General features: G+C 51.9%; 13 protein-coding genes across 21 annotated transcripts in view; 5 read left to right on the top strand and 8 right to left on the bottom strand.

The window, feature by feature from the left end:
- The window catches only part of EGLN2 (egl-9 family hypoxia inducible factor 2), a 9,118-nt gene extending 4,172 nt beyond the window's left edge, over nt 1–4,946 (bottom strand). Inside the window, exons 1-2 of one of the 2 annotated variants that reach the window (XM_068991907.1) lie at nt 4,878–4,946; nt 2,742–3,796 (exon numbers count right to left, since the gene is read on the bottom strand). In XM_068991907.1, the coding sequence (XP_068848008.1) occupies nt 2,742–3,560 (819 nt within the window). In that variant the 5' untranslated portion in view covers nt 3,561–3,796; nt 4,878–4,946. Of the gene's footprint in view, nt 1–2,741; nt 3,851–4,877 lie in introns of those variants that run through there. The other variant, XM_068991908.1, reaches the window with a different exon arrangement.
- Nucleotides 4,947–6,462: 1,516 nt separating this feature from the next.
- Nucleotides 6,463–15,647, bottom strand: RAB4B (RAB4B, member RAS oncogene family). Its single transcript, XM_068992230.1, has 8 exons — nt 15,508–15,647; nt 14,239–14,319; nt 13,860–13,974; nt 12,274–12,336; nt 12,036–12,190; nt 10,072–10,167; nt 9,850–9,980; nt 6,463–6,843 (listed from the first exon to the last, which is right to left on the bottom strand). Exons 1-7 carry the CDS (start codon nt 15,521–15,523, stop codon nt 9,865–9,867), a joined length of 642 nt encoding a protein of 213 aa, XP_068848331.1. The 5' UTR covers nt 15,524–15,647; the 3' UTR covers nt 6,463–6,843; nt 9,850–9,864.
- An 812-nt stretch (nt 15,648–16,459) lies between these two features.
- Nucleotides 16,460–17,741, bottom strand: MIA (MIA SH3 domain containing). Its single transcript, XM_068993486.1, has 4 exons — nt 17,618–17,741; nt 17,393–17,526; nt 16,805–16,915; nt 16,460–16,483 (listed from the first exon to the last, which is right to left on the bottom strand). The coding sequence occupies exons 1-4, from the start codon at nt 17,739–17,741 to the stop codon at nt 16,460–16,462; spliced, it is 393 nt and encodes a 130-aa protein (XP_068849587.1).
- Nucleotides 17,742–20,251: 2,510 nt separating this feature from the next.
- SNRPA (small nuclear ribonucleoprotein polypeptide A) lies at nt 20,252–32,448 on the bottom strand. Of its 5 annotated transcripts, none has more exons than XM_068991723.1 (7): nt 32,418–32,448; nt 30,393–30,487; nt 27,127–27,299; nt 24,724–24,903; nt 22,468–22,641; nt 21,956–22,044; nt 20,252–20,619 (listed from the first exon to the last, which is right to left on the bottom strand). In XM_068991723.1, the coding sequence occupies exons 2-7, from the start codon at nt 30,463–30,465 to the stop codon at nt 20,460–20,462; spliced, it is 849 nt and encodes a 282-aa protein (XP_068847824.1). In that variant the 5' UTR covers nt 30,466–30,487; nt 32,418–32,448; the 3' UTR covers nt 20,252–20,459. The 5 variants fall into 5 exon arrangements, with proteins under 5 accessions (XP_068847824.1, XP_068847823.1, XP_068847826.1 ...); XM_068991722.1 differs by lacking the exon at nt 32,418–32,448 and adding an exon at nt 30,950–31,062; XM_068991725.1 differs by lacking the exon at nt 32,418–32,448 and adding an exon at nt 30,950–31,062 and having other exon boundaries at nt 27,127–27,264.
- ACTMAP (actin maturation protease) lies at nt 31,435–39,438 on the top strand. The gene is made up of 6 exons (XM_068991720.1): nt 31,435–32,354; nt 35,512–35,580; nt 36,087–36,211; nt 36,969–37,098; nt 37,207–37,277; nt 38,036–39,438. Exons 1-6 carry the CDS (start codon nt 32,041–32,043, stop codon nt 38,371–38,373), a joined length of 1,047 nt encoding a protein of 348 aa, XP_068847821.1. The 5' UTR covers nt 31,435–32,040; the 3' UTR covers nt 38,374–39,438.
- A 189-nt stretch (nt 39,439–39,627) lies between these two features.
- Nucleotides 39,628–57,069, bottom strand: ITPKC (inositol-trisphosphate 3-kinase C). 2 transcript variants are annotated; one of them, XM_068992404.1, is made up of 7 exons: nt 55,936–57,069; nt 51,292–51,391; nt 48,552–48,765; nt 46,908–47,112; nt 44,594–44,695; nt 43,907–43,978; nt 39,628–40,959 (listed from the first exon to the last, which is right to left on the bottom strand). In XM_068992404.1, the coding sequence occupies exons 1-7, from the start codon at nt 57,067–57,069 to the stop codon at nt 40,756–40,758; spliced, it is 2,031 nt and encodes a 676-aa protein (XP_068848505.1). In that variant the 3' UTR covers nt 39,628–40,755. The 2 variants fall into 2 exon arrangements, with proteins under 2 accessions (XP_068848505.1, XP_068848506.1); XM_068992405.1 differs by lacking the exon at nt 43,907–43,978.
- A 3,253-nt stretch (nt 57,070–60,322) lies between these two features.
- Nucleotides 60,323–78,074, top strand: COQ8B (coenzyme Q8B). Its single transcript, XM_068992179.1, has 15 exons — nt 60,323–60,373; nt 60,777–60,881; nt 61,018–61,137; nt 61,287–61,353; nt 63,127–63,204; nt 66,257–66,379; nt 66,529–66,614; nt 67,830–67,970; nt 68,057–68,138; nt 69,115–69,208; nt 72,034–72,175; nt 72,330–72,437; nt 74,753–74,818; nt 76,928–77,014; nt 77,466–78,074. Exons 2-15 carry the CDS (start codon nt 60,780–60,782, stop codon nt 77,745–77,747), a joined length of 1,578 nt encoding a protein of 525 aa, XP_068848280.1. The 5' UTR covers nt 60,323–60,373; nt 60,777–60,779; the 3' UTR covers nt 77,748–78,074.
- A 1,290-nt stretch (nt 78,075–79,364) lies between these two features.
- Nucleotides 79,365–102,883, top strand: NUMBL (NUMB like endocytic adaptor protein). Its single transcript, XM_068992256.1, has 10 exons — nt 79,365–79,388; nt 83,156–83,240; nt 85,047–85,186; nt 86,880–86,954; nt 87,041–87,115; nt 88,051–88,191; nt 93,087–93,276; nt 98,180–98,485; nt 100,545–100,667; nt 101,760–102,883. The coding sequence occupies exons 1-10, from the start codon at nt 79,365–79,367 to the stop codon at nt 102,383–102,385; spliced, it is 1,785 nt and encodes a 594-aa protein (XP_068848357.1). The 3' UTR covers nt 102,386–102,883.
- A 23,938-nt stretch (nt 102,884–126,821) lies between these two features.
- Nucleotides 126,822–153,745, bottom strand: LTBP4 (latent transforming growth factor beta binding protein 4). Of its 2 annotated transcripts, XM_068991851.1 has the most exons (33): nt 153,597–153,745; nt 151,752–151,810; nt 151,455–151,593; nt 150,858–150,967; nt 145,778–145,969; nt 145,376–145,623; nt 145,197–145,299; nt 144,773–144,847; nt 144,555–144,677; nt 143,864–144,028; nt 142,544–142,693; nt 142,299–142,418; nt 141,597–141,728; nt 141,386–141,511; nt 140,488–140,613; nt 139,728–139,970; nt 138,879–139,004; nt 138,671–138,790; nt 137,683–137,811; nt 137,337–137,462; nt 136,923–137,045; nt 136,551–136,682; nt 135,278–135,409; nt 135,073–135,198; nt 133,720–133,866; nt 132,677–132,943; nt 132,294–132,365; nt 131,892–132,020; nt 131,536–131,682; nt 130,395–130,547; nt 129,069–129,449; nt 128,535–128,687; nt 126,822–127,210 (listed from the first exon to the last, which is right to left on the bottom strand). In XM_068991851.1, exons 1-33 carry the CDS (start codon nt 153,743–153,745, stop codon nt 127,056–127,058), a joined length of 4,878 nt encoding a protein of 1,625 aa, XP_068847952.1. In that variant the 3' UTR covers nt 126,822–127,055. The 2 variants fall into 2 exon arrangements, with proteins under 2 accessions (XP_068847952.1, XP_068847953.1); XM_068991852.1 differs by lacking the exons at nt 150,858–150,967; nt 151,455–151,593; nt 151,752–151,810; nt 153,597–153,745 and adding an exon at nt 149,372–149,621.
- A 4,473-nt stretch (nt 153,746–158,218) lies between these two features.
- On the bottom strand, nt 158,219–170,689 carry SHKBP1 (SH3KBP1 binding protein 1). Of its 2 annotated transcripts, none has more exons than XM_068991718.1 (18): nt 170,586–170,689; nt 170,301–170,354; nt 170,142–170,187; nt 169,962–170,035; nt 169,474–169,532; nt 169,164–169,244; nt 168,028–168,189; nt 167,858–167,948; nt 167,571–167,761; nt 166,613–166,728; nt 165,476–165,563; nt 165,231–165,347; nt 162,447–162,617; nt 161,146–161,301; nt 160,627–160,723; nt 159,412–159,590; nt 158,706–158,820; nt 158,219–158,603 (listed from the first exon to the last, which is right to left on the bottom strand). In XM_068991718.1, exons 1-18 carry the CDS (start codon nt 170,669–170,671, stop codon nt 158,372–158,374), a joined length of 2,115 nt encoding a protein of 704 aa, XP_068847819.1. In that variant the 5' UTR covers nt 170,672–170,689; the 3' UTR covers nt 158,219–158,371. The 2 variants fall into 2 exon arrangements, with proteins under 2 accessions (XP_068847819.1, XP_068847820.1); XM_068991719.1 differs by having other exon boundaries at nt 158,706–158,817.
- Nucleotides 170,690–171,874: 1,185 nt separating this feature from the next.
- Nucleotides 171,875–246,705, bottom strand: SPTBN4 (spectrin beta, non-erythrocytic 4). Its single transcript, XM_068992036.1, has 35 exons — nt 246,534–246,705; nt 236,374–236,525; nt 235,070–235,243; nt 233,869–233,960; nt 232,725–232,805; nt 231,092–231,207; nt 228,358–228,470; nt 228,070–228,257; nt 227,878–227,995; nt 227,275–227,433; nt 226,235–226,537; nt 225,300–225,450; nt 220,643–221,585; nt 219,029–219,166; nt 215,566–216,316; nt 213,488–213,690; nt 209,772–209,862; nt 205,877–206,023; nt 204,115–204,378; nt 190,265–190,489; nt 189,265–189,354; nt 186,916–187,194; nt 186,671–186,801; nt 185,597–185,801; nt 184,457–184,837; nt 182,915–183,159; nt 179,213–179,351; nt 179,034–179,118; nt 178,484–178,680; nt 177,285–177,910; nt 176,158–176,227; nt 175,213–175,505; nt 173,900–174,073; nt 173,703–173,745; nt 171,875–172,113 (listed from the first exon to the last, which is right to left on the bottom strand). The coding sequence occupies exons 1-35, from the start codon at nt 246,703–246,705 to the stop codon at nt 171,955–171,957; spliced, it is 7,698 nt and encodes a 2,565-aa protein (XP_068848137.1). The 3' UTR covers nt 171,875–171,954.
- Nucleotides 246,706–250,683: 3,978 nt separating this feature from the next.
- On the top strand, nt 250,684–268,534 carry BLVRB (biliverdin reductase B). The gene is made up of 5 exons (XM_068992955.1): nt 250,684–250,837; nt 262,306–262,470; nt 262,607–262,696; nt 264,006–264,134; nt 268,289–268,534. The coding sequence occupies exons 1-5, from the start codon at nt 250,759–250,761 to the stop codon at nt 268,444–268,446; spliced, it is 621 nt and encodes a 206-aa protein (XP_068849056.1). The 5' UTR covers nt 250,684–250,758; the 3' UTR covers nt 268,447–268,534.
- Nucleotides 268,535–271,427: 2,893 nt separating this feature from the next.
- On the top strand, nt 271,428–274,888 carry SERTAD3 (SERTA domain containing 3). The gene is made up of 2 exons (XM_068992776.1): nt 271,428–271,646; nt 273,665–274,888. Exon 2 carries the CDS (start codon nt 273,671–273,673, stop codon nt 274,265–274,267), a length of 597 nt encoding a protein of 198 aa, XP_068848877.1. The 5' UTR covers nt 271,428–271,646; nt 273,665–273,670; the 3' UTR covers nt 274,268–274,888.
- The last annotated feature ends 3,369 nt before the right edge of the window (nt 274,889–278,257 follow it).

The raw sequence follows: 278,257 nt of genomic DNA, 5'->3' as shown, positions 1-278,257 counted from the left end.
CTGACTCTTCCCTGACCAGGCTGAGCTCACCCCCAGGCTTCTGCACCTGCCAGGAACACTCTTCCACTGGTCCCCCTCGTCAGTCAGGTCTCAGGACCAGCAGCACCTGGAGTCCTCTAACTGAAGGCACCTGGGCTCACTTCCCCTGCCATCCCCCTCAAAGTGAAATCAGCACAGGCACTTGTTTACCCAGCACTGGCCCCCAGGGCCAGGCCAGGCTCCCTAGGGCCAAGAAGGGAGCTGCTGACTGAAAGCACTCTTCTTCTGGGTCTCGGGGCCTCCATGTGTCCCGCCCATGCCCCCTCACAGGACCTCCCACTGTGCAGGCTGGGACACACACTGTAGTCTTTCATGAAGCAGGACTCCTGTGTCAGGCTAGACACAGAAACAGGCCCTTAAAGGCCCCACTCTTCCTCCGACAGATACTCACCTGGGAGTGGGGGGTGGGGTAAGCATCCTCTGGCCTGAGAAGCATCTACTTCCCACGCCCACCAGGGAAAGGGACAACAAGCAGAGTAATAAGGAAACGTGTTCTTTACACTTCCATCTCTGGGAAGGGGCTGCCAGGATAAGGGACAGCTAGAAGCAACATGCCAAGAGCCCCACAAAGCACACACACACAGTACCCACCCACCCACCCCAAGTCAGAATCCCAGGACTGAGCCAACAGCAGGCCCCACCTCCATACTGGTGTTAAAGGGGCCTCCCCGGGACCCCTACGGTAGTCCTTGAAGCCAGTGCACATCAATTCCCTCCCACCTGCCAGTCAACTGAGCAGAGGAACCAGGGAGGAAGGCAGAGGAACACAGGGGGTGAGTTCAGGAAGCACAGAGAGGCAGGCTGTGCTTGGCCGCAGCCACAATGTGACCTGAGCCCCACCACCACTGTGGCCACCCCGCATCTCAGAACCCCACCCCATCTTACTCCAGAGCCTGGGGCAGAACCCAGATGTTGCCCTGTGAAGGTGAGGAAGCTGAAGTTGCTGTCTCACTGGGGTAGGGGAGGGTCAGAGAGGAACTCCAGTGATTGGGCTGGCTCTTCCCCTCCCTTCTCAGTCCAGCCAGGCTTGTTCTTACCTCCTAGGGCTAAAAAAGTCTCAACCCCCAGCCACCCACCCTCTCCAGGGACCTGTTTCCAACCACATCCAAGGCACCAAAGGAGAGAGGATTCACGTATTCTCCTTTCCCTCCTAAGATGGCCAGAGACTAGCTAGGCAGTTAACCTGGTTTTCCTATCCTGTGATAAGCAAACTGAGGTTCAGAGAAGTATCCCACCTTGGGCTATTTAGTTCTTGTGGTCTCCCCCTAACCTCCCTCCTGTAAGGATGGGTGACCCTGGGGAGAAGGTGCTGGTCACCCTGTGGCTAGGGAGATTCCCACTGACCTCCTGCCCCTGAATGGCCGCCTCTGGCTCTCCACTACCAAGGTAACAGGAGGCAGAGCAAAGTGGGACAAATTCCAGCTGGGGTGGGGAGGCCAGCATGGCTTCAGCCTGGGGGGAGCCCTGGTCCCTGAGCCAGGTCCTGCCTGAGAGCAAAGCGGCAGAGGCAGAACCCAAGATGGGATCTGAGGGAGGATGAGGGTGCCAGGAGCACAGCCTCATGCCTGCAGGGTAGAACACAGCCGTGCCGTCAGCCAGGCATCACTGGTGCAGGGCAGCGGGCACTCCCTACAGGGCCTTGTCCAACCACCACACCGTGAACTCCAGGCCAGGGCCCTCACACCCCTCCATGAGTTGGCAGGCTGAAAGGCCCTATGGACTATTGTCTTGTGCAGGGCTCCTGACCCCAGATTCCTGAATGGGCAGCTGGAGGCCCAGAAGGCCCTGATGACTGCCCATAAACTCTAATCAAATGAGCGTTTTTCTTAAGACAGGGTTTGGTTTTGAGCAAATTTAAAGAAAAAAAAAAAAAGATTAATAACTACTACTCTAAAACAAAAAAAGGGGGTCAAGAGAAGACCCAAAGGCAGAAAGAAGATCAAGTAAACAGACCAGAGCCAGACAGGGATGAAGTGAGGGACGGACAGAACAGAGAAGATGGAGGACACGGACTAGGATGGGGCAGGATGGGCGAGATGGGGTCGTGACCTCCACCTGAGCCAGCGCACGGCCACCCCAGGAAGCTGGCGTGAGGCAGACGTCACAGTATGGCATGCAGGGTGCAGTGCAGCCCAGCACCAGGCATGGTGGGCATCTTCCCTCAGCCTGGCATGGGACTCACCACTGCCACCTACCTCTCCCAGTTCTCCTACCTGGGAGACAGACTAGACAGGCAAGACACGCACAGTGGACAGGATGGACTAGATACACTTGGATGGAGGAAAAAATAAGGGAACAGGAAGAACACAAGATGGGCAGACAGACGGAGACACAAACCTTGCCCACTTGCTCTAAGGCCCATGAACAGACATCACAGGGCTGCTGACCCCACGAAGGCTCAGACACAGATGCAGGGCTACGAATGGTGACACCACTCTTCAGGTTCTTTGAGAGGATCCCCGGCAAGGTCAAGAATCCCGGTGACTATGGGCCAAACCCACAGCTTGCAGGTGCACAAACTAAGGCCCACAGGGCACAAGAGCCCACAGTGAGCTCTGACACTCCCTGCACCAGGGCTGCCTAAACCCTTTTGTGACCCCAGAAGCCTGTCCCCAAACTCACTGATGCTCAGAACAACAGGCGTCCAAGTGCCTGGGGGGCCCCGTCCCACCACCCCTCACAGCAGGTCTCCGCGGCCTCACCTTGGTGCGCCCATTGATGACGTAGCTGCCCAGCCTCCCAGCACAGTGGCGGATGACGGCATCCACGTGGGCCATGAGGGCACCGATGCTTTGGCAGCCCGGCTCATGGCCTTCCACCCAGGCAATCTGGTCCCCACGGATGCTGCGTGGCGGGATAGCCCGCTGGCTCACAAGCTGCCCGTCTCGCAGGCGCCCGCCCCGCTTCAGGGCCTCTACCTCCGCCAGCACTTGGCCACCCAGGGCCGCCCCCAGAAAACTGTCCTTGACGCAGATGCCATAGTACCGCATGCAGGGCACAATGTAGTCCAGGGCCAGGCGCTCGGGTGCCCCGGGCAGCACCTCCTCCCTCAGCCCGGCGCTGGCCTCGCTGCTGCCACTGCTGCAGCCCTCCCCCTCCGCCTCCTGGTTCTCCTGCCTGGCCCAGGACCGCTTGCTAGGTGCAGGGGCATCCCCACCATCCTCTGCCCATTTCCGTTTGGGGGCCTCGGGCCGGGCGCCCTGGGCTGCCAGCCGCTGGCACCCCTTGGTGACCAGTGCCGCAGCACCCTCACTCTGCAGCGGCCGCAGCTCGCCGCCATCCTGCCCACCGAAGCCCTCCCGCAGGGGGCTGCCTGTGGCGGAAGTAGCTGTGGCTCTGGGGGTCCCACTCCCCGCTGAGGCCTCAGTGGGCGCTCCTGGACGGTGGTAGGACAGCAGGGGACAGGGCAGGTAACTCTCCACCCCCATCCTGGCCCGGCTAGGCTCCAAGGGCTCTGACACTGAACCCGGCAACTGAGGGAGAGCCTGACTCAAGGGCTGGGGCTGGCACGGGCTGTCCATGGCAGCAGTGTCTTCATCCCCCGGGCATGGAGGGCACGGCCCAGGCCCATGGTGCCACCCTCCTCCACCTCCTCCTCCTCCACTTGATGCAGCCGGGGGCCGGGGCGGCTGGGCCTGGCGTGGGGCAGGATGAGGCAGGGCAGGTGGCAGAGGCTTTTCTCTCGCCCTGGGGGTGCTTGCTGGTCCCCAAGTCCTCTGCTGTCCCTAGGGGCTTGGGAAGGGACCTGTCACAGTGGCTGGAGAGAAAAAAAAGGAAGGTGAGAAGAGCTACACAGGCAAGTGCACTGGAGGGGAGTGGGGACAGTGGTAGGGGCAGTAGAGAGCAAGGCAGACTTAGCTACAAAGACCCCAAAACCTGAGGTCATGGCGGGAGGGGGGGTGGGGGCGGCGGAGCCTCTGGGACCCCTTGGGGGGAGTCACGAAGAGACAAGGGGCAATAAACGGGACAGCTGGAGAAGTGAGGCTGGGTAGGTGACCCACAGCCAGAGGACTGCAGTGGGGGCTACGGGTGAGATACATCCTCACACACAGACCCACAAACAAAAATGAAGTAAAGGAGGGGACTCTTAGTAGAAAAGGATGGCGGAGTGAGAACTAGAAGTTAGTAACAAACGGGGAGGAGGGCGGATCAGCCTGGAAAACACAGAAGGAAAGGGGGGATCTACAGTGGAAACTGGTGGCGGGCGGGGGGGGGGGGTTCCGAAACAGCAAAAATAATAGAGCGAAGAAGAGGAGAGAGAGTGGGCCTGAGACAGCCGGGCAGAACCGGGTGGAAGGGTCGACCCGAGCCCAACAGGAGGAAAGCCCGTTAGGGGCTGACACACACCCAGACGGAAGGGAGGTCCTGAGACGGACAGACGGAAGGGAGCCGTGGGAGCAGGGTCCACGGCGACAGAGGGAAGGGTGGAGGAGGGTTCACGCACTCGGGGACAGGACGAGGCGGGGAAAAAGAGCCCCCCTCCCAAGTCCCTCCGGTACGGGCCCGGCGGCCCCTCGGGGCGCAGCAGGACACGAAGGCAAGGCCTAGGGACCGCTGGGACCCCGTGTCCCCTCCCCTCCCCCCCGCTCCGCCCGACGCGCGCTCCCGGCTCCCACCCCAACACCCCCAACGGCCGGCGCTCGCCGTGCCCGGCGCGCGCTCCCTCCCCCACGCCCCACCCCCCCCTCCCCTCCCCTCCGCTCCCCTCCCCGCCCCGGGGTCGCGGCGCTCCGCCAGAGTGCCGGGCGCGCGCCCCCACACCGCGCCCGGCTCGCGCCGGCGCCCGACTTCCAACTCCTTTTCCGCCTCGTTCCCTTCCCTTCCCGGGCTCTCCTCACCGAGCTTTTTCCTCCGGCCCCGGCGCCGCCGTTTGTGCCAGCCGCCCTGCGCCGCACAGCGCGCCATACCCCGCCCCCACCACCCGCGACGCCCCGCCCCCGCCTCGCCCGGTGGGCACGTGACCGCGTCCGGGCGGAGGAGATGAACAGGCGCAGGCGCGAGCCGCGCAGGGCGGGGCGACGGAGTTCCGAACACCCTCTCCCAGGAGAAAGGGGAAATAAATGGATCCGACGGTAACGCCGGGCTTCTTGGCGCCCTCCGCCCCGCCCCTTTTGTGCGAGAGGAGGAACGCAGTTAGGAAGGGCCGGATAGGGCGGTGGGGGCGGGGGGCTCGTATACGACGCCAAGCGAGTGGGAGGGGCATGTAAATCAGCCTATTTACATAGACAGGCCGGCCCGTCTCCTTGGAGCAGAGAACGCTGCGGGAGGATGAGCAGTGGGGTCTAGGAGTGCATGTATATCATGGATGTTATTAACATGGACAGCCCTGCCTTCTCACAGCCCAAGATTAGGACTGAAAAGCGTCTGGGCAAATAGTTGGGAAATGTATGTAAATTTGCACGACAGCAAGTAATTTACATAGGGACATTTTATAAAAAAGAAAAAAGCACAACGTCCTTGAGAGAAGGGAGAGAGGACTAGAAGGGATGTGCAGGTTCTGACCCGCTCTGCCCTGCCTCTTCGGGACAACTGTGTGGAGTCCGAATAAAACCAGCTAGGAAAGCTAGAGAAGACACTGGCATGACTATCTCAAGAGTCTTTTAAACAGTCTGGACGACCTGACCTAGGGGGATAAAATGCAGATAAGGTCATTTAAAATGCCCCGCCCCCTCCACCAGCCCCAGGCTGAGCAGGGACTCGGGCCTCCCTTGAGGACGGTTTAAGGCCAGCCTGGGGGAGGGAGAGCCATTGGGAGTGTCCTCAGTGGGTTGCACCAGTCCCTGGCAGAGCCCGTGCAGGTGTCAGCGGTCCACCTGGACACAGGAGGTAACACACTGATCTTAAGTATGCATAGGGGTTAGGGTAGTACAAAAGCCCACACAGTCTTCAGGGGCACACACAGGGTTCATGGTCACAACACACAGGTGTGTCAATAGAGCCAAATACACACCAAAACACACACAGATCTCAGGGGCACATATGCACAGTCAAGCACTAACTAGACACTGCCTCAGACTTTCAGGCACCAGAAATGCATAAGTATCACCCACTGAGCAGACTCAGGGCTCACCCACAGGCCTGAATTCTCATTCCCTAGCCTCAGCGTCCCAAACAACATCACCCTTGTAGACACAATCACCAAGGGCACAGAGCACTCACAAGCAAAGTGTCACACACACACAAGTAGCACTCATTCCTACAGATCCCATCACACCCATCACAAACAGAGGGACCCTCGTGTTACATATGTGGGCAAAATTCCTCCACAACAGACATCTGAGCCATGGAGTCATGGTGGACCCCACATCATGTCCAACCCTAAAACATGGACTCCAAACATAATCAGGGACCTCATCTGCCTCCCTTCCCTCCCCACCACCCCAAAATGACAGAGGCTACGACACAGGTGTAAACAATGCTTTATGGGGGGGGGGCGGGCATTCGAACAGGACAGGCCTCCAGGTAATAAATAACACGTACTCGCAATGGCAGGGCCAGGGATGCTGAGGCCAAATGGCCCTGGTCTCAGGCTTTGTGAACTCTCTGAGTATGCTCAAAGAGGAGTTAGGGGCTCAGGGGAAACAGGGGTTAGCCAAGACAGAGGAAGCAGCAGCAGGCACGGAGAGAATCCCCCTTCCCCCATGGCTCAGTCTTGCCCCTCAGCCAGGCCCCACCAGGCCAGGGAAGGGAGACCGGTGGCAGGGCAGCTTCTCTGGGGCCAGGGCAGGTGAGGGGCTCGGCCTCCCAGGGCCTGTGTCTGGGCCCCAGACGGAAGGACAGGGCTGGTCCTGGAGAGCAGGTGAGCTGCAAGAAAAGTGTGCGGTGAACTGGGGGGATCCCGGGTCTGTCAGCTGCAGCTTTGTCTCCTTTCTGGGTATCTTCCTGCCCTCCTATCTGTGCTCTTTTGTCTATACTTTTTCTCCCTAACTTGCTACATTTTCTGACTTTCTGTTTCTTGTCTGCAGGTAATGTGCGGCTCTCACTCTGAGGGCACCCGCATTCCCCTGTGTCTTTGCCTCAGAGAGCTGTCTCCTTGAGTCTGTAGAGGGGCGTCTCGGTGTCTACATGCTGTGTCCCCACCTTTGTATCTCTGTGTTCCTCTATGTTCCTGGAGCACCCCGGCTCTAGGTCTCATTCCTCTATGTTCCTGGACCACCTCAACTCTAGGTCTCATTCCAGGGTTTTCCAAGTCAGAGATCTATTTGACAATCGGTTCTTGCTTTGTGGTTATCTGAAGACAGCATTACCTGCGAGCTTCTGGAAATACCCAGATCACTTCAGAATCTCTGGGGTGAGGCTCAGGCATCAGTAGCTTTTAAAGCTCTCCAGGTGATTCCAATGTCCACAACTGCATTAGTGGGGTGGGAAATCAGTTTGGTGGGCCTTGAGCAATTTTTCATTGAAATAGAATAAAATAAAAAATACCAGAGTGCTTCATACATAATAATGTTGGTCCATAGACACAGAAAGTAAGTGGGTATAGGTCAGAAGCTGGAAGGGGAACAGAGTGAATGTTTAATGGGTATGGGGTTTCCTTTTAGAATGATGAAATTGCTTTGAAACTCGACAGAGGTGATGGTTTCATAACCTTGTGAGTGTACTAAATGCCACTGAATTATACACTTTAAAATAGCTAAATTTATGTGAATTTCACCTCTGTTTTAAGAATATTAGTATGAGGGAAATGTGTGTTTTAGTTTTCTGTGTGTGTGACTGCATTAGAACAGTATACAAAGTGTATTTCCTCCTGTACATTGTAATCAACAGTTTGAAAATGCACTCTTATTAGATTTGATTCACTGAGAAAACCCTGAAACAGACTCAAAATTATGTCCTAAGGTGAAGAGAACACACCCCTCTGTTTCTATACAGCCCAGAGTCCTTAAATTGGATAAGAAGAAAAATAATAAACAGTCTTTAGTTTATTGAGTCTTAGTTTACTGACTGTCAGGCCCTGTTCTTAGCACTTTACATGACTTAATTAATCTTCTCAACACTCACTTGAGGTAGGTACTATTATTAGCCCCACTTACAGATGAGGAAACCAAGGCCCAGAGACCTTAAATAATTTGCCGACAGTCACGCAACTATGCAGTGAGAGTCGGAGTATAAATGCAGGCAGCCCAGCTCTGGAGTCTGTGATCTGTCACCTTCTCAGATGGGGGAGACAAACACCATAAATAATGACGGAGGGGACAGAGTTGAACACTTTAAAAAGGAGGGACGGGGCTTCCCTGGTGGTCCAGTGGTTAGGACTCTGCGCTTTCACTGCCAAGGGCGAGGGTTCCATTGGAGGACTACGATCCCACAAGCCATTCAGCACAGCCGAAAAAAAGGAATAATAATAAAAAGGAGAGGCAGACTGCCCATCTAGAGAGAGTGACCCCTTTTGGGAAGAGACATTTTAGCAGAGACCTGATGATGAATGGGAGTTGGCCTGAGAAGGGAGGTAGGAGGACAGGCAGGGCTGATGCAGAGGCCTGGAAGGAAAGAAGCCCCACCCCAAGAGCTCACCCTTGACTCATCTCTCTCAAATCCAATCATCTGGAAATTATGTTGGCCCTGCTCTCAAAGTACCTGTGTCCAAGGTCTAACCACTTTGCTCCAAGGCCATCCTGGAGCTGCCAATGGCTGGGGGTGGGGGGTGGCGGCGAGTGGGTTTGAAGCAGAGAGACAAGAACTGTCAAGACGTAGTCACCCACAGAGAGGTGAGGATGGGACCAAGTCTTTCAAGCCTGCCAAGGACTTTGGACCAAGCATAGGGGAACAAGCAAGGCTTCCTGGAGGAGGCGGGGGAGGCTACCAGAAGAACAGAGGGGAAGAAGCAGATTTGTGCTTTAGGAAGACCCAGAGATTACATCAAGAGGGGACACGCCTGGAGGCACAGATGATCTAACCTAACTCACCTTTCAACTCTTCCTCTGCCCCCATCCTGGTCCTGTCCACCACAGTCTTGACTTTGCAGTAGCCTCCTCACTGGTCACTGGGCAACCACCCCTGCCCACCCCACCCCCCACCCCCCTGGCAGTCTCTCTGTTTGCAGCCAGAGGGGCCCTATGAACACCTGAATCAGATCCTGTCCCTTCTCTGCTTGTATAAGCCAGAGCCTTCCCCGTGACCCATGAGGCCTCACTCATCTGCTTCCCCCACCCCAACCTCATCTGCTCACCTACCCCTGAACACACTCACACGCACGCACACACACACTCACATCCACACACACATCCACTCACTCCACTGCAGCCACACTGGAGTGGCCTTGACTTCCTCACCCAGGGGAGGCAGGACCCTACCTCAGGGCCTTTGCACTGGCTCTTCTTTCTGCTTATAACACTCTTCCCCCAGGTCCCCACACAACCTTTGCTCAAATGTCACCTTCTCAGTGAGCCCTCCCCTCATCATCCCATTTGACCGTCCACTCCTCCACCTCCCCACCCTCCTTGGTCCTTCTCCATAGCTTTTATCTCTCTGGCTGTTATACAGTTTGCTCCTGGGCCTTGTTTATTGTCTGTCTCTTCCACGAAGGCAGGCATTCTTGTCTCTTTTCCCCATTGCTGTTATCCCCCATGCTGTGAACAGGGTCTGGCGCACAGTAGGTGCTCAACAGACATTTCAGGAATTATGAACAGGAGGGTTGGAGATGCAGGGCAGAGAGCTGGCAGTGGGATGGGAAGAATGGGTGGATCTCCCGTGTCTGGGAAGATGGCCCTTTCTCCTGGTTGTGTCTCCCGTTCTATGTCGCTGTCTCTGCTCTGTCCTCCCCATTGCTGGGAGACCAGCCCTGCAGCTCCCAGGTCCCCAGAATCCCACCTGACTCTGCAGGTCTCAGCAGCCACAGGGCTGAGGGGCCACGGCCTGGGCACTCCGAGGCTGCCGCAACTGGCGAAGGGAGGCATCACCATACTGAATGCCGGAGCCCATCCTCTCGGGGTCCAGTTCACCTGGGGGGAGGGAGGGGAGAGGTCAGGACCAGTCCCTGGAAACCTCTGGGCTCTGCCTTCCACTCCCAGTCCAGTCAGTTGGGGGTCTCACCTGAGTCGATCTTGTTCAGAATGGTGCGGGCACACTTCAGGAATGCCTCCTCCACATTCTCACCCGTGAGAGCGCTTGTTTCCAGGAACATTAGCTCTGGTGGGGGCAGGGGGACAGACACTCAAGACAGTCAGGGCCTCAGTCAGTCTACAGTTTCCACTCAGACTCTGACCTGCTACCTCTCATTCTGTCCCTCGGGGCCTTCACTTCCGGCCTCCATACATGTGTTTTCCTGCCATGAGAGCCTCCTTCCCCAGGTACCCACCAAGCTCTTCCTTCAGAACTCAGCTCCTATCTCCTCCTCCAGGAAGTCCTTCCCAGGATGAACCAGGTGCCTCCCCTGGGCTCTCACTGACCCGTTCGCCTCCCCCTTCCCAGCCCTGAGCTCTTTGGGCTGTCACTCTCTGAAAATGGTCCTCCTCCCTCCGCCCTGGGCTGTGAGACCATGAGAGCGGGGCCCAGGGCTGCTTTCATCACTGTGTCCCCAGCACCATCCAGCACAGGCCCCATTCATAGTCCACCCATTAGCCATGTGACAAGGCCTCACAGTAAGTCAGAGCCAGCGTTCAAACCCACATCTTTCTGATAGCAAATCCTCCAAACCTAGAGGTTACAAAAAAGAAAGAAGATGGACAGACCCTAAGTCAGCAGATGTGGGCCAACACAATGTTTTCAAATGAGTTTAGACCTGCATACCTCTTGTTGTACCCACTAGTTTATTTTCTGGATTCTACATATAAGTGATACCAAACAATATTTATCTTTCTCTGACTTACTTCACTTAGCAATACCTTCCAAGTCCGTCTATGTTGCTGCAAATGGCATTATTTCATTCTTTTTTATGGCTGAATAGTATTCCATTGTGTATATATACCACTGTATCCATTCATCCATTGATAGACACTGAGGTTGCTTCCATATCTCAGCAATTATAAACAATACTGCTATGAGCATTGGGGTATCTTTTTGAATCCGTTTTTTATTTTTTTTAAAGATATATACCTAGGAGTGGGATTGCTGTGTCATGCGGCAGTTCAATTTTAGTTTTCTGAGAAACTGCCATACTGTTTTCAAAAGTGGCTACACCAGTGTACATTCCCAACAACAGCGTGCTACTGCTAAGTCACTTCAATCATGTCCGACTCTGTGTGACCCCATAGACAGCAGCCCACCAGGCTCCCCTGTCCCCGGGATTCTCCAGGCAAGAACACTGGAGTGGGTTGCCATTTCCTTCTCCAATGCATGAAAGTGAAAAGTGAAAGTGAAGTCGCTTAGTCGTGTCTGACCCTCAGTGACCCCATGGACTGCAGCCCACCAGGCTCCTCTGTCCATGGGATTTTCCAGGCAAGAGTACTGGAGTGGGGTGCCAACAACAGCGTACCAGGGGTTTATTTCCTCTAAATCCTCGCCAACAATTTGTTATTTGTGGTCTTTTTGATGATAACGTACTTGCATACCTTTCAATGTGGCTGTCAGTCTTGTCCATTCCCCTAATGTCAGTACCTGCTAACCTGAGGGTCTCCCCTGCCCCTTCTCCCTTATTCACAAAATGTGCCTGTCCCCTATAGCCGTCAGAGTTTACAGTCCCCACCTTACACCAGTATTCTATGCTGTCTCCCCATGGTGGCCGAAACCTTCTTAGCAGCCAACATTCATGAAGCACCCATTCATCCAAGCCATGCCGAGAGTTCCCCTGGACCACCCCCTTTAACCATCTGTGAAGCAGAGTGTGTGATGGTTCAGGGAGGTGGTCTGGGGGGCACCCGTTTTTCCAGATGGGGAAACAGAGTGGTCATGTAGCCCGCACATGGCCAACACCCAGATTTGAACACAGACCTCTAAAGTTGCATGTTGCCCTGCTGGGCAGAGCCACAGAGAGCTAGGGGGCTCTCACAGGCTCCCCCTGAATGCCCCTCATCCCTCTGCTGGTCCCCTGCCCCACTGATCCGCCACCTAGCCCTCACCGTTCTCCTGGGCAAAGCGGGAGGCCTCCAGGAAAGTGACCTCGCGCTCCGGATCCAGGTCCTTCTTGTTGCCACAGAGAATGACCACGATGTTGGGGCTGGCCAGTGTGCGCGCATCCGTCAGCCAAGCAGCCAGTGAGTTGTAGGTCTCCCGGCTGTGGAAAAGGGAGCCAGGAGGGAGGCAGGTGCAGGAGCAGGGGGCAGCCCGGGCCCCACCCCGCCCACTCCGTGCACCCACCTGGTGATGTCATATACCAGCAGGGCTCCAGCTGCCCCTCGGTAATAACTCCGTGTCACCGACCTGTGGGGCCAGGGGGACCCAGTCACCCCCAAGGCTGGGGTCTGCCCAAGACTGCCCCCCTCTGCAGAGAGAGACTGGTGGTTCGGAGGCCCCCATGCGCTGCTGGCCCCTCCTCCTAAACCTGGCCATGGTCTGGGTCTCACTACAGTCTCTCCCACTGGTAGCCTACTTCCCTCAGTCCTTATCTTGGCTGCCTGCCTCTGTCACAATCTCTCCCTACCATTTCTTTGTCTTTGGCCACACCGTGTGGCTTGTAGGATCTTAGTTCCCCGACCAGGGATGGAACCTGGGGACCTCGACAGTGAAAGTGCCAAACCTAACCGCTGGGCCACCAGGGAATTCCCTCTCCCTACTTTTGACTTTCTCTGTGTCCCTGTCTTTCTGCATCTCTTCCTTGGTATGTACCGTTCTGTCTCTTGTAGGTATATGTATCTTTAATTCTCTGTTTCTCTCCATCTCTGTTGCTCTGGCTCTGTCATCCTTTCCCTTTCATTCATCCTTTCCCATTCATTCAACATTTTCTGTCATCTCCCCTTTGCCCAGTCCTGGCCAAGCACTGTGCAACTACATCCGCTTGGCCCTCTCCTGCTGTTTGGGGGAGGCCTCTTTCCCAGGGTGGTTAACTGTCTGCTTCTCACTGTGTCGCCAGGCTGGATCCCTCTGGAATTCGTGCAATCACACCACAACCATTTACAGAACACGTACTGCCATCCTGGCGCAGTCACACACCTCTCTCTCCTCCATCCTCTGTCTGTCTCTGGGCAGCTCACACAATGAACTCTCGCATGAATATTAACTCAGCAGCTACTCAGTGCTGACCAGGGACCACCCTTTCCCAGAAACTGGATTCCTCGTTTCTTTCTGCTGGCTATTTCTCACTCAGGGTTTCCGTGTGTCTATCACCTTTTCTGCAGACATACTGTGTGCTGAGCCCTCCACATTGCCCTATCCCCAAAAAACATCCATTTCTCCATCTCTCTGGCCACACCTGTCCCATTCTCCCTGTCTTTGTCTCTCACTTCTGTTTGAGTGTCCTAATCTGTCTCTTCTCTCTCAGTCTGTCTCTTTTTCTCCCTTCCTGAGTGTCTGTACCTCTCAACTTTCCTTTTCTGTTTCAGTCATTTTCAGTTACTCTCTGCTCCTTGCCTCACCCCAAGCATCTCCTCCTGCCCAGGCCTTATTGCTCCCTGGAGACAAGTCTCCATCCTTCCAGCCACATGGGTCTATCCCACAGGGTCTTGCTAGGGTCAGTCATCCCTCCCTGGCCCTCTCACTCTTAATCATGCTTCCTTCTCAATCTCCTTTTGTCTGTCTGCCATCCTCCCTTCAAGACACCTTCTTTCTTTGACTACATGGACCTGCTCATCACAGTCTCTCTTGCCCTCTCTCTCTACCTTGCCCACCCTCTCAGTGTGTCCTTGCTCCCGTCATTATGTTTCCAGGTAACTCTGCATGCCTCTTTCTCTCCTCTCTCCTCCCCTTTCCCCCCACCCCCTTTCTCACTGGGAGCCCAGCCCACCTACCGAAACCGCTCCTGGCCAGCTGTATCCCAAATCTGTAGCTTCACAGTCTTCCCACCCACGTTGACCACCCGAGATCCAAACTCCACGCCAATTGTGTGGTTGGAGTCCTGTTTGACTGGGAGTGGAAGGGAGAAAAGAGACAAGAGGGCGCTCAGAGGATTCCCTGTCCTCCGAGGCCTATGCAAACCCATTCTCATTGCTGGGTTGACTGAGGCTCAAGGAGGACCTCGCAAAGAGTGTATACCAAAGTCAGGACCTGGCAGCCAGCACTGAAGTTGTACCTAAGGCCAGCCCCACCCCTGCCCAACAGCTGCCTACTTGCCCCCACCATGGCCCTGTCCATGGTTTAGTGCACCCAGAACCACTCCCAGAAACTCACATTTATTTTCAATGAACTGATGAAGGAGACATGATTTGCCTGTTCCTGCACTGCCAATCACCAGGAATTTGAAGAGGAAGTCTGAGCGGATGGAGCCAAATTCAAGAAAAACCCATTCGGAGAGAAAGACATGGAAAGATGGAAACCAGGGGAACATCACAATTACAGGGAGAGAAACAGACACAAGCAGATACAGAACTGTGGGTAACAACCATTACAGATAATTCTTGCAGAGTGCTTACCACATACCCAGCAGAAGTAAAGGTCTTTACTTACATCAACAACTCACTTAATCCTCAAGAAAGCTCTGTGAGGGAGGTATACTAATAATTATTCCCATTTTCCAGATGAGAAAACGGAGGTCTTGAAAGGTTAACTGACTTGCCCAAGATCCCACTGCTGGGTACAGCTGGGATTCAAACCCAGACCAACTGGCTCCGGAATCCAAGTAACTATTGCTTTGCTAAAGCCTCTTGAAAATCATTTTATCAAGGACTACAATCTTGTCCTTGCTCCACTCCCCCACCCCGCCCCACAACTTCGCTTCCTACCACTTTCTGATTCATTCACTGCACTCCAGCCTCTGGCCTGCAGTCTACTCCGTGAAGATGACAAGCTGTTTCCTACCTCAGCGTCTTTGCGTTGTTCCCTCGGCTTTCTCTATTCGTTGAAAGAATGCAGCTCCCTCTGACTCCTAATCCATTGTTCTTTCTACTGCACCCTGTTCTCCCCCTTTCTACCCATCCATACATCCGGATTTTCCAACTCTGTCTCTCCTTCCCTCCCGCAGTCCGAGGCACTACCGCTAGTCTCAAGCTTAAGCCCCACCCCTTGCCGCTAGTCCCACCCCCTATTTAAAGAACAACTCACCCGCAACCGCATTCCAGCCCTCTCCCAGGGTAATCCCTGGGTCCAGAGCATCCCTTCAGTATCTACCCCCCCATCAAGCTTGATCCTTGCCATTCAGTCAGCTCCGCCCCATCCACTCAGGCTCCGCCCAGACACAGTAAGGATCATCCTTTCCTTCCTGACCCATCCTCACTGCATTCCTCAAATCCCGCCCCAGACTTCGCCCACACCCCAGACCCTCAGGCTCCGCCCAAATTAACTAAGCTCAGCCTCAGGCCCACTAAACCCCTCCCAGCATCCTCTAGGCTCTGCCCCATAATACCAGGCCCCGCCCCCTGACATATAAGGCCCCGCCCCATACACAGGCCGCATCTTTCCTGGGCCCAGACCCCAGACCCAGCGTCTGCCCACCGCCCTCACCGTAGGTCTCGGCCATGACTCGGTCGCGGCCGCTTAGGGCCGCAAAATGGCGACACCGCCGCGCCTGCTCCTCGGCTGGCAGCCGCTCTGCTCGGGGTGCAGCCCCGGCTCCTTCCTACTCCCGGGGCCGGCGCCGCCACTTCCGCCTCCACCCCCCTCCGGCGCGACCCGCTAACGCTGCGGGATACTAGGGAACGCTTCCCCAAGGCCGGGATTGGAGGACTCGGCAGGTAAGGGGCGGGACAAAGGCGTAGATTGGTGGTGAGAGGAGCAGGCGGGACCAAGACGAGCGATTGGTGGTGCCACAGATGCTTCGCCCAGCTCAGAAACGGATTTGGTCAGGAGCCCAGGGGCAGAGTCGAGATTCCAGATTGGGTAGGCGCGGACTTGGGGGCGGGGATACGGATGCAAAGACGGGGATAAGTGTAAGATTGACAGAGCCTGGAAGAGGAACTACCTTGAGCTGGGAGTACTGATCTCAAAGGCAGAAGGATGAAAACTGGGATGGTACACACAAATTACCTTCCTACCTCCTTGTGAGGAAAATCTTCCAAGAGAACCCAGACCTCTGCTCTGTGATTTGTCTTCCTCATGGTCCCACTGGCTCATTCCCAACAGTTCAATAGTTCTTCTATTGGTCTAGAGAGGTCACTATAATTCCCCAATTTGACTGTTCAGTTATTCCATCTTCTCATTTATTTGTCTGTAATAGCTAAGCTTAGGAGCCCAACTGGACCGAGCTTAGGGCAGAGCTTTCAGTCCATGAAACTCTGCCTAGCAACCACTTTTGTCACCACAGTTGGTGGGTTGATTGGCTAGATTCAGAAACCTGGGAGAAACATTTTTTTCTAGATCCCCACACCACAAAGACCACAGACACCCAGTTTGCACTTGGCTGATGTATTTGCATAAAGTCGGGGAGAAACAACAGCACTGACAGCATAGACTGAGCTCACTGGCAGTAGAAATCCCATATCTGAAAAAGAGAAAGGGGAAACAGTGGGGAGAAAACCAGTGGTCACACCACAAAGGATCTAGCGGTTTTAGCAAATGCTGCAGCCTCAGGGACCAGGTTTGGCTGTACAAGTGCTATGCAAATTAGCCTGGAGCCCTCAACTCTGCAGCTCTCAATCAAACTAGGATTTAGAAATCACTCATCTTTCAGATAAGAAAAGGCAGGGAGTCTGTTCCAGCACATGCAGCTAGGCTGCCAGGGAGCCGAGGTTAGGAGCATCTTTGCCTGTCATTGCAATGCAAAGGTTCTCCCTCGATTCCTGCCAGCCCCCAAGATACTCACATCTGTCTTCACATCGGTTTTGGCAGGTTTCAGGGTCTGGTCTTCACGTACGATGCTACTGGGGAAATAGCCCAGGCGAGCAACTCCGTCTCCATAGTAATCTCCCTGAACCTAGGGAAAAGAAGTTAAAAGCCGGGGTCTGGGAACATGGCAAGCTTACTCCTGCTCAAGTCCTGTGCACACTTGCTCCTCCCTGATCACTTAGCTGGCTCCATCCTTGTCAGTCCAATCTCAGCTTAAAGTCACCTGCTGGAAAGTCCTCCCTGACCACCCCATGTGAATTAGTCACCCAGTCACTTTATACCAATTCTTAAAGCAGCACACACGAGTTGGTATTTTTGATGGCTTGTCTCCTTCCATTAGAATAAAAGTGTCATTCTTTATCATACTTTCGGTGTCTATAGCAATTTGGCACTACAGGACATGCCCTAATAATTGCTGAAGAAAGAAAAATAGAGTGGATCACAGCAGCCACCCCCTGCTGACTCTATTTCAGTTCACTCCCTCAGATTCGCCCTGTAGGTAAGAGTACGGTACGCTCCCACCCCAGCTCTCTACCCTTTCCTCCTCTGTTCTCCCAAGACTCACACTGCCTCCCCAGAAGAGCCGCCCTCGGCCCTTGAGCTTGGAGAAGACATACACCACTTGGCCCTGGTATATGGTCAAGAAACGGCAGTCAGGGGCCACGTAGTCCTGAAGGGCCACGGCCATGGAGATGGGGTCTGGAGAAGGAATATAGAAGGGAGTGAAGGCACCCTCCACACAGGCTAGCAACCCAAGCCCTCCACACCCCCCGGGACCCCTAACGCTTACGGCTGCACTCCTCATCGGCACACATCTTCCGGTCAGCCAGCTTGGGCATGGGGCGGCCCCCAGCACTAGGCCCTGGGAAGGCAGACAGCAAGACGACACCGAGAAACACCAAGGACCAAGCCATCATGGACTCTGGGCAAGACAGTGGCTAAGGCAGGAATGGGGTCTCTAGTTTCCTCCTGCCCTCCCTCGGCAGTAGCATAAGGAAACCTGTGTTCTGGGTCTGGTCCCCTCCTTAAACCAGTCCCAGATTTCGCCCACACCACCTAGAGGCTGCTACCCAGGCAGAACCATTTCAACGACAGGGTGAGGGTTGCCAGCACAAGGAAATACCCAGAGAGCCCCAAGGCAGCCCAGGCCACTCCAAGTAACAAGTCACCCCCCTCAACAGAGGGGCCCAGACAGGCAGGTTAAAATATTCAATTCCATCTTTTTTGAGTTGGCTTGGAGACCTAGGCCCCTCGGCCGTGTCCCCGGAGACAGAACAAGAGGAGCCAGTATGGAAAAACCACCTTGGAATTTCCTGTGCTGAGGGGCAGCAGAACAAGGCAGCCCTTTGATTGCCAGAAATAGCCCCAGCTCTCAAGTAAGGAGTGAATATTATATGTTGGGCCTTAGGCTAGGCGATGTCCAACCACAATCACTATTTCTTCTCAGAAACCACTTCCTGACTGCACTGAACTACTCAGAGCCTCACCTTTCTCATCTGGGATACTAATTTAGTAAAGAATTCACCATGCATATTTTTAATTAGCTCAAGTACATACTCTGCACCAACTTGAAGGGGGACCCTCATAATCCCATTTTAGGTAGAAATGGAAGCACAGAGCCTTAAGGAACCTGTCCAGGGTCAGTGTAAGTGGAGACGCTAGATCTGGCTGCAGGCCCATACCCATCACTACTGGGCTTGGAGCTGTCAGCTGCCCAAGGCCAGAATGAGAGTGGCAGAGGATGTGAACTCAAGTCTCCTATGAAGACCCATCTCGTTCCTCAGGTATTCTCACCTCTAGCCAGCAAGTCCAAACTTTAGTTTTAGGGGAAGAAAATGGACAAACATAGGCTTGGGGTGGGGAAGGATTTCTCCTGGTCAAAGACTGGGCCTAAGCCATCTCCACACACGCAAGACCCAGCACCAAGTACCAGGCAAGCATCAAACAGCTCTATTCATGTCACCTCCCAGAGAGGCTTCCCTTGATCACCCGTTACTGCTCCCCAGCTCCACCACCCCATCACCCCATCATGTCAGTTTTATTCCTATCAGAACCCAGCATCTGAAATTAGCTTGTCTGTTTCATTAACTACTGCGTATCCTATGCCGTAACAGTATTTGGTGTGTATTAGGTACTTGGCAAGTTATCTGTGGAATTTACTGAGTGCTTGCTAAGTACCTGGGGTGGGGTGCACAGCTTAGGAAGAAATGAAGCTCAGAGTGGGGACATCAGTTGTCTATCGTGGGAATTGGGGGGGACTGTCCAGAGACCATGTTCCCACGTGCTGTCTGCAATAACTTGATGTAGTGAAGGTGACAATCACCCTCCCGCTTCCATCTTTCAGATCCTACGAGGAGGAAGTGTGCATGTGCTGCCGTAAATCTTCAGCGTTTCCAACACTGTCGTTCTTCTTCAATGGAGAAAGCAGAGTAGATGCAAGCTGGGGCTCAGAGCCTTGACACGGGAAAAGACTTCCAGGGAGAATTTAACACTGTGCCTCATTGTATTTATTTTTGTGGTAATTTTCTATTTCTGGCAAGGGATCTCATTTTGCTATCTATATGGTGTGAGAAAGGGTTTTAAGCTATATATATATATATTTACACACACACATTTAGTCAACTTAAAAACTGTCAAGTCAGATCTGTGACAGACTGCTAAGGAAGGTCCCCCATTCAATCTCCCCTTCTTATCCAGCTTCAGCTGGGCATGTAACTGTCCAGCCAGAAACATCTTCTAGCCTCCACTGCAGCTGCAGCACTGGAGGGAGACTGATTCAGCCACCTGCCCGAAGCTCCTGGCTGGTATCTCCTGTGTGTGATCAAGTCAGCACGGGCCCTCACCGCAGCAGCAGCAGGGACCTCTTCCTGAACTCCAGAGACTGCAGCTCAATCAGGGGCTGCAAAGTTGAACTCAGCTCATCTCCCATCCAAACTGCCATTCCTACCATCCTTTCAATGACTCCATGAATACTCATTTTCCTTCCCTTTCTTCCTGAAGTACCTAGAGTGGCTTCTGTGAGACTCCTGCTATGAGAGAAGGCATTTTTGTCTAGAAAAAGGTAAAGAAAAAACTCTTTCTTAACACTCTATCATGTCAGAAAATTATCGCAATCAACATGAGTCTATACAGTGAATGGTGTGCCATTAAAAAGCAGCATCTTGTGCAGTATAGAACCTGCCCAACTGTACTTGGCAGCCTGGTTTTAACTTCTTGCCCTGAATTCTGATTTGAGACAAAACAGAAATCTGCCAAAATAGTAAAAGTGACTTAAAAGTTTGGACAGTGATGCTACACTATTCTGTATTTTCCCAAGGTTGCAATCCCTCAATGTGCTGAGCTGCTCAAACACTAAGAATATTCTGGTGTGCAGGGAAGGGAAACATGGAGGATAAGAAAATAAAAACAAATGGTTGTGAAAAAACAAACCGCAAAAAACACTTTAATTCCAGCCTAACAGCGCCAGGTGCAATGTCTGGGGACAGACTCTGGGTACAATGCTGTGTGGCGACCACTCACTCACACACGGCTCCAAGAAGGCCCCCAAGGGGGACTTACCTTCAGGGGGCTGAACCAAGGGGGGAGGGGGTGGCCCCAGAACAGGGGGCCGGGACAGGCATGGGGAAAGGGTGCTACTTCTTGGCAAAGGAGATCTTCATGGCGTTGTTCTGGGTGATCTTGAAGCCCTGCAGGGCATCTCGAGCGGCCCCTGCCTGCACCTCATTATCAAACTCCACGAAGGCGATGTCGTGCCGCCCAGGGACCAGCCGGACCTCCTTGAACCCAGGGAACCTGAGAGAAAGGCAGAGACCTCAGGGATCCAGCCTCAGCACTTCCCTCGAACATTCCAGCATCCAGTGAGTAGGGGCCAGGAATACTGCTAAACACCCCACGATGCAGAAGATGGCCCCGATAACAAAGGATCATCCAGCCCAAAATGGAGACAGTGCTAAGTTGACGTGCTCAGCTGAGTCCGACTCTTTGCAACCCCATGGACTGTAGCCCACCAGGATCCTCTGTCCATGGAGATTCTCTAAGCAGGAATACTGAAGTGGGTTGCCATGTCCTCCAAGGGATCTTCCCAACCCGGGGATCAAACCTGCATCCTCTGCACTGGCAGACGAGTTCTTGACCAACAAGCCACCTAGGAAGCCCCAAAATAACCACTACCCTCTACTTTTATGATCTGCTGTCTCTTTCATTTCCCTCTTCTCATTCCTTAGTTCCTTCCCCATTAGGCAACCATCCTCAGGATTCCCCATCAGTATTCTTAGAAACTGTGCATTGTTTTGTGGACATGGTATAAAATTGAATGGTATGATTTTTGTTTCATTCAGTTTTTCAAAATTTCCTCTCAACCTGGGTATAAAGGGTCCTGCTCCCTCTAACTGAGAGCACCTGTACTTGACTTCGCCCTTCTCCCAGGCTACCTCCAGCTCCCGACCACACCATGAGGAATGTCCCACCCAGCCCCTTGGGCATGACAGAATTTCATACAGTCAGGAGCAAAGTCACCAAGTGTTGTTCTTTAGTCACAAAGTCACGCCCAACTCTGTGACCCTAGGCTCCACTGTCCATGGGATTTCCTAGGCAAGAATGCTGGAGTGGGTTGTCATTTCCTTTTCCAAGGGATCAAACCTCCATCTCCTGGATTAGCAGTGGATTCTTTACTGTTGAGCCACCAGAGAGATCTAGGTGAGCACCTGACTAAACAGCGGACAGTTACACCACGGAATGGCCCACATCCACGCACATCCCCGAGGGGTTGAGCATCCCCCAACCCCACACCTGCAGTCTGAACAGGCTGACTTCTTCCAGTCTAGCCAGCATTCAGTGACATCTCACTGTTGCTGGACTTGCACCTCGCCTTTGTCTAAGTTAGAGACTGGGAAGATGAGATCCAGAGTCATCTCCATACAGGCAAAGGACAGTCTGCCCATCCTGGCCACTGCTGACGGCCACGCCCGGCTGCTGCAGAGCCGGCCTCAGCCTCCTCCCTCTGGCCTCCAGGCACTGTGCCTGCCTGCACAGGCTTGGCCTCCATGAACAGAACCATGAGGCTTGTCCCTGTGGTGCCACCTCACGGCCACCACCCTCTGGGCCCAGCCCAGCCACAGGCCCCACTTACTGGTTGAAAAGCATGGAAAGCATGAGCTCGTTGGTCTCTTCCGGTAGGTTGGTAAGGAACAAGATGTGATTTGGTGGATTTTCTGAAAGCTGCAGGAGAGCGACGGGAGACTGTAAGTCTGGTCGGGGATCTATGGCCCTCCTGCCCTCCAGCCTCTCCCTGCTTGGATTCTTTCTCGTCTTTCACCTAACAGACCCCATGTTGTTGCCTGTCCACCAGACTGTACCCTAGACTGTAAGCCACAAGAGAGCACACTTGCACCTGTAAGTGGGTGCTCAACACAAGTTCAGAGTGAACCGAGGTGCAGCCCACCCCCGTTCCAGCCTCCCCTTGACCTGCTCCAGCAAACACACCAATTCCTCTGTCCCAGGGCCTGAAGCCACTGCTAAATCTTCATCCTCCAACAGCACCTCCTCGGGGAAGCCTCCCCAGACCACCCAACCTAAAACAGCGCCCTGCCTGCCATTCCTGTCTCCTGACTATACCAGACCCCGGGAAGACCAGACACTTACAGGCTGCGCAGGTGGCATCTGCCCCGGCATAAGCTGCTGTGGCGGCATGGCCCCCGGCGGGAGCTGGCCAGGCGCCAGGCCTGGAGGCGGGATCATGCCCGGTGGCGGCATGTAGGGGGGCTGGCCCGGCATGTGGTGCATGATGCGGGGCGCCTGAGTCATCGGCGGCATGCCCTGTGGGGAGAGGAGGGCAGGGCTGAGGGGCACCAGCAGGTGGGAGGAGGTGTGCTTTCAGTGTTCGGAGGAAGCAGAGAGGAGAAAAGGTTGTTGTTACAGGAAACCCCGGGTGTGAGACACAGAAAAGATCCAGACTTGGAAAAGGCAAGAAAGGCATCCAAAGAGGGATGGATGGAGCAGATAAGGCCCAAGGTCACAGGGGACATCAAATTAGAAAAATAAATAGAAACTTTTTTAACATATAAAAATTGGTTAGGGGCTCCCTAGCTGTCCAGTGGTTAGAACTTGGTGCTTCCACTGCAGGGGGAACAGGTTCAATCCCTGGTCAGGGAACTAAGATCCCACACGTCAGTATGGCTCCCCCAACCCCAAAAAAGGAAAGAAAAATTAGAATGGCCTAATTTTGCTTGTAGACATATGAACAAAGTTAGGGGCCTACTGGGAAAAAAAAGACTAGGAGAAAAATAAAAACATTATCAACTAAAAGGGGTGGAATAAACACTATAAGCAGCATGCTGCACTGCTTTAAAACTTTACGGGGACTTCCATGGTCCAGTGGTTAAGAATCTGCCTTGCAATGCAGGGGACACGAGTTTGATCCCTCGTCTGGGAACTAAGACCCCACGTGCTGCGGAGCAGCTAAGGCTGCACACCACAACTGGAAAGTCGGTGAGTCAAAACAGGAGGATCCCGCATGCCGCAACGAAGACCCAACACAGCCAAATAAACAAACAGACTGTATGGAGAAAGAAACAGGCCCAGAGAACAGACGGTGAAAGGCATAGGTGGATGGGGATGGTCAGGGCTGATGCAGAAAGACATGGGAAGGCGTGACAACAAGGGGAAGGGAGAGAGGCTGAAGGCAAAAAGCACGTGCTCCCAGGGGAGACAGGAGCTGAAACCCATGTGAAGTCAAAGTTGGACGGACAGCTGGGCACAGCAAGAGCAGAGAGGGTAAGAGTGGGGCAGCTTAACCCAGACACGGACACCGACACAAGACAAGCCATCAGAAGGTTCGGAGACCAGAATGGGTCCAATTCATTCATCTTTTCTCTAGTTCTTTATGCTTTCTGTATCTTGTTTAGAAAACAGGATGTTTCTACTCTTACGGCCTCACCAAGGTCATAAAGACATTTTTCTGTTTTCTTCAAGAGCTCTGATTACTGGTGCTGACACATTCAAGTCTACCATTTATCTCAAATTAACTTATATGTAGCCAAGGCAGGGCTTAACTTTTTCCTCTTACAAATATCCAACTGGTCCAGTACAATTTACTAGGGGAAAAAGCCCTTTCACCACTGGAGAGCAGTGAAACCTCACTCATATACAGAGTGACCACATACACAAGTGCATGTTTCTGGACTCTACTCTGCCCCACTGGTCCATCTTCCCATCCTCAGGCCAGTATCATACCACTCCTGAACAACAGGCCCCAGCTTTGCCATCACAGACATTTACAGACAGCCTGTCTGTCCCCACAAATCCCTCTAGGGATTCTGATTGGAACAGAGTTGGCTCCTAAACCAGTTTGGAGAGGAATGACATCTTAATAGCACTAAGTCTTCCAATTTCTCTCAGCCATGTTCTATCGTTTCAGTGGGCGGCCTTGCACACTTTCCTTGGGGTGTTTTTCGATTTGAAGTATCCTTGTTTGTTGCTACTGTACAGAAACAAAACTGACTTTTCCATATTGATCTGGTGATCTTGTTAAATGAAATTCTTTTCAATCCTAATAGCTGGTTAGTGGTTTCCTCTGGATTTGCTACACAGACACTGACTTTAGAAGACACAGCAAAATCAAGGTCAAGGAGAGAAAAAACAAAAAGACTGAGACACACAGAAAAAGATCCCAAAAAACTGGCAGAGAGGTATAGACATTAGGCATTTCCAAGTGGAGATACCATCATTCATATGCTCACCCCGCTATAGATAGGCACACAATCTCCACAAGAAAAATGGAAGTGGGGGGAATGTCTGGATCCCCAAGGGGATACCTTTCCCTACTGCACCCCCACGCCAGCCTATGAGGCTGAGGAAGACCTGATGGGGAGAGGGCTGCGTCTGTGCGCCCTGGCTTACCGGGACAGGCCCTTGCACGGTGCCCACCACAGGGGCGGCTGCCCCTCCCTGCACGGCTTTTTTGGCAGCTGGGGTCTCCTGGCTCTTGGGCTTCCTCTTTTCCCGCTTGCGGTCCCGCTCCACGAAGGTGCCCTTCATCTTGGCAATGATATCCGAGTCGGTCTTGGCGTACTGGATGCGCTGCCCAACAGAGAGCAGAGGGTGAAGGCGACTGGACTTAGGAGCCCAAATCAGACCTTGCCTGGAGCTTGGTGGGAAACATCATAGAAATCCCTTGGCCTCGATGTCCCCATCCGTCAAATGGGTACTGAAGTATTTCCCACTTCAAAGGATGACCAGGAGGACCAGGAGCTAAAACATGCTTTAGACAGTGCCTGGCGTGCAGCAAGCTCTCAGGAATGGATGCTGGGATTCTGACAGGAGGATGGGACAGCCCCAAGCATCGCTCAGGGTACAAGGAAACAGGCCAGGACAGGAGCACTACACAGGGGGCTTTCCATCACACACGAGACCGAGGCTCCAAACTAAATCTCATTCAGTGGGTTACAGAGTACCCAAATGTGCTCAGGATTCAGCAATGAGCCAATCACACAAAAGCCCCGCCCTCGTGGCATTAGTTCGCTGGGGACAATATGGCAGAGATCAAAAAGTGAACCAACGGGAAGAGGAGGTGAGGAGCTGAGAAGTGAAATTTTCAGAGTGCAGCCAGAAAGACCTCAGGGAGATAATGCTGGCGTAAAGACAGGGAGGGGGGCACGCAGGCATCTAGGGAAAAAGCAGCAAAGAGCCTCGAAGAGCCAGCGTATGGGGTGTGTTCAAGGAACGGCAGGGAGGCCTACGCGGGTGAGGAGGGAGGCGACATCACAGAGCCAACAGGGGGCCTTGGGACTTTGTCTTTTCCTGAGCAAGCCAGGAGTCAAAGAGTGTTATAAGCAAGGGGATGACAAGCTCTCACTTGTGACTCCCAAGGAGCGCTGTGGCCATGGGACAGAGAGAGGCCTGGGAGGAGCAGGGGGTCAAAACAGGGAGAAGGGTCGTGGCTGGGACTAGGCGGGTACCAGGGGAGGAGTGGGAAGAATCAGTGGAGGGTTTTTTTGGAGTGGAGCTTTCGATTTCTTGTGGTGGTGTTTTTTTTTTTAATTTTGTTTTCAGTGGAGGTTTTCCAGGTAGAGTTGACAGGATTCCCTGATAGAGCTCACAGTGGCTCAGCATTTCCTACGGTTCAAGCAGTGATGTTAGAGAAAAGCAGGGGAGGAAGGTCCATGTAAAATGACTTACGATTTTTAGTCCTCAAAAGGGAATTTCCAGCTACTCCACAAAAGCAGTGGAAGATGTGGCAACTGTGGGCTCACACACCCACAATAGGACACACAGGCAGGAGTCAGAGAACAGCCCCTTCTGGAAGGAGGTGAGGGCACCAGGCCCCCCCTGTGCCCCTGGGGCCAATGTCGTTCACGTGAAGCAACCTGCCTGGGACCTGCAGGCACTGACACTGGCTGTCACCACCCTACTGGTTCAGAGAGGCATATTCCAATCAGGTGAGGACTGACTGATATGACAGGAATTCTGGATCAGTGCAAGGACTCTGAACAATAGACTCCCATCTGTTCAAGGCCTACTGAACATCTGTAACCCACTTCCTCCCATCCCAAGGCCCCATGTAACAATGATTTATACATCAGCACCTGGTACCCAATGTTAGCCATTAATGGAACCCCTGATGCTAGATGAACTCTCCCCTTATCCCAGACCTGGGACCCTGACCCAGCCTCACCATCACAACTGAACCCCATCTCCCACAACTGAATCCATCCTCCCTAACAGCCACAGGCATCTCCCTACTTCCATGATTTGCCGGCAACCTTGGAGTCAAGTCCACCTTCAGGATCAGCTCCTTAGCCTGACTTCTGACAACTCTCCAGGCCACGCCCACCCCACCATCTCCCACCCTTCACTTCTGCTGAATGAACCTGACTCACTTCCTCAGTTACACAGGTTCTTGGTTATCTCTCATCCTTAGTTTATTTGTCATTCTCAGCTACTCTTCTCCAACTCTTACTCATCCAGAAAGGCTCCCCTGCAAACTCCCAGACTGGGTGAGAGTGAGCTCCCTGAGTTCCGTGCATTCGCGTGTCCCAGCCCTGACCCCTCGGGTTGTCGCCACCTGGAGACAGGCATGTCTCTCCAGCGGCACTGTGGGTCTACGAGGGCAGAGCTGGGACTTCTCATGACTGCTGTGTGTCTCCACTGCCCCAGTACAGTGAACAGTGGATACCGAGGACCAACAGGAGGAACTCCCATCCTTAGGGCTCTGGACTACAGGCGACGGTAGTCCAGACCCATCCAGCCTGCAACAACACTTGGCGCGGGCACACATCCATACCCTCCACACCTGGTGCTCACCATGGGCTTGTCGTAGAAGGGGAAGCCCTGCATGGAACGCAGGGCGTTGGTGGCGCTGCTGACCTCCTTGAAGATGACAAAGGCCTGGCCCCTCATCTTCAGGCTTCGTGACACCAGGATATCCAGGATCTGGCCAAACTGGGAGAAGATGGCATACAGGGACTTCTTCAGCTCTGCAATGGGGAGAGAAAAGACCCAGGGGCCGGAGCTCCGCTTTTCAGAGGAAATGCAGCCCAGAAGGGAAACCATCAGCCCACTGACAAGAGTACTGAGCAATACCATCAGCAGTCTAGAACCACTCAGGCGGTCATGTGCGTTGACTCTGTAGTAGGTCAACAGTCACGACGTGATACCTATCCCACAAGGTCGCTGCAGGGGAACATGAGTCACACATACAGAGGGCACACAGCAAATGCTCGATAAATGCAAGGACTTTCATTGTCTCCAGCACTGTGACACAAGCCCCTCTGATCTGGCCCTGGTGACTTCTCCCACCTCATCTCTCCCCATGCCCCATCTTCACTCCTATAGCTCTAGCCACACTGGCCTCCCAGCCCTTTCTCACGCTCGTCACAGCAACCCTGCCTCAGGACCTTTCCGCTGACTGCTCCCTCTACTAGGAGCACCTTTCTCCTGATGTGTACATGGCTGCCTCCTTCCAGTCACCCAGGACTCAGCAGAGATGCTACCACCTGAGGCCTTCCCTGACCACCATGGTGAGATAAGAGACCCCTCATGTCACTCCTCTCACCGGGAGAACCTACTTGCTTTTCTTTCATGGCACTTCCCACCTCCTGACATCATGTTTGTTTCCTTTTTGTTCGGTCCTCTTTCTGAAGAGGTACAAGTCTATCCTATTTGTTTATCACAATATCCCCACAGGGAACTCCCTAGTGGTCCAGTGGTTAGAACTCTGTGCTCTTATTGACAAGGGTCCAGGTTCAATCCCTGCTCAGGGAACTAAAATCCCATAAGCCCCTTGCTAAGTCACTTCAGTCGTGTCCGACTCTGTGTGACCCCAGAGACGGCAGGCCCCCAGGCTCCCCCGTCCCTGGGATTCTCCAGGCAAGAACTGGAGCGGGTTACCATTTCCTTCTCCAATGCAGGAAAGTGAAAAGTGAAAGTGAAGTCGATCAGTCGTGTCCTGACTCTTAGCGACCCCATGGGCTACAGCCTACCAGGCTCCTCCATCCATGGGATTTTCCAGGCAAGAGTACTGGAGTGGACTGTCATTGCCTTCTTCATAAGCCCCTTGGTGTGAGTGAAAAAATAAAACAAACCCCTAATGAACAGTATAGTTGCCAGCACACAAATCTCCAAATACATCTGCCTGAATAAACACATCATTAAATGATTTCTGGGAATAACTTCACTGAATTTTTACCTCTACTCCATGAGTTAGCATTTATAACTGCCCCAATTTTACTAATGTGGATAGAGGCTCTCAGAGGATCTGTCACTGACCGAGGACCCAAGTCCATCTGAACCCAGGACCACCAAACCTCCCTAGCAAATGGATAGCCAGGAAAGGATACCAGTCTTATGCAAAGAAGGTACCTGATTAAGATACCTGGCCGAAGAGACAGTAGGAAAGAAAAGGGGGATCAGGTAAAGAAGGAAGCAAATAGCCAAAAATTCTGATGACATTTCTGAGATTTGTCTCCAATTGCCATCCCCGTGAACCCAGTGTGGGCCCGAGTCATTCCCCTGGGTGCTGGGCCTCTCCCCAGTCTCCTTTCTTGCCCACGCAAGTTCACCCTCCACAGCTGGAAAGATGTTTCACAATTAACTGCATCCCTTGCCTGGCTCCCCAAAGCCCTCAGGATGAAGGAAAACACCCACCCAGCCCTCAAGGCATCAGGAGCCAGAGTGCACTGCTTGCCTGAATGTTCTCCATGAATCACCAGCCTCTAAGTCTCAGGCACCCAAAACTGCAGTACATGTGATTCCCAGAATACCCTGGGCTCTCTTTTGCCCCTGGACATTTGCACATGCTGGTCCAGGTTAGTCACTCTTCTCCCTTATTGTAACACAGATGCTGCTTCCCCTCCCTGGTAGGCTTTCCCAAAATGTCTCCTGTTCTATGAACCTGAATACCCCTTTCCAAGTGCCCAATCCCAGCCTTGACTACTATGCCTCAACTTCCCCCAATTATGGCCTTGGCTACTCTGGGCTATCACTGTCTGGGAGCAGATCTGTCATCTCTACTAGACTGTGGTTCCATGAAGTCAGGACCAGGATTGTCTCAGTCACCACTGTGTCCACAGCTCCACAGAGAACTGGCTGGGCACAATGCTCTAACAGTATATGAGGGATTTACATGGCTTGTTTATTATCTTCAATAGCAACTTTATCAGTAACCTCAACTTAATGCCAGCAAGCTCCTTCAGTTCTCCTACCAGTTTTCTTGAGGAGATAATAAGAGCTAACACTTATATCCAACCCTTACTAACAGCTAGGCACCATAAAAAAAAAAGCATGGAAGTTTAGCTCATATATTCCCCATAACATCTGTGCACAGATTTTGCCCAGCTTTCCTATATATATAAAAACAGGAAGTTCAATAGAAAGTGATAACTTGCTCAAGAAAAAAGAAAAGTATGTCATATCTAGAATCGAGTTCTTAACCAGAATTCCATATAGTGGTCTCAAGCACGTTTCCCTGCTGTATGCCTTGCGCGAATCACATCCCTCTGGAGTCTCAGTTTCTAATCTGAGAAATGGGAACAATAGGTCCTTCCTGCAGGATTGCTGTGAAGTTAAATGTAACCATTATTTATAGATCAGCTCCTGGTACCCAGTGTTACCCACCATCACGGTTCATTTCACTTTATTTTGAAATGAAACGTTTTCACTGTGGATTATTCACTTGAGGCCATGACAGTGACCAACAGTTGCAGTTCTTACCCTCCTGGAGCTCAAAGGCCAGGAAAGAGACAGTCCCCTGACAGCCAGATCAGGACTTGGCTGGGGAGGTTCAGGGTTTTAGGAAGTCACAGGCAAGCACGTGGGTGGAAAAGGGAAGGGGGAGGCATCCTGGAGGAGGGGCGTCTTGAAGCTGAAACCTTGAAAGACAAGCAAGTTACCAGGTTACCGGGAAAAGTGTAAGAGAAAATGAGCAAATATCAAAAGCACTGCTTGTGCAAAAGCCGAACTTAAAAGAGTTTGGCTGGAGAAGGCTGAGGAAGAGACATGGATGCTGGGGACAGAAGAGGGGGCAGGTTCGTGCGGGATAGCCTGGTGTCCGGACTATCCCGAAAACTCACCATCCTTCTTGATCTTCTCATTGAGATTGTTGATATAAATAGTGTGGTTGGGGCGGGTCTCGGGAACTGCCATGGAGTAAGTTGCTGAGGTAGGGCTGAAAGAATGAAAAAGTCCCACTCAGTCCTGGGTTTCTGAAAATCCTTTTGTCTCAACGCGGGCTACTAAAGGATCTTCCTTCCAAGAGAAAGTCAAGTAAGATAAAGAGGAGGGAAGAGGGAAGCACGGCTCGGAAAACAAAGCAAACGCAGCACACAGCTTCTCCTCCCCGCGTGGTGAGGGAAATCTCGTGAGGTTTACTACGAGTCCCAGGATGCTCTACTCGACTTAGCAGGCGGAGCGGCCTAGGTGGCGATTCCTACTGGCCCACGCGCTCAAAGGCCGGCCCAGGAGAAATGGCCCGGATGTAAGCGCCAGTTAAGGCAGGCGGGACGACTTTGCCGAACCCTGGCCTAGCGCAGAAAAAAAATAGTTCCCACTACAAGAGGCGCAGGAAAGGCCGGGCGTCAAGCGCTCCGCCGCCAGGCGCCTACGGCCGTTTGTGCCCAAGAATACTCACCGAAACAGACTCAGCTCCCGCAAGCGATGCCTGCTACGCTGCTGAGCGCCGACCACAAAACTTCCTGCCGCCTTGCGCCTTGTCTATCTAGAAGCCAACCCCTGCGCAGAAACTTGGTAGCTTGGCCAATCAGAGTAAGGCTAGCTCCCGGACCCAGATTTTGCCAATAAAAACGGCAATTGGGTTCGCGCCTCAGCAGAAAAACTCCGCCCAGCCCCTGCAAACCCTTTTGCGGCGCACGCGACTACGGACCAATCAGTGAAGGCCGCGCCCCCTCACGCGCCTCTTGCCAATCGGGACTCGGTTCTTGCGGCAGTCTCTTCCAAGGCCTTTCTTTCGCAGCCCGTCTCTGTCACGTGATCGTTAAAGGGGCGGGCTTGAGTTGCGAGTCTTACCGCGGGATTTGGGAAAGGCTGTACGCTGCGGCAGCCATTTTGCGGCAAGGGTAGGCGCGTTTTACTGCCCGGCCCTGTTACCCCAGCCGTATGGGGGCTCCGAACGACCTCCAATCTGTGAGCCTTCTCCAGCCCACAAGACTTCCTGTTGCGCCCCGATTTCAGGACTTTCTCCACAACTAGGCTAATTTCCCTGCCAAGTGTCCTTTTGACCTCTGTCTCAAAGGTCAGCTCTAAGGTTCCAAACTCGGGTCTGAGATGCGAAGGGGGTAGGATCTCTTCTAAATTCTTCTAGTTTTTAGCCCAGGGGTCCTCAATCCCACGCTTTACGTGCCTTGCCCCAGGCCTGGGCTTTCGTGTCCCATAATTTCCTAACTTTCTAAACGAGCCCAGGATAAGAAGTTAACTCCTACTAAGCCTCACTCTTTGAGCTCTGCATCCCAACTCTTCACCACAGATCTGTTTGCACATTAAAGGACCCCTTAACCCTCAGATTTCTTGTGATTTGCGTCAGCTTCAATCCCTGCTCCCAAGGTTACAGATTTTAGCCCTGTTTTTTTGCAGTCCCAACTTCAGCTCCCAGATCAGGAGTTCAGCTCTAAGACTGTCAGACTCTCCATCCCTGTGACCACATTTTGGAGGATCTGTCCCCTTTCTCCCATTCTCGACCTTTCAGCCTAAGTCACAGACCCCAAAATGATTTCTCCATGTTCTCCCTCTGTAGAGCCACCAATTCCTCCTCCCGAAACCCCTGCATCCCAGGCCCTTAATATTCCACTTCCTCCCCTTCCCCTAAACCTCCCCGAATTAGCTTTTCCACCCTCGAGTTTCCAGGCCCCTGTGCCCCCACCACCCCCACTGCCGCCTCCGCCCCCTACCACTGGGTTTGCTCCCCCTCGTGTTTTCGGCCTAGAGAAGAGTCACCTCCTGAAGGAGGCCTTGGAGAGGGCCGGCCCAGTCCCCGGGAGCAGAGAGGATGTGAAGAGGCTCCTGAAGCTGCACAAGGATCGGTAGGGTCCCATGGCCCATCCCTCCCACCCGTGGCCTCACCCAACCACCTCTCCCCACGTTACTTCAGTCATCTTCTCTTGGGGTTTCCCATGTTCTCAAGGGCAAGCAGTCTGCTTCAGCTCCCTATTTAGACGCCTTCAGTAGCTGTGTGCCTTCAGCAATGAAGAAAGCTCCTGCTCCTTGAGAGCACCTCATCCAGTGGGAGAAACAGATTGCTCCCTCCACCAGACAGTGACAGCCCAGAGAGGTCAGAGCCATCGGGAGGGAGTCTAGAGGGAGTTGGTGCCTCAGGAGTGGGGGGTCCCAGGGGCTTGTCTAGAGGAGGGAACCCCTGAGTGCTGTCGAGGAAGTTTCTTGATGAGAAGAGTAAATAGCTTTTGCCTGGGCCCAAAAGTGAAATGAAGAGATGTTCTTTTCAGGGACCTGCAAATATTTGACAGAGAAGGGGCAAATGTGGGGTTTCCCAGGTGGCCAGGAGCCCGACACAGGGCATTGGAGCCGGGGTGGGGGCTGGGGAGGGTTGCTGTGAAGGAAGGTGGACTGTCCTGACGGCTCTGGGGAGCTGTGGAAGGGCTTTGTGCCCTTCCAGGGAGGGAGGGAGGCTGCCTTCCAGGAGTGGAGATGGTAAGACTGGAGGCTAGGGGCCCAGAAGGAAGCTGGAGCACCCAGAGACCCAGGCAGGATGGAAGGGGCCTAGACATGGGCTGGGAGTAAAGGGGAAAGGGAGAAGTGACCTGTCCCTGTCCGGAAGGAATTTCCAGTTCTCTAGACAAGTTTTTAATCAGTCCTAAAGGCCCCAAGTATAGTAAGACGAATTGTTTTGTTTTTTGTTTCTGCTGCACTGTGTGGCATTTGGAATATTAGTTCCCCAACCAGGGATAAAGCCCACATCACCAGTAATGGACGCACAGAGCCTAACCACTGGATTGCTGGGGAATTCCCCCATAGTGAGGCAAATTGAATGCAAGTAACAGCCACCCATTATCTATATATGCCAAGTGCTGTTCTAAGTGCTTTTTACTCATTAATTTAACCTCAGCAATTCCATGAGGCAGGAACTATTCTTTTTTTTAATTGAAGTATAGTGGACTTATAATGTCATGTTATTTTCAGGTGTACAACACAATGATTCAGATACACATACACACATACATATATGCATGCAAAGTCACTTCAGTTGCGTCTAACTCTTTGTGACCCCATGGACTGTAGGGCTCCTCTGTCCATGGGGATTTTCCAGGCAAGAATACTGGAGTGGGTTGCCATGCCCTCCTCCAGATACAAAATAGCATATCTGTGTTAAACTCAACCTTTTAATTTATCTCTCCTCTCTCAGGGCAGGAATTATTGTTACCCCATTTTTCAGATGAGGAAGCTGAGATTCACATTGGTTAAGTCACTTGGCCACAGTGCTTAGAAGAGGAAGGGCATGGCAGTGGGGCGCCCTGCTTTTTGCAGGGCGGGGCGGGGGTGGTGCCCTGCTTTTAACCAATGTGCTGTGGTATCTCCTCTCATCAGGAAGGTGCCTCCCAGCCTTGCCCTTTCATTGGCTTTGGGATAGAGATATAAGCACATTGCCCAGCACTTCCTGAGCCCTGGTTGGGAGGGGGGAAGGATTGGAATCACCAAAATATTCTGAGTGGCCTCCCCTAGAAGGGGCTGGGCCTGACTCTTATCAGTGATCTCTTAGGCCTGGAGCTGTCACCTGGTTTTGCTCAAGGCTGAGTGAATGGATTTTCATCCTAACTGCGAGAACAGGCTTGAGAGGAGAAAACATGGAGAGTTTCGGCATTGATGAAATTAAATTCATGTTTTATGGCAAGACAAGAGAAAAATTTCTTTTTCTTGATGTGGATCATTTTTAAAGTCTTTATTGAATTTGTTACAGTATTGCTTCTGTTGTTTATGTTCTGGTTTTTTGGTTGTTTGGGCTTGTGGGACCTTAGTTCCCCAACCAGGGATCAAACCTGCATCTCCTGCTTTGGAAGGCAAAGTCTTAACCACTGGACCAACAGGGAAGTCCCAGCAAGATAAAATTTAAATGTGAATTGTTTCTTTGCCCATTTGAGCCTCCTCCCTCCCATTTAGTGTGCATTTACCAGACCTCCTTACAGAGTGATATTCTTTCTTAATCTCATCAAACAGAGAAGGCAGTGGCACCCCACTCCAGTACTCTTGCCTGGAAAATCCTATGGATGGAGGAGCCCGTTAGGCTGCAGTCCGTGGGGTCTCGAAGAGTCGGACACGACTGAGCGACTTCCCTTTCACTTTTCACTTTCATGCATTGGAGAAGGAAATGGCAACCCACTCCAGTGTTCTTGCCTGGAGACAGGGGAGCCTGGTGGGCTGCCGTCTGTGGGGTCACACAGAGTCGGACATGACTGAAGCGACTTAGCAGCAGCAGCAATCTCATCAAAAGACTTTCCTTCTTAATCTTGTTAAGGGGTCAAAATGACCCATGTCCCACAACTTGCTTTGTACTTGTAGATCTGGATTGAGTAAACTGTCAGTAATATTTTGGCAACCCTTTGCCTCAAAAACTTAACATATAACTGTGTTTTGACATCTGATGGGTGGAAAAGTCCTCAGAGCGTTCTGAAAGACTGTCTCCCAGGTTATAATCCTCAGGTTGGCTCCAATAAAATTTTCTCTTCTTTCTTTCGTTAATTTTTTCATCCATGGTGTAGAGCATGCATGCTCAGCCGCTAAGTCATGTCAAGTTCTTTGCAACTGTAGCCCACCAGGGTCCTCTCTCCATGGGATTCTCCAGGCAAGAATACTAGAGTGGATTCCCATTCCCTTTTCCAGGGGATCTTCTCGACTGAGGGATCAAACCCGAGTCTCCTGCATTGGCAGGCTGGTTCTTTACCACTGAGCCACTAGGGCTCAACGTGATATAGAGACACCCCTTCTAATAAATTCCTCTGACTCCTAGTTGCAAAGCTTTTGCACATCTGCTCTTTGCCCCGTCAATGGCTGAGAAAAAGCAGGGAGTAGCAGGCAGAAGAATGATTCCCATTGAACAGATGAGGAAACAGGTGGGGGAGGGAAGTGTCTCATCAGGGATGAAGGCAGTCTGACCCAGCCAGGAGCAGCCCTTGAGGGTGAGACCCTAGGATCTGGTTCCCTCATGACCTGAATGCGCCTCTGATGCAGTTTCAGAAGTGACCTGCAGTGGATCCTCTTCTGTGCTGACCTGCCCTCCCTCATACAAGAAGGCCCTCAGTACGTACCCTGATTCGGGACCCCAGCCCCTTGGCCGGCTGTGCCCTCAAGCCTTTGCCCTCAAGCCTATGCCCTCACCACCCTCTGTGAGGATTGACTGGGGAGTGTGGGAAGAGTGGGTTCGTCCCAGGCAGCCTAGGGGGAAGGAAGAGGGGAAGGAGAAGGGGAACTTACCCAGGTCAGGGTCCTGGGAGCATGCGCAGTAAATTGAAACAAACAAGTCCATTATTTCTGAGTCCCCCTTGGCACCTGCTCCTCCTGGAAGCCCAGGTGACATATCTGCCTAACCTGCCACCCACTCACCCCACCCTAGCCCTCCAGCCTTGGGTTCAGGCCTTGGCCATCCTCTCTGCTAGGAGGGGGAAGTCAGGTCTCCCCACTTGACCTGGGAGACAAGGGAATTCCCCCATGGCGGCAAACTGTTCCCTACACTCCAGCTTCCAGGGCAGAGGGGGCCAGGAAAGACTCGAATTAGAGGTTGGGGGGCTGGGCCTCTCTCTCCCCAGGTGTGGGCTGGTGGCCTTGTGGATGGCAGGCACCCTCCTGGCGCCCCCCAGCGGCACCCCCTTGGAGAGGCTTGTGCAGGTGGCCATGGAGAGAGGATACACGGCCCAGGGGGAGATGTTCTCAGGTAGGTTGGGTGTGGAAGGGTGTTACCCAGATGTCCTGCAGGAGGGGACTGGAGAGCTTGGCTGGGACACATCAGGCACATGGGGGACTTTGTTCCGTTCTTTGCACCCTTCTCCTTCCCCCGCCTCCTCGCCGCCCTGCCGAAGAAGAGCACAGTGTTTTGAGGTGGACTCTGGAACCAGGCCACCTGGGTTCCCAGCCCAGCTCTGCCACTTCCTGCTGCGTCACCATAGACAAGCAACTTATCCTGTCTGTGCCTCACTTTTTTTTTTTTTTTTTTGCAGTAGAGTTGCTTCACAATGTTGTGTCAGTTTCTGCTGGACAGCAGGATCAGTCAGCCATACACGTAGATGTACGTCCTCTCTTGAGGACTTCCTTGTCATTCAGGTCACCATAGTGCATTGAGTTCCCTGTTCTATAGATTCTCATTAGTTGTCTATTTCATACATCGTATCAATAGTACATAGGTGTCAATTGCAATCTCCCAGTTCCTCCCACCCCCGCCCGCTTGGTATCCATACATTTACTGTCTGCGTCTGTGTGTCAGTGTCTCTGTTTTGCCAGTAGGATCATATGTACCAGTTTTCTAAATTCCACACACATGCATTAATACAGGATCTGTGTCTTCCTCTGGCTCGTTTTCCACGTTTGCACAAAGAGATGATGGTCACAGGGTTATAGGCACTGATTCCTAAAAGCCTTTTTCCGGTGCTTGGTGCACAGTGACTGCTCCTCGTGTGTCTGCTCTGTCCCTGCAGTGGCTGACATGGGCAGGCTGGCCCAGGAGGCACTGGGCTGCCAGGCAGAGGTGCTCTGCGGCGGCCTGGGCGCTCCCAACAGAGACCACGTCCTGCAGCACGTTGTCGCTGGACACCCCCTCCTTATCCCGTATCCCAGGGTCACGGAGGGAGCCGGGCTGGGATGGGGAGAGTCGGGGGCGAGTGTGTGTGTGTGTCCCGGGGCCGCCCCCCAGCATTGGCCTTGACCGCAGTGCAGCTATGACGAGGACTTCAACCACGAGCCGTGTCAGAGGAAGGGCCACAAGGCCCACTGGGCTGTGAGCGCAGGTGGGTTCCCCTCCCCTCCCCTGCCCTGGCCCCTCACCGTGGGCCTCCCTGATCCCGTCTCCCCTCCTCACATGCTCACCCTCGTGCCAGCCCCTCCACACTACTCAAGGCAGGAGCCAGGGTTGGACCACTTTTGTCCCTACAGGGTAATTCGCAGGGTCCTGGCCGGGAGCAGGTACTTCAGCATCTGTCAATCAGGGTTTTTCCCAAACAAGAAACTCAGAGCACAGAGGAGGATCAAACTGGGCTGCAAACCTGGTCCAAACACTCCCAGGCTCTGTGACTCTGGATCTCCAGGTCCCCATCTGGAAATCAGGGTGAACAGTCCCCAGGGCAGAGGGCTGTTTGAATGTTCAAACTCTTTAAATGGTGCCTGGTGGGTTCCATGTCTGTTAGTGTTAGCTATAGTCAGCAGCTTCGTCTTCCCACCTGCCTGGTAGAAGGCGGCGCCCTGGTGTGCACACCTCTGAGCACGGCTCTCCTAGTCAGCTCACAACAACTAGGTGGTGATGTCTGCTCTGTTCGGTGCTGCCTTGGCCACCTCGCTGTGCTGACAGGCTGTTGCAGGCTGGACTTAAAATGCCTGCAGTTCTGGAGCCCAGCACCATGGGTTCAAATCCAAGCCCAGCTGTGCCCACGCTGTGTCAGTGCAGGGATCATGGCAGCGCCCACCCCAGAGGGCAGTGGGGGGACTCCGGGAGCCCCAGCCCCTCATCAGGCCTCAGCTCCTACTCACAGCCACCCCCTCTTCCCCGCAGGGGTCCTGCTGGGTGTGCAGCATGTGCCCAGCCGTGGCTACTCAGAGGATCCCGAGCTGCCAGGCCTGTTCCACCCAGTGCCCGGCACACCCCAACAGCCACCGTCCCTGCCGGAAGAAGGCTCCCCGGGTGCTGTATACCTCCTCGCCAAGCAGGGCAAGAGTTGGCACCACCAGCTGTGGGACTATGACCAAGTCCGGGACAGCAACCTGCAGCTGACAGACTTCTCGCCCTCTCGGGCTGCAGATGGCCGGGAGTATGTGGTGCCTGCCGGCGGGGTGCGGGCCGGCCTCTGTGGCCAGGCCCTGCTCCTCCGACCACAGGACTCCAGCCACTAGGCTGCTGTGGCCCCAGCTCAGCTGTGTCACCAGCCACAGAGAGCCCGGCTTCTCTCTCTGAGCAACAGCCCAAGGGGTTGGACTGGACCTCAAACCAGAGATCCTTCATTCAGGGTCCCCCAAATCCATCCTGGGCATCACCCCAACTCCCCCAAGCCCACCTCCCATTATTGAGCACCTACTCTGGGCTGGGGTTATAGCCAGGAGCCACACAGACCAGCTGCCTCTCTGCAGGGGAGAGACTGGCAACCACTGAGACCCCAGGGCTATTCAACAACCCCCCACCCCCACCAGTGCTGCATCCACCCATTTCTGGCTGCTGACCACCCTATCCCTGCACCCCTTGCCTCCCAGTGTCTTCACGTCAAGCCAGAGAAGCCTTTTAAAACACGAACTGTGGACTTCCTGGCGATCCAGTGGTCGAGACTCCGTGCTTCCACTGCAGGAGGTACAGATTCTGATCCCTGGTTGGGAGCTAAGATCCTGCGTGCCACATGGTGTGGCCAAAAACAAAACCCAAACCATGTTTCACCACTGCCCTCCCGAGAAGCTTCCGGCACCTCCTGGATACTAAACTCGCCTGTCTCCCTCGCCCCAGGTTCCTCCTCACACTTTCTGCCGCCCTGGGCTGTCCTTTGCCTGTACCCAGCCCTCCGTTACAACCCCTGAACTCCACAGTCCTGGTTCCTTATCACTTCCTCAGGGAAGAGGCCCTCAGGCTCAGCACCTCCCCCCACCCGTGTGCTCTCCTGATTTAAAAAGCGAAAGCTCCCACTGCTAGTTATTTGTGCCAACCCCTTCACAGTTAACTCATCAAGTCTTCCAACCCTATAAGGAGGGCACTAGATCCTCTCTGTTTTTGAGGGAAAAACAGGCTGGAGAAGTACTGTCACTGGCCTGAGGTCACAGGGCTGGCCAGTGGCAGGGCCAGATTCAAGCCAGGCACACAGCACCTAGACAGATGGGGTCAGGGCGGGCCAGGCCCAAGAATTAGCAACTCAGTGAAGCTGATGAATGAACCACCAGCTCTGAGCCCACTTCTACCCCAGACCTGTCGTCATCCCCTCACCTCATGTGGCGCTAATGCCCCAGTTATGAGCTTTGAGCCCATAAGCTCCAGATAAAAAAAAAAAAAAGACTCCACGAAATGAACTACAAATGTTTATTGGGGTGTCGTTGCAGGGGGAAGGCAGTGAAGCGATGTTGCCTCCTGATCCCCAGTGTGACCCCATCAAACTACCTCTCGTATAAATAAGTATAAAGATGGTCAGTAGAAAAGGAGCAACCCTCAGCCTGGAAGACCATGCGAGAGCTTTGGCTAAGGGGGAGGGGGCACCTCTCTTCCCCCAGCCCAGCCTGGTGGGCCAGGAACCCAAAGTTGGGAGCAGGAGGACAGAGGGGCTCCACCTGCACCTCAGGGTGCTGGGGTCTTCTGGTTTGGACCAGGTTGCCAGCCCCCCCCACCCTGCACCTCAGGCCCAACCAAGCAGGGCATCTTCCCAGCAGAGGCCAGAGAGGGGGCGCTCCCGAGGAAAGTAGCTGGGTCCCGAGCCAGGCCCAAGTCTGCCTGGCGTCAGAAAGCCCTCACTGCGACCGCAGCCCTCTAGGAGGAAGGAGACAGAAAGGGCAGGAGGAGGAAGTCCCCAGCTGAGGCTGGTGCCTGAGGGTCGAGATGGTACTGTCACAGTGGCGGCACGGGATGTGGCTGTGGTTTCGGTCGGCAGGGGGTCAGCAGTTCTGGGAGCAGGGAAGGAGCCTGTGGGGCCAGGGGCCAGTAGGACAGGGTGAACCGAGCCCTGCCCAGCGGTGTCAGCCCTCAGGCCCAACCCACAGCGCCACACCCGCAGAGCCTCTGCCAGCCTCAGCCACCCCCAGGTGAAGAGTGGGGGCTGGGTGGGAGGAGAGCTGCTGCGTTTGTTCACTAATGAGGTCTGGCTCTCCAGCCCCGCCAGCAGCCAGCCCGCAGAGGGAGGGGCCATGGTTACAGTCACTCTTGTGGCGACAGGCCCGAGGTCACGCCTGTACCGTGCAAGCGTGGGCACTGCGTTCTTTCAGGGCGCGTGGTTTAGCTGCGGCCGCTGCATCCCCTCCTGGCTGGTCAGGGGCCCAGTCCGGTTCTGACTCAACCACGGGCCCCAGCCAGGTCACACTGCCTCTCCGGTTCTTAACAACCTCCCATCTTGTCAAAGGGTGGGGCGGGCCCCACCCCCATCTCCAAGGCCCTTCGGATCTTCCACACTGGTCCTGCGTGGTGTGCGATGCCACCTCTCCCATCCCTGGACTTCAGCTCCCCTGTGGCCGATCTCAGGCCCCTCGCATCTCGGGGCCCCTCCAGCCAGATGGGCACCATCCAATAAATCAACCTGGTTGTGGACAAGCAGGTCAGCTCTGGGCCAGGCCCTGAAGCAGGCAGATCATGTTGTCCAGGCCCCAGAGGTAGCCATCCTCGCGATTGCCTTCAGCCCAGGGCAGCCGGTGGCTGAGTGTCTGGTGGTCAGGCAGGGCCACGGTCTTGCCGAAGTCAATCATCCAGACCTTGGCCAGGCCGGTGTGGTCGTGCACAAAGAGGAGGGAACTGCCTACCACCTGCAGAGGAGAGGCAGGAGGTTAAAGGGAGGGGCAGGCACGGCCAAGGTCCCTGCCCCAGCAGACAGCTGAGAGGGTGGCTGATAGCATGGACTTTGGAGTCAGGCTGCCTGGGTTCAAGCCCCAGCTCTGCCACTTACAGGCTGCATGCCCCTCCCTGGGCAGGGGACTTTTAACTCTCCTTACCATTTACCTCAAAGACTGCTATGCATATTATCTATAGAAGTAATCCACATAAAGCTCTTAGAAGACTTGCCTGTATAAACAAATGCAAAATACGGATTTCCCTGGTGGTCCAGTGGTTAAGAATCCACGTTGCAATGCAGGGGAATAAGAGTGCGGCAACTCCTAAGCCTGCACATTGCAACTAGAAAGAAGCCAGTGACCAGAGAAGCCTGAGAGCTGTAACTAAGACCTGACAGCTAAAATAAGAAAGTTTTTAATGTAAAACAGCGTTAGCTGTTACCCCTTTTCAAACTGGAGTACAAAATCCAATGCCTGCAGGATCCCAAATGGGTCAAAGGAGCCTGGTGGGGACTGAGGGTGTGGATAATGCCTCCTCATGGTAAGGGACAGCAGCTGCTCAGCCCCAGGGAATTGCTACTGGTGATCCGAGGCAAGTGGCTTCCTTTTTTCCAGGCTCAGTTTCCTCATCTGTAGAATGGGGATGATGGTAAGAGCCCCTCCCTTTGCGGCATTCCATGTTTCACAGCTCACAAGGTGCCTTATGGAGCTGAGCACACCACCCTAGGCAGATACTGGGCTGTTTTTTCTTTTTAATTTAGAAATACAGGGCTTCCCTGGTGACTAAGTGGTAAAAGAATCTGCCTGCCAATGCAGGAGACATGGGTTCGATCCCAGGTCCAGGAAGATCTCACATGCTGCGGACCAACTAAGCCGGTGCGCCGCAACTACTGAGCCTGTGCACTAGAGCCCGGGAACCACAACCACTGAAGCACATGTGCCCTAGAGCCTGTGCTCTGCAACAAGAGAAGCCTGCACACCAACAAAGGGCAGCCCCCGCTTTCTGCAACCAGAGAAAGCTCGAGCAGCAGCAGTGAAGACCCAGCACAGCCAAAAGTAAATAAACTTTTAAAAAATAAACTTTAAAAAAAAAAAAAAAGCAACACATTCCTTCCTCTTGTCTAACTACAGGTTTGCAAGCCCCTCCCTTTTGCTACTTGGGTTTCAAACATCAGTTCTTCCAGAGAATGCAGATGACGGGGCAGCTGAGCAGGTGGCTGTCAGGAGAGGCGACGCCGCCCAGTTCTGGATCGCTGTTGGCACATGGGGAGGAGCCCAGGACTGCCACGTCTCCTGTGGTCCAAAGGAAGCTAGAAATCCCGATTTTGGCGTGAAGTCTCGGGTTTTAAATCTTGGCAACTTGTTTTCTTTTTTCAGATTCTAGTCACCAGGCAAGTGACACCAAACACAAGGATAGAAGAGATGGAGTCCCCAAGCCGCCTCTTTGTGCCTCGCATGTGAAGCTCAAAGGCAGTGACAATGATGAGGGTGACGGTCGGTGATGACATGTGACAGTAAAAACTGGCACACACTGAGGGTTTCCTGTGGGCTGGGCTTTACCTAAGTTAGTCCACTTAACCTTCACTACACCCAGGAGGCAGGTGCTACTGGGGCCCTGTCCTACGGGTCAGGAGACAGGCCTGCAGAGCCACTGCCCAGGCAGCTGGGGTTCAAACATGGGCCCGCCTGACTCCCAGATGTGGCTCTTCCGGCAGTCAGTGCTAACAGGAAAAAGAGGAGAGAGGGACTTGGAAGAGAGAGATGAAAGAGCGTGGAGATACACCTGGTGACGTCACCACAGACTTCCTGAGACAGCCCCAGAGAGGTGACGGCTTCCAGAGACACAGGCTGGGAAAGCGTGGGAAAGGGGAGGGGGAGAGCTGCCAAAGGAGGAACGCAGGGAACAATGACTGTAAGTAATTACGGAGACTTCCCTGGCGATGCAGTGGTTAAGAATCCGCATTCCAGATCCCACATGCAGTGAAGCAGCTAAGCCCATGCATGCGCAACTAAGACTGAGCCTGTGCACTAGAGCCCAGAAACTGTGATGACGGAGCCCAGTGCCCTAGAGCCCACGCTCCGCAACAAGAGGCCACTGCAATGGGAAACCCTTGCACCGCAACTAGAGAGTAGCCCCTGCTCTCCACAGCTAGAGTCCCAGTGCAGCCAAAGACAAAAAAATAAATAAAATTATTTTCTTCCAAGAGAAAAGAATCTGCCTTCCAATGCAGGGAACTTAGGTTCAATCCATGATCGGGGAACTGAGACTCCACATACGACAGAGCAACTAAGCCTGAGCACCACCATCCCTGAGCCTGAGAACCACAGCAAAGAGCTCGCGTGCCTCAGCTAAGGCCTGATACAGCCAAAAATAAAGAGAAATTATTTTAAATAATTATGGCTACAGAATCATCGCAAGAGCTGGGAGCTCTTCTGCACTCTGAACAGCACTCTATATTCGCTCAGGTCCACCTCAGCTGCTCCATAAGGAAAGTACTATTTTCCCTTCCTCTACCAGGAAGAAACCAAGGCCCAAGGGGGTAGGTCACATGCCCCAGGTCACATGGCAGGGCCAGCCTTCATCCCAGGCCGTCTGCCTGTAGTCCATGCTCCTAACTGTCCCCCTCCCTAAGATTCCTGATGCTGCTTACCCTAAAGAAGCAAACTCCCAAACCTGGGGGAGGGGCCTTGTTTTTTTTTTTTGGCCATGCCATAAGGCTTGTGGGATCTTAGTTCTCCGACTAGGGGTTGAACCCAGACCCAGGTCAGTCCTCACCACTGGACTGCCAGGGAATTCCTTCAGGGTCTCCTTTTATAGCTTTGGCAGGTGACTCTGTCAGCGGTTTCTCCTGAGGCCACCTGGACCCAGACACCCCCCAACACACACAGGGCCCTCTGTTCCCATGGCGGCTGGGGCTCGCACCTCATGGGTCCTGAAGAAGGGGGAGCTTTCCAGAGTATCACGAAGTTCTTCTAGGCGTGCCACGTACCTTCTCTGTGGGTGAGAGGGAAGATTTCTTGGTTAGTTCATGGACTTTGTGGGTCTGTACCCACCTTAAAATCTCACTCCATCTCATTCCCCCCAAAGGAGTGGGCAGACCCCAGCCAGGATGGGATAAGAGGAGCCATGGGGAAATTGGGGGGGGGGAGGGCGGGATTGGAGGCATCAGGGTGGCACAGACAAGAGTATAGCTGGTAGATTACATGAATGCCCACAATTCATAGCAGCTTTTCCTACCAAGAGGCAGACTCCCTTATAATCTAGGCTTGATTGTATGAGTTGCTTTGGTCAATAGAACCTTGCAGGAATGAAGGTGGCCATTCTGAGCCCAGTCATTGAGAGACCTTGCTTTTTCGCTTGCTCTCTTGGCCTGCTGCTTCCACTGTGAGAACAAGCCCAGGCCAGCCTGCTGCACGATCTAGCCAGGAGCTGAGACAGTGAGGCAGCCACCAGACATGACAGCAGGGCACCCCTGGACCTGCCCACCCTGACAAGACAGTGGGCAATGCCAGCCCAGCGTCAGCTGAAGCAAAAGATGGTTAACACAGGAGGAACAAGGATGTGGCGGTCCTACGCTTCCAAACTTGGAGGCCTGGGTGTTCCGCTCACCAGGATTGTGTGGTTCCCGTCCACAAAATCCTCCAACACCTTTGTCACCTGCTCCAGCTTCTGCGTCTTCTTGAAGTTGGTGTTGCAGGTCCCATCGGCTTTCTGCAAGATGAGGGGTGTCATGGCTTTTCCTTCCCACACCCAACACCAAGAAGCCTCAGACACCTCTGGGGGGCAACTACCTGCCTCCAGGCTTACTTGCTGTTCAGGGGAAGCCAGCCCACCTGGTCACACTCAGCCCCAGGTCATACTCCTGAGCAACCAATCCTTCAGGTCTGAACTTAAACCCCCTGGTTGAACCAGTCTAGCCAAGTGGGCTTTGGAGAGGCTTGGATCTGGCTTTGAATCATGGCTCTGATACTTCGTAACTTGGTGGCCTTGAGCAAGTCACTTCACCTGCCTCAACCTTGATTTCCTCATCTGGAAAATGGGATTGTGTTAATACCCACCTCCTAAAGCTGGTATAAGGATTAGGAGAGCCTGAGTGTGTAGGATCCATAGCACAGCGCTGGGCACCACTCAATGAAGTGCTCAGCCGCTCAGTCATGTCTGACTGTTTGTGACCCCATGGACTGTAGCCCGTCAGGCTCCTCTGTTCATGGAATTTTTCAGGCAAGAATACTAGAGATGCTTTCGAATTGTGGTGCTAGAGAAGACTCTTGAGAGTCCCTTGGACTTCACAGAGCTCAAACTAGTCAATCTTAAAGGAAATCAACCCTGAATATTCGTTAGGAAGGACTGATACTGAAGCTGAAGCTCCAATACTGTGGCCACCTAAGGTGAAGAGCCAACTCATTGGAAAAGACCCTGATGCCGAGAAAGATGGAGGACAGGAGAAGAAGGGGGGCGACAGAGGATGAGATGGTTGGATGGCATCACCAACTCAATGGACATGAGTTTAAGCAAGTTCTGGAAGATAGCAAAGGAGAGGGAAGCCTGGTGTGCTGCAGTCCATGGGGTCGCAAAGAGTCAGACACGACTTAGCAACTCAACAACTCTAGGGGATCTTCCCTACCCAGAGATCAAACCTGCGTCTCTTGTATCTCCTGCATTGGCAGGCGGATTCTTTACCACTGGGCCATCTGAGAAGCTCCCATACTACACTTGATCTTAGTCAAAAGGCAGAGAAGCAATAAAATAAAGGAGATTAATGTTACTTGTTATGTCTGAGAGAGGTACAAAGGGCCCCCTGAGTCATCCTGCCAGGCTATGCCAGGTGCCCTGTGGGCAATGGTAACACACAGGTAACAGCACAGGTGTAATTACATGAGGGAGGCAGATACTGAATAAGATCATCATAAAGGGAGATAAGATCAGGGAGTGTAGGAAGTTATAAGGAGGTGAGGAGAGGCCCTGAACTAGTAGGACAGAAATCAAGGAGGGCATCCCAGAGGAAGTGGAATTTGGAAGGAGCCCGGACAGTAACTGAGAGTCAGTCAACCGGGCGGGGGGGAAGAGCAGTCCTGGCACAGGAAACAGCAAATACAGAGGGCCTGTGGCAGGAGACAGGAGAACCCTTTCAAACAAATGAAAGTGCTTCACTGTGCCATCTACAGGGGCTTGTGGCACACCCACAGAGAGCTAATACTGAGGGAAAAGGAAGGAAGGAGACGGGGAGGAAAATCTCTCTCTCTCTGCAATGACAAGGAAAACTCTCCAGGACCATGCCATCTTTTGTAAGAAAGGGAGGAAAATGTAGGCTGCATTGTTTGTATATACAGGAAGAAATATAAGTAACTGATCAAGCGGTTCCCCATGAGGAGGTGTGGGGTTGGAGGGGTGGGGGCACAGAACAGGAAGGAGAGCAACAGGGTTGGGAGAGAGATTTCTTTTACACTATTTTGACTTTTAAACTGTGGTGGATAGCTATTCACAGAATTAGATTTAATTTACAAAAAAAAAAAAGAAGAAAAAAGAGAAAACTTTTCTGCATAAGGAAGAAAAAGCCCATCCAGCTGCTGTATCAGATGATGGATCAGAATGGGTAAGTCCAGCATCTGGGAGCCCAGGGAGGCTGGGGTAGGAGAAGGTGGGGCTGGACACAGACAGGGCCTCTGGGAGGGGGAAAGAAGGTGGAATCAAGAGACTTTCAGGCAGGTGGACAGATAAAACTTGGTCTGCGACAGACGTGGCAGGAACAGGGAAGCGGGCCACTCCCAGCCTGATTTCCATACTCTGCAGTCTCCTGCTTGCTCTCCAGATCTGGCATCTTTCCAGTTTTTTCTGACATCCTAGTTGGTTGGTTTTTCTGTCACTCTGTCTCAGACCTAGCTCTTAGCCCACCGGAAACAGGCCAGCAGCTCCTGGGCCTCACCTTGATGCCCTCGATCCGGAAGCCCAGGGTGGAGGTCGAGCTCACGGTCTCCCTCCACTGCATGTAGCGGGGCTTAGTGACCGCACACTGGGCATGCTCCTCGGGGGTGGGGGCCCCGGGGTCCACAGCCACCATCTTCTCATACATGTCCTTCCGGGGCCGGGGCCGTTCTCGCGCCTTCACCAGCTCCTCCTCCAGGTAGGTCCTAGGACACAAAGGATGTAACAAGGGAACCCATGAAGAACAAAGCTGGAGAACTTTTACTCCCTGATATCAAGGAGTGTTATAAAACTATAGTATGGCACAAGAATAGACAAATAGATCAGTGAACTGGGACAGAGTCCACAAACAGACACACAAGCACATTCACTCGATTTATGACAAGAAAGGCACTGCAGTTCAACGGGGAAAGAGCAGTCTTCAATCAATGATACCAGGCCAACAGGATATCCATATGGAAAGAGAAAATGAACCTCAATCCCTGCCTCACACCATATATAAAATTTACATCTAGATGGATTGCGGATCTAAATGTGAAAGTTAAAACAAAGCTTGTAGGGGCTTCCCTGGTACCTCAGTGGTAAAGAATCTGTCTGCCAATGCAGGAGACATGGGTTTGATCCCTGGTCTGGGAAAATCCCACATGCCACACAGCTACTAAGCCCATATGCCACAACTATTGAACCTGTGCTCTAGAGCCCAGGAACCACAACTGCTACTGAGCCTGCACACCCTAGAGCCCGTGCTCTGCAACAAAGAGAAGCCACTGCACCGGGAAGCCTGTGCACCACAGCTAGAGAGCAGCCCCTACTCGCCGCAGCCAGAGAAAAGCCCTCACAGCAGCAAAGACCCAGCACAGTCAAAAGTAAGTAAATGATTTTAGGAAAAAACAAAACCTGTAGAAGAAAACACAGGAGATCGTCGTGATCTTAAAGTAGGCAGATTTCTTTAAAAGCTACTAACCGTAATGAAATAAATTGATAAACTGTACTACATTAAAAGTACTTCTGTTTATCAAAAGACATTATGAGAGTGAAATGGGAGAGCTGGAGAGAGACAGAATGGTGTGTGTGTGTGTGTGTGTGTGTGTGTGTGTGTGTGTGTGTGTACCTACAGCAAAGGACTTGTATCCAGAATATATAAAGACTTACAAATCTCAACTGGAGAGCCCAGTTGAAAAATGAGCAAAACGAAACAGTAAAATGGGCAGTTTTCAAAAGAGGATATCTAAATGGCTAATCAACGCTTAATTTCTTTGGTCATCAGAGAAATAGAAATTAAAACAATAAAGAGATACCCGCCAAGATAGCTAAAAGTAGTAAAACAGGTAATACAAAGCATTGATGACAAGATAAAACAACTGGAACTCTCATACACTGCTGGTGGGAAAGGATGCTAGTACAACCACTTTGAAGATTGGCTTAAGACTTCCCTGGTGGTCCAATGGGTAAGATTCTGTGCTCCCAGGGCTGGGGGCCCAGTTTGACCCCTGGTTAGGGAACTAAATCCCACATGCCACAAGCTGGGCCTGGTACGGCGAAATAAATAATTAAGTATTGTTTAAAAGGAAGATTGGTTTGGTGCTATCTTCAAAAACGTTCACCCAACCCTTCACCTCTGCCCCATGGCTGCCCCTGAACCTACCTGCTGCCCATCTTGCAGTCCATGATGGAGGGGTTCTCAAAGTCTGCCAGGAGATCTTCCATCTGGTTAAAGGTCTGGCCATCCCGCTGCACCATGCCATAGTAGGCTGGCACAAAAGGCCGCAGGGGGTCACGCATCAGCTGCTCCAGGCTGCGCTGCTCGTACTGACAGAAACGCTTCAGAATCCAACCATCTTCTCCTGCCTGAAAGTTCCCTATGAGCAGCCATCAACAAGAGGGTCAGAAACTGAACGAGCCACTTCGCTGTCTGTCTCAGATCCTGGCCACCATCGTCTTGCCTGACCCGTCTGCGATACTTTCTCTCCCTCCCTGCAGCTCTCAAAATCTTGGCCAGGGGAATATATCTGAATCAGTTCTAATGAGGTGGACGAACCTAGAGCCTATTATATTGAAGTAAGTCAGAAAGAGAAGTATAAATATTGTATACTGATGCATAATATATGGAATCTAAAAAGATGGATTTATTTTCAGGGACTAAATGGAGAAACAGACATAGAGAATGGACCTTTGGACATGGGGGGAGGGGAGAGGGTGAAATGTATCCAGAGAGTAACATGGAAACTTACAATACCATATGTAAATGGGAATAGCCAATTCCCATAGCCAGTGGGAATTTGCTGTAGGATTCAGGGAACTCAAACAGGTGCTCTGTGACAATCTGAAAGGGTAGAATGGGTAGGGAGATGGGAGAGAGTTTTGGGAGGGAGGGGACATGGGTGTACCTATGGCTGATTCTTGTTAATGTATGACAGAAAACCACAATATACTGTAAAGCAATCATCCTTCCATTAAAAAAAATATATTGGCCAGAGTTGGTGAAGGAAGGGCCTAGTTCTGCATTTTTGTCTAAACAGAGTCAGATTCCCAGCACACTATGTTCTCATTTGCTTTGTAATTTTGGACTATGAGCTCACGATCAGCAGTGAGGACTTTTGTGAGAGCTGAGTCCAGGGCATGACTCTCCCGAGCAGGTCTGCATTCGTTTCAGCCTGGAGCCCCAGGGCGCTAACAAACGGACCTTGTTAACTCACAAATCTGGCATTTCCTGGGCCGTGCAAATAGTGTAGATTAGAATGACAGACAATATTTTCAGACTATATTTTCCAAAATGTCTGTAACGGTAATCATGAACCCTTCTCCTGGGGCATTTGTTTTGTCTTCATCATATACATATGATGAGTAAAGAGTAGCTCATGTCCACACGCTCTTCTAGAATTTTGCCACTCCAATCAAGAAGTGGAATCTAATTCTTTCATTCTTTTCCCCTTGATTCTGACAGAATCTTGACTGTCAACACTATGACTTCAGAGTCTGAGGTGCAGCCTCCACTTTGTTATCACAGACCCTTGCCTTTCAGTCCTGAGCTACCAAGTAAGAAATCTGCTGAGGCCACCATACTGTGAAGAACCCCAAGCAGCCACACAGAGAAGTCACACATGGGCTTTCCAGCTGGCAGTCCCAATGGAGAACCAGCCAACAGCCAGCATCAACTGCCTGGTGTGTGAATGAATGAATCTCCAAAGGTTTCCAGCCTGCAGGCTTCGATTGTCCTAGTTGAATTCCCAGGTATCATGGTGCAGCAATAAGCCATCCCAGCTGTCTGAATTCCTGACCCAAAACTTATGAGTGTAATAATATGGTGGTTTTATTCCACGAAGTTGTTTCTTTTTTTTCCAAACCACTAAGTCTTGAATTTTGTTTTCGGTTTTTTTAAACTCAGCAATAGTAACTAGGATACATACAGATGGCAGGCCTGTGTTGCCGGTTTTGGTGGTGGGGGGCGGGGGGGACTTTGCCTTTCTCTGACTCAGATCTGAGGATGAACAGAAAGATAAGTTCCCTTCCCTTTGTTGATAGGAACAATTTGTCTAGTCAGCCGACTGCCAGTTTTTGTAAAAAGAAAAAAAAAAAGCTTTATTGGAACACATTATCTATGTCTGCTTATATATTGCAAAAACAGAGTTGAGTACTTTATATTTATTATCTAGCCCTTGACCAAAAATGCCAGATGCTTGGCCTCATGCTACTATGTGCTTAAGACACTGTGCTAGGTTCTGGGGGGATTGGGGGGGGGGTGACATTTAAGCTGTTGTTTGTTGTTGTTTAGCCACTAAATTGAGTCCAACTCTTTTTGACCCCATGGTCTGTAGCCCGCCAGGCTCCTCTATCCATGGGATTTCCCAGGCAAGAATACTGAAGTGGCTTGCTATTTCCTTCTCCAAAGGATCTTCCCCACCCAGGAATCGAATCCCCATCTTTGGCATCAGCAGGCAGGTTCTTTACCACTGAGCCAACAGGGAAGCCCCATAGCTGTTGTTTCCTGGGGGCCTACTCTGCTCCAGACACAGATAGGGACAGGGGCTGGTAACTGCCATTTAGGAGGGGCAGGGCCCCAGTGAGGGAAAGCAACTTGCCCAGGGCCATCCACAAATAAAGAGCAGAACTCAGATTCAAGCTCAGGCCCCTCTGTCCCCATGGTCAAAGATTTGCCTGCCAGCACCCTGACACCAGGCTAACAGGAAACAGCCCTCCATCCTGAGGTATGAACAGCCCGGCCCAGCCTAAGCACGTGCCGCAACAGCTCCAGGAACTACAGACTGCCACTCAGCCCATTTCACAGATGGGGGACCTAAAGTACAAAGGGCGGTTCCTTCCCCACCCAGGCATCTCTGCCCAGCTTGGCCTGCCCCTCAGCCACCCTTCTCCCCGCCCACTCTCACCAGAGTGTCCAGACAGCTGGACCCAAGGGTAGTGTTTTCGGAAGGAGACCACAAAGGGCGAATACTTCAGAACTGTCTTCAGCTTCTTCCACGGCTTGTTCTGTGTGGGGCAGAGAGGGTGGGGTCAGGGTTGAGGCCAGGAAGGGAGGGTGAGGTGAGTGCTCTGAGAGGGAACCAAGGGGCAGCCTGGGGTCTTTCCAAGGGCCAGGGGGAGCTTCCTGGAATCACTGGGCTTAAGCTCACTGGGGTAAGCAAAGCTCACTTCAGCAATCATGAGCACCCCTCAACACCTCAGCAAAGGTGAGAAGAGTCCCTTTCCATTTATCTCAGTGTCATCATTTTTTTTTTTTTTGGCTGCACAGCATAAGGGATCTCCCCCAATCAGGGATCGAACCCTATGTTGGGAGCAGAGTCTTAACCACTGGATCACCAGGGAAGTCCCTCAATGTGATCACTTTGTATCTGTGTCTCTCTGTCCTTCTCAAAGAAGTAAAGATAGGCTAGGTTTTGCTGTAGTCACCAGCAACACCCCACATCTTTCCACGACATACACACACCAAAAATGTGGAAGCCTGCTGTTCCTGAAGGAAGTCAGATCTTCCAGGGAAAACAAAGGAGTTGATGGATAGAGGCCGAACAACAGAAAGAGAGAAGTGGAGACAGGGGACAAAGTGAGGACAGGGACAAGGACAGGAACTGTGGCGGCCCTAACAGCTGCTCACCAAAGACCTCAGGCCCGCCTCCCTGCCAGGGATACCCCTGCCCTCTCGAACTTAGCTTTGGCCAATGAAATGTGAGTGGGAGTGTCGCTTTTAGGTGGAGTCTTAAAGCCAGTGAGTGACTCCATGTTCTTTTTCCTGTTAAAGAAGGGGGCGGGGCGGGCAGGGCACTGTGGGAAGAGAAACAGCAGCTGAGTGAAGGCAGCATGGAGCAGGGGGCCCTCGCCTCACCCATCACTGCTGAGGGCCCATGTTCAATCCCTGGTCAGGGAACTAAGATCGCACAGGCAGCACAGCCAAAAGAGAAGAAAAATCCTTCGTTGCTCCAAGTCACTAAGTTTGGGCGCTGTTTGTTACTACAGCAGTCCTGACCTCTTCCCACTGACACAGAGTTACTAGAAGAGAAAGAAACAGAGAAACAGAATGGGAGAGGCGGTAATGACAGAGAAAGAAAATGAAACCTAGATGCAGAGAAAAGGTGGCAGCAAATAAAACAGAGATCCCATCAGAAAACAAGGATTTAGTTGTATCCTGTTGACTCAGCCAAGAGCATCTTGAGAACTGGTTAGGGCCTGAGTTCACTGCGTATGCACACACATACCCATGAGCGTACACACACACCCGTGCATGCACACATGCATGCATGCTTCAGTCCTGTCCAACTCTGTGTGACCCTATAGACTGTAGCCCACAAGGCTCCGCTGTCTATGAGATGTCCCAGGCAAGAATACTGGAGTGGGTTGCCAAGCCCTCCAGGGGATCTTCCTGACCCAGGAACCAAACCCGAATCTCTTACGTCTCCTGCATTGGCAGGTGGGTTCTTTACCACTACCTGCGTACACACACACACACAAATACTTTCTCTGCTCTAAGCACATACGAAACTCTTAGCAAGGATTGAGAAAACGAGTTGTGGTCCAGAGGAAAAAACCTACATGGCTCATCTCCCTCCACTGAAGGTCAAAGTCATGTTATCTCCTACACCCTGAAAACCCCGTTACCTAGCAGACATCTAATGGATGGTGGGAAGGTCAAACACAGACCAGGGAGTTGGACTGCAGGACTCAGGAAGGGTTCTTCCCTCCCCTCTCCAGCTGCCAGCCATGGAGAGGAGGTGATGAATGAAGGTTCCTGTTTACTAAGCACCTGGAACATTCCAGGCACAATGACAAAGGCTCAGTGTGGCATAACCCACCTAATCCTAAAAACACCATCCCAGGAGGATTGTTGACTGTATTACAAGGGTGGAAACAGACTCAGAGGGGTGAAGTCACCTGCCTAAATCACACATTGTAGTGTTGGGGTTCTATCTCTGGTCTGCCCCTACTGCCCTGGGGTTATCCACCACAGCCCTGCCAGATTACAAGCCTTGATTGAGGGCAGAACTGAGGTTGCCATGGTTACAAGCATGTCCCCAGTCATGGCCTAACACAGAATAAGTGCTCCAAAAATATAGTTTGGGTTGAAGGAAGTTGATTGAAAGTATGTTTTTGTTTCTGTCTTTTAACCATAAGCAGATTCAGTATCTTCTTTATCTCTCTCTTTTTTCTTAGATCTGATGGTTAATCTGGGCTGTCTCAGATTTCATCATGCCCTCAGCTCACATGTCCGCCCCCCCCACCCCCTGCCCCACTCCAGGAAGCCCTGATACTCTAGGTCTGGCCAGTCACCTTCTCTGGACTCCCACAACCCTGTGCGCTTCCCCCATCCCAGCCCTGACCCCTCCAAGCTGTCACTGCCTGGTGATGAGTTTGTCTCCTCCCAGTGACCTGGGAGCTCCATGCAGGCAGCATTTGGGTCACTGCTGTGTTCCCAGCAAAACCAACATGGAGCCAAACACATAGCAGGGACTTGGGGACTGTCTGTTGCCTGATTAGGAGGATGCATGTGAGAAGGAAGGAAGGGGGGAGGAAAGGAAGAAAGTAGCTGGGTCTGTAAGGTCAGATGGGATTTCAAAATGAAGGGAGCAGGAAGCGAGGGGTATTCTGGGTGGTGGGAATGGCTTGAGCAACAATCGGAGGCAGGATGGCAGCAGTGTGTTCGGGGAACAGCATGTACTTAGGCTCCGTTGCAACAGCAGAAGGGGTCAGGAGGGGAGAAGGGAAGCTGAACAGAGGAAGGAGCCTGGAGACAGGAAGCTGTGAACTCAGGACCAAACTCCTGGTGGCTATCAGGAAAGCCCTGGGGAACCATGGAAGACTCCGGAGCTGGGCACCTTCATATGTTAGTCACAGCTGGGCCCTGGAGGCAGATTCTAGAGGATGAGGAAACACTGAAGACAGAAAGGCTGCAGAGGAAGGCAGATGAGGAGGAATGGAGCCACACATTATAGGGGTGAAAATGCCTGGGTTTTCAACTCAGTCAGAACTGAGTTAGAATCTAGGCTCCGACTAGACGAGGCCAACTCTAAGCAAGTGATCTCACCTCTGTAGGCCTTAGTGTCCCCTCTGTAAAATGGAGATAATAATCCCAAACTTACAGTGCTGTTAGAAAGATTCAGTGAGTTAATACATATACAGCACTTAGAAAAAGTGCCTATCGTTCAGTAAAAGTTGGAATCTGCGCCTTCCAAGGTCTGTGACTTTGGACAGGTCTGTGTGTTTCAGTCTCTTCATCTGTAAAATGGAGATAAAGGAATCTACCTCATAGGGCTGCTGTGAAGTTTAAATGAGTTGATACAAGCAAAGAGTTCAGCACAGGGACTTCCCTGGCGGACCAGTGGTTTGGATTCTGCACTCCCAATGCAAGGGGAGAGGGTTTGATCCCTGATTGAGGAGCTTAAATCCCTTATGCAGCAAGCTGCAACCAAAAAATAAATAAATCAACAAAAGAGCTTGGCACAAGGCTGGGCATGAGTGAGTGAGAGCTGGGTGTTTTTTTTTCTTTTTTTTTGAGAGTTTTTTTTTTCCTTCATTCACTCCAGCTCAGCTGCTATGAGATGCCAAGGAGCTGAGGGAATAGGGAGAGGGAACAGCAACAGCAGAGCCCCAGAGGGTCAGTGCAGGCAGGCTGGGGCAGGTCTGTCTGTTACACCTGCGACCACATGTGTGAGCATGTTCAGAGAGCGAAGCATGTGGGGTGAGTGGGGCTCAGGGCGGGCTCCAGCCAGGGGCCCCAGGACAATGGGAGGATCCAGCAGACTGACCCATAGGAGGCTCTCATACCTGCCTCTGCACTGACCCTCCCTCCCTGAACCTGCCCTGCCAGCCCTCCTGATTCACCAGCAGAGAACCGCACCCAAGCTGAGGATGGAGAATGTAAACAAGAGATTGCAGGAGCACCCTGGGGAGCTGGGGGTAATGCAGTGGGGAGATGGAGAGTCCTTGGCTGGGGTCCCTTACCGTTTGGGGTTCACACAGCCCTTTGAGGATGATTAAAATAAAAATACTCGGCGCTTGCTCCCTGCAGAAGTGAATGAGCTTAGGGGTGTTGAAGGCTCATGATCCCTTAAGGCAGCTACGGGCCCCAAACTAAGAAAAGTGGGGTAGAAAGTGCACCCTTTCTGTCTCCCTAAACTAGAATTCTTTAAAGTCTGGGCGGGGGGCGGGGGGGAGGGGTGGTCACAGACTGTCCAGGGGATCTAACAGAAGTTACAGACCCTTGCTGCAAAAGCATGTGTATATACTCACAGGACTCACACAACTTTTAGGGGTTCCTGGGTGCCATGAAGTTGGCCAGCAGCCATCCATTTTAGACCCCAGGACTGGAGGCGGGGGAAAGGAGAGAATGAAGAGGAGGGTGCCTGGAGAGCTAGGAACCCGGCTGTCAAAGGGAAGAGGTTGGTGGATGGAAGAGGTGCCTGGAGATAAAACTGCTGCTGGAGTTCTAGAGAACTTCTCAAAGGAAAGGCGGGGGTGGGAGAGTTGGGGGGTGGGCTATGGGGTCTGTAGGGGTCTGGCTCAAGGGCAGGATGGGTCCCACTCACCCCAGACCTGTCCTCGGGGTCGCTGGCACCTCCGCCCCCAGCCACCACATCATCCTCAGACTCGTCGAAAGAGGAGGCCGAGGAGAAGCCACCACTGCCCGCCTCAAGCTGGGAGGGGGGTCCCCCTGGTCGAGCCTCAGGCTCAGGTGTCTCTGGAGTGATAATGAGGCGGGGCACAGGGGTCAGGGGGCTACCCTCCAGGTGAGAGTACCGGTGAGTCACCAACTCCCTGTGTTCTGGTTCCTCTAATGAGTCATCTTGGTTGGGCTCCCCCAAAAGGCAGTCTGTCCTAGGCTCTGTCTGGGGTCCGTCAGTGCCGGGCTGTGACCACAAGCCATCGGTATCTTGTGTTGGGAAACCACAGGGGTCAAGCTGCTTCCAGGCTGTTTCAGTGTCCTGTTGTATCTGGGAGCCATCAGTGTGCAGCTCCGTCCAGGAGTCTTCGGTACCTTTTTGCGTCCTGGAGCCCTCGGTAAACGGTTGTTTCCAAGAGCTGTCAGCACTCCGCTCTGTTGAGAGAGGGACCCCCTCTGGCTGGGTCCGGACGCTTGACCTGTTCTGGTGGATGCAGAGGTTATCCGCCCTGGGCTTGGCCCTCTCTGACTGGGTCTGTGACCCATATATTTCTAGTTCTGTCCAGGGCCCGTCAACCCCTGGCTGTGCCCAGACGTTAGCTCTCTGGGGCTGAGACTGGAGGTCAGTCCTGTGTGGATCAGCCCAAAAGCCATCTGTCCCAGTCTCTGTCCAGTCACCGGCTGTCTCCAGCTCTGACGAGTGGCTGCTCCCTCCTAGATGTGTCCGGAGAATGGACTTGCCTGGCTCCGTCGTTGTGTTGGGCCGCTCCGTCTCCGCTCCGAGGCCAGCTGCTTCAGGCTCAGCCCGTCCGTCGGCCCCCGACGCAAGCCCGAGGCTGGCCCTCTCGGGCTCGGTGTGGAGGTTGGACTCCTCGGTCCGGGCCCGGGGCCCGCCCCCTTCCGGCCGCCCCACCGGGCCCCCTGCTCCGGGCCCAGGTCGTTGCTGCCCTGGCTGCCGCCGCCGCCCCCCTCGCGGCGCCGCCAGTCCCATGCGGGCTGCCGCCGGCAGCGCCTGGGCCTCCGCCTCGTTCAGGCTTCCCCGGCACGGGCAGCGCCTCATGCCCGTTCGCAAGGTTCGGGCCTCGACCGGGCCCAGCCCCTCCTGTCCCTTTAAATCCCGCGAGGGGTGTGGCTGGGGAGCCCCAATTCGCGGGTTCCGGCCCTCGGAGCTCCAGCCCGCCCAGCCACGGAGGGGTTAACCGATACTCCCTCCTCCATCCCGGGGAAAGCCCCGAAGCCCCGCCTCGCCGGACGTGACGTAAGGGACGGGCCTTGTCTGGCTCCTCCCACCTCCTTTGGCTGGGTGGACTGCGAGTCCCTGACAGGTCGTGTTTGTGGCGCTCGTGTCCTGATCGCGGGGGAGTAGACCCCTCGCTACACCCTCGCAACTAGTCCAAACTCTCTACAGCCTCGACTGGCTAGTTTAGTCTCCCTGTAACCCCCTGCGACGAGTCCAGCAGCCCGCTCATTCTTCACGCAGCGCCGGGAAGGACTTTCAGAGACTTGGGAATTCTATTTGCGTCAGTTGAGACCCGCCTCTGCTAGTTCCTAGCCGCGTCCCCCATGAGGGAGTGACTTCCACTCCCAACCCCTTGTCTGAGCCCCAGACTCAGTTTTCTCATCTGTAAAATGAGGATGCGTTACTTTATTGTTTGGAAAAAGGTGTGTTCAGTGTCACAGGAGCCAATTACTTGTAGCAACTGGGAACTTGTGGCCCAGAGCAGTGAAAAAAATTGAAGGCCAAATTCTGGTTCCAACACTGACTTCCAGGATGACCTCTCCCAACAGACTTGTCTCTTCTGAGCCTCAGTTTCCCCATCTGTAAAAAGGGTTGTTATGGGGATTTTTAATTTACTTACAATAACACATTTGTGTACTTGTTTTGTCCCAGGAGCTGCACTTACCATTTTGTACCCAAAAATCTTAAAAGGTGGGATCATCGTCATCCCCGTTGCATCATCAAGGAAACAGAGGCACAGAAAGGCAAAGCAGTGAGTCCAGATCACACATCTGAGAATTCCCTTGGTGGTCCAGTGGCCAAGACTCTGCACTCCCAATTGAGGGGACTCAGGCTTGATCCCTGGTCAGGGAACTAGATCCCACATGCCACAACTAATGAGTTCACGTGATGCAAAGAAGGTGGAAGATCCTGTGTGCTGCAACTAAGATCCTGTGCAGCCAAAGAGATTAAACTAAAAAAAAAAGATCATACATATAAATTGTATAGATTTGAACCTTCAGTTCAGTCACTCAGTCGTGTCCGATTCTTGAGTGACTCATGAGTGACTCCTTGTAGCACACCTGAGCTGGCTCTGTTTACCTCCAGACCTCATCTTATCCTTTTTGCCTCATTCACTCTGCCATTAACCTCTTTCCTATTTTTCTTCCATGGCAGGGACTTTGAACTGGTTGTTCCCTCTGCCTGAAACATTCTTCCCTCAGCTATTTCAATAGTTTCTTCCCTCACCTCCTTCAGATCTTTACTCAAACGAAGTCTGCTCAATGAGGCCTTTCCTGACTGCCCTATTTATTTATTTTTGGTCCACACCAAGTGGCATGAGAGATCTTAGATCCCAACCAGGGATCAAAAAAACGAGCGCCCCCTGCAGTGGAAGTGAGGAGTCTTAACCATTGAACCATCAGAGAAGTTCCCTGAACCACCCTATTTAAACGCACAGTCTTCCCTCCTCTCCCTGCCCTTCCCAGGTTTATTTTTCTCTTTAACAAGTGTCACCTAATTACATATACTTATTTATTTATTTATTACATATACTTATTTATTGTGCCCCTCACCAGAAGCCAGCACCAAGAAGGCAAAGATTTTTGTCTGTATTGTTTCTTGCTGTGTCCCCAGAGCCTAGAAAAGCATATGGTAAGCACTTCACAGAAATTTTGAAAAGAATGGTTTTTCCATAAGAAATTTCTCTCATGTATAGAGCTCTTGTTCTGTACTGGCTCTGTGCCAAGCTCTTTACAGACACGATTTCACTGCATTTCTCTCTCACTAACCCTGAGTAAGAGGGAATGCCATGACCCCACTTTACAAATGGGGACACTGAGGTTCAGAGCTCTGCCAACCTGTAGCCTTTGCTTGTAGTCTCCAGGCTAGCTGATATGATCTCATGTACATGAGGCACGTGATACCCAACTTGGTACCATCAGTCACAGCTTTGTAGGATGAGTTATTGTCACAGGCGCTTTTTATGTATTTTGCCCCTTGGGGTGAGCTGCCACCTAGCTCCTTGAGTCAGACCCTTGTGTCTGGTACGGTACAGGGGGTGGTTTCTGTCTTGAAACTGAGTCATCTGGAAAGGGATGTTGGGCACAGACCCAGGGCTCTAAAATGAGTCATCTCTTTACAGACCAATGAGAAGTCATAGCAGGGTCCCCCTAGTGCATCATACAGGCTAGGAAGCTGAAATTCAGAAAAGTGTAAGGCTCTTCTGAGGTCGAATAGTACAGGGACAGACATAGGGAGGTCTGATTCCTGACCAAGGGGGATAGACAGGGTTGCCGGGGGAGGCTGTTCTGTGCAGTGTCATATCCCTTCTTCAAGTGGTAGGAGAGATGCCCCAGCCAGCTGCTTCTATTCCAGACTGTGAGAAGAGTGAGTCAGCCTATTGTGTGGGGAGCATGCTTTAAGACTGTCCTCCTTCCCCCATCAACAACACACACACCCAGATGAGCTGGGAGCTGGTTTTCTGGGATGCCGGGGCTCCTGAGTCAGCACAGGGAATCTTGGCTGAGTGTGTTCTGGGAAATGTCAGGCCTACAGGAAACAAAGGACTCCCACTCACACCATCCTGCAGGTGGGTGGGGAGCCAAGAGAGCAGGGTGTATGGGGAACGGGGGCCCAGTGTGCAAAGGGCTGATTGTGAGGGAGTTTTCACATGGGGCAGGGGGAGCAGGTACCAGGATATGGCTATTTGAAACAGAGGGTGAACTTGCAAAGTGGAGGGGCTCCATGTGTAAGGGAAATGTTTGCTGGGGACATATGTGTTCAAAGGAGAGATGCGATGAACCTACTGGGAGTACAAATAAGAGGCTGACAAAATGTTCACGCAACAGAGCAGTGAGTTTCTACAGGAGAGGAAAGTTTGCAAAAAAGACGTGTAGGAAACGGAAAGGTCTCCTGCGTACAAGGTTCTTTGAGGTGAGTGGAAGGGCATAAAATGGCACGTGTGAGCTCCTGTAGTGCCACTAACCACCCTTAGGCCCCGCCCCTTCACGCACAGCGGGGCGTATTTTGTGCCAGTCAGTGACCTGCTCCTCTGTCATTGGCTAGCTGACCGGACGGGGCGGGAGTGAGGAGACTCCCGGAAGCGCAAGAGGCCCCCGGCGCGTAGCTGACCCCGAGCCAGGGAGTGGGTGCTTAGCAACCAGGGGATGTGCCCAGTAACGGGTTGGGGGGGGGGGGAAGACAAGAGGAATTGTGGGTGCCTAGCAACAGAGAGGAAGGCGGTGCCTAGCTACGAGGGGGTACTCAGAGCAGCAGAGAGGTAGCCCTGGAGGATCTGTGGGTGTCTAGCAACGGGGAGGACCCTAGCAACGGCAGAGATGGGACGGGGGAAAGTAGTTTGGAGAGGTGCGCGGGAAGAGCCATGGGTTCTTAGCAATGAGAGAGGGAACCGGGAGAAACTGGGAGCCTATTAACAGGGAAGGAAGTCTGGCTGGTGGGAGCCTTAGGGTAGACACGGAGGAACGTGAGGCAAAGGAGAGATCAGTCCCACAACTCCTATCCATATAGTCCCTCCTCTTCTCCCCTAGACAATGTGGCAGGAGGTGGGGGGCCTACTGCGTGCGTCCTGTGGACAGCTGGGCCGGACTATTGGTCTGCCTTGTGGGGCCCTGGGGCCGGGGCCCCGCTGCTGGGTAAGAGGCTGGGGAGGGGTTTCCAAGGGGAAGAGGCTGAAGGAGGCTTCAGGGGGCCAAAGGACAGGGAGGGGTCTAAAAGGGCCAGGCAGATACCATATCCTCCGCTCTTTACCAGTGTTCACGTCTCTTGCAGGGGCCATGTGGGGATTCTTGGGCCCAAAAACTTCATCAGGATGGGCCTGGCAGGGGCCTGGGTGAGGAGGACATTCGCAAGGCCCGGGAGGCCCGGATCAGGAAGACGCCCCGGCCCCAGGTATCATAGTGTACCACTCAGCAGCACACCCATGAAGGCAGCTGGCCTCCAGAGCTTGGGAAAGGGTGTGGTGGCAGGTTGGTCGGACTGCCTGGGTGCTTTGTCCATCTTTTCCCGCTCAGACCTTCTCCCCACTTCCCACTTCCCAGCTGAGTGACCGTTCTCGAGAACGCAAGGTGCCCGCCTCCCGCATCAGCCGCTTGGCCAACTTTGGGGGTAGGTATGACTGTGGGAGACTGTGACCTAGATCAGAAGAGGTGACGTTTGCAGAATGAAGCAAGGGAGAGAGTGAATCAGAGAGAGAGGAGGGAGAGATGAAAAGAGAATGAAGGCAGAGGCCTGTAAAGCCAAGAGAAATAGAGAAGAATGTTATATTTATTGAGAACCTGGAATGTGCAGGGCCCCTTACACATGGTCTCTGCAGTGAATCAATGAGTGTTTGTTTCCATTCTATAGAGGAAGTGGAGGCTAAGGGAGGTAAACAGGACTAAACCCTGGTTCCTGCACCAGGATTATTCAGACTTCGGGTCACAACCTGCATGAAATAATTTAGTAGGTTGCAACCAGCATTTAAAAGAAGAATGGAAAATATGAGTGCAGATGTAGAGTCAGGGAGAAGTCTTGTTTCATGAAACATAATGTATCACTGGTCTCTATCGGTTATAATGCAAATGTCTTCTTGACTGTGAATCATGGTTCAAGTTTTAAAGATACTGATTCACAGTGTAAAGAAGGAGTCGAATGCACTGCTTAGAGCTTTGGCACCCGGCTGCCCAGGGTTCAAGGGGCTGATTCTTATGCATCCTCACTTTGTGAGTCTGGATAAGTTACTTCTCTGAGCCTCGATTTCCTTTTCTGTAGAATGGAAGTGTTTTTATAAAATTTCTCTCATGAGGGTGTGAGGACAAAATGAGTCAGTGCATAAAAGGCATTGGGAATGGTTTTTGGCATGGAGAAAGTGCTCAGAAAGTTCAAACTATGATTATTTATGGAAATGATGAGAATACAAGAGGCAGAGTGACTTAAAAAGTCTTTGAGGACAAGGAGACAGAGGAGGCAGAGGAAATCAGAGCTGGAGAGATAACATCAAAAGGAGGAACTGAGAGGAGGCCTAGACAGACATACTGGGTGGAGGGAAGGGCAAAGATGGAGAAAAAACTGACTTAGAAAAGAAGAGGTGCGCATGAAGAAGAGAAACAGGAGTCATAGGAAGACAGAGCGACCTGGGGGGAGAAGGGGATCGTTTCCAGGCCTTCTTACTCTTGGCTATACACTGGAATCCTCTGGGATGGATGCCTAAGAGAAAAAATTCTAATTCTGAGGGACTTCCCTAGCGATCCAGTGGTTAGCACCTTGCCTGCCACTGCAGAAATTTCAGGTTCAGTCCCTGGTCAGCGAGCTAAGATCGCACATGCCTTGTGGCAAAAAAAAACTTGAAACATAAAACAGGAGCAATATTGTAACAAATTCAATAAAGATTTTAAAACTGGTCCACATCAAAAAATCTAAATAATAGTAATAATAATAAGGCTAGGGACTTCCCTGGTGGTCCAGTGGTTAAGAATACAACGCAGGGGACTTCTGTTCGATCCCTGATCGGGAAACTAAGATCCCACATGCCAAGGGCTCATCTCAGGCCAGTTTAACCAGAACCTCAGTGGTGGGGCCTGGGCATCGTATTTACAAAAGCTCCTCATGTGACTCTGGATGCAGCCAGGGGTGAGAAACACTGACCTGGGAGACAGAAACAAGGAGAGAGGGATGGAAACAGAGGTAGCTTCACCTCCATGGGAACCTCAAGCAGGGAGGCAGTGAGTAAGAGCCTGATGTAGAGACAGAGGGCTGCAGAGAGCTGACTGCAAAGAGATGGGAGACAGGGGTGCATAGAGGGAGACAGAGAGCAAAGAGGGTCAGGGAGGTGGCGAGGGGTTGGGGAAGGAGATCGCCCCAGAGCAAGCGAGCGCTCAGGCCCCCCTCTCCCTTCCCCAGGACTGGCTGTGAGCTTGGGGCTGGGAGCACTGGCTGAGGTGGCCAAGAAGTCCCTGCCCAGAGGAGATATACAGTCAGGTAAGCGAGCCACATGCCTGGGTCCACACCCTGGCCTTGCTGTGTGTCCTGGGGCAAGTGGTTTCACCTCTCTGAGCCCTAGTTTCCTCATACAGAGAATGGAGCCGATGATGACACAGCCACCTCTTTGGGTCATGGTGGAGTGCTCAGAGCAGGTGAAGCTGTTGTCAGGATAGTGATGGGTAGAAGCAGGTCGTGGGGGAAAAAAATGTAAGCCATCCACAGTGCAGTTCCTAACTGTAAGCAGCAGAGGAAGTACAAAAATAGGAGAGCTGCTGAGGGTCTGCGGCCAATAGAGATGGACTGGGCAGTGTAGAGATCAGGATTTGTGGGTACGATTCCCCAGCATGTCAATGTCTTGAAATGTCTTGATATTCTAAATGAAAAAGAGACTAGAGAGATAATAATCGACAAAGGGAATGTGTGAGCCATGATTGAATGTTTGAAAAAAATGACTATAAAAGACTGGGGAACAATTGGGAAAATCAGAATATGACTGGATGGTAGATAGTTGAGAATTAGTGTTAATTTTCTTTTCTTTAAAAGTCAAATGTATTAACTCTATTATTATTTTCATTTTGTATTTTGTGGCCACATGGCATGTGGAACTTCTCTGACCAGGGATCGAACCCATGCCCCTGCATTGGAAGCATGGAGTCTTACCCACTGGACCATCAGGGCAGTCCCAGTGTTAATTTTCTTGGATGTGATTTTGGCATCATGATTGTCTAGGAGATTATTCTTATTCTTAGCACAGGTTAAGTGCAGATCAGTCAGTAAAAATAATGGTCACTGTTTGGGTACAGTTAAAGTGGGTGAAGGAGCATGTCAAAACTTTGAATCAGGTATGTAGGTATTCACAGGATGAATGCATCCTTTCTGTCTGTTTGGATCTTTTTCAAAGCAAAAAGTTGGCAGTAAGTGGAGGAACAGTCTGGCTTTAAGGTAAGGCCAGACTGAATTTACAACCTGCTCTGCCGCTTCTGTGCTGTGTGACCTAGAGCCAGGCAAGGTACCTTTCTGAATCTCTGGCTTCCTCACCTTGAAATTTAAGGCATTGGTTTTTCTTGCTTCCTGGGGTGATTGTAGAGATTCAGCCAAAGAATCCATAGAAACTTAAAATTCTGCCTAGCACAAGATGAGCCCTCAATAAAGAGCTCAATAACTGTTATGAAATAAAAGCTTATCAAACACTTTATTGAATAATAGAATTTGCATATAGAACCACACATATCTAATTGTACAGAATGGGTCATTTTCACAAAGTGGACGCATCTGTGCACCCATATCAAAACCCCCTAAAACAAGCAGTTCTCAAACTTTTTAATCTTAAGATCCATTTACACCTTTAAAACTGAGGACTGGATAGACCAAATGTGTTATATCTATACACTGGGATTTTATTCAGCCATGAAAAGGAATGAAGGACTGATCCGTGCTATTGTGTGGTTGAATCTTGAAATACTATCCTAAGTGAAAGAAGCCAGACACAAAAGGCCACATATTTTATGATTCCGTTTATCTAAAATGTCCAGAGGAGGGAAATCTACAGAGATAGAAAGTAGATTAGTGGTTTCCAGGGGCTCAAGGGCAGGTGGGTGAGGGAAACGGGAGGGGGTAACTGCTCACAGGCTTCCCTGGTGGCCCAGTGGTAAAGAATCCACCTGTCAATGCAAGAGCCACCAGTTCAATCCCTGGGAAGACACTCTGGAGAAGGAAATGGCACCCACTCCAGTACTCTTGCCTGGAAAATCCCATGGACAGAGGAGCCTGGCAGGCTATAGTCCATGGGATCGTAAAAGAGTCAGACACAACTTAGCGACTAAACAACTGCTAATAGGTATGGGTGTCCTTTGGGGGGTGAAGAAAATGTTCTGTAATTGATCATGGTGATAGTTGCACAACTGAAAATACTAGAAGTCACTGAACTGTGTGCTTTAAATGGGTAAATTATATCATGTGTGAATTACCTCTCAATAAAACCATTAAAAAACAGAATGAGAACCCCAAGAACTTGTTTATGTAGGTTATATTTACTATATGTGCTGTATTGGAGATTAAAACTGAAAAATTTGGGAAGATTCCCTGGTAGTCCAGTGGTTAAAACTCTGCACTTTCACCACCAATGGCCTGGGTTCAATTCCTGGTTGGTGAACTAAGATCCCATTTTTTTTGGTGCAGTTTTGCCAAAAAAAAAGAAATTTAAAAACTGAAAAATGTTGTAAACAAGAATATACACACTCACTCCATCTGTCATCAGAGCAATTACAGCATCACAAGTCACAGAACTTCTGGAAAACTCCACTGAACATTTATAGGCTAATAAGGGTAAAAAAGGTCAAATAATGTATTGATATAATTATGAAAGTTCTGTTCTCACAGACTCTCCTAGAGGGTTTCAGGGCCCCCAAACCACACTTGAAAAATTGCTGCCCTGGTTCTCCAGAAGCTTTTCTGTACCCATTCTGGCACGTCCTCCCCACATCAGGGGTCCCCACTGTCTTGGCTTCTGACCCTCAAGATTAGTTGTGTCTGTTTTTGCTCCTTACACCCATATCATCAGACAGTGTTTCGTGGCACGTGTCTGGCTTGTTCTGCTCAGCATTCTGTTTAAGAGGTGAGTCTGTGTTACTGTAAGCTGTCATAGGTTGTTTGTTCAACACTGTTCTCTTCACCCCGTGGCTCTCCCACAGTCCCTTTGTTGGTTCTGTTGATGGTCCTTTGGGTTGTTTCCATTTCAAGACTGTTAGAACAGTGTTGCCGAGAACCTTCTTGGGGCATCTGTTGGTGGACACATTTATGCATTTCTCTTGGGGATATACCTCAGAGAGAAATTGGGTACAGTTGTATGCTTCAGTGGAGACTTCCCAACTGCTTCCCAAAGGGCTTGGGCCATGGCACAGTCATCAGCAGTGTTGGCATTCCAGCATTCCACATCTTTGCCAACACATAGTATTGTCGTCTTTGTTTTAGCCATTCTGGTGTCTGTGCAGTGGTGTCATAATGATCTTTTTTGTGGTTGCCATACTAAAGATGATTCTCTCCACCCCAGAGGGAGGCTCCCAGCCAGGCTCCAGCCTTTTCCTGTCTGAGGCCAATGCTGAAAGGATCGTGCAGACCTTGTGTACAGTTCGGGGGGCCGCCCTCAAGGTTGGCCAAATGCTCAGCATCCAGGGTACAGCAGCGTGATGACTCTTGACTCCTGACCCCTGACCTCAGCCTCACCCTACCCCACCTACCACCAAGCCCCGGCTTCAGATACTCCCACAGGGCCCCTCGTGGCCTCCCCTCTCACTGGCTTCCTTCTCCCCGTTGTCTCCCAAGACAACAGCTTCATCAGCCCCCAGCTGCAGCGCATCTTCGAGCGGGTCCGCCAGAGCGCCGACTTCATGCCACGCTGGCAGATGCTGGTGAGTGCTCCAAGTGGGAAAGGCTGTTGAAGGAGGCCTGCCCCACCTGCCTGGCCCTCCTGGCTTCATGGCTCGGCTCCCTGTCTGACTCAGTGTTCCCATTCGTTAAATGGGAATCACTAAAGCCCACATCTCGGAGGATGGTGGTGATGAGTCAGTGAGAAAAAAGCACAGAGCTCTTCGTCCAGTTCGTGGCAGGCTCAGGGCTCTGTCTGGGCTGTGAAAGAGGCTGTGAAGCACTGTGGTCAGAGGCCAGACTTTGGGAGTTCAAACCCCAGCTCTGCCACTTGCTACCTGTGCGGTCAGACACGTGGCCTGCCCTTTCTGCTTCAGTGACCTCATCTATGATTGGTGGTAGTTCTAACAACGCCCACATCTTGGGGTTACAGAAACCAGTGTGTGCAAAGCACCTGGAAGGGCCCCTGACACACCACGAGTGACATGCAAATGTTAGCTGTTCTTATTACCGCTTTTTTAATTAAAGGAGAGCGTGTCTGTAAATAGGTTGGCACAGAGCCTGACACTGAGTAACTGCCCAGGACATGAGCTGTTCTAGTCACTGGGGCAAGGGTGTGGAGTCCAGGATACAGCCACCTGCCTTCTGAGTGCTGTTCTCTCCCTCTCCATATGAGCCACTCTGCACAGGGCCCAGCCCACAGGAAGAGCTCTGTAATTTTAGCTCTTTTTTATCATGTTAACTGTAGAGTTAATAATACAGTATACGGGTATATGGGTATAATGGAGGACAATTATCAATCTTGAAGTAAAGAAGTGTTAGTTGCTCAGTTGTATCCGACTCTTGTGACCCCATAGATTGTAGCTGGCCAGGCTCCTCTGTCCATGGAATTCTCCAGGCAAGAATACTCGAGTGGGTTGCCATTCCCTTCTCCAGGGGATCTTCCCAACCACTGATCAAACCTGGGTCTCCCATGTAGCCGGCAGATTAACTATACATAATAGCATTCCCCACAGCAGCCTGCACAGCCTCAGGAGTATGGGCCTTCCAGTCTGTCGGTGCCTGGCTCATCACCTTGGGTCAGGAGGCCTCTCTCTGAGCCTCAGTTTCCCCATCTGTAAAGTGGGGTAGCAGCCAAGAGCTTGGCCCAAGGCCTTGCATGTGGTGAGTAGGGTTATTAGCATGTGAAGCGCTCAGCACAGGGCGTGGACCCAGCTGCCTGAAACCATGATGACGAGTGATATGACCACTCTCCCCAGAGAGTTCTCGAAGAGGAGCTCGGCAGGGACTGGCAGGCCAAGGTGGCCTCTCTGGAGGAGGTGCCCTTTGCAGCTGCCTCCATTGGGCAGGTGCACCAGGGCGTGCTGAGGGACGGCACAGAGGTGGCCGTGAAGATCCAGGTGAGAGGGGAAGCAGGGTGGGAGTTGGGGGGCACCTGGCCACCCCAGGGGGTGACTCCCATCCCCCCTGCCTCTTCCCCTCCCAGTACCCAGGCGTTGCCCAGAGCATCCAGAGCGACGTCCAAAACCTGCTGGCGGTGCTCAAGATGAGCGTGGCCCTGCCGGAGGGTGAGGCACTCAGAAACCCCCTCACCCCGACCCCGACTGTGGCGGGTGGCGCCCTGAAGAGATAAAGTGGGGGGAGGGGCTGGACGCAGCAGGGGTGGCCAGCAGCTCAGGGCAGGGTGTTTCACGTGAGTGAGCCCGAGTGAGCGCCCAAGTCTGGGTGTTTGAGACAGAATGAAGGGACACCAAGGTGGGGAGAGCCCAGAGTATAGGCGTGTGACAAAGTCAGGCTTAGACATGCCGACAGAGATCCTGAGAGACAGAAGCCCAGACAGAAATCCAGAAACAGACACACAGGATGTGCAGAACGGGACAGGAGGCCTGAGAACAAGCCACAGAAACAGGAAGGGGTGTCAGTGGGACCTCACAAGTGTGTTACAGTATGTGAGAGAGCGCCTGAGGGAGATGGAGCAGGGTGTGTGTGTAGAGAGAGAGAGGGCGGGGGGGAGAGCGAGAATGAGAGAGTCAGGCCCAGAGGGAAGCTTCAGAGACACTGGAAGCAGCATAAGAGAGTAAGAAATAGGGACAGAGGGGGACTTCCCCGGCCGTCCAGTGGTTAAGACTCTGCGCTTCCACTGCAGGGGGCACAGGTTCGATCCCTGGTCGGGGAACTAAGATCCCACATGCCATGGTGTGTGCAGTGTGGCCAAAAAAGGGACAGAGAACAGGTGGCAGATGTGACTGTGAAAGGGGCCTAAGGACCGGTGTGCGTGCCTAAGAAAGAGACCCCAGCCGAGAGGCTTCCACAGAGGTGCAGCTGTGTGAAGGGCTGAGGGCAGTGTGTGCCCAGAGCATGTGGGTGAGAGACATGGAGCAGAAGGGATGAGGGCTGGGGAGACAGTGACAGACACGACTGGCAGGGGAAGACGTCCCTGAGTGGGAGCCTGAGGGGTCAGGCAGGGGGCAGGAGGCAGGCTGTGGCCTTCCCTGCCTGACACGGCTGCACCCCCCACCCCCCGCCCCCACTTCCCACCCCCAGGCCTGTTTGCTGAGCAGAGCCTGCAGGCCTTGCAGCGGGAGCTAGCGTGGGAGTGTGACTATCGTCGTGAGGCGGCCTGTGCCCAGAACTTCAGGTGAGCTGACGCCCCTACAGGCCCCAGGACGGGCCTCCCTGGTGGCTCAGGCAGTAAAGAATCTGCCTGCAATGCAGGAGACCCGGGTTCAATCCCTTGGTGGGGAAGATCCCCTGGAGAAGGGAATAGCTACCCACTCCAGTATTCTTGCCTGGGAAATCCCGAGGACAGAGGAGCCTGGCGGGCTATAGTCCATGGGGTCGGGAAGAGTTGGACATGACTGAGTGACTAACACACACACACACAGGCCCCTGGAGGCCCCCTTCCGCCCTCCAGATTCCTTCACGGGCTGAGAGGGCAGCTGGAGCCCTGTGGTGGGGCTGGCAGACTGCTTCTCTCTTCGTTCATTTGGTCATCCATCCAGCCCTTCACTCGTTACTTCATTCACGCCCTGTGTCCTCTGTGAGCATTCTAAATTCCTCTAAATGTCTCTACTTTCTCATGGGTCAAATAGGACACTGAATCACTGCAGTCCGATGCAGGAGACAGACTTGTCAGCAGGCACTCAGTCACACGAGATATCATCACACCCACTGGACTAACAGAGATGAAGCTATCAAGAGTTGGGAGCTCCGGGGACTTCCCTGGTGGTCCAGTCCCTAAGATTCTGCCCTTACAATGCAGGGGCACAGGCTCAGTTCCCGGTCAGGGAACTAAGATCCCGTGTGCCTTACATCGTGGCCAAAAAATAAAACTAAAAACAAAAGAGCTGGGGGCTCCAGGGCATCCCTTATACTCTGTGGGCAGGAGGAACAATGGATAGAAGCATTTTGGAGAATGGTTTGGCATCATCAAGGCTCAGGATCCATATCTAACCCAACAGTTGCCCTCCTGGCTAAATACTCTAGGGACACTTATTGCAGTATGCACCATCAGAGTTTTCCAGAATACTCAGAACACTCATAGCCTCAAATTGGAAACAACCCAAATCTATCAAACTTAGCCAGCAGGGTGGATAAATAAACTATGGTATATTCATCAACACAGTATCACGTAGCATTGAAAAGGCGTGAACTTCAGCTCCATGGAACAGTGGTTGTATCTTTGAGGCATCGTGATAAACTGCAATTAATTATATCTCAGTGAGACCCTCCACAGTGCAGAGCGTGGCCCACATGTTTACTGAGCACAGATCTGTAGATTGAAGGCAGTAGAAGGCAGTGGTTAGGGGCCTGGGCTCAGATGTGGGATCCTGTCAGGATTCAGTCCTGGGTCAGTCCTTAATGGCCTGGGTAGCTTTAATATGCAAGGTGACCTCAAGAGAGCATCCTCCTCAGGGAAAGTGAAGATAAAGGGGAATTGTGCTGGGACTTCCCTGGTGGTCCAGTGGCCAAGACTCCCTGCTCCCAATGTAGGGGGCCTGGGGTTCAATCCCTGGTCAGGAAACTAGATCCCGCACACCACATCTAAGAGTTCACAGGCCACAGCTGAAAGGTTCCGTGTGCTGGAACTATGACCCAGCACAACCAAATAAGTATTTTTTTTAAAAAGAGGGAATTGTGCTGACTGAATGCTCAGCAGAAGCCTGGCCCATGAGGAGCACTTCAAACATCAGAGATTTAATCAACAAGCACAAAAATACCAGCCCCCAAAGCAGAACATCAATGTGGGAGACCTGGTTAGATCCCTGGGTTGGGAAGATCGCCTGGAGGAGGGCCTGGCAACCCACTCCAGTATACTTGCCTGGAGAATCCCCATGGACAGAGGAGCCTAGAGGGTTACAGTCCATGGGGTCACAAAGAATCAGACATAACTGAGTGACTAAGCACAGCGCAGGAAAGTAGGACCTGGAGAAAGAGAGTGTCAAGTGGGCTGGGCCAAAGCACTCCTGTGTGGGGTCTGGGGAGACCACCCCCTCCCAGAATTTCCCAGTGCTCTTAGGATAAAACCCATATCGTTTCCCCAGCTCCCTGTCCCCCCACCTTCCCCACACCAGCCTTCCTACAGGTCCCCAACCAGAGGCCTTGCTCATATTCTTTGCCTCCCATATCTTACAGTAACATGCTTATCTCAGTCTACTGTTGGTCTGTTTGTTTGTTAGAATGTGGTCTTCTGTGACTGATGGCGGGGGCAGGGGGGCATGCCTGGGGCTCCTGTTACTGCTCTGTCACCCAGCATCATCCAACACAGGGATGGATGCCAAGAATGCCCTTTATTAGTCAATGCTTCCCTGGTGGCTCAGAGGGTAAAGCGTCTGCCTGCAATGCAGGAGACCTGGGTTCGATCCCTGGGTCAGGAAGATCCCCTGGAGAAGGAAGTGGCAACCCACTCCAGTATTCTTGCCTGGAAAATCCCATGGACAGAGAAGCCTGGTAGACTATAGTCCATGGGATCACAAAGAGTCAGACACGACTGAGCGACTTCACTTTCACTTTCAGAATAATGACTCCACGGAGTGGCCAACGAGTATCACTGTGGACTCAAAGATCTGTATATCAGTGACTCTCTTTCAGATAGATGAATTAATAAGTTGATGAGAAAGTAATGCTCATTGAGTTTAATACACTGAGCTCATCCCGGGGTGAACAGAAGTCAGAGAAGTGTTTCCGGTAGGGAAGTGGTCCCTTGGTCTCCAGCCACACTTAGGGGCAGGCACAGATATTTGTTGAATGAATGCATGAGTGAATGAAGGAAATGTCTGAATGGGTGTCAGTCCAGCCAGGTATTGTCCATCACTCAGGGCAGAGAGGAAAGAAGAGGGCGGGAGAGAAGACAAGACACAGACTTTCCCACAGAAGACTTCTCAGAGGAGGGGGAGGGCTCAAGCCAGGGCCACAGAGGCCTGAAGAGTGAGGTGCCCACCCCTACCCTCCCATCTGCCCCAGGCAGCTGTTGGCAGATGACCCCTTCTTTCGGGTGCCGGCAGTGATTCAGGAGCTGTGCACGACGCGGGTGCTGGGCATGGAGCTGGCCGGAGGAGTCCCCCTGGACCAGTGCCAGGGCTTGAGCCAGGACATCCGGAACCAGGTACATGGACTCATGGGACAGTCAGAAGGGTGCTGCCCTGGGGCAGGGCTGGCTGGGCAGGGCAGGTCAGACCCAAGGTCCCCCTCCAGGCTTCAGAGGGCTTTACAGGGGCACATGACTCTGAGATTTCTGTTACTCCTTCTCTCCACCCCAGATCTGCTTCCAGCTCCTGAGGCTTTGTCTTCGGGAGCTGTTTGAGTTCCGATTCATGCAGACGGACCCCAACTGGGCCAACTTCCTGTATGATGCTTCCAGCCACCAGGTGGGTTCCTTGTGATGTGTCAGGGTGTGTCAGCTGCTGTAACAGATTTCCCAATATGTCAGTAGCTCAGCACAATAGCTCCAATAGCTATTATAGCAGGCTGGAGCGGCGTCCTCCATGCAGTGATTCAGGGACCCAGGCTCCTTCCCTTTTGTGAGTGTGCCACCTGCCGCCACCCCCCTCACCCCCACCCCAGGCCTTGAAAGGCTCTCCTTCCAGTGCAAGGGGAAAGAGAGGTTGAGAAGGTAACCCCCTGCCTAACTGCTTTGGCCAGAAATGACCCATCATTCTCTTCACCATTCCATTGATAGGAACTGGACACATGATTCATCTAGGTGCAAGGGATGCTGGGAAATCTCTGGCTAGGCAGTGGCAATGGAGAAGAGTCATTACCTCACCTGTCATTCATTTAGAACATCCCAAGTATTAACACCTACTGCCTCCTGACAGTGATGCCAAGACAACTCCAACCCTTGCCTTCCCAGAGTTCCTCACCCAACACAGGGCCCTATCACCAGACAATGTGACCTGCAGTTAGTACCTTGGTAGGGAAGCACAGGCCACAGAGGGGTCAAGTGATGGGGGAAGCTCAGGGGTTGGTGGGAAGCCAGGGAAAGTGGCTAACCCTGCCTGGGGTGAGCAGGGCCAAGGAAGCTGAAACAAGAAAGACACAGCCATTTAAGGAGCAGGGAATAAAGAGCTTTCCTGGTAAAGGACACAGGCCATCCAAAGGCCTGGGAGTGACAGTTTGCACTGAAAGGCTCTCGGCATGCATGGTTGCTCAGTAGCTTTCCAGTTGCTCAGTGGTCTGTGCCATTCCGTCCCCGGAGGGGTCCTTTTAAAGCACAAGTCCCTTCCACAGCTTTCAGCACCCTCAGGGTCCAGTGAGCCATGTGCTGGGGGCAACAGGGCCCCACTGCATCCAGCCTCTGTCCCTTGCCACCTTCTTCCCCCAAGTGCACAGACGCCTGCACCCTTCCAAGGCTCCCACGGCAGGGAGGGCAGTTTCCCCAACTCGGGGGCCAGGGTGGGGGTTGAGGGCGGTGATCTAAGTCCTGACATCATTCGTTGGGTCTCAGAAGCTGTTTTATTTTAAAGGCCTAGACTATGTTGCCAGTAGGAGGGATCATGTTGTTTCAGGACACTTGTGTTTGATGTTTATTTATGTGTGCATTCGCACTGGAGCCCAGAATAATCTGCATTTTCTTCCCCCCCACTTTATTTAAATTGGAGTACAGAGCTTCCCTGGTGGGTCAATAGTAAAGAGTCCGCCTGCCAATGCAGGAGATGTGGGTTCCATCCCTGGGTTTCGGAAGATCCCCTGGAGGAGGAAATGGCAACCCACTGTAGTATTCTTGCCTGGAAAAATCCCATGGACAGAAGAGCCTGGCAGGTTACAGTCCATGGAGTCGCAAAAGAGTCGGACACAACTTAGCGACTAAACAACAACAAATAGTTGCTTTATACTGATGTGTCAATTTTTGCTGTAGAGCACAATGAATCAGCCACGCGTATCCTTATATCCCCTCATTTTTGAATCTGCATTTTCTTACTGTGGGTTGTGGTCAATAGTTTGAACTCCACTGTTACAGGGAAACTTACACATGTGTTCATTCACTAGCAAAACCCCAAAATAACCACAGTGCCCATCAACCAGATAAATGTGATATATTCATCCAACAGGATCTTAACTGGGCAGTGAAAAAATGAATGAAAGAGCTAGAGCAGTGGGGATGAACTGCAAAACCATGTTGAACACAAAGAATTTGCAGAATAACTATCATAAATGCCACGTATGTGAAGTTTTAAAATACGCAAAACATGACTATGTATTGTTCCTGGGTCCACATATATGTAGAAAATGTAGCAATGCACACATGGGGATTTCAGGAAACAATAATAATTTCAGGAAAGTGGTGCCCTGAAAGAGAGGGTAGGGACTGGGGGAGGTAGAATCAGGCCCCACTTTGATTGGTAGTATATTTGTGAGTATATTGGTGGTAGGATTTGTGAGCGTTGATTTCACTTTTCCATGTATTTTCTTATTCTCCAGGTGTTTCTTTTTCTTCTGTGCCTAAAACATGTTATTATAAAAACAACTAGAACCCCCAAAATAAAACCCAGGTCCCATCAGCTTCATGTGGGGATGGATTGAAGTGTGGAGACCAGAAGCCAGGAGTCCCGGGAGGCGGCTGGTCAGGGACTCAGGCAGGAGGGGTGTGTGGGGGGACAGAGGGATGGGCCCTGGCACCCTCACAGACAATGGGGAGCATTGGTGGACTCCCAGCGTCACTTTCACCATCCCTCAATCCCAGGTGACCTTGCTGGACTTCGGGGCAAGCCGGGAATTTGGGACCGAATTCACAGACCATTACATTGAGGTGAGTGCCCCCCCCCAGCTCTGGGGTCTCTTAAGGGCCAAGCCTCAAGCCAGATACTAAGGCTTGCAGAGAAGGAGAAATACACGATCTGGTATTAAGACATAAATAATAAGGCTCTGGATCTCTGAAGCCATGCTTTGCAGCTTGTATGGAGCAGGGGAGGGACATAGAATTAGGAAACTCCTGAATAACAAGTGGTTTCTTAAACCCTAGGAGGCTGGGGTGGGGTGGGGGAGCTGGCAGAAGAGAGGTGTCAGAGACAGGCCTAGGGCTCTGGCTTGAGGAACTGGGCCTTGTGAGGTGGGGGGGGTCCCCTTTGCATGGGGACAGAAAAGAGTTGGTTACCCCCCACCCCAACACAGACACACAGGCTCCCTGGGGTTCTCTCTGCAGGCCACTCTGGAGGTACAAAGCTGAGGCCTCTCTGGGTAGTTGGGACATCCCCTCCCCACCCCCACAGTCCTGTTTAGCATGGCCCTCCTGCCTCCTCCCCAGCCTTTTCCAGTTTAAAAAAGCCCTGTCACACGGGTTCCCCGAGGACCACAGGCGTGACAGATGGCTAGACAGGCTGGGGCATGGGAGCCGGGACAGACCAGAACTGCCAGAGTTAATCCTGTATCCCCCATCCTCCCAAGAAGGGGCAACCCGGTGGTGAAGGGTTCGTCCCCCTTCCCCTCCTCGCCGGGCCATTCTCCACTTTGACCCTGGTTCCTCTTCTGGGAAGCAGGGACCCTCCTATCCACCTTTTAATACAGTAAGTCCCCTACACACAAACCTTCTAGTTGCAAACTTTCAAAGATGCGAACCTCTGTTCACACGTCCTGTCACGTAAGTTAGTTAGTTCACGTGTCTGGCGTATCCTGTCACCTCTATTGTCACCTGCGTACATCCTCTACAAGGGCCTATGCTTTTGTATACTGCACAGTGTGGAGTACAGTAGTACAACATCTTTCTTTCAAGCCCACGATGTCCGGAAGCAAGCGTAAAAGCAGCAGTATATAACTGATTGTGTTAACGGGGTACCCAGGCTAACTTCGTTGGACTTAGGAGTAAAACTGAACTTAGGAATCTGCTCTCAGAAAGGAACTCATTCGTATGTAGGGCACTTACTGTAGTAATAGGAATTCGTGATATTTATGGTGTTTCCTTCATGTGGGCAACTTCCCCGGTGGCTCAGTGGTAAAGAATCCGCCTGCAATGCAGGAGACACGGGTAGACGTGGGTTCAATCCCTGGGTCAGGAAGATCCCTTGAAGGAGGAAATGGCAACCCACCCCAGTATTCTTGCCAGGAAAACCCCGTGGCCATTGGAGCCTGGAAGGCTACAGCCCATAGATCCACAAACAGTCGGACACACCAAGCACACACGCGCCACACGAAGCACACCACAGATACACCCTCATCCTCCCAGAGCCCCAGGAGGAAGACAATTTCATTACCCCCACTTCACAGATGAGAAAGCAGAGGCCCCCAGAGCAAAGCGACTTCCCCAGAGTCAGCCAGCGAGTGGCAGAGCTGGGATAGAGCCCAAGCAGGCTGGCTCCCAGTTCTGTCTGTCTGTCCCTGCGCCCTCAGCTCCTGCCCACTACATGGCTGGAGAGCTGCTTAGCTCCAAACACTGATTTACTAAACAAGGGTTTCGCCAAGGGCCTCCTGAGTGAGTGCCAGACCCTGTGCCACTTGGGACTATACCCAACTGCGATCCCTGCCCTCTTGGGGCTCCAAGTCCAGTATGGAAGCCAGACATCAACCAAGTGATCCCAGAGATGGCAGCCTCAGAGGCAGTTCTGGGTCACGGTCACACCCTTTAGCAACTGAGTGTTTGGACCCGTGGGCATCACTTGGCATCTGCTTTCCTCTGTCCTGCTTCCAGGCAGCCTCTGCCTTCCCAGCCAAGTGGGCAGAATGCCTGACCACCCCAACCCCCAGGCTCAGAAACAGTCTTGAGAGAGGCACAGACAGGGGTAAGGTGGAGAGGGAAAGGCTTCCAGGTGAGAGGGCTTAGGTAGAGGAGAACGGAAGTGGATCTGGGCAGGGCCAGACTTCCAGCTCCCGTCTCCAGACCCACCCTTGAACCCCTCAGACCCTGTGCCCACATCCGCCTTTCCAGGTGGTGATGGCTGCAGCCAATGGAGATAAAGATCGGGTCCTGCAGAAATCGAGAGACCTCAAATTTCTCACAGGCTTTGAGACCAAGGTGGGGAGAGTTGGAGCTGGTGTCTCCTTGCGGAGAGTAAAAGCGCTTCTCTCTACTGGGGGAACTGTGGATGAATGGGGGACTCTAGGGGGACCGCTTCTCTGTACTGGGAGCTCCGGGGAGGAGGGGTAAATGGGGGTGCCACTCATCTATTCTACAGAGGGAGCTGGGGGCTGCTTGTGGATCTGGTGGGGCAGGCGGTTGAGGAACCGAAGCTGCATCTCTGTCCTAGAGAGTGAAGGCTATGTGTCAACCGGAGGCCCTGAGAGGACAGGAAGGGTGCTTTCTTTGGGGAGCAGAGGGGGGCTGCTTGTCTCTTAGGGGCTCCGGAAGGAGCAGAGGCTGACTGTTACTCTCTGGGAAATTGAGGGCTTGTGTTTGTACTTGAGACTCTGGGGGAGCAGAGGGCTATATGTCCACACTGGGTGCCTCTGGTCTCCCCAATCCCTAGGCATTCTCGGATGCCCACGTGGAGGCCGTGATGATCCTGGGGGAGCCCTTTGCCACCCAGGGCCCCTACGACTTTGGGGTGGGTGACACTGCCCGCCGCGTGCAGGGCCTCATCCCTGTGCTGCTGCGGCACCGGCTTCACCCACCACCTGAGGAGACCTATGCTCTGCACCGGAAGCTTGCCGGGGCTTTCCTGGCCTGTGCCCGCCTCCGTGCCCACATCGCCTGCCGGGACCTCTTCCAGGACACCTACCACCGCTACTGGGCCAGTCGCCAGGCATAGCCACAGCCCATAGCCTCCTAACCAGAGGACCCATCAGAGAGACTCCATCTCAGGACTCCAGCCCCATCGCCGGCCATTCCCTGCTATGAGGCCTCTTTTTCTGCCCTGCTCTACGCCTGGAGGCCCACTTTGGGCTTGGGACTAGGACACTCCCAGCTTCATACGCCCATGTCCTGCCCTCCCCACTCCAAAGGGAGCATCCGGGAATTCTACCCTGGTATTAATTTATTTCTGGAAACATTTGAGAGTCTTAGACCCCTCTGCACTGCCATCACGGAGATGCAGAGGCAGCTAGAGGGGGACCCCCTCACCTCTGCCTCAGGTCCCCCATAGATGTCCGTGAAAGAGGAGGGGGTGGTGGTTGGTGGAGGCAGTCCTCACCTTTGCCTTGCTCACCCCTGCACCAGCTGCCTTCTCCCTGGTGGCATCCTCTCTGTGTGTTTGGGGAGGGCATGGTGGGGGGTGAAACTTCAGACCTAATAAAAGTGACCCTCCCATTCCCCCAGTTCTTTTCTCTGCTACAGGGGGTGGGGGAAGGTCGCAGGCTGCCTCCAGGTGCAGATGGCCAGCCCCCTCCCACCCTCTTGTCTGAAAGCCCCAGTCCTGCCTGGGCCATCTGTTGCCAGGAACCTCCTTCTCTCCTTTCCCTACCGCCCCCCCATCCTGCCCCTCCCGCACGTGCTGACCACCTGCTCTGAAGGCTGCAGCAGCTGAGAAGGCCTTCCTCCCCACCCTCCAGAACACATACACACAAACACACACACACACACACACACACACACACACACACACACCCACCTCCCAGCCTCCTGGCTCCCTTCGCTCGCCTCCCAGCAACCTCGCTTTTTTGCTAATGGGCCTTAATGCCCCTGCCAGCTGCTTTGCCAAACCCGCAGGACTGGGCGGGAGCAGGGGCGCTTGGGCGGCCAGAAGCCGCTCCCCCGTCCCAGCCTGGTGCCCCCGCCCCCAAAGCTGAACCGACCGCGCACCAGGACGTCGGGGTCTGTTCACTCCCCCTCCCCTTCCCAGCAAAAAGTGCCTCGTCACCGCTTCTGCCCGCCCCCGCTGGGCTGGGAGATCCGTGGGGTTAGCGGAAAGATTTGGGGATGTGGGGCGGCGAGGCGCCTCCCGAGGCAAATCTTTCGGACGCAGAACTTAAGGGGATCTGAGGTCAGGGGTCACGGAGGGGAAGGGAGCCCACGCCTGGATGGACAGAGAAGAACCAGTGTCCGCGAGATTCACGTGCGTGCTCAGCCCAGGACTGGCCAATGGGCGTGGCGGGGCGGTGGCCACACCGAAGAGGGCGGGGCCATATTTGCGTATAGGCGGGGCCTGCTGCTCAAGGGGCGGGGTCTCTCTGCATATCCAGCAGGCGGCGGGCCAATGGGCGGGGCTGGGGCGGGGAGCTGAAGCGGGAGGGGCGCTCCTCCGCCCCTGGAACGGAATCCTCCAGGGAGAGGAGCAGGCTACCGAGCGTGCATCCCGCACCAACCCCCGGCCCCCATCCCCGGCCCGCGTCAGACGGAGCTGCCGCCGCCGCCGCCGCTAGAGCAGCAGCAGCACTCGGGGATCCGGGCCCAGCCGGGGCCGCGGGAGGCGGGGGCGCCCGAGCCCTGGATGTCCCGCAGCGCGGCGGCCAGAGTGAGAAGGGCGGGAGAAGGGGGCTCGGGTGGGGGGCGGCGCCGCTGCTGATGTGGCGGAGGGTGGGAGGCGGCCGCGGCACCCGGATGGAGAGGGTGCCAAGGCTGGAGAGGGTGGTCCTGGGTGGGGGGGTCCAGGAATACGCTCCGCTTCAAGCCAAATCTTGGGAGACAGAGGTCTGGGGCACAGGCCCTCTCTTGCCCAGGTTCTAAAGATAGGGATCCCAGAAAGAGATCTCCCCCTCCAAAAAAATCAAGGACAGGGGGACAGCTTCTAGGTACAACTTCCTAGGCAAGATTTTGGGGATGGGGTCTAAGACACAACCTCCTTAGGAAGCCAAGGCCTCTAGGAGGGGATTCCACACCAGACACAATCCTTACCCCTCCCTGCCTGAGGGGGGTCTCTGAATACAACAACCCTCTAGGCAAGGTCTTGAGAATGGGGACTCAGAGCACAGCTTCCCCACCAAGGCAAGGCCTGGGGGGATTCCAAGCACAGTCTGTCCCCAGGCCTCAGAGGCATCCCGGGCAGAGCATCGCCCCCACACTTGGGCGCTGTCCCAGGAACATCCCTTTCTCAAAACAAGGTCTCTGTGCCTGGGACCCCATCCCCCTCAAGTCTGAATAAAATAATGGGAATTTCAGGCAAACCCCACCAAAAAAAAAAAAAGGCTTGGTCAAGGGTCCCAGGGCACAGGTCTCCTGGGCCACCCTCTTTGTCCCGGGGGCTGCCCAGCTGTCTGGGAGGGGCCCGACCCGCAGACAATCCACCGCTTCCCTCTTCAGTTCTGGCCCCCCAGGCTCCAGGATTCAGGCTGGGCCAGGGGGCGGCTCCCCAGGGACCTGGTACAGCCCTGTCTGTCTGCAGTGTCTGCCGTGCTGGTGACGGCGGCTTTGTGTGTGGTACCTGGGGGGAAGAGGGGGTAGCCAGTGATGGGGAGGTGGCTAAGAGTGTGACCCTGTGTTTTTGTGACTGTGGCTGCCTGTGTGTGTCTGTGTGTGAGCTGCTGCTGGGGACTGTGAGGAATCGTGTGTGTGTGTTTCATGCTTGTGGTTGTGTCTGTTAGTGCCTGTGATTGTATTTGTGTATGACCCCAGCATTTGTGTGACTGTGTATGTATGCATGACAGCTGCTTGCTCCACGTGCAGAACCCTGTACTTTTCATTCCGTCTCTGTTTGTGTGCATAGTTGTGACTCTGGTTGTATCTTTGATTACATCTTTTGTGACCCTCACATATGTACCTTGGTAACTCTAACTGGGTATGTGACAGTATATCCATTGAGTCTGGGGTTGGGCATGTGTATGGCTGACTGAAGATGTGGGTAGAGTTGTGACTGTAAGTGGAGTTGTGTCTATGACTCTCTCCATGTGCGGCTGTTCTAATGACTTCTAGCCTTTGTGGTTGTGTCTCTAGCTGATTTTATATGTGTGTCACACATGTTTGTGTGACACATAACTCTGCCTCCAATTTTGGGTGGATGACTGCCTTTGTATATGAAGTCGCATTGTGCTTATGTGACAGGTTGTGTGCTGGCTGTGACTTATGTGTTTCTGTTCATAACCACATATATGCATGTGATCAGGGCTGTATAAATGACTACATTTAGGTCTGTGTGTTGATACTGACGGATTCCGTGCATTTGTAGCTGTGTATGTGTGATTCGGGTTATGTGTTTGACTTAAGAGTCTGAAACTCTATTAATAGTGAGTTATTTAATTGCATGTGACTCAACCTATAGGTGTGTCTATATGTGCTGGCCCCAGGTGATGGCGTGTGTTTGTGGGGGCGTGTGTATGAGACTGTGACTTCTGTATCTGTGTGTGGCCTGCATGTCTGTGACCCTGGGTGACTCTGCGTGTCTGTGTCTGTGTCACGGTCTGTAAGATTGTGGTCTGCTACACATCGTGTAGCAATGTGGCTGTTTGGGGTGGGTGCGTGTGTGTCCCTGCAGGCGTGCTAGGCTGCTTTGTTGAAGTTGCATGATTTGGTGACAGAGTGAATGTCTCCTGACAGCATACACGTCTCGATCCGGAACCATGTCTTCCGTGTAGATGTAGCTGTAAGTATTCCATCTAGGTGTGTGAAATGGAAATTGTGTGCTGATGTTTCTGTGTGTGAGATATAGTGTGTCTGTCCACATGGGCTGTGATTTTACCTGGTCCTATACTTGTCTGTGTGACTTCCGTGTTTGCAGGAAGAGAGACTATGTTTTTCTGGGATGATGTGACAGTACAGCTGGGAGTCGGTGGATAACTGCAGTAGATGTGCCGTGACTATGATACATGGCTGTGTAATCTGGACACTCCTGGGGTGGGACTTTGGATACATGACCGTTTCTGAAATGCGTATGACTGTGACTCTGAGCCACCAACTGTCTGGCTGTGTCCGAGTGGGGCTCAGGGAGGTCTTTCTCTGGATGGCTGTATGCATGTCTTGAGTTTGTGTGCCTGTTTCTCTCTAATGCATGGGCCGTGGCCATCAGGGTCCCTGTGTGTGGTTGCATATGGAGGACCATCCATAGAAGTGTGGCTGATACTGTGACCAAAGGTATGTCTCTGACTGGGATGTATGACTGTGTAACAGTGTGTGACTAGAAAGGTGTGTTGGTGCAACTGATACGGTTGGGGTTAGTTGTCCTTGTACAGCCATGTGCTGGTCAATGACTAGACACATGTGTCTGCGGCTGGGTGTGACCAAACGTGTGTCAGTATGTTACATGCGTCCCTGACCGGATGTCAACAGGCACCAGGGGAGCTGTGTGTGAACGCTGTGTGTGCCTCAGTGCTAACAGGTGACCTCCAGCCGAGTGTGATTCTTCATGGGTGGGTCTGTGACATAAGTATCTTGGATGCGTGCCTGAGGAAGCAACTCTCCTTGGGTGTGGTTGTTCACAGGCTGCCCTGGTGGGTGTGCCTGGACCCGGCTCTTTGTGGTGGAGAAAAGAGAAGTGACCGAATATCAGTTGCTGATATGACCAAACATCTGTGGCGCTGCCTAGGCAGCCTGGCACTCTGTACATGTGTGCGTGCTTTGTTGCTCAGTCATGTCTTACTCTTTGTGACCCCATGGACTATAGCCCCCTTCCCAGTCTCCTCTGTCCATGGGATTTTCCTGGCAAGAATACTGGAGTGGGTTGCCGTTTCCTTCTCCAAGAATACTGGAGTGGGTTGCCATTTCCTTTTCCAGGGGATCTTCCTGACCCAGGGATTGAACCCGCGTCTCCTGCATTGCAGGCGGATTCTTTACCTGCGGACAAATGGTCTGTAGCAGAGATTGTGTGTCTGTGAACATGGATATGTGGCCAGATATTTACAGTGGCTGTGACTGTTGATGTGTAGCTGTGTGATCCCGTGTGTGTAGCTGTGGTTGTGTCTGTATGTAACTAATTGTGCAGAGCTATAACCAGGTGCTGGGGACAACTGGAAACCAGAGTTGCATGTATACCTGTGACTGTATGTGTGTGTGCAGCCCTGGACATGTGTCTAGAGGGCAAGGCCACTCCCTCTCTGCACCAGCCCCTTGAGTACTGATGGCCTTCTGAGGCCAGGACATCCCCAACAGATGCTCCCCAAACACACCTACTCATTCCTAGGTCCTTGCCACCAGGTGGCTGATCGCCTTAGTAACAGTTGCTATAGTAACCAGGACTCTCATCAGGGATCCTGAGATGAAGGGGGGTTGGCTGATATCCAAAGAAGGGGTGAGGTGGGGGACTGAGCCCCACCCCAAGCCAGCTTCTCAACTTTCCCTCCCTCCCTCGGGCAGGGCGGACCCAGGAGGCCTGAGCAGCATCTGCCCCCTGCCCCCTGTGGGGCCCTGGGGCCCCCTGAAATCTCCAGGACGGAGCCAGGTGAGTGGCCAGCTGGGGACTGGTGAAGGCTGACTGATGGGGTGGGTCTGCCTAGCACAGCCAGAGGAAATGTCCCTGCAGTCACACAGGCTTAATCACACTTATAAGTAGACATCCTCAAATGACTTCCATCACACTCAAGTGACCTCCTTCACAGACTCACCTACCTAGACTGTGTCACACACACACATTCAGACACACACCAGCATCTCTGCACACACAGGTACAGGGTCACACAAACATGCAGACACAATCCTCAACAACATCCAGACTCCCTCCCAGGCAAGTGCTACCAACTTGGGGACTCTCAAGAAATGTCCTCTTGTACAATCTCTCCAACAACACACACAGACCCACACTTTACAGACCACAGCCACACTTTCACAAGCAGATCCAGCCTCACAGAGAGCACCCACGTGCTCGTGCCTATATAAGAGCTACACTTTGGCACACAGTCTCACAAATAAGTCAGCACTGTCATAGACAGTAGCCACATTCTCACACCATCACACCTTCATAAATAACACAAACACAACGTCAAAGACAACAGCCTCATGTCCTCACATACCCTCAGACCCATGGCTGCATACAGACACACCCTCAGAACAACACTCACAGACCCACACTCTGCAACAACAACACATGATCTGACCCAGACACACTGTCACAAACAACAGCCATGGAAACAGGCTCACCACCAACAGCTTCACTCTTAGACATGGTCTTTTGAGTATCTCTCACAGACATACACTGTCATGGGCAACAGCCATCAAAGGCAACAGCCACATCCTCACACAGACACACAGCATCAAAGATAACAGTCATAGACATGGCCTTTCAAAGAAAACAGCTTCATGCTCAAACACAGACCCATCCTCACCGGCAACATTCCCTGACACACACTCACTGCCACTCTCTTTAGCCATGAGCTTCAGGGACCTACACTCAGACAACAACCACAATCTTGGCCACAGACATCCCCTCACAGACAGCATTCACACACACACTCAGACTCACAGACACAACCATTCTCAGACCTGCATCCTTCCACACAACCTTCAACTGTACACACACTCACAGTAGTTGTCCGAGTGGTTGTATCTGCATCAGAGACCAGCCCGTCCCCAACACTCTCTGGCATGGGCTCTGAATCTCAATCCCTGGACCTTCTGTGTCCCCCACCCCCCCCATTTGGACCCATGCAACTCTCAACTCCTGTGCCCTCTGACCACCTCTGACCTTTACCCCTAAACCCCCTGACCTCATGGCCCCTGACTGCTATGCCCTTTACCTCCCAGGTCCCCACTGCCCTAACTTCCCATGACTTTGGATCATCATGCCTCTTGACCGTCACATCTCCAAACTGCAGACCCCTAAAAGCTGTAACTCAGGACACTCCATCCCAGAACTCCACGCCCCTTAGCCCTGTGCCTTTTTTTGGCCTCACAACAGGGCATCTGGGATCTTAGTTCCCCGACCAGTGGGAACCAGTGCCCCCTGTACCCTCTACGTTGGAAGCACTCACCACTGGACAGACAGGGAAGTCCATAGCCCCATGTCTTTTGAATCCCTGCTGCCAATTCTCTCACTCCCCTGCCTTCCAGGTGCCCCCTTGCCAGAATCCCCTAGCTGCTGCTGGTCCATGTTCCCCGAATGTCAGATCCTCTGACCCCGTGACCCCTAACCCTGTAACCCTGCTGCCGTGTTATCTGACCCCGTGCTCCCTGGGCATTGTTTTTCCCCCACCTTGAGCCCCATGCCTCTGACCCTCGCCCTTGACCTGCACACCCTGTTTTGTGTCAGCAGACGGGGCGGGCACCATGAACAAGCTACGGCAGAGCCTGCGGCGGAGAAAGCCAGCCTATGTGCCTGAAGCGTCGCGCCCACACCAGTGGCAGGCGGACGAGGACGCGGTGCGCAAGGGCACGTGCAGCTTCCCGGTCAGGGTGAGTGGGCGGAGCTCGGCTGGGCTTGGCTGCAGCTGTAGTCCCGCGGTTTGCTGTGCTCTTGCGTTCCAGTGTCCTAGAGGTGACTGAGACCTTGGCCTGTGTGGAAGAGACTTGACATCTGCTAAGAACTGTGGAGCCTGCAACATTAGCGCCCCTGCTCCCCCAGCCTGGGTCCCTCACAGTTGGGATTAAAACCCAAGACACATTCTCTTGTGCCAGGAAAATATCAATCACCTGCAGTGTGTGTTGGGGAACTTGGCCCGCCTGGAGTCACACTGTTCTGTGGGAGCTCACAGTCTCCAGGGGGGGCACTAGAAGGTCACAAAGATTCTGTAGCATTTGCAAAGCCCTCTACTGTTAAGTGGGCTTCCCTGATAGGTCAGTTGGTAAAGAATCTGCCTTCAATGCAGGAGCCCCAGGTTCGATTCCTGAGTTGGGAAGATCCGCTCGAGAAGGGATAGGTACCCTCTCCAGTATTCCTGGGCTTCCCTTGTGGCTCAGCTGGCAAAGAATCCGCCTGCAATGCGGGAGACCTGGGTTCGATCCCTGGGTTGGGAAGATCCCGTGGAGAAGGGAAAGGCTACCCACTCCAGTATTGTGGCCTGGAGAATCCCATGGACGGTGTAGTCTATGGGGGTAGCAAAGAGCCTGATACTACTGAGAGACTTTCACTTTCACTACTGTTAAGTGCTTTCTGGTTTAGAGCACCACTACTCTTTACAACACACACTAAAATTTATGAGGGAGAGGGCAAGATTCAGGTTCAAATCTGCACTCAGTCTCTTCCTGGCTAGGAGACAACAGATGATGGTCACAGAAGGGGGAGTCCCCTCCCCCCACCACCCCCGCCCCCGACACACATACTCTCCTCTCCTCCCCACCCTGCCTTATTTTCCCTTCCCCTGGAAGTGGATCTTGTGTGAGAGACTGTTGAGAGGTGCAGGAAATGCTGGAGAGAATGAGGACTGGAAGATGGCCAATAAAGGGTGTTTTACTAAACTACAGCTGTGAGCAACTGAGCTTGATGCCACTGGGGAACTCTGGGAAATCGGACCCTCCCACCCGTGGGGTGAGGGAGCTGGAGCGTGTGTACCCCAGCTCCCATCAGTCATTGCATGAGGCCAGTCCTCAGGCACAGACAGTGTCACTCAGAAGGACACCGAGATGTGTTAAGGAAGCCCAGGGATACAAGAGAGGTGCAGACGTAGATTACGGACTTGTGGACATAGCGGGGGAAGGAGAAGGAGGGCTGAATTGGGGAGAGTTATATTGACATATGTATACTACCATGAACAAAATAGATAGCTATTGGGAAGCTACTGTATAACCCCGGGAGACCAGCTTGGTGCTCTGTGATGACCTAGAGGAGTGGAATGGGGGGTAGGGGATGGGTGGGAGACTCAAGAGGGACGGGATATATGTACACCTGATTTATGTTGTTGTACGGCAGAAACTAACATACCAGGGACAGAGGCAGGGTGAGAATCACTAGTCCGAACTGTGCTTCAGTTTTCTCACTTGTATATCTGGGAGGAGAATGGAGTCCGCCACCTTGTAGGCCTGAGATGCAGAGTAATGAGTTAATATACACAATGTGCTTAGGACACTGCCTGATACAGCAGCCCAGTGAACACTAGGAATCATTGATGACTGTGCTTGTTTCATGTTCTCCCTCCCCTTCCCCACCAAGTACCTGGGCCACGTGGAGGTGGAGGAGTCCCGGGGCATGCACGTGTGTGAAGATGCTGTGAAGAAGTTGAAGGCGGTGAGTGAAGGGCTGGAGCGGGGAGGGAGCAAGGTCAGAGCAGAAGAGGCAGCCCTGCCCACGCCCCCTGTCTGCCTCCATTTCAGATGGGTCGGAAGTCCGTGAAGTCTGTCCTGTGGGTGTCAGCCGATGGGCTCCGGGTTGTGGATGACAAGACCAAGGTAGGAGACCTGTGGGCCTGGGAGTGGGCACCAGTGGGCCCCCCTCTCCTCAGCCTGCTCGAACGGGGCCTTCTCACCCACCTCTGGGATGTCCCTCCCTCGGAGACCTTCGAGATTCAGCTATGGGCTCCTGTAATAAGTTGGCACATTCACAGTCATAATTCAGGATTGAGTCCTGTGGCCATTTGTGAACCGGCATGGAGTGTGGGTGAGAGCACAGACTAGAGCAGTTGCCTCAGCTGGTCTTCCAGCCCACCCACTTTCCTGCTGGGTGACCCTGGGTGTGAGGGGGGCGGGGTAGGATTTAACCCTTGTCATACCTCATTTGCCTCATCTGCAAAAATGAAGATAAAAGTGGAGCCTACCATTCAACGAGAATGTATGTGTAAATAGTTTAAAACCATGCCCGGCATAGCAGAAGTGTTCCGATCAATAAATGTTAGCTGTTATGTGCTTATTGTCCGTCTACCCGGCCAGATGGAAGCACCGTGGAACCAGGACCTGGGTCTCTGTCTGCTCACCATTGAATTCCCTGCCCCTAGCCCGGAGACTGCCCGGGAAGCCAGCCAGCACATGATGACAATTAGGTTAATGACTGAAAAGGATTCACCCCCTCCAGGAAGCTTTGCTGGACTCCCGTCCAGCTTGGGTCAGGCACCTCATCCTGCTCCCAAAAGCCCCTGCACCTCCCAGATCCAGCCCTGAGCCCTCCGCCCATCAAGAACAGCGTGGCTGGGACTCTGGCCTTTCTCCATTGGGTGATGAGTCTGACTCCCGCCCTAAACTCGGGAGCTGCATGTAAGCAGGGCCCACAGCTGTTTCAACAAATGCAGGGTCCCCAAGCCATCTGGGACAGGACACAGTCCAGACACGAAGGGAATACTGAGTGAATACGTGAGAGACAGTTCACACTCCTTTCCTGGCCTCCCTCCCAGGATCTGCTGGTGGACCAGACCATCGAAAAGGTCTCCTTCTGTGCTCCTGACCGCAACCTGGACAAGGCTTTCTCCTACATCTGCCGTGATGGGACCACCCGTCGCTGGATCTGCCACTGTTTCCTGGCGCTCAAGGATTCGGTGAGTACCGCCGAAGCCCAAAGCCACCTGACTCTGTGTCCCCCATGCCCTGGTATTCCCAGCCTCGCCCCGCTGTGTGGTGTCGGGCAGGTCACTCACCTTACCTCTCCTCTGTGTCCTCATCTGGAAAAGGGGGTGTGTTCACAGTCCCTGAGTGCATGCGTGCTATGTCATTTCAGCCGTGTCTGATTCTGTGCCACCCTGTGGACTGTAAGCCTGCCAGGCTCCTCTGTCCATGGAATTCTCCAGGCAAAAGACTGGAGTGGGTTGCCGTGCCCTCCTCCAAAGGATCTTCCCAACTCAGCGATCAAACCCGCAGCTCTTATGTCTCCTGCATTGGCAGGCAGGTTCTTTACCAATAGCGCCACCTGGGAAACCCATTCACAGCCCCTAACAGAGGATTATTGTGAGACTTGACGAGTTTGATACAGAGTATTTGGAACGATGCCTGGCATATAGGAAGCACTCAGAAAAACATTGTTTACCATCCTCCTCCTCTTCGTCAATAATTCTTCATGTTTCTCTGGCTTTTCTCATTTGAGGAGCATATACATACAGTAACACGTACGGATGACCCATGCGTAGCTCCACGAATTTTTCCTTATTTTGAAATTTTACTTATTTATGTATTTCCGTCTGCATCACGGGGCATATGGGATCCTAGTTTGCCAACCAGGGACGGAACCCGTGCCCCCTGCAATGGGAGCTTGGAGTCTTAACCGCTGCACCACCAGGGAAGTCCCAAAGTAATTCAGGTGTACAATTCAGTGACGTATATATATATTCACAATGCTGTTTACACAATTCCGTCACCTCTATCTAGTTCCAGACATTTTATCACTCCTAGAAGACACCTCATACCCACTACCTACTTCCTAGCTCTGTGGAGCTGTCTGTTGTAGACAGTGTGTACAAACTGATTCATACAGTATATGATACTTTATGACTGGCTTCTTTCACTTAGCATAACGTTTTTAAGGTTCGGCCTTGCTGTAACATGACTCAATAGTTCATTCCTTTTAATGAACAAATAATATTCCATTGTATGGACATACCGCCTTTTACTTTATTTATCCATTGATGAGCACTTGGTTTGGTTCTCCCTTTTGGCTATTATGACTAGCGCTTCTATGGGCGTTGGTATGCAAGTATTTGTTTGAATACCTGTTTTTAATTCTTCTGGGTATGTACTTAGGAGTGGAATTGCTGGGGCATATAGTAAGTTTAATTTTTTTTAAGTTGGGGTATAGTTGCTTTACAATGTTGTATTATGCCCCCTCCCTCTTGGACCTGCTTCTCATCCCATCTAGGTCACCAGCAAGCACTGAGCTGGGCTCCCTGCTATACAGCGGGCTCCCACTAGCTATCTGTTTTACACAGAGCAGTGCACATTTTTTGAGTAATTGCCAAATTGTTTTCCTTGGTGGCAGCACCATTTTCATTCCCACTCACACTGTACGAGGGTTCTAATTTCTCCATATCCTTGTCAACACTTTCTTTTATTATAGCCATCCTATAGATGTGAGTGCTATCTCACTGTTGTATTTCCCTGATGACTAATGATGTTGGGCATCTTTTCATGTGCTTATTAGCCAACTGTACATCTTTTTCAGAGAAATACCTATTCAAATCCTTTACGCATTTTTAATTGGGTTGTTTGACATTTTTACTGTTGTGAGAGCTCTTTATATATTCTGGATACTAGATACTTATCAATTGTGTGATTTGCAAAACTTTCCCCTCATTCTGTGGGGTGTCTTTTCACTTTCTTGATAGTGTCCTTTGATGTACAAATGTACACATTTTGATGAAGTTCAATCTCTCAGTTTTTTTCTTTTGTTACTTCTGTTTTGGGTGTCGTATATCATATCTAAGAATTCATTGCCAAATCCAAGGTCATAGAGATTTACCAAATGTCTTATTTAAGAGTTTTATAGTCTTGTTGTTCAGTCACTCGGTCATGTTCAACTCTTTGCGACCTCACGGACTGCAGCACGCCAGACTCCCCTGTCCTTCACCATCTCCTGGAGCTGGCTCAAACTCATGTCCATTGAGTCGGTGATGCCATCCAACCATTTATAGCCTTAGCTCTTATATTTAGGTCTTTGATCCATTTTGAGTTAATTTTTATAAATGATGTAAGGTAGGAGTCAACCTTCATTTATTTTTCATGTGAATGTCCAGTTGCTCCAGTATTTGAGCTCTCAGTTTTGTTGGTCTATATGTCTCTCCTTATGCTAGCATCACATTATTTTGTGGTGACTGCTTTCGCTTTGGGTAAGTTTTTAAACTGGAAAGCGTGAGTTATTCTATTTTATTCTTTTTCCAAATTGTTTTGGCTGTCCTGAGTCCCTTGCAGTTCCATAAGAATTTCAGGATCAGCTTTTCCATCTGTGGAAGAGCCCATTGAGATTTCAAAAGGGATTGCATTCAATCTGCAGAATGCTTTGGAAAATATTGCCCTTTTAACAATATTAGTCTTCCAATCCACAAACACAGGATGTATTTCCATTTATTTAAGTCTTCTTAAATTTCTTTCAACAATGTTGTGTAGTTTTTAATGTTTACATCTTTTATTTCCTTGGTTAAATTTATTCTTAACCATTTTATGATTCTAATAGTACTGTAAATGGAATTGTCTTAATTTCATTTTTTAATTGTTTACTGCTTGTGTATACAGATATAACTGATTTTTTTCATGTGTTGATTTTGTATCCTACAACTGTGCTGAATTTATTTATTTGCACTAATTGTGGCTCCTTTATGATAGTCTAAGTATATGATCATGCTTTCTGCACACAGAAGTAATTTTACTTCTCTCTTTCCAACTTGGGATGCCTTTTATTTCTTTTCCTTGTCTAGTTACTCTAGATAGAACTTCCAATACAGTGTTGAGTAGAAATGATGAAAATGGCATCCTCATCTTATTCCTGACCTAGGGGAAAGCTTTGTCTTTTACCACTGAGGATAATGTTAAGTGTGAGTTTTTCATAAATGTCCTTTATAAGGTTGAGGAAATTCCCTTCTATTCCAATTTTGTTGGATGCCTTTATCAGGAAAGGGTGCTGGATTTTGTCATATGCTTTTCCCATGAAAATCAAGAGAGTCATGTGGGGTTTTTTTCCTTTCATTCTATTAATGTGGTTGATTGATTTTCATATGTTAAACCAACCTTGCATTCCTGGAATAAATCTCACTTGATCATGGTGCATAACCTTTTTAATGTGCTGTTGGATTCAGATTGCTGGCATTGGGTTGAGGATGTTTGTCCTCAAATTTAACTTTAAGAGGTGACTGAGCATCTTGTTTCTGGGAGAAGGAAATGGCAACCCACTCCAGTATTCTTGCCTGTAGAATCCCAGGGACAGAGGAGCCTGGTGGGCTGCCGTCTATGGGATCACGAAGAGTCGGACATGACTGAAGCGACTTAGCATGCTTGCATGCACTGCAAAAGGAAATGGCAACCCACTCCATTATTCTTGCCTGGAGAATCCCAGGGACAGAGGAGCCTGGTGGGCTGCCATCTATGGGGTGGCACAGAGTCGGACACAACTGAAGCGACTTAGCAGCAGCAGCAGCAGCAGAGCGTCTTATTTAGGGAACAAAAGTCAGACATACCTCACGAGAATCCCAACTCTGCCATTCACTTGTTATAATGGGCAGGTTGACCAAACCTTAGTTTCTTCATCTGTACAATAGGTTCACAAGGTTGTCCACCTCCTGGCACTCCTGTGAGGATTCTGTAAAAGGGTGCAAACCAGAGCTCAACGCAGGGCTACACAAGATTTTTGCTGACACATATGTGGGCTTCCCTGTGCCTGGCTTTGTGCCACATGCCCTGCATAGATTCATTCACCTTTCTTGCAACGACCCGATGAAGCAGGTGCTATTACAGCCCTCATTTTACAGATGCGGAGCCTTGGATACTGGAAGTGCTTTTCTTGAGGTCACATAGCTGAGAAATGGGAAGCCAGCATCAATCTCAGGCTCTCTGGCCTTTGTTGTTCAGTTGCTCAGTCATGTCCAATTCTTTGTGACCCCATGAACTGCAGCACACCAGGCTTCCCTGTCCTTCACCATCTCCTGAAGTTTGCTCAAACTCATGTCCATTTGAGTCAGTGATGCTGTCTCTGGCTTTGGAGCCTCTCAAGCAGGCAAACTTGAAAGATTTGTAAAGTCAGCAGTCACTTGTACACCTCTCTACCTAGATCCGGCGATTAACATTTGCCTGGGCTTATATCACTTACCTACACATCTTATTTTTTGATGCATTTCATAGTTGCAGACATCAGAATACTTCCCCAAACACTTCAGCTTGCATACCAGTAAGCAGAATTCGTATTTGTTTCCAGCCTTCTTTTTTGGCCTCAAGTTGTGGCCCATGGGATCTTAGTTCCCTGGCCAGGGTTTGAACCTATGCCCGCTGCAGTGGAAGCATGGAGTCCTAACCACTGGACCCTCCAGCTCCTCTTTTGAAGTGAAATTCATGCTGCCAACAAACCTTAAGTATACATTTGTCAGTTTTGACAACTGTGTCCACTGTGTAAGAAAACTGTGTGACATCAAGATCTAGAGCATTGCCACCAGCCCAGACTGGTCCCCTCGTGCTCAATCTGTCCCCATCCCCACTCTGTAGGAAACAACCACTGTTCTGATGTTTTTCCATCAAAGACTAGTTTTGCCCATCCTGTAAGTTCACAGAGAGTAATACAGTTCAACAGAGCTATACAGTTATTACGCTCTTGTCTGCGGCTTTTGTCCCTCGTCGTGCAGTTGTGCACGGAGGCCCAAGAGAGGTGAAGGGACTCGGGGTCACCCAGCTGCTGGAACCCGGGGCTGCCGGCGTCCGGTCTGCAGCACAGAGTCGCTAAGGCCAACTCCACCTCTTCCCACAGGGCGAGAGGCTGAGCCACGCGGTGGGCTGTGCTTTTGCGGCCTGCCTGGAGAGGAAACAGCGGCGGGAGAAGGAATGCGGGGTCACGGCTGCCTTCGACGCCAGCCGCACCAGCTTCGCCCGCGAGGGCTCCTTCCGCCTGTCTGGGGGCGGGCGGCCGGCGGAGCGAGAGGCCCAGGACAAAAAGAAAGGTGGGTGCTGCCCGGGCGCGGCGGGGCATCGGATGGGCCGGGGGTGTGGCTAAGGGATCTGGTTTGAGCGAGGAAAGCAGAGGTACCGGGGCTCTACGGTTTACAAAGCAGAAAAGAAAACACAAAACAAAACCCAAAACAAGCCACCCCCCTACCCCCCCCAAAAAAAGCAAGGCATCGACCACGAAGTCTGGTTACAGTTTCTACAGCGTACTTGGGGTTAAGGAGTCCTTTGGGCAATATTCTACGGCCACAAACCCTGGCAAAGCTCACCGAGCGCTTTATTATCTGCTAACCCAAGGAGGTTCCCAGGCTTTTCAAACTGTGTATCCACCCTGTTAATGGGTTGTCGAAGTCGAATTGCTGGGTTGTGGTTGGCATTTTAAGAAATAAAATAGAAAACGACAGGAAAATATCAGTGTAAGGGAATGTAGTAAGGGTAAATGCCGTTATGTACTTTTATGTCAGTGGGCCTATGTGCATGGTGCGGGAGGGGGACGGGTTACCAGGTAACAAGTATTTCTTACTGTGGATTGCTGTCATGAACGTTGGAAAAATACTTGGCAAGCTCTAACATTCTAGGTCAAAGGCAAACAGTTTGTAAGTTCTCTAACTGTGTTTTTAAATATTTGAATGTATTATGTGTTGGGTCAAAACATAATTTAAAAATTTTTTTTACTGTGGATTTTAGGTTTTAAATTTTTGGAAAACACTGCTTAGAATTTACAAAGAATTTACCATTGGATTCAGGATAATCTGCAGAGATTTGACAAATATTATTAATAAAAAAATGCACTGTTCGATTGTGTATTGGATCCTGGATATTATATAAATATATGTATTCAATGTTCAATTCAATATATTTTTTTAATATATATATGTTGAAATGTATATTAATATCCATAAAGAATATGAGTAGAAATTGGAATATGGACTGTAGATTACCTAATGGTATCATATCCATGTTTAATTCCTCAAGTGAGAAATTATACTGATAAAATTCTTTACAAATTATCTATTTTACATATAGTAGTGTGTATCTGTTAGTCTCAAACCCCTAATTTATCCCCCCTCCCACTTCCCCTTTGGTAACCATAGGCTTGTTTTCTATGTCTGTGAGTCTATTCTATGTCTGTTTGTTTGGTTTTTTTCCTAATTTTATTTATTTATTTTTGGCTGTGCTGTCTTCTTTGTTGCCTGGGCTTTTCTCTAGTTGCAGCAAGCGGGGGCTTCTCATTGCGGGGGCTTCTCTTGTTGCAGAGTCCAGGCTCTAGAGCTTGAGGGCTTCCGTGGTTGCAGCAAGTGGGCTGAGTTGTTTCCGCTCCTGGTCTCTAGAGCACAGGCTCAATAGTTGTGCTACATGGACTTAGTTGCTCTGTGGCATGTGGGATCTTCCCCAGACCAGGGATGGAAACTGTGTCTCCTGCATTGGCAGGCAGATTCACTGAGCCACAGAGGAAGTCCTATTTCTTTTTTGTGAATAAGTTCATTTGTATCATTTTTTTAGATCCCACATATAAGGGACACCTTTGATATTTGTCTTTCTCTGTCTGACTTGCCTCACTTAATATGATCATCTCTAAGGCCATTCATGTTGCTGTAAATGGCATTATTTCACTCCTTTTTATGGCTGAGTAATATTCCATTGTAAATATACATATATATGCACCATATATTCTTCACCCATTCATCTGTCAGTGGACATTTACATTATTTCCATGTCCTGGCTGTTGCGTGCAACTTAAATGTTACAGAAAGACAGTTATGGAAGAAGAGACAGCTGGAATACCATAACAAGTTAACACTGGGGAACGTTGGTTAAGAGAACCTGTGTGCTCTGTGTTCCATTTTTACATCTTTTCTGTAAGCTTAAAACATTTCTAGCTAAAAAGTTAAGAAAACAAGTTTTTATCACTTGCTATAATATTCAGGTTTACAGTGTCTATTTTTCTTGGTAAATTATGGGACCGCTTACAAACCTCTTGACAAATTTAAAGATTTATTCACAGCTTACAAAATATTTTCTGTTTACATCGTCTATCAGAACTTGTAAAGAACTTAATCAGTGGCAAAGCAGATTACAAAGTATAGTTAACACAGGGCCTGCATATATGATATTTTATTGTTTGCAAAAGAACACACTGAGTGGGTAAGTTTACTACTTATATAGGATATTAGAATTCACCAAGAATGGCATTTGCTTTAGAGTTGGCGATGGATTTTGCTGTTTGAATCCAAAGGATATTATAATTTCCAGGTAGAAAGCATTTTAGAGTTTGCACCGCAAAAGTGAGAGTTTACAAAGTGTGGTATGTGATTTGCTGAACACATCATGGGGTTTTGCCCAGTGATGCACTGATTCACAGTCTGGAGGCACCGAATGTCTACCAAAGAGCTCTCTTCAGTTTAGGAGATAGGGAACAGTGCCCTTTCCGCAAAGTTGTTTACCAAGCTTTTGTGGGATTCCAGAGCAATTGAACATTCACTGTCTCAACTGAGGCTCTCAGGAGGCCTGGGAAGATGTTTATTCCAGGTTCAGTTGGGGAAACTGCATCCCAGAGATAGGAGGAGACTTTCTGAGGCCCCAGGTGGTGGGGGCAGAAGTGGTTTAGTGGTTCTAACCTGTCCCAGCCTGGTTCCACTGCCCCCAGCCTGACCTGGAGAAGGAAATGGCAACCCACTCCAGTATTCTTGCCTAGAGAATCCCATTGACAGAGGAGCCTGGTGGGCTGCCGTCTATGGGGTCGCACAGAGTTGGACACAACTGAAGTGACTTAGCAGGTATGCATGCATGCATTGGAGAAGGAAATGGCAACCCACTCCAGTATTTTTGCCTGGAGAATCCCATGGACAGAGAAGCCTGGTAGGCTGCCGTCTACGGAGTCGCACAAAGTCGACTTAGCAGCCGCAGCAGCAGCCTGACCTGGGGGAGAGCCTCATCGCCCCCTCGTGGATGATGGGAGAAGCGCTGGGCAGCCTCCCTGCCTTCCTTGTGCTAAGTCACTTCAGTTGTGTTCGACTCTTTGCGACCCCATGGACTGTGGTCCTGATGCCGGGGCTCCAGCACTGGCGAACGACGAGCTGATCTGCGTGCAGAGGGCACTGATGCTGTCGCTGCCACTGGCCCCAGGCGGCTCCATCTCAGGCACTGGGAGGTCAGAGAACAGGACCAGGCTCTGCCCTTGACCCCAGTTCTGCGGGTGGCCCTCACAAGGTATGTGGGTCGTGATTCACTCTGCAGTAACTAAATAGCCATGGCCACAGAAATAGCTGTGCATGTGTGTGTGTGTCACACCTGAGTGGTACAAGAGCCAAGCAGTATGTGACTTGGGGCCTCTGTGCACAACTGCACGACGAGGGATAAAACCCACAGACAAGAGCATAATACTGTATGGCTCCGTTGAACTGTATACTCTATGTGAACTTGCAGATTGGGCAAAAGTAGTCTGTGATGAAAAAATACCAGGACAGTGGTTGTTTCTTAAGCAGTGGAGACCAACTGAGCACGAGGGGATGGTCTGGGTTGGTGGCAATGTTCTAGAGCTTGATGTTACACAGTGTATACAGTTGTCAAAATTCACAAATGTAAACTTAAGGTTTGTAGCCAGCATGGGGCTCCTCTGTCTGTGGGATTCTCCAGGCAAGAACACTGGAGTGGGTTGTCATGCCCTCTTCCAGGGGATCTTCCAACCCAGGGATCAGACCCCTGACTCATATCTCCTGCATTGGCAGGCAGGTTTTCTACCACTAGTGCAGCCTGGGAAGCCCCTGAGTTTAACCTCACTAGCACTCATCTTCCCTGGTGGCTCAAACAGTAAAGAATCCGCCTACAATGCGGGAGACCTGGGTTCAATCCCTGGGTTGGGAAGATCCCCTGGAGGAGGGCATGGCAACCCACTCCAGTGTTCTTGCCTGGAGAATCTCCACGGACAGAGGAGCCTGGCGGGCTGCAGTCCATGAGGTCACAAAGAGTCGGACACGACTGAGTGACTAACACACACACATGCAAAGCACTCAGGCTGTGGCTCAGGTGTGGCCACTTGGGAGGATGGCTGTGTGTTTGTGTATAGGTAGGAGTGAGAGAACCCTGCCATTTGGTGCTGAGTGGGGAGACCAGGTACCCACCGAGGACAAAGAGCAGCCCCAGAGGGGAGCGATCCCAAGCTGAGAGATTGAAACAATCTGGAAAACTCCTCAGAGCAAGTGTGCCAAGCTGGCTCTAGAACAGCGGGTAGCAACTGAAGGAATGGAGGAGGTACTTGAGGCAGGAAGAGTGGTGGGAGGCAGACAAAGAACGGAGCAGATGGAATGACGGAGGATGACAGCGTGATGTGGAGAGAGCAGGCCAGAGGAAGAGGCAGGCTAGCACAGTCGTGTGGAGCTCAGATTGTGGAATCAGCCTGCCCCTTCCTTCACAGTGTGGCTCAGGCAAGTCACTTGCCATTGCTGGGCTTCAGTTACCACATCTGTAAAATGGGGATAAAGATAGTTTCAACCTCATTGGGTGGCGGTGAGGATTGAATGAGTTCATCCTTTCAAGGCACTTGGAACACTGCCTGATACATTGGTCATGCACCAAAGAAGTGTTTGTTAAATTGATTAGAAAGGGAGACAGGCAATCTCTGAGGGAGAAATAGCAGAACCAGCAGAGGAAGATGGATGGAGGACAGAAAGCTTGAGACACACAGAGGGTCAAGTTGGGTGATGACTCCCCACAGGCCTCCTGGGGAAAGTGGTCTTGGCTTGAGTGGGGATGAGGGACATTTTAGGGCTCTGACCAGTTTGTCTTAAGGCCAGGGCACATGGGGTAAGAAAGGCAGCATTGGAAAACAATCAAGGGGACTGAGGAGAGGCTCCATGCCAAGGGGAGGTATCTAACCATCTCTCTCCCCCATGTCTCTAGCAGAAGCAGCAGCTGCCCCAACTGCGGCTCCTGGCCCTGCCCAGCCTGGGCACGTGTCCCCAACACCAGCCACCACATCCCCTGGTGAGAAGGGTGAGGCAGGCACCCCAGTGCCTGCAGGCACCACTGCAGCTGCCATCCCCCGGCGCCATGCCCCCCTGGAGCAGCTGGTTCGTCAGGGTTCCTTCCGTGGGTTCCCAGCACTCAGCCAGAAGAACTCGCCCTTCAAACGGCAGCTGAGCCTACGGCTGAATGAGCTGCCATCCACGCTGCAGCGCCGCACTGACTTCCAGGTGAAGGGCACAGGTGAGCCCAGGACTCAGCAAGAAGGAACATTGGGATCAATGCCCCTGACTGTTCTGAGCAACAGATAGGGAAGAGATGATACACATCACGATTGATTAGCACAGTCTGCCTCAGGCAAAGGAAAGGTGGAACACATCATGATCAATTAGCAATGTCTGCCATCAGTCTGGGCAAGGAGAGAGGAAGTGTAAGCTGTGATCCATTAGCAATGTCTGCTCCGGGTAAGGGATAGCACAAAGGTGGCTCAAGTCATGATCAGTTAGTACTGTCCGCTGTATTTAGGGACAGGAGAGAGGTGGCATACATAATGATTGACGAAAACTTCCGTGGGCAGGGGAGAGGAGAGCAGCTGGGCCCGGATGCCATGCTGTTGCTCAGGAGACTGAAGCACCATAGGCTAATGCTTCCTTCCAAGCTTTTGACCAGTACAGCCATGAGATACAGGTGAAGGATACAGGTTCAGAGGAATGTCTGTTTAGGGCAGGGAGAACAGAGTGATGGCAGACATCACGGTCTCCTTACAGTGTCTGGCATGAACAAGAAAAGAGAGTAAGGCGGCACACCACATGATTAATTACCAAAATTCGTTTTGGGCAAGCGAGAAGAGAGAGCAGGATCGTTACATTTTGCTCAAGAGATGAATCCCAGAATTTGGCTTATGGAAGCAGGAGACGAAGGGCACAAGTAGCCTGGGGATCATGGAATCAGGGAGCACAGTGACAGATTCGTCATGTTGCTTGTGGATAAAGGACTGTGGGAGGCAGGACCCATTGTTATTGATTAGACATGCCTTCCTGGGAGAGTGACAAGGCAAAAGGTAGTGTGTCATCATTGATTAGCAATGTCTGCTACCCTGGTGATAGGAGAGAGGCAATACAAATGTCCTTTTTTGTTGGAGGAAAGATGGAATTACCAGTCCTTTCTTACAGCATTTGGCCAGTAGAGCCATGAGGTCTTGCCAGGTGAAGGGTAAAGTGAGCAACAGTTTAACGGGAGAAAAGCATCGTGTTTGATTACTAATGTCTGCCGTGGACCAGGAAAAGAAGAGAGATGGCATATGTCATGATTTAAAAACAACGTCTGCCATGGGGAAGAGAGAAGAGAGGTGGCAGGGAACTGGGTTTTGCCCGAGGGAGACAGGCTGGAGGGCTGCCTTTCCTCCCAGCTGTCAGTGAAGTCATGCGGTCTGGCTCGCTCTCCTGTTACCATATGCCAGATCTGTGACACCTCCCCCTTACGGCCCCTGGGATTGGTGTGGGAGGTGTTGATCTGTATCCAGGAGGCTGGGCTAGTCCAAAAGGTGACTGCAGAGCAGGTGCCAACGCTTGTTGGGAAAGACGCACGCTCACTCCATATCCTGCAGCTCACTCCCGTGTCCTGCACACACCCTCGCATTTGCTGTCTTCATTAAGCAGCCTGCCAGTAAGCACACCCCCAGGGCTCTCACATCTGCTCTCTGAGGGGGCAGACACCCCAGACTTCATGTGGAGGCCTTGAGTGCCTGTAGCCAATTGCACACTTGCTTGGATGTGACTTGCTACCCAGAAATTTCATAGACTCACATAGATGTCCCACTCTGCTGCGGGTATCATGCTCGGAAGTCACACACTTAGAGACGCAACCGAAAGTCACACACACACACACACACAGAAGTTGCAGAACCAGGTGTGACCATTATACACACTTAGAAAACACATAATCAATACAAACTGTTATATATAAAACAGATAACCAAGGCCCTGCTGTATAGCACAGGGAACTATTAATATATTCAATATCCAGTAATAAACCATAGTGGAAAAGAATATGAAAAAGAATTCACACACACGTATATACACGGATGTATGTATAACTGAATCACTCTGCTGTCACACACTGCTTGACTCTCGTACCACTCAGGTGTGACACACACACACATGCACAGTTATTTTTGTGGCCACGGCCGCTTGGCTACTGCAGAGTGAGTGCGCTGACACACACACCTTGTGAGGGCCACCCGCAGGGCTGGGGCCAAGGGCAGGACCTGCTCACTGACCTCCGCCCTTTCCTGACCTCCCAGTGCCTGAGATGGAGCCGCCTGGGGCCAGTGACAGCGACAGCATCAGTGCCCTCTGCACGCAGATCAGCTCATCGTTCGCCAGTGCTGGAGCCCCGGCATCAGGGCCCCCGCCGGCCCCTACAGGTAGATGCCGCCCTTCCCCTGAGCCAGAGCCCTGCAGTGCTGCTCCCGCCTCCCCCTGCTTCTTTCAGGACCACTGCAGAGACTCTGGGAATCTTGGAATCCCACAAGCTTGGAACCCTGGGTCATCTCAGAGCTATGAGATTGCCATAGAAACCATAGATTACCATAGATTCTATTACCGTAGAATCCATAGGTTACCATGGATCATTCAAGATCACCCTAAAATCATGGAATCAATCACTGTAGCACCATGGAATCATCTGCGAGCCATGGATCATTTAAGAGCTACGAATCATTGTAGAATCGTAGAATCTACCACTTCGGAACCATGCACCATCTTAGGTCATTTCAGGGACATGGATTCATCCTAGAACCATGAAATAACATAAGAATTACGGGATTAGAACTTTAGAACCATGGGATCAATGTTTAAAACCTTCCTGTCTTAGAATTGTAAAATCTAGACACCTACAGTCTTTGAATCACAAGATATTAGAGCCTAATACATTTGGAGCCACAAAACCTTGGAATCTCACAGCCTCAAAAGCAGACTCTCTGAGAAAATAATGCCAGACAATCCCCCTCAAGCCACATGCTTATCCCAGAACCAGGGAAGCACCTTGGAATTCCAAACAATGTAAATTTAGAACTCTAGAATCTTCGAAAACGCAAACTTAAAACTACTGAAACTTACCCACCGTGTTAGAATAGTACATTCTGAGAAAGAGCCATGTGATCTTAGAATCTTAGCCTTCTAAAGCAATACTGTCAAAATATTAGACCCAAGGGTAATATTGAAAAGTATTTAATAACAGGTTTGTTACTGACCAACCAGAAGGGAAACCAGCCTGGGTGACTGTCACCCTTGCCTATATTTTTCCATCTCAGGACCTTAGAATCTCAGAACTGAATTTTCTGAGAGCTGTATGACCTTATGTGGTTCAGGAGGGGTCAAGTCATTTGTCCAAAGTCCGTGCAGTTAATGAGGAGCCAGGCTAGAGGCAAGGCAGGCAGCCTGGTGCAGCATCTGGTCCCCAGCCTGGGGTTCTCTCTGCTGCAGCCCACTTCTAACTGCCCCTCTTCTCTCTCCAGGGACTTCTGCCTGGGGTGAGCCCTCTGTGCCCCCTGCAGCTGCCTTCCAGCCCGGGCACAAGCGGACCCCTTCGGAGGCCGAGAGGTGGCTGGAGGAAGTGTCCCAGGTGGCAAAGGCGCAGCAGCAGCAGCAGCAGCAGCAGGCGGCCCCTGTGCCCACTGTGCCCCCCAGCCTGCAGCCCTTCCCTGCCCCCGTGGGGCCCTTCGACGCCACACCTGCCCAGGTGGCTGTGTTCCTGCCGGCCCCGCACATGCAGCCCCCTTTTGTGCCCACCTATCCTGGCTTGGGCTACCCACCCATGCCCCGTGTGCCTGTGGTGGGCATCACCCCTTCACAGATGGTGGCCAACGCCTTCTGCTCAGCCGCTCAGCTCCAGCCCCAACCCGCCACCCTGCTCGGAAAAGCTGGGGCCTTCCCACCCCCTGTTGCCCCCAGCGCCCCTGGGGGCCAGGCCCGTCCACGCCCCAGTGGGGCGCCCTGGCCCCCAGAGCCAGCACCGGCCCCGGCCCCTGAGTTGGACCCCTTTGAGGCCCAGTGGGCAGCATTAGAAGGCAAACCTGCTGTGGAGAAGCCTTCCAACCCCTTCTCGGGCGACCTGCAGAAGACCTTCGAGATTGAACTGTAGCCCGAGCCACCCTGCCCACCTCATCATCTCTGGGTGCCCCACACCTGGGAGTGGAGGCCCAACCTCTCCTCTAGTCCTGCACCCTCCCATGGCCCCTCTAACCCCTTCTCTCGACCACCTCCCACAACCACTACGGAACTGACATTGTGACGCCCAGGTTGCAGCGGGATGGAATTCAGGGACGGACCCAGCCTGGCTAAGGGACTCATTTCTCTGCCAGACTTAGGCTGGCACAACCTCCTCTCCCCTCACTCCAGACACAGGGGGATGGCCACAGTCCCACTGAGCACCTTGGTTCGAGCTACATTTCCCAGTTTCTGTTGTTGACCTTCTCTACCTTCCAGTGTTGGGTGGGATGGAGGCAGGATACCCACCTAGGGGCCCTCCTGGGCCCCACATGAGTGCCCATCCCCAAGTCTGATCATCCCACCCCCATACACAGCACAAGCAAAGGGCTTCCTTCTGCCCACCTGCTGCGTTCACTGCCAATGCTGTGCTCACCCCTCCCCTCCCCTCGGGGGCCCACCTCTTCTTTGGACCAAGGTCTCAAGGGGATAGGGGGCCAAGTTGGGAGGCCAGGAGGTGGGGTAGGAGGAAGGGGAAAGGGAAGACAAAGAAGCTCAGTTACCTCACGTCGGTGCCCGCTGGGGAGGGGCTCCAGGAAGAAGGAAGGGGTGCCTGGCGGGTACTTTTCTATCTTTTATTTCCAGATTTTTTTGTATCTAAACTTGCAGATTTGTATTATACAAGGACAACCAATAAAGGAAGAATATAATGGTGCCCCTTGAGAAAGCAGGGTGTGTGTCCAGGGGAGACGGTGTGGAGACCAAGCCTTTCCTCCCAGTCACCTAAAACCAAAGGCAGTAAAAAGGGCCTCTCTGCGTATTAGCCTCTGAGTCATAGCATGGTAGCAGGTAACGCTGACCTAGGACTCAAGAAGTGGATATTAGTGGGTACCCCAAATTAATCACCCCATTTCTGATTCTACAGATTTTGAACCAAAGAATTATGTAAATATATATGTGTGTGTAATGGCACCCCACTCCAGTACTCTTGCCTGGAAAATCCCATGGACAGAGGAGCCTGGTAGGCTGCAGTCCATGTGGTCTTGAAGAGTCAGATACAGCTGAGCGACTACACTTTCACTTTTCACTTTCATGCATTGGAGAAGGAAATGGCAACCCACTCCAGTGTTCTTGCCTGGAGAATCCCAGGGACGGGGGAGCCTGTTGGACCTCTCTGGGGTCGCACAGAGTCGGACATGACTGAAGCAAAGCGACTTAGTAGCAGCAGCATATATATATATATAATCTGCTTCTAATAAGTGTAGTATTAATATTTTAAATAATTAGGTTTGGAATAGCACAGCTTTGAGCTGGCTTCATGTTCCACCAATTGCATTTTCCATAACAGGTCAAAGTGTCATCTGACATGGCAGCACATTTTCAAGTTTCTCTATTAGTTTCCTGGGTTCCTTGATAACAATCTATAAAGTCCTATATTTAAAAATATATACTATATAGATGACATGTTTAATCCTTTATAGCTCTTTAAAATGAGGAGGCTGGTCTCAAGAAACCCAACCCCATATATTCATTTGATAAATCAGGAAATTGAGTCACTTACCCAAGGTCACACATCTGACTAGTGGAGGAGCTGGGATTCAACTCCAGCTTCTGGTTGACCTCAAGGCCAGTCATTGAACCACCAAGCTGTGAGGGGAGAAGCCTAGGATCTGCCCTCAAGGGTTTACATTCCATCCCGTCAACCAGCTGGATCCTGGAGTAGGGAACCTGTGACAGATGGTCTGCCTGGGCACCAAAGAGGGCTCCTAGGGAGCAAGCAAAGGACTCTGCTTGGAAGGAGCTGTGCTTCAATCCAAGCCTCTGCAGATGCTATTTCTTCTGCCTACAATACCTTTCCTGACACTGCACCTTCTCCAAGAAGAATGCTGGACCAATACTCATTCTTTTTAAAAGCTTTTTTTTGTATTGCAGTTTGCTTTATTTTGGGGCTCCCCTGGTGGCTCAGACAGTGAAGAATCTGCCTGTAATACAGGAAACCTGGGTTCAATCCTTGGGTCTGGAAGACTTCCTGGAGAAGGGAATGGCCACCCACTCCAGTATCCTTTTCTGGGAAATCCCACGGACAGAGGAGCCTGGCAGGCTACCGTCCATGAGGTCACAAAGAGTCGGACGCGACTGAGTGACTAACACTTGCTTTATTTTCCCCTAATAATAGAATGCCCTGGACATGCCATTTCATATCGGTGAGTCAGATATAGATCCGTGTCAGCCCTCCGTTAACAGTTCACAGGACGCTATTCATTCTTCAGGCCTCAGTTCAAAGATCTCTTTGTAGAGGTGAAGCCTCTTCCAAGGTCCCGCCCCCATCCAATCCTTTCAAAACTCTGTCACCCTTCAGGCCAAGTCTGGAGCGCTCAGTCTCCAGTTGGGTCCTCCAGGGCCCTGAGCGTCCCCCATCCTGGCCCTAACTCCTGTTTCTCCCAGACCAGGCCCGACCCACCCTGCGCTGTCACTATCTGATCTCCCAGTGGACTATGGGTGAGGGATGGGTCTGGGGCTGTCTTGGTCATTTTGATGTCCGGGCACAAGGCCAGGCCCAGAAGAGGTCGTTTCAGCAATTCACCTCTACAAACCACGGGCGAGTGAGAGAGGCAGAAAGAGCCCAGGACTCGGAGGTGATGCGAATCACTGGTATGATGGGGAAACAGGCCACGCAGCACACAGAAAATCAAGGACAGAGTCAAGACCGTCGTCTTCCATGCCAGAGGCTGACCTTTACAGAAAGCCATTCTTCCCTGTGCCCAAAGCAGTCTTTCTCAGACGCCCTCCCCCCCCCCCGCGCGCGCGCACACACACACACACACACACACACACACACACACACGAAGCCCCCCTCCCCCCAATCCCCGTTGAAGCAGATGTGGAGTTCCGCGGACCCGTTATCTCCCAAAGACCTCCCACGGCCTCCTCTTTGCCAGTTTCCCCATCTTCCCTCCCACGCCCAAAGAAGACTCTCTCAGAATAGACCCAGGGACGCGGAGTTAGCGCCACCGCCCTCCCCAGTGACCTCGTCCCACCTGACACCACGTGATCCATCCCCCACCCCCCCCCCCCCACGCCCGCATCGAGGTCATTCATCTTCGGGGAGACGTGCAGCTCAGGATGCTTGAGCGCCCCCCTTCCCGCCTCTCTTTGGAAAGCTCCGCCCCCCCAGACCCAAACCCCCGTCCCCCACTCCCACCCCGGCGCCCCCTCTCCAGGAGCAGTAGGCGGCGGCCAGGGCTATTTTGGGAAATTCCACACCAGACTGCGCTTAGCGCTCCGCCCCCTTCCCGGAGCGCCTCGGAAAGCCGCTCGCTGCGCCGCGGGCTCCTGCGCAGGACTGAGAGCGGCCCCCCGCTCCGCTGACGATCAGCGGCTCTCCGGGGCTGCTTCCGCCACCCTACCAAGGGGACGCGCCGCCCTTCGGAAACCTTTCCCCGGACAAACAACCCCCATCTCCCCGCTCCGCCCTGAACGCGCGGTTCCTATCTCCGGCTCCTGCGAGGCCAAGGCGATCCCAGAGCGCAGTAGAACAGCGCCCCCGTGTGGCCTTGTCCTGCGGAACTCGCGGAAGGGCCGAATTAGTGGAGAGACCCGCCCGACCCGTGCTAAGGTTTTAATAGGAAAAGTGTTTAAGGAAACAGCAAAAAAAAAAAAAAAAAAAAACCACTAGTGTCACGGTCACGGACAACATGATCCTTTAGGGTCTGGCTCAGTCGTTCACTCCGCCAGGAAGTCCTCTCTGACTTCTCATCTGAATCTCCTGCAGCCACTTAGGCTTCCCCCATCCCTGCCCTGACCCCTGTGCCTGTATCTCCCCCGTCCCGGCCCTGAGCTCTGGGTAGTCTTAGTCACCACCGTGTCCCCAGCATCGTCCAGGGCAGTACAGTGAAAGGCTCAGACGACCTGCGGGGCACCTCCTAGGGAGCATTCATTTGCTCCCTCACCCAGACGGTGCTTAGTTTTGGTGACGTGTAATCTACAGATCATAAAATCCACCTGTTTTAAGTGATGTGCTGTTACTGAGTGATGATTGTTTACAGTTATACAGCCATCCCCACAACCCAATTTTAGAACGTTTCTGTCAGCCAAAGAAGATCTCTCCTGTTGTGCCCTCTTTCAGTCCATTCCCATCCCCGTTCCCAGCCTCAGCCCCAGGCAAACACTGATTACTCCCCACTACTTTGTATTCTTCTCTTTATTTTACAAGCATTTTCGGAATGCTTGCTTCTGTTAGGTTGAGTGTTGAGAATACTTAATGACACACACAGGTCCTGCCCTCAGGGACCTCAGAGTCCGGTTGGGTCCCATGGCTAATGGGAAAATAGGTCTGGTCCCTCGTTCCTTTGGAGAAGGCAATGGCACCCCACTCCAGTACTCTTGCCTAGAAAATCCCATGGACAGAGGAGCCTGGTGGGCTGCAGTCCATGGGGTCGCTAAGAGTCAGACACGACTGATCGACTTCACTTTGACTTTTCACTTTCATGCATTGGAGAAGGAAATGGCAACCCACTCCAGTATTCTTGCCTAGAGAATCCCAGGGATGGGGGAGCCTGGTGGGCTGCCGCCTATGGGTCGCACAGAGTTGGACACGACTGAAGGGACTTAGCAGCAGCAGCAGCAGCCTCATTCCTTCCTTCAAAAATATGTATTGAACACCTGTGCCAGCTACTGTTCTAGACCCTGGAGATATAGCACTAGGGTTAGGGAGAGGAAAAAAACCTTGTTTTGCTGGAGCTGATATTCTAATGAGAGGATTTAAAAAATAAGTATATATGTGATATAATGGCTGGTGATGAAAAGTATTGTGAAGACAATAAACCAGGGGAGGAGGTAGCGATTTTTTTTTTTTTTTTGACCCACCACAAGGCTTGTGGGATGGAACCTGGGTCCCATGTAGTGGAAGTGCAGAGTCCTGAACTCTGGACTGATTGCCAGGGAATTTCCAGTGTTCAGTTTTACTTATTTATTGGCCCCTCTGCATGACACATGGGATCTAGCTCCTCCACCAGGGATTGAACCGGAACCCCCTGCATTGGAAGCACGGAGTCTTAACCACTGGAGCACCAGAAAAGTCTCCCCAGGGGTGCAGTTTTAGAGTGGTCAGGGAGCACCTCTCTAAGAAGAGAACATTTGATCAGGGACCTGACTGAAATGAAGGAGTCAAGCCTGTATCTGAGGGAACAATGTATAAACACTCCACCAACACTGTTTATACGCAAGAGACCCCCTGCAAGTCACAGATAACTGGATAAAAGGGATAGCAATCCATCCAAAGGGGCGCTTTGGACATTTGGGGCTGAATTGTCCTGTACACTGAAGTCCATTTGGCATACCTAACCACCCCAGGTTTATAAATGCCTTTAGAACAGGTCTCAAAGTTTGGTCCAGGATACCCTGGGAGTTCCCCAGACCTTTTGTCCACGCAGTTAACATTATTTTCGTAATAATACCAGGATGTTTTTTGGCCGGCCCACTCTCATTTTCTCTTGAGTGTACAGTAGAGTTTTTCAGAAGCTCTGGGACATGTGATGATGTCATTGCTCTGCCAGCTGATGGAATATGTGCTTGTGGATTCCTGTATATTCAAAGTATCAGTTCTAAGTTCTAATACAGTGACTTGACATTCACAACAGTAAATATCAAGTTATAACTTTTTTGGCAGAGCCGTGTGGCATGTGGGATCTTGGATTTCTGACCAGGGATCAAACTCTCGCCCCCTGCATTGGAAGCACAGAGTCTTAACCACTGGACTGTCAGAGACATCCTAGCCCATATAAATAAAAGCTCTTTGGGGTCCTCATCACTTTTAAGAGTGTAAAAGGGGCTTTGACATAAAAATTCCAGAACAGGGAAGGATGGGAGGAAGGAACGGTTAGGGAGTTTGGGATGGATATGTATACGCTGCTTTGTTTAAAATGGATAACCAATAAAGATTTATTGTATAGCACATGGAACTCTGCTCAATGTTACATGGTTGCCTGGATGGGAGGGGAGTTTGGGGGAGAATGGATACATGTATAAGTATGGCTGTGTCTCTTCTCTGTTCACCTGAAACTATCACAACATTATTAATTGGCTATCAGTTCAATTCAGTTCAGTCGCTCAGTCGTGTCCGACTCTTTGCGACCCCATGAATCACAGCATGCCAGGCCTCCCTGTCCATCACCAACTCCCGGAGTTCACTCAGACTCACGTCCATTGAGTCAGTGATGCCATCCAGCCGTCTCATCCTGTCGTCCCCTTCTCCTCCTGCCCCCAATCCCTCCCAGCATCAGAGTCTTTTCCAGTGAGTCAGCTCTTCACATGAGGTGGCCAAAGTACTGGAGCTTCAGCTTCAGCATCATTAATTGGCTATAGCCTAATAAAAAATAAAAAGTTTAAAGTTTGAAAAAAATTAAAAGATAGAAAGTGAAAAAACTAAAATGGATAACCAATAAGGACTACTGTAAAGCACATGGAATTCTTCTCAGTGTTACATGACAGCCTGGATGGGAGGGGATTTGGGGGAGAATGGATACATGTATATGTATGGCTGAGTGCCTTCTCTTTTCACCTGAAACTCACAGCATTGTTAATTGGCTATGCATGCATGCATACTAAGTCGCTTCAGTTCAGTTCAGTTCATTCGCTCGTCATGTCTGACTCTTTGTGACCCCATGAAGCTCAGCACACCAGGCTTCCCGGTCGATCACTGACTCCCGGAGTTTACCCAAACTTATGTCCGTTGAATCAGTGATGCCATCCAACCATCTCATCCTCTGTCATCCCCTTCTCCTCCTTCCCTCAATCTTTCCCAGCATCAGGGTCTTTTCCAATGAGTCAGCTCTTCACGGAGTTTCAGCTTCAACATCAGTCTTTTCAATGAACACCCAGGACTGATTTCCATTAGGATGGACTGGCTGGATCTCCTTGCAGTCCAAGGGACTCTCAAGAGTCTTCTCCAACACCACAGTTCAAAAGCGTCAATTCTTCGGTGCTCAGCCTTCTTCACAGTCTAACTCTCACATCCATACATGACCACAGGAAAAACCATAGCTTTGACTAGACAGACAAAGTAATGTCTCTGCTTTTTAATATGCTGTCTAGGTTGGTCATAACTTTTCTTCCAAGGAGTAAGCGTCCTTTAATTTCAAGGCTGCAATCATCATCTGCAGTGATTTTGGAACCCCAAAAAATAAAGTCAGTCATTGTTTCCATTGTTTCCCCATCTATTTGCCATGAAGTGATGAGGCCTGATGCCATGATCTTAGTTTTCTGAATGTTAAGCTTTAAGCCAACTTTTTCACTCTCCTCTTTCACTTTCATCAAGAGGCTTTTTAGTTCCTCTTCACTTTTTGCCATAAGGGTAGTGTCATCTGCATATCTGAGGTTATTGATATTTCTCCCAGCAATCTTGATTCCAGCTTGTGCTTCTTCCAGTCCAGCGTTTCTCATGATGTACTCTGCATATAAGTTAAATAAGCAGGGTGACAATATACAGCCTTGACGTACTCATTTGGAACCAGCCTTTTGGAATTAAGTCACTTCAGTCATGTCCAACTCTTTGCAAGCCTATGGACTGTAGCCTGCCAGGCTCCTCTGCCCACAGGATTCTCCAGGCAAGAATACTGGAGTGGGTTGCCATGCCCTCCCCCAGGGGATCTTCCCTACCCAGGGATCAAACCCGTGTCTCCAGTGGCCCCTGCAATGCAGGCAGATTCTTTACCACTGAGCCACCAGGGAAGCCCCTAATTGACCCAATACAAAATAAAAAGGTTTTTACAAAATCCAGAACAGCTGCCTTTAGCAACCCTTTCCCAAGTCATTGTGACAATCACCAAATATCCCACACATTTTGAAAAGGCTGCCAGGCACTGCCCCTGGGTGAGAATATAGCCATCAGTTGTTGAAAGCCACCTCGAGTCTCTGCCCTTAGGCTTCTGTCAGAGGATGCTAAATTGAACTTTTCCCAGGACCTCCAGAATTGGTACTAGGTCCAAAGATGGGAACAAAAGCAGCCAACTAACCTACTGCCTCAGTTCAAGATCACCACAATAGGAACCAGCCACCTACCTTGAAAATTTGACACAAGGCTAGCCTAACCTCTTCATCTCCCCCAGAAAATGATGGGAAAAGGAAAGTTAGTGTCATCTTCTTTGGAGGGAAATGAAAGGGTAGAGTACTCGGGAGAAGCTGGAACTTCCCTCACCCACGAAATTTGAATCTGGTTTCAGCTGAAGTTTTCTTCCCCTCAAATACTCGTTAGGAAGAACGAAGTCTATGGAAGAGTTGACAGAAACGGTGCAATGAACGCCAGCACGCTTGCTAAGCTGATTCAGTTAGTCTGACTCCTGGTGACCCGATGGACTGTGGCCTGCCAGGCTCCTCTGTCTGTGGGATTCTCCAGGCAAGAGTACTGGAGTGGGTTGCCATTTCCTTCTCCAGGGATCTTCCCAACCCAGGGATGGAACTACCGTCTCCTGCATCAGCAGGCAGGTTCTTTACCACTAGCGCCACCTGGGAAGCCAAAGAATAAGCAGTTGTTAATGAGATGGCTGGATGGCATCACGGACTCGATGGACATGAGTCTGAGTGAACTCCGGGAGTTGGTGATGGACAGGGAGGCCTGGCGTCCTGCAATTCATGGAATCACAAAGAGTCAGACACGACTGAGCGACTGAACTGAACTGAACATTTCATGCTGTTTCCCTTCTTTCTCTGTATAGCCACACGTGCTCACACACATATGAACATTTGCTGAACCATACCGAGGCTTGGCTGCTAAATACTTCAGCCTGTATCCTCTAAGAATGAGGCCATTCTCTTACAGAGTGAAAGTAAAAATTGATAGAACCATGATACTATTATCACACCTAAAAAACGGGAGCAATCATTTCAGAAAATAATCTAGTGTTCAAGACTGTGTTTTAAAAAGAGTGAAAATGAGAGAAACGGGGACTTCCCTGGTGGTCCAGTGGTTAAGAATCTGCCTTCCAATGGAGAGGACATGGGTTTGATCCCTGGTTGGTGAACTAAGATCCCATATGACCCAGGGTAACTTAACCCAGGGGCCACAACTACAGAGTCTGAGCCCTGAAACTCTTGAAGCTCACACTCTCACAACAAGGGAAGCCCACACACCAAACTAGAGAAACCCTGAACGCTGCAATGAAGAATCCACACGCCACAGCAAGGACCCAGCCCAGCCACAAACAGAAAATATGGGAAACATTAGAGAATCTGGTGATATTGTCATTAAGGTTCCCTACAGACTGGTTCCAAATGGAAAAGGAGTCCGTCAAGGCTGTATACTGTCACCCTGCTTATTTAACGTATATGCAGAGTACATCATGAGAAACGCTGGGCTGGAAAAAACACAAGCTGGAATCAAGATTGCCGGGAAAAATATCAACAACCTCAAATATGCAGAGGACACCACCCTTATGGCAGAAAGTGAAGAGGAACTAAAAAGCCTCTTGATGAAAGTGAAAGAGGAGAGCGAAAAAGTTGGCTTAAAGCTCAGCATTCAGAAAACAAAGATCATGGCATCTGTCCCATCACTTCATGGGAAATAGATGGGGAAATAGTGGAAACAGTGTCAGACTTTATTTTTTTGGGCTCCAAAATCACCGCAGATGGTGATTACAGCCATGAAATTAAAAGATGCTTACTCCTTGGAAGAAAAGTTATGACCAACCTAGATAGCATATTCAAAAGCAGAGACATTACTTTGCCAACAAAGGTCCGTCTAGTCAAGGCTATGGTTTTTCCTGTGGTCATGTATGGATGTGAGAGTTGGACTGTGAAGAAGGCTGAGCACTGAAGAATTGACGCTTTTGAACTGTGGTGTTGGAGAAGACTCTTGAGAGTCCCTTGGACTGCAAGGAGATCCAACCAATCCATTCTGAAGGAGATCAGCCCTGGGATTTCTTTGGAAGGACTGATGCTAAAGCTGAAACTCCAGTACTTTGGCCACCTCATGCGAAGAGTTGACTCATTGGAAAAGACTCTGATGCTGGGAGGGATTGGGGGCAGGAGGAGAAGGGGACGACAGAGGATGAGATGGCTGGAAGGCATCACTGACTCAATGGACGTGAGTCTGAGTGAACTCCGGGAGTTGGTGATGGACAGGGAGGCCTGGCATGCTGTGATTCATGGGGTCGCAAAGAGTCAGACATGACTGAGCAACTGAACTGAACTGAATAGCCTTTGTGCTAGTCACTAAGTCATGTCCGACTCTTTGTGACCTCATGTTCTGTAGCCCACCAGGCTCCTCTGTCCATGGAATTCTCCCAGGCAAGAATACTGGAGTGGGTTGCCGTTTTTCTCCTCCAGGAGATCTTCCCAATCCAAGGATTGACCCAGGTCTCCTGTATTACAGGCAAATTCTTTACCATCTAAGCCACCTATAGCTTTTATCTGGCAGTAAAAAGTAAATTAACAGAGCAAAGGTGGAGGCAGTCACTAGAAAACAAAAGGAAATGATAGTGTTTTTGATGCCGAGGAATTGAGATTTCTCGATTAACTACTTCCATCTAGAATTGGGATTGGGAGAATGTGACCCACATTGGGCACTGATTGTACCAAGGTGGGACTTAAGTTAGTACTAAAAGAAGCCAGACTGTAATTTCCAAAGAGGGCTGCAATGACGTTTCCCACACCACAGATTTTTCTAGAACCTGGACACTCCTCCCATTGAGAAGTGGGGTTTGCCTGCCTTCTGTTTGAACCTGAGCAGGCTTGTGAGTTGCTTGTAACCAGCAGCACGTGCTAGAAGTGATGCCGCTTGATCCCCAAGGCTAGATCAGAAGAGCTGAGGCTGTTTCTGCCTCCTGGGGGAGACAGTGACAGTGAGGACCAGAGCTGCCATGCAGGAAGTCTGACTGCTGGAGGCCATTCATGGTTTGAGGAAGCCCAAACCAGCCCACGGGGAGAGACCACTTGACTACAATGAAAGAGAGAGCTGCCCACCTACCTCCGGCTTTGTCACTGTCCCAGCTTCAGCCACCAACTAATTACATCCATATGGGATCCCAAGGCAGAACTGCCCGGCTGGACCCGCCCCAAAAATCTGATCACAGACATGGTGAGAGATAAAAGGCTGATTGTTTTAAGCCAACCATGTTTTGGAGACACTTGTTACCCAGCAATAGTAACAAGAAAGAGGGTGGAGTACAAAAATAAACTTGCAGAGAATGGCAGCCTGGAGCGCTGAAAATAGTCGCCTAATGACAGTAACAGCAGCTAGCATTTAAGCGCTTTCTGTCTATGAGCACCGTTCTAAGTGCTCAGCATTAATGAACTCACTTAATCCTCACAGCAATCCTAGGAGGTGAGTGTCATTATTATCTCTGTTTTACCGGAAACTGGGCAGAGAGGACAGCGGGGAATCGGATAAAAACGGAATTTGAACCTCGGTTGTGGCTTCAAATAAAGGGTGTTACCATTCCGGAACAGGTGACTTGGCTCTGCCAATCTGGGCATTTGGGTCCACCCTAGACCACAGTGATTGGCTCTGGCACAGCATGTGACCTCAGCTGGCCAATCAGAGTCAGTCTTATTACTTTGAGGGAGGGAACCTGAGATAAAGGTGCTTCCCTTCAGCTGGGGAATATGAATGAGTCCCGGTGGCCCAAAGGCTGCTCGTGGCTCTCTTGGGAGATGCCCCTGGAAAAGGTGGGGTAGAGGGGTGAAAAGATATAGGGTCCTTGGTGACACTGCTGAACAGATGTGTCAATTTTAGCTCAAGCCAGGCAAGTGTGGAATTCCCAGTTACAAATTTCCTGTACTCTTTAAGCCATCTGAGTCAGCTTTTCTGTTCTAGTATCCAAGATTAATCAAAATATTTAACAACCAGTAATGTGGGCACTGAGCGATCAGAATGCTTCAATGTTGTGCCTCATAGTAAGGCTTCCCCTCCTCCCCGCCCCCTCCCCCCTGCATTGTGGGAGGTCTGGGAAGTGGGGGAAGTTGGAGTGGTCATAGCAAGGGAAACGGGCAGGTCTTGAGGCAGCACGATTTACCAACCAATACAGAAATAATCTCGTATCTCAACAGTCAACAGAGCAGGATAGCTCGTCCAAGCTGTGAAAATCGATAAACAGAAGCCTCACTTAAAATGAAGGACTTCCCTGGTGGTGCAATGGATGAGATCCACCTGCCAATGCAAGGAGACAGGGTTCCATCCCTGGTCTGAGAAGCCGCCACATGCTGCAGAGCAGCTAAGCCCCGTGAGCCACAACCACTGAAGCCTGAGAGACTGTTTCTAAGGAAGAGTAGCCCTCCACTTGCCGCAACTACAGGAAGCCTGGGAAAAGCAACAAAGATCCTGTGCTGCCAAAAATAAAATTTATTAATTAAAAACATGAAGTGGAGAGGCCAGAAGGGGGAGCTGTTACGCTCTGCCTCTCTGGGGCAATTATAGACTGAACAGGAAGAGATACAACTTTCTATTTCCAACCGGAAGAAGGTTACTGCTTTACCACCCAGTAGGAGGAAGGAAGAGTTTCTTCTTGCCTGGCAACTCCATGGCCAATGAGAGAAATTACAACTCAGCCAATGAAAAGCCACTAAACTTCAAGCTCCCAAGTTTCCTCCAATGGACTTTCTCCAAGAGCTCCGCCCAACCCTCCCCTCTATAAAAGAATGTTCTTTGTTCTCGCCACTTGCTTGTGCTTTGCTGTAGAGTGCGTATCCCAAATTGTAATATCTGTTGTTCCCAAGTAAACCCAATTTTGCTGGTAAAATACCTGGCTTATTGTTTCAGACCAACAAAACTGAATATTAGCTTTACTTGCTGGCTGACACAGCCCTCTTCTGACATGAGCTGGTGTGAATGGATTTCTGTTTCCTGCAACGGGGGGGAAAAAAAATACATCCTCTTATGAACTCGAGTCATGAATCAAACCTTTAGGAAATAACAAATAGCAGTGAAATCTCACTTTAGCCATATGAGGTCATTTCAGCTTTGGGTCAGGCAGAAACACTATGGAGATTTTGCCAAGGGATCCGCACCCTTTGGCCCAGCAATTCCACCTCTGGGACGCACAAGGCTGTGCATCGAGGCATTATTTATAATGGGAGGAAATTGGAAACAGCTTCAATGTCTGGCAACACTGCCCCGTTGAGTAAACACCATACAAACATTAGAGATTGTGTTTACACAAAGACGTTTTAACAAGGGAACAGCTTACGTTTTAAGAAGGGAAAAAGCAGGACTGTATAAACAATTTGCTCACACAGTTATGTAAAACACACACACACACCACTTTTAAAGCCTGAATAAAATAGAAAACGCTGAAAGGAAATACATCAAATTCTTAATTACAATAGTGATGTGGGATTGGGGAAGTAGTATCTTTTTCTGATTTTCTCTGTTTTCCAAATTGTGCTTAAACCAACAGTGAACTCTTCTTTTTAATTTTATTTTCAAAAAGTTTAACTTAGGTTGTGAACATTTCCAAACAGATACCAAAAGCTGAGAGACAATAAAGCCATATAGGCCCATCAACTAACTTCAAGAAATATCAACATTTTTCCATTTCATCTTCTTTCCCCTCTAGTTGGGACCATTAAAAAAAAAAAAAGTGATGGACATGCTCATTCTTAAATACCACAATGAACTTCAAAATAAAGAAGAGGTGCATATTTTTATATAACTACAATGCCTTATCAGAGCTAACAAAATTTGAAATATTACCTCTTGTGTGTGCTAAGTCACTTCAGCCGTGTCCGCCTCTTTGTGACCCTATGGACTGTAGCCCTCCAGGTTTCTCTGTCTATAGGATTCTCCAGGCAAGAATACTGGAATAAGTTGCCATGCCCTCCTCTAGGGGAGCTTCCTGACCCAGGGATCCAACCTGCTTCTCCTGCGACTTCTGCATCACAGGTGAATTCTTTACCACGGAGGCAACGGAGAAGGGCCTGTCATCTCCTAATTGTTTCTTATTCAAGTTTTTCCCCCACTGTTCCCAAAACATCGTTTTACAGTTGTTCTGTTTGAACTGGGATCCAGACAAAGTACATTTACTTTTTAAAATATTCTTGTTTACAAACAGTAGAAGTCATCAATGGCTGGATATCTGCATGTATTCCGTTTTGACAAATGCCTAGAATTGTATAACCACCACCGCAAGCAGGATTCGTGGCAGTTCTGTCACTCCAAAAATTCCCTCAGGCTTTGTAGTCAAACATGTTTGCTTTTTATTTTATTTTTTCTAATGGAGAAAAAGCAGTAATCGGAGGTGGTCGAAACCCTGAAGTTAAGATTTCAAAGCACAGGGTTAAGTAGGAGACCAGAGCTCCAGTCCTGCTCTATGGCTAGGGGTCTTCCTCTCTTGGAGCCTCAGTTTTCTCATCTGTAAGATGGGTGCAGTGAGGACCCAGGTTGTAAGGAAGGGCGCCCTTCCTTACAATTATAAGGAAGCGCTCAAGGATGGCAGCGGTTAGCCTGACCTGCCCTTCCTTCTTTATTCACAGCCCCGCAGGTTGAGCCATCTCCTGGCGGGGGAGACCGGGTCTGCCCAGAGTGGCCATGCCCTCTTTTTACCCTCTCCTCCCTTGCAACCATCATGACTTTGCATTCTGTGGTTTCTACTTTCAATGGGACTTGAATTCACTGCCTCCTCCAGCCCAGAGTCCCCAAGGCCTGTCCCACCTGGGGTCCCTGCCTGATCTCCTGTCTTCCTTTAAGTCACTGGGCCCCCTCAGCACCCCACCCCCAGCCCCCAGCTTCCTAAATGTCACCACACCCTGTGGCATGCCGCTTGGCTATCAGAGAGACCGGCCAAACACTTCCATTCACTATACAAGATAATTTCCCATAATAATCAGGACATGAAATGAATAATATTAATGGCCAGAAAAGAAATATGAAGGCTGAACTATTCTTGAACCTCATCTACATAAAATACTGCCAGTAAAAAAGAATTTAAAAATAAATTTTACAATACAAAAAAGAAAATAAAAAGCCCTGTTATTTATTCAAAGTTTATTGAAAGATTTAGAGTTGGAACACGGTTCCTTTGGTTACAGTCTGATGTAATAAAAGTTTATGTAAATAGTTGTGAGTTTTTTTCTTCTTGAGGAGAGAGAGATTGTGAAGGAGGAAGGGAGACAGGGAGGGAGACAGAGAGAGTCACGGAAAGAGATCGAGACAGAGTGTGCAAGCAAGTAGGTTGCATTTCCAGTGACTACTTAGCAGGAAGAGTCAGTGCTGAGTCCCACCTCCCAGACACCGGCCCTGAGCACTTGGGGGCCTCCCTGCAAAGTGTTCCCCCATCAGTACTCAGGGAAAGGGCATCTCAGGAGCATTAACTTTCCGCTGCCTGGATGGAACCCAGAAATCCCATCCCTCTTCCCTTCCCCCACCCCCAAGACCTCCCCGATACACTCCCTCGCCAGCGTGGGAAGATGTGCTTAGTAAACTGGGGAAAGTAACTGGGGCGGAGGGGCTGGTGTGTGGCTATAAAAACATATTGTGGAGGGAGAGCAGGGCCCTGGAAATGTCTTGCTTCCTAAGCTGGGTGGTGGGAACATGGAGGCTTCTTTGCATTTTGCGTTCTTTCGTTTCTTGAAGTTGTTTATTGAAGTCGTCACACATGCAAAGCAGGACAGACCATCAGTGTTCAGTGGAGTGAATTTTCACCAACTGATCACACCTGTCACCAGCTCTCCAACCAAAGTGGGCTCCTTTCAGCCCATCTGCCCTTCCATCAGAGTCGCCCTCATTCTGACTTCACGACGTGGACTGGTTTTTCCTGTGTTGAAGTTGGTGTAAATGGAATCAGAAAGTACATTATCTCAAATGTCTGACTTTTCCCACTCAACACAATGTGGGACTCATTCTTGTAATCATGTGTAGTTAGAGGTTATTCTGGTGGATCCTGCTGTGTGGCTGTACCCAGTTTATTTATCTGGTCTCTGTTGGTGAGGGAGGGAGCCAAGCGGAAAGAGTCCTCGAGGCAGAAGGAACAGCCAGTGCAAAGGTCCTGAGGCGAGAACACATCTGGTTTCTTAGAGACAGAAACAAGGAGATGCATGTGCCTGGAGAGGAATAAGCAGGGAGGGGAAGGAGGTGTGGAATGAAACCAGAAGCAGATGGTGCAGCATCCTATGGGCTGCAGCCGGGGCCCCAGCTTTTACGAGTGAGATGGAGCAGGGGAAGGACTGGATCTGACTTGGGTGTTTAGAGTCCTTCTAGCTCAGAGGTCCCCAACCTTTCTGGCACCAGGGACGGGTTTCACGGAAGACGATTTTTTCCACGGATGGAGTGGGGATGGTTTCGGGATGATTCAAGTGCATTGCATTTATTGTGCACTTTATTTCTATTCTTATTACATCAGCTCCGTCTCAGATCATCAGGCGTTAGATCCTAGAGTTTGGGGACCCTTGCTCTAGCTGCTTGAGAAAGGGACACAGGGACGGGGGTGGGAGAAGGAAGTCTCGGTAGGAGGGTGGAACACAGGTGGAGGCAGGGAAGTTATCCAGAAGCGTTTAGACCCAGAATACACTTTTTCTCTGTTATTAGTGTTGTATTTCTTTCACTCCTCCCATCTTACTTTGTGGTTTTTAAAAAATATTTATTTATTTAGCTGTGCCAGGTCCTGTGTGTGTGTGTGTGTGTGTGTGTGTGTGTGTGTGTGTGTATGCATGTGTGTGCTCAGTCGCTCAGTTGTGTCCAACTCTTCACGACCCCTTGGGCTGTAGCCCACCACGCTCCTCTGTCCATGGAATTTTCCAGGCAAGAATACTGGAGTGGGTTGCTATTTCCTACTCCACGGGATCTTCCAGACCCAGGGACTGAAACCGCATCTTCTGAATCTCCTGCAATGGCAGGCAGATTCATTACCACTAGCACCACCTGGGAAGCCCAAGTCAGGTCAGTGAGATCTACTTCCCTGACCGGGGGTTAAACCGGAGCCCCTTGCATTGGGAGCTCAGAGTCTTAACCACCAGATCACCAGGGAAGTCCCATTACTTTGTGATTTTACTGTCCTTTTTTTTTTTCTCCTATGCTTCCCACCACCCTTGCTCTTATTAAGACTTCTTTGAACTGATTGTGTTTTTTGTTTGCTATGTCATATTTTCTTACTCTTCCTTTTCCCTCTATTAATTTGGAATCTAGATACCACTTCTATTCTTTTAGCAGTAATCCTTGAAACTTTACCATAAAGAAAATCAGATCTGAAGTTTAATTAAAAGTTTAATCTTCAGACCAAACATTACCTGGAACGTAGAGCATTTTATCTTTATCCCCCCAGTTCTACTTATACTGTATCCAAAATTTTAGATCTCTCATTTCTCAAAATATGTTTTTAACTCTTTTTTTTTGAGATAAATTCACATTTACCAAGAAAAAGTTGCCAGACTAAGAACGGTATAAAGACCATTCATATACTTTTTACTCAGGTTCACCCCTTGTTAATATTCTTACTCTCTTTTAAAAATACTTGTATTTATGTATTTTCCAGCTGCACTGAGTCCTTGTCGCTGCACGGGCTGCTCTCTAGTTGTAGTGAGCAGAGGCGACTCTGTTGCACTGTGTGGCTTCTCTTGATGCAGAGCGCCGGGTCTAGGGCAGCAGGCTTGAGTACTTGGGGCACATGCGCTCACAGGATCAATAGCTGTGGTGCATGGGCTTAGCTGCTCTAGGGAATATGCAATCTTCTCCAACCAGGGATCGTTGGCAGGCAGATTCTTTACCACTAAACCACCAGGGAAACCCCATTTTTACCCTCTTTAACATTTGCTCTATTATAGGAGGGGGGGGAGTTGTATAATTTGAAGTTAAGATACACCGTAGCCTTTCACTCCTAAATAATTCAGTGTGCATTTCCTAAGAATATCAATATTCTCTTACATAACCACAGTACAATGACTTTCATAAATTTAACATGAATATGCAAGAGTTTCCTACTCTACTATTTGTATTCCAATGTTGTCATTGACCCAGTAATGTTCTAATTTATATCAAGAACCTAACTTTTCTTCCAGTACAGGACAGGAAGATAATATTGTACGACACAGGGAATACAGTCAATATTTTATAATAATGATACGTGAAGTATAACCTTTAAAAATTGTGAATCACTATTGTACACCTGTAACATATAATATTGTACATAACTATCAGACGGTAAAGCGTCTGCCTGCCGTGCGGGAGACCCGGGGTCAATCCCTGGGTTGGGAAGATCCGCTGGAGAAGGAAATGGCAACCCACTCCAGTAATCTTGCCTGGAAAATTCCATGGACTAAGGAGCCTGGTGGGCTACAGTCCATGGGGTCGCAAAGAGTCGGACACGACTGAGCAACTTCACATACTTCAATTAGGGGCTTCCCCGGTGGCTCAGGGGTAAAGAATCTGCCTAGAACACAGGAAACGCAGGAGAAACAGGTTCAATCCCTGGGTCGGGAAGATTCCCTGGAGAAGGGCATGGAAACCCACTCCAGTGTTCTTGCCTGGGAAATCCCACTGACAGAGGAACCTGGAGGGCTAGTCTATAGGGTCTCAAAGAGTCAGACACGACTGACGTGACTTAGCAAGAATGCATATACTTCAGTTAAAAAATACAGGATGAAATATCTTTCAGGGGTAGACCTGTCAGAATTTGCTTATATTTTTGATGTAGGATATGAAGGGAAATATCCAATTCCTGAAACATTCTGGGGATTCACTGGACCCAGAGGCACATATGTCAGGAACAGTGTCTCTATTCATCTCCCAGCCCTACTTTCGCCTGTGTTGGCTTCACTTTCAGACTAGTTTTTCCTTCAAGGAAGTCCCCAACGCTCCACGCCAGTGCCCTTCCCGCACAGTAAGTCTAGGAGGCCCCTCCCCCACAATCCCGCAATACTCCGAGGACTGACTCATTGGGCCGACTTCAGGGCCACGCCCATTCCTGAACCAATTGCAAAGGCTAAGGGGAGGGATTCACTCTTTGGCCAGGCCTGGAGTCTTCCAGTGGGGTCAGCCTTATGCACTCAAAGTGAAAAAGGTAATTCTCCCAAAGAGAGACAATGAGCAATAGGCATACAAAACAACAGCCGGTAAGGACCTGTATTGCAGTGGTTCTCAGAGTCTGGTCCCCAGATCAGCAGCAGCCCCTGGGAACTTATTTGAAATCCAAATTCTAGGTCCTTATTCCAGAGTTACTGGGAGTGGAACCCAGGATTCTGCCTTTTAACAAGCCCTTTAGGTGATTCTGGTGCCCAAGGCAATGGCACCCCACTCCAGTACTCTTGCCTGGAAAATCCCATGGATGGAGGAGCCTGGTAGGCTGCAGTCCATGGGGTCGTGGAGAGTTGGACACGACTCAGTGACTTCAATTTCACTTTTCACTTTCATGCATTGGAGAAGGAAATGGCAACCCACTCCAATGTTCTTGCCTGGAGAATCCCAGGGACAGGGGAGCCTGGTGGGCTGCCGTCTGTGGGGTCGAACAGAGTCGGACATGACTGAAGCGACTTAGCAGCAGCAGCAGCAGTTTTAGAATCAAAGCTAAGTCGCTACAACAAAGAGACTTCAAAATTTGTTGTTGTTCAGTTGCTAAGTTCTATCCAACTCTTTGTGACCACGTGAACTGCAGCATGCCAAACTTTCCTGTCCTTCACTATCTCCCTGAGTTTGCTCAAACTCATGTCCATTGATTCGGTTATCCCATCCAACAATCTCATCCTCTGTCATCCCCTTCTCCACCTGCCCTCAATCTTTCCAGCATCAGGGTCTTTTCCAATAAGTCAACTCTTTGCTTCAGGTGGCCAAAGTATTGGAGTTTCAGCTTCACTATCAGTCCTTCCAATGAATATTCAGGGTTGATTGCCTTTAGGATTGACTGGTTTCATCTTCTTGCAGTCCAAGAGTCTTCTTCAGCACCACAGTTCGAAAGCATCAATTCTTTGGCACTCAGCCTTCTTTATGGTCCAACTCTCACTTTCGAAATGACTACTGGAAAAACCATAGCTAAGAAGTTTATTCTCATTGAATACCCACAGATTAAATAATCCGAGCTAGCAATATGGTGATTCTGAGACCCAGGTTATTTCCACTCTGACACACAGCTGTTCTGTGGAATTAATTTGAAGCAATCCCCAACCATCCTTGGAGAAGGAAATGGCAGCCCACTCCAGTGTTCTTGCCTGGAAAATCCCATGGACAGAGGAGCCTGGTAGGCTGCGGTCCATGGGGTCGCTAAGAGTCGGACACGACTGAAGTGACTTAGCAGTAGCAGCCCAACCATCCTATTACTACAGGATTATTTTTGAACAGTTCAGAAAGATGGCCTCCGGAGACAAGCTGCCTAGGTTCAACTCAGACTCTGCCACTTTGTAGCTGTGTGATCTTGGGCAAGTAGTTTCCTTACCTCTCTGTGCTTCAAATGAGGAAAACGGAGATGGTAACAGAACCCATTTCACAGGGCTGATAATGAGGATTAAATGAGGTGATATGTATAAACCAGCATAGCGCCAGGTACATAGGATGCACTATTTATGTATTAGCTATGATGATGATGGTGATGGTGGTGATGAAGAAGGAAGTGACATTGACGACGGCGATGAGGATGACTCTAGCCAGCAGACCAAAGGTTGAAAAGGAAAGGTCGATGCTAGCTGATGACTGTGTAAATTCTGAATAAGCATTGGCCACGAGGGGGCGAGGGCAGTTTGGGACGCTCTTGCTCGGTGACCGTCAGGGGGCGCTGCGGCGCTTGTCTGGCGAGACAGGGGACAGCCTGGATTATTTCCCTCTGGACATTCCAGAGGAGAACGCGCTGGTCTCTGCACGTGCCAAGGGCCCCCAAGCGCCGGAGCTAGAGGTTAGTGTGGAGGATATAGGCAGGAAAAAAAATAGATGTTCGGCACACCCTCCCGTCTCGGCGGTGGATGAGAGGGATATTTGGGGCTCTCAAAACCCCACCCCACACCCCGGATGCTGAAATTTCATCTCAAAGTTTTCCAGCACTGTTGGCCACCCCTGGCCCCATTCTTGGGACATTTAGATAGCAAGGCGGTTGTGGGGGGTCATTGGATAATTATGGGCTGCCTAGGCACAGGCGCTTGAAGGATTGATAGGATTGGGGAATTGCCCACAGGGTTTGTGTGTTTTTTCTCCTGTGAATGTCCAAAGCGTTCAACAGATTCTCAACGGGATCTTTGAACAGAGACTGTTGAGAACTCTATCGCTTCCTCCAGGAAGCCTTCCCTGATGTCCTCTCAGACTAGGTCAGGTGCCTCCTCCCCTGGGAACCTACAGCCTCTAATCTTCCTTAGCCCAGCCCTGCCCCCTCTCCTGTGACTCTCTCATCCCAGCACAAATGGTCACATCTGACTGGAGCTCAGCGAAGGCAGAGACCAAGGATTGCTTGGGCACTGAAAGTGTCACCAGCATTGTCCAAACCAGCACTGTCCAACACAAGGAGTGACGTACGAAAGAAAGGGGAGGGACTTCTCTGTGGTCCAGTGGTTAAGAATCTGCTTCGCAATGCAGGGGACACTGGTTTGATCTCTGGTCCAGGAAGATCCCACATGCCTCAGGGCAACTAAGCCCGTGGGCCACAGCTACTGAAGCCCACGTGTCTAGAGCCTGTGCTCCAAAACGAGAGAAGCCACCGCGGTGAGAAGCCCACTCTCGCTGCAACTAAAGAAGGTCTGTGAGCAGCAACGAAGACCCAACACAGCCAATAAGTAAATAAATATTTTAAATAATTTTTTTTTAAAGAAAGGAGAGGACATTTAAAAGATATTGCCCTACTGACCTGTAGGCCTTTGCAGAAGCTGTTACCTCCACCTGGAACACCCTCCTGCATGGCTTGGTCTGGCTCATTTCCCCATATTGTTCAGGTCTTAGTTCAGACGTCTTCTCCAAGGAACTTCCCTAGCTCCTACCTCCTAGGGCTGGGCTAAAGTGTGTTCTCAACACTCACTTTTTACAAAGTAGGTATTATATAGAACATATTTGTTGAATGAATGAATGACAGGTCACTGTCTGGGCTAGGTTCCCTGTGTCAACTGACAGGTCATTTCTTGACTGCCTCTGTGGAGTTTTCTTTTTAACTGCTTTATTGAACTGCATACCATGCAGCTCACCCATTTAAAGTATACAGTTCAGGGCTTCCCTGGGGGCTCAGTGGTAAAGGATCTGTGTGCCAATGCAGGAGACACGGGTTCAATTCCTGGTCTGGGAAGATCCCACATGCCTCAGAGCAACTAAGCCCGTGCCCCACAAATACTGAACACACATGCCGCAGCTACGGAAGCCCTGAAGCCCTCTTGCCTAGAGCCTGTGCTTGGCAGCAAGAGAAGCTGCTGCAATGAGAGGCCCGTACACTGCAAGGAGGAGTAGCTTCCACTCACGGCCACTAGAGAAAAGGCCTCGCAGTAGTGAAGACTCAGCACAGCCAAAACTAAATAAAATTATAAAAGAAATAAAGTGTGCAGTTCAGTGGGTTTCCGTGCAAAATTGTGCAACCATCATTGCCTTTGTTGGAGCTTTGAGCCCCTCACAGTCTGACACCCTCCCCCACCCCCAGCTAAGGTCCTGTGCTAGCTTTCTCACTGCCCCACGGGACGGGGAGAGAGTCTGGCCTCAGGGAGGGAGACTGAGTGAACGAGCTCTGGCCACCTGCCCTCGCCACCTGCTCAGGGTTATGGTAACAATCACTGAGCACTTGCAAGGTGCCAGGTGCCGTTGTAAGCACTTGACAGATGGCTCACGCAACTGCCACCAGCACTCCTGTAGATCAGGCGCTATCTGTATGACCCTCTACGTGGCACCAGGGAGAAAGTGACCCTTCCTGAAGCTCATGAGGGGTCAGGTCAAGAAGGGGCCCCTGTTCCCCATGTACACAACTTGAGCTCAGCCTGAAAGATTGAAATGGGTCTCTCGCGGAGCAGATCCACAGAGTGGTTTTAACCAATATTTTTATTTAAAATAAGGAGGGAATTCCTTGGTGGTCCAGTGGTCAGAACTCTGTGCTTTCACTACTGAGGGCCCAAATTCAATCCTTGGTCAGGAAACTAAGCTCTGGCAAGTTGCAGAGCGAGGCCAAAAACATTTTTTTTAATGGGGAGATTTCCCTCTCTGTTCCTTCCAGCCCTTAAGTAGAGTGCCCCTGGTTGTGAGTCCTTACCCTTGTACTTTGAGTTTATTATCCTGAACCAGCTTCCATGTCACCTGGTCCCTGAAGCGTCTGAGTTCGAGACCCTCACACTAACAGGAGGGTAAAGAATGACTCAGGTTTAAATCTATGTATTTATTTCGATTTGCTGGGCCTTCATTGCTTCATGGGCTTTCTTACTTGTGGTGTATTTGTGCATGGGGTTCTCATTGGGGTGCTTCTCTTAATGCAAAGCATGGACTCTAGGATGTGCGGAGGCTTCAGTAGTTGCAGCTCCCAGGCTCTAGAGCACGGGCTCAGTAGTTGTGGCACAGGGCTTTTGTTGCTCTGTGGCATGTGGGATCTTCCTGGACCAAGGACTGAACCTGTGTCTCCTGCACTGGCAGGGGAATTCTTATTCACCGTACCACCAGGGAAGTCCAGATACAATCTTTCGTATTATTTTTTTGCAGTGTCAAAGAGCTCCCCCACTCCCAACTGTCTCCAATCCGCTGAGCTTACTCCCATTCAGACCATCTTTTTGTTCTTTCATTGAGGAGAACTTCGGATTCCTTACATGGCCAGGAAGCAGGCAGGGACCAACAGGGAGGGGGCGTCTATGATAGACTCTTTACAACCACACACAGAGTTCATCCCGGCTTCCACATGTCCTTGCACAGGCCACCCACCAAGAGTGCCACTCCCTGCCTACCATAGCCAAATTCCAGCTGGAGGCCCGGGTCTGGACGTCCCCCTCCAGAGACTCCTGCTCCCACCTCCTCCCCATGGCCCACTTGCACCAGAGAAGCTTGAAACTTCTTTGGGAAGTAGAGGAAATCTGGGGTTCCCTCTAGTTGAGTAAAAGGGAGCATTCTGATCAGGGGCTAAGCTACCCTATCCCACCCCTTCTTGAGGCCTACGGCAGGGGGAAGTTGAGACTATGGACAGGATTTATCGGGAAGGGCAGGAGTATTAAAAATCCAGAGGTATGACCTCGAGATTAGAGAGAATGAGACAGAGAGGAAAAGAGAAAGACACAGAAACACGGAGAATTAGGCAGAGAAAAGAAGCAGAAAGACAAGAGCCAGAAGACAGAGACAAAGAAACAGACACAGGAGAAAAGCAGGAACCAAAGGAGGCAGAAATAGAGCAAGCGCCGGAGGCGCAGGAATGAAGAAGCGGGAATGGGGAGAAGATGTAATTTAGTGGCTCGAAGAACAAATTCTGGAGCCAAACTTTGAGAAACATCAGGCAGACAGAGGCGGAAGGTACAAAATAGGTGTTTTTTAATTGAACACTTTTTATAAAAAGGAGCAGGAATGTGAAGGGGACCGTGGGCTAAGCCTGGGCCCGCGGCGTCGGTAGGAAGGCTGCTCCTTCTTGTCCATCTGTCCCACTGACCCTCCTCTCCGCCGGGTCCGGCATCCCTGTGCGCATGCGCGCAAGCAGGTGGGTGGCAGGGTTGCGCAGCAGGGGCCCCGCGTGCGCAGGCGCGGAGTGGGCGGCCCAGGGCTGCTGGGGACTCACTCAGGCCCGGGGTCTGGCGGGCGTGCAGTGATGCGGCTCGTGTGAGGGTGCGAATCCTGGGCGGCAGATACAGCGGAACGAGCCATCGGTGTTGACGCAGCGGGCGTTGACACAGAGCGGGGCGGCCGCCTCGGCCTCGTCACACTCGTTGATGTCTGGGGAGAGGGAATACCAGGAGTGCTATTCAGGGCAATGCACCCCACTCCAGTACTCTCACCTGGAAGATTCCATGGATGGAGGAGCCTGGTAGGCTGCAGTCCATGGGGTCGCACAGAATCGAACACGACTGAGTGACTTCACTTTCACTTTTTCTTTCATGCATTGGAGAAGGAAATGGCAACCCACTCCAGTGTTCTTGCCTGGAGAATCCCAGGGACGGGGGAGCCTGATGGGCTGCCATCTATGGGGTCACACAGAGTTGGACACGACTGAAACGACTTAGCAGCAGCAGCAGCAGCATTCAGGGCTGGGGACCCAGGAGCCCGCCTTCCTGGCCCCTGAGGGTTGTGGATGCTGAGTCTCCTGTCGGAGTGGAGACTGTTGGCTGTGTGAGCTGGACAGGTGACTTAACCTCTCTGCACTTCAGCTTTGTGTTCTGTGAGATGGGTATGGTAGCCCCCTAGGACACTAGGGTTTTGATAGGAAAACAGTACTGATGATAATACTAACAACCACAAATGCTTTTTGTGCCAGACATTGTTTTGAGCATATTATCTGTATTAACTATCCTCCTAATAACCCTATGAGGTAGGTTCTGGGCAAACTGAGCCTCAGCATGGGGAAGCCCCTGGCCCAGTGTCACCAAAAAGCCCAGGAAGTTCTCAGACCAGCTGGCAAAGACTCTGAGTGCCCAGCTCCCTGCTGTTTCTTAGTTCTGAGTCTTTGAGGAAGTCAGTTCTCTTCGCTGAGCTTTGGTTTACACAAAGGCCTCACTGTCATTGCAAATCGATGTTCGTGGCTCTGTGAAATGGGTTCTGTAAGATATGCTTATTTTTCAGATGAGAAAAACTGAGCAAGGGACAGTGACCTGTCCAAGATCACATATCACACTGCTGGACAGAGCCTGAGGTCTATCCAACTACCCCAGAGTCCTGGCTTGTAACCACTCTGCTTTCCTGCTGTCTAAACTAGGCAGACATGATTCATATTCCCATTTTACAGATGGGAAAACTGAAGGTTCTTCAAAGAAGTCAAGCAAATCGCTCAAAGTAGCCCTGGGAGTCCTTAGCAATCACGCCTGCAGGATTCTGTTCTCTCCATCCAGCTTCAAGCCCAGCCCTGGTCCTGTGGTCACAACCTGGCTTTCCTCACAACCTGACCTTTCCTTCAGGCATGCCCCATCCCTGAGCAAGAATTTCTTTCTGTTCCCCTGCCTAGCCGTTTGGCTGGTCTTCCTGATGATCCTGATTACCCACCGCTCGTAAAGGTTTTCCACCCTACCTCCAACCCCTCGGTGCTGGCCCTGGCCCACCCCCTCACCAACGCAGGACATGCGAGTCATGTCCAGGCGGTAGCCATCGAAGCAGTCGCAGGTGAAGCCCTCGGGGACGCGCACGCAGCGGCCGTGGGCGCAGCCATCCAGGATCCCGCACTCCTCTGCCTCCAGTCCCTCGTAGCGCCCAGCCTGGGCACCTGCGGAGAGTGTGGAGTCAAGTGGGGCCCTGCCCTGATTCCCTGGGTCCCCTTCTAAATTGTCCATCCCGCTCCAGGGCTGTGGGTGGCGCTGTGGGGCCAGGATGTTTACGTTGGTCTGTTCTCTCTAGCTTTTCCCTCTGTCCTCATCGTTTTCTCGGTTCATCTACCGAGATGGGTATGTTCCTCTTCATCTCTGCTCTCTGTCGCTCTCTCCAACAATATCTCTGTTTTCCTGTCTCTCTGAGCCTGTGTCTCCCCCCGACTTCTCTTCGTTTCTATCTCTGTCTCTCCCCGTCCCTCCCTCCTTCCCTTCTCCTATCGCCATCTCTGTACACTGGGTCCTCATCTTAGCGCTCATCACTCGGGCTTAATACTCACCAGCATAGCTTCCACCTTCAGGCGACTCCTCAGGCTCTGGGAAGGAGCCACGGGTGTCACGGGACCGGTAGCGCCAGCGGGTGCCCGGGCCAGATGGAGCAGGAGCCTCGGATTCACCGTAGGGGCCACCATCGTCCTCAAAGTCTGGCATGTCGAAGGGTGGCGTCCCGTAGGGGGCCTCCCGTCGGGCGAAGGGCCCAGGTGGCGGTGGGTAGGGGTCATACGGTAGGACAGGTGGTGGGTACAACTCAGGCCCATAGGGAAGGCCCTGGTAAGGTGGACCTAGGTCTGGGCCATACTCGTAGGGGAGTCCAAAGCCACCTGGCCGCGGGGGTCCATATGCAGGGGGGCGCAGCACGTTGCACAGGGCCTCAAAGTCATCTGCAAATGGGAGCCAAGCCTAACAATCAGCTCAGGCTTCCCCTGCACCAGCTATTTATGTCCCCCCTCAGGGAAGAGGAGCCTGGAGGAGAGGGTGGGAGGGGTTTGGGCTGAGGCATTAGAAGGGTGTCAAAGGAGCAGGTTGGGGTTGCAGGGTTGGGATCAGGGGTTCTGGAGCCAGGACTGAAGGTCTGAGGACTGAGGCTGGGATGCCAAGGCACTGAGGTCGGGAGTACTGAGGACTACAGCTAGAAGTCTGGATCCAGGTGATGGAATTTGGGGACCCATGAGATCTGGGGCTAGGGGCCTATGAAGGTAGGATGGCAAGTATCAGGGATCTGAGGGGTCAGGATGCATGGGAGTAGATCTGAGCCATGGGACCTGGAAGTCAGAGGACCAAGGACCTGGGGCTGGCACTGGTTTCACAAGGGCTGAGAAATGGGGGACTCTGGGCTTTTAAGAGACAAAGCATGGGGGATCTCTGTTGCTGTGGGCTGGCCTCTTAGGCCCTTGGATGTGACTATCCAAGCCAGTGGAACTTGGAGGTTTGTGAGCTATGACCAGAGTCGGGGCCAGGATGGCAGGATCTGAGCAACTGGCATTTAAGTTATAAAGGTCCAGGCTTTGGGGGAGGGGGTCTCATGGGCTGTCTTGAGGTTCCAGAGACTAGGGGTTGAGGGTCTGAGAGCCCATACATCAGGGCCCTATGGGACTGGAACTATGACACCTGCTGAGTCAGGCCTTGGGTTTTCTGTGGTTGAGGCTTGGAGGTCTTTGGGTTGTGACTTGGGGCCTAAGAAATCAAGATTTAGGAATGGGCTGGGACATAGGGGTCTGAGGGGCTGAGTTTGGGGGGATCTTGGGGTCTAAGACTGGGAGTCTGAGGACTGGATTTGGAGCCTGAGGGGCAGAATCTCTGAGTGTGGCCCAGGAAGGTGGCGGTACCTGAGTCCTGTGCAGGGCAGAGGGCACAGTCCATGCCCCAGGCCTCGCCATAGAGGCAGCAGCATTCTGTGTAGGTGGCCTGGCGATCCAGCCGAGGGCGACTGCACACGAGGTCAGCCCCCACTTCCTGCCAGCACACTCCCAGATTGTCATCTGAGGGCAGAGACAGCATGCATCAAGGCAGGAAGAAGACACTCAAGACCTCCCAAATTGCTCAATCTCCTTCAGCTCAGCCAGCCCCTCCCTATCATTCAGTCCTCATCAGCTGTGATGTGGCTTCAGGAAGTCCTCTGAAGTAGCTCCAGGTGAGTACAGGGCTTGGCCTGGCATGAAGTTATCAAACAGGAGGGAGACAGGGTCTGGAGAGGAGGAATCTATCCAAGTCTGGCCTCTGGAAGGCTCTGTGACCCCAGGGCAGTTGCTTTTCCGCTCGGAGCACTGTTGTTTGAATGACGTCTTAGAGTGTGGGGGGATGTTGTAGGAACAATAAGCAAGAGGAGAAGAGAATTTGGGTCAGTGGGCAAAAAGCGAGAAGGGACCCAAAGAAATAAAGACAAACACGTCCAAAGAGTCAGAGATTCAGTCAGAAACACAGGAAAGCAAAGGTGCAGCAAGAAAGACCTAAAAGCAAAGACAGATGCAGAGAGGGTCAGAAATTTAGAGAAAAGCCAGAAGACAGAAACTCATAGAGAGGTGCAGAGACAGAGACACACAGGGAGATAACAGAAAGCATGCTTTTAGCACTTAGTGAGACCAGGTCCTCCTTCTGTTCTTGAAAACAGAATTCTTTAGAGCCACCCTCTAAGGTAGGGGCTACTGCCAATCTACCCAATGCGCTGAAAGCAAGCTGTGGGGGTCCAAGAGGGAATAAGCAAACGTGCTTGCATACACGGGACCAACAAGTGGCAGGGAGGTTCCTCTGAAACGTTCGTCCTTAACCACGCCAGCTGGCCTCCAGTTCTGAGAGTCAAAAAAGCCAAGACCAGAGGCTAAATGGGGCGTTAAGGGGCGTGACCGAGCCACACGCGAGGGGCGTGGCCCGGGTGTAGGCAAGAGGCTGAGCGGAGGTTAAGAGGGGCTGGACGGCGTGGGCGGGACTGGGGCGTGATAATCGACGGGGCGGGGCGCGGGAAGACTTTACCAAGGCTCTGGCTCTCGTTGGAGACGCAGCGGCGCCGCGAGCCGTCCAGCACAAGTGGGGGCTCGCACGTGCAATGATAAGAGCCGATAGTGTTGACGCAGCGGCCGCCCTCACAAGCTGGCTCCTCGTCCGCGCACTCGTCATTATCTAGGGAGGCATGGAGGGAGTGATTAAGAAGTAGCCTCCTCCCCTTTGCCCTTTCCCCAGTGCATTGACAATCTGATAAATGGAGTCTAGACTTCAGGAACGACTTCCTGCTGGTGGTGGTCACATTCCAGAGAGGCGCTGGCGTGACCAAGGGTTGGAAAGAGTCCCAGGCGAGGGTGGGGGTGATGGTGGAGGTGGGGGACTCTTACCGATGCACTCCAGTCGCTGGGCGTGATAGTAGTAGCCGTTGCTGCAATAACACGAGTAGCCCGGGGCTGTGTTCACGCACACTCCGCTCTTGCACACCTGATCTCGGAAGAGCTGGCACTCGTCCACGTCTGGGGGAAAGATGATCAGAGGCACGCGCCTCACCAGAGATGGGGGAGGGCCAGGTTGTGGGATGGGCTGGATCGGGGGAGGGGAGTGTGTGGCTGCAGGGCAGGATCAGGAAAGAGAAGGAGGAAGAGATGATGACAAAGACCCAGAGACAGAGTCAGAAGATAGGGGTGGGAAGGAGAAAGACAGAGACACAGGATGAGAGATAGAGATGAAGGAAACAGAGACCGGGTGAGACAGAGCTGGGCTGGAGGCTGAGGGTGGGTGGGCCTTACCTCTCCTGAGGCTCAGATCTCCGCTGGGCGCCAGGTAGCCCCGGCCATGGGGGCACAATGACTGGTACTCAGCTGCACACAAAGACAAGGCTGAGCCTCCACACCCTGGCCCTAGGCCCTGCCTTGGGCCTGCTTGTGCCCACTTGCCTCAGTGCTTACTCTTGCCCCATGCCTGCCCTTCACTGCCCAAGACTTCAGCCCCGTGCCTATTTGTATCCACCTCTCAGCCTGATGCCCACCTGGCTGTTAAATCACCCTTGCCCATGCAATACCAGCACTTCTGCCCCTTGTCTAAGTGTGTCCCCTTGTCCCAGCCCAGTCCCATGTCCACCTATTTCTACCCAAACCCTCAGCCCTGCGTGCACCCCGAGGCCCAAGCCCACCTGTCTCGGTGCTTGGGCACTGCTGGATGCGGCAGCCGCTGCCCCAGCCCTCGCCCACGGTGCAGCAGCACTCCTGCCACGTCACGTTCCGGGCCAGGATGTTGTCACAGGCATCCGGAGCCGCGGTGTCAAAGTAGCACTCCCGGCGCCCGCTGCTCACAGGGCCCTGCCTGGGTGGGCTGGGCCGGCGGGGCGGGGGTGGGGGCGGAGGCCTGGCCGGCAGACTGGGGCTGGCAGGTGCGTGGGGCGGTGCGCCTGGGAACGTACCTGGGGAGACAGTGCGGGCTGAGCCTCCAGCCCCTCCGTATGGACGGGGAAACTGCGGCCCCCGTGTGGCAGAACCAGGCTCCACACCCCTCACCATCCGTCGGCCATGGTCTCTTCCATTCTTGCCTCTTCTTTCTGTACCTCTTGCCTCCTTATCTCCCTCTCCCAAGCATCTGGCCCCTCATCCCACCTGCAGTTCAGGTCAGAGAAGAGGGCATTTCCCTGGCCTCCTGGAGGCCTCCTAATCAACACATCCCAAACCGGCCTGGGAATCTTCATACTCAAAACCCAGACGTAGGCCTAGACACTGCTCCCCGAACTAGGCAGCCCCACAACCTGTCCACGTGGAACCGCTCAAGCCCCTCTCTCACCTGCCCTCTCCTCCCTACCTACCCCATGGCCCTTGCCTCCATCACAGTCCTGATTTCTCTAGATTATTACTGTCAGGCTATATTGCTATCTGTCCCCCCTGGATTGGGAGCCCCTTGTAGACAGGGTGGTTTTCTGGTCACTACTGTGTTCCCAGTGCCCAGAAAAGGACCTAAACACCGTGAACATTTGTTGAATGGAGGAATCTGGTCAAGTCAGAACCAGGATCTACTTCTCCTGACACTGAGTCCCACACCTAGGTTAACTCCTGTGTTTTGCAGTTTTTTGTTGTTTAAAACAACAGCATCTAACTGACGGCAGCTGTCCACGTCAGGAATGGTTAGATCCCATTACTTTCCTGTGGGGCCAACAGCCATCAGTTAAATAGACTTTGATCTCAGTCTCACCAGCAGAGGTCCGAGGGGGAACACAGCGCCCAGTCATAGGGTCAAACTCCTCAGGGCTGTTGGGGCAGACACAGAGGAAGGAGCCTTCCACATTCTCACACAGGGCAGCTCCACACACGCCCTGTAGTGTCTCACATTCATTCACATCTGTGAGCAGGAGACAAGAGGGAAGAGGGAGTCAATGGTGGTAAACTTCTGGAATTCCATAAAAGTCTGAGCTTTGAAGTATTTAATGGCTCAGATCCCATCCTCTACTTATGTTCCAGTGACAAACCCTGATTTCCCCATGGGAGTCATCTGCTCCTCCATTTTTCAACCCATGTGTTTTGAGTAGGTCAAGCAGATTGATGCATTTCTCTGGGTCAAAGACAGGCAGTGACCCAGCTGGGCCCAATCAAAGCCAGTCCTGGGACTTGTTCTAGAAATATGCAGAGCCTTCCTCTGTAGCTAGGGATGGCAAGCTGAGGATGTCAGCCAGAGGTGCGACGGCCCCTTTCGTCGTTGTGAAAAGAGAATCTGCCTGAAGATAAATGCAGTAGAGGATAGCAGAGCTGGGAGACAGCTAGCCTCATTATAATTCCTATATTCATGTATCCTCGAAATTCAAATATTTCCCTGAACTTGACAGCTTTGATTCCCTTTAAAGAAATGAAGCCTGATTTGTTCACATTTGTCAAAACTAAGAGAATGTATAATTAAGAATCATCTATTGCACTGTATGTAAGTTGAACCTCAAAAATATCTGTGAACACATATTGATCTCTGGTTAATGACATGCATTATGCATGAAAAATTTTGGGGAGTGATATAGTGATGCCTGCAATTTAATTTTAAATCTCTCCAAAAAATTAGGTGGATTAATGGAGAGACATGTGAGGAAGCAAGTATAATGATAATAGAATGCAGGTCATGGCTGTGCAGAGATTCACTCTACAGGCCTTTTAACTTGCCATATGTTTAGCAATTTTCCTCATAAAATGTTGGCAGACTTCCCTGGTGGCCCGGTGGTTAAGACTCTGCGTTCCAATGTGGGGGACAGGGTTTCAGTCCCTGGTTGGGGAACTAAGGTCCCATGTGCTGCGAAACATTTTTTTGTAAGTGTTGGGGGGGGAAATGTTTACATACACTTAAGGTTACCGTACTTCTACTCCCTTATGCATGAATTTTTAAAGCACCCCCCAGATAAAATCTGAGTTAATAGGGACTCCTGACTGACATGAAGATGATCTTCTATTCCAAGGTCTAAATTCCATACCCCTAAAGGTTACATGCACTCAGATCTATGGAGAGGATCAGGGCTTGACCAGCCTCTTCCCCACCCGCTGGCTCCACCCTCCCCCAGGAGCCCCGTACCCACGCAGTGACGCCCGTCCCGTGCCCCCTCGTAGCCCTGGTCACAGAGGCACTGGAAGGAGCCAGGCAGGTTCTGGCACACGGCGTGGGCCCCACAGAAGGACCGGTTCCGGCATTCGTCCACATCTGCAACCACCAGACAGTCAGGCCGAGGCTGGAACTTCTATCCCCTCTGCCTCTCACCCGTGGCCCCAGGGACACGCACCCTGGCATCCACCCCCTGGCGTGGGCTGGTAGCCAGGGTCACAGGCTGGTGTGCAGCGGTAGGAGCCAGGGGTATTCTCACAGCGCTGGGCTCCACAAATCGCTGGGCCATATTCCTGGCACTCATCTATGTCTGCAAAAGCACGGGGAGGGCGTAGGGGAAAGAGAGGGGAGTCACAGGCCTGATTTCACAGGTTCTTGGTGCTGCTTCCAGTTCCTATGCCTGAGAGGTCTCTGAATCTGGAGTTTGACCAACAAGCATTGATACCTCTTAAGGCAGGCAAGGCCTCATTACCATTTCTCAAATAGCCTAAATGTGACCCCACCTCAGGACCTTTGCACTTGGTGTTCCCTTTGTCAGGAACACTCTCCCCTCAGCTATCTGCATGGCTCCCTCTCTTGCTTCACTCCAGAGTCTAGGTCCAGCCGCCCTAACCAGCCCCCCCACCCTTATCTAACCTGTCCTCTCTGTCCATTTATCCTGCTTTACTTTCCTTCTTAAACTTCTTATATCCATGTATTTATTAGCATGCTGATTGTCACCTCCCTAGAATCCAAGCTCCACATTGGCAGGGGTTTGTGTCTGTCCTGTTCCTCATTCTATCCCCAGGAGTAGGTGCCCCTAAATCATTTGCTGAATGAATCAGAGTTATTTACATATTTATTGTCTGTCTCTCCCCCCTGAAACATCAGCTCCATGAGGACAGAGATTTTTTTGTTTTCTTTTGGCTGTGCTGGGTCTTCAGTTGTGGCATGTGGGATCTTTAGCTGCAGCATGTGGAATCTAGTTCCCTGACCACAGATCAAACCCAGGCCTCCTGCATTGGGGCCGCAGAGTCTAACCCACCAGGGAAGTCCCATGGGCAGGGATTTTGTTGGACTTATTGCCTCTTCTGCTGCCAGTGTCCCACACGGTAGGGCTTAATGAATTCTTGTGAAATTAGTGAATGAGGTCCATGAAACTAGGTTTCCATGAATCAGGGGTCTGGCAACCCAAGAACGCAAGGCAGTTCACAGTCATTTCATCTGTTCCACAAAATGTTGACCTGCACACCATCCCCCCTACCCCCAAAGCTGTGCTGTCTCTAGAAGCGAGGTCTGGTCTGTTTTCTGATAGAGGTGTCTTCCCTCAGCTTCCTGTCTCCCCACTACAGACAATGTAAGGACACACTAGTGGCTTGTCTGCACCACCGATGGGGAGAGTTAAGTGAAGCCTGGAGCCCCTCCTTGGTCATCAAGAAAGCTCTTCGTGGGGGCGGGGGCAGTGGTCTCACCGTCACAGGTGCCCTCGGGGCCTGCGTGGTAGCCGGGGTCGCAGTCTCGGACACAGCGGTAGGAGCCCGGGGAATTTTCACAACGCTGGGACCCGCACAAGGCCGGGCCCCGCTCCCGACATTCGTCAATGTCTGAGGGAGGAGGCGGGGCTGTCAGATGAGGGAAGCGGCGCGCGCGGGAAGAGGGGTGGCAAGGAGGGCAAGTAGAACAGGTTGGGGAGTCAAGGAGGGGAGAGCAGAATTAGAAGGGGGAGGCGGGAGACGCAGGAAAGGGGGAAGGAGGAAGCAGCAGAGGGGAGGCAGAGAGGGAGACAAATAGGGGAGACCAGGAGGCAGAGGAGAGAGGGATCTGGCCAGGGCGGGGCCTCGCACCGAGACAGGAGGCGAGGTCTGGGCCGGCGCGGTGTCCCGGAGGACAGATGCACTCGAAAGAGCCGTCGGTGTTGGTACAGATGCCGCTCTGGCAGAGGTCCTCCTCGCTGCATTCGTCCACGTCTGCGGGACAGTGCCGGCAACCGCAAGCCAGTCTCCTTCTCTGCCTGACATTCCAGACCACGCCCCTCCACCGCCTTTTCTCCGCCCCTATGGCTCCGAGACTCTAACGCCTTCCCCTACCTGCCTTAGGCTCCTCCCTTTCCTGCAAGCCCCACCTCCCCGACGAGCTTGGCTCGAGCCTTTCCATTCACTGCCCAATTTATCCAGACTCCGCCCTTTCCCCTTTCCTCTCCAACTCCGCCCCTCCCTTTCCCCACCCTTTCCCGGTTCAGGCCCGGCCTGGGTACCGACCGAGGCAAGAGGCTCCGCGGGGTCCGGGCCGGTAGCCGGGGGCACAAGTACAGGCGAAGGAGCCGTCGGTGTTGAGGCATTCGCCGTGGGGGAAGCAAAAGTCGCCCTCCAGGCACTCGTTCACGTCTAGGGTACCCAGAGTTCAGACTGGGTCACCAGACCCGTCCCCAGGGCCCAAGCCCCGCCTACAAAGCAGCAACCCTGCTCGCAAGCCACGCCCCAGATGGCCAGTTTCTAAATTCCACCTATACAGTCCCTTAGTCCAGCTCCCACCTCCCCACCAGGCTTTGCCCAGGAAGCCAGGGCCCACTCCCAGGCTGTCCAGCCCTTTCCCCACCCAGCCCACCTGCGCAGGGCCCGGGCCGACCAGCTGGCGCCCGGTAGCCTGGCTCGCAGCTGCAGTGGAAGGAGCCTTCGGTGTTAGTGCAGTGGCCATGGGGCCCGCAGGAGGCGCCCGAACTGCATTCGTCCACATCTGCAGGAATGGGGATTTCAGAGGAGGTTCTGCTTAGGGACACATGGGTGAGGGTCAGAAAGAAATGATGGGAGGTGTCTTGGGTTGGACGTGAGGTAAAGAGTCCAGGGAGGTAAGGTAAAGAGGTAAGGGAGACCAGGGCTCCCTAATCCTGGGGACCATCTTCGGAGGATCCTGTGTCTGGGTTTCTGGGAACTCCCTGTGCCAGGATCCTAGGGGCAGGTGAAGGGACTGGGACAGGAGTCAGACGTTAGTTAGGGTAAGGGGTCAGGTATTATAAAGCAGGATAATTGGATGCCATTCTGATGAGTCAGGGGTCCGAGTCTCTGGTCAGGGGTTGGGATCCAGGATCATGAACCCAATCGGGCCCCAGAGAAGGGACCCTGAGAAAGGGCAGGGGAAGTGAAAAGACAGAATCAAGCATCACACAGAGTCAGGGGTTATGGTCAGGGTTATGACTGGTAGTTATGGTTAGACCAGGTGTCACAGTCAAGTTTAGGGGTCCCAGGTCGAATACAGGGCCAGAGGACAGTTGGGGCACAACTGCTACCAGGGTTGGGGTCCCAGGGTTATCAGCAGTGTTCACAGCTAAGGTCAAAAGTCACAGTCAAGTTGAAGGTCATTGATTACAGAGGGAGAAGTCACATTCAGGGCCAAGGGTCATGGTCCAGATCAGAAACTGCACTCTGATCGGGGGTCAATTCTAGGTCAAGAATCGCAGTCATGCTCTGGGGGTTGCGGTCCAGGTAAGACAACTGAGATCCAGGTTAAAAGGCTGCAGTTCAGGTCAGGGGTCATGATCTCAGTCAGGAGTCATGACGCACGCAGGTCCAAGGTCACACCCAGGGCCTGATCTTACCAGTACATCGGCCATGGTGCAGGTGGTGACCAGCAGGACAGGCTCTGCACTGGAAGGATCCGGGTGAGTTCACACACTCCTGCCCAGGACATGCCAGGTGGTTCTCACACTCGTCCACATCTGGGGAGCAGACAAGAGTGCGGCTTTGAAGTAGTGGTCCAATGCCCCCCTCATCCATCCACATTCCTCCCTCCCTCCCCGGCCTCACCCTCGCACTCAGAGCCGGCAGCATTGGGCTGGAAGCCTGTGGGGCAGACGCACTGGAAGGCACCTTCCGTGTTCTCACACCGACCATAGGTGCAGGGCGGGGGGCTACGGGCACACTCGTCCACATCTGGGGCAGAGGAGGCCAGTGGGGATGAAGAAGGGGCCTGGACCCCCTACCATCACCACCCAACCCAACATTCCATTCTGGAGGCAGTGCCCTCGACCTTGCTCAGACTGCCCCCTCCTGCCAGAAGGACAGATCATTGCTCCCCCATTAATGGTCTCTCTAACTGCCATGAAGTGGCCAGGACACCACCTCCTGCATGATGTCTTCTGTGCCTCAGCCCTGTCCGCTCCTGAGAGTTCCCACAAGCACAAGGTGGTGGTTGAGTTGCTAAGTTGTGCCTGACTCTTGTGACCCCATAGACTGTAACCCACCAGACTCCTCTGTTCATGGGCAAGAATACTCTGGAGAGGATTGCCATTTCCTTCTCCAAGGGATCTTCCCAAGCCAGGGGTCGAACCTGTGTCTTCTGCATTGTACGTGATCTCCTGCATTGCAGGTGTATGCTTTACCGCTGAGCCAGTGGGAAAGCCCACAAGCACAAGAGCATCATCCAAGAAAGGGGGCAGGGCTAGAGAGCACCCTCATATTTGGAGAAAGGGGGAAAGACTCTGGAGCCAGACCCGCCCCACCCCCTCATTTTCCCCAGGCCTCTGCTCCTGTCCTCCTCCACTGAATCTCATCCCTCTGCCTCTCTGCTGCCCGCCCCCCACCCCAAACCTGTTTCTCTCCGGTCCCCACAGCAAAGGGTGGGCTGTGGAGTGACTTTAGACCTGGCCCCCTCACCTTGGCAGGGTGCCCCAGGCCCTCGGGAGCGGAAGCCAGCAGGGCAGGCACAGTGAAAGGAGCCTACTGTGTTGTCACAGCGGCCAGGCCCGCAGGGCGGTGGCTCCTGGGCGCATTCATCCACATCTTCTTCACACGCCGAGCCCCGGAAGCCAGCCGGGCACACACAGCGGAAAGAGCCAGGCAGGTTCTCACAGACCCCTCGGCCACACAGGCCCGGGCTCTGGATACATTCATCTACATCTGCTCAGAACAAGGGACGCAGGTCATACCTCCCTTATGCCCCTCCCCCCATACTCTATTCTGCCTCTCTGACCTCCATCGTTCTGACCTTTCACCCTGCACCATCCTGCCACCCTGTCCTAATCCCCGGGCTCTCCATCCTTATCACTCTGCCATCTTATCCCTCATCATCCTACCTCCATCCTCTATGCCTCTATTTTTTCAATCCCTATGAAGCTGCTTGTCTGCTTCCTAGAACTCTGTCTTTCTAGTCCATATCAGCGGGCCTCCTTAAACTCTGTCCTTCATAACTCTACCCTTTCATCTCCACCCCCTCCCTCTGTTTCTCCAACCTCCATGACTCAGCCTTTCTGTTTTCCATCACTTGGCTTCTCCGTCCCCAACCAGGCTGCCTGTCTGGTTCTCAGAGCCTGGCCTCTGTCTCGAATCAATCAGCCTCCCTCTGCCTCCTGGCTCCGTCTCAGCATCCTGCACCGCTGCTGCTCTTCCCTTCCCCGCTACATGCCCAGTCCCTCACCCTGGCAGCTGGCTCCGTGGGGTGCAGCCTGGTACCCCGCGGGGCACACGCACAGGAAGCTGCCTGGCGTGTTCTCGCAGCGCCCACGGTCACACGGTGGCGGCACGCGGTGGCACTCGTCCACGTCTGCGGGCACAAACAGGGTGGCTGGGGCTGGGGCAGACACTCCGCCTCCTCCCCTCCCCCAGACGGCTTGGCGGGGGTGGGGGGGCCCGGGGACAGCAGGGGCGGAGTCAAGCTGGGGCAGGGGCCAGGCTGAAGCGGGAGCCAGGGGCGGCAGAGGGGCTCGGAGTGGGTCGGTTTAAGGCTGCGGTGGAGCTTCAGCGGGGAGGACAGGACCTAAGTTGGGGAACCAGCTTGGGCAGAGGCAGAGAGGGGAATCGTGAGGGGGACAATTTGGGGAGCAGCAGCAGGGACTGGGTAAGGCAAGGGCAGGAAGGGCAGCTTTGCAGACCCAGAAAAGGGACGGCAGGAGGGGGCAAAGGGTGGATTGGGGATGGGGCAATGGTGTGACAGGGCGGAAATCACGGTGAGGAGGTGGGTTACAGCGGTTGAGGGTCAGGGGACGGGCCTTGGAGAGGGCAGGCACTAGTCTGGAACATAGAAGGGGCGGGGTTATATGGGGGCGGGGGCCAGCGGAAGGGCGGGGCCAGGACCCAGCACCATAGAGAAGGCCAGGCAGTAGAAGGCAGGGACCCGCCCCGACCGGAAGGGCGAGCAGGTTGCGAAAGAGGCAGTGGTGCGGCCGGAATCAGTCTAGAGACTGGAGACGGGGCCCGGGGCCAGGCCAAGGCAGAAGTTGGGTTGAAGGGACGTGGGAAAGCGTGCGAGGGCGGGGACTGCTCCAGAGGAAGAGCTGGAGCGAGATCCCAGCTGGGGTGGGGCTTGGATTTCTTACCCAGACACTCCGTACCCCGCGGGCCGGCGCGGAAGCCCGGTCCGCACACGCAACGGAAGCTGCCTGGCGTGTTTTCGCAGCGCCCGGGAGCACAAGGCGTGGGAACGCGGCGACATTCGTCCATGTCTGCGGGTACAGAAGGGCCTGGTCAGGAGGTGACACCGTACAGCCTCCCGTCCTGCCTCCATCCTCCCCCCGCAGCCTGGCTCACCGATGCAGTGTGTGCCCTGCGGACTGAGCCGGAAACCGGAGTCGCACGCGCAGGTGTAGCCACTGGGCCGGGGGATGCACCGTCCGCGGCCGCAGACCTGGGGATTGCGCTGACACTCGCCTGCAGAGGGACCTGCGGGGGCCCAATGAGACAGGGTTCCCTCATGTCTGAATCCCGTCCCTTTCACCCCAGTACAATTCCCTCAGATCCTCTACCTAAAACACCCTCCTGGGTGTCGCTCCTCAAACCCAGTCTTCTCCCTCTGATGCCCTTCTCTATCATGCGATGTTCTCATCAGACCTTCTGCCTGAATCCTCCCACACTGCCACCCCAAAGTGTCCATTTTCTAGTATTTTACTTTACTCTCCCGTCCTCTGCCTGAAATATGTTCTTAGTATCCTCCACGAAAATCACTTGTCTCACATTAACTGAGCACTTACTGTCTCCTAGATACTTCACACACGGGTTGTTTAATCCTCACAGTAATGACAGAGAACTTGCACCCAGGCCTGTCTGACTCCAGCCCCTGGTGTAAACACCATCCCACCCAGCAAACCGTGATCTTTTCCCACCCATTTCTTAACTCCTCTGGCTGTCACATCCCTATTTGTTCTGTTCTAGAATCTTCACGGTGGAGCCTCCCTCCCTGGAACTCTTGCCTGTGATACCCCCCATCAATGCCCTCACTTTCCTCTACCACACCTGATTCAGGGATCTCAGGACCAGTCCAGGCAGGGATGCTGGGCAGGGGAAGCTCGGCGCCTGGCCGGGGCTCAGGCCGGGGCTCAGGCCGAGGTTCTGGGCGATGAGTGGGAAGAAAGCCTGGTAAAGAAGGGGTGTTAGCATTGGAGACCTTGATTTGGGTGTCCCTGAACATATCCCCTTTTTTTTGTGAGCCTGGGGCAGCCCCTTGGAGACAACACCCTCTCCTCCAGAAACCAGCTCACCTGAGGGTGGTCGAGAGGTGGAGGGTGGGGCACGGGGCTGGCTGAGGGACACTCGGGGTGGTTCCTGGCCCAGGGGTCTGGTGTTGTAGCGGAGGTCGGAGGCAGAGTAATGGTAGCCAGGGCCGGCTGGACAGATCTCCCGAAAACCCTCTGGTAACAGAAAAGGGAGAAAGATGGGCAGAGAAAGGGCAAGAGAGTAGGGGAAATGAGAGGGAAGGGCGGTGAAGGAGAAAGAGAAGAGGGAGTTGAGCGTCTGGACTTGATCGTGGGGAAGGCTTGGCCTGGGGGTGTGTTAGGGGTTTGGTTTGGATGCTGAGATGGGGTGGTACCCTGGCAAAGAATGGGATATCTCAGAGGCTAAGGGTGGGACCAAGGATGTTTTTCTCTCTTTGGGATGATGGCAGGGACAGGAGTTGAAAGCGGGGTCTGGTTTGGTGTCTACAGGGACAGGCCAGGAAGCAATCAGGTCCATTGTGGGGTCTCATTTTATGCAGAAAAAGATTGCCAGGGAGGTGTCTCGGAGAGGGGTGTGTCTTGGGCAGGGGCCAAAGCTGAAGTTAGATAGGAGGCAGTGTCTCAGAAGCTGGGGACATGGCCAAGCCTTGAGACAAGGTTGGGAAAGCAGTCTATCTCAAGGGCTATGAGAGGTTGAGGCTGGGGGTGACGCTCGTGGGACACAGCCTAACTTCAAGGTAGCGGGCCTCAGGTGTGGGTGTGGCTCAAGGTGGGGTGGGGGCCCAGGCGGAGTCCAGTCTGATGATAGGTTGTCTCAAAGGCCGGGGGGTGTGGCCAAGGCTAGGGTCTAACTTGATTGGAGAGTCTGGGGGCGGAGCCTAGAAGGCCTATTTGCGTCAACTCTGAAGAAAGGCGGGAAAGATTGAAGGCGGGAGGAGAAGGGGAAGACAGAGGGTGAGATGGTTGGATGGCATCACTGACTCAATGGACATGAGTTTGAGTAAACTCCGGGAGTTGGTGATGGACAGGGAGGCCTGGTGTGCTGCAGTCCATGGGGTCGCAAAGAGTCGGACACGACTGAGCGACTGAACTGAACTGAAAGAAAGGCGGGCTTCCAAGGTGGCCCAAGTGGTAAAGAACCCACTTTACCAATGAAGGAGATACAAGAGACACGCGTTCGATTCCTGGGTCGGGAAAAGCCCCTGGAGTAGGAAATGGCAATCCACTCCAATATTCTTGCCTGGGAAATTCCATGGACAGAAAAGCCTGGTGGGCTACAATCCACGGGGTTGCAGAGTCGAACAGAGAGAACGAAAGCAAAAAAAAAAAAAAAAAGCTAGAGAAAGGCAGGCAGGAGGCACTCACCTGAGCCGAAAGGTGGGCAAAGCTGGCAACCCCGGCCCCAGGCTTTGCCTACTCGGCTGCAGCAGCAGATCTGTTTGGTGATGTTGCGTAGAATGGGCAGCGAGCAGCCGCCGTCTCGAAGCACGCGGAAGCACGGCCCCTTGGCCTCGGAGATCACGTGTTGGGCTGGGGAGGTCGGGGAGGAAATTCTTCAGGGAAGGGATGGCAGTGTAGTGGTCTAGGGGATCTGGAAGGTAGGGGAATGGTCCCAAGGAGAGCTCGGTGGGTGTGAAGGGGATCTGGGAAATCTCTGAGAGAGTCTGAAGAAGAGCTGGGGCGAGGGGCCTAGAGGACTGAGAAGGGTTCTGGGCTTGGGGAGAATCTGAGGGGGTGAAAGGGGGTTTGGGAAGGATCGCAGCATCTAAAGAAGTATCTCGAGAGATGAGGAAATGTCGGGGCTTGAGAGGAGCTGATCAAAGTCTGGAGATCTGAGTTCAAAAGGTTTGAGGGGTTCTTAGAGGAGCCAAAGAAGCTCCCGAGAGTCTGAGATGTGCGGAAGGGGAGGTACGAATGACTGGGGGTGGCAGAAGTGGGGGTGGTAGGGACGGACCAGGGAATCTGGGAGGGTGTGGTCTAAGGGAATTAGACCCAGGGATGCTCGGCCATGAGGATAGGGTGGACACGGGACCAGCCTCAGACCCCGGCGGCTCACAGATGCAGCTGCTGCGGGACGAGTCGAGCAGAAAGCCGTCGGGGCAAACGCAAGTGTACCCGCCATGCGTGTTTGCACACTCTCCGTGCTGGCAGCGCCCGCCAGTCGCGCACTCATCCACATCTACAAGGAATGGGGTGATCCCAGAGGCATCAGGGCAAGCTCCCTGCCAGCCCCTTCCCTAGACCCGAGCTCTTCCCACCCCTGCCCCAGCTCACCTTCGCAGGACCCATTAACCCTTTCAAAGCCAGTTGGACACGGCCCATCTGGGGCGCCCCCCTGGTGGGTGTTACCTGTGGAGAGAGGAGCGGGGTGGGCCAGGGGCGAGAGGAGCGAGAATGGAGTGGGCGGGGGCGAAAATGGGGTGGCAGGAACTAAAAGGTGCTGAGTGTGGTCTGGGCGCAAGGTCAGCCTTGGGTTGGCGAATGGCGTGAAGGTCGGGTAAGAACAGCTAGCCAAAGTCAGAAAGTGGGATGGATGGTCCCAGCTGGTATGGGTGGGTCTAGACTGGCAAGGATTCCCACAACGGGATAGGCGTGGCTAGAATTCGTGTAAGGGTACATCTACGGGCAGAGTACAGGGAGCGGCAGGGTACTCAGTCCTCCCCAGCTCCGAGCACCTTGGGGACATCCTGGGGCTTACCCAGGAGCTCCGAGCACGACTGACAGTCGTGAACGCCCCAGGCCAAGCCGGCCCCTCGGCAGCACACCTCCTGGGTCCGGAGCCCGGGCAGCGGGGACGCACACTGTGGGGAAGTGTAAGGTGAGCGCGCCCCCGCGCGGTGGCAGGCTCCGGGCCCCTCCCCACAGGCCTCCTCTCACTTCGCCTGCGCGCAGCTCCCGAAAGCAGTAACCGAAGCCCGAGGCGTCCGAGTAGCCGTCCTCGCGCGGCGCGCTCTGTGCCAACACTGTGTAGGGCGCTGCCGCCTCCGACCGTGCCGCCGCCTCCGCCCGCGCCACTGCCTCGGCATCCGCCTCCTCCCAAGGGCCGGACACACGCTCCACCTGGTGCACCACCACCGACGCCTCCTGCGGGTGCTCCACGTGGACGCTCACCATAGACGCCACGCCTGGAGAGAGGCACCGCGGGGCAAAGTGCGAGTAGGAATGCGGGAAAAGGGAGCGATGGAGAAGGGTACTCAGGAGAAAGAAGGAAACATGGGAGTCAGAGGAACGACGAGGTGGTGGAGGATACGGAGGGAACTCTGGCCGCACTCTCCTCACCATGTTCATCATCGCGGTGGTTGGCCAGCGGCATGGTGTACACAGAACGGGTGAAGCCTGGCATGGCCGGGGCCGGGGGTCGGGCGCCCGATGAATGCAACTGGCAGAACTTGCCAGCGAAGTCCGGGGGACAGAGGCAGCGATCAGGCTTCACGCACACTCCTCCATTGTGACAGATCAAGGGACACAGGACTGGGGAGAGAGCGAGGACACTCAGGGTCGGCAACCCTCCTTGCAGCCTCCCTTGGGACGAGAGCACCCTCACTTAGTTCAGCCCCTAACGTTATAACTACACCCCCCTCACTAGCTCAACCCCTAACGTTATAACTACACCGTCAAAGGTATCACTCAGTTCTAAGTCGTTCAGCTTTGAGTAGTCTTGCGTCATCTCACTAACCCTGGCCACTGGCATTGGCTGGGTCCAGCCCCTGGAGGTGTAGCCCCGCCCTCTGAGTCCTCTCGCCACGCCCCCAAGCTCCTCCTTCACTTTCATATCGCCCCGCCCTCCTTCTCAAGTCCCACTTTCCAGCCGAGTCCGAGGCTTACTAGCCCCGCCCAGATAGTGTTGGCCCCGCCTATAGGCTCAGTCACGCCCGCTCTAACTCGTGCCTTCGCGTTTAGTCCTGCCCATCTTTTGCTGTCCCAGCCCCTTTAGACCCAGCGCTTGTGACTTCCATTGACTAAAACTACACTTCAGTCACTCCTTGGCACCATCCAGTGCTCGCAACTCTGTCTTCTTACCATTCTAGGCACGTTTGCACCCCGTGCGGCCGGTTCAAGCTCCGCCCACATGCTGTACGTTTCTCCCCGCCCCGTCCCCGCCTCTCACTTCTATACGCCCCGCCCACATCGCGTTTTCTACCCTAAGGATTGCAAACTCCGCCCATCGAGGCGTCTAACCTGCTGCGTTTAGCCCCACCCATCTTCCCTTTCTCACATTAGTTTGCCCTGGCTCGCTCGCCCGCGCTCCTCTCATCCCACCTCCCCGCTATCTGCGCGTCCTAGCCCCACATCCCCGCGCTTTGTGTCCGCCCACCTCCCCTCTGGCTCCGGCTCCCCTGTTCCAGCTCTGACTTCCCGCCTCCGGTAGCCCCGGGGCGGGGCCAGCGGGAACGCGCCTGCTCTCCCCTGTGCGCGTCCTCGTTGGGCCTCGGGCCACCTTGGGGCGGGGCACTGCCAGCTGTGCGGCGGGGTAAACAAAGAGAGGGGTGCGGCGGGGGCAGGGCGGCGGCTCCTCGTTCTGGACCCTTGGGGGAGCCCCGGGCCCGCTGAGCCAAAGAAGGCCGGACACATCCTGCGAGGGCACCCCCTCCCTTTCTCCCCTGGGGCTGCCGAGAACAGCTGGAGACAGCTGTGCGGAGGGGAGGAAGGGGGCAGGCGGCCGGGGCCGTCCAGAAAGGCGTGTGTGGGATTCTGAGCCACACACTGAAGACAGGAAAACATAGAGGGAGCCCCCTCAACTTATAAGGGTACGGAGACTGGACTCCTGGGAGGAGATCAGTTAGAAGGCAGCATTCCGCCGTTCGAAGACCTCAGGAGGTTTCTGGAACAGAAAGGGAGCCGATCCCAGAGGAAACGGAGGCAGAAGGAACCTCTTTAGTCCTTTTGGGGAGAGTTACCTACTAACAGGACTCTAGTGACTTGGAATGGCCAATTTGAGGGTGCTGAGAGCAAGGTAGAGATGGAGTGGTGGAGTTCTTTCCAGCACATGCGAGCCTCAGCTGTCTGGGAAGATTCTAAGATATTGTGGAATACCTGCTTCCCTCTCAGCTAAGGGATAAGGTACCCCAGTCTTTAGATTAATGGCTGCTTGAGGGGAGCACAGTGTCTGGAGTGCTCTTGGGAGAATCAGCTGATCAAGACCAACCTTGGGTTTCTCTGAAAATAGAGGGATCAGAAGTTTCTGGGAGAGGGTGTCAGCTGGGAGAGAAGGACTTGGATACCCAGCAATCAGGGATCTCTGGGGGGATTCAGTTGGAAATAGAAGAAAACGGGAAACTTTTTCAGGAAGGGAATTCAGCTAGAGTAGTTATCACTGTACAGCCTTTGTAATCTGGGGTTTCCCCTGGAAGTGGGGAGGAGTAGCTGAGGGACAAAACTAGAGCTCTCTGGTGAGGGGTGCAGTTTGGGGCGATTACATCAGAAGAATGGGCGGGAACTTCACTGAAGGGGCTGGTCTCTGGAGTCTGTTGATAGCGGTGCGGAGGGGCATGGGGACTGAGGGCAGAGATTCTCGGCTCCCCTAGTTAGGGGGCTCAGGCCAGGACTCCAGGGTGCTTTAAGAGGGGTCCTTCATTAAGTGGCAGGCTTAGGAAAGGCTTAACTAGGAATAAAGTTTCCAAAATCGGAAGTCTCTGTTGGGGGGCAGCGGTCGGGGGAGGGGGCATTTCCGAGCCATCGAAGACACTGCTTCGTCTTCTCTTGTCCTCAATGTGGCCCACCCCCACCCAGCTCCCTGAGGGCTCCCACACCCAGGGCGGGCCGCTAGATGGGCACAGGCAACTCCATGTCCCACACCCCTGGAGAGTTGAGGAGCTGAGGACATCGAGGTCCTCCCGAGGTCAGCCACCCCCCCCTGCCCCTCGCAGTCCCCTCCTTGCGCCTCCAGGGGCTTGGCACCCGCCTGGGCACGGCGCCTGGCACAGGCCCGTTGAGGCTGGGCCGGGAGGGAGTGAGGGAAAGAGGGAGGAAGGGGTGGAGAGAGGGAGTGGCAGCGGGCGGGGGCTCCGGCGAGAGATGAGCTCACGCCGGCCAGGGCTGGGTTGGCCGGGGGCCAGGCTGGGCGAGTTCTCCGCGCCAGGGGCCCCCACTCCCCACTCCAGAGGGCTTCCGGGACTGGGGGCAGGTAGGCCCAGACTCTGAGAGCCCACCCACCACCACGCCCTGGAGCCAACAGGTGGCCCACTACCCCTACCTCACCTGACTCCCCCCGCCCCCACCAGGGCTCTCCATCTCTAGAGGAGCCTGGTGCGCAAACCCTCCTGTCCTCTGGACCCCCAGGAGGCGCCTTTCCCCCCAGACCGCCTGTTGGATTGATCTTCCACGTGCGACCCTTGCAACTCGGGGTCTTGCAGAGACCCTCCTATGAACACCTTTCCTCTCAGCACTCAGGATCGACTTTCCACACCCCAATCCCCCTCCTCATAGGCACTCCCATCCTAGACTTTCCTAATGCCTCCCACCCAAAGAAGCAGAAACGGAAAACCGCTTCTCAAGGCCCTGGAACTCTCCCTTGGACTCTTGGGACCCCTGCTCACAGTCGCAGGATTCAGACCCCTTTCCCCCAAGTTCTAGAGCCCCTCAATTCTGAGATTTCCCACTTTGACTCAAAGGCAAGAAAGTCAGCCCCCATCACCTCACATGGGACACCACAGGTCCCTGAGAACATTCATTGCTTGCAGAATCAGGACTCTCAGGATCCAACCCCAAAAGCCAGGAATTTGAAGCTATCTTCCTCAAATAAGCCGGGGATCCCCCAGCACTCTGGCACAAGGAATCTGGGATCCCTCTTCCTGGGGACTGTCTCCCTCATCCCCAGGGATCCTCCACCTCCCCCCGGGAATCCCTCCCTCGGGACCACCACCCCGCACTCACAGGCGCGGAAGCCGGGCCCCCCCGGGGCCGCCCCGCCGGGCGCGCCGCTGTCCACGCTGGTGGTGTTGCGGGGCGCGCAGGTCGGGGTGCAGCGGGGGCCGGTGGGCCCATGGACGCAGCTCAGGCCGCACACGGCCGGGGTGAAGCGCACGCGGAGGCGCTCTCGGGGTCGACCTAGCCCGGGCTGCGGCCGGAGCAGCGCCAGCAGCACCAATAGCGACACCCAGAGCAGCCGCGCGCCGCCCGCCATGGCTGCAGCGCCGCGCTCCGCCGCGCCGCCGCCCCAGCCCGCCCGAGGGGCCCGGCCGCGCCCGCCCGCCCGCGGGGGAGGGCGGCCGCGCCCCCGCTCAGGCCCCCCCTCCCCACCACTCCCTCCCCGGCGGCCGCGCGGGGGCGCGTGGGGCTGGGCGCGCAGCCAGAGGCGCGCAGGCTGGGCGCTAGACTCGGAGCGGGGAGGGGGGGCGCCCCCTCTGCTCTCGCCCCGCATCAACAAGTGAATGGGGCCCGCAGGGGAGCGGCGGGGAAGGGAACAGGTGGGGGCGGGCCGGTCCCCCCTACACCCCACCCCAGACCGGGCTGAGTCTTTAAAGAGGAAAGAGTAGTGGGGGCCGCGTTTGGGGAGAAGGCTAAAGGCTGTCCCCGCCTCAGTCACAGAGACAGGGGCTTCATCTGGGTAGGCGATTGTCACGGCACATCTGGGCAGCCAGGTGGCACATCTGGGGTGGGGGAGGAGAAGGGTCGGTGCACCTGGGCACACGAAGTGATTGGGGGTCTGCCTGGTGGGCAGGACGCTGGAGGGGCCCACTTGAGGGCGCAGTCACATCTGACCGGGACCCTCACACCTGGGAGAAGTCGGAATGGATTAGGGGAAACTGTGGAGGAAGATGGTGGGCGGGGGTCCTCACATCTGGCGGAAGGCCCACATCTGGAAGACTTTAGGAGGAGGGGACACATCTGGGCTGAAGGCCACAGCGGGAGGGAGACTTTCGAGGGTAGCGGAGACTAGGGGGTGTGCTAGCCCAGGGGCTGAGAGCTGGAGCAGGAGGAGTGGGGGAGGCGGGTCGGGAGAGCAGTGGAAGGCCTTTGGCCCCTAGCCACCCCGCAATTTGGGGCATTCGGTGACCTGGCAGGCGCCAACCCGCACAATCGCTTTTGTTGTCTGGGCTAGTTCGGGCGCTCTCTGCCGGGACAGCGCCCCCCTCTTCGGCCGCGGGGAGCCCGGACGCTTGGCTTCCTGGCCCCACCCCCGCGGGTCAGCGCCTCTGGCCCGCGTCTAGTCCTGTCCCGGACTCACCTCTCGCAGCCGGACGCCGGGGTCCCTAGAGGGGGCTGAGTCCTGGGGAGGGGTGCTGAGCTACAGTGGGGGGCGGCTAGGCGGCGGCTGCACCGTGGGAACCAGACGGCTTTATCTGGCCCGGAACCCCCCCATCCCCCTTCACCGCCTCCCCGCCCCCCAACCCGGCGGAGGAAGGGCGGATGTTCTTACCCCGGGACTGGCCGGCAGGGGCGCGCTGTGGGGGCCTCCTTCTCAGCAATGCCCGGGCCCCCGGCCCGCGGGGCCGCCGTCGCCTCAGCAGGGCTCGGGCTTCCTGCAGCCTGGGTGGGATGGGGCAGAGAAGGAGTTGTCACCGCGGTTAGGCTGACCCCCTCCCCCCAACTCCCGCGGCTGGAAGGGACCTCCTACATCAGGAGGTCTTCCAGTGGAGGCTCTGTATCCCCCTTCCATCTCTTTCTGGGGATCAGGCCTGGAACATTCTTTAGAGGCTAGGAAGAACAAAGTCAGTGGGAGAAACCAGGATGAGGGAGGGAGAGAGAGAGAGAGAAGACAGGAAAGAAACAGGTAGCTATGAGAGAAAGAGACAGACGCAAAGAACCAACAGAGAGAGAGGGACACGGAGACAGAGACAGAGAGATAGAAACTGAAAGACCTAGAGACAGCGATAGGCAAGAAAAGGAGAAATAGAAACAGAGACACAAGTTGGTAGAAAAAGAGAGCAAGGAAAAGGAGACCCAGGGAGCAGGGAGATATGTGCTGGAAATGGCGGGATTGGGAGCATCTAGCAGGAGAGGGTCACACACTCACGTCAGTGGCTGCCAGTTAAGGGACACCTGTCTCTTCCTCACGCTGGGGCTGGGGCTCAGCAGCTCTGGGGGCCCTGGAGCCAGGCACCGCTGAGGGCCTGCACACTTTTCGGGCCGGCAGCTCCGGACCCTGCAGGAGGCTTCAGAGACAGCCAGGGACTAAGTGGAAAAGGAGGCAACCGAGTTCTTCTTTCATCCAGCTCTCCAGCTGGGGTGAGGGATGAGGAAGGGACCCCCCCCCCTCCTCTGCTTCTACCATCTTTCCCCTCCAACTGATACCCTGCCTACAAGAACCCACCTCTAAAGCAGCGGCTTCTCCTGGGCGATCGGCTTGGGCAGCAGCGACAAGCAGGAGCACTATAAATAGAGGGTGGAAGTCACTCAGCCCCTAGCACTATAGAACTCCCCAAAGGACAGCGATGAGGGATAGGGGAGGGGAAGCCAAGAAAAGGCTGGGGGGTGCTTGGGGTTGATATGTGACCACTTTGAGGCACTTCGCTCGATGCCTCAGTTTCCCCATCTGTACAAGGGGAGGCAAATTAGTTTAGGTAAAGGTCACAGCAACCTCATGTTTATTTTCCTTCTGAAGTGTTTCTTGGTAAGGCATTATTGGAAAAGACATTTTAAAATCTTTTTTGAAAAAGAGAGAGACTCAGAGAGGATTTCTGAGGGCACTTCCAAGCCGGCTCTGGAAATCTAGAACCCGGCCCTCCCCGCACGTCCCTGTCCTGGACTCAGCCGTCATCCCGCAGTTTGCCGGAAGATGGCGCCACGTCCACAGGCCTCAACGGCTGGGGAGGGAGGTCCTCTTTTGACTGTGGGTCCAGCGGGGTGCAGAGGTGGACAGGGATACAGGAGCCACAGCCCAGCACTGAGAATCCCGAGGTCTGAGTTCTAGCCCGTTCCTGCCCTTCCACGCTGTGTGTTCTGGAGCCAGAGTCTCCTGGTCTTTGGGCCTCAGTTTCCCGCCTGACCACGAGGAAGGAGGGGTTCTTCGGAAGGAATCTCCGCGCCGGGAGGGTCTCCGATTCTGGCTGGCGGAGCCCTCAGCTTGGGCGCAAGTGCGTCGCAACCCAGGGGCCCCCCAGACAAATCCATTATCCCCAAGCTAAGGGGGACGAGGGCTGTGGGTGCGCGCGCAGGTCAGGAGAGAAGAGCAGCGCGGGATGCTGCGAAGGGGACGTCGGCAGTATGGACTCTTTTTAGACGGGTGGGGCCTGGTAGGGAAAGGGGCGGCCCGGGTGGGAGCCTCCCTGACCCCCGATCCTGCCGTCATTCCCTCCTGCCTTTTCTCCGGGTTAACCCCTTCCCAGCCCCGCCCCCGGAGCGGCTCGGGTTACTAAACGTATTCGCAGAGACCGAGGCGGGAGCGGAGCCCGGGGCCTTTGTAACGGAGCGCTGGGCCGCAGGGCGGGGGGTGGGGGTACTGGGCAGACTGTTTCCTCCGATCTCGTCACCCGTAGACAGGAAGAGTGGCTATAACTCCCAAATCTATATGAAATTCTGGATTTCTTGCCGCGAAATCACGGGTACCTCATTCAAGCCCGGAATCCTCTAATTCTAGGAAACTAAAGCATCCTTAACCCTCGTGAAATCTGAGCCCCCCGGACCCCACCTCCGCACAATTTCCCACAAGCCCCTCCGCCATCAACACCAAACTCCAAGTCTTATAGGAAAAGGTCTCTATTAATTATTTCAAGCATTCCCAAACCCCAGAAAACCAGGACGTCTCAACTCCTTAAAGCACCTTGATAACCTCCCATACTCTTCCTCCTTAAGCATCCCAGAAACCTGGGGGACCCCATCCCAGCTCGGCCCCACCCATCTATCATCCTAGGAGAACCCAAAGCCCCATCCCTATATAAACTGGGACCCTGCTCCAAATAAACTCTAGAATTACCTGGAGCCACATCTGTCTCTACCGCACCGGGAGGGAGTCCCTCCGCTCAGAACCTCAATACACCTCGGATTCTAACCCCTACAAAACAGAGGGCCCTAATAAATCCAAGAGCTCTGGTTCTTTATCCCTATCACGAAGCAGTGGGCTCATGTTCCCCTAAATCCGAAAGTCCTGGTCTTCCTGGACCGCCAGACTTATTGGGTGGAGGGGGCACAAGGACGAAGGGGCCGCAGCGGGGCTTACCCGGCCGGACGGCCCGGGATCGCCGCGACCTCGACGGCCTGGCTGGGGCTGGGGCCGGCGGAGGAGGCGGCGGTGGCGGCGGCTGCAAGGAGCGGCAGCAGCAGCACCAGCAGGAGGGGGCGGCGGCCGCTGGGGCCAGGCAGCCGCATCGTGTCCGGCGTGGAGTCGCGCTCCAGGCGGCCCGTCTGTCCAGCGGGTCCGGCTCGGCGCTGCCCCGCCTCCCGCCCCCGCCGGAGGCCGACTCATTTTCTCCACAATCCCAGTCGCGGGCTGCGAACTTCCCGCCAATCAGAGCCCGGTGCCGCCAGGGGGCGCTGCCTACACGGCCAATCAGGAGACGACAGGGGAGGGGCTACATGGACAGGTGCCGGGCGGGGGGCTCTGGGGCCCGGAATTTTCAGTGCCTAGGAGGGTACTGGCTCAGTGAATCCTGTCTTAAAGGAGAGGCCCCAAGTGTGGAGCTGCTGGGGCTCCTCTTAGTCGATGCGTAGGTGGTAGGCGTGAAAGCTTGCTGACTCGCTTCAGTCGTGTCCGACTCTGTGAGACGTTATGGACTGTAGCCCGCCAGGCTCCTCTGTCCATGGGATTCTCCAGGCAACAATACTGGAGTGGGTTGCCATGCCCTCCTCCAGGGGATCTTCCCCACCCAGGGATAGAACCTGCGTCTCCTGCATCTCCTGGTTTGCAGGCAGATTCTTTACCGCTCAGCCACCTGGGAAGCCCGGTTCCCCTAAACTAGACTCCCACTGGAAGACCTCATCTCTCGGCTCACAGTCCTGGGAGAAATCCATCAGAATTTCCTCCCCGACGGGGGTAGATTCCGGAAGACCCCACGGGTGCCCACTTCTCACGCGAGAGACTCAGGATTCCGGGGGCTAACTCTAATGCTGCACCGAGCTCCAGGTCCCACCCCCGGACCGGTACCACGACTCTACACCCTCCCACAGGATTGGCCCCTTCTCAAGGCCCTGTGTTTCAGGGGTTCCAGGCTTGATAAACAATAGCTTGTTCCCAGGAAAGTTGTAGCCTCTGCCTCTCACAGGACCATGGCTGGGCCCCTAATTCACAGACTCTGCTTCCCTTCTAGAGGGCTCCCCCTGGCTCTGCTCCCCTGTTTGCACCCCTGTCCACTCCCCCCCAGAGGATACCACACCCACTTCCCTGACTGAATTTTTAAAAGCTAAATTTTTCTCAGCTTTAAAAATTCTCAGCCCACTCCCAGATTTGCAGACTTTTTCTCCTTGAAGAATTCTAGTCCTGGGACTTCCCTGGTGGCTGAGTGGTAACGAATTTGCCTGCCAAAGCAGGAGACATGGATTTGATCCCTGATCCAGGAAAATCCCACATGCCTCGGAGCAGCGAAGCCCGTGCACCACAACTATTGAGCCTGTGCTCTAGAGTCCGGGAACTGCAGCACTGTGTCCATATGCTGCAACTACCGAAGGTCGCATGTACAGATCCCGTGCCTCACTAGAGAAAAGCCCATGCAGCAATGAAGACCCAGCACAGTCAAACTAACTGAAATTAAAAGAAAAAAAAAGAATTCCTCCCTTCCTAGGGACCTCTACCACTGGGAGCACCAAGCCACAAGAGGCCTTAGGCCCCACCTGCTCCCACTTTAGTGGGTTTAGGGGGCTCCAAGCCCTGCTCACAACCCTCCAACTGAGAGGGTCTCAAGCCCAGCCCAGTCCTTTCATTATAAATTCAAGGCTACACTTTTCTTGGAATTTAAAACCCTCTCTTCTCCCAAAGGCATCAGCGCTTTAGAGCCTGAACCCCAGTTCCCCATCCCTTCTCCTCTGAGTTTCAGACCAAATCCTTTCCTTCAAGAATTAGGCTGAGGCCCCACACTTAGGGTGCCAAACCCTACCCACTTCTTGTTGCTCCTCCAGGGATTCCAAATCCTAAGCTTTCCAGTTCTGTAGCCTTAGCCCCACCCTGAGTAGATCCCAGGCTCCACCCACACAGGGTACCAGGCCTGACCAAAGGGCTGAGCCCAGACTAACAGCAATCAATTCAGCTTCCACCTCAACCCCAACTCCTGCTCCTTCTTCCAGGGGGTGTGCAAGGGGGTCAAGGGGTCTCTTCACCCTCCCTCCTTACCTTGAGGCATACGGGCTGACTCACACAGCCACACACACACCATCACCGCTACCCACAGTCTCCACCCAACACTGCCACCCAGAAGTCTGGGCTCACACTGTCCAGGACACACAGCCTCTTGGAGCAGTACTAATGGCACTCAGGCCCCATTCAGGGGCGTCCGTGGGCTGTCCCTGCTCAATGGTGGAGTGCCCGGCTCTGCCCACTGAATGTGCTGTGTCCCTGTCTTCGTGTGGCTCCCATGATCCCTGCTAACATGGCCCTGCAGGACGATGTGGCCCTGCTCCCGTTTCCCCCTCCCCATCTCCTACCCTGTAGCTGGAGCATTTGCTGGGGGCGCTGCCGAAATTTCTCCCTTCTGCTTGGGATTCAGGGCATCTTCAATGCTCGTTGCTAGGCAACAGCCTCTGGCTCACCACTGCAACTTCCGGGGATGGCTTTGGCTTCCCCTCCCCCCAGAATTTGGAGTTCCCAGCTCCCAGTCCCTCCCTCTCAGCGCTTCTACCCCCCAGGATTGTTTCTATGTCACCCCTGGATCCTGATCTGATCTCAATCCTTCAGAATCTCTCAGAGTTCTAGAGTCCTGGCATTCCAGAAGCTTCCTCCATTGTATGTGCTCACACACAGCGTTTTACCTTGGTATTAAAAACAAAAACAAACAAATATCTTTAGTATTCTAGATTTTCTGACATTCTCACCCTCAGTTCTAGGATCACTAGTATCCCAAAACAGTGTTCTGGATTCCTTGGCATGGAAAAAACTATCTCAATATTCCAGCTCTATGAGCATCACAAAATACTCGCATATTCTAGAGCACAGACATTCCAGAACACTCATGTTTTAGACTCACTCATCTTTTAGGGCTCCTCTTCATGTTCTAGATTCTCTGGCAATTCAGAGCCCATTGACACTATGGATTTCTTAGAATGCAAAGCAATCCTCTAGTGATCCAAAAGGGTTGACATTCCAGAATACCGCTGTGCTCTAGATTTCCTAGCAATCCAGATTCTTTTCTGTGTCCTACAATTCTCAGCATTCTAGAATCTCTGGCTTGTAAAACATTCCTACTGGGATAGGCATTCTAGAACGCTCTTCTGTTCTATAATCATCAAATTTCCAGGTTGTTTCTCAGAAACTTCTGCAGTCTGCATTCTTTGATAGGCAGGGGAGAAGCCTAATATTGCCCATCCACTAACACTATAGAATATTCCTGTGTTCTAGATCTCCTAACATTCTGCCAAATTACAGTTCTGGCATCCCAGAAACTCTGGGATTCTAGAACTAGCACACTCTAAAATCCCTGGTTCTTAGTTGACCCACTTTCTCATTTTTTCATTGACCCAAGGAAAAGATGCAGAAAACTTTCCTGAGGAGCTGCCAGAGGAATAGGTATTATCTAGAGGAAAACCTCAAGGCTGAGGCGAGCTGATGCCATCCTGCACACCTTTTCTGTTGTGAGCAAGAGAGGGGCAAAAACTGGGCAGCCAGGGATATGGATGGGCAAGGTGTTTGCAGCGGTGAGATTTGGGGCACAAATGTCACCTAGCCGACAGCTGTGTTTCTGCCAGCCTGTACCTATTCATCCCCGTTTGTGGTAATAGTATCCTGATTCACCTTTAAGGAACTCTTCCTTCACTCTGTCAGCATGGGGCTGACCTCACTGCCTGGCTTGTGAGGGTACATGATCCCTGGAAGGACACAATGATTACTTCAGGAATGGCCAGCTGATTCAGTTTAAGCCAGTGAGGATCAATCCTGTGATTTTGCTGCCATACAGTCGTCATGTATGGATATGAGAGCTGGATCATAACGAAGGCTCAGTGCTGCAGAACTGATGCTTTTGAACTGTGGTGCTGGAGAAGACTTGAGAGTCCCTTGGACAGCAAGGAGATCCAACCAGTCCATCTTAAAGGAAATCAACCCTGAATACTCATTGGAAGGACTGATGCTGAAGCTGAAACTCCAATACTTTGGCCACTTGATGTGAACAGCCAACTCATTGGAAAAGACCCTGATGCTGGCAAAGACTGAAGGCAGAAGGAGAAGAGGGTGACAGAGGATGAGATGGTTGGATAGCATCCCAGATTCAACGGACATGAGCTTGGGCACACTCTGGGAGATGCTGAGGGACAGGGAAGCCTGGTGCGCTGCTGTCCATGGGGTCATGAAGAGCTGGATATGACTTGGAGACTGAACAACAGAGAGAAAAAGTTGCTAAGGAGCTATGCGGAGTCATCTTGGCACAGAGCGGGGAAAACCTGACTGAGAATGATCTCAGAGCAGAACAGAGCCAAAGGATGGAAAGACATTCCGGATGAGTATCTGAGCCCTGGATCCAGCCATGCCTGAAGCCAGAGTGCAAGCCATTTCCCCTTCTTCACTTAAACTGCTAGAGACAGACGTCCCTGAATCTACAGCCAGGGACCTGATGGGGTACTGCATCTCTCTCACCCTTTCCCTAGGGGTCCCCAAGCCCTTTAAGACTGCAACCAAAGCACTGGCAGTGAGAACTTTATTAAGGAAGGGTGACTCTGGCTCCAGACAAAGGAGGTGGTGTGCGGTCTTGTAACAGTAGGAGGCCCTGGCCCTCAACCCAGGGCTCTGACAGGAAGCGAGGGAGGCACCCGAGTTCCCCAGGACCTGGATATCCCAAGGCACCATGGCAGCTGTGTTCAGAAGGAAGTTTCATTGAGCTTCTTCTTGGGGGGTGCGAGGGGAGCTCCGAGACCCGAGGAGGGCCGGGGGGCTGGTGTTGGTGGCCGCCGGGGCTCCGGTCCACTCCGCACCAGTTCCTGGCAGCGCTCCACGAAGCTGCCTCCCCCGCGGCGCCGGGCCTCGGCCTGTGGGGGGCTTGGGCTCCCCCGACGGCTGGACAGGGAGGTGTTGCTGAAGGCTGAGTGGAGACTGAGGGGGTGATGAGGGTCAATGAAGGGCATCAGAGTGGAGCTGGGTCCCCCTCCCCTAAGGCCACCATGTTCTGCCCTCTCCCGCACTGGTCATGCCCACCTGGTGAGAGAGGTCCGGGGTGAAGGGCTGGGGAGAGAGCCCCTGGAGGAAGCCAGCGGGGCTAGGTCACACTGCTCCAGCTGTTCCATCAGCTCTTCCTCTGTCAGGCCCCCTGCTGGTGGGCAAGGAAGCAGGGTCAGGGGCAAGACAGGGGTCATAGGCCAAGGGACAAAGGTCATGTGCAAAGACTGAGGTCAGGATAGGAAAAAAAGGTGCAGAGGTCAAGGAACAAGGGTCAGAAGCTAAGAGAGACAGCTTAGAAAACAAGGGCAAGGGGGCTTCCCTGGTGGCTCAGAATCTGCCTGCCAACGCAGGAGACACAGGTTCGATCCCTGTTTTGGGAAGATCCCACCTGCCACGGAGCAACTAAGCCCCCGCACAACTATTCAGCCTGTGCCCTAGAGCCCGGGAGGCTCAACAGCTGGAACCAGTGAACCCTAGCGCCTGTGCTCTGCAACAAAAGAAGCCACCACGATGAGAAGCCCGAGCACCGCAGCTGGAGAGCAGCCCCTGCTCATCTAGAGAAAGCCTGCTCGAAGCAACAAAGACCCAGCACAGCCGAAACTAACTAACTAAAATTACATTTAAAAAGCAAGGGTAAGGAGGGGTTGAGGGTAAGGGTCAGAGGGTCAGGGCTTGGAGAGGGCAGGCATGGCGAAGGAGGTTGTGGAGAGGGGTTCAGTGCAAGACTGTGCGGTGGGAGTACCAGGGGCCTGGCCGAGCCCGTCCATGGCGGTAGTCAGGTCCCACATGGCCAGGCTGCCGTTGGCCTGGCCGGTGAGCAGGTAGCGCCGGGGCCGCGAGCCAAGCCTCCGGGAGCCCTCACACTCCAGCACCGTGAAGGCGGTGGTGGGTGAGCCGTCCACGGAGCGCACGGAGCACACCCTGAGAGGGGAGGGCGCAGGGGTACCTTGGTCACACCAGAGCCTGGCCTGCTCCCTCTTCTCGTCCTTTACCCTTCCCAGGCCTCTGTCCCCACCATTATGACTTCCCTTCCTGCCTCTCCGATGAGCACCCAAGTTTCTCCGTCGCTCCCAGACCTTGGGTTCCAGCCCTGCGGATCCAGTGGCCTCCTGGAAGTCCCCAGCCCCACACACCCATCATGAGGCCTAAATGGGACTCTCCCCAGACCTGTTGCCCCCCCTGCTCCTGATTCAGGAGAACGGTGCTCCCTCACTTGCCAGCATTACCCACGGTGGGTCCACTCAGCCTCCTGCCTCTCTCCCTGGGCCCCTTCCCCTCTCCCCATCTGGCCCTGGTCAAGCCCTACCCTCTCCAGCCAGCCATCTGTCCCAGCCTCCTCTCTTCCAACCTCCAGTCCATCCCCCTGAGCACAGCCTTGGCTCCCAGAACATGCACGACAGTCTTGTTTGTTCCATATGATCGGCAAGGCTCCGCCCTGCTGCAGCCTCAACGCTCACCTCCAGCTCTGTGCTCCAGCCCCCAGAGACCACAAGCACGTCTCTGGTTACCTCTTTGGCCATTCCAGCCTTGGCACGTGCTGCCCATTCAGCCAGGCACACCTGTCCCCTTCCTCCTTTCTTCTCTTTGCCCCTATTTATCCTCACGGTCTTTGTTCAGAGGCCCCTCTTCAAGAGACCCCTGTTCCCAGGCTGACGCAAGCACCGCCTCTGGGTTCCCATGGTTTCCCATCCTTCCCCCATCCCAGCCCTCACCGCCACCGGCCCCCATCCAGGCCACAACTACACAGGTACCTGGGGTTGTTCCAGCTTCACTCCCATTCACACCTGTCACACCTTTGATACCCCCAGGCCCTACACCTAGGACCAGGCTTGCGCTCCTTCCCAGCCTCAGCTCCTGTGGTGCCCCCTTGGCTGAGATGCCCTTCTGACCTCTGTGACCTGGCTGACATCCTGCCTCTGCACTGACCACCCTCCCTGTTTGACGGGATGGTCCTCACCGCTGACCAGTAGATGAAAGACGCACGAACAGCTGGCTGGCACTTGGCACCACCTTCTGAATGAACACTTGCTGGTCATCTCGCTCACCGTAGGGGCCTGGGCCAGGTAGAGGGGGGCTGTCAGGGCCAGCTGGGGTCTCTGGGACCTCCAGACCCTAAGACTCTGCCCCTTTCCCCACAGTTGAATCTCCCAACCCAGGACTAGGTCTCCATCCCCAGGATGCTGGAGCTCGGCAAGGTCAGAGAGGGTCGAGGGTCAGCACTAGTCAGTGGAGTTCAGGCACATCAGGGGGAGTGTCCTGGATCGGCAGGGATCAGTGGGGGTAACAGAATCCAAGGGGGGCAGCTGGGAGTAAGTGGCGGTCAGGAGGGGTCAGGTGGTGGTCGGTGGAAGTCAACTCCATCAATTGGGTGGGTCAAGAGAGGCCTTCAGGGGTGAGGAAAGGGATCAGCGGAGGTGGGTGGAGGTCATGCAGGGTCTGTGGGGGTGGGGGCCAGGGGCCAGGGGCTAGGAGGCACCAATGTCATTGCCAGCACTGCAGCCGCCATGTCCGTCGGCCGACTCCAACGCCAGGATCTTGAACGAAGCGAGCGGGGTGGAGCCGGGCTGGGTGGAAATCATGCCGCGGAAGCGAGTCACGGACCATGTCCGCACGTGGTTGCTGTCGGCACAAACTGGGGAGCCAGAGGGCAGCAGCAGGTCAGGCCTGGCGGGGGAATGGCCACTGCCTGACCTTCCTGAGCCCTGAGATGATCTCCTTTCCAAGGTGTTGGGATCCCAGCCCCTCTGAATTCTTCCCTTTCTTCATCCTCTCTTCCCCAGAATTCTAGAGTTACCAATCCTGTTGGCTCTGCCTCCAAGTCATTCCAGAGGCTGATCTTGCCTTTCCCTGCCCACTGACCCCAACCCGCCCCCACCCCGGTCCTGTCTGCCTCATCTTCTGCCTGGACCACTGCAACAGCTTCCTCCCTGGCCTTCCTGCCCGCCAGTCTGTCCCCATGTGCAGTCAGAGGGACCCTGTGAGCACCTGCATCAGGCCATAGCCCTCCTCTGCTGGGAGCCCTCCTGCGGTGCCATCTCACTCAGGCTTAAGGACCAAGTCTTCTGCAGGGGTTACAAGGCCCCCCTGACCTACCCCATCACCTCCCACCCTCGTCCTCGCCCACTCTACTCTGGGCTTCCTTAGGTATGTCAATCGTCCTCACGTCTGAGAGCCTTCGCAGTGCCTGTTCCCTTTGCCGGGAATGCTTGTCCCCGTTGATCTGCACTGCTCATTTCTGTTCAAAGCGCTTCATCAGGAAGGAATTCCCGAACCACACACTCTCACGACCCTGGTGCTCTCTAGTCTCTCACACGGCCTTGTTTTTATTCATGGCCCCCATCACTGTCAGTGATTTATATTTGTATTGATTTATCATCTGATGCCCCAACTAGGGGGCTTCCCTGGTGGCTTAGAGGGTAAAGCGTCTGCCTGCAATGCGGGAGACCTGGGTTTGATCCCTGGGTCGGGAAGATCCCCTGGAGAAGGAAATGGCAACCCACTCCAGTACTCTTGCCTGTCAGCTCCACAGGGTAGGGACTTGGCGTGTCTTGCTTATCACAGTATCCCGTGCCTGGCAATGGTGAAATTGATGAATTCTCCCCTCTCCTGGCAATTCACTCTCCCCCAGACTGCTCTCCTTCACGGAATTCTCTGGAGGCCACTCCCCACACCACGTCCCTCCCCAGTGGAGACCCTCATCCGCCTGGCCTCATGTTCCCAGCGGAGCCATCCCTCTTGCAGGGAGAAAGAGGCCCGGGGCAGCGGGGTGAGACTCACCTGAGATGAGGTGCTTCTCCGAGAGCATGATCTTGGTGACAGGGCTCCGGTGCACGGTGAAGGTCTGGAAGAGCTGAGGCCCCGAGCCCACCGTCTCGGGGTGCTGCACGATGACCCGCACGCCCCCTGAGCTGGTCCCATAGGCGATCTCAATCCAGTTTCCACTGTCACCTGGTGAGGAGCCGGGGAGGAAGAGAGGGATGGGGTCACAGACAGACAGAAACTGGGGCAGGGAGAAAGAGTCAGCAAGGAACAGACACGGAGTAAGAAAGTAAAAGGGAGGGGAGAGAACAAGGCGATGGAAGAGAGAGGGATGGAGCAGACAAAGAGAACCAGAGACAGAGATGAAGACACAGAGACAGAGCTAAGAGGAGTTGGGGAAGAGAGAGAAAAACAGAGAAAGTGGTAGAAAAGCAGAAACAGGGAGGGTTATAGAAACAGAGACTGACAGAGAGAAAGACGGAATTTGAGAAAAACAGGAAAACATGGAAAGGGACATACAGACAGATAGCAGTGACAATTCCCTGGCAATTCAGTGGTTAGGACTCAGCACTTTCACTACCGTGGCCAGGGTTCCATCCTTGGTCAGGGAACTAAGATCCTACAAGCTGCACGGTGGGGAAAAAAGTTTAAAAACAGGCAGCCAGACAAGAAAATGCAACCCTGTATGCCTGAGGGACTCCTCCCCGACTGTCAGCTTCCCACAGGGGAAAAGGTATGTTGTGATGTCACACACTTAATGGACCATCTTAAGGAATGTGGGTAAAAGGTGGTTTTAATATTTTGTGCATGAGTTAAAAGCAATGAATTCAGGTGATGCGTAGCAACATGGATAGACATTTAATTTAAGGCAGGATAAGTGAAGTGAATGGCACCCTACTCCAGTACTTCCACATCCATGGAAAACCCCATGGATGGAGGAGCCTGGTGGGCTGCAGTCCATGGGGTCACTAAGAGTCAGACATGACTGAGCGACTTCGCTTTCACTTTTCACTTTCATGCACTGGAGAAGGAAATGGAAACCCACTCCAGTGTTCTTGCCTGGAGAATCCCAGGGACCGGGGAGCCTGGTGGGCTGCCGGCTATGGGGTCGTATAGAGTCGGACACGACTGAAGCGACTTAGCAAAGTGAAGTGAAAATCGCTCAGTCGTGTCCAACTCTTTGCGACCACATGGACTATACAGTCCATGGAATTCTCCAGGCCGGGATACTGGAGTGGGTAGCCTTTTCCTTCTCTAGGGGATCTTCCCAATCTAGGGATCGAACCCAGGTCTCCTGCATTGCAGGTGGATTCTTTACCAGCTGGGCCACAAGGGAAGCTTAGGCAGGGTGGATCAAAATAAAGTGTATAAACTGAGATATATATGCAATACTGTTTATGCAAATTCAAAAACATGTCCATAATATGCATTTTTTAAGGGCACATACAAATGAAAAGATAAATATTAAACATGCATGACAGAACAGTGCCATGTGGTGAGGAGAAAAGGAGTAAGTCAGTGAAATAAGAAAAAGGCCCTTGGGAATTCCCTGGCAGTCCAGTGGTTGGCGCTCCGCATGCTCCCTGCCAAGGACCGGGGTTTGATCCCTGGTGGGGAATTAAGATCCCACAAGTTGTGAGGCATGGCCAAAAATAAATGAAGTTTAAAAAGAAAGAAAGGGGATTTATGCAATGACAGGCTGTGAAGTTAAATGTTACTAGTTTACTCCTGCTAGAAAAAATGTACTGTGACCTCTACCTCACACCGCACACCAAAGTTAATCTGAAATGGAACAGAGACCTACGTGTAAAAGCAAAATATGCAAAGCTTCTAGAAGAAAATAAAGGAAAAAAGTCTTTGCAACTTGCAGGTAGGGAAAGACATCTCAAGCTCCAGAAAGCACTAACCATAAAATAAAATTAATCACTACGCAAAGTGAAAAAAGCCAGACACAAAAAGCCATAGACTGTATGATTTCCTTTACATGAAACATCTAGAACAGGCAAATCCATAGAGACAGAAGGCGGGTTAGAGGTGCCTGGGGCAGTCAGGCGTGGGGACAGGCGTGACTGCCAACGAGCGTGGGGTTTCTCTTTCAGTGCTGAGAACATTCTGAAGTTAGAGAGTGGTGATGGTGGCACAGCTTTGTGAATCTGCTAAAAATCACTGAACTGTGGACTTTATGGGATGGAGACTGTGTCTCAGTAAAAACAAATAAAAAATTAATCTATTTCTCTGCATTTGCGATCAAGAAAACAAAACACAAAGACTGTTCCAAGTTGGAGAACTCAGCTTCACCCCGTGTAAGACACACATCCTCTTTTTGTTTTTATTTCAGATTTTTTTTTTTTTTTGATGGGGGCAGTATAGTTTGGCCACACCCTGAGGCTAATGGGATTTTAGTTCTCTGACCAGGACTCAAACCCAGACCCTCTGCAGTGAGAGCACGGAGTCCTAACAACTGGAGGGCTAGAGAATTCTCAAGTCACACATCCTCTTTGTTTTAGTAGCGTGCAAGCATCATGCCCTAATCACAGAGATGGGAAAGAAACACAAAGAAGAGCTACAAGAGGTCAGCTTTGCCCTTGGTGGAGAAGCCTGCCATGGCTAGCACCTAGCGCAGTGCTTACATATAAGTGGTGCTTAGTAACTGTGGAATGACTGAATGAGTCGAATGTATCTCCCTCTCAATGTATCTCACTGGCCCATGCTACGCAAGTGTCAAGTGGTGGGGAGACTGCCATGGGCTGGGGCTGGGGCTGGCTGTTCGTGGCAGAGGGGCAAGGCTGAGCCATAGCTTACTGGTTTTGGGGGTGAGGTAGACGCTCAGGGCTGTGACCCCGTCCTCCGCCGGGTCCCGGTAGAGCTCGCTGACCAGGAGGTCGTTGTCCTTCATGCGCAGGGGGAATTTCTGCACATCTGGGGGCGGCGGGGGTGGGCGGGGCACGGAGGAGAAGCGGGTTGGTTCAAGGTAGCCCAGCCTTTCCCCTCCTCTCCCACCTCCGAGGGGAGGCTCTCGGATAGCTGGGGTGCTGGCCGCTGCTCACCCACATAGTAGATGGAGCCGTTGTTGCAGCCCAGGAGCAGGAAAGAGCCGGCAGCATCGTAACTGGTGATGGGTTGCACCTCCTGGACCTGCGGGCGGGGAGGGCTGTGGCCAGGGTGGCCCTCGCTGCGGCGCCCCTTGCGGCGGGCCTTCGCCTCTCTGCTCCAGCGCCACCCACCAGGCAGGGTTTCTAGGCTCACTCCTCCCAGCCTTGCCTGGCCCAGGTCTGCATCCCTGACGTCTGTCTCTGAACGACTCTTGCTGGGCGCTATTAGTCTCTCCTTGACTTTGTACTTCTGACATCCCAACACTTCTTCTTCTTTTTTTTTTTTTTTTTTGGTCAGGCCATGCAGCTTGCAGGATCGTAGTTCCCCAACCAGGGATTGAACTTGGACCAGAGCACTGAAAGCGCGCAGTCCTAACCACTGGACCGCCAGGGAATTCCCTGACATTTCTTTTTTTTTGTTTGGTTGTTTTCTCTTTTATTTATTATCCCTGACATTTCTTTATTCATCTCCATCTATCTCTCCGTGGTCCCTTCATCTATCTCTCTGTGGTCCCTTCATCTAACACAATCATTTAGTCCCGGTCTCTCTCCATCCACCCTCTTTCTCGCTCTCTGTCTTGCCTCTGACTTCCTGTTTCTATTTACTTCTCTCCATTTCTGTTTCTTTCTCTCTTCTTTCTTTGCTTGTCCATCTCTCTTACCCAAACTCACGCTTTAGAAAACAACGCTGTAGGTGTATATATATGTTGAACACACACATATTTTACATGCTGGACAGAGCTTGGGGTGAGTGCAAAGAGAACAACAGACGTTTGCACATATGTCTTGGTTTCAGCCTCCTACACCATCTCCCCTTACCTGCTTAGCCACCCCAGTGCCTGAAGATCCCTCTCTTCCTTTCCAAAGCCACCACCCATCCTCCATGTCAGCTCAGCAGCCCCTCTTCCAGGAAAGCCTCCCAGATCCTCATTAGGCCTTTATCATACCCCACCTCACCCTGACACTGCATCTGGCCCACTACCAGATTCTTTGGTTCTTTCCTGCTCAGGTGGGCCAGAAAGGAACCCCTCCTTGGGTCTGGCTTGCCTAGACGACTGGGAAAGAGGCAGCCAGGCTGGCCAGCTCCCTGACCTGCCAGTGCTTGGTGACAGCGTTCCACACGCCAATACGCCCTGTGTGGCTTGTGGCGATGAGCTGGTTCCCAACGAAGAACAAGGCTTCCACAGGCACCCCCAGGTGGAAGACTCCTGCAGAGGGTGAGAAGGGCTCGGCCAGGACCCCCTCTCACAGTGGGAGAAGTGGGGTGGCAGGGAGAACTCCGAGGGCCAGAGGATTCAATTCAGTCTTAGAGTCTTTACAGACTAGAGGATTCCAGCAGGAATTACAGAGGATTACGATGGGCTAGATTCCTGCTGGGGTGTGGGACTCTAACGGGGTGTGGAATTCAGCTGAGATTTTCAACAAAGGCAAAAAACCCTACGGGTGGCAGAGGATTCTCACGAGGATTAAGATTGGTCAGGGAACAGATTAGTTTTAGGAGTCAGATTTCTTCTAATGGGAACAGATTCTAACAGGTTTGGGGATTCTACTGGCATGGAGAATTCGACCAAAGCAAAGAGATCTAACAGGGCCGTGAATTCTGACAGAGGAGAGAACTGTATGTGGGTGGATTTTTCTACCAGACCAAGGAATGCTAATGGGATACAGAATTTCAAAGGGTTGGCACATCGTAACAACACAAAGTCTTACAGGTATGAGAATTGTGTAGGGTGGCTGTTTTAACAAACCACAGGTTGGAGCAGAATTATAGAGGGTGAAGGGGTTCTAGAAAAAGCCTGGGGCCATACCTATCTCAGAGAGAAAGTGAAAGTGTTAGTTGCTCAGTTGTGCCCGATTCTTTGGGACCCCACAGACTGTAGCCGGCCAGGCTCCTCTGTTCATGAAATTCTCCAGGCAAGAATACTGGAGTGGGTTGCCCTTCCCTTCTCTGGGGGATCTTCCCAACCCAAGGATCGAATCCGGGTCTCCTGCACTGCAGGCGGATTCTTTACTGCTGAGCCACCAGGGAAGCCCCGGCTCTCTCTCTTACCTATCTCAGAGCCACCGCCTTCTGGCTGCAGAGCCCACAGCAGGATCTCGCTGCCTGTGGCTACTGCCACCATCTTGTCATGCTCTCCCAAGGCCCCACCAAGCACCCGGGCTGTGAGTGCCAGGCGCTCAATGGGCCAGTCCAGGCGGGGACTGGAGAATACCAGCTGCCAGCCGGAGGCTTCCTTCAGCCTGGAGGAATGGGGGACATCACCAACCTTCACCCTGAGCATCCCCTACCCGCATCAACAGGGCTCAAGGCCTCCTCCCACCACCCTCCCTGAGCACCTATAGCAGACAAGAAACTGGGTATAGGCCACGGCAATCCAGTTGTGGTGTCCACACACCAGGCGCACCATCCCCGGCTCCTCGGGTAGCCCTTAGGGGGAAAGGCAGGGATCAGGGCAGGGTCACAGGGCCCACTGGCTACCCCGATCTCCCATGAGACAGAAATGTACCTGATGGGGAGGGAGGGGATTTCTCATCCAGCATTCGGCCCAGCAGCCCTGCATTGCCCAGGTTGGGGGGCATCGTGTTGCTCCGTCGGACAGGGGCTGGGCGACCCCCTGCTTGCTGGGGCCCCACCAGGCTGTGCCGGTTGCGCCGCTTCACCGGGAACACTATGGCGAAAAGAAGGGGCAGAGCAACAATCATTGTAATAACTGTAAAAACTGTCACAGAGCAAACACTTAAAACATGCCAGATACTGATTTTCCCACACAGGTAGCATCGTCTCCTAGAGAAAAGATTTTTGGTGGTGCAGAGACATGGCATTAAGTGACACTGAATCACAGTGAGCTGCTCCCTTATCAGTTCCTTTGAGCCCATCACAAAGAATCAGTTTGGGGCTGCGATGATAACGATACCCCTTCAATATTTGTTAATCTTTCTTTTTAAGAAATGGAAGCCTGTTCCCTCGGCAGGCAACAGCATCTACCCAGAGTTTACTTACACTGTTATGTTTAAGGATTATGTCACATCCACTTATTTATGGCATAAAAAGCAGTGATATAAAGCTTCTATTTAAAATAATAATAAAAAAATACAGGAACAAACTAAGAGAACAGTAGGTTTTCATACTTGGCAAACTTCATGAAGGTGACAGGTACTGACTGAAGTTAGGGAAATAAAGTCATAAACTGAACTCCCCAACTCTGTACCTTCTACCAATCAGCAAAGCATAGTAGACTATAGTTCCCAATAACCACGGGGGCATATTTTTCATGACCAGTGGACTGGCTGCTCCTTGGGGATTACAGTCAACAACTCTCCTTTAATATTTCTCCCCTCCATGCAAAGGACACCAGTTCTCCCTAAGAGTCTCTACAAGGAAATCAAAACTGGACTACAACTTCCATCAGGCTCCAAGGCATGCTTGAGCCTCAAAGTGACTAGACTGGCCCATTGCCTCACTGGAAATGCAGTTTCCTACTTCCTCTCCAAGCATTAGTCAAAGCATCTGATGTAGAACTACAACTACCATAGTGTCTCAGGGATCACAGCTGAGGCAGGCAAGGGCTGCAGCCTTATGGGAAATGTAGTCTTTAACCCCCCCACCCTCCATTCCCACCCTGTATTCCTTAGTAGTTCCCACCTGGTGGAGGCAGGTAACCAGTAAAGAGGACGTTTCCACAAGAAGATCGATCCAACTCTTCAAGAAGCTGTAGACGACGAACTAAGGCAGAAGGACTCACACAGGCTGGGACTTGGAGAAGGCTGAGGCAGAACCTTTTCCCCTCCCCTATCTCCTTCTCCACAGAATACCACCACTCCCCTGAGACTCAGGACACCAAATCCAGTGCCCTCAGCTCTAACCCCACCTTCTTTCAGAAGTGAGAAGAAAGAGAGGGTATCATTAGAGGGCTAGTTTTCTATGAGGATGCTAAGGGGGTGGGCCCACTTACCCAGAGGAGTCAGCCCATAGAACTGGGCTTCATGGAGGAGACTGGAACCGTGGACACCCCTGGGTAGTAGAATTGACTAGGTGTCAGGGTCTGGGGAGTGGGAGTGGGCAGAGAATTCTGAGGACCAGGATTCTGAAACTGCACAGAGACTCTCAAGAGGTAGCAAATGTTGATGGTATCAAGATTCTAAAGAAGAAATTATCTGGGTGGTGAAAACGTGTGTGTGTGTGTGTGTGTGTGTGTGTGTGTGTGTGTGTGTGTGTGTGTGTGTGTGTGTGAACATTCTGAGGGGAAGAAGAGACTCTCAAGAGGTAGCAAATGTTGATGGTATCAAGATTCTAAAGAAGAAATTATCTGGGTGGTGAAAACGTGTGTGTGTGTGTGTGTGTGTGTGTGTGTGTGTGTGTGTGTGAACATTCTGAGGGGAAGAAGAGACTCTTCTCAAGGGGTAAAGACGTGGGGGACTCCCCATTATCTTCTATGCCCACCTAGGGTCCAACTCTTTGGTGCGCAGGAAGTTGAGGATGGGAGCGAAGACGGTGGGGTCCCTGTCGATGAAGATCTGCGGGGAAGGGAGGCAGAGAATAGATGGGGCCAAGAGCGGGGCTGAGTGTGGCTCCTGTCCCTCCTCCTACCAGCCGCCCCGTTTCAGCTCTCGCTCTACTCACGGCTCCGGTCTCATCTTTCAGTGTCGAGATGCGTCCGCTCAGAAGACTGCAGGGAGGGGACGCAGAGGTGTCACGGGCCGGAGTGTGTGTGACGGGGAGATGAGGTCTCCCCATACCCAACCCTCCCGTCCCCAACGCTAAACTCGCTTCCACAATCACCTGGAGAAGAAGGAGTCTGGGATCCAGGTGAGAGTCTGGCGAGAGGTACTGAATCTGTGCGGGGACGGTGAGCGGACGCGAGATGATGGAGGATGAAGAATGCGGCCCCCAGGCTCAGCACCGGGTAAGCTTCCCTCCCTCCCCCAGCATCCATCCAGGCTCCCGCGCCTCCAGCAGGGGGCGGAGCAATCCTTGATGGACAGAATTCCCCCCGCGGGAGAGGCGGGTATTCCCAGCCGGGTCCCCGGCCCCGAGAGTAATGACTCAAGAAACTCTTACACTCACCTCTTGCCTCCCACATTCAGATGAATCACCTCTCCGGGAGGCCCTCGACCCGGGACCCCGTCGACTGCAGGGGCCGCGGCCGCCATGGCCCCCGGGCTAGCCGGCCGGCCTCCACCCGCTTCCGGGTGTGCATCCCGCCCCCGCCCCCACCGCGTGCTCATTGGGCTTCAGACTCCCAGAGCAGCTGGCGATTGGGCAAAACGCTCGCCCATCGCGGTTCTCTTCTCCGCCTCCTTAAAGGGTCCCGCCTTTCCTGTCCTGGACGGGGCGGACCGAGCGGCTCCTTTGGGGAAGTTTAGTTACCACGGATAGCAGACCGTTTCTCATCCCTCTGGGATTCCCAATTTAGGAGTGGCATCTAGGTGCTTAATCGGGAACACGAGTTTAGACCTCGAAACTAGTCCACACCAAGAGGGACATCTAAATGTCCTCCGTAAAACAGTTTCTTCCTGTCGCTCCACCCAATCCTCCTGGGCGGAGCCCATGAAACGCGAAGAAACCAGCATAGACCGTCAAAGCCAAAAGATTTATTATAGGTACATAGAGTGTGCGCCTGCCACACCTCTCCTCACCCCTGGACCCCAGCGGCTTCTCCAGGTGGCCATGGGGGCTGCCCACAACCCAGTTCCCCCGCTCCCCAGGGAGGTGCTCCAGCCAGAAGCATGCAGGGGGGAGGGCTTCCCCTCGCCCCTCCCCTCACGATGTCGTATTTACAACTGGAGGGGGGAGGAGAGAGGAAGACAGTTTTGAGCTTTGACGCCCCTCCCATTAAAAGCCTTCGCGGATGCGGGGCGGGGAAGGAGGAGGTCGACGTTTTGCAAAAATAAACTAAGGAATTACCGCATGGCTCTGAGACAGCGGAGTGCGGAGGCTAGGGCCCCTTTCACGCCTCCTTCCCAGACAGAGATCAAGGCAGCATTGGAAGTGAGGTAAAGGCGGGGAGGGGGCGTCCCCTCCCCACCCCCTAGCACCCTGGATGGTCCAGGGGACCTCACCAGCGCCCCCATGCCCGTCCCTAGGGCGGAAGGGGGTACGGGAATTATCGCCCCTACCACCCCAGCTTCGTGGGGCAGGGGGCTTGGCTCAGCTGGCCCCTTACCCGTCCCCCGCCCCCCCAAGCTCAGTTATTGCATAAAAATAATAGAGCCCCAGCACCTGGGGTGGGGGTGGCGAGCGGGAAGGGGCCGAGATATGGCTATAGGGGCAGCAATCCCCCCACCACTTCTTGGGGTGCAGGAGAAGTCCCCTCCTTTCCAGTGCCAGTCATGGCGCGTCCTCAGTGTTGGTGGGACTAGGGGCTCCCGCCCCTGCGGAAGAGAAAGTGTCTTTGTGCCCACGGTGCAGGGAGGAGGGTCGAGAAGGTGGGAAGTCACTTCCGGCGCCCGCTGGCCCTGCGCTCCCCTGCCTCCCGCTTGGGGTTGCCCTCATCTGTGGACGACGTGGTGGGTTGTGTCTGGCCCCAGCGGGCGATTTCGGCGTGTTCACCAACTGAGGCGGCCACAGCCTCCAGCCAGCCGTTCATCTCCTCCTAGAGAGAGAAATAGGGCACATAGTCGATATTTGGAAGAGAGGAAACTGAGTAATATATGAGTCTGGAATCTGACTGCCCACTCTGAACCTCAGCTTCCTCATCTATTAAACGGGGTAATAATAAAAATAACAACAACGATGATGACGATGTAAATAGTTACTTAGTTACTTAGTACCTATTTTGTGCCTAGCTCTTCCTTAGTGGCTCAGACAGTAAAGAATCCCTCTGCAATGCAGGAGACCTGGGTTCGATCCCTTGGGTTGGGAAGATCCCCTGGAGAAGGGAATGGCAACCCACTCCAATATTCTTGCCTGGAGAATTTCATGGACAGAACAGCCTGGCAGGGGGCAGTTAGTCCATGGGGTCACAAAAGAGTCGGATAGGACGGAGTGACTAACACACACACACTGTTCTAAGCACTTCTATGGATCAACTCACTTAATCCAATGCAATTGGATTACATCTAACTCCCACTATAGAGATAAACAACAAGAAACAATAATATCAGCAGACACTGTATTTTCCCAGCTCAGTAAGTATTCTACTTGTATCAACTTATTTAATTCTCACAATAACCCTATGATGGAAAATATTTTTACTTCCATTTTAAAGATAATTAAAAGAGAATAAAGGCCTACTTCATAGCTTCTTGGGAACATGAATGGGTATCAAGTGTTACTATTTTTAACATCTCTTCAAACCACCTCTGTGCCTGCTCCTGCTTCCCTTACCTTTCCCCTTAGCCCCAGTCCCAAGGTCCGCTCACATTCCTCCCTCTCATCTACCTCCTCAACCCCTCCCCACAGGTCTGTCCTGGTCCAGCCTTGTGCTTTCCCACCTAGGTCCCTGCCTTGGCCACCTCCTGTGCTTCCCTCCTCCATTCCTGCCCTCTCCAATCCACCCTGCACACTGGTAGCCAAAGGGATCTTTCTTAGGCAGCACTGTAACCTTCCCTTGCTCAAAACTCTTCCACGGATTCCTCATGCCCTTAGAATTGTTTGTTTGTTTGTTGTTCTGTTTTTTCAGCTTGTGGGATCTTAGCTCCCTGACCAGGGATTGAACCCCAGCCAGCCCTCAGCAGTGAAAGCAGAGTTCTAACCACTTGACTGCCAGGGAAGTCCCTCCCTAGTGTACTTAGAATAAATGCTAGCCTTCTCTGAATGACCCACAGTGTCCTTAAGAGATCCAGCCTCAGGGAACCTTTCTAAGAAATTTCTTCCTTGAACTGTCCTTCAGCACAGTTAACCCTTTGCAATTCTGTACCTCTGTTTCCTTGCACTTGCAGTCCATTGTTTTTTTATTTTTTAAAGCTAATCCCCTCCTAACTTTTCAGTCTCATCTCAGAAGCCAAGGCAAAGAAGTTGGACTTCATCCTGGGGCCTCCAGGCAGCCCTTCTGATCCTCCATCTCCCACAGTTTGGCTAGGAACTTCTGAACTCTCATTGCCATGGGCTTGCCCATTCAGCCCAGGTAAACTCTGGCTTGCACTTTCCCTCTTCACAGCCCCATCACTCAGGGCCAGGAGCCAGCCAGCCAGCCAGGTAGTTCCTGAGGTTGGAATAGGGAGAGAAAGGAACAGATCTCACCTCATCTTTAGCCTGGAGCAAAAACTCACTGCCGTCCTGGGTCCTGTGGGAGAGGACACAAGACTTGAGGGCTCCAGGACCAGGGGCCCAGCCCACCCATCCACCCATCTACCGACTATCCTCCAGGAGAACACGGTATTGTTGGGAGGGGGAAGCTGGGTCTGGAAACCTCCCGCCCGCCCATTGAGGGGGCTCACTGGAGCTTGAAGACATGCTTCTTTTTCTTGTAGTCACTAGCCACCTCGCTGGTGGCCTTGTGCAGGCTGAGCAGTGGCTCCCCGCCGTGTGTGCCCCCGGATGCCGGGCCCTTGGCGTCCTTGTAGAAACCCAGCTCCCCCTTGCTGAGCACGCAGTACAGGCTCACCCATGACCTGGGGCGATGAGATGGGGCTCAAGGCAGAGTCGAAGCACTCTGCCTGGGTTTTCTTCATTGATACCCTTCGGGGGCTGAATATGCCTGAGCCTTCCTCCCTCTGGGCCTTTGCCCTAGTTGAGCCACACGCCGGGAGTACTCCTCCTTATGGCAGTTGTGAAGCTGAGAGGAGTGTCTCTGTCTCTGGGAACCAAGCCTTTGCCCAGACTGGCCCCTGCTGGAACTGCTCTTCCTTATCCCCTCCCACACTGAAATTCCTGAAGGCAACACTTAGGCTGTCTCCTCCACAAGCCTTTGCTTGGGCATGTTCCTTGTTACTCCTCCACCCCTGCTCACCCTCATCCCCAGAAGGGCTGATCTACTGGCCTACGCCTGAAAAGAGGAATTCTTATTTCCCCATTCAACCAAAGCCCCAACCGAAGAGGAAGTCTCCCACAAGCAAAATATTCCTAAGGTGCCCCTTGGTCTCAGTACAAGGAGGAAAGGCTAACTCCAGACCCCACAGACAAAACCTCAATCTGTCCCGCCCAACTCATTCTGCTTGTTCAACTCTTCCCTTCTGGGTTCCACCTCTCGCTAGATTCTGACTCCCAGTTGGACAATCCCGAGCTGGACTCCCAAGAGTAGACACATCATTGGTAGGCCCCCCATCCGGAAGGAAACCTATATGAGGTGCCCCCCCACTCCTCAGTTTCGGATCAGTCTCTCATCAGACCCTTCCGCAATCTGAAACTGAAATAAATTCACCCACCCTACTCTTTGGCTGAAGGACCTCTCCAGGCTCCACCTCACAGATCTTGAGAACCTTCTAGACTAGATCCCATAATCTAGTTTGCTGTTAGCTCTAGTTTGCTCCTGGGTTGGTTGATCTGAGACTTGAGTAGCAATAACGCCTTCTTCAGGTCTCGTCCCATCTAAGCTCCGCCGGCTTACCCATTGGACACACTAACCTTAAAGCCCCGCTTCTCCGGTTCATTGCTTGACTCTTTGAAGTTAAGGCCCCCTTCTCAGGCCCCGCCTACCCCGCCACGGGTTGGGCGCCCAGAGTTTTGCCCCACCCCTTCTCCAGGTCCACCTATTCATTCATTGGACACTGAGCTTGGAACCCGCCTTCCAAAACCCCGCCCACACGCTCACCGGTTGGACGACTTGCGGTTAGCGTCGAGCTCGCGCTTGCGCAGCAGGAAGCCCTCGTGCTGCACTGTATGAGTGGGCGGTGGTGGAGGCGCGGGGGCGGAGCCGCCCTGGGCCGGGGCGGAGCGCGAGCGCCGGCTTCCCCCGCCCTCACCACCCTCTCGGGGCCGAGGCCGCCGTCTCGGCTTGGGCCGGTCCCGAGCCCGCGGCCGGTCCGGCCGAGGTGTCCGCTCGGGCGGCTCAAGCCCGTTGGGCAGGCGGCCGGGGGGAAGTTCGCGAGGCTGAGGCAGCGAAGGCTGTGTGAAGGGAGGGGGAAGAGGGGTGCTGTCCATAGTGGGGCGTGGGGGGCCCTCTGTCTGGGGGAACTCACGGGCCCGGGGGGGTCCCATCTGTCTGCAGGGCTATCTGTCTTGGAGGCGAGTCTGGGAGGACCTCAGGGTTGGAGTCCCAACGCTTAAGGGCTCCCCGGATCTTGGGAGTGGGCCTGTCAGGACTCATGTTTTGAATCCCTCTAGATCTTGAGGGTATGGGGTCTGGTCCTATGGAGGTGGGGATACGGGCAGGTGGGTGTCCCATCTATCTGTAGGAGGAGGAATCTGGGGCTTTCTCTGTTTGTGTATAGTTGTCAGTAAGGACTATTGAGACCCCTGCTGTGCTTAGAGGAAAGGGTCTAGGACAACTGTGGGAAGTCTGGAGTGTGTGTGTGTGTGTGTGTGTGTGTGTGTGTGTGTGTGTGTGTGTGTGGTAGTAGGGATCTCAGGTCGGTGGCCTCATCTTTCTAAGGGAGAAAATTTCAGACTGTGGTAGGTGTCTCAGGGCCGCTGTCCATCCCAAGAATATCTGCACAGTTCAGATAGGGGGCAGGGCTAGGCTCCTGTGTTTCTGGAATCCTAATTCCTGCTCTGAGAGGGGCCCCCATACCCCCACCCATGCCGAGGCTCAACTTACCCCAACAGGGAGCCCTGGGCCTGCCTCTTTCTCCTGCAGTTGCTCCACAATGTCAGCCAGGGTGGCCTTCCTGGGGGCAGGGGCGCAGAAAGATTCACTGGGACTGGGATGCCTTCTCCCAGAGACCAGCCTGGGTGGCCGGAGGAGCCTCCACATCTTAGCCTGAGAGGCCAGGTCCCTGTCCACTTCCACAGCTGCCTGTCTTGGCTGTCTGCCTTACACACCACAGGTGCTCAGCACTGTCTGCGAAGTGGACGATGGAACCTCTCTGCCCTCTTGAGTTTTAAGCAACACAAAGACCAAAATGCAAACCAGTGCCCACACCGTTGCCTTTTCCACCCATCCCCTAAGCTTTCAGGCTCCCTGGATTTGCCCCCTCCCAGCCCCTGATCACTCTGCATCATACTCTCCAGTGACTAGTCTGTTTCTTCCCCTGGACTGAGCTACCTGAAAGCAGGGCTGGAGCTGGTTGGGTCGTTGCTCTCCCTAGCACACATCACACACAGAGTGGGCGCCCAACCAGTGTTCATGAAATACAAAATTTAAAAGGGGTCTGGAAATCACTGTTACTGAAACGTCTTTGACCAAAGGCCTCTTTCTGGGGACATGGCTGATTGAAGTGATCCACATGACACATTCTCATTAATTCTGGATTCTGAAAGGTCTGGGTTCCAGTCTTGTTTCACCCAAACTGAGTGACTTGCCCTCTCTGAGCCTCAGTTGCTCCATCCATAAAATGTGTGATTACAGTCCCCAGTTTATAAGGTGGAGATGGTGATGAAGGATCTTAACTTCAATCAGAGAGGTGATGGTTCCACTGTTAGCCCAGTGGAGAAACTGAGATGCAGAGAGGATGAAATCCTTGCTCAGGGTCACCCAGGGGATTTGAAGCAGGGGTCAGGACCCGGTACCTGACAACCTGCACCTGAAGGAAGCCACAGCCACTGTGGGTTATTGAGTGCGACTCCTACCCTCTTTCAGCTTCTTTCCGTTTACACCCCTGTACAATGGGTACCACGAATGTATCTAGGGAGCTAAGCCATTCTGAGCCTGGGAACCCTGGCCTCTGGACCTGCGCGACTCCAGGAGCTCTCCTTGTCCCCCTTCCTTCACTCCCTAGGCCTCACCCCTTGGCCAGGTCTCCTCTGATGGGCATCTCCTGTTCGCTGGACTCCTGCCGCTCCAGCCGCCGCTCCCGCCGCTCCCGCCGCCTCTCCATCTGCTCGTAGCGGCCCAGGGTAAGGCTGTGTGCCACCTCGTGCTCCGTTGACTCCTGCCGCTCTGGCCGCCGCCTCCGCGCAGCCTCCTCGGATTGATCGGCCGATTCCTGCCGCTCGGGCCGCCGCCTCCTGGGCAGCTCCTCCGCGCGATCAGCTGACTCCTGCCGCTCGGGCCGCGGCCTGACCTGCTCCGCTGCGACTACCGCAGGGGCCCCCGGGGTCTCAACGGCTTCCTCTGGTGCCGCCGGCTGGGCCGTAGGCTCCACCCTCCCCGGGACCTCGGGCAGCCGGTCGATGCGCGGCTGGAGGCGCTCCGGCTTGAGCTCCTGCCGCACGTACCCCACCCGGGTCCGCACCTCAGCCGAGAGCGTGTCTGAGGCCCGGCGGGCCAGCGGCTCCAAGCCCCTCTCAGAGCCCCCTGGCCGCAGCAGGGGCGCGGCCTTGGCCGCCAGTTCCGTAGGGTCTCCAAAGAACTTGCGCCCCAGGAGGGGGGTGGGCGGCTGCTTGCTCTGTTCTGCCTTGAGTTTCTCAATCTGGGGACAGAGGGGCCAGGCTCCAGTGGAGGGGCAGGGTGGAGGTGGGGGCTGGGAAGGTGGCTCTGGGTCGTCTGCCTCACCGCCCAGTTTATTGGTTCTTATCAGTGAAAAAGCAGGGTTGGCCAGAAGCTTAATTCCTATTTTCTCCAGCAAACACCTAGCGCTCAATTAATAACGGGTTAAATCATCACTTTCTGTAGGTGCCTTTCCATTCCCACCCATTGCCTCCTTCCTTCAGGATCTTGAGACTTTTTATTACAATGATCTCATCATTCTTCAAGTATCAGATCAGACTCCTCCCAGGCCAGGACAAGTGATTCTGGGCTCTCACGTTCCCCTGTGCTTCCCCCATCCTAGCCCTGGACTGTCACTGGTGACAGGTGGAAGTTTGTCCCCTCTCCCATCAAAGCTCCCCTCACCCCCAGGACTTGGAAACACAGTGATGGTCTGTCTCAGCCCTTATTCAACACAGTGTGGAGGCCGTGTATTGGCCCATGTGTTTGTCTCATATAGAGAGATGGACGTGGGGCTGTGGGGGGTGGGGTCTGGGGCAGGAAATGGGGTGCTGACCGTGGTCAGGCGCCGCAGAGAGCTGAACCTTTCTTCCCAGGCTGCAGCCGCTTTGCGGAAGGCCTCGTGCCGCCGGATAAGCTGTTCCACTTCGTCCACACTGCTGCCCAGCTCCCGGCTCTGCAAAAGCGGCTCCTGGGCCGTCAGCCAGGCATCGGCCACCACTGCCTCTTGGGCAAACTGGTGCACTTCCAGCACTGAGGAGAGACATTCAGGGGGAGGGTGCTGGCGGCACCTGGGGGCCCTACCTGGGGACTGTTTTCTCTGGCCTTCCACACCCCCTCTGGCTTCCTCCATCCCAGCCCTGGCCACTGTGGGCTTTGCAGGAAGGTGAAGGGCTGGGCTATTTCTGAGGACACCAGCTTCTCCCCTAGGTGTTGGGAGTCAGTGCCAGGGCAGCCCCCTTGTCCACTCGCCCAGGCCTTCGTGTTTGCTGCTGGGGATCCGGAGGTATGCAAGCATGACTCTGTCACCCTCTGGGCATTTCCTGACATGCTGGGGCCTGATGTCCTTGTGCCCCTGAGCCCCGTGTGTCTGGGCCCACACTCACTCTGCTGCAGCCACTCCCAGTGGCGGTCCCACTTATCCGACACTTCCTCCTTCCTGGTCCCCAGCTTGTCCAACTGCGCCTGGATCTGGGAGTGGCAGGTGGTTGGGAGAGGCATCAGGGCTGGCCCCCCACCCCGATGGGCACAGAGGACAAAGGGGAACCCCCGGCCCCCCTCCCACCTCATCAGCCATGGCACTCTTGTTGAGCAGCAGAGAGCGCCCCAGCTCCTGGCAGGCTGTCAGCTCTGGCATCCGTGCCTCCAGTTCAGTCTTCAGGCCCTGGTGGTAGTTCATGAGCACCTCCACCGATGACACGTCCCTACAGTGGGTGGTGGGTAGGGATCTGAGCCATGGGCCACCTCCCTCAACCCACCCCATATACACTTCTTGTGATGAGCCCAGATCCCTCAGGCTGGCGCTGTCCCCGTCCACCTCCCACAACCAGGTTCTGAGGGGCCAACCTTCTTCACTGATTCAATGATTCCGACTTCTCCCAGAGTGCTAAAATGTCCCACTTCAGTGATTCTGAGAATTTCAAGATCCAATTTTCCTAATCCTCTAAAGCTGTACTTCTGAAGCTTCCACTAACCTATGATTCTAAGTCTGTGCTGTCCCAGAGGGTAAACACTAGACATGTGGCAGTCAAGCACTTGAAATGTGGCTACTTTGATTTGAGATGTGTTCAAGGGTCAAGCAGACACCATACTTTGAAGATTTAGTATAAAAAAAAATGAAAAATAACTCAATAATTTTAATATTCACTTCATGCTGAAGTAATCATATTTGGAGTATCCTTGGTTAAGTAAAGGGCTTCCCAGGTTGGGCTAGTGGTAAAGAATCTGCCTGTTGATGCAGGAAACTTAAGAAACACGGGTGATCCCTGGGTTAGGAAGATCCCCTGGAGGAGGGCATGGCAACCCACTCCAGTATTCTTGCCTGGAGAATCCCATGGACAGAGGAGGCTGGCAGGCTACAGTCCATAGGATCACAAAGAGTCGGACATGACTGAAGCAACTTAGCACGCACGCACACACGAATGGGTTAAATAAAATGAATTACTAAAATGAATTTTCACTTCCTTCTTTTTACTTTTTCTAATGTGGTTACAAGAAAATCTTAAATTATACATGTGGCTCACATTTGTGGCCTGTGTTGTATAATTATTGGACAGCGCCATTCTAAACTATTATATGGCCAAAACAAATTCCAAATTTCTGAAGGTTCCATCAGTCAACAAGTATAGCCCAATAAGACTTAATATGTATGTCCAGGGACTTTCCTGGCAGCCCAGTGGTTAAGATTCCACACTCTCACTGCTGAGGAACTGTGTTCAATCCCTGGTCAGGGAACTAGGATCCCAGAAGCCAAGCAGTGTGACCAAAAAAAAAAAAAAAAAAAAGATTTAATGTTGAATATGTTCAAATTTATTTCTGATCACTCACATTGTAACAATTCCTACCTAAGACTTAGTATGCCTAGAACAGCCTCCCTGATTCTCCCCTGTCTCCCAAACACACCCTCCCTGAAATTCTCCACCTCAATAAATTCGCCCATCATTCATCTATAACTCCTCGTTTTTTCCCTCAGCTCAGGAACCTAATCCATCAGTCAAGACTGGACATTCGTGACTTTAAAACATACTCTGTGAAATGGGCTTCCCTGATGGTCCAGTGGTGAAGAATCCACCTGCCAATGCAGGGGACACAGGTTCGATCCTCAGTCCAGGAAGATCTCACGTGCCTTGGGGCAAATAAGCCTGTGTGCCACAACTACTGAGCCAGAGTTCTAGAGCTCATGAGCTGCAGCTACAAAACCATGCGCCTAGAGCCCATGCTCTGCAACGAGAGGAGCCTCTGCAATGAGAAGCCTGCACACTGCAGCTAGAAGGTAGCCCCTGCTCGCCACAACTAGAGAAAGCCTGCAGCAATGAGGACCCAGTGCAGCCATAAATAAATTTTTAAAAATCTTTAAAAAATGTTTAAAAATATACTCTGTGAAATAATAGGAAATCTGGTATTTGTTTTAAAATAACTCAGCTTAGGGTGGAGGGGAGTACATACATGAAGACTGGCCGGGTATTCACTGTACACATGTGGGTCCTCTCTGTTACTGCTACTTCAGTGGAGAGTTGAAATTTCTTATAATAAAAAGATTTTTTAAAATCATTTTTTCCTAAAATTGGTCACTTCTTCCCATTTCTTCAGCCACCACCCTGAGTCAAGCCAACGTCACCTTGTGCCCTGGATGATGGCAGGAGCGTCCTGAGCAGCCTGCCTGCTTCTACCCTGGCTCTCCACACTCTCTCATTTTCCACAAGCACTTGGATTTACCTTTCTCAAATATACATCATATCACATCACCCCCTCCTTCTGCTCTAAACTCTCCGGTGGCTTCCATTTCACTCCCAAAAAGGCAAACTTCTCACCACACCCAGCACTCAGTCATGTCTGACTCTTGGAGGCCCCATGGACTGCTGCCTGCCAGGCTCCTCTGCCCACGGAATTTTCCAGGCCAGAATACTGGAATGGGGTGCCATCTCCTACTCCAGAGATCTTCCTGGCCCAGGGATCCGGCCCATGTCTCCTGCATCTCTTGCACTGGCAGGTGGATTCTTTAACACTGCCACCATGTGGGAAGCCCTCACCATGCTGTTTCCCCTCTAACCTCATCTCCTACCACCTCCCACTCTCCCACTCACTCACTATGTCCAGTCACAATGATCATCTAGCTTTTCTGCAAACATATCTAACCACAACCTACCTCAGGGCCTTTGCACTTGCTGATCCTTTCACCGGGAAGACCCTTCCCCCAAAATTTTACCCAACTCACCATCTCTGCACTCAGGCCCCCTTACTTTGCTTTATTTTTCTTTTATTAATATCTGGAATAATATTAAGTGTTTGTTTATTGACTTATCTGTTGCCTGATTCCTCCCTCAGAATGTCAGCAGCACCGGTCAGGGGCTTGACCTTACACGCATACAGTGCATGCGTGCGTGTGTGCTAAGTTGCTTCTGTCGTGTCTGACTCTGCGACCCTATGGACTGTAGCCCACCTGGCTCCTCTGTCCATGGGATTCTCCAGGCAAGAATACTGGAGTGGGTTGTCATCCTCTCCTCAAGGGGATCTTCCTAGCCCAGGGATCAAACCTACATCTCTTACGTCTCTAGAGTTGGCAGGCGGGTTCTTTTACCACTAGCACCACCTGGGAAGCCCTCTGGCATACGGTAGGCATCAACAAATATTTGCTGAGTAAATGAATGCAGACTCAAGTGCTCACAGTCACAGAAACAATGCTATGTATCCACTACTCTCCACCTCCTTGTTTTCCTGGACACACTGCTGGACTACATTTCCCAGAGTCCCTAGCAGACAGGTTTGGACCACGGAGCCAAAGGGATGCGAGTGCAGGTTTAGTCTCTACAACCTTCGGTTGTATCCTCAGCTCTCTTTTCCTCATCTGTAGCTGGATGTAGAAGGCCCAGCCACTCATGTCAGGGTCGATGACAGAAGAACACTGGTTCCCAGCCACTGTGGGACAGGCTTCTGCTGCATACTCACATCAAGCCATGATGTGAGCAATCAGTGCCTACTAGGCTAAGCCCCATATACACCTCCCCATCCCTATCCTGGCTTTAATCCATCCCAGGCTGCGACACCCCTACAGAGGCAGAGGATGCCCTGTGCTCTGAGCTCGATGCCAGGCGTGACACGGGGTCTTCACACACGAGGAGCCTGTAGAACAAGGCATGGCAGGCGGTGGAGCCACGCAGGTATTGGCTATGGTGATTTTTTTTTTTTTTTTTATGGGAAGGGGACTGTGGAGGGGCTGAGAGTGGCTGCCCGGAGGCAGGGAGGAAACCCGAGGTGGGAAGAGGGGCACCTGGGCTTGTCAGCTGCCCCAATCTGGCCAGCGATGCCATCCATCCAGGAGAGCAGGTCTCGGGCCTGGTTGTGGAATCGCAGGGCGTCGGCCGTGGAGCTCACGTGCAGGCGGGCGTCCTCACAGGCTGCCAGCAGCTCCTTCCAGCCTTGCAGCACCTCCTGCTCCCGGCTGGCGATGGCCTCTGCGTGCTCGCCCGCGTACACCGTCCGCAGCTGGGCTGCCCCCTCCTGCAGCTGCCGTACCTGAGGGGGACACGGGGTCGAGCACCAGCCCTCCGTGGGGATCCAGGCTCCACCCTCTCCCCCATCTCCCATCTGCAGACTGGGTGCAGAGCTTGAAGAAGTAAGGAGCCTACACCCTTGCTTCCAGTGGGATCCATTCCTAGCCACTGCCTGCTTTCTTTTTGACCTTCGCACTCTCTGACTTCTTTTCGACCCACTACCGTATTTCTCTCACATCTGCTGCCTAACGTTTCTGTGACTGACCTGCATTGTGACTTCTTTTACACCTACCGTCAGGTTTCTTTCAGCCCACTGTCTGACTTCTAGTCTGAGAGCTCTATTTCTATTGGGGCTGCCACCTCTTCAGGCCCACCTCTGTCTTGTTTCAGACCCATGTGATTTCTTTCAGGGAACCATTCCTCACCCTGACATCTATTAGACGTGGTGTCCAATTTTTTCAAGCCACTCCCTATCACCCAATTTCCTTCAGAATCGCTATTCAATCACTAGCAGGTCTCCCATCCAATTTCCACTATCTCTGCTGTGTGAGTTAGAGTCACTGCTCACTCTCCGTGGTTTCAGCCACTTGTCTTCTTTCAGAGGACCATCATATTTGTGTCAGATGCACCACATAATCACTATCAATCTCTCTACTTGACTTCTCATGGTCTTTCATATCATATATACAAAATAATTGTCCAATTTCTACCTTCCACTAGACCTACAACCCTATTTCCTTCAGTTCTGTGGCTTGCTTCCTGTGAAGCACACAGCTTCACATTTTCATCTGGTTTCTCAGATCTACCTCTTAATTCCTATCAAACCCACTCCCTGATTCCTATTAGCCCAGATTTCCATCCATGAGATCCAACCCCATCAAATTTCTTCAGGGAAAATCATGTGATTTCTATCAGAGACCTGCGCTCTAATTTCTATTTGCTTTGCAGCCAAATTTCTCTCAACTTCCTTGCAATTCTTTTTAGACTCTCCATCGGGCTTTGGGTAAGATTCACTTTGCAGTTTTCAAGGGAACCCCTGCCCAACCTCCGCTGGAAACACTGCCTGATTTCTATCAGGCATTCTATACCCCCCATTCTATATTCCCTGTCATTGTTTGATTCTGCGCACCATGCAACCAGTCCATTTTCTACCTGCCCCATCATATAACTTCTCCCTGTTTTGTAGTCCGTTTTCTGTCTATTCCACTGTCTAATTTCAACGTGGTCCACAACCTGATTTTTGCCAGCGCTGCTGCCCCCGTCCTCTGGCCACGCTGCCGGGCCCTCCCACCAGCCCCTCCTGGCCACCAGCCCCCCACCTGGGACACAAGGAGCTGCAGGTCATGTTCAAAGGCGCGCAGGGTCCGCTGCATGGAGCTGGCACTGGGTCTCGGCTCCGGCGGGGTGGTCAGGCGAGGCAGTCGCCTCCGCTTCTCCTCAATCTGTCCTTGGAGTTCTCGGGCATCACTGAAGAACTTATGCAGCTCCCGAGAGGCAGCCAGCAGTTGGGCCCGCGTGCCCATAAGCTCCAGCAACTCGGCCCAGGCTTCATTCAGCCCGTCCTTCCACTCGGCCATGGTGGCTGCTGCTGTGTGGCCACACTCGATCAGCTCATCCACCATCTGGTTCACGGCCGCCAGCCGCTCCCGCCCTGCTGTGCCAGTTTCACTGGCGAATTCTGAGAATTTCTCCTGTAGCACCTGCCACCAGGGAGTGGGGGGGGTGTGCCATCATGGGTAAAGTGCCGTAGACACGAGCCCCCTTCAACCCACCATCTTGTGGCAGAATAACAACACTAAAAGTGACCATCAGAACAAAATATAACATCCCACACTTACTGAGAACTCACTCTGTAGCAATAATAGTAACAATAATAATAAAATAAAGCAGTCCAGATGGTAAAGAATCTGCCTGCAATGCAGAAGATCCAGGTTCAACCCCTGGGTCAGAGACTCCTTAGACAAGGAGATGGCAATCCACTCCAGTATTCTTGCCTGGGAAATCCCATGGACAGAGGAACCTGGCACGCTATAATCTCTGGGGTCGTAAAAAGTCAGACCTGACTGAGCAACTAACAAGACCCTAAGCATAGTAACTAACACTGTGTTAGGCTCCGTGGGTGTTCAGTACTGCCCTAGGTGCTTTTTTGGGGTCCCCAACCTCTGGATGATGATCTGAGGTGGATCTGATGCAATAAAAATAAAGTATACGATAAATGAAATGCGCTTGAAACATCCTGAAACCATCCCCATCCATGGAAAAATCATCTCTCGTGAAACTGAACCCTGGTGCCGAAAAGGGTGGAGCCAGGGCTTTACATTATCCATCAGTGACTCAACAGAGCCATGATGAGGTGCTATTTTAATCTCCCTATTATGGGTGGGGAAACTGAGGCCCGAAGAACCTTAGTAGCAGACACAATGGCCCCTGGATCGCTGTTTATTCCTAATGCTGCTCACCGTGACGTGCTCAAAGTCCTGGCCGAGCTCAGGGGAGCCGGCCACCACCTCTTTCTCTGCGATCCAGTGCTCGAGCTCGTCCACCTGGCGACTGAGCTGGTACAGCCAGTACTGCTGCTCCAGGCCCACCCGGCGCTCCTCGCCCAGCTCCTTGAGTGCCACGTACAGGCGGTCCACCTGAGACTGCCGCCGGCTGATCTGCTCACTGAAGGGGGACAGGGAGGGGACAGGGAAGGGCAGGGATGGCGCCTCCCCGCCCAGACTTCCAAGATAGAGCTCTGAGCCCCTGCCACCCCCCTCAGGGCAGGGCTGTGTTTCTCTGAACCTTCAGGCAGAACTGAGTCCTCCCCGAGACTCCTTCATGCAGAGCTCTGTTTTCTACAAGTCTTGGATGCAGCCAACTCAGCACTTCCGTCTCAGAGCTCAAGGAAAATTCTGCTTCCCTCAGCTTGATAAGCTCATCACTCCCTCTCACCCCCTTGCGTGCGCCCAGCCTTCCAGGCTGCAGTCCCACACCTGGCCCTTCTAGTGACTTCGGTGTGACTCCAGACCCCTTACTTGGTTCCCCAGCCAACCCACCTCACCCCCAGTTGGGATCTCCAGGCTCAGGAGGACAGAGGTCAAGCCTTGCACCTCTGTCTCCGATCTCACCCATGGGCCAAGCCTCCTAGATGTGGCCCCTACACTTAACCTCAGAGAGGCCACATGACCCGCAGTCCAGGAGGTCTCAGGCCACACCCATTCACTGTGCTCCAGGCCCTCCCAGAGGGGCCCAGACACTGGGTAGGAAGAGAACCCTTCCTGCCCTGAGCTCGCTCTTCTCCCCTCAGTCCTAGACAACTCCTCCCACACACTCAAAATCCTAGGGCTCCTGGCCCCACCCGTTCAAACATCCTTGCACAGCGCTCCTCCATGCGGGGACCCCAACCACTTGCCAAAATCCTAAAGCACCAGCACGGGGCCAAGAGGGACCCAATCCTCCCATCCCAACGTCCAGTCCTGGCCCTGCCCCAATTTCCAACCGCGAAGCTCCCGATCCTGCCGGACCATTCCCTAAGAACTGGCCCCGCCCACCTGTCCGGGTGCCCCATCTCCAGCAGCGCCCGGCACTGGCGCGACAGCTGCGCGATGCTTTCCTCGTAGTTCTCCACGCCCTGCTCCAGCTGCAGGTGCTTCTTGAGCAGCTGTAGGGTGCTCTGTTCGTCCTGGGGACACACGGCGCCCGCGATGAGGTGGCAGCGGCCGACCCCGGGCTCCAGCGCACCGTCACCACCCCCCCCGCCCCGCCCCGGCCCCCCGCACCGCCAGCCCGGGCGCACCTTGCCCTTGTCCTCACTCATCATGAGCAGCTCCTGCTCGCCCAGCCACGCCTCCACCTCGGCCACGTCGAAGTAGTACTGTTCCACCTGGAAGGCGGCGTCGAGCACCTGCTGCCGCCGCTCGGCCGCCTCCCTCAGCCCGGCCCAGGCGCCCTGCAGCTGCTCCTGGCCGCGGCGCACGGCCTCAGCCTCGGGGCTGCGCAGCGACGCCAGGGCGCCCGCGCGCTCCAGCACCTCCTCCAGGCGCGGCCCGTGCGCCTGGATCTCCCGCCGCAGGCCCTGCGGGTGGGAGACGAGAGGGGAGTTCAGAGGCTCGGCGGGCGCCTGCACGACTGGCACCGCCCAGGAGAGAGTGACAAACAGCCGCAGATCGCTGGCGACGAGCCGGATACCACATGTCTCCTCACTCATCCTCCCCTTGTTGCAGGTGGGAAAATAGGCCGCAGAGGTGAAGTGCCTTAGGAGAACAAGCAGCTAGGAAGGGGTGACAGGGTTTGAACACAAGAAGGTGAATCCAGAGACTCTGCTTTCAAACAAGATCCCTGGTGATCCATGATGCCCGCCTAAGGATCCCGACACAGGCCTAAACACAGGTTGGGGTATAATTTACCTACAGTGCAGTGCACACATCTTAGGAATACAGCTGGACACATTTTACACATTATTAAGCCTGTGTACCCAGATAGGCATACAGAATACTTCCATCACCCCCAGAAAGTTCTCTCAACCAGCTCTGTACTTGCTGAGTTCTTTAGTTAACCTCTCCTTTGCCTGTTTCCCCACCTGGTAAATGGAGATATTAAATCATAACACAATAACAAGAGTCAACACCCAGTGCCCGCCAGGCACTTTGCTAAGTAAGGGCTTTGCATAATATAGTCACTTTCTTTTTCTTTTTGCCACACTGTGTGGCATGTGGGACCTTAGTTCCCCAACCAGGGGTGGAACCTGTGCCCCCTGCAGTGCAAGGGCAGAGTCCTGACCACTGGACCGCCAGGGAAGTCCCTGTAGCCAATCATTTAGTCCTCACTCCAACTCCAGGAGCCAAGCATCATTCTCATTTTACAGATGGGGAAACGGAGGCACGGGGAGGTTGAAGAACTTGCCAAAGGCACATGGCTAGTGGTGGCCCCCTAATATTTGCCTTGCAGGGCTGCTCTACCGTGGCGCACTGACAACTGTGCCTGGCATGCAGCAGGTGCTCAATCAACATCAGCTGCTATTATTTGTTTCACAGCCGCTGTGTGTCTAGCAATCTCTCACACACACAGCTTGAGCATCTCCAATTTTAAATAGTAAATGCGCGTGACTGATTTCCTCAACTGTGAAAATGATGGGCCAGTCTTGTTTGTTGCTAGCGTAGTCCACCACCAGGAGTATTTTCATTAAGATAGAAAAACAAAAGCCTCTTAAAAGAACTTCACCTATTACAGCATGATCACGAATCTTTCCAAAATAATTTTTGTGCCCACCTCCCCACCATTCTTCAGTGCCCTATTCTCCCAAACTATATATATATTTTTTATAAAAGGAGGTGATGACAATACCTACATCATAGTGTTATTGCAGACAGTAAATATCTGACATAATCCCCTATGACAGTATTTGGTACATAGTAAGTCTTTAATCAATGTATTATTATTATTATTACTATTATATTATTATTTTCCAGCTGCACTGCATGCAGTATCTTGCTTCCCTGACCAGGGATCAAACCCATGACCCCTGCAGTGGAAGCATGGAGTCTTAACCATCAGACCACCAGAAAAGTCCCTGGAGTTCTTGTTTGCCTGATGTTTTCTTTTTTCCTGGCCTGATAGCCATTTTCCTTACTTCCAGTCACAGGACCCTGATTTTCTTTGGAGGAACTGCCTTGCCTCCATCTCAGCCCAGATAATTAAGGCTGATCTCACCTGCAGGTTCCAAGGCTGAATTCTCAGCCCAGACCAGGCCATTCAGAGCAGTCTAAATCCCTGGCCATCACAATTAGTTCAGAGTGGACATGTGACTCAAGTTGAGCCAAAAAGAGTTATGCCTGAGACTACTACTGAAATTACTGAGAGTCTCTTCAGTTTTCCTTGTGGGATGTAAACTTGAATCTGTTGCAAGTTCTTTTACCAGCAGGAGAGGCGAGCTGGCCTGAGAAAAAAGCTAATAGGAAGAAAAAAAAATGGAAATGAGAGATTCATGACCTCTTGGAAGCACCTGGACACATCTGTATCTGCTGTTCAGAGATCTCAATTACAGGAGCCTATAAATTCCCCTCTTAGGCTTTAACCACCTCGAGTGTTTTCTGTCATTTGTATCCAAATGTGTCCAAACCCACTCCCTTGCCCTGGCTCTGCTCACCTGGTTCTTTTTCATGTACTGCTGGACGGCCTGCAAACCACTGCCTCGCTCTGTCTGCATGGCCAGTGGCAGTCGCTCCTGGATCCATGCCTGGAAAGGAATCAGGGAACAGGTCAAGGGAAGGACACAGGGAGCAGGGCAAGGACCCCTCCATCTCAACTAAACTGCAAGCATCCAAGCCTCCATAGCAACCAAGGGCCTCCCTCAACTAAACGCCTGCTCACATCTTCCACTTCCTCTCTGGACACACTCTAACTGGCTCTCTGCACTTGAGTCAGGTTCCTGCTTACCTCTGGCCTTTGCACAGGCAGGTCATGCTTCCTGGAAAATTCCCTTCCCAACCCATCAGCAGGCTCAGTTCTTGTTTGATGTCTCAGCTTAGACATTCCCTCCTCCGGGGAAGTCTCTCTGACTTCGAAACTTGGCCAGTTGCCTCCTCTGGGCTCCCACAGTCCCCTAGCTTCCCCCATCACATTCCTAACCATCTTAAGCTGTCCCTGACTTAGGATAAGTCTGTTTTCCCCTTTGGAGGAATGGGATTTGCTGTGGTCACTCCTGCGACCCTAGCGTCATGTAAGAAGGGGCCGGGCCCAGAACGATCAAGTGAATGAGCAAATTAGTGAATGACTGAATGAGGAACTGAATGGATGAGTGATAAATGAAAAATAAATGCGTGAAGAAAGGAATAAAGAATGAGGGGCTGAATAAATCAATGACTTCATGAATAAATCAACGAGTCAAAGTGTTAATGAAATATGAGAGTGAATGAATGAATGAATGAATAAGCGCGAGTAAATGAAAAACTTAAGGATCGAATGACTGAGTCTGTCAGCGTGTTAGTGGATAGGTCATTCCGCCATCTCCACCTTTGAACCCTCCTAAGAGCCATGTCCCCGCCCCCACCCCAGTCTCCACCCCCTTTGCCCGCTGACCCCGCCCCACCTTCTCATGCCCCTCCTCTCATCCGGGCCCCGCCTCAGATCCCCGCGCCGATCCTCACCAGCTCGTCCTCGAGGTCGTGCGCCACCTGGTGCAGCTCCTTGGAGGCGAGCAGCAGGCGGCGGCGCTCCTGCAGCGGCTCGAGCAGGCGCACCAGGCGCTCGCCCACCGCGTTCTGCCGCTCGCCCACCAGCTCCTTGCTAGCCGGCTCCAGGGGCAGCGCTGCCGTCTGCGCCTGCAACTCCCCCACCTCGCGGTACCACTCCTCCACCTGCGACTCCATCGACTGAAGGGAGAAGGGCAGGGTCAGCAGGCCCTGGCCTCCCTCCCGATCCCGCTGTGGCTCCCCAGTACCTTTATGATGACAGCCAACCCCCTGGTCGAGGCCCACTATTCCACTCTCCCCTTGCTCAATTCCTTCCAGAAGCTCTGTCCTCCTCTCTGATCCCCGCAACCCACTAAGCTAGTTCCCGCCTCAGGGCCTCTTCTGTTCCTATTTCCTCTGCCAGACATGCTCTTCCCTGTCAATCAGATTTCAGTTCAATTACTTATTACCTTTTCAGTGAGGCTTGCCTGAGTCCCTGGACTAAAGCAGCCCATCACTTCTCACAAAAACCCTTCAAGGTTGGTGGTATCCCTGTTTTACAGAGGAGCAAACTGAGGCCCAGAAAAGTTAGGTAATTTGTCCAAAGAGTCAATCTTTTCAAATATCAAAAATAAATACAGGGACTTTCCCGGTGGTCCAGTGGCTAAGCCTCCACTCTCCCAATGCAGGGGGCCGGGGTTCAATCCCTGGTCAGGGAACTAGATCCCACATGCCACAACTCGAGTGGACATGCCACAAATAAAGATCTCACATGTATAACTAAGACCTGGAGAAGCCAAATAAATAAATAATTTAAAATAAATACAAGCTATAGTGATTTAAATGGTTGCTGGGCCACAGGGAGAGACAGAAAGTACAAAAGCAGACCCAAATACACAGGAGAATTCATATAGTTTATAGATGCCATTTCTAATCTCCAAGGAGATGGATTATTCAATGAATGGTCATGGGCCAAGTTGCTGACCAATTTCACTGGATCCCTTCCTCACTGTTTATGCTGAAAACAATTCCAGATGGATTAAAAACTTAAGTGGAATAAGTAAATCCATAAGGCATACCAAGGAAATCTGGGCAAATGTTTTTACAATCTTGGGATGGAGAAAATGTTTCCAAGCATATAAACCGTAAAGGGAAAGATTTATAAACTTGGCCACAAAGAATAGTTTTGTGTCAACCAAAGTTTCTAGATTTGAAGGCAAATGACAAACTGGAAAAACATTTAATATGTGTTCGAGCAAAGAACTAGTTTCTTTAACAGTAAAAGAATTCCCTTTTATCCTGCTCCCGTTGTCTCCTCGGCACTTAAACACCATCGGATAACTGTCTTTACTCACGAGGCTTCTGTTTATTGGTCTGCTTCTAGACTATAAGCTTCATGAGGGCAGAGGCTGTGTCTCTCTTCACCTATGTATTCCCCAGTATCTAGAACCATGTCTGGCATGTAATAGACCTTCTACTGTGGTTTGTCCAATGCACAAATGAATGACATCGGCAAAGAGAGATTGCCCGAAAGAGAAATGGGCAACAGATGTGAACAGGCAACACAAAGAAGAAGAAACGAGCACAGGAAATGATGCCCAATCTAACTAATCATTGGGATAATACATACTAAAAGAAGGTTTTCTTTTCTATTTATCAGATTGGCAAAATTGTGAAAGATGGATAATATCTAGTGTTGGCAAAAATACAGGGAGACGGGCACACTCAGCCTCTGTCAGTGGTGGTGTAAATTAGTAAGAGCCTTTTTGGAAGGCAGTTTGGCAGGTACTATCAAAATGCAGTATGTGTCGAAATGCTTTGACCAGCACTTGCACTTCCAGGAATGTATTTAAAGAAACAGTGGCATGTGTGTACAAAGATGTTCATCCAAGGATTTTCATCATAGCAGAGATGTTTGTCCAGAGATCTCATCATGGGGACGTCCCTGGTGGTCCAGTGGTTAAGAATCTACCTTGCAAGGCAGCAGACATGGTTCAATCCCTGACTGGGGGACTAAGATCCCAAGTGCAACTAAAGTCCTCATGCCACTACCAGAGAGCCCTTGAGCCGCAAGAAAAGATGCCGCATGGTGTAACAAAGATCCCACGTGACACAGTTAAGACCCAACACAGCCAAATCAATAAATAAAACAAAGATCTCATCATAGCAGAGTTTATAATGGGAAAAAAATGGAAAAACTAACCTCCATGTCCATCAAGAGTGAAATGATTAAACAAGTCCACATCAATATGGAATAATACCCAAGACTTACTGTTAAGAGGGAAAAAAATTAGAACATACTTATGAATAGATATTTGTACTTATGAATACTATATGAATACTATGAATAGATATTTGTAGTGAATTGCACATGCATAAAACTTCCCTAGAATAAAGAAGAAATTAATCACAGATGGTACCTACTGGAGGCATGAGAATTTAGTGAATGGGGACAGGGATGAAGGAGAGACTTTTCACATAGGATTTTTTATACAGTTTTTGATGTCTGAATCATTATATTTATTTATTCAAGAATTTCAATTAGGACTTCCCTGGTGGTCCAGTGGTTAAGAATCTGCCTGCCAATGCAGGGGACATGGGTTTGATTCCACATGCTGAGGGGCAATGAAGCCCATGCGTCACAACTACTAAGCCATGTGCTGCAACTACTGAAGCCGGAGCCCCTTAGAACCCATGCTCTGCAACAGGAACAGCACCCCGCCACCCCCCGCTCACAGTAATGAAAATCCAGTGCAGCCAATAAATAAAAAGGAATTGAAACATGAAGAAAATAAACCATTAATAATCCACATAGGTACCTCTATTAACACATAAGGAGAGGTCTAGAAGGATGCATACCAAATAATAATTGGGGTTCTCTTTGGAGTGTGGGATCTGGAGGCATGTTGAAGGGAGACTTTATGTTTTACTAAAGATCTCTAAGATAACAGTAGCTTTTAACAAAATATATATTTATGTATTACTTGTGTGATTCTAAACAGATGGAGGAAATACAGAAAACAAAATAACAGGGATGAAATTAAGTGGTAACAGATTAAAGCAAAAGACTGCAACCCAAAGCTGGAATCTTAAGAACAGAGTCAAGACTTTTGCTGCAAGGTTCTGTAGTGCAGAGCTGTTGCTTTTGCCTGCCCCAAACTGGTCCTTTCTTTCCTAGCACCTCAATCCCACTCTCAGATTCTGAACTTCTTGTTGTGTAGTAGCTAAGTCCAGCCCAACTCTTTGTGACCCCCAAGGACTGTAGCCCTCCAGGCTCTTCTGTCCATGGAATTTCCCAGGCAAGAATACTGGAGTGGGTTGCCATTTCCTTCTCCAGGGGATCTTCCCTACCCAGGGGTCGAACCGCATCTCTTATGTCTCCTGCACTGGCAGGCAGATTCTTTACTGCTGAGCCACCAGAGAAACTGAGCTTCTTGTGCAGTCTTCTACTAAAACCTAGAGGGCCAAAGGGGACCACGTGATCCAAACCTGGCCAATCAAAACACAGAAACCACTGTGGCCACAAGGATTGATCAGTTCAGTTCAGTTCAGTTCAGTCGCTCAGTCGTGTCCGACTCTTTGCAAGGTCTTATTACCTAAGCTGGGCCAATGAAAACTCTTTCAGCTTCCTGAGGGGCTGATGAAACCCATCAGTCCAAGAATGGCCATGTGACTCAGGCCTGGCCAATAAGAACACTGAATCACCCTGGCCACAAGGATTGGGTAAGAGATGGCATGTGACCTAAGATCAGCTAATGAAAACTCTTCACACTTTTTCTGGAAAAGCATGTGAGCTGAAAAGGGGTGGTCTCCTTCTCAACCTGTTTCTAAAGCTGGAAGAACACAGGCCTGGGATAATAGGGACAATTTTGCCACCAAGAGAGAACAGGTTCCCCAATGATGAGGCCAACACAGAGGAAAGCAGGGTGCAGAAACAAAGAGAAACTCCAAAGGTCAGAATTTGTGGGACCAATACAGCCATGCCCCAAGCTCCTACCCCTGGTTCTTCCAGCTCTATGAGCCAACAACTTCCAGCTCCTCTTAGCCTAAGTCCTAAGAACCACATTTCAAAGAGTCCCAGTTGATACAGTTCACAATCCGTAGGAGTCGGAAAAATGGGTAAAAAATCAAACCTTATGACAAATCCAAGTCATGTCCAATGGAAATTTTTTAGACAAGCGAGCGGCAGAAATCAAAGAAAAGTGAAATAGTCATTCCCCACAACTTTTTTTATTAAGAAAATCATGGTAGTGAAATGTAGAAAATAAAAACACATTAGAATTGAGGAAACTTGCGAATATAGTCTGAAATATTAAGGTTATAAGTTCCAGTTCCCCATGAAATGAAAACCCCTTCCTGCCTCTGGAGCAATGGCCATGTGGCCTGAGACGGAATTATTCCAGGGACTGCCATGTTTCTACTTCTAGAAAAATGCCAAGTATTTCAAACACCGACGTAATATGTAACCTTTCTTGCAAACATGGGCAAAGGATACAGAAATTCCTGGTCACTAAACATGTGAAAAGATGTTCAGCCTCCTTCAGTGTCTTGTCGTTTAGTCGCTCAATCGTGTCTGACTCTTTGCCACCCTAAGGACTACAGCCCACCAGGCTCCTCTGTCCATGGAATTTTCTAGGCAAGAATAGCAGAGTGGGTCGCCATTTCCTTCACCAGGGGATCTTCCTAACCCAGGGACTGAACCTGTGTCTCCTGCATTGGCAGGAGGATTCTTTACCACTGAGCCACCTAGGAAGTCCCCCCTTCAATGTTTAGGAAAATGCAAATTAACATAGCACAAATCAATTATCTTTCAATTCTCAGGTTAGCAGAGATAAAAGGCTTGCTAACAGCTGATGACGGTGGCCATGTGGGGAGATGGATGGCTGCCCACTGCCTTTTCAGGAGGATATTTGGTAATATTTATCAAAAAGTTTAGAGAATTCCCTGGAGGGCCAACAGTTAGGACTCTTCGTTTTCACTGTAGAGGACATAGGTTGGGGAATTAAGATTTTGTAAGCTGCGTGGCCAAAAAAAGGAAAAGAAGCAAAGAAATGAGGGGGAAAGTTTAATGCATAAATCTTATGGTACCAAAATTTTACTTTGAGAATTATTTTCTAATACATATTTCTTATAATACACATATAAATATACATATATAAGAAACGAATATATATTTATATACATATATAAATGTGTATATATAAAACCATCCATCTCCCCACATGGCCACCATCATTAGGTACTTGCAAGCTTTTTATCTCCACTAATTTGAGAAGTGAGAGATACTGTACTGTAGTTATTTTAATCTGCATTTTCCTAAACACTGAAGGAGGGCTGCCCAGGTGGTTCAGTGGTAAATATATATATCTTTATCTGGCTGTGCTGTGTCTCACTTGCAGCACGCGAGATCTTTACTTCTCGGCATGTAGATCTTTAGTTGTGGCATGCAGGATCTAGCTCCCCGAGCAGGGACTGAACCCAGGTGCCCTGCATTGGGAACATGGAGTCTTAGCCACTGGACCACCAGGGAAGTCCTGAGGATTAATTCTAAAATATTTGTACACAGGCTTAAATACACACAGACAGGGATGTCTGTTGTGACATTATTTATACTAGCAGAAGTTCAGAAATTGCCTTAAAGGTTTCTCAACAGAAGGCTGGTCAATGACATTGTCAAACTATCCCTTGGAACATCATGCAACAGTTTAAAAGGACTGGGTATGTCCTACAAGGAGGGATGCCTAGCGTGTTCGGCCAAGGGAAAAGGCAAGCTTCACTGTGGTCTGTATGTCATGTGTACGTGTGGGGGTATGCATAGAATATTTCTAGAAGGATAGAGAAGAAACAGTGGAGAGCACTTACACCCCTGGGGAGGGGGGCTTGCATGTGGAGGAGAAAGGTTTTTTACTTTTCACAGCATACCCTTCCGTTTGAACTTCTTACCATAACAGCAATAATGGGTAACACACCCATGTTTGCTCTTAGCACTTGACAAGAATGAATTAAGTTAATCCTCACAACAGCCCATGAGGTCAGGGAAGATGGGGATGTTTGTATTGCTCACAACTGGAGCCCAGCTCCTGGCTCTGTGCCTGGCACAGAGTAAGTCTCCATAAATGTGTGTTGCTTTTTATGTTGTTGTTTTTTTGTGTGTGTTGCTTTTGTGTGTGTGTGTGTGTGTGTGTGTGTGTTGCTTTTGTTTGCTGGATTGGCCACCATGTTCTTCTCCTTCTCTTGGTATTAAAGGTCAACATTAAAAAAAAAAAAATTAAACCAGCTTGAAATGTTACAACCAAAGGAACGACATGGAGGACTCTTGAAAACTTTAAGTGAAAGAAGCCAGAAAACAACGAGAGCCATATATTGTATGATTCCATTTATGTGAACTGTCTAAAACGGGCAAATGTGTAGAGACAGAAAGCAGACTGGTAGAGAGAGTGAGTAAGGATGGGGTTTCTCGTTGCGTGCTCAATCGCTTGGTCATGTCCGACCCTTTTGTGACTCTATGGACTATAGCCCACCAGGCTCCTCTGTCCGTGGGATTTCCCAAGCAAGAATACTGGAGTGGGTTGCCATTTCCTCCTCCAGGGGACCTTCCCGACCCAAGGATCCATCCCGCATCTCTTGAGTCTCCTGCATTGGCAGGCAGATTTATACCACTGAACCACCTGGGAAGCCCCGCAGGGTTTCTCTTCAGGGTGATGAAACTGTGTTGGAATTAGTGGTGAGAGTTGCTTGACTTTGCAAAAACACTAAAAATCACTGAACTATACACTTTTAAAAAGTGCATTTTGTGGTATGGAATCATATCTCATTTTTAAAAAGACATTCAAATTCAAGGCAAAAACCAAACCAAATCAACAAAACACAAAGGCACCTATTTCCAAAACAACCTCAGCTGCTTTGCCACCCGGTGACACGCAAACCCAGACCCCCCTCCCCCCTGTAACAACCTGACTGCTACTTAGACCCACCTGCTGCCTTGAAAGTGAAACTGACAGTCGCTCAGTCGTGTCTGACTCTTTGGGACCACATGGACTATACAGTCCATGGGATTCTCCAGGCCACAATGCTGGGGTGGGTAGTCTTTCCCTTCTCCAGGGGATCTTCCCAACCCAGGGATCGAACCCAGGTCTCCCGGATTGCAGGCAGATTCTTCACCAGCTGAGCCACAAGGGAAGCCCAAGAATACTGGAGTGGGTAGCCTATCCCTTCTCCAATGTATCTTTCTGACCCAGGAATAGAACCCGCATCTCCTGCATTGCAGGCAGATTCTCTACCAACAGAGCTATCAGGGAAGCCCTACCCGCCGCCTTCCCATACTCCAAATGGGGAAACTGAGACTCAGAGATCAGTGCCTGGCCTGGAGCGAAAACTGCCAGGACCAGAATTTGAAGCCAGGACCAGGGGACCAAAAACCCTCATGGCTCTCGGTCACTCTCCTTCTCTGCAATCCTGGATGATGTGGTCCAGAAAGGTGGGGTTAGTCACCTGCAGTCACACAGCAGTAGAATGGGAGTTCAAACCCTGGACGGTGTGGCTCCTGACTCTGGGCCATGCTGAGCTAGATGAAGAAATGTGGGACAAAGACTGAAAAGGGGCAAAGAGGGTGTTTTCTTTCTTTTTTTTTTTCCAATTAACTTTAATTGGAGGATAATTACAATATTGTGATTTTTTTTTTGCTAGACATCAACATGAATTAGCCACAGGTACACATATGTCTGTCCCCCCCCATCCTAAACCCCCTCCCACCTCCCTCCTCACCCTATCCCTCTCAGTTAAAGAGGGTGTTTTCTTGGCCAGGGTGTTTTCTGGCTCACGGTGAGTTGGGTAAGAAGTCTCTGGGGACTCAGCCCAGCAGCTGCAAAGCCTCCAGTGCCTTTTCCCCTGGCTGGTCCCCCTCAGATGGCAGGAGACCAGCTCCCCCGTTCCCTCCTGGAGCGAGAGCCCAAGGCTGAGCCAGACCAGCTGGCCTGGCCCCTGGGGACTGGGAAAGCAGGGGCTTGGGACTCCACCATATGGCCCCTCAGCTGGGAAGGACAATTGGAGGAGGCCCGAAAGGAGGACTGGGGGGGGGGGGGGGGGTGTCGTGTGGCCTTGACCCGGGAACTGGGGCTCCAGAAAGGCTGCTGCAGAGGCTGGGATGGAGGGACACGGGAAGGACGCGAGGAGGACGCAGGGACGAGGAAAGGTCAAGGGAGAGGGGCAGAGAGGGGGAACGGAAGTGAAGAGTGAGCGAGCAAGACGAAGAGGCAGAGAAAGACAGGTGAGAAAGAGAGAGAGGAGAGGGGAAAAAACTAAGAGAAACGGAGACACGGAGGAACTGGGGGAGCAGGGCTGGGAGACAGGCCCAGAGCGAGGCAGAGGGGACACAGAACTCACGTATCCACGCCCCTGGACCCGGGGCCCCACCTCCCCCAGCCCAGCCGGCTCGGGTGCCCTGAGGGGTGGGGCAGCCGGGAAATGTGCCCCACTGGACCGCCCCCCTCCCTCCTGCACAAGTCCAGTGTCTTGGATCTCAGGCGGGCCCCAGCGGTCAGCAGGGGTCACGGGAGTTCCCTCCCCCAGGGGCAGCTCCTGAGGCCCAGCTGGACTCCGTCTGGGGGCCTCGGCCCACTGAGTCACTCCCCGCCTCGGGCGCCCTCTGCTGGAGAAAGGGCCCAGGAGTCCCGCGCTGGAGCCCGCTCATCGCCATGTGACCCTCCCAGCCAGGCCCTCATCTCCGCCAGGTCTCAGTCTCTCCCTTAAACAATGGGGACCCCACATCACGCTCTCCAGGGTGTGGGGGGCTGAACCCACCGCCCTGTGAACCCACCGCCCTGTGGAGGGTCAAGCCAAGTCCTCACTTGTCCAGGGCAGGGGGCCCCAAACCCTCCCTCTGAAAGGGAGACAGGTGTCCGAGGTCGCCAGTTCCCCCCTCTAATTGCAAATGCAAATCCCACAGTGAGAAATGCTTCCCATCCCCCAGACTGGGGAAAAATCTAGAAAGTCTGACAACACCAAGCGCTGGCAACTATGGCTGGAAAAAGGAGCTCTCATTTAATGCATCAAACAGCATCAGGACTTAGGCAAGCTATCTGTCACAACCGGGTGAACTGCAAATGTCTCTAACTTCTCACACTGTATCAATGTTTCATATAGTACGTCCCCATCCAAAGACATTATTTTTCTAACTGAATTTTCTTTTTGGATGCACTGCCGGGCTTGTGAAGTCTTAGTTCCCCGACCAGGGACTGAACCCAGGCCCTCAGCAATGAGAGCCTGGAATCCTAGCTCCTGGACCACCAGGAAGTAACCCCCACCGGACCCCTGCCAAATACATTTTTGAAAAGCTACATGGATGGGGGAGTGGGGAAATGCCTAAATGGACTATAATCAGAAACAAATGAAACAACTATTTCACATAGTCAACATCATCTATGGAAGACAGAGAAATAACCCAACTTTCTAATGCAGTAGAGTGATGATGTTTGGTTGAAGACAATTAAAAATTTTAAACTTGTAAACAAGTATTGTCTCTTGTATTTGCTGGGTCAGCAATTCTGAAACTAAATCATTTTTTAATCTGCATCATTTTTTAGTCTGTACATTGTTCACATGAAGTTGCTAATATTATGATGTCCATTTTACTGAAGAAGAAACTGATGCACAGAAAGAGAAATAGTGCCAGATCACGCACTTAATAAATCACAGAGCTGGGCTCGACCCCAGGCAGCCAGGCTCCAGTATACATGGCCTTGACCTTGGCATGTACTGCCTCTCATAGCCCTGTTGTCACCGAGTGGCTTAGTATTAGGGTTCTCTCTGTTGGACAGAAGAGGCACCAGAGGCTCAGACCAGAGGTCAAGCCACACACCTAACATCACACACCTCTTAAGTGGCAGAGGTTTGATTCAAACCCATGCCACCGAGTGCCGAGTCTGTGCTTTTATCCACTGCAATAAACTGCCAGGAAAGAGGCAACATTGTAAGACAATGAACAATCCTAGCCGTAGTTGTTACTGTGCTGGAGGTCTTGGTTTGCCCCTCCTGACCACAGTCTAAACTTCTCCATCCTGCTCTGTGCCCTGGGTGGGTGGGGTGCCCTGTAAGGATCACAGCAATTGGCTCCCCTGCCTTCTGGCTTCCAGCTGGGCTGGGCTTAGGACCAGATACGTAATTTGCAGGGCCCAGTGCAAAATTAAAATGCAGGTCCTTTGATTCAAATGTTAAGAATTTCAAAATCAGTAGAGATTAAGATTCTGTGCTTCCACTGCAGGGTTCAATCCCTGGTCGGGGAACTAAGATCTGACATGGCCTGCAGCATGGCCAAAAAAAAAAAAAAGAATTTCAAAACTGAGAGGGAGTAGATGTATTATTTCCCAGCTCCTCCCTGCAGTAGCAGCCATTTTGTGTGTGTTTTTTATTTTCTTTTTTGTAGTCATTCATATATATACATATATACCTACATACATATAATTTCATTGATTGACTTTTACTTTTGGCTGTGCCAGGTTTTCATTGCTATATGGGCTTTTCTGTAGTTGTGGTGAGCAGAAGCTATTCTCTAGGTGGGTGCAGGGCTTCAGCAGTTGCAGCTCCCGGGCTCCAGAGCACAAGCTCAACAGCTGTGGCACACAGGCTGAGCTGCTCCTCGGCACGTGGAATCTTCCCGGATCAGGGATCGAACCTGTGTCACCTGGGAAGCCTCTGGAGCCATTCTTGACTAAGGGTCCCTGCTCTTGTCTGGAGACTCCATGCCCACTTCCCCCTCACCCCCAGAAGTGAAGGCTCCCTGCTGCTGGCCTCAGTGGAGGGTGCCTTCTGTTTCCGGTTGGGACCCCGACAGTCACAGATCCCCATCTGTTGGGAACTCACCACAACCTGGTGCACAAGTTTCACTTGGGGCCCTGGGAGGCCTTGTTAAGGCAGAGATGGGATGACAGAGGCTCAGAGCTGGGATTTGAACCCAGGCCTATCTGCCTCCCCTGCCCAGACTTTCATCACTTGGCCCCTGGCTGCTTGTACTTCTTGCTCTCTCTTGTGCCTGGCCATCCAGGCCACCACTTGTCTCTGCCAGTACTCTGGGCGATCTCAGAGCAGACCTGGGGCCAGGCCATCGCCACCTGCCCACTGCCTGCCCACCCAACGCAGTGTGGACCTCAGATAGTGAAGGATTTTTCAGAGACCAGTGAGGGGGTCACCTTCCCTCACTGTGGTCTGGGAGTATGGAGGGAGGAAGACGACTGGGAACTAAACGTGGCCCTGAATGGCCACTGTGTGGCTGTGTGACTTTGGGAAAGCCACAGACCCTTCCTGTGCTGTGGTCTCCTCACATGTCCAGTGAAGATGGCCACGGCCCCTCCTTGTAGGGCTGCTGGAGAGGAGGGATGGGTTATCTGTGGCGGACACAGAGCACAGATCAGTGGTTCTCAAAGTGTGGCCTGGGGACTCTTGGGGATTCCCAAGATCTTTTCCAGGTGTCTGCAAGGTTTCAACTATTTTTAAACACTATTTGTTTATTTGGCTGCGCCAGGTCTTAGTTGTGGCACGTGGGATCTTCAGTCTTCGTTACGGTACACAGAATCTCTAATTGTGGCATGCAAACTCTTAGTTGCACCATGTGGGATCTAGTTCCCTGACTAGGGATGGAACCCAGGCCCCCTACCTTGGGAGCATGAAGTCTTAGCCACCGGACCACCAGGGAAGTCCCTAGGTTACAACTATTGTATTTTTAAAAATACTTAAGGTGTTATTTGCCTCTCTCATTCTCTCCCAGGTGCACAGCAGAGTTCTGCAGGGACTGTAGGACCTGTGCTATTGGAAGCAGTGAGAATCCAGTGCCTTTCATGGCAGGCAAGATCTTAGTTCTCCACCCAGGGATCAAACCCATGCCCCTTGCAGTGGAAGGACAGAGCCGCTGGACCGCCAGAGAAGTCCCTCCAGCGCGCTTTTAAGCCAGGCATGAAAGGAGGCTGCAACACTGAGAATGAAGCCACTCTTCTGCCTCCATTGTTTTGGAAATGATAGCTATTCTTCGAAAAAGAATGCTTTGGGGATAATATGTGATTGACTGATTCCTTACTGTTGTTTCAAAACAAACCGATCATTTAAAAATGTCTCAGTTTTAGGGACTTAGCTCAGCTGGTAAAAAACATGCCTGCAGTGCAGGAGACCCCGATTTGATTTCTGGGTCAGGAAGATCTCCTGGAGAAGAGAAGAGTTACCCACTCCAGTATCCTGGCCTGAAGAATTCCATGGACAGAGGAGCCTGGCGGGCTACATTTCATGGGGTCGCAAACAGTTGGACATGACTGAGTGATTTTCACTTTCACTGGTGGTCCAGTAGCTAAGATTCTGTGCTCCCAACGCAGGGGGCCCAGGTTCGATCCCTGTTCAGGTAGATCCCATATGTTACAACTAAGAGCCCGCATGCCACAACTAAAGATGCTGCAACTAACACCTGTACAGCCAAATAAATAAAAACATATTTAAAAAATATGTCTCAGGTTTAATTTTTAATATAGTAAACATCGGCAGATATAATCCACACAAACCAGTTCTTTGGGATTCTCAGGGATTTGTAAAAGGTAAAGGGATCCTGGAGACGAGGCAGTTGAGAACCACTGGGGTAGAGAAAGTGGTAATGACCCTGGCATCTCACGCAGGTCTGTGTTTCTCTTTGCTTCTCTGCCCATCTCTCCACCAGAATGGGAGCCTCATGGGGGCTGCGATTTTCCGTCTGTTTTGCTTACTGCTGTATTCTAGAAAAGTGCCTGGCATGCTGACATAACTGCTCAATAAAGATTTGCTGCATAGATAACTGAATAAATACTAACCGGTGTCATGGGCTTTTATTATCAATTGACTTTTTTTTTTTTTTGCCAGACACCATGTCAAGCTCTCTAGATGCATAATTATACAGGAGCAGTGAAGAGGTGAGGGACCTGGATTTGAATGCAGGCTCGGCCACTTGCTACCCTGGGCCATATGTTCACCCCCCAGAGCCTCAGGCATCATTCCTAAGATGTATGGGCAGGAGTTGTCACACCTTGGGAGGTGAGACGGACTCAACACCCACATTCAAACCTTCAGTCAGCGTATCAGTCAGATACTGAGCATACACTGGCTGCCAGGCTAGAAGCAGAGATAAAGCAGATGTGGTCTGTCTTCTAAGAGCCCCTGCTTTGTGATGGAGACGCTGACTGGCTGTGTGTCCCTGGGCCAGGCGTTCTACCTTCTGTGTCTCAGTTTCCTTGTTGGTCAAATGGCAGATAATAATAGTACTGCTCTTTGAGAATTGCTGGCGGGAGTCAGTAAGAGCTCAGCAAGGAAGCTTCCTCTTGAGGAAGCACTCCATGAATGCCATTTCTTCTTCTTGTTTGTTTGCCACGTGGCATGGCATGAATGATCTTAGTTTCATGACCAGGGATCTAACCCATGCCCTCTGCATTGGGAGCACGGAGCTGTAACCACTGGACCGCCAGGCAAGTCCCAGGAATATTGTTATTACTCTGTATAAAGCCATCCCCCTACCCCTGGGCCTTGGTTTCTCGATCCAGGGAAACAGATGTCAGGGCTCTGAGAAACCCTCAGTGTTGTTGTTATCTACCTTCTCGGCTCTAAATCTTTCTTCTCCCTTTCCTCTCCTGCCCTAGGGGCGGCAGCTGCTTCCAGTAACTAACTAGCTGGACTGCCTCATATTCCCTTTCCGCTTCCAGCCCTTCTAACACATTTGAACTAAACCCCCATCTTAAATATCCTCTGAAATACCTCCAGTGGGGTCTGACTCTGGCTGGGACCCTACTGTGTTTAGAAAGCCCCCATCTGCATCAGTCAGGCCATACCTGCAGCTTCTTCAGCTGGCTGTTGACAGTGGCCAGGTCCCCACCAGGATCCACGTCTTGCAGCTGGCTTTCCATGTGAAGGAGCTTCTTGTCCAGCTCCGCGAAGCTCTGCACCAGCTGGTCGGCCTTGCTGGCCTCAAAGAGCTGCCTCGCCTTGGCCTGGGTGGTGCTCTCCAGCTCTGCCCAGCACTGCCGGATCTCACCCAGCTTCTTCCGCACCGAGGCTGCCAGCTCTGGTTTCTCCTGCATCAGTTGCTGGCCCTCCTGCCCCAGACGATGGGGCGTAGGAAGTCAGAGTGAGGGAGCGGATGGTGGGGAGGGACAGAGAAATACGGGGGCAGCAGATCAGAGGGAGAGATATGGAGAGAGAGACGGAAGCAAGGAGTTGAGGGCACACAGAGAGACAAAGACATGGGGGGTGGTCAATGCAGAGAAAGCAGCAAGCATGGGAGGAGAGACGAGGAGAGATGGACAGACAGACAGTGGTGTGGGGAGGGAGGCAGAGAGACGCACAGAGGCATGGGAAGGAGACAGAGAAAGCAAAGAGATGGACACAGATATGTAGCAAGTCACAAACATGGCGAGAGGACCGTAAGACGGAGAGAGGCAGAAGGAAGAAAGAGACAGAGGGGGAGAGAGGCAGAGAGAACAAACCTCTGTTACATTCAAAGTCAAGGAGCATGGCTTTGCCTCATGCCACCATTTATGGGGCACCAGGGACCATTTAAGGGTTTAAGATCCACCTCGGTGTCTCCGTTTGAGTTAGAATGGTGGGGGGATACAGGGCTGCAGGTCTAGGGGCAGTTTTGGGGGTTGATGCTTACAGCAAAAATCTACCTGGGTTCCCCCAAGACTGAAGTCAAGTTCTCATATATGTTGGCCTAGAGCCACATATATCATATTACATATTAAAAATAACAACATCATAGCAATGACAGCTCCTAGGTGCCTGGCCTTGTGTTAAGTACTTTAAATAGACAAGAGCCCAGGGAAGTTATTATTCCTTAATTTTAAGGTAGAGCATATATGGCTGAGCCCCTTCACTGTTCACCTGAAACTATCACAATATTGTTAATTGGCTATACCCCAATACAGAATGTTTCCGGTGTTAAAAAATAAAGCATATTCAATATCCTGTAATAAACCATAAGAAAAAATATATATACATCTGTATATATATACATATACATATACATAACTGAATCACCTTGCTGTACACCAAAAACTAACACAATATTGTAAATCAACTACACTTCTGTAAAAAACTAAAAGTAAAAAATAATAAAAAATGAAAATACAGCAGAGCAAACTGAGGCTCAAAGAAGTTAACCCAATTCCCTCAAGGCCCCAGAGCTGGTAACAGGCATAGACAGAATGAGAACCCTGGGTTGTCCCTGGAAGTCCAGTGCTCACTTTAACCCTAGCTTCCTGGGGCTGCCTCACCCTGACTACCCGGCTTCCTACTGCAAATGCTCCAAATGGTGTGGAAGGAAGCCTGGCAAAGAGATTATAGGAAGGGGTAAAATATTTAACAGCCATTCAGAAGAGATGCTGGCCATTTTACAGACAGGAAAGCTGAGGCTCAAAGAGGTTACATGAATTACTCAAGGCCACAGAGCTAGGAATAGGCATGGAAATGACCTGAAGCAGTTCAAAGGTATGAGAAATGCAGGGTGGCAGTGGAGTGTGAAGGAGGTGAGATGTGAGTTCCCTGGAGGCCCCTGACCCTGGGCAGAGGCAGAGAGGCTTTCTGAATCCTCACCCTCTCAATCTTCTCCAGCCACTCCTTATTCTGAGCCAGCTCGGCCATGAATGCCTGGTGCCGGAGCCATCGCTTGTGCAGCTTGTGGCCGTCTTCCCGTGTGCCGTCCCGCGCCATCAGCATCTTCTCATGGATCCAGCCATCCAGCTGTGCAGGACAGGGGGAGGGGCTCAGCCAATTCTCCACAACCTAGCATAGCCCCCATTCCCACCACGATGTCCCCAGTTTTGGGGGGGCTAGGCTTCTAGAACTGGGAAGGGAGAAAAGGGTGGGATGGAAGAACCTTTGCAAGTAAGGCCTTCATGGCAGGGGTGGCGGGGGGGCAGTGGTGAGGGCAGCTTAGGCCCTCTTCTAGGGAGTAGAGGATGGATGAAAGGCTCTCCAGAATGCCTCATCCCTTAGCCCCTGTCCTCACGACAGCCCTTTTCAACTCCCCATAAGCCCTAAGCTCCTAGGCAGGGTTCCTGGACCAGTCTTCCTACCCAAAGCCAAATCAAACCTCCAAAACAAGCCCTCCAACCTAATTCAGCCTTGGCACCCCACCCCCAGAAATACTTAGATCCTTCGATTCCTCGCACCACCTCTAATAAGGACCAATTTAAGATATCCAAATCATTCCCAAAGGTATCAAGCGAAAGCCCCATATCTAAACCCAGACCCCCGATATGGCTAGATGAACCCCTAAAAAAACTCCCAACTAGCGCCAAGTCTGTGTGCATGCTCAGTCGTGTCTGACGCTTTATGGCCCCCATAGACTGTAGCCTGCCAGGCTCCTCTGGCCGTGGGATCTCCCAGGCGAGAATACTGGAGTTGCCACTTCCTGCTCCAGGGGATCTTCCCAACCCAGAGATGGAACCTGTGTCTCTTGCATCTCCTGCATTGGCAGGCGGATTCTTTACCAGTAGTACCACCTGGGAAGCCCCAGTGCCAAGTCTAGTTCCCTCCAAACCATCCCTCCCATCTGGGGTAGACCTGTGCCCTGCAACCCAGATCCAGCCTCACTAATTAGCCCACAGGACACCCAGATCTAGCCTTGAGGATTCAGGCCAAGACTACAGTTTCCCAAGACCATGATGAGTTCTAACCCCCAACCAACGCCAACCCCCCAAATGCAAGTATCAGGGCTACTTTCTGGCTCCCCAAATGAGTCTGCCCCAAAGGAGACACTCCAAATCTAGGATCAGACTCTCCAACATGGACCAGAGAGAACTTCTGTAGCCAACCCCCCTCCCAAACTAAAGCCAGTTCTAGTGCCCCCACTTCCCAACAAAATCAGTCATCCAAACGCAAGCAACAGGCGTGGGCCCTTCTCACTACCCTCAGCAGGACCAATCACAAGGCTGCTTTCTGAGCCACCCTTCCCTTCCAATAAGACTTGTCCCTCAAGCAGGAACCTCCCCACTCATGACCAAACCTGGCACCTGGACAGTTTGCTCCTCCTCTTTCTCCTCCCCCCTCAGTCACAAGATCCTCCTCCTCCCTCTTGGAAAAAAAAAAAAAACAACCCATGGACTCTAGCTTGCAGTCATAGCCAAGGACAAATTCCCAGTCGGCCAAACACCACTCTATCCCCTGGGCATGTGCTCCCCAGGGGTCCAAGACAGTTTCAGACTCCTTCATACATACATAGACACACACACACACACACACACACACACACACACATAAGCCAAGTCAAATGCTGAATCCTCCAACGCTATTCACAGATTCCCCACATAAGCAGGGAAGAGTTTGCCAATGGCAGTCACAGCTCACAGGGAAAGCAAAGACCCTGAAGGAGAGGTACTCCGTCATCAAAGTAAAGCCCCCTCAAAGTGACTGACCCCCCATCACTGAAGGCAAAGCCAGAGTCCCAAATAACTTGGGGGAAAGCCCCCAAAGTCGGAGCACTCCAAATCCAGAGCAAGTCCAAGACCCTCATCGCCCAAGGCAGATCCCGGCAAAAGTGACTCGCCCCCATCGTCTAAGGCTAATTCAGATTCCGCAAGAACCAGGGAAGAATCCCTTCAAATGTTGAGAGTCCCCCAACCTCAGCGCAAATTTCAGATGCCCCACTACCCAGAGAAGAGGCCCCTAGAGAGGTTGGGACCCCCTTAATCCCCAGGGCAAACCCACACTACCCCAGGAGTAGCCTTAGAAGTCCCCTGTCTCCGATACTATCCCTTGGGACCCGGCACCTCAGTCCCACCCGCAGCAGCACCGCGGACAGCTCCCGGCATCTGGGCCCCTCCCCGGGGCTGGGGTCCCAGCGCCCAGCCGACCCACCCCCGCGCCGCCGACGCCCCTCCCTCCCTCCCGCGGCGGGCGGACGAGCACGCGCCCAAGCCCCCTAGCCCCCGCCCGCCTCAGCGAGGGCGCGCATCAGCCCCCTCCCCTGGGCGCCCCCGAGACCTGAAGTGGCGGAGGCGTTGATGGGGCGTCCCTGCGGCGGGCGGGCGGGTTCTCGCCCCTCCACTGCGACGGCGGCGGCAGCGGTGGTGACGGCTGAGTCTCCGGCGGACGCGCGCCCCCTCCCCCGCCCCCGCGCCGCGGCAGCGCGCCCGCCCGCGCGCGCCCCCTGCCTGCCTCGGTGCCCGCCTCCCTGCCGGGCCCCAGATGCGGGGGGAGAAGAAATCATCACCCTCCCTAAAGCGTGGAGTGGGGGGCGGGGGTTCTGCGCCATCTCAGATGATTGGGCTTGGTCCAGAACAATCTAACGAGAGGGGGAAGGGGCCCCAGGGCCAAACAGCGGCGGAGAGGGGCTGGGGGGTAGGCTGGAGCCTGGCCTACCGCAACGATGTGAGGGGGGTGAGGTGGGGTGGGCTTCTGAATCATCTCTGATGGGAAGGGGCTCAGATTCCTGGCTACCTCAGCTATACAGGAGTGGAAAATGTGGGAGGGGGCCTGGACTCTTTAAGACTTCAGTCCAGAATAATCTCCCAGTGGGAAAAAGGCAGGGGACAGGGGTACCTGAACCTATCTCTAGTGGGTTCGAGTCCCAGACCCATCTCTAATGAACTTGAGTTGGGAGGAGAGGATGGAAGCCCTTAACCATTTCATGGAGGGGCGGGTGGAGTGGAACACGGGGGTTCACCATGGCGGGAATCAAATCATCTTTGACTGGGGAGACTGGGACCTGGTTCCTGAACCATCTTTGGTTGCAGAAAACTTGTACTGTGTCTTCGTAGAGGGGTTGCTAATTATCCCGGGTCAGGTAGATAGGTGAGACCAGGATCATCTGTTTGGGATTAGGAAAATGTTCACTGGGCCATCTCTCATGGGGCCATCTCTTATGGGGGTCAGAATCCAGCACAGTTTCTATAGAACGCAAAGGAAGGAGAGAAAGGCAACATTATCTCCTGAGTCGTCTCTAATGAAGAAGGGGCTCTAGACCACCCCTGTTTTGGGGAGATTCTAAAGGGTGTGCAGATCATCTCCAAAGGGGCAGAGCTTGATTCCTGGACACTTTTAAAGGGGTGAAGTCTTGGTCCTGGACCACCTCTGACCGAAGCTGCGCTCTGGATTTCTGGTCCACCCGCGCCTCCCCGCATACCCCTCTCCTTGTCTCTGGTTCCTCTCCCCAGCAAAGCACTTCTCACGAATCTCCTGCGGGTAAGGTGAGATCAGCGCGCGTCCCCGCGGGACCCTTAGGCGCGGACGCGCGCCGTTGTCAGGGGCGCCCAAAGCCCCTCCCTCCATCCCCGCCTCCCCGCGCCCGCGTGGGCGGAGGGACTTGAGGAGCATGCGCACTGAGGCCAGGATGCGCACGCCTCCTGGCGGTGCCAGGTGAACATTGCTCCGCGACCCACTTAGACGGGGCGTCCCTGCCCCCACCACGCCTCTGCCCTGGAGCACTTCCCTCCTTATCGAAGAAGTCCCGTGCCCAGCACAGCTGGAGTTCAGCTAGAGTTCCTACCTCGTGGCAGTCTCGGAGGAAGTGCTGCAGCCCAAGCTGGTCGTGTAGCTTCTGCAGCCATTGCTGGGCCCGTAGTTGATTTTCTTGGCTCCTGGGGATGAGGAGATAGGAGTTGGGGGAAGCCTGCGTTTGGGGGCGCTAGCAGCAAGCCTGTGAGGACATCAGACTTGGCAGGGCTAGGAACCTGGGGCATATGTATGAGCGAGGAAGAGGAGAGAGCAATGTGGGGATGCGAGGAAAGGCAAAGAAACATCAGTGAAGGCAAAGCCAGAGACAGCTGGAGAGGACAGAGGGGAGGGGCAGAGGGACAGAGACAGGTAGATATCTGGAAAGAAAGAAATGCAGACACTTAGACACAGACACAACCCCACAGAGAGACAGAACAGAGAGCTGCGGACAGAGTAAGTGATACCGAGGGAGACAAAAACTTAGAGAACAAGAGACTCCTGGAGAGAAGGACAGACCAGGAGGGAGAGGCAGATTGACTCAGAGAGACAGAGGAGGATGCAAGGACCTAGAGAGATAAACAGACACACAGGCAAGAACAGAGACAGAGAGAAACAGAGACCTCAGAAAGAGTGACTGACAGAGACTCAGGAGAGACCGAGAAAGAGGCCCAGAGACAGAGGAAATAGGAAAGACAGAGAAAAACAAATGAAGCGGGCTGGTGCCAGAGACAGAGATCGAGACCACCACAGACAGGGAAGCAGAGGGAAAGGAAGGGGCTGAGGGAGTCTTGGGAGGGAGAGCCCAGAAAAGGACAGGTAGAGAAGTGGCAAGATGCCACCCGTAAGACACAGCCAGCCAGCCAGAAGGCTGCAACGGAGCTGAAAAGAGGGATGAAAGCAGGGCATGGGTAGAGCAGGGCTGGAGCCGCAGGGAGGCAAAGAGAGGCAGGCCCCGCCAACCTGGAGCCAGCAGGCATCACAGCCCCAGGCAGCCTGGCCTCCTGCCTGCAGTGCAGGCAAAGCGCCCAAGAGGCCTGGCAGAGAGGGCTGAAAGGGTCCCACTTCACTGTGCCTTGAACAAACAACTCCCAGCTCAGAGCGCTGGCTGGCATTGGCTGTTTCCTCTGCCTGGAACGCTCCTCCCCTCAAAGTGTACTTAAATGTCACCTTCTTAGCAAGACCCCTCCTGCCCGCTGACCAACACTTTCTGGCTTTCTTTTCTTCTTTAACATTCTCCTTCGCACTTAACACTATCCAACACACTGTATATATCCCATATTTATCCTGTCTGTCTTCCCCATAGGATGTCATTCCACGAGGGCAGGAATTTTTATCTGTTTTGCTCACCCCTGTATTCCCCAGTACCTAAAAAAAGGAGCCTGGCACACAGTAGGTGCTCAATACGTATTTGATGAGTGAAAGAAAGCAAGAGAGACATAGAGGGGACTTCTCTCGTGGCCCACTGGTTAAGAATCTGCCTGCTAATGCAGAGGGCATAGCTTTGATCCCTGGGCTGGGAAGATTCCACGTACCACGGAGCAACTAAGCCCATACACCGAAACTACTGAGCTCTCTCTCTAGAGCTCGTGCTCTGCAACAAGAGAAGCCCATGAGCAGCAATGAAGACCCGGCACAGCCCAAAATTAATTTTAAAAGACAGAGAAAGAGAGACAGGCAGAGAGAAAGAGGGAGGTCAGAAACAGAAGTAAAATGTCTGAGAAAAAGAGAGAGGCAGCAGAAAAGACAGATGTAGATCTAAGTAGAAAAAACAGGGAGCAAGAAAGAGACAGAGAGACATAGATTACAGAGAGATGGAGGCAAAGAGATGGAGCGTGCGAGAGGAAGTTACAAAGGTAACCGAGCACACCGCTGGATGGAGGAACGTGAAGGGCCAGAGGCAAGCCGAATATGGACTCCCTCCTGCTCAGATTCAGCTCAGGAAACAGGAAATGCCTCTGAAATGGAACTGAACTCAGTCCCTCCAGGCCTTCACCAGCCAACTTGTCCCAGGGATGAGAGAAACCCTTTGTCTCCTGGAGGGTGAGAAAACAGCCGTGACCTCTGGCCAGTCTGTTCCCCTCTCTGAGCCTCATGTGCCAAATGCAGACAAAACGCAAGAACATCTTTTCACGCAGGGCAGGGCCAGCTTCCAGGGGAGGTGAGCCCCATGGGGAGAGAGAAGTGACTTGCCCTGTCAATCTCGCAGGTTGACAGGCAGAGCTGGGACTGGGACCCGGCCCTGTCTGACCCCAGGGCTCCCTCAGACCCCTGCACCTCTTCCATCCTGGACCTGCCGATTCTGTCCATGCTTCCCCCAGCCCGGCCCTGACCATTCTTGGCCATCCTTGCCAGATGGCATGAGAGCTCTGTGAGGGATGGAACCGTGTTCTGATCCCATTACCAGGGGATGCCCGGCACTGCCCCACATGGAGCCAGGAACACAGCATGGACTCAGTCCCTGTTTAAATGGCTGAAGAATAAATGAATAAACAATAGAACGAAAGAAGCAAGTAATGACTTCAAGGGAAGGAAGGCATGACTCAAAAGAACAGCCCTCCAGGCTCCTCCTCCTCCTGATTCTGCAGAGCCTGGCGGAGAGCAGATACTCAAGAAAGGTGAAGGACATCCCTGGTGGTCCAGCAGTTAAGAGTCTGCCCTGCAGTGCAGGGGATTTGAGTTCGATTCGTGGTTAGGGAACTAAGAGTCCCACATGCCTTGGAGCATCTAAGCCCGTGTGCCGCAACTAGAGAGTCCGTGGCATGCAGTGAAGATCCCGTGTGTGGCAACTAAGACCCGATACGGCCAAATAAATAAAGCCAATACATTTTTTAAAGGAAACATAAAGTGCCAGGCCTGGAGCTGGGGACACTAGATCATGAATTTGTTTCCTCAGGATGAGAATCCCCATACAAGTTTCCTTTAGAAAACTCCACCATCCATTCCCCAAATGAATTTAGGGGAAAAGGATGCCAGAGCCAGACAGATGAGGGGCTGGGGTCTCGGGACTCTGGACAGTGGTGGAGGGACGGGGTATGATTTCCATCGGGAGACAAAAGGCAGAGCAGTATCAGGCTCTCCTCCTGCCTCACTCATGCCAGAGAGGAGAAAGCTGGGGTCACGAGGACGAGGAGAAACAGTGAGGACAGGAAGAAGCAGGCCTGCCTGAAGGAAATCCCCTAAGGAGTCTGGTGCTGTGTTCAGTCGCTAAGCAGAGTCCAATTCTTTGTGACCCCACAGTAACTCTTTTCGACCCCACAGACTGCAGCTCACCAGGCTTCCCCGTCACTGCTTGAGGGCTCGACTATTTCTTAGGAAGGGAGGGGTTGCTGTTTTGCCCAGGGCCTAGAATAGTGCTTGACACACAGTAGATGTTAACATTGTAACAACCAGTCCTGCAATTCCAGGCTGAGGGCAGGCTTGGGAGAGAAACTTTTCACAGTATATATACTTCTCCAGCTTTGGGGTTATCAACCACAAGTTGCCTTTTCACTAGCGTCAATTTAAATCAAATCTAAAGCAATATGGAATTAAGTAGAAATCAGAGAGAGACAGAATTTCCTGGAGGTCCAGTGCTTAGGACTCAGCTCTTCCATTGCAGGGAGCATGGGTTCGATCCCTGGTCAGGGAACCAAGATCCCACAAGCCTCATGGCTCGGCCAAAAAACCAGAGAGAAGCAGCAATGTGATGGAAGGAAAGGGAATTCTGGCCTCGTCACCCCTCCTCTGCTGGATCCCAGCCCCTGGGCCCCGGGGGTCTGAGGGACCTACTTCTCCAGCAGCCGCGTCACAGCCTCCTGGGCCTGCTCCCCGTAGGCGTTGCCCTGTCTCAGCAGGCCGTCGGCGGCCTGCACGGCCAGCTGCATCTTCTGCTGGTTCAGCTCCATCGTGGTGAGGAAATCGCGGTGCCGTTTCAGTGCCTCCTCCGCCGACTCCACGGTGCCCGGCAGCTCCTGAGCTGACAGTGCCATCTCCTGGGGACGGGGGACGGGGGAGGCTCTGCTCGGCCCTGCTCCATCCAGGACCTGGGGGGGCTCCCGGCCTGCCCAGCCACCACTTTGCTCTCCCCTGCTCCCTAGGCTCTAGCACTGAACGTGCCAGGCGTGGCCCCACGTCAGGTCCTTGTCCCAGGCTGTTCCCTCTAGATATCCCCATGCTGGCTCTTTCACTTTCTTCAGGTCTCTGATCTTCTGTCAAAAATATCATCCTCTCCACGCCTCCCCCTCCCCCCCCCCAGCTATCCCTTTACTCTGCTTTATTGTTTTTCATAGCATATTTGTTGTCGTTCTTTAATCCCTAAATTGTGTCCGACTCTTTGCAACCCCATGGACTGTAGCCCACCAGGCTCCTCTGTCCATGGGATTTTCCAGGCAAGCATTCTGGAGTGGGTTGCCATTCCCTTCTCCAGGGGATCTTCCCAACCCAGGGAGTGAACCCGAATCTCCTGCTTGGCAGGTGGATTCTTTCCCACTGAGCCACCTAGGATATCCCTTCATAGCGTATATCTGACATGATATTATATATGCAGTTACTTTTTTTATCATCTCCTCCATCTCCTCCACAGACACACACACACACACACAAATGCCAGCCACATGAGGGTGGGATTTTGTGTTGTTTCTTCTGTGCTCAGCTCCAGAAAAGTACCTGATATAGCGTAGGCACTCAGTAAGTATTTGATTAATTGATGAAGACTTAGCAGGCGCCATGTGACTTCAAGGAAGTCCCTTTCCTCTCTGGTGTTAGTTTTCTAACTGGTAACATGGGTGGGTCAGAATGAGCATCTCAAGGCCACCTCAACTGAAGTGTTTAGGAACCTCATGATTCTAGGGGCCTGCTGTCTGCTCCTCCAGCTCATCCTCCGTCTAAGCCAGCTTTCTCTTGACACCAGCACAGGCTGTCATGCTTCCCAACAGATGCTCCTGCTAAGTCCTGTCTGACTCTGTGTGACCCCACTGACTATAGCCCACCCGGTTCCTCTGTCCATGGGATTTCCCAAACAAGAATACTGGAGTGGGTTGCCATTTCCTCCTCCAGGATCTTCCCAACCCAGGGATTGAACCCTCGTCTCTTGCATCTCCTGCATTGGCAGGCAGATTCTTTACCAGTAGCACTGCCTGGGAAGCCCATGTTTTCTAAAATGATTCCTAAAAGCTGGTACCTACTCTTGGACAATCTGAAAACTAGGTGTTTTTATCTTGTCCAAATCTTCAAACTTGGTTCCCATCTCAGAAAGATCCTTGAATTGGATCAGCTGTTCCCAGATAACCATGGCACTTGACTCCTCACACCATAATAAATGCAGTGACGCTGTGCAATCTGCCATTCCCAAGAAGATAGTCTGCCAACTTAGGCCCCCACAGCCACATAATCCACAATCATTTACTGACCACAAGAATCCCTCAACCTGAACCTTCCTACCCTAACCTTCATCCTCTGTTATCCACCCCAAGAGCTTCTTTAAACCCCATTAACCATCACCAATCAAACTCATACTCTTATTTCCCTCCAGATAACCCACAAACCCAGGAAGTCACTCCAAAGAACGTCCAAGTGCATTACTCACTCAGAACAGGCCACAAACTCTTAGTCACCTCTAACAGAGTAAGACACCCTCCTCCCCATCGTAATACTCAAATTCTGTTATACACACACCCACACTTGTTCACACCGGATTATTCACAAACCCAGCTATTCATACTAGATACCCGCGCCCCCCTCTCCCCCGCAGCATGAGGTACGCCAGGAACCCAGTGGTCCCCGCAAACACACTCCTCCATACAGTTTTCTGTTCCCGAAACCCCCTGCGGCCTCAGACCCCGACACGTGCCAACCCCCGAAGCGGGCACCTGGTTGCGTAGCACCGCTCGTGCCTGGCGTAGGTCTCGCAGAAAGAGCTGGTAGACGTGCGCCTGGACCAGCGCCTCCCTGCGCGCCTCCCACAAGCCGAGCAGCTTGTGCCAACCAAGTTCGAGGTGTGGCAGCCACTCGTCGAGTGCCAGGCCCGGGCCCAGCTCCGCGCCGTCGCCCGCCAGCAGCGCCTCGCTGGCCGCCACGATGCGCGCGTAGTCCTCCTCTCGCTGGTCCACTTCCTCCTTGAGCGCCGCGTGGCGCGCCAGCAGGGCGTCCGCCTCTTCCAGGCTGCGGGGCAGGGGCCCCTCGCCGCCGCCCGCCGTCTCTTGGGCGCGCACCAGCCAGTCCAGGAAGGCGTCTAGGTCGTGCAGAAAGCGCTGCAGGCGTCCGGCCGCCGCCACCGCCTCGCCACAGGCCTGAGCCGCGCCGGCCAGAGCGCCCCACTCGGCGCCCAGTTCCTCCGCACCCTGATGCAGCCGCGCAGCCTGAGCCGGGAAGCGCACAGCCAGCAGGGCCGCCTCCTCCAGGAGGGCCGCCTGGCGCGGCTCTAGCGCTTGCAAAGCCGCCTCCAGGCCGCTAAGGCGCCACTGCAGGGCGCCGCCCGCCCGGGGCGCGCTCTCCACAGCCCTCCGCTTCTCGCGCACCTGGGCGCGCACCTCCGCCACCTCCAGCACATGGTTCTCCACCAGCAGCACCGCGCTCACCTCTTCTTTTCGCTGTTCCACCAGCTCCACGATGCGGTTCCACCTACCCAGGAGAAGCAGGGCAGCGTAAGGAAGACGGAGACCCCCGCCCCGCCTTGGGTGCGGAGGGCCCATGACCCTGGGTGGAACCCAGCCACTGTGTGACCTTGGAATGTCATCCTTATCTCCCCAAGCCCCAGTTTCTGCCTGTGTAAAATGGACTCTGCCGGGCACATTTGCTTAGAACAGCGGTTCTCAAAATGTAACCTGAGCGAGGGCAAAGCTATCTTCATCAAAATGCTAAGACGCTATTTGCCTTTTCACTTTCATTCTGTGCCGAGTGTACTGTGGAGATTTCCAGAAGCTACAGGAAAAAGACTGATTGCAGAAGCAGACCTGAGTACTCAGCTGCCTTCTCTTAAACCAGACATTAAAGAGATGTGCAAAAATGCAAAACAGGGACTTTCCTGCTGGTCCAATGGATAAGACTCCAATGGATAAGACCCCCTGCATTGGGGGCTGGGTTCTATCCCTGGTAGGGGAACTAAGATCCCACATAGGCAACTAGAGAAGCTCTCACCGCAACAAAGACTCAGCACAGCCAAAGTAAATAATAATTTTTTTTAATGCAAAACAACACCATTTTTCTTGCTACATTTTTTGTTTGTTTTGAAAAACTCACTTTTTCATTTAAAAAGTTATGTTACCATTGTAAGCTTATTATTGTTATTTTAACGACTTACTATTTTACATTACTCAGTATTAATTTCTAATATAGTAAATACTGACAGATATAACCCATTAATCAAGCTCTTTGGGGGTCCTTAAATTGCTTTTAAGCGTGCTAAGGGTTCTGGAACCAAAGAATGTGAAATCTGTCTGCTTATGACATCAGATAATATGTTGGATGCAATAAATAGTAGTTGAGCATGTTCTATAAGCCAGGTGCTGAGTCAAATTTATTTTATCCTAAAATAAATTTATGGGACTTCCCTCGTGGTCCAGTAGTTAAGACTCCACACTGCCAATGCAGTGAGCACAAGTTTGATCCCTGGTCAGGGAACTAAGATCTGTAGGCGCCATCAAAAGATTTTTTTTTTTTTTAAATTTGCTCTGTGCCCTCAAGCAAGTGATGATACTGCCAGACCACAAAATGCTAGGCTTCCCTGTCCTTTACTATCTCCTAGAGTTTGCTCAAACTCATGTCCATTGAGTCGGTGATGCCAGCCAACCATCTCATCCTCTGTCATTCCCTTCTCCTCCTGCCCTCAATCTTTCCCAGCATCAGGGTCTTTTCCAATGAGTCAGCTCTTTGCATCATGTGGCCAAAGCATTGGAGCTTCAGCTTCAGTATCAATCCTTCCAATGAATATTCAGGGTTGACTTCCTTTAGGTTTGACTGGTTTGGTTTCCTAGCATGAATCTTTACAATTCTCCAAATATCTTGTTCTTTTATTGTTTATTTCTTAACTCTCTCTCTGTCCCCTCTAGAATGGACATAGCACAAGGGCAGAGATTAGGACTCTGAAATCAGAAGGGCTCAAGTTCAAATTCTGCTCTGGCCAGATCCACCATGTGAACTTGGGCAAATCATTTTCGTTTCTCTTTTCTCATTTGAAAAAAGGCAGATAATTATGTCCACTTCACTGGGTGTTTAATGAGTTCTTGTGGCTAAAGCACTGGCGCATCATCTCACTAACGGCCATAAATCACTAGCTGTCATCATCTTTTTAGGCCCTGGTGCCCTGGGATTGTTGAGGATACAGACGCTTGGAAATCACTGGATATTGGGATCTCACAGCACAGCAGTTAAGGGCACAGTCTGGAGTCAGACAAATTCAACTTCAAATTCAGGCTTGATCCCCACCTAATTTCCCGTGGGACCTTAGGCCACCTTTACCTCTCTGAGCTCCTGTTTCCTCCTTTCTTATATAGGTATTTACACCTCCACAGAGTTGCTGGGAAGACTGCAATATGTGGTCAAGGGCCTCAGCTCTGGATTCAGGCAGAACTGGGTTTGACTCCTGCTTACTAGATTGAGTAATCCTGGATAAGGAATTCACCTCTCTGGATCTGTGTGTTTATCTATGAATCGTACCTTGCAAGAACTACTTGTAGTGTTCTATGGGAAAGATTTAATTGGTTACTATTCTTAAAGAGTTCTGAATGCTGGAAACTTTACTATGGCAATTGGGATATTGGGAGATTTTTTTTTTTAAGTGCTTGGAAAAATTCCTGGCAGCTAGTGGATTCTCAATACATCATTTCTGAACAAGTAAATTAAGAGCCCATTGAAATGTATTCTATCCTCAATTTACCACATCATCGCTAACACTGGGCATTATCATTTTTTTTTTTCAAGATTTTGCTAATTTACTAGGTGGCCTGCAGCCCTTATTCACTAGAAGGACTCATGCTGAAGCCGAAGTTCCAACACTTTAGCCACCTGATTTGAAGAGCTGACTCACTGGAAAAGACTCTGATACTGGGAAAGATGGAGAGCAGGAGAGGAAGGGGGCAACAGAGGATGAGCTGGTTGGATAGCATCACCAACTCAGTGGACATGAGTTTGAGCAAACTCTGGGAGATAGTGAAGGATGGGGAAGCCTAGGGTGCTGTGATCCAGGGGGTCGAATGAACAACAACAACAACCTTATCATCTCAGGAGTCTGAAAGGGCACATTCTTGACCTCTATAGTTGAGTGACTGAGGAAAAGAATGATAGGAAGAACTGGCCTGGGACTCAGGAGGACTTCTAGCCCCAGGCTTCACTTACCTGCTGTTGAGGTGGTCCTGGCAGGAACGCACCTCATCTGAGCTGGGGTGACCTCCTTCCACCAGTTCCTGAACCGTGTGGTTCACATCCAGGACACGGCCCATCAGACTGTTCATCTCCTGGTCCAGACTCTCAAATCTGCGGAAGAAGGATGGACATGCTCAGTGAGGCCTGGACCCTGGGGACCTGTTCACTGGCTTCTGTGAAACTGCCTTCTCCCGGTTCTCCTCTGAACTCTCAACCGCATCTCCTCAGGCTCCTCTGCTGCCTCCTTTTCTTCTACCTGCCACTTAAGTGTTAGGCCCTCAGGGCTCTGCCCTGGGCCCTCTTAGCTTTCCCTCACATCCTGCCTAGTCCATCTCACCCACCCCCACAGCTTCCGCCCCTGCCCCCGAGCCCATCAGTCCCACATCTGTCTCCAGCCTCAACATTATCCCTTTCGAGCCTGTCCCCCACCTTAAAGCCTGCTGTGTGCTTTGTCTGGGCTCTTTGCTGTGACTCACACTCGCTTCAACATCTGCCCTAGTTTGTTCTTCCTCTGGGTCTCCATCCCAGGGACAGCTCCCCTCCCACCCCTCCCCCTCCCCACAACCCCGGCCATTCCCTAGGTCAGAGCCCTAAGTCTGTCTGCCCCCACGGCCTGTCCTCTTGGGTTCCTGCCCTGGTCCAGTCCTGTCCTCTCCTGTCTGAGCCCCCACCCTAGCTGCCTCTCTAGGCTCCCAGCCACCGTTCTCACCCCCTCCAGCCCACTCTCTATGTGGCAGCCAGAGAGAACCGTTTTAAGCTGGCTATGGTCTTCCCTTGTTTAAAACAATGTCCAAGGCTGTGGCTTGGGTAACTGTGGGCACAGTAACAGAGGGGACCAGGCCTGTGTTTCCAGCAACGCCCAGCCCAAGGCCTGGAACAGAGCAAGGGCTCAATAAGTATCCACTGAATGACTGGATGGATGAATATGCTCAGAGAGAGGGGTGCAGAGGGTCCATCCACTGACTTAATGACCCATCTCTAAGTCTGCCAACAGATAAATCAGTATCTAATATGTCCCAGGGTGGTAATTGCTATGAAGAAATGTAAAGTGAGGTGAGGGAAGAGAAAGCGACAAGGGTCAGAGCAGTTTTATTAGCTGGGGAGGTAACATCTATGCAAGGGGCAACATCCTTCCCATCTAGGGATGGGAGTCCCAGCGGAGGGATCATGCTGAGCCATCTCTGGAGGTTAATATAGCCAAGTGACTATAAGTCTCACAGGAATAGCAGTAAACGCCCCTGGAATGCTCCCTGGACCCAGGAATTTGCTAATTACTTTGCACATTTACTGTTCTCCAGGAGCCCATGAGGTTGGGACCAGTAAATATCATTCCCATTTTGCTGGGAAGATCCCCTGGAGAAGGGAATTGCAACCCCACCCCAGTATTTCTGCCTGGGAAACCGCATGGACAGAGGAGCCTGGTGGGCTGTACAGTACAATGGGGTCGCAAAAAGTCAGACCCTACTGAGCGACTAAGCACACACACACTGGTTCCAAGTGTGTGAATATGGGGAAATTGGTGAATCAAGGAAATCGAGACTGCGTGCGGGACGAAGGGGACCAGGCGTCCCACCGGTGCGCGCTCACCGGTGCTGCACCACCTCGACGTCGTCCAATGAATCGGGCACGCGCATGGCCAGCAGCCACTGCTCCTTCTCCCCAATCCACAGCTCGCACGCGTGCACCTCGCCGAACATGCGGTAGACAGCGAGGGCATCGCGCAGCCACTGGCGCCGCAGCGCAGCCACCTCGGTCACCTCGGCGAACAGCTGCTCGGCCTCCACCACGCGCACCTGCAGTGCCACCACCAGGGGCCCGGCGCCACTGGCGCCCCCCAGTGTCGCCAGCTGGCGCCGCAGGCCGCCCACGGGCCCGCGATGCGCCTCCACCTCCCCTGTGAGTGCGCGGTGCTGGCGGGCCAGGCGGCGGCTGGACGCTTCGTCGTGGCCGAAGTCGCCCGCGGCTGCCAGGCGGTAGGCGTCGCGAAGCCAGTCCAGGAGCCCGTCGAGGTCCGCGCCGAACTGGTGCAGCGCCCGCGCCTCCTGCAACCGCCGCTCGCGCCTCGCCGCCGCCTCCTCCAGCCGCTGCCAGCGCCGCCGCGCGCTCGCCGCGCGCTCCGCCAGGCCCGCCAGGTGCACCGTCTCGGCGCCCGGACCCACGGCGCCACCGGCCGCGGCCAGCTCCTCGCCCCGCCGCAGGGCCTGCTGCAGCAGCGCCCGCCGCCCGCCCAGCTCGCCCTGCAGGATCTTGTGCTGCGCCAGGAGGCGCGCGGTGCTGGACAGGTCGTGTGCGCCGCCCGCCGCGCCCGCCGCGCCCGCCGCGCCGCCGCCGCCGCCCGCCGCCTCCAGGAGGCGCTCCTTGTCGCGGGCCCAGCTCTCGGCTTCCTCCAGCTCCTGCAGCAGCGCCCACAGGCTCCGCGAGGCCTCCAGCTCCGCGCGCCGCCTGGCCGCCTGCTCCCGCAGCTCCGCCAGACAGCCGTGCACGTGGTTCACGCGGTTGCAGATGACCTGCGGATCGCAGGGCTGGTAACCTGGGCCACGGAAAGGGGGAGATCCCAGGTTGGGCACGGACCAGGAGCCGCCCAAGAGAGGGGGCTAGAGTCCTTGGCCCGACTTTACCAGATGTCAGATTATGCGTCCCCTCCTCCTGGCAGCCTTCCCCAACACCTCGAATCTGGAGCAGGCACCTTACCAGGCTCTCGCAGGCTTCTTTGTTTCCCCATCCCAGCGCGGGCCACTCTGCCTGTGACTCCCTCATCCCACCTCTGACCCCTCTGGGCTGTTGCGAACATTCTGTGTCTCCCATTGGGGTGGGAGCCCCATAAGGACAAGACCTAGGGCTATCTCCATCAGACCATGTTCCCACCACTGCCCAGCACATGGTGGAGCCCAGGGCAGTCGCTTAGTGAAAACGGTGACTTACTGACTGAATGAGGGATGGAATCCGAGAATCAGAGAGTCCTAGAATCTTTATATGTTAGTATAAGTGCAGTCTTTTTCCTTCAGAAATGGACAAAATGAAACCTCTCTATTCTTAACCTATGTTTTGACTCTCCTCTCTCATCCTCTGTCATCTTATCTCTTAACCCAGTGATCACCTAAACTCCTTTTTATCTTCAAATATTTCACCTTCCTCCTGGACCTCTTAAAGAACCTGCCTGCAATGGAGGAGTGCCAGGAGACGTGGTTTCAATCCCTGGATTGGGAAGATCTGTTGGAAGAGGGCATGGCAACCCACTCCAGCATTCTTGCCTAGAGAGCCCCATGGACAGAGGAGCCTGGCAGGCTACAGTCCATGGGGTCGTAAAGAGTCGGACACGACTGAAGTGACTTAGCATGCAGGCACACACCTGGATCTCTGGTTTGAGAACTGTGAGATTAACTTAATGGGTGGCAGTCAGCATTTCTTTAATGGAATAGAGTAGAATGAATAGAAAATATGAGAAGTACGGGGAAGCGTTGTTTTCCAAAGGCTTTGTGTCTCTGTGTGTCTGCACGTGTGCCTGTGAACTGTGGGTCATGAGGTAAATGTATTTCTTACTGGGTCAAAACAGTGGGAGAGACACTGCCCTAGGTGGCATGTGAGGTTTATGCATTGCTGGACATTCACTGAAATTGACCCAAATTCCAAGGCACCCAACTGAATAATAAACATCAGTGGCGTCCATGTATCCAGCGCTTACTCTGACCCAATGACACTGAGTTCTCACAACCATCCTATAAGGCCAGTATCCTCCTTAGCTCCATCTTGCCGATGAAGAAACTCATATTCAGGGAGGGAAGCTGCTTGCTCAGGATCAGCTAAGAAGTGGTACATCAGGAGGCCAACTCTGGACCACTTCGCAGGCAGAGCTGCCTCCCGTCACCATGACAACACACACTGCTGTCTCCCATTACCATGACAACACACACCCTATACTAGCCTCTTTGCTGTTTCCACGGTACTGCTGGTGCATTATCACTGGGAGCTGAGATCTCACAAGGAAAAGACAGGGAGAGCCTCCTGGACAAACATCCATAAGAATGAAGGGTGAAGGATGACGAATGAATGATGCCTCTTGGGGTTGTGAGGCTGGTGATGGGCTGAGCTAGGATGCAGATACCTGCACTGGGGCTTGGAAGGAGACCTCAACATTTGCTCTTAGGACATATCCCAGCCCATGAGAGTGAGAAACTCCCCCAACCATCCTGCAAGCTGGAGTGTGTGCGCATGCTGGGCTCGTCTGTCTGTGGAAATTTCAAAGCAAGAATATTGGAGTGGATTCCCATTTCCTCCTCCAGGTGATCTGCCCAGCCCAGGGATCGAACCCACATCTCCTGCAGTGGCAGGAGGATTCTTAACCACTACACCACCTGGGTAGCCCCTGAAAGCTGGAGTGCCTCTTCATTTTCTAACAATGCACCAGGATTCCCAAGGGCCTTAGCTCCAGATAAAGCAGTGAGATAGATCAGCCTCCAAACCCTCTTATCGGTTCTGCATCTATGAACCTCAGTTTCCTCATCAATGAGAAAGAGAAAAGCAGTCTTGATGCTGTCAGCACTCATACACAGTTGCACAAGATAAAACATCAGACAAGACCACTCAGCAGGGCTTCCCCGGTGGCTCAGTGGTAAAGGATCCACCTGCCAATCCAGGAGACATGGGTTCGACCCCTGCTCTGGGAAGATCCCACATGCCACAGGACAGCTAAGCCCACGGGGCACAACTATTGAGCCTGTGCTCCAGAGCCAGGAAACTACAACTAATGAAGCCCATGCGCCCTAGAGCCCACGCTCAGCAACAAGAGAAGCCACTGCAATGAGACGCCCATGCACCACAACGAGAGAGTTGCCACCATTTGCCACAACTAAAGAAAAGCCCGCACACCAACAAAGACCCAATACAACCAAAAAATAGATAGATAAAATTATTTTTAAAAAAAGACCACCCGGCAATCATGATGGAGACGAAGACAAGACCATTCCACAATCATGTCTGCGTGCACACAAAACAAGGTCACTGTGCAAACCACAAAACAGTCACCTGCCTGCCTACCCACGCCTGGCCAAGGTGAACCACTCCTGCCAATCATGTTCCTCCCACCACCTGGTTAAAAATGATTAAGACGCACAATCATCTAATTACCCCCACTTCCTGACAGCATCCAACCTGCAGCAAAATACACTACGTTAAATCATCCCTAATCACCGGACACAGCCCACGTCCTACAATAAGCCCCTCTTAACATCTTCTTACTAAGATGCCCCATGGTCCCTACACTCCCATGCATGCAAATCAAGCTTGATTTGACTACAGCAGGGCTCCTGGTGGTCTTTAGCTGGAGGGTGTTGACACCACGAAAATGAGAACCTTTCTAGAGTCAAAGTTTTTGCCTGTCGACATCCATGCCCCTACTTCTGCTAATGGCATCCCATCCCTGCCCCCTTCTCAGTTCGTGTCTTTGGAGAGAGCTGACCCCACTCTTGGCCCTGGGTGAGCATGTCACATAGATGTGGCCAATTAGATCATGTATGTAGCCCCGAGCCATAATGCTTGGCTGAGTGGTGGGAATGGAACCCACCATGGGCTAATGAAAGCTTTCCTTGGGCCTTTTGCCAGAATATTGGGAGAAAGGGGCCTGTCTCTTGCTGGATCTGTGAAGCTGCTGGGATGTAAATGTGGGGTGGATGGTCCCAGATTTACACCACAAGGGGAGGGACTGCCCAATAGTGACACAAACATAAACATTAGAGGTGGAGACAGGTGGAGTCTTAAAAGCATCACTGAACTATCCCTGGATCCAGCCATACCTGAAGCAAAACTCAACCCTTCTTACACATTTAGTTACATCAGCCAATATCTTCTCTTGTTCTCCTTAATTGAAATTGAGTTTCCATCACTTGATGCTGAACAGGCCTTGACAATAACTGCCTTACCCAGGCTTTTTATGGTATTCACTGAGACCCCACTGTGAAAGGCTTAGCACATAACAAATGTTCAAAAAACGTGAACTATTACTGCAGAATCTCAAAGCAGGAAGAAGTCATGTGGGCCAGCCTCGCACTCAAGGCACTAATTTCCCATGTGATATCCCTGATGGAGTGTGATCCTAGTTGGTGTTTGGATACCTCCAAAGACAGGGAGCTCACTTCTTGATCTGTATCTCAGGAGACATTCTGCTGCTTCTTCTTTTTTTTTTTGACATTCTCCTTCTATTAGCACAAGCCCTGAAAGTCTCCACCTCAGTCCTCAGCCCCAGACTCACCCTGCAGCTGTGAGAAACGCAGGGCAGCAGCGTTGAGGGCCTCCACCCGCTCACTCTGGGCCGCGATGTCCCCCTCCAGCAGTCCATGCTTCTGCAACAGGTCCTCCGCCTCCACCAGGTGCTGCCCACACTCCCGGGACAGCAGCTGAGCCTGCAAGTAAGAGCTGCCCTGAGTGTAGCTTGGGCATCAGCCCTCAGGCCACTCCCCCTTGCACCCACCACCCACAGCAGCCTTCGCTCCTCTACTGCATCACCTAAACTCTGATCTCTGTCTCAGACCCCATGCCTCCGTCATCACCTCTCTCCATCTCTGTCTCTCTGGATGCTCCGTCTCTCATCGTCTCCGTAGTTCTGGGCTCTGTCTCTCTCTCTCTGCCTTCATCCCTTTCTTGTTTATATTTCTCTGCCTCCATCTCGATTCCTATCTCTTTCCCTCCATGTCTTGTGTCTGTATCTCTCTCTCTCTGCTTCCATCATCTTATCTCCATCTCGCTCTTTATCCAACTATCTCTCTCCCATAGGTCTCTCTCTCTTTCTCAAACGGCTTCCATCTTCCTGTGTGTCCTCTGTAGCCAACTTTTAATAGATTTCTGGTGATACCTTTGGGTCTGCTTCTCCGGTTTTTTCTCTGATTTCTTTCTCTGAAACTGTCTCAGTCTTCCTCTGACTTAATCTCTGTCTCTGTCTGTCCCTGATTGTCTCTGTGCTACTGTGTCTTTTTATCTATTTCTCCGGGTATTTTTCTGTCTCTCATACATTCTTCCTCTGCCTCTGTGTCTCTCTGTATCTTTCACTCTTTTTGTCTCCCTTTCTCGTTACCTCTTTCTGTCTCTCTTCTCTTCCCTCTCCATCTTTGACAACTCTTTCAGGATAAGGACCCCTCCCACCCCTCCAGGTGTGCCACCCCCATCACTGGTGCCCGATCTGGCCCCTACCTGCATCTCCTCCATCCAGTCCACCATGTACACCATCTCCTGGAAGACCTTCTGCAGAGCCAGGTTCTGCTCGAGCCGTGTCCGCCGGGCACCTACCAGCCCGGTCAGCAGGGCCCACTGGCGCAGGACACTGTCACGCTGGGCTGCCACCCGGCGGGCATCATAGTAACCTTCAGTTGCCAAGGCCTGGGCCAGCTCTGCCACGCCCTGCACCCGCTCCTCATAGGCTGCTATGTCTGCCTCGATGGCTTCGTGCTTCTTCATGGCTGCCTCCACCGCCGGCAGCTCATACCCAAAATTGTCCTGGGGCAGGGCAGGCCACAGATGCTCATCCATAATGACTCAGCAGTTAACCTGTTACCTTGACCCTGTGTGACCCTGGAAACTCCGCTACCTGCTCTTGTTACCCTGGAGACCAGTCCCATCCTTCCCCATTACCCTGGAGATCAACCTCATCACCCCAAGTTACTTTGGAGACCATCTCCAACCTTCCCTGTCACCCTGGAGACCAGCCCCACTATCCCCAGTTACCCTAGAGACCAGTCTTATCATTCCCCCCAGTTACCCTGGAGACCAGCCTCACCATTCCCTGTTACACCTCTAACCCTAAATTTGTTACCCAGGAAACAAGCCCCATCCTTCCATTTCCTTAGAGACTGAGGACCAGGCCTACCCTATCCTGTTGTTTAGGAGACCAATTCTATTCTTCTGAGTTACACTGGACACCTGATAACAACCTCCTTTGTCACTTAAGAGATAATTAACTACTCTCCCTATTTCTAAAGAGACTAATTCTGTCCTCTCTAGTTACCCTGGAGACCAGCCTCACTCTCCTATTACCCTAGAGAGCAAGCCCACATCCCTCCCCGACCAGTCACTTAGGAAACCAATTCTCCCATCCCACCTTCATTTGTCACCTAGAAGACTAATCCAACATTTCTCTGTTGCTTAGGAAATCGAGAAATCTCCCTTTCTGGTCCCAAGTCCGTCAGCCTCACCCTTTCTCCCTTTCCCCCGGAGCCAAGCCCTTCGCCCTGTACCTGGGAGACCAGGCGCTGGTTCTCATTCAGCCAGCTCTCCCGCATGGCCACCTTGTGGTCAAACCTCTGGGCCAGCAGTTCCAGCTTCTCCTGCCGGATCAGCTCAGCCCGGAGGGCAGCCTCTCGCTCATGTTCTGCCTTCTCCAGTTGTCCCCATGCCTAGAGAGGCAGTCAGATTCCAACAGCTCAGAACTTCCCTGGTAGTCCAAAGACTAAGACTCTGCGCTCGCAATGCAGGGACCCTGGTTCCATCCCTGGTCAGGGAACTAGATCCCACATACCGAAACTGAGTTCACATGCCACAACTAAGATCCCACATGCTGCAGTGAAGACCTGGGGCAGCCAAATAAATAAATAAGATTCCAATAATGCCCCACAGTAATGGCCTTGGCTTCTCTGTCTGAGGTCATGCTCAGCACTTTGGCACCTTTGCACACACTGGAAAAAAAATCTTGCTTCCTCATGACCCTTTACTGTTGGAAAAACCATCAGAATGGATGTCAGATGCATGACATCTGCAATGTGAAGAGCTCCCTTGAGCAGTGCACAACCTATACAACCTCACAGGGCAACCCTTCTTCTGCCCTACATCCTCAGCCTCACCTTGTCAATATCCCAGATGCCACAGCCCTCCCGGGGCACGTAGAGACGACGGTTGCAGGCCCGCAGCTTGCTCTGGATGCTGAAGAGCAGCACCTCCAGGTTTCCCTTCTCCTGAAACCTGAAGGGGCCTGAGCTCAGGAGCCTTGCCTCCACACCTCCACCTGCCACCCTCCGTGCTGAGCCAGGCCTCACTTGACAGGCTTCTCCAGCGTGCAATAGGCCGTGAAAGCCTGAAGCTGCTGCTGCACCCCACTTAATGAGTTGGCAAACTTCTGGTTGCTGATGAGACCCACGGTGCGGTGGATCCAGGCCAGCAGCTCGGTCGCCAGCTCCTCGTAGTGCTCAATGACCTTCCCCACCTCCAGCACCTGGTCCAGGACCTGACCCCGCAGAGGAAGGGAGGGGGGGTCAGTCTCCTCCCAGATGCAGCCCTGTATGGTTCCCAGGCTCCCACCTACCCCATTCCTGGGCTCCGTGTACCTTTCCAATCCGTTTCCCCTCCACAGCCAGAGCCTTCATCTTGGAGAAATAATGGTAGAAAGAGACCACATAGGTGATGATGGATTTCTCATCAGGAGCCTCCATGTTCACATCTGAGGGGTAAAGAAGAGTGAGAGAGTGTGACGACGAGCACTCTGACAGAGAGATCAAACATACTGAGTGGAGCTTGGGAGAACTCAGTCTTCCTAGCTGTGTGACCTTGGACAAGATAACTAACCTTTCTGTTCCTCTGTCTTTTTTTTTTTTGGACCACACCAAGCGGCATGCAGGATCTTAGTTCCCTGACCAGGGGGTCAAACCCGTCATCCTGCAGCAGAAGGGTGGAGTCCTAACCACTGGACCACCAGGGAAGTCCGTGTTGTTCCTCAGTTTCTTTATCTGCCCCGTGAGGATCTACTTCATGGATTAAATAGTGCCTGACACATATACACCACCATGGAGAAATTAGCTACAGTGATTTCTTGGACACACCATTCATTCTACTGTCCACCTCAGGACCTTTGCACTTGCTGTTCTCACTGTCTGGAACACTGTTCCGTTTTCCATGGGCCAAACTCCCACTCATCCTTCAGGGCTCCACTCAAGTTTCCTCAAATAAGCCTTCCTGTTCCTTCTGTCTAGACATGATCTCTTCCTGTTATTCTTCCTCGTGCCCTCTTATCATTTCCTCCTAGAATATATCACAATTTAGAACTCTGTGTGTGTGTTAGTAGCTCAGTTGTATCCGACTTTTTGCAACTCACTAGGCTCCTCTGTCCATGGTATTCTCCAGGCAAGAATACTGGAGTGAGTTCCCTTCTATAGAGGATCGATCCCAGGTCTCCCGCATTGCAGGCAAATTCTTTACCACCTGAACCACGAGGGAAGTCCGGTTTCTAATTACATGTTGCCTTATGTGATTGTGTCTTTATCAAGTTTGAGCTCCATGAGGACAAGTGCTATGCCTGTCTTTTACCACTGTCCGGGCCATGCCCAGCAGACAGCAGAAGCTCAAAAAATACATAAACTAAATATATGAATGGTATATGAAGTCTGAGGTCAAGGACACGGGCTTTGAAGGCAGCCTGAGCTTGAATCCTAACTCAACCACTTACTCACTCAATATGCTAATAAAATAGATTGAACTGCTCTGAGTTCAGTTTCCGCATTGTTACAGTAAGGATAGTCACAGTGCCTGCCACCTAAGAACACTATGAGTATGAGAGAGAATACTCATAGTGGAGAATACTCATAGTGGCATAGAGGAGAAGCTCAGTAAATCCTGATTATCATTTCAATTTACCCTTTGAATGCATAGCATCATACTTGGCCCTGATTCTTCTTCACCTCATAAAACTGACATCCAATAAACACCCACTCTGCGCCAGGCACTGTAAGAGGCAGGGCAGAGGAGTGATTAAGTCCCTGAATTCTGGAATCAGAAAGTACTGTTTACTGGGTTTTCAGTATGATGCTAGATGAGTGACTCCACATCTCTGAGCCTTCCTTTCCATCAGTTTAAGACAGGATTGATGACTTCTATCCAACTGAATCGGTGTGAGGATGAAAGGGAACAGTGTTGATACAATTTCCAGCCATGTGCCTAGCACATCGTAGGGGCTCAGAAAAAAGAAGCAATCATTATTTCAGATACAGGGGATTGGTGGGGCATGATCATGGCCATTACCCTAGAGATGGGGGGTTGGTATTGGGTGTGATCATGAATTTGGAATGAGGTTGAAGTCAGGGGTGGGGCTGGGGACAGACTGAAAATGGGAAGGGGTTGGGGATGAGGGCAGAGCTGTGGATGCAGGCAGAAATAGGGATGGGCTGGGGATGGGAATGAAGATAGTGTTGGAGATTGGGTTGGGGGTGGTGTTGGCTTTAGGGATGGGGCTGGGGTTGGGGGGATTGGGTTTGGCAGGGAGGTGATTAAGGATGGGGTTGAAAGTGAAAGTCGCTCAGTCATGTCCAACTCTTTGGGATCCCATGGACTATACAGCCCATGGAATTCTCCAGGCCAGAATACTGAAGTGGAGAGCCTTTCCTTTCTCCAGGGGATCTTCCCAGCTCAGGGACCAAACCCAGGTCTCCTGCTATATTTAAAATAGATAACCAACAAAGACCTGCTGTATAGCACATGGGACTCCACTCAATGTTTGTGGCAGCCTGGATGGGAGCGGAGGATGGGAGCGGAGTTTGGGGGAGAATGGATACGTGTATTTGTATGGCTGAGTCACTTCCCTGTTCACCTGAAACTATTACTATCACAGCATTGTTAATTGCCTATACCCCAATACAAAAGTAAACAGTTTTTGTTTTGTTTTGTTTTTTAAAAAAAGGATAGAGTTGGGGAAGGAGGGTTAAGTTGAACTCAGGAATGGAGATAGGGTTGGGTTTGAGACAGATATGAACAGGAATTCCCTGGCAGTCCAGTGGTTAGGACTACAGGCTTTCACTGCCAAGGACACAGGTTCAATCCCTGATTGGGGAACTAAGATCCAGCGAGTCCCACAGAGTGGCCAAAAAAAAAAAAAGGTAGAGAAGGAGAAAGTAGCAGATATGGAGCCCGGAAGCAGGTAGGATTCTTGATGAGGAAGAGGTGGGCACTGGGAGGGAGTTAAATTTGAAATGATCTTGGGCTTTGGGCTGGTGTTGCAGTTGAGTTTGGGGGCAGCACTGGATTTGGGAGTCCCCCAGGAGGAAACTCGGGCTGGCACCATGCAGGGCTCACCCTCAGGGTCCAGGAGACGTGCCAGCCCCAAGTGCTGCTCAGCCGTGCGGAATGCTCTCTGCAGGTTGTAGTTGGCGTTGGACTTGGTGAGCTTGCTGAAGTCCACGAGATCGGGCCTGGGCAGGGGCACAGAGCGGGCAGGCAGCAGGCAGGCTCCAAAGCCGGTGGGCAAATGGGTGAAAAGACATCCTTGTCTGAGTCCCACCCAGGGCGAGGGCAGGAGGCGCACAACCCAGCCAAGGGGAAAGCCGTGTGTACTGGTGCGTGTCTGTGCACCATGTAGCTGTGGGGCGAGCTCTGCGTGAGGGCATGTGTAAAGAAAAGTGAAGTCGCTCAGTCGTGTCCAACTCTTTGCAGTCCCATGGACTGTACCCTACCAGGTTCCTTCGTCCATGGAATTTTCCAGGCAAGAGTACTGGAGTGGGTTGCCATTTCCTTCTCCAGGGGCTCTTCCTGACCCAGGGATCGAACCCAGATCTCCCACATTGCAGGCAGACGCTTTCCCCTCTGAGCCACCAGGGAAGCTCACGTGTACATCTGACTATGCCGCTCACGTGTCTATGTGGGTGGGTTCTGTACTGTATTGTGTAGCGCTTGGAAGTGTGAGGTCTGGAGCCCACCCTCTTGACTCAAACCCCAGCCCAGCCTTCTCCTGGCTGTCACTCTGCATGAGTTACTGTCTTGCCCTGGGCCTCCATTTCCTCCTTTGTAAAAAGGAGAGAATAATAGCCTCTGCCTACAGGCTCACTGAATAGTAAACGACTTATTGGAAAGCACTTAGAACATGCCGGGTACACTCAGTGATGTTCCCATTGTTAGCAGGACTCCAGTTAGAGCTTGTGGGTTGATGGGCATGTAGGTGGGGCTGGGTCTCCCCATATACACGAGTGTGTACATGTGGGTTCTGGCTTCCTTCACACTGGAAGCAAGCCCCTTCCAGCCTCAGGCCTCAGTTTCCCCCATCTGTCACATGAACAGACCGTTATTATGGATTGCGTGTGTGTGCTCAGTCGCTTTAGTCGTGTCCAACTCTTTGCAACCCCACAGGCTATAGCTGGCCAGGCTTCTCTGTGCATGAGATTCTCCAGGCAAAAATACTGGAGTGGGTTGCCACGCCCTCCTCCAGGTTATGGATCATGATGTGGGTGTAATTTATCTGGGAGCCCTTCCTCAGCCAGCTCGGCACCAGACCCTAAAGCAGGAATAGGTGGGTGTGCAGGGAGCCAGAAGGGGGACTTGGGGGCTCACTGTGAGGAAGAATTTTCTGAGAGGAGGAGATGCTGTGCACACACCAGATTCAACCATTCATAGCAAGTGAGCTGCGCATCCTGGGACCACCCAAGCAGCAGGTCCATGTAGAAGCTGTATATGTGAATGAGTATATGCAGGTGTGCTCACATCTATGGGAGGGCATAAAGGTCTCCATGTGTGCACAGGGTCTGTGTGTGCGTGCATCTCTGTGTAAATGTGTAACAGCATGTGTGTGAATGGAAATACATATGGAAGCAGAGAGGTGAAGGCAGTGGGTTCTGTGTCTGTGAGTGGCATCTGTACACATCCATGTACAGGTGAGTATCTGAGGGACAGGGTGGGGGTAGGGTGCAGGGCAGAGCTGCCCCAGGCCAGCTGGTACCTGTGCCGGTGAATGAGGGCATTGAAGGCCAAGCCGTCACGCCAGCTGGTGGTGAAATTCTGGATGTTTACCTCGGGGTAACTGGCAGCGTGGAAAGGAGAGACAGAGGCAGGCAGAGATGGAGAAAGTCCAGAGGAAAGAGGGAGGGAGGAAGAGACAGAGATGGATTGATGGATGGATAGATAGATGATAAAAGATAAATGATAGAAAAGTAGGTAGGTAGACAGATGGGCAGATAGACACAGGTGATACATAGGTATATGAGGAAAGGAAGGAAGGACGGAGGGAACACAGAGATGGAGACAGCATGGGGAGAAGGAGGGGGAGCGAGATTGAGAGGGACGGGAGATGAGCAAGAGAGAGAGAGACAGAGGGAAGAAGGAAAAGGGAGGGGCAGAGAGAGAGAGATACAGAGGTGGGGAAAGGAAGATGGGAGGAGAGAGAAGAGAAGGGGGAGAGAGTGATCAGAACAAGGGAAAGCAGATGTAGAGGTAAAGACAGACACACGGAAGAACGGATAGCACTGCAAGACAGACCGGGAGCCCCAGGAGGACGAGAGACAGAGAACGCCCAGTCTCCATCCATGCCTGCCCCTACCTCCTTCCTCCCCAGGCTGCTCTCCAGAGGGCACTTGAGTTTCAGGCCAGGCCCTTCCCAGAAGGACAGAATTGAGGGACCAGGGGGCATGCCCAGTGGTGTCTGTGTGCCCCTCTTCTCAAACCCACTGAAGATACCAGGACCCTGAACTTCCCACCCCAGCTGCCTGAGCCCTGGGTGTGCCCTCCTAGGCTGAGGGGGCTACTTTCAAGGGTGTAGGGTGGGGGACAGCTCGAGAATCGGGCCCAGGGGTCCCACACAGGTGCACTTGAGGCCTCTAGAGGTGTAGGACCAAGTAGGAGGAGAGAAGGGAGCAGGCTGGGGACACACCCCACCTCCCGGCATTATTCCCCTAAGGAGTCCAAGTTCTTCCAGACTGTGATACAGGTTACACTGTGACACGGGATTGTGATACATCAAGGTTGAAAGAGTTTGGCAACTTCAGATGTAACTTTTGACACTGAGGACTTAAGCCACCCCTTGCACCCCTGTCCCAGAAGGAAGCCCAGAGGTGAGGGCCTGGCTCCCCTGAGGACGGGGGACTTACCCAGCTGTCTTCATCTGACACCACAAGAGCAGCGCGTCCTTGGCTGAGCGTGTCTCTCTGTTGTCCTCAGTCTCAATCTTGATGACTTGAATCTGTAAGGATACAAAACATGGCTGCTGGGGTCTGGAGGGCTTGAGGCTGGGAGACACCCCACCCACACCCTGGGGGGACAGAGGTTATGGGAGAGGCAGCTTCAGGCTCACGGTGGGGGCACCAACTCTCTCCCCCTCCCCTTCCCCTATGGCATGTCCATTCCCCCCTATCCTACCTGGCCCCTTCTTCACCTGTCTATGCCCCACCCCGGTCCAGCTCCTGCCTCTTCCTTGGGCTTCCAGCTCCCAATCTTGGTGATGACCTCCAATCCAGAGGGATATTTCTAAGTCTGATGATGCCTTTTCTCTTGATAAAACTCTAATTTCTCCCCATCTCAGACAGAATAAGATCAGATTGTTAACCACAGATCACCTAGGCCCTGCCGAGACTTCTGACTCATCTCTTCCCTGTCTCCCCCTTGCCTCCCAGTCTCAAGTCATACTGGTCTTTCTGTTCCTGCAACAAGCCAAGTTCATTCCCACCCCAGGGACTTTGCATCTGCTGTGCCCTCTGCCTGGAATGCTTTTCCCTTTCATCTTCATAATCATTCATCCACCAGCCTCTCCCCAAGCCCTTCTCTGGTCCATACGATCCCTATTACTGCTTTATCATAATCTATTCTTTTCTGCATGGCTCTTTTTTTTCTTCTCTGCTTAGAATTGGTCCTTTCCCCACACATGTCTTGTTTACATATTGATGGGCTTATTTATTATCTGTCTACTGCTGCCCCCCATGTCTTGCTCCATAAAGACAGAAAATTTGTCTATTTTGTTTCTGAACTGGAGCAAGACTGCCTGGATTCCCATACCAGCTCCACTACCCAGCTGCGTGACCTTGAGCATATTACTTCACCTCTCTGGGCTTCAGTTTCCTTGTTGGTAAAATGGCATACTGAATAATATCTAATTTATGGGATTATTGTGCATATTAAATGCCAAGTGCTTAGAACACAGTAAAATCAATATACATGATGATTGTAATGATGGTGTTGTGTCCTGGAGCATATTAGGAATATTTCTGGAATGACTGGATGAGGGGGTGAGGGACAACCTCTTAAGGCCTCCCTCCAGGGGGTGGGGTGGGCTGGGCTGGGGTCACTTGGGATCACCTGGAAACGAAGGATGATGGTCCAGACCAGCCCCAAGGTCAGTCGGTGGTTCCCGTCCACGATGTCATGTGAGCCCACGTTCTCCAGGTGCACACGCTGCTCCTTCAGAAACTGCAGGGCCTTGTCTACGTTTTCCAGTGAGTGGATCCTCATGCGACCACGCGTGGGCCTTGGCTAGAGCGGCAGGGGTATTAGAAGAGCCAGGGCCTGGCCAAAAGCACGCGCCCTCGATCCCACCTCTTTCAAAGAAGGTTATCTACATAACTAGGCCCCTCTACCCCTGGTCCAGGCCACGCCCCCTCAGCCTTATCAAAGACCCAGGATCCAGTCCTTCTAAAGAAGCTCTGCACCACTCATAGCCAGACCCCTTCTAAGTCGTGTCCTTTCAGGGCTTATTCTAGTTCCTGGCCCCACCCCTTCAAGTTAAGCTCCACCTCTAAACTGATAGCCACACCTTTTATCATTAAGCCCCGCCCCTTTCTCGTAGTCTTACTCCCGCCCCTTCCATTGGATCTCCGTCCCAGGCCACCACTGTTTTGCCGCTAGTCCCATGACCACACCCCTCACTTCCTCCTCTTCAGATTTCTGCCTAGAGCCACGCCCACTTCTTTCAAGCCCCGCCCCACTCCAGGAGTCTCCGTCTCGTTTATGGGGCTGTTCAGTTGCTCTATTCCTTTCAAGGGCGCTCCTGTTCTATACCATGTGCCCCTCATGACTTCCAGAGCTTCAGGCTCTGGTCCTTTCATCAATCTCTAGCTCCATCATAACCCCATCCTTTGCAGTGAAGTCCCATCCAAGCCCAGAAATACAACTGTAGCCCACAATAAGCCGTATCCATACAAGAGTTCCATTTAATCCCCAGACTCCCGCAACCTCGGCCTCACTTTTCCGATGACAACCACACCCTCAACCACAGACCCCTGCAACAGAGTTCTGCCCCAATTTTATAGCCCTGCCTCCTGCTACCGCATATCCAAGCCAAGCCCTTCTAATAAAGATCCACCCTTCTCCATTAGCCGGCCCCCACCACCACTTCCAGTGGAGCCCCACCCAAGCCCAGAGTTCCTCCCTGAAGGACAGCCCTCTCCTTAGACAGAATCCCACCTCTGTTCCAAGCCAGATCCCAGGCTCTTCCCAACTAAACTCAACCTTGTGCCATGGCCCCGCCCACCCGAATGAGGGGCCTCTAATCCACTCAGTCTTTCTAGTAAGCTCCATCCATCCATTAGCCTGGCCCTGTATACAGTAGCCCAGCCCGAGACTCCAGGGCGGCCCCCTTCCCCCACCCCTTCTGGCCCCCTCACCAGCTGCTCCCCAGACAGCACTTCCAGCAGCCGCGTGAGCACGAAGCCGTCCCTGAGGTCTGTATAGAGGTCCCCGATGTGGCAGCCAACACGGGCGAGGTGCGAGTTCACCCACTTGGTGAAGGTTTTCTTCTGCACGGCCTCCCGCTCATCTGAAGGACAGGTCCTGATGAGCCCCCAGCTCCTCCAGGAACTCCGCCTTCCAGTTTCACCCCAGCCCTCCAAGGCCCAGGCAGTTCTTGCCCAGGCCCAGCTCTCTGCAACTATCAGGTCTTTTGCAGGTGCTTCCTCCTATCTGGGACGCCCTTCCCTCACCCCTCTCTGCTGTCCTTTAAAATTTTCCTGAGATATCAGTTGCATAGGAAAACTGTTTTGTGTCTTAGCCTAGTCAGCTCTGTTCATTTGTTCAGTAAGTATTCAAGCGTCCACTATGTGCCTGGCACCGTTCTGGGCTCTGAATTCAGTCAGAGCCCTTTCCTGGCAGAGTTCAGTTTAGTGGGGGCACAGATCATAAGCTGGGGCTTCCCCAGTGGTTCCACGGTAAAGAATCCGCCTGCAATGCAGAAGACGCATGTTTGATCCCTGGGTTGAGAAGATCCCTTGGAGGAGGAAATGGCAACCCACTCCAGTATACTTGCCTGGGAAAAATCCCGTGAACAAAGGTGCCTGGTGGGCTACAGTCCTTGGGGTTGCAAAGAGTCGGGCACAACTGAGTGACTAAGCACACAGGTAATAGTCTAGGGAGTCACAGAGGGTTAAGGAGGGAGGAGAGGATGAGGGTTGGGTCTCAGGAATATCCCTGGCTGCTGTGGGGAGGGTACATCTGAGAGGGCAAGAATGGCAGCCTGGAGCCCAGGGAGGAGATTGGGGAAAGGACTCCGGAGAGAGGCTGGCCCAGGGCAGACACTGAGGGGATGGGGGAGGGGGGCATCTTGGAGTTATTTAGAGATGAAAAAGTAAGGGTTAGCCACTGACAGGCTGTGGGGGAATGAAGAGGAAGGCCTATGCTAGACTGCATGTTCCCTGAGGGCAGGAGCCACATCTTCCCCTCTGTAGCTGCTGGATTGCCAGGTTTCCCCCATCCCTGGGGCAAGAGTGGGCTTGGGATGACTTAAGGGGGAGGTGCCAGGTGGGAAGGATGTATGCAACTTTTCCTCGCTGCTTACCAAGAAATCGTTTGGGACCTCTCTTCCTGTCATTTCTTTTTTAAATAACAGTTTTAGTATGAGCTATACTTCCCATACTATAGAATTTGTCCTTCTAACTTGTAAATTCAGTAGTTTTTAGCATATTCACAGAGTTATACGACCATCCCCTCTATCTAATATCAGAACACTTTGATCACCCCAGAAAAGAAACCCCATACCTGTTAACAGTCACTCCACATTCCACCTTTTCCTAACCCTAGGCAACCATTCATCCATTTTCTGTCTCTAAGGATTGTCCTACTCTGGATATGGGATCATGCAACATGCGACCTTTTGTGTCCGACTTCTTTCACTCAGCATAATGTTTTCAAGGCTCATCCATGTTGTGGTATGTAGCAGTTTTTTATTCCTTTTTACAGCTAAGTAACATTCCATGCATGCGTGAGTCCTGAGTCACTCAGGTGTGTCCCATTCTGTGCAACCCTATGGACTGTAGCTCCCCAGGCTCCTTTGTCCATGGAGATTCTTCAGGCAAGAATCCTGGAGTGGGTTGCCTTGCCTTCCTCCAGCTGATCTTCCCCACCCAGGGATCGAACTCACGTCTCTTATGTCTCCTGCATTGGCAGGTGGGTTCTTTACCACTAGCACCACCTGGGAAGCCCCAGTGGTCCATTGTACGGATATACCATATACTACCTGGTCAGGGAACTAGATCCCACATAACTAAGACCAAGCTCAGCCAAATAAATAATAGATAAAATTAAAAAATAAATGTTTTTTGAATATACAGAAACAACCCAGTGAATCCGAACAGCATACCTTGTTTGCTTGAATGTGGCTTGTGTGCTTTTGGATGGGATGGGGGGCCTGTGTGAACACATGATCCCTCATCACACATAAGGAAGTGATGACGGGAAATATGTAAATAGAGTGCTTATCCTGCCTCTGACAGCCAATGCCCAGAGCAGATTGCAGTTCATGCTGAGGCCCGAGTGGAACTTGAGTGCATCCCCTGAGAGGGGTGGAATGAGGGCAACTGGATTCAGCTCTGCCTTTACTAGCGACAGGCTATGTTGGGAAAAGCCCAAAGCCCATCCCTCCTCTTTGGGCCTCTGTTTTCCCATTTCCAAAATGAGGGGTTTAGACTAGGTCAGGGTTACTTCAGTGGGCTCTGGGGGACCCTGGGTGTTTGGGAATGCATGCTTGGAAAACAAGGACTCGGGAGAATAGTTTTTAATTTTGTAACTTCATTTCTGTGATCTGCAAAGAAAATTAATAGTAACACATCCTGGATGGAGTTCCCTGGTAATCCAACAGAGGCGACATGGGTTTGCTCCTTGGTCTGAGAAGTTTCCACATGCTGCAGGGCACCTAAGCCCACGAGCTGCCACTAGGGAATCCCCCTCTCCTAGAGCCTGTGCTGTTGCAATAAGAGAGGCCATTGCAGTGAGAAGCCTGTGCACCAAAGTAGCCTCCGCTCACCGCAACTAGAGAAAGCCTGAGCTCAGCAACTAAGACGCAGCAGTGCAGCCAGTAAATAAATACTCTTTTAAAAAAGAAGAAACACATCCTGGACTGTCTAGATGGTGACTTTATAGAGAACTATGCAGTGAGATTTGGGAGTATGTGATTACAGTCTCGTTAGCATGGAGCTGGGGTCCAGAACCGAAATGCCCCCCGGGGCCAGGCAGGCTCCACAAGGGAGAATGAGGCCGTGCTAAAAGGGAGCAGCAGCCACACAGCCCCGCACGACTGGAGCTTCACGGGAGTGAAGGCCCAGTGCTGCCGCACCACGTGATAGCCCACGAGATGCCAAAAATCTGGAGACAAGAATCTCCCTATTTTTAAATGCTGGCAACTGATTTACGTTTTTATAAAACACAGTGGGGTTGAAACCAAATGTGTCCTAGAGTGCCAGTTCTGGCCTAAGTTGACACTGAATGTTGACTGTGCTGGTGAGTGTGTGCAGCTACCTCCGCATGGAAGTGGGTGCCTTCCATCTGCCCCTCTGGCGCCACCTCCTCTCTGGTGCACCTGCTGTGAGCCCAGGGAGGCTGGCCAGGGTGGACTGTGGGAATGGGCTCTTGGGCCATTAGAGGTTTGGCTAGCAAGAGATGAGGGGAGAGAGAAAGGGCTGAGGGATTCATTTCCTCCCCAGGGTTCCCTAGTGGTAAAGAATCCGCCTGCCAATGCGGGAGACATAAGAGACACCGGTTCGATCCCTGGATCAGGAAGATCCCCTGGAGGAGGGCATGGCTTCCCTGGTAGCTCAGAGAGTAAAGAATCTACCTGCAACACAGGAGACCTGGGTTCGATCCCTAGGTCGAGAAGATCCCCTGGAGGAGGAAATGGCAACCCACTCCAGTATTCTTGCCTGGGAAATCCCATGGACAGAGGAGCCTGGTGGGCTACAGTCCATGGAGTCGCAAACAGTTGGACATGACCGAACAATGGCAAACACTTTCACTTTCCTTGCTTGACCAGGCTTCCCCCAGGGCCTGGTGGGACTTCCTACAGCCCCCACTCCTGCTGGGGATGCCTCGCTCCCCTCTCAGCACTCCCTGCCCTGTCCCAGTCCCCGGGGTCTCCACATGTCTGTAAACAGTCCCTTCCTTAAATTCTCCTTTTTGAGGAGCCCATTAACTTCCTCCTGGTCCTCTAGCTGCCACACACATCTTTGGGTTGTCAAGACTCTAAGTCAAATTACAATTGTTCTTTGTCTGCCATTGTGTTCATACTATTTTGCGATTTCTATATTCTTCCCCACTGTGGTAGTGACCGATTACAACCGAAATGCAAGCCTGGGACTTCCTTGACAGTCCCGTGGTTAACACTCTGCACTTCCAATGCAGGGGTCAAGGGTTCCATCCCTGGTCAGGGAACTAGGTCCCACATGCTGTGCAGTGTGGCCAAAAACAATTTTTTTAAGTGAAACTCATTTCCTTAGAATAAGACTTTAATTTTTTCACATATTTACTACATCAAGATTTTCATAGAGCAGGGACTAATCTATATTGGTTTCCAAGAAAGGGTAGAGACAATATGTAAATGATACATTGGATATTAGTCTGGGAAAAGTGAGGAAGTTGGAGATACCAGGTATTGATGGAAACTTGGGAATATCACAACCCTCATGCCAGCTGGTGGGTAGCAATTGTGTTAGTCACTCAGTCATGTCCGACTCTTTGGGACCCCATGGGCTGTCACCCACCAGGCTCCTCTGTCCATGGAATTCTCCAGGCAACAATACTAGAGTGGGTAGCCATTCTCTTCTCCAGGGGAATTTTCCAGACCCAGGAATCAAACCTAGGTCTCCTGCATTGCAGGCAGATTCTTTACCATCTCAGCCACCAGGGAAGCCCACTCTGAAGACAATCTGAGTCAAATTAGTGCGCTCCCTCTGTGAGCCAACAATTCTTTCCCTACATATATGTTCTATAAACGTTCCCACATCGGGTGTTTTTTTTATGTTTATTATTTATTTATTTGGCTTCACCAGGTCTTAGTTGCAGCGTGTAGGATCTAGTTTCCTGACCAGGCACTGAACCCAGGTCCCCTGCATTGGGAGGGCAGGGTCTCAGCCACTGGACCACTGGGGAAGTCCCTCCACTCTGGTTTATAAGGAGCACACACGATGATGCCTCAGTGCAGTGCTGTTTGCTGGGAGGGGGCAGGGACAGGTTGAGGGCTGGAGAGAGCCTGGTTCTCCATCACTGGGGAAGTGGAGCATGGCGGATACACACCATCAGCTCCAGGCAGCAGTTAGACTAGAGGCACACAGAGCCACACGGATGAGTCTTGAGGCTTGAAGCCACAGCGCTGAATGAGAACATAATGCCAAAAATGCAATCGAGACTATGATAAAACATGCATCGATTAGCCATACCTGTATGTACAAACCCACACATATAGGGCTCCCAGATTTACAACAAAGTGAAATGGCAGTTCAGTAGGGAAAGGAAAGTCTCTTCAATAAGTGGAGCTGAGTCAACTGGACATTCATGGAGCGGGGCAGGGTGGGGGACAAAAGAACTTTGACCCACACTGTATACAATAATAAATATACTAAATACCATCTGGCTTATAAACCTAAATGTGAAATGAATGCAATAATGCTTTCAGAGGAAAACATGAAAGAATATCTCCATGACCTTGGTGCAGGCAGTTTCTTACACAAGACACAGAGTGTGAGCCGTATAGGAAATCATGATTAAATAATTATCAAATTAAACTACCTTTAAATTAAGAAACACTGTTCATCAAAAGGCAACACTAAGGGCTTCCCTGGTGGCTCAGAGGTAAAGAATCTACCTGCCAATACAAGAGACACGGGCTTGACCCCTGAAGTGGGGAGATCCCACGTGCCGTGGAGCAACTAAGCGCCACCACTACTGAGCCCACACGCACTAGAGTCCAGGCTCCACAATAAGAGAAGCCATCGCAACGAGAAGCCCGAGCACCGCAAGGAAGAGTAGCCCCTGCTCACGACTAGAGAGCCCTCGACGCAACGAAGAGCCCGCACAGCCAAAAATAATAAATAAAATTATTTTTTATAGGCAACATTAAGAGAATGAAAAGACAAGCCACATAGTGGGAGAAAATATTCAGAACACATATATCACACCAAGGGTTTGTACTCAAAGTATATAAGAATACCCACAAAATAGAAAAAAGGCAGGAAGGGATTTCTGTGTGCTGTCAAGTGGTTAGGACTCTGTGCTTTGAATGGAGGGGGTGAGGGTTTGATCCCTGGTTGGGGAATTAAGCTTCCATACACTGCCTGCAGTGAAGCCAAAAAAAAAAAATTAATAAGAAAGTAGACAAAAGACTTGAATGGGCACTTCACAGGAGCATATCCAAAGAGCAAATCTTTGAAGAGGCGCTCCACTTCGTTAGCTGCTTTTAGCCATCAGGGAAATGCAGATTAAAACCACAATAGAATGCACATCCATCAGAACGGTTAAAATTACAAAGACTGACCATACCAAGGGTTGGATGTACAGCCACTGAATCATTCATACACTGCCGGTGGGAATGTAAAATGATCCAAACCAGAAGTTTCTTCTAAAGTTTAGATATACACATACCAAGTGACACAACAATTTCATTCCTGGGTGGGTATAAGCTATCAGAAATGAGTGCCTGTATCCTACACAGTTTAGAACAGCAATAATCTGTAATAGCTTGTGATACCACTAGTTACTAGATTGTAATCTTCTGGTTTGTGATAGTCCCAAAGTAGAAGGAACTCAAATGCTCATTAACAGATGAACGGATAAGCTATGCCATAATCACATTGTGGAATACTATACAGCAATGAAAAGGAACAGCCTACAAGTACAGGTAGATATGGATGAATCTCATGAGCCGAGTGCTGAGTGCGTCAAACCAAACACAGAGGGGTACCCATGACATGATCCTATTTATATAAAGTTCAAGTGCCAGCAAACTGAATATACGCTGTTAGACGCTAAGACAGTGTTTACTCCCAGGATGACATAGAGGCAGCCTGAGGGGGGCTTCTCTGGGGCTGTCAGAGTCTGTTTCCCAATCTAGTTATAAGGGGGTACTCATCGTGGAAATGCTGGCCATACAATATATTTGAGTTTCTCTGTGGATGTGATATTTTAATAAAGAGTTTAAAAATATGGATCCATGCACAGGAATTAGCAATGCATGTTGCAGTTATCCACATGCAGAGAAAAAGATTTGCATTAAAACAATCAGAATGATTGCCTATAAGAGAGAAAGCATTGATGTGAGATTTGGGAATAAAAGAGAATCAAAGAGTAGATCAAGAGAATAGGGACCTCAGGGCCTTCCCTGGTAATCCAGTGACTAAGACTCTGAACTCCCAATGCAGGGGCCCCCAGTTCGATCCCTGGTCAGGGAACTAGATCCCACACGTTGCAACTAGGAGTTCAAATGCCACAACTAAAAGACCCTGCATGCTGCAACTAAGACCCGAAGCAGACAAATAAATACATACATTTTTTTTTTAAGAGAGAGAAAGAATGGGGCCTCACACAGACACATGAGACCAGCAAACCACAAATTCTCTGAGTACAGGATCCAGACAATTTTTTAAATAAATTCATGCAAAAACATTTACAGAGGACTCTGCTCAAAGATTTAGCTTTAGTTTGAATAAAGAAAACCACGAGAGAAGTGGGCAAAGGGATGCAAAAGAAAATGCATGGTAGCTGTCTATGTCATAGTAATATTTTGCGCAGTAGGATGGCAGCATCTTGACGTCATTGTTAAGCGGAAGTTACTGGTTTTGTGGTTTGAGTCTCAATCCAATTTATGTGTTTTAGTTGCAGAACAAGCATAAGAGATATAAGCAGGGCTGTGTGTTTTTGTACATTTTAGAAAACCATAGTTCAATGATAATAGTTACATGTGGAATCTAAAATATGACACAAATGAAACAGAAAACAGACTCACAGACACTGAGAATGTGGGGGTGGGAACTGGGAGTTCGGGATCAGCAGATGTAAACCATTATAAATATATAGAATGGACAAGCAACAGGGCCCTACTGTATAGCACGAGGAGCTATATTCAATATCCTGTAATAAGCCATAATGGAAAAGAAAAAAGACAACAGAAAACCACAGTTGCGATAATTTAAGTAGACACAGGGAGTATGTGAGAAAGCTTTTTTCCTTAGAGGGGGTCCCTACATTTCTCTGGACTAGATGCTGTCTGAAGTGTCTGGGGCTAGTGTTCTCGAATCAGTGGTTCTTAAAGTTGTAGAGTCCTTGATCCTCACATCGCCACATCCCACCTCTGCATAAAATCTCCCCATAGTCTCAGGTGCCCTCAGACTCTTCAGAATGGCCAACAAGGCCCCTCAAGATCTGGCTGCCACTGCCTCCTTTCCCATCATCATTTACTCACCACCTCACTCTAGCTATTCTCAACTTCTGGAGGTCTTGCCTGTGCTGTTCCCTCCCTCTGGAATATTCTTCCACTCTCTTCCCCAGCATTCACTCCTGTTCGTCCTTTGGAGCTCAGCTTAGCCATCTTCTCCTCCATGAAGCACTCTGATCCTCTCTCCTGAATCAGGCCCCTCATCTGGGCTCCTACAGCTCTGAGCTTCCCCATCTGGCCTCTGCCCGTGCCTCCCCCATCTCGGCTCTGATTCCTGTGGTTCAACACAGCCAGGCTGGATCTAACTTTCCCACTGGACTGGATCTAACGTTCCCACTGGACTGGGAGCCCTGGAGAAGCAGGACCTGGGCTGCCTCAATCACCACTATGTCCCCACTTTGTCCAAGCACAGAGCAGGCACTGCCTAAATATTTTGTGGATGAAATAATAAATTCTAGAATTCTAAGTGGATACATTCCCAAGGACTTAAATCTAAGAATCTAAAAATACATTTTTGGGACATTCCTGGTGGTCTTGTGGTTAAGACTGCACTTCCAATGCAGGGGACATGGGTTCAATCCCTGGTTGGAGACCTAAGATCCCACATGCTGTGAGGTACAACCAAAAAATAAAATACAGTTTTAAGTTTTCATGAGTATATGTTTATATCCTTCTAGATGTCGAAACCAGAGGAAACCAGCAATCCATGGGTTGAATCTGGTTCAGACTTTGTGCACTTATTTACAGTTTGCTTTTTTAAATTGGGAAATGGCAGATAAACATCAGAGCTAACAGCTCTGGGCCCACATTTCCTAGGGTTTAGAGCTGGTGACCAGTTGACCACAGCCCCCAGGCCACTCACTTGTGTATGTCACCTGCTTCCACAGAGGCCCAGGAGTTTAACAAGATGCTCAACATCTTATAAAGTTCCAAGAATCTCAGTATTGAAGATCCCACGATTGTCAAATGCTGAGTTACTAACATTCTGAGATTCTAAGGGAACTGATACTGACTTTGGGATTTTAAGATTTCATGACTCTGAAAATATATATTTTATGTGCATAACATGCCACATTTCTGAGATATTAACATTCCAAGGGTCAACGTGCTAAGGGTCTAATGTTCTAAAGGCTTATGATTATGGAATTGTGTGTCTGAGAAGGGTCTTTGCTCATAAAACTTTAGTATTGATGATTAAACACTTCTGAGGTTCTAAAACTTCATGAATACAAAGTCCAAAGGATCAAGAACTTAAAGTTCCAAAAGTCTAAGGTCCTAAGATTCTATACAGTTCTCTCGTCTTTGCTTATATTGTCCTAAAACATCAAAGTAGCGTGACCAACAATTCTAGTTGTCCCAAGACTGAGGGTTTCAGTGCAAAAAAACATGAAGCTGTGGTCATTCTTTCTCAAAGTGCTCAGCATCCACATTTCTAATCTGAAATCCTAAAGCTTTAGGATTATAAAGCCCTAAAGACCTATGTATATTACAGTCTAGATTTCTGAGGCTTTAAGATTCTAAGACCCAACAATTAAAATGTTTAAGATCGGTGATTACAAAGTTCTGTTTACAAGAGTCTCCATTTCTAAAGGTCTTGGATTCAAAGAACCTCTGAATATGACATTCCATGGTCCTAAGATGCTAGATGTCAGCATTTGGGGATTCCAAGGAAGCACACTTAGAAAGTCCCACGTTTCTGGGATTGTACATTTCTAAGGCTCTATGAGAGGTTTCCCAAGTGGCTCAGTGGTAAGAATCTGCCTGCCAATGCAGGAGACACAGGTTCGATCCCTGGGTCAGGAAGATCCCCTGGAGGAGGAAATGGCAACCCACTCCAGTATTTTTGCCTGAAGAATCCCATGGACAGAGGAACCTGGTGGGCTAACAGTCCATGGGGTCACGAAGGAGTTGGACATGCTTAGTAACTAAACAACAACAATACTGGACATCACAGATAGAGAACTATTTTCCATTATCGTGGAAAGTTCTACTGGAGAGTGCTGGTCTAAAGACTCAAGTTCCAAGTGTCTGTAACCCTCTTCCCATCCTCCAGGTCATCAAGGTATACAGATATCACCCCAGCAGTGCCTTCCCTTCCTTCTCTCCCACCTCCAACCCCAGCCCTCTTCCAGGTACCTGCCAAGGCCTTGATCCGGGAGCACTCAAAGAGCGAAGCTGCTGCAGTGGAGGCGGCCGGTTGCTCTCGCTCCCAGCCCCGATCAGGACTGTCCCAGCGGGCCGCAGGGTTGTTATTATTGGGGGCTGGCAGCCCCTCCATGTTGTCCACTTCCCCTGGTACCTGCGCCATTGGGGGAGATGAGGCCTAGGGATGAGGAGAGGCAGGTTAGGGATAGGGGCTGAGTTCGGAAGTCCCACTACTGTTTTAAAAATTTGGCACAGCCAAATAAATAGTTGCACCATGCAGGATCTTCAATCTTCATTGTGGCCAGTGGGATATCTCCTTGTGGCACATGGGCTCTGTTTCCCTGACCAGGATCAAACCCAGACCCCCTGTATCGGGAGCATGGAGTCTTAGCCACTGGACCACCAGTAAAGTCTAGAGATCCCACCTCTAACAGGGACTGACTGTGAGTTCTGTCCCCTCTCTCACCTTCAGTTTCTCTGTCTTTAGAAGGGAGTGACATGCTAATAATGACAATAATTTTCACCCTAACCACATCATAGGACTGTGGTCAAACACCCACCTTAACACCTAGCAGAGGGTAAGGGCTCAGCAAATTGTCACTGTTAGGACTCCATGGTGATCCAGTGGTTAAGACTCAGCTCTTCCACTGCAGGGGTCATAGGTTCAATCTCTAGTTGGGGAACTAGAGATTGAACCTATAAGATCCTGCATGCCACATGGCCTCCCCCATAAAAAACTGTCACTGTTATTGTTAGAATTATAGCATTGTTATCAATAGAACTCTATAAGGCAGTGACAACAATAATTAACATTTATTGAGCACTTGCATTGTGCTCAGTACTTTATATGCATTATATCTTATTTAATTCCCACAAATTTAACAATCTAAAGAAAGGTATTATTAGGCCTGTTTTACAGAGGAGGAAGCTGAGGCACAGAGGTGTTAATTCACTTGCCCAAAATCACACAGCTAGTGAGTAACCAGGATTGAAACTTAGTCACTGTGATTGAATAACTGCATTAACGGTCTCAATTCTTCATCCGTATAGCCACGTCCTCTGCTATATAGCTCCTCAGTGCTCTCCCACTCTGGGGATGGGAGGAATGAAAGAGTAGGGTTGAGTCGGGGGAAGCCCTACCCCCTGACTCTGGGCTTGGCCACATGACTTGCTTTGACCGATAGAATTAGATAGAAGCACTAGTGAGTTCTGAGCCCAGGACTCAGGAGATCTTGCATGTTTTTGCTTGTGTTTAACTGTGGCCATGAGAAAAACATAGCAAGGCTAGTCCAAGTCCAAGGCCTTCATCACAGCCAAGGCCAGCCTCAACAACCAACAGTCAATATCCCCCTACCCATCCTAATGGGGAAATAAGCTCAGATGAGCCCAAGTCACTGACCTCAGATTAACTCAAGGCTAAATAAATGCCTAGTGTTTTATGACACTGAGTCTGGGGGTGGTTTTCTTATGTAGCATTATTGTGGCACTAGCTGACTGACATATTGTCTGACTCTAGGGCAATGTTCTAGAACACTGACAGATTGTAAATATGAAATTTAAGGGTGTGGGAGATGTTAGATACATCTCCTCCATTCTCTAGAACCCCAGGACTGATTCTAAGACTAAGAAAAGAGGGAGCTGGGAGGAGCTCAATATCCCCATTCTCAAAATATTCAGACAGTAGCCAACAAACCAGATTTTAGGAAGGCAGGGTCTAAGTCTTGGTCAATGTAGTAGAGACTGTCCCTTTCCATAGACACTCAAAAATCCATTATTATCCTTCCCTTTTTCCATGGAAACCTTTAAGTGGGCACCTGTGTGACCTTGGCCAAGTCACCTTTTCTAGGGCTCAGTTTGTTCATCTGTAAAATGGTAACAACAGTACCCATTTCCTAGGGGTGTTTGAAGATGAGAGAATTAATGATGTGGGGAACATGGTATCTAGTACACAGTAAGCCCTCAATACACGGGCCTTGCTATTACTATTCATCCTCCAGTCACATATCTTAGCACATCTAAGTGTCTGTGCTGAAGTCAGACAAAAATGAGTTCAAGTCTTCCTGTATCTTTAAACCCGATTACCTTTGACTTGGCTTCTCCGTGCCTCGGTGTCCCTCCCTGTTATAACGGTGAACACAACTGTTTCCTCAATGGAGGATACTTGGAGATGGAAAGGCACTTAGCACTTGGTGAGCTCTCGGTCAGGCTGGGGGAGGAACAGCCCTGTCTATTACGTGATTCAACGGGGAAGGAAGGGAGAAGGCGGTGGGGGAGGTGAAAAGGGGTGTCCTGAGGGCCCCAGGAAAGGTTGGTCGGGCGAGGCTGGGGATAGGAGTTGACAGCCGATGCTTTAACCCTTCCAAGGCCGCGCCTCTCTCTCCCTACAGTCTAGTCACCGTTCCCAAGGAGGGAGGCCTGGGAAGGACAAGGCTTAGGTGGAAGACCCACGTATGGCGCTGAGGTTGGACTGGGGTAAGGGACTGGGGACTCATTCTGCCCTCGACCCTCTGCCTCCCCTAGCCGGGGAGACCCTCGGGGCTCAGGCCATGCCCACGGGGCGCGGGGGAGGGATGCTCAGGCAGGTGGGAAGATGCTGGAGGGAGGGGCTATCCGCCCCCACGCCGCTCACCTGGCCCCGCAGCCGCCGGTGCCGCTGTCCCCGCTGCTCGCCGTGGCCGACCGCCCTCCCTGTCGGTGTCCTCGGCCCGGCCCGGCCCAGCCGGCTCGGCTCGGCTCCACCGGCTCCGCCGCTCGGCCAGATCCGCATGCGCCGCTACCGCCGGCGCGCCTCCTCCCGATCGCGTGGCCGCCGCGCTCGGCGCGCCCCCGGGACCCTCTCCCGCCCGCGGTTCCCCAGCCAACCCCCGCCGCCTGCAGCGCCTGCCCACGCGCGGCCACAAACCCGGCCACGGCGTGCGATACACAGCTGCAGGACCTGGAGGCAGCGTCACACACAGTGCACACTCCCACCGGGTCACACACTCCCGCACTGCCACACACACGCGGGGTCTCATACAGCGTCTCAAGGACTATCCACATCCACACGCTCACACTGTCGTCCCCTTATACGGGGTCACGCAGGGTCGAATATTCAAAGTATGTCACGCAGTCACAAGCTTGCACCAGGTCCCGCGCTGAAACGGTGCCCGACAGCGTCACACACTGTAAAACACTCAAATCGTGTCACCACCATTCACGTGGAGTCATATACGAGCACACATGTGCCACACACTGTAGCACACTTCCATGGGATCAGAGTATCATCGACTCACACATCACACACGGCTTCACCATCACACAGCATCACACACTTTTACACACTCAAACTTGTTACACACTCACGTGGGAGTCATACATCCTGCACAGTCACACACATGTTACACAGTCACAGGTCACAAATAACATCACAATAACAGTAACACCCACAGCCACACTCAAATGATGTCACAGAGTCACACACAAAGAGTCACACACTCCCGTATATCACAACTCACACGTCCCACACTCACACCATATCCCCCAGCGTCATGGATGCATATAGGATCACAATCGGTCCCACTATCCACCGGTGTCACCACCGGTCACAGAGGAAGAGCATCAGTGCCTTCCACACGTGGTGTCACACATAGACTCACACTGTAATACGGTGTTTTACACAGAGGCCACAAGTGTCTTCCACAATCATGCTCTCCCTTGGGGTTATTCGCAGAGTCACACGGGGTCAACACGGGCACATAGACACGCAGCTACACAGTGTCTCCCTCACGCACCCACACTGTTCTGCCTCACTTTCTCCCCTTGTGGCCTTGGGAAGGCCGTGGGGCGTTACGTGTGCCCCAGATCAGACTCACGGCCGTGAAAAGGAGGCGTGAACGAGGAGAGGACTGTGGGCAGGGCCCGCGCTCGCCCCGCCCCACCCCGGGAGGCTAGAGCGAGGAGTCGGGGCTCTGCGTCCACCTTCGCGGGCCGCCAGACACGCCTTCCAGGCTAAGAGGCAGGCGGAGGGGGCGGTGCTGGGCCTCAGGCGAGCTGACTCCAGCTCCGCCCACTCTATACTTAGCTAGAGGCGTGGCCTTTGGCCCCTCCCCTCGACCGAACCTTGAGGCGGCCCCGCCCCGTCCCTCCCTCTAGGAAAGGACGCGAAGGGGAACCAGCAGCCAGTCGGTTCCCGCGTGTCCTGCAACTCCACGGCCTCGCGCCCCCGCGATCCCGCAGCATGGTCGTCAAGAAGATTGCCCTTTTCGGCGCCACCGGCAACACCGGGCTCACCACGCTGGCGCAGGCGGTGCAAGCAGGCATGAGCTGGGACGGGCAGGGAATGTCGCGGGGTGCACAGCTAGAACTATAGGCATCGTGGGATTGGGCCCAGGGAGGTTGGAGCCAACGTGCCTTGGTGTGCGAGGACCTAGAGAGCAAAGCTGGTGGCCACGGGGGCAGAAATGGGGACCGCTATGAGGTCCAACTTGATCTAAGTCCCAAGGGAAACGAAATGGCCCTGGGAGGCTGGGGGACTGTAGTGATCCAATGCTCTTATGACAGACAGTTGGTGTGCTGGTGGCAGTGTGGTGGGTGGTTGCACACCCAGCAAGGGCTTTACTACGCCAGGCCTGAGGCATCTTCCCACAGTGCCCTCTCGCCATTTGCGTTGAATCCTCATAGCACTCCTGTGAGGTGGGAACTAGTATCACCTCACCTGACAAATGAGAGAAAGCCGAGTCTCGCTGAGTGATTTGCCCAGTGTCACATAACTGGAAAGGCACAGTGCTGAAATTTGTTACCTGCCGCTTGCTCTTAACCACTGAGAGCCCGCCAGCACTTGGTCTGAGCACCAAGGATTTTAAAATTGAAAAACTGAGGGGTAAGCCGCTATGAGTACCTAATGGAAAGGTCATGGAGACAAGGGTGAAGACTTGGGGACACAGGTCCCAGGAAAGTCAATGAGGGCTGAAAATTCAGAGTTGCCCCCAGGAAAGGGGATAAGTATGCAGCAGGACCCAGCCCCCACCACCCCAACTTCACCAACTCCCAGCAGAGTCTGGCCTGTCCAGATATATGGCCCCACCCTTGCTGGCCTGAGTGACTCTGAAGATAGTGACTATCTGGGTGTCCCCAAAGGGTGGAGGCCACCAGGATCCCACTCTCAGCTGCCTCCTAGCCCAACTTTCCCTGGGAGGGATTGTGACTCAAAGTTCCCCTTTAGCCCCACTTCTCTCCACCTCCCCAGGGAAAACCTAGTGAGGATGTTGACTTGTGGAGACAGGAGAAACAAATTTGCTGATAAATATTTCTTGGGGAGGAAGTAAGAGGGAGAAGTTGAAAGATGCTGAGTCACTGTGAGTTTTGGATTCCCAGATTACTACCTTTCTCTTCATCTTAGATTCTATAAAATTTCACTTAGCTTCCCTGCTGGTCACAGCTGGGACTGCACCTGGAAGTATGGGCTGTACCTGAGGCCTAGGGAAGTCCTTGCCTTCTTACGGTGGCTCTAACAGGTCTCTTCAGAGCTAGTGAGCCTGAGCCTCCCTGTCCCCATCAGAAAAAGGAGGGGCTTGAACGAACTAGACTTTTATTGACCTCCGTGGCTCTGTAGGCCTGAGTCCTGAAGGCACAGACTCTGGTGCCCATGTGGTGGGCTGTGCTTAGTCGCTCAGTCGTGTCTGACGCTTTGCAACCCCATGGACTGTAATCTGCCAGGCTCCTCTGTCCATGGGATTTCCCAGACGAGAGTACTGGAGTGGGTTGCTATTTCCTTCTCCAGGGGATCATCCCTACCCAGGGATTGAACCCGCATCTCCTGCATTAGTAGGCAGATTCTTTATCCCTGAGCCACCTGGGAGGCCCGTCCAGCATATAGCTGGTGCTCAGTAGACACTCCTTGGCTGAGTAATTATAGATTATAGCTGTGTGATCCTGGCCCAATTACCTAAACTTGCCTTACTTTCCCCAGACTCAAAATGGGCATATAATACAACCTACTTTGTGAGGTTGTTGCAGTCTGAGGGCCGTTTTCAAACTGCGGGTCATAGAGAGTTCTGAAATATATTCAATGGGTCGTAACAGTGTCAGAATGGATCACATGTAGAATACTGGTTTTATGAAACTATTGTCTCAGTTATACATGTATAAGTTTGTGTATACAAGGTTAGACAGTGAAATCTACTTTGAATGGAAGGCTTAGATGAAAAAAGCTTAAAAGGGGCATGATTTCTACAACTTATTCTCATATACTTAGAAAAAAACTTTATACCTATGCATATAATTATACATGTTACATGTATGTGTTGTGTATACGCAGAGAGAAAGATAAAGCAAATATGAGAATATAGGTCTTGCAACTTTCCTATAGGTCTGAATTTATTTCAAAATAAAATTTAATGGAAAAAAAGATAAAGTAAGAGATTTGTTTTAAACAAAAAAGGAAGAAAGAAAGAAAGAAAATTTTTTTAAGTTTGGAAATAACCTTACAAATGCTTGTGTTCTTTGTAAAGGGCAAAATCTGTGACTTCTAAAACTATAGTTTGACATAGTAGCCGTTAGCCACTTGTGGCTATTTAAATTTAAATGTGAGTTGTGTTTAAAAAAATTTTTCTTAAGTCACTCATCAGTGGAAAGAGCTTAGTACAGCACTTGGCACATAAGAGGCTTTTTTTTTTTTTTTTTGGCTGGTTCCTGCAGCTTGTGGGATCTTAGTTCCCTAACCAGGGGTTGAACCTGTGCCTTCAGCAGTGAGAGCCTGCAGTCCTAACCACTGGACTGCCAGGGAATTCTCTAGGAGGCTCTCAGTAAATGTCTCTAATCACCAATAGGCTTCCCAGGTGGCTCTATAGTGATAAAGAACCCACTTGCCAATGCAGGAAACATAAGAGACACTGGGTCGATCCCTGGGTTGGGAAGATCCGCTGCAGGAGGGCACGGCAACCCACTTCAGTATTCTTGCCTAGAGAATCCTTAGACAGAGGAGCCTGGCAGACTACAGTCCATAGAGTCACAAAGAGCCGCATACGACTGAAGCGACTTGGCACCAGCACAATTACCAACAATGTCGCGCTGATCGGCACTCTTGTGCTGGGCCTGTGTCAGAGCTCTCGTGTTGGTGAGAATGTTTCTCCTCCAAAATGCCCACAATTTTCTAGGGTCCATTTTACTAATACGGTGGTAGTTAACCAGTGACTACATTGACACCCTGAAAGCCCCTGTTGCTCCCCAATGTGTCTGAGGCCAGCATTCCATATGAAAGGTGATCACACACAGGATAGGCATGCTAGAGACGACTACTACTACTACTAAGTCGCTTCAGTCGTGTCCGACTCTATGCGACCCCATAGATGGCAGCCCACCAGGCTCCCCCGTCCCTGGGATTCTCCAGGCAAGAACACTGGAGTGGGTTGCCATTTCCTTCTCCAATGTATGAAGTGAAAAGTGAAAGTGAAGTCGCTCAGTCATGTCCGACTTTTAGCGACCTTATGGACTGCAGCCCACCGGGCTCCTCCGTCCATGGGATTTCCCAGGCAAGAGCATTTTAGTTTTTATTTTTAAAATTATTTATCTACTTTTGGCTGCACAGGGTCTTCATTGCTGCTTTCTCTAGTTGGGGCCAGCAGGGGCTACTCTCTAGTTTCAGGGCACGTGCTTCTCACTGCAGTGGCTTCTCTTGTGGAGCACAGGCTCTAGGGCACTCCGGCTTCAGTAGCTGCGACACTTGGGCTCAGTAGTTGGGGCTCCCGGGCTCTAGAGCACAGGCTCAACAGTTGTGGCTCGAGGCCTTAGCTGCTCTGAGGCATGTGGGAGTCTTCCCAGACCAGGGATCGAACCTGTATCTCCTGCATTAGCAGTCGGATTCTTTACCACTGAGCCACCAGGAAAGCCCGACCTTCACTTTAGAGAAGAGACTGAGGACCAGTCAGGGAAGGCGTTTTCTGAGGTTCCTCTGCCAGTGAGAGGTGGAGCCGAGAAATGCCTTGGGAGTCCAGTGGTTAAAACTGTGAGCTTCTACTGCGAGTGGCTTGAGGTTCCCCTCGGTCAGGGAACTAAAATCCCATAGGCCTTGCGGTGCAGTCAAAAAAAAAAGGAGAGGTGGAGCTGGAGTCTGAACTCAAGTGTCTGGCACAGTATAGACTGTGCTTTTGTGTTGATATAAAAGTCAGGGGAGGGACTTCTCTGATGATCCACTGGTTAAGACTCCGCACTTCCACTGCCAAGGGCACAAGTTCGATTCCTGGTCGGGGAACTAAGATCCCACATGTTACCTGGCAGGGCTGTTAAAAAATAATAATAAATCCAGGAGATGATGTTGAGTATGTCATAGCCCCTGCACCCACAGGGCCATGACAGAGGAAGCACGGTTGGCTGGAGAAAGAGGGTAAGGGTGGTCCAGGCAGAGGAGCGTGTGCGAAGGCCAGGAGGCAGGAGACGGCATGGTGCGTTTGAGGAACTGAAAGAAGCGCAGTTAGTGAAGAGGGCTTTGGCTCCAGCACAGTCTGGAGAGGAGAGGCCACATGGAGGGGGCCATGTAGAGGGGAGGCTTGAAGGCTATCATAAGGAACATGACTATCTTAAGGCACTGGGGTGGAGGGTGGATAGGGAGAGATCTGAGCCAAGGGCACTTTGTTTTGGGGCGTGTTTTTTTTTTAATTAATTTATTTATGTTGGCTGCACCAGGTCTTAATTGCAACAGGCAGGATCTTTAGGTGCAGCATGTGGGATCTAATTCCCTGAACAGGGGTCAAACCTGGGCCCCTTGTCCAGGGAGTATGGAGTCTTAGGCTCCTGGACCCCCGGGGAAGTCCTAGGGCACTTTGATATAACTGTGGAAAGCTCTATCTGGCTATAATGTGCAGTGTGGGTTGGAGGGGTTGAGACACGCCAGAAGCCCAGGGAGGACTAGAGCAGGCCAGGAAATACAGTTGTGAGATGATGAAAAGGCCTGGTCACAGCCAACACCCATAGAGCCCTCTTTTCTGTGCCAGACACTCCTCTAAGCTTTTCATTTGTTTTCGTTTTCATTTTGCATCTTTTCAGTAGCAACTTTATCATTCACATACCATACCCCATTCACCCATTTAAAGAATATAATTCAATGGGTTTTAGCATGTTCCCAGACTCATGCAAACATCATCACAATCAATTTAGAACATTTCATCACTACAAAAAGAAACCCCTAGAAGTCACTCCCCATTTTCCTGCTGAGCCACTTCCCCAGCCCTAGGCAATCATTCATCTACTTTTTGTTTATATGGATTTGCCTGTTCCAGACCTTTCTTATAAATGGAGACATACATCATGTGACTCTTTATGGCTGGCTTCTTTCACTTAGCAAAAGGAATTTTTTCAAGGTTCATCTATATTGTAGCCTATGTGTCATCTCTTTTTATTGGTGAAATACCATTGTGTTGGGCTTCCCTGGTAGCTTCGATGGTAAAGAATCTGCCTGCAATGCAGGAGACCCCGGTTTGATTCCTGGGTTGGGAAGATCTCCTGGAGAAGAGTATTCACCAGTATTCACAGGCCTCCCTGGGGGCTCAGATGGTAAAGAATTTGCCTGCAATGCAGGAGACCTGGGTTCGATCCCTGGGAAGATCCTCTGGAGGAGGGCATGCATGGCAACCCACTCCAGTTTTCTTGCCTGGAGAATCCCCATGGACAAAAGATCCTGGTGGGCCATGGGGTTGCAAAGAGTTGGACACGACTGAGCAACTAACCACAGCACAGCACCGTTACATTATTTATCTACACCACTTTTCTTTCTTTCTTTCTTACTTTTTGGCTGTGCCGTGTGGCGTGTGGGATCCTAGTTCCCTGACCAGGGATCAAACCTGCAACCCCTGTGCTGGAAGTGTGAAGTCTTAACCACTGGACTGCCAAGGAATTCCCTATACCACTTTTTTTTTAATTAATTAATTTATTTGGCTGTGCTGGGTCTTAGCTGAGGCATGTGGGATCTAATTCCCTGACCAGAATCAAACCCAGGCCCCTTGCATTGGGATCACAGCATCGTAGCCACTGGACCACTAGAGAGGTTCCCTCTATACTGCTTTTATTTATCCATTCAGTTGATGGGAATTTGGGTTGTTTCCACTTTGAGGCTTTGATGAGTAATGCCTCTATAAACATTCATGTACAGGTTTTGTGTGAACATACGTTTCCATTTCTCTTGGCATATACCTAGGAGTCCAATTGCTGGGTCGCTGGGGTAACAACGGCTTCCCAGGTAGTATAGTAGTAAAGAATCCGTCTGCCAGTGCATGAGACACACAGGGGATGTGGGTTCCATCCCTGGGTCGGGAAGATCCCCTGGAAAAGGGAATGGCAACCCACGTCAGTGTTCTCACTTGGAAAATCCTATGGACAGAGGAGCCTGGCGGGCTACAGTCCATGGGGTTACAAAAAGTCAGACACCACTGATCACAGGGATAACAATACGCTTAACCTGAGGAACTGCCAGATTGTCTTCCAAAGCAACCTCATCATTCAACATCATCAGCCCTGTATGAAGGTTCCGGTTTCCCTACAGGCACGCCAACAGTCATTGTGTCTTTTTGATTATAGTCCTCCTCAGTTCAGTTCAGTCACTCAGTCGTGTCCGACTCTTTGTGACCCCATGAATCGCAGCACGCCAGGCCTCCCTGTCCATCACCAACTCCCGGAGTTCACTCAGACTCATGTCTATCGAGTCGGTGATGCCATCCAGCCATCTCATCCTCGGTCGTCCCCTTCTCCTCCTGCCCCCAATCCCTCCCAGCATCAGAGTTTTTTCCAATGAGTCAACTCTTCGCATGAGGTGGCCAAAGTACTGGAGTTTCAGCTTTAGCATCATTCCTTCCAAAGAAATCCCAGGGCTGATCTCCTTCAGAATGGACTGGTTGGATCTCCTTGCATTCCAAGGGACTCTCAAGAGTCTTCTCCAACACCACAGTTCAAAAGCATCAATTCTTGGGCGCTCAGCCTTCTTCACAGTCCAACTCTCACATCCATACATGACCACAGGAAAAACCATAGCCTTGACTAGACGGACCTTAGTCGGCAAAGTAATGTCTCTGCTTTTGAATATACTATCTAGGTTGGTCATAACTTTTCTTCCAAGGAGTAAGTGTCTTTTAATTTCATGGCTGCAGTCATCATCTGCAGTAATTTTGGAACCCAAAAAAATAGTCTGACACTGTTTCCACTCTTTCCCCATCTATTTCCCATGAAGTGATGGGACCGGATGCCATGATCTTTGTTTTCTGAATGTTGAGCTTTAAGCCAACTTTTTCACTCTCCTCTTTCACTTTCATCAAGAGGCTTTTTAGTTCCTCTTCACTTTCTGCCATAAGGGTGGTGTCATCTGCATATCTGAGGTTATTGATATTTCTCCCGGCAATCTTGATTCCAGCTTGTGTTTCTTCCAGTCCAGCGTTTCTCATGATGTACTCTGCATATACGTTAAATAAGCAGGGTGACAATATACAGCCTTGATGTCCTCCTTTTCCTATTTGGAACCAGTCTGTTGTTCCATGTCCAGTTCTAACTGCTGCTTCCTGACCTGCATACGGATTTCTCAAGAGGCAGGTCAGGTGGTCTGGTATTCCCATCTCTTTCAGAATTTTCCACAGTTTATTGTGATCCACACAGTCAAAGGCTTTGGCATAGTCAATAAAGCAGAAATAGATGTTTTTCTGGAACTCTCTTGCTTTCTCGATGATCCAGCGGATGTTGGCAATTTGATCTCTGGTTCCTCTGCCTTTTCTAAAACCAGCTTGAACATCAGGGAGTTCACGGTCCACGTATTGCTAAAGCCTGGCTTGGAGAATTTTGAGCATTACTTTACTAGCATGTGAGATGAGTGCAACTGTGCGGTAATTTGAGCATTCTTTGGCATTGCCTTTCTTTGGGATTGGAATGAAAACTGACCTCTTCCAGTCCTGTGGCCACTGCTGAGTTTCCCAAATTTGCTGGCATATTGAGTGCAGCACTTTCACAGCATCATCTTTCAGGATTTGAAACAGCTCCACTGGAATTCCATCACCTCCACTAGCTTTGTTCATAGCAATGCTTTCCAAGGCCCACTGGACTTCACATTCTAGGATGTCTGGCTCTAGATGAGTGATCACACCATCATGATTATCTGGGTCGTGAAGATGTTTTTTGTACAGTTCTGTGTATTCTTGCCACCTCTTCTTAATATCTTTTGCTTCTATTAGGTCCAGACCATTAGTGGGTATGAAATAGTATCTCACTATGGTTTTGATTTGTATTTCTCTGATGGTTAATGATATTGAGTATCTTTTCATACGTTTATTGGCCATTTGTCTATCTTCTTTGGAGAAATGTCTATTCAGATCTTTTGCTCAGTTTTTAATGTTCATCTTTTACTATCAAGTTGTAAAAGTTCTTTATATATTCTAAATACAAGTCTCTCATCAGATATATGATTTGCAAAAGTTTTCTCCCATTCTGTGGGTTGTCTTTTCACTTTCTTGATAGTGTCCTTGGAAGCTTTTTTCTTTTCATTTCAGTTTTCACTTTTTCACCAATTTTTATTTTTCATTTTGATGATGTCCAGTGAATCTGTTTTCCCATTTGTTGCTTGTGCTTTTGGTGTCACTGCTAGGAAACCACTGCCTAATCGAATGGCACAAAGATTTATGCTTATGTTTCCTCTAGGAAAAGGAAAAGGAAGTGGCAACCCACTCCAATACTCTTGCCTAGAAAATTCCATGGATGGAGAAGCCTGGTGGGCCACAGTCCATGGGGTCGCAAAGAGTCTGACATGACTGAGCAACTTCACTTTCCTTCTAGGATTTATATTTATAGTTTTCAATTCAGTTCAGTTCAGTCGCTCAGTCGTGTCCGACTCTTCGCGACCCCATGGACTGCAGTTTTAGCTCCTACATTTAGATCTTTGATAATTTTGAGTTAATTTTCATATATGATGTGAGGTAGGGATCCATCTTTATTCTTTTACATATGGATATCCAGTTGTCCCCGCACCATTTGTTGAAAAGATTCTTCTTTTCCCATTGAATTAATTGTCTTGGCACCCTTGTCAAAAATCAACCAACCACTTTAAACTTTTAGGAATACTATTCAAACCTACATCAACCCTGTAAGGCAGAGACTGTTATTGGTGTCATTTTACAAATGAAGGCTCTAAGGCCAGACAGGTTAAGTGGCCTGCCTAGTGTCACAAAGCTAGCTAGTGGTAGGGACAGATAGAATTCAAAATCCGGGTTGCTTTGACAATTAGATAAGCTAATAAATGTAAAGTACTTAGCACCTGGCATCTAGTGAGTGCTCTATAAATACTATGTATCTTTATTTTTTCATTTTATTTATTTTTGACTGCACTGGATCTTTGTTGCTCCAACGACTTTTTTTCCCCCTCTCGTTGTGGCAAGAGGGGGCTGCTCTCTAGCTGCTGTGAGTGGGCTTCTCGTGGAGGTGGCTTCTCTTGTTGCAGAGCACATGCTCTGGAGCCCGCAGGCTTCAGTCACTGCGGCACCAGGCTCAGCGGTTGTGGCTCCCTGGCTCTGGAGCCCAGGCTCAGTAGTCGTGGCACATGGGCTTGGTTGCTTCAGAGCATGTGGCATCTTCCTGGATCAGGGGTCAAACCCATGTCTCCTGCATTGGCAGGCGGATTCTTTACCACTGAGCCACCAGGGAAGCCACTAAGTATCACTATTATCATCGTTGCCCCAGAGTATACAGATTTTTAATTATTTGTTTTTTAAATATATGATGACAAGTATCAAGGAAACTGGGACTGTTGTGTTGTTTTGCCTTTCCTTTATCATTTTCAGAACAATAGATTAATCCTCTGATAGGTAACAGTGATGACCAATGAAATTTCTTAGTTATCATTATGAATTCACATATTTTTATATATTTGATGTGCTTCCATTCTTTGCCATCCGTATTCTTTGGGACAAATCAAATTGCCCCTGATTTGTCCTGAGAACCCCTTCAAGTGGCTTCTGTGTCCTCTTGACCTCACTTCATCATTCTTTAAACATCACATAGCTGGTGGTACAAGATGTTCCAGGTTCATCTTGTCCTCTCCCTGCCCCGGCCCAGCAAGCAGCCATTCCTTCAAGGAGCTCGGGTTCATTTCTCACGAGAATGCTGTTTAGAGGCTGTCTTAATCAGCTCAGGCTGCTATAACAAAAATACCACAGACCAAGTGGCTTAATCAGCACTCATTTCTCACAGTTCCAGAGACTGGGAAGGTCAAGATCAAGGTACCAGCCGGTGTGGTTTCTAGTGAGGGCCTGCTTCTTGGCTTGCAGAGGCTGCCTTCATGCTGTGTCCTTACACTGTAGAGAGAGAGCGCCTTGGTCTTCCTCTTCTTGTGTACAAGCATGCTAAGTTGCTTCAGTCATCTCTGACTCTGCGATCCCATGGACTGCAGCTTGCCAGGCTCCTCTGTCCATGGGATTCTCCAGGTGAGAATACTGGAGGCGGTTGCCATGCCCTCCTCCATGGGATCTTCTCGACCCAGGGATCGAACCTGTGGCTCCTGCACTGCAGGCAGATTCTTTACCACTGAGCCACCAGGGAAGCCCCTTCCTCTTCTTAGAAGGACACTAATCTCGTTATGGGGACCCTACTCTCTACCTTCATGACCTCATCTAAACCTAATTACCTCCCAAAGGCTGCATCTCCAAATACCATCCCATTGGGAGTTAGGGCTTCAGCGTATGAATTCAGCGTATGACAAAAGCATTCAGTCCATGACAGAGACTACAAACTACTGGGTTTTTTTTTTTTGCAATATGCATAAACATTAATATATTTTGCCATTGTCTAAAACAAAGAAAGAAATATGTAGCTGGTAAACTTGATTTTTAAAGTATATATATTTATTTATTTATTTGATTGTACCATATCTTAGCTGGGGCATGTGAACTCTTAGTTGCCTCACGTGGGATCTAGTTCCTCGACCAGGAACTGAACCCAGGTGCCTGCAGTGGGAGCATGGAGTCTTAGCCACTGGGCCACTAGGGAAGTCCCTGTTGGTTATAAACTTTAAAAAGGAGTATTTGTGTGTGTGATGGTGGGGCCAAGGGACACAGAGTTATCCAAAGTTCTTTTGGGAGGTGATATGCCAAAGAAATATTCAAAATAAATGACCAGTAAGACAGGACCCAGGGCTTCTCAGGTGGCGCTAGTTGTGAAGAACTTACCTGCCAACGCAGGATATGTAAGAGCCGCAGGTTCGATCCCTAGGTCGGGAAGATCCCCTGGAGGAGGGCATGGAAACTCACTCCAGTATTATTGCCTGGAGAATCCCATGGACAGAGGAGCCTCGTGGGCTATAGTCCACGGGGTCACAAAGAGTTGGACATGACTTAACAACTTGGCACGCACACAGAGACGAAAGACAGGACCCAACCCTTCAGAAGTAAGGCCTGGGGGACCAAACCCAATGATGAACATACTTGGCAGTACCTCAGCTTCCTCCAGAACCATGGACGGGGGACATAGACCAGTGTGATGATGAGCTTAACCCTTTAGTTGTTGGGGGGAGGAGGGAGTAGAGAAGTCAAGGGGATGAGAGGCAGAGAAAGGCATCGGCAGATTATTTATGAACTGGCAGGGAGGTATCACCCTATTTTAACAATCAACTGTGAGTATGCCAGCAAAAATGTTTGAAGATGGTGGTCTCAGAACAGGGGATCTGGGGGATGGATTTGGGGGTTCATGGGACCCTCCAGGACCCAGCCTCTGGAGCCTAGGAGTGCCAGCCTGCAAGCCGACTGACCTGCCTCTCTGCCCTTCTTTGCAGGCTATGAGGTGACGGTGCTGGTGCGGGACCCCTCCAGGCTGCCCTCAGAGGGGCCCCAGCCGGCCCACGTGGTGGTGGGCGACGTCCGGCAGCCGGCCGATGTCGACAAGACTGTGGCTGGGCAGGACGCTGTCGTCGTGCTGCTGGGCACCCGCAATGACCTCAGTACTGAGCCCCCCCTCTGCCCGCGGCCCACCCCTGCACCTCGGCCCCCAGCGCCGCCCCCACCCCCAGCCCCTCCCCTGCCACCCCTGCCACCGCCGCCGCCCACCAGTGACAGCCACTCTCTGTCTCCTCTAAGGTCCTACCACAGTGATGTCCGAGGGTGCCCAGAATATTGTGGCGGCCATGAAGGCCCATGGCGTGGACAAGGTCGTGGCCTGCACCTCGGGTGGGTGGCAGGGTCGTAGGGGTTGGGGCTGAAAAGTGGGAGCTGGGTACTGGACAGGCAGCCCAGGGGTTTCTACAAGGTGGCATTGGAGCTACTCCGAGTTACTGTGTATTTATTGAGCACCAATTCTGCATCTGAACCTTGCTGAATGGTACCTGGGCCCTGCACTCATGGGTCTCATGAACAGAAAGGAAGTGGTAACAGCGTGATCATCAAACCGTGACAGGCCGGAGTAGTCAGGGCCAGGATGGAGGGTGAGGCACAGGCAGAGGGGTCAAGGCCAGGATCCGGGGGGAGCATGGGGAACGGGATCAGAGCTGGGATGGGGGAAGGCTAGAGGACTCTGGGGGTTCAGAGGAGGTGTCTGACCCAGCCTAAGAAGGCGTCAGGGAGAGAATGCAAGAGGAAGTGACAGAGCCTTGGATACATGGGCCAGGTCTTTACTCTCAAAGAGCTCCCAATTTACAAAGAGATGCCCTTCCTGAATAATCTGAAAAGAAGGCTGCAGGGTTACAAAGAGATGCCCTTCCTGAATAATCTGAAAAGAAGGCTGCAGGGTGTGTGACAGGAGCAGTTAAAGCTAGCAGTGTTTATTGAGCACTTACTGTGTGCTTGGCACCATCTGAGCACCTCACAGATGAATGCCACTGAATCCTCTCAAAATTCCTTTGATAGTACTTCCATTCATGGTGGCACACCCTAGGTGCCCAGTGAATTGTAGCTGTTCTTACCGCCTCCCGTCTATAGCTAAGGGAGTGGAGGCACAGAGAGGCCCATCGCCTTACTCGAGATCACACAGCCTGTAGCTGGCAGAGCTGGGGTGTGGAACCAGGCTGTCTGTCTCCACTACCCACACGCCTCACCGCTGTTCCATCACACCTGTTGTCTCCCAGGGAAGGGAGATGACATGAGGGGGGAATGAGGAGGGGAAGGGACTGTGAGGCAGGGGCGTGGCTGCAGCAGAGCCAGTGAAGGGGAGAGTGTTGGGTGGTGAGGCCAGGGGGCTGATGCTATCAGATCAAGTGGGGCCCCGGGGCCCTGATGGGGCCTCTGCTGTTCCCCTGAGTGAGATGGGGTCCTGGTAGGGTCCCAGATGTGCAAGGGTAGGGTCAGGAGAACAGGGAGGAGGCTCTGCCATGGTCTAGGCAGGAGGTAATACCAGACAGGAGCAGGTGGGGTGAGAAGCCTGGAACAACTGAAGGGCAGTAATGAGTCCCTGCAGGGAGATGTTCTGGTAGGAGACCTGCGGGCTATGGGCCTGGCCAGGCTGTCCTCAAGTCTTGTCTGATCCTGCCCTGTGTCCCCCCAGCCTTCCTACTGTGGGACCCTTCCAAGGTGCCCCCAAGACTGCAGGATGTGACCGATGACCATGTCCGGATGCACAAGGTACTGCAGCAGTCGGGCCTGAAGTATGTGGCCGTGATGCCACCACATATAGGTGAGTGGACAGAGAGCCAACTGCAGGGTCATCACCAGCCTGCCCCCTCCAGTCCTCTGGGGACATTCGCTGGGCCTTCCCTGTTGTTCAGTCGCTCAGTCGTGTCCAACTCTTTGTGACCCCATGGACTGCAGCACACCAGGCTTCCCTGTCCTTCAAACTCATTTGCTCAAGCTCATGTGATGTCATCCAACCATCTCATCCTCTGTCATCCCCTTCTCCTCCTGCCTTCAATCTTTCCCAGCATCACGGTCTTTTCCATGAGTTGGCTCTTCACATCAGGTGGCCAAAGTATTGGCACTTCAGCTTCAGCATCCGTCCTTCCAGTGAATATTCAGAGCTGATTTCCTTTAGGATTGACTGGTTTGATCTCCTTGCAGTCCAAGAGATTCTCAAAAGTCTGCTCCAACACCAGAGTTCAAAAGCATCAATCAACTCTTTGGTGCTCAGCCTTCTTTATGGTCCAACTCTCACATCTGTACATGACTACTGGTAAAACCATAGCTTTCACTATACAGCTTTGTCGACAAAGTGATGTCTCTTCTTTTTAATATGCTGTCTAGGTTTATTGAAATTGCAGTCTCTCAGGACTTCTTCCACTGTACTCTCTTTATTAGAAGGAAGTTATACTGAGGCTCCTCCACATTCAAGAGATGGGGACTTATGCTTCACATCGGTTCTTTGTTTTTAAAACCCATGTATTTATTTGGCCACGCCCCACATCTTGTGGGATCTTAGTTACTCTAAAAGTGAAAGAAAGTGTTAATGCTCAGTCATGTCCGACTCTTTGCGACCCCATGGACTGTAGGTGCCAGGCTCCCCTGTCCATAGAATTCTCCAAGCAGGAATGCTGGAGTGGGTTGCCATTCCCTTCTCCAGGGGGATCTTCCCGATCCAGGGATCGAAACCAGGTCTCCTGCAATGCAGGCAGATTCTTTACTGTTTGAGCCTCTGCCAGAGATCAAACTCCTGCCCTCAGCAGTGGAAATGCAAAGTGGTCACCCTGGACCACCAGGGAATTCCCTTGTTTTTTAATCTTATTTAGTGTGTGTCTCCCTCACTAGAATTGTGAAGTATGAAGCTTTGTTTGAAGGCATGGATTTTTGTCTTGTTTTGATTACTGCTGTGTTCCTAGTGCCTAGATAGGGCTTGGCTCAGTTGCTCAGTCCTATCCTACTCTTGGCTCAGTCTGTCTGACTCTTGGGACCCCCTGGACTGTAGCCCGCCAGTCTCCTCTGTCCATGAGATTCTCCAGCCAAGAATACTGGAGTGGGTTGCCATGCTCTCCTTCAGGGGATCTTTCCAACCCAGGGGCCGAACCCCCATCTCCTGTGTTTCTGGCATAGCAGGCAGATTCTTTTCCACTGAGCCATTGGCGAAGCATTTGGTTTGTAATAAGTGCTCAGTAAATATTTGTCGGATGAACTAATACCAGGGGAGATGCCTTGCTTCCAGGTGGTGCTGTGGAGGGAACCACACCCTCTTTACCCCTCCCGGGTGTGGAATTCACATTGAGAGACCCAAAGTCAGAGGGAGAGATTCGTTCACTTACAAATGTCTCTTGCACAGGAGGTGTGCACCTGGCCAGCATTACAAGTACCAGTGGGAATTCCCGGGGAGCCCAGTGGTTAGGACTCCAGGCTTTCACTGGCTTTGACTACCCAGGGCCCAGAGTTTGATCCCTGGTTGGGGAACTAAAATTCCACAAGCTGCGTGTTGAGGCCAAAACAATAAAACAAGTATCACTGACATAGTCTCTGATCTCATGAGGCTTCCATTTCTAGCAGGGGAGACAAAAGAACGATGTGAAAGAGCAAGTGTTAGTCGCTCAGTCACATCCAAGTCTTTGGAACCGCATGGACTGTAGCCCACCAGGTTCCTCTGTCCATGGAATTCTCCAGGGAATCTTCTCAACCCTGGGAGTGAACCCAGGTTTCCTGCATTGCTAGCAGATTCTTTACCATCTGAGCCACCAAGGAAATCCAAACGAAAGATAGATGATCCATATTACTGTTGAGTGGTGCTATGCTGAATGAAGAAACATACGTTAATAGTTCAGTGAAGAGAGTAATGGGGTGCTGCTTAGAGCAGAGGCTTTCTAAGGACATGGCTTCATGCCCTGAGGGAGGGAACCAGGTGAGTGTCTAAGGGGAGGGGGGACATTCTGGGATAAGGGAACAGCAGTGCCCAGGCCTGAGTCGGGAACTTGTCTCCTTCCTGTTTGCCTGCCTGCTGGATGAGCAGTTCTGTGCCCGGGGCCTTCTGCCTGGAGGAGGAGGAGGCTTGTATACCACCCTCCAGAGGTTCAGGTAAGCTTCGATGTTGAGGTTCAGTTCAGGGACTCTGCTGGATGAGAATCCTGAGGTGTGAATCAGTGGTGAGGCTGCATGGTGGAGAAGCGAAAGAGAGCGCCAGCCCCAGTGCTGTGCAGACTTCAGGCCTGTGACCTCTGAGCCTCAGTTTCCTCATCTCCAAACGGGCTCATATTACTTCTTGACCTCCCAGGTTTAAAGTGAATATTCGGAGAGATTAAGCCTAAAAATTACTTAACACAAAGTTGTGGGGGGGGTTTTTAGTTCTTTTTTTGTGTGAATATGAAAACTTTGAAACCTCCAGAAAAGTTAAGGAAATTCAAGGTTTAAGAATTACCCATAAACCCTTCATCTGGGTTCACTTGTTAACATTTTGGGTTGTTTCTTTTCCCCACCTATCTGCTTATCATTTATGCATGCCGCTAATGTGTATGTGTGTTTATGTGAATACAAGTGTAGGGGCTTCCCAGGTGGTGCCAGTCGTAAATAATCCACCTGCCAATGCAGGCAGATGTAAAGAGACATGAGTTTAATCCCTGGGTTGGGAAGATTCCCCTGAAAGAGGGTATGGCAACCCACTCCAGCATTCTTGCCTGGAGAATTCCATGGACAGAGGAATCTGGTGGGCTACAATCCACAGGGCTGCAAAGAATTGGACATGACTTAAATGACTTAGCACACAATGTACATGTGTGATTATGTGAATATATACGTAGTGTATATACATACATTTTTTTAAATGTGTGTGTCTACATTGGCACACTCTACTCCTAGAACCTCTTTGTAGGCATCTTCCAAGAAGAAGTATTTGGAAACAAACCCCAGTACGGTTACTGCACTAAAGGAATTGACATTCACTCTATCACATCATTTAGTATCCACTCCATACTCAGACATACCCAACTGCCAAAAAATGTCTTCCAACCTTCCTCTCCCCTCAAAATCAGGATCCAATCCAGGATCACGTGTTGCGTTTAGTTGCCATGTCACCTCCAGTCTGGAACAATCCTCCATATCATTTTTTTTAAATTATTTTTTAACATGAAACATAACAGGCAAGGTGTCTTTTCTTTTTATATATATATATATATATATCCATTCTTTTATTTTTAACTTTATTTTTAATTGAAGGATAATTGCTTTACAATATTGGTTTGATTTCTGCTGTACATCAACATGAATTAGCCATGGGCATACATATGTCCCCTCCCTCTTGAATCCATTCTTTTTAATATTAGTTTCTATTATGGTTTATCCCAGGACATTGAATGTAGTTCCCTGTGCTAAACAGTAGGATCTTGTTGTCTCAGATATCTTTTGAAATATTCCACATTCTGGATTTCTGTCATTACAGAAATTTCTGTCTTACAGACTCAGATTGAATATTTTTGGCGGGAATGTTGTGACAGTGTATGTTTCTTTCCTCTTTTGTTTTTTTCCTTCATTTATTTATTTGGCTGCTCTGGATCTTCCTTCCTGTGACCTGGCTTTCTCTAGTTGCAGCAGGGGGAGGTACTCTTCGGTGCTTGCGCTTCTTACTGCAGTGGCTTCTCTTGTTGTGGAGCACGGGCTCTAGGCTTTCGGGCTCCGTAGTTGTGCCCATGGGCTTAGTTGCTCTGAGACGTGTGGGATCTTCCCGGACCAGGGATTGAACCCGAGTTCCCTGCGTGGACAAGCAGATTCTGAACCGGTGGACAAGCAGGGAAGCCCAGCTCTTATACCATCTTCTACCGTCTGGTCTAGGCACTCTGTAGACACCCTGGGATGTCATTGGCATGATCACAAGTTGGGGGAGAGGAAAGGTCATCCGCTTTACCTGGCCCCTCTGTCTTTCCCTCGCAGGAGACCACCCGTTGACTGGGGCCTACACGGTGACCCTGGATGGACGAGGACCCTCGAGGGTCATCTCCAAACACGACCTGGGCCACTTCATGCTGCGCTGCCTCACCACCGATGAGTACGACGGGCACACCACCTACCCCTCCCATGTGTATGAATAGGGCTCTGGCCCTGTCCCGGGAAGACAGCATCCTGTGAAACAGAACAAAGGAAGGGGGCAATAAATCTAGAGCCAAGAGCTTCAGATGACTCTAGAGGATCCACATCTCTCTGCGTGCTCAGTGTGTCTGTCTGCCTCTGTGAGATTTTCTGGGTATTCATTCATTCATTTCCTCTCTTGGTTCTGTGCCAGGGACCCAGTGGTGACTGTGGACCTAGCAGTGATGCTGCCCGCAGAGATCTCACAGTCCAGTGGGGAGGACAGTCTTGCCCCTGACAGCGACAACACAGACTAGCCAGAACTCTGATGGAGGAAGCACACAGGGCCGAGGGACCCAGCTGGAGGTGCAGACAGTGTTCTGTGGAAGAGCAGATGTCCTGCCTGAAACCTGATTTAGTGAGAATGAGCCAGGAGAACGTTCTAAGACATGACATTCTAGTTAGAAGATACCACTTGAGCCAGGCAATTGAATAGCACATGGCACCTTTGAAGAACTCAGATCTATCCCCTACAGTTAATAACACTTTGCTTGGAGGAGAGGGCTTTCTTGGTGGCTTAGACGATAAAGAATCCACCTGCAATGCAGGAGACCCAGGTTCCATCCCTAGCTTGGGAAGATCCCCCGGAGAAGGGAATGGCAACCCGCTCCGGTATTGCCTGGAGAATCCCATTGACAGAGGAGCCTGGTGGGCTACAGTCCATGGGGTTGCAAAGAGTCAGACACCACTGAGTGACAAACACTTTCATTTTCGTTTGGAGGAGAAGAGCGATCAGCCCCAAGAGGGGCTGTTCAAAGAACACGAAGCTGTTCAGAATCATTGTAAAAAGTCTAAATTTCAGTCTAAGGTGTTGTGCAATGAGTGGAGCAGGGGAGATGCAGGGAGGGGGGCACATTCAGATTTGTATTTTATAAAGCTTTCCTTGGCAACTGTGTGAAGATGGATCAGAGTATGAAAGAGCAGAGGCTGGAAACCCAGGTGCCCAGAGGTAGAGAAGGGAGAGTGGGTGGGAGAGAGTCTTGAGTGGACAGTTCTCTGGCGAGGGGAAGGATACATCTAGGAAGAAGCCTGGGGCTATATGCTGGAGATGGAGTTCTAGCAGTGTCACCCTGTGAAGGGAACCCTGGAGGGGCAAGTTTGAGAGGAGGAAGGGGAAGAATTGTACCCCCCCCATTCCTAAACATGTCCCTCTTTGGAATCTATTCTCCCCAACCTTTGTTCCCCAGAGACACCTCTCCCAGGCCTGAGCAAGACATTCCCCTCTCCCTACCTCCAGCCCCTTCCCACCAAACTCCCAAATCCCTCTCTGTCCATACCCAACCCCCAATCCATTCCAATCCTGCACTCTGCAAACAGATGGACAACTTGGTTAACAAAGTCCAGCCGGTGGAAGAACTGGCCTGAGGAGACTTAAACCTTCCTTCCCAGGGGTGGCCTGGAGAAAACTTCCCTTGGTGAGAACGCGTAGGGGTGGGGCAAGGCTGGGTCAGGCTTTCGCAGCACCAGCACCGTTCTATTTCTGCCCTCTTATCTCTTTCAATCACATTGTCCAGGTATTTTACAAACTTTCACTGGGTACCTGCTTGGTGTCCAGCCTTGTGGGAGGTGATGCTGTGGCCCAAGCAGTGGGAGCCTGAGATAACCTTGGTATATCAGAGGGTCCACAGTCTAGACAGTGACAGCCCAGGGCCAAGATGCAGTGGCAGGAGCAGAAGAGTCAGAGCTGCGATGGGGAAAACAACACAGGACACCAAGGGAGCCCAGAAAAGGCCCCAACCCATCCTGGAGCTTCAAGGAGGGCTTCTGAGGGAAGGACTCCTTTGGAATGAGTTTCTGGTGAGAATTTTGGGTTCTGGGGAATGAGGGTGTGTTTTCAGAATGGGGACGCAAGTTTAAAGATCCAGAGGCCTCTTTTCACCCCTTCCATTTTTGAGTACTTGCTATGTATCAGCGGAGAAGGCAATGGCACCCCACACCAGTACTCTTGCCTGGAAAATCCCATGGATGGAGGAGCCTGGTAGGCTGCAGTCTATGGGGTCGCGAAGGCCGGACACGACTGAGCGACTTCACTTTCACTTTTCACTTTCATGCATTGGAGAAGGAAATGGCAACCCACTCCAGTGTTCTTGCCTGGAGAATCCCAGGGACGGCGGAGCCTGGTGGGCTGCCGTCTATGGGGTCGCACAGACTCGGACACGACTGAAGCGATGCAGCAGCAGCAGCAGCAGCAGCTATGTATCTGGGATTGTTGTAGGCACTGTGGATAAAGCAGGGAAGAAAACAGAATCTCTGTGTTCTTGGTGGTGGAGTGCACTTGGAGCCATTTTAGAAATACAGCAAGTCAAAGAGTGTGGCAGGATTTTAGCGAGCAAGCAGGAGTTTGTATCTGGCCAGACCTGAAGGGCTTTGAGACAAAAATGAGATTGAACTTTGCACCCATGACAGTGGGGAGCAATAGGCTAGTCTCCAGCAGCAGACGTGCCACCCTGAGAGCGGAAAGACTGGGCATTAGGAAGACGTATGAGGCACCACCAGAAGACAGGCCGGAGAAGTCCTTATAAGAAGAAGGCTTCGGGTAAAGTGTGAGGGGCAGGACAGGGGAGGCGAGGGGCGGGGCTGCGATCGCCCAGGCAACGTAGGCCGCGCCAAACTATTGGCTGATCGTCAATGCGTCATCCTCCCCGCTGCTTCCGCCCTCCTGAATCCAATGGGCGCGGCCTCAGCGAGACGTTCAGCCCCTCCCGCCCCGAAAGCGGGGTGGAGTGGGGAGTGCCAGCCAGTTCTTGCTTCGCGACGCGGTCCTGGCCTGGTATAAAGGGATAGCAGAGAGCAAAGATGACAGTGTTGGAGTGAAGATAGTAGCTAAGTTAAAGGAAAGTGCGTTGATGTGCCCTCCACTCTGTAGAGACGTGGCCCCGGCCGGCTAGTCGGAATCCTTTAATTGGTCCGCGAAGCAAAGGAGGGGAGAGCGGGTGGGGCGTCTCCTGGCGACTAGCGGGTGGCCCCGCCCAGCAATCCGCGCCCCGCGGCCGGCAGGACTCCAGCCAATCGTGACTCGCGGCTTGACTCCCGGGCGGAGCTGGGTGGGCCTGAGACCAGGGTGAGAGGCCCGGGGGAGGTGAACCAGGCCCCTACCCAACACTGGAGGGTCGCTAAGCCGCGGGCGTTCCCGGAGGTGGTGGTTGCGAACCTGGCAGCTGAGGTGAGGTGTGGCTACCTGGTTTGGGATCTGCCTTAAATTGAGGGAGGTGGAGGCGCTCCCTCGAGAGTTGTGGAGGCGGGGTATGAGCGAGAGTAGGGGGCGCAGATTCAGGGTGATAATAGGGGTTGGAGAGAGGATTTAGGGACCGGGGTTTCGAGATCCTTGCACGGAAGGCAGAGTTTTGGGGGTGGGGGGCAAAATGTTCCAAGTGGAGGAAGTTTGAAGCTTGGAGATAGTGTGTTTGGAGAAGCGAGAAAACTAGAGAAGGAAATTTTGGGGGAAACTAAACATTAGGACAGTCTGGGACAGGTTGTATTCGGGGCTCTAGTGTTTAGGGAAAGGTGTGAGGGGCTGGGCTGGGATCCCGGACCTTTGGAGAAGCGAGAGAAGTAGGGACAAGGACTCTGGGTCTCCCAGACGCAGAGTAGGAGAGTGGGTTCTGGGGAGAGTTCCCTGTCGGCTCTTAGAAGTCACAGTGGGAGACTGGAGGTGAAGTCGAAAAGCGTTTGAAAGACGGGAGAATAGAGGAACGTTGACGGGAGACGGTCTCGTAACTGAGATACTTAGTGTCCCGAACGGAGTGAATCGGAGCGCATTTGTTTGAGCGTTGTGGCTGGGGTCCTGGGTCTCTGGGCCCGAGAGCAGCCTGAGTGAAGAATCCAGGACTTTCTGCGGTTCCAAAGGACCGGGAGAAAGCAGTTTTAGAGCCAAAGTCTGGAGTGGGGGAGGGGTGTTCAGGGCGTGGAGCTCAGACCCGCAGCCCAGGAGGCAGCGGAGGGCGGGGCTTGGCAATCGCCAAGCAGCTGGACGTCCGGGTTCCCTTCCCCCGCGTACACTGGGCCACTGTGCGCATGCCCCGGTGGGGGGCAGGGCGGGGAAGGCTAGTCCCTGCGGCCTGCGGAGCCCTCCGGGGCTTGTAGTGCTTGCTCGACGTCAGTTCGTGTACCTGATGGCTATTGGCCCACATTTCCCAGAAGCCCCTGGGCCAAATTGGGGCGTGTCTGAATGCTGAAAGGGGAATCGTAGGGGGCGGGGCCTGTAGAGGGCCGAGATCTGGTTGGATGGACTGGTGGGGGCGGGGCTTGGCGTGAATCAGTTCTAGCAAGTTTTCCTGTGAGGCTCGCCCAGGGGAAACCTGAAGGCCTCCGCGGAGGGAATGAGGGAGGCCCCATACCTTGTCATTGGGCACGCTCGCAGTCAGTTAGGATGAGGGCATGGACAGAAGTAGCTTCCATGTGGAAAGAAGCGTCTTCAGAGATAGGTGCCTTAACAGGGCTCCAGGTGGCTGGAATGTAGGCACTCAAAAATATTTCATAAATAGCAGTTGACTCTCGTTCATTAAAGTGCGTGATGTCACATTGCTTCCCAAGATCACACAACTGAGCAGTGTGAAAAGCAGAATTCAGACCCAGGATTCTCTGCTTCAAGGCCATAGCTCTGTGCTCAACACCTGTCTTGTATCTGTCACACTTGAAGAAAAGAGTATTGTCGAAAGAACAGCTTTAAGATTTAGGGGGACTTGAGTTAGGATCCTCATCTTGCATATGAGGAAATTTGAGTCTCAAGTAGTTAAACTCACTCAGGCAACACGGGCAAGTAAGTGGGATTCAAACCCTTTAAGTCCAGATTTTGGTGTGTGGTTTTTTTTTTAATATTTTTATCTGTTTATTTGGCTGCATTGGGTCTTGGTTGAGGCATGTGGATCTTCTGTCTTCCTTGCGGCATGCAAACTTTTAGTTGCGACATTGGGATCTAGTTGCCTGACCAGGGATCAAACCTGGGCCCCCTACATTGGGAACGTAAAGTCTTAGCCACTGGACCACCAGGAAAGTCCTGAGATCTAATTTTCTTAATCACGTACATTGACTTTTCTTCTTAGCCTTGTGGGACTCATACTATCTTCATTTTTAGATGCAGAAACTGAAGTTTGGATCATTACAAATCAATAATGGTCATACTAGAGATTCGGGATTTGAATTAGCTCTGCTCTGTCTTATTTGGCCCTCTTCTCTCCATAGGGCATCATGGTAGGAGGCTTGAAGAGGAAGCACTCAGATCTGGAGGAAGAAGAAGAGGATGAGAAGTGGGACTGGAGTCCAGCAGGCCTCCGGAGCTACCAGCAAGCCCTGCTCCGCATCTCCCTAGACAAAGTCCAGCGAAGCCTAGGCCCCCGAGCACCCAGCCTTCGCAGGCACGTGCTCATCCACAACACCCTCCAGCAGCTCCAAGCGGCGCTTTGCCTGACTCCTGCACCTGCCCTGCCCCCGGAGCCCCTCTTCCTGGGCGAGGAGGACTTCTCGCTGTCGGCAACCATTGGCTCTATTCTCCGGGAGCTGGAGACCTCCATGGATGAGACCGAGCCACCTCAGAATCCAGCAGCTCCCCGAAGCCCCCAGAATGAAGTGCTTTCCCAGCCCGATCCAGTCTTCTTAGAAGCTCTGAGCTCCCGGTACCTGGGGGACTCAGGCCTGGATGACTTCTTCCTGGACATTGACACATCCGCAGTGGAGAAGGAGCCTGCAGTGGCCCCACCAGAACCTCCTCACAACCTTTTCTGTGCCCCAGGGTCCTGGGAATGGAATGAACTAGATCACATCATGGAAATCATTCTGGGATCCTAAAACTTTGATGGGGGGCAGGGGAGGGCTCCTTCCTCATCCAGTCTTGGTGGGATGACTCCCTGGATGCAATTCTGTGTGTGTGTGTGTGTGTTTTGATGGGGCCTCTAAGCAGTGGCCTCCTCTCCTCCCACTTCAGGGTTCCACAAATTGTCTTGCATGTGTGTGTGTGTCTGGTTATCTCAGCCTTCTGTGAAGGTGGGTCTTCCTGAATTAATTTATCTCTTCCAAATGCCTTAATGAGACTCTGTTTCCGGGAGTCTGATTTCCCACTTCCACATTTCTTCTGCCTTTTCCTCTAGTTCTGACTCCCCTTGTGTCACTGGGGCCTCAGGGAAGATAAGCTGGGCCTGTCAAAGGATGACAGGGATGTGCTACCTGGTTGCTATGGAAACCCAGCCTCTGCCTCATGGCACCTCCAGGTAGTGGGAGAGGCTGGCCTCCTCCCCCAGGCTGAACCCCACCTCCTTCACAGGACCCGAGTCCCAGCAGCCTCCTGATTCATGACCAGGCCGGACCACGTGCAATAGGGTGGAAACCAAACTGCTCCATGCCGCGTTATTTAAAAGAAAAGCGGGTTTTGTGGTGTTTTTGTTTGTTTGTAATAATTTTTTTTTTTTAAATAAAAGTATTTTGGAAGGGGTGATGTTGCCTAAAGTTTTTTTGTAGGTCAGTGGGAGGGACCTGGTATCCTTAGGGGCATGTACCCCTTCCCAGTCATAGTTGGGGTAGGTATATTATTAGATACAATACTTATTGAATGTTAAGACCACTAACATTATTGAACGCTAAGAGTGCTATTCTACCTACTTTATTTGAATTAAGTCATCTCCTCCTCATGATTATACTGAAATAGATAACTGTTACCACATTTTACATAAGAGAAGGTTAAGGTTCAGAGAGGTCAAGTCACTTGCTCAGGAAGAGTGAGGACCAAACTAGGAAGAGTAAGGACCAAGGAGCTAGAACTCAAATTCAGGCTACCTCCAGAGCCTTCTTAACTATTATATTCATCGCTTCTTTGTAGATTTAGACTCCCCAGCCACATGGTGGACACAGGAAGGAGAAATTAGGTCACATGAATTAACGTCAAAGGATAGGGCTCTCTGACACTTAAAAAGTCAGCCCTTTGAGACTTCCCTGCCTGTCCAGTGGCTAAGACTGTGCTTGCAAGGCAGGGGACTCAGGTTCAAGACCAGATCAGAGAACTAGATCCCACATGCCACAACTAAGAGTTCAGTGCTGTAACTACAGATGCCGCATGCCACAACTAAGACTTGTCACAGCCAGATAGATAAACAAAAATTTTTTAATGAAAGAACAAAATCAGCCCTTTTATTTTGTAGGAAATGTGCTACAGAGGCCCAGAGGAGAAAGCAAATGCTCAGAGATCCCCAGCACTAACAGATCTTTCTACAAAACTGTTGGCTAGGATGTACAGTCCAGGCTAAAGTTAATGGTTCCAGTGATTTATTTAGGAGGTGCAAGCCCAGGCTGGCAAGAGTAGGGGAAAAGAAGGGAGGCCAGGGAAGATGTGATGTATACTGCTGCACTGGCTAGGCCTCCACAGAGACCTTTGAAAACATGACAACAGGGAAGTTTATGCTGCATTTAGGGACTTTTCTGAAAAGGATACAAGGAGGAACCACTTGTGGTTGTAACATGCAGGGAAAGCAAGGGGATTTTTTTGCCTTTGCTTTCTGGCTCAAAGCCAGATTCTCACCTTGAGAGAGGCATTGCATCTAACTGAAAACAGCTGGGTAACTGACAGGTGGGTGCCAATCCAGAGAAAGAAAGGAGGTGGTCAAGGGGATCTCCAGAAGGCACATGCCCGTGTCTGACTCCAACTTAAACCTCTAGGTGACGTCTTGCTCACTCAATTGTGTCCTACTCTGCCACCCCACGGACGTAGTCCTCCAGGCTGCTCTGTCCATGGGATTATCCCAACAAGAATACTGGAGTGGGTTGCCATTTCCTCTTCCAGGGGAATCTTCCTGACCCAGGGACCAAACGCAATGGCAGCCAGGTTCTTTACCACTGAGCCATCGGGGAAACCCACACTCGGAATAAAACCCCAACCCACGCAAGGCCTGACAATCTTGCACCTAGCTTCCCTAGTTTTAGCTCTGATTCTCCTCCACTCCTCACACAACTCCAGTTGACCCCAGGGCTTTTGCACGTGCTGTTAACTGCCCAGAGGACACTTCTTGCATAAGTTCACCCATACAAATGTCTCCTTCTCAGAGAGGTCTTCCCCGCCCTTCCTAGCTTAACGTGTCCAGGTGCACCCCCACCCCAACCCCATTTCACACTGTTTGAGTTTGTTAGTAGTACCTTGTGCTAAGTCACTCCAGTCGTGTCCAACTCTTTGTGACCCCTTGGACTGTAGCCTGCCAGGCTCCTCTGTCCATGGGGTTTTCCAGGCAAGAATACTGGAGTGGGTTGCCATTTTCTCCTCCAGGGGATCTTCCCAACCCAGGAATGGAACCAGAGCCTTTTGCATCTCCTGCATTGCAGACAGATTCTTTACCACTGAGCCATCGAGGAAGTCCTAGTAGTACCTATCCAATCTCAAGTTATTTATGATATTTTTAAGGTTAGGCTCCTGGTCTGTTGAAGATATCTCTCAGAGGAAGGGGTTGGGTACTGCACAGAACTACCCTTGGCACAGGTGGGCACTCAAATTTTTTCTTTTTTCTATGTGCTGTTGTTGAGAAGATGAACTCTCAATCTTGAGATAGCCAAAGTCCCTGCCACCTCTCTCGACTCACCTCCCCCACACCATTTTCTGATGCTCTTCAAACACACCATGTCCCACCCTCAACACCTGGAGTAGTATCTGCCTCACTGAGCGATCATGCAGAGTGTGTAAGAGGGCTCTTGCTGCACACCAAAGATTCCAATAATTGCTCAGATTTACTGAGTGCCTGTGTGGACCTGGCACTCGTCCAAAAACATGAACAAAATAGAGTTCCCACTCTCATAAAACATCATCGTGGGAGAGGCTGAAATATACACTGAAATAAACAGTAAAATGTAGTCTGTCAAGTAGTGACAAATGTTACAAAGAAAAAGCAAGAAAGTGATGGGGATGTTGCTATTTAGATGGGAGGCCAAAGAAGGCCTCACTGACAGGATGAAGTTTGAGAGGGACCTGAAAGACCAGACGTGATCTTTGTGAATCTGTGAGGATACAATCCCTATAGCAGGAACAGCCAGTGCAAAGGCCCTGTGGTCAGAGCATTAGTTGAGTGTTTAAAGGACCATTTGGAGGTCAGTGGGATTTCCCAGGTGGAGCTAGTGGTAAAGAACCCATCTGCCAATGTAGGATATGTAAGAGACTCCGATTCAATCCCTGGGTTGGGAAGATCCCCTGGAGAAGGGCATGGCAACCCACTCCAGTATTCTTGCCTGGAGAATCCCATGGACAGAGGAGCTTGGTGGGCTACAGTGCATGGGGTAGCAAAGAGTCAGACACGACGGAATAACTTAGCAAGCATCCAGGTGCCTGGAGTAGAGAGAGCAAGGAGGAGAGTACTAGGAGACAGGATGATAGAGTTTGAGGGGGCAAGTCCTGTAGGGTGTTGTAGAGTCCCATAGGGAGGGCTAGAGCTTTACCCTGAGTGAGATGGAAGGCATGGCAGGATATTGAGCTGTGCAGGAAGGAGACTCACTTTTTTTTCCCCCCCAATATTTATTTATTTAATTTATTTATTTGGCTGTGCATGTAGAGTCTTTAGTTGTGACACACCAGATCTTTTAGCTGCACCATGGGAACTCTTGATTCCAGCATGTTGGATCTAATTCCCTGACCAGGGATCAAACCCTGGCCACATGCATTGTGAGCAGGATGTCTTAGCTAGGAATCACCAGGAAGTCCCCAGACTCACTTTTTTACATGGACTCTCTTTGCCCTAAACATACAGGTGTATGCTTAGTCGGTCAGTCGTGTCTGACTCTGCGACCCCATGGACTGTTGCCCGCCAGGCTCCT

This window comes from Capricornis sumatraensis, chromosome 20 (genome assembly GCF_032405125.1).
Source record: "Capricornis sumatraensis isolate serow.1 chromosome 20, serow.2, whole genome shotgun sequence".
Classification (NCBI taxonomy): domain Eukaryota; kingdom Metazoa; phylum Chordata; class Mammalia; order Artiodactyla; family Bovidae; genus Capricornis; species Capricornis sumatraensis.
Note: the sequence above shows the minus strand (reverse complement) of the source record. Positions and strands in the feature narration are given on the sequence as shown.

Excerpts from the sequence above, each read along its gene's own strand:
- SERTAD3 (XM_068992776.1), top strand. The coding sequence starts at position 273,671 with ATGGTAGGAGGCTTGAAGAGGAAGCACTCAGATCTGGAGGAAGAAGAA.
- ACTMAP (XM_068991720.1), top strand. The coding sequence starts at position 32,041 with ATGATTTCTCCATGTTCTCCCTCTGTAGAGCCACCAATTCCTCCTCCC. Across the intron at positions 35,581-36,086 it reads CTCATACAAGAAGGCCCTCA|GTGTGGGCTGGTGGCCTTGT; the intron begins GTACGTACCCTG and ends CTCTCTCCCCAG. Across the intron at positions 37,099-37,206 it reads GGACACCCCCTCCTTATCCC|CTATGACGAGGACTTCAACC; the intron begins GTATCCCAGGGT and ends ACCGCAGTGCAG.
- SPTBN4 (XM_068992036.1), bottom strand. The coding sequence starts at position 246,705 with ATGGCGCAGGTACCAGGGGAAGTGGACAACATGGAGGGGCTGCCAGCC. Across the intron at positions 226,538-227,274 it reads ACCAGCGCCTGGTCTCCCAG|GACAATTTTGGGTATGAGCT; the intron begins GTACAGGGCGAA and ends GCCCTGCCCCAG. Across the intron at positions 213,691-215,565 it reads GAGCGGTGCTACGCAACCAG|GAGATGGCACTGTCAGCTCA; the intron begins GTGCCCGCTTCG and ends CCCCGTCCCCAG.
- ITPKC (XM_068992404.1), bottom strand. The coding sequence starts at position 57,069 with ATGAGGCGCTGCCCGTGCCGGGGAAGCCTGAACGAGGCGGAGGCCCAG. Across the intron at positions 48,766-51,291 it reads CCAGCTGTCTGGACACTCTG|GGAACTTTCAGGCAGGAGAA; the intron begins GTGAGAGTGGGC and ends GGCTGCTCATAG. Across the intron at positions 47,113-48,551 it reads GACTGCAAGATGGGCAGCAG|GACCTACCTGGAGGAGGAGC; the intron begins GTAGGTTCAGGG and ends TTTGTGTCCTAG.
- NUMBL (XM_068992256.1), top strand. The coding sequence starts at position 79,365 with ATGTCCCGCAGCGCGGCGGCCAGA. Across the intron at positions 86,955-87,040 it reads CTGTGAAGAAGTTGAAGGCG|ATGGGTCGGAAGTCCGTGAA; the intron begins GTGAGTGAAGGG and ends CCTCCATTTCAG. Across the intron at positions 93,277-98,179 it reads GGCCCAGGACAAAAAGAAAG|CAGAAGCAGCAGCTGCCCCA; the intron begins GTGGGTGCTGCC and ends CCATGTCTCTAG.
- RAB4B (XM_068992230.1), bottom strand. Across the intron at positions 13,975-14,238 it reads TCAGTTCATTGAAAATAAAT|TCAAACAGGACTCCAACCAC; the intron begins GTGAGTTTCTGG and ends TTCCACTCCCAG. Across the intron at positions 12,191-12,273 it reads CTGGTATATGACATCACCAG|CCGGGAGACCTACAACTCAC; the intron begins GTGGGTGCACGG and ends CCTTTTCCACAG.
- SHKBP1 (XM_068991718.1), bottom strand. The coding sequence starts at position 170,671 with ATGGCGGCCGCGGCCCCTGCAGTCGACGGGGTCCCGGGTCGAGGGCCT. Across the intron at positions 169,245-169,473 it reads CTATGGGCTGACTCCTCTGG|TTCGTCGTCTACAGCTTCTT; the intron begins GTAAGTGGGCCC and ends CTTCTGCCTTAG. Across the intron at positions 165,564-166,612 it reads CTGTCACCAAGCACTGGCAG|GTCCAGGAGGTGCAACCCAT; the intron begins GTCAGGGAGCTG and ends CCCCGCCCGCAG.
- MIA (XM_068993486.1), bottom strand. The coding sequence starts at position 17,741 with ATGGCTTGGTCCTTGGTGTTTCTCGGTGTCGTCTTGCTGTCTGCCTTC. Across the intron at positions 16,916-17,392 it reads GGCTCTTCTGGGGAGGCAGT|GTTCAGGGAGATTACTATGG; the intron begins GTGAGTCTTGGG and ends TCTTTTCCCTAG. Across the intron at positions 16,484-16,804 it reads AAACCGATGTGAAGACAGAT|ATATGGGATTTCTACTGCCA; the intron begins GTGAGTATCTTG and ends TCTCTTTTTCAG.
- LTBP4 (XM_068991851.1), bottom strand. The coding sequence starts at position 153,745 with ATGCGGCTGCCTGGCCCCAGCGGCCGCCGCCCCCTCCTGCTGGTGCTG. Across the intron at positions 145,624-145,777 it reads CCACCGCGATGATGAACATG|GCGTGGCGTCTATGGTGAGC; the intron begins GTGAGGAGAGTG and ends GCCTCTCTCCAG. Across the intron at positions 137,046-137,336 it reads CCGCGGAGCCTCTTGCCTCG|ACGTGGACGAATGCAGCGAG; the intron begins GTCGGTACCCAG and ends ACTGTCCCGCAG.
- COQ8B (XM_068992179.1), top strand. The coding sequence starts at position 60,780 with ATGTGGCAGGAGGTGGGGGGCCTACTGCGTGCGTCCTGTGGACAGCTG. Across the intron at positions 63,205-66,256 it reads CAGAGGAGATATACAGTCAG|AGGGAGGCTCCCAGCCAGGC; the intron begins GTAAGCGAGCCA and ends TCTCCACCCCAG. Across the intron at positions 77,015-77,465 it reads TCACAGGCTTTGAGACCAAG|GCATTCTCGGATGCCCACGT; the intron begins GTGGGGAGAGTT and ends CCCAATCCCTAG.
- SNRPA (XM_068991721.1), bottom strand. The coding sequence starts at position 27,408 with ATGGTATTGCTCAGTACTCTTGTCAGTGGGCTGATGGTTTCCCTTCTG. Across the intron at positions 24,904-27,126 it reads CCTTCTACGACAAGCCCATG|CGCATCCAGTACGCCAAGAC; the intron begins GTGAGCACCAGG and ends TCTGTTGGGCAG. Across the intron at positions 20,620-21,955 it reads CTTTCCATGCTTTTCAACCA|GTTCCCTGGGTTCAAGGAGG; the intron begins GTAAGTGGGGCC and ends CCTTTCTCTCAG.
- BLVRB (XM_068992955.1), top strand. The coding sequence starts at position 250,759 with ATGGTCGTCAAGAAGATTGCCCTTTTCGGCGCCACCGGCAACACCGGG. Across the intron at positions 250,838-262,305 it reads GGCGCAGGCGGTGCAAGCAG|GCTATGAGGTGACGGTGCTG; the intron begins GCATGAGCTGGG and ends CCTTCTTTGCAG. Across the intron at positions 264,135-268,288 it reads CGTGATGCCACCACATATAG|GAGACCACCCGTTGACTGGG; the intron begins GTGAGTGGACAG and ends TTTCCCTCGCAG.